The 287,342-nt window shown below is 40.0% G+C and overlaps 1 protein-coding gene across 1 annotated transcript; it reads left to right on the top strand.

The window, feature by feature from the left end:
- Positions 1-117,076: 117,076 nt before the first annotated feature.
- ATP2A3 (ATPase sarcoplasmic/endoplasmic reticulum Ca2+ transporting 3) lies at positions 117,077-285,181 on the top strand. Its single transcript, XM_075194972.1, has 22 exons — positions 117,077-117,591; positions 180,181-180,198; positions 181,622-181,704; positions 211,242-211,346; positions 213,661-213,799; positions 220,318-220,398; positions 221,272-221,357; positions 221,672-222,136; positions 249,033-249,121; positions 260,769-260,871; positions 262,726-262,857; positions 265,176-265,301; positions 266,258-266,476; positions 266,569-266,904; positions 266,996-267,216; positions 268,598-268,800; positions 269,658-269,743; positions 271,715-271,848; positions 276,577-276,694; positions 277,033-277,150; positions 281,656-281,731; positions 284,459-285,181. Exons 1-22 carry the CDS (start codon positions 117,474-117,476, stop codon positions 284,502-284,504), a joined length of 3,102 nt encoding a protein of 1,033 aa, XP_075051073.1. The 5' UTR covers positions 117,077-117,473; the 3' UTR covers positions 284,505-285,181.
- Positions 285,182-287,342: the final 2,161 nt, after the last annotated feature.

Here is a 287,342-nt window from a genome sequence, read left to right as displayed (position 1 = left end):
TAATTAACATATTCTGAGAGTGCAGTTGTTGTAGTTTGATACACTCCTAAGCTACGGGCTCATACACTGAACACTCTTCTGTAGTGTAGGGTACAGTGCTTTCATTCCATTCTCTTATTTTTACACTACCCCAAAAATGTACAGATAACTTAGAAGTCTGGAATTTCCCTTACTAGTAGTACTTATTTCTTTTATATGGATAGTATATATGGATATTCTGTTATATGGATACAGTGCTGTTTGTAATATGTTTGGTTTTTTTAAAAAAGCAGCTGTAATGAGTCATATCCTGGCTTATTGCTGGGAGTGGTAGGCCATTCAGATAATGTATATAAACTAGGCAAATCTATTGGCATAATAAAATCAAACATGACTTTCCTGGAAGTGCTGTTGGCATGTATCCAGATGTCTGGTTTGACACCAGAATATTTCACAGGTAGCAGCTATGGCCCTAACTTCCTTAATTGCCATTACCTTTCAGATTAAGCATTGCGTTATAGGGCTTCAACCGGGTTCTGCTTAAACTACCACCTGTGTATTTTTATTCCAGCTGGTAAAACATCCGACTCCACCATTGTGGATACTTGTTAGCAGCTGTGATATGCTCTGGCAGGTATGTTTGCTTTAAAGTAAAATGTAAGCATATAGATGGAATCTAGCAAACACCTGGATGCTGCTATGCATATGGCGTTCATGTCTGTTTGTGATTGATGCCATTCTAATATCAAGTTTTGCGAGGCATATTTTGAGAACTTTCTTAATTATGCATAGCTAGATATATTTGACTAGGTCAATAATTATCTCACTAGCTCCCACAAAGTAAAAATCCTCAGAACATGACCTCTTGGAATGTGTTAGAGGACCAGACAAGGGAACTTTAAATGTTGGAGCAGGTGTTGGGAACAAAAAAGTTAGATATATTGACAATAGTATAAAGACTGAAATGTGCATCATGGTAAATGTTTAAGTGCCCAGAGTTCTGTCTGACACCATGCAGAAATAAGAGGCAATGCACTCTTTATTAACTGTATTTGATAAGGCGTGTATTGATCTTCACATTTATCTCTGGACCTACTATAAAAGGAAAAAAAATAAAGTATAATGTAGAAGTTCTTTGTATAAGGGGTATCATTTTTACCTTTGATATATAACCAAAAATATACTAGAACAAACATTTGTTCCCTTTCTCCTGTGACATATTCTCCATGTATAGTATTGGGAATACCTTCGTATAACCTTATCTACTTTTCTGGCAGTTGACTGTGATTATCCAAAAGAGCTCTGCAGATCGAGGACTTGACGCAGTTAAGTATAGTAGTTAAAAGGAGTCTGCAAGGACACAAGATGGATTTCTTTTCACTTAAAGGCTGGGAAGTTGGCACTGGAAGACGAGTCTGCCACAGCTGGTTCCTTTGATGGAGACACACATTTGCCATTTTAAACAGGATGTTTATAAACATCCATCTGAGTTTAATATGTGAGAGCTCATGGCCATGGTTCAAATTTTTATATGGGTATTTATAATAAATAAAAATGACTACTGTAAATTCCATCTGGCTAGAAATGGCCGCAATAACATTATATAATTGTTGTTTTCAGAGTGGACACGCGTATATAGTAAAGGTTTTTAGTAATAATTCCCCATTTAAAGTATAGCCAACATTGAAAAATGGTCCCAACATGTCATTGATACACATGGGATCAGAACAACCAGGTGTGACCCAACCTCCTTCAGCAGAGCAAATATACTTACATGAATAATTCCTACAACTGAATATCTTTTGATTTAAGACCTAAAACTCTGCCAAATTTGGGTATAAGAAAACCTGAGCTTCTCCTTCAAACTTTTGCATGACCACAACTTGCATTCTAGGTAAATTCAGCCCCTTTCTACCCCCTCCTTGCTGATCATTATGGAAGAAATGAGATCTTGGTCTCTTCACTATTTATGGAGACTGTTTTTACAAGCTAGGAGACATTCCCACAGAATCTGTAGTTGGCTTTTAAGTTAACAATAGAGCCCTTTAAAAACAAGCAATCCTATACAGTGAACATTCTTCCTCTAATTAAAGCACCGTTTCTAAGAGAATGAAATTCAGTGCAGCTTGTTTAATATTGCCTAAACAAGGAATTAATATGAACTTATTCTTTTTATAAATGTGCCCTTAAATTATTCTCAAGTGGATAATTTGGCACACTGTCAGTAAGCGAGGTGAAAGGCATAGCAGTTATTAAGCGTAGCAAAAAAGACTAAATCATTGTCATATTAGGAAGCACTCAAACAAAGTAATGAACATTTAGTTATTCAAATAGTATCAGGTTTGAAAGTTGATAATACAAATAAAAAACATTGACTATCTAAATCATTTTATGTACATATCCTTATCCTAAGTTATAAAAAAAAAAGTACTAATAAAATACAAAAAACTAATAAACAAAAAGTTATGTACCTAGTACTGAGAAATTATTTTATACTTATTTGTAAATTAGATGCAAAGAATGAGTTGTTTGTTAAAAATGAACAAAAATGCAAGGCTTGGCGGCCATTCAGGTTGGCCTTGTTATGGTATAGCTCCTGAGCCCCAGCCTACTTAATCCTACCTCATCGGATCTCCAGTGGGCTTATCTAAGTCTAATTTTGTCAGATTTGGGCTCCCCAGATCACCAGCTTTGCAATGGACTTAATATCATCTGTGGCGCTGTCCTTTAACTAGACTCCCACTCTGCAGCCTTCTGTCCTGGCATGGATTTCAGGCAACTTGTGTGTCCATGCCCTAGCGCTGCCTGTTGATCATTGGGCCCCGTACGCTGCTTCAATTGCTGGGTTTTACCTTTCCGGCTTGCACGAACCCTCCAAGTTCCGACCTTGCTGACTTCAACCGGCATATAGTTTACCTGGCAGGTTCAGGCCATGATACCTCGCTGCCCTTCCTCCTCTCCTTCTACAGAACCAGTCCTGTAGCGGCACAGATCGGAGTGTGATGTGAAGTATGCAATCTGTCTCCACCACTGGTGTGACATCTCCAGGCTCTTACGTGTCACCCAGCAACCGCCGTGGACAGCCTCTCTAATAGATCAAAACGCCTGTTGGAACTTCAAATTTCCACCCCAGCAGGTCTCCGCTGCCTGTTCTGGGAGCCGCACACAGGATGCATCTCCCCACACCACCTCACTTCCCGCTAACTTCTTGCTTACCATGCTTGTGATCGTACGATAAAGAGACGTGGAGTGGTGATCCTCTTCGTTCGCCACCTCATCTTTGATCTTCCCGATGCTCATCAAGACAGGAAAGGCAGGTATCTATATCTGATTTGGCAAATTGAATAACCTCCCATGCACCCTTGTGAACATTTATGGCACTAATTGCAACCAACATAAATTTTTCAAGAAACTTGATGTTCTGCTGTTGCTGGTCAGGCAGATTGAATTGATTATCTGGGGCAATTTCAATGCTCCTAACCTCTAGCTCGGATAGGTCCATAACCCCCCCCCCCCCCTCCCCCCCCCCTCCCAGTCCAACCAGAGAGATGCCATGAATTTTAGAGCCTTTCAGGACTTTCCCTATGCTCCACAATCTTTACAATCCCTTGCCGAGGACTAATACTCCTACTTCCCTGTCCACAACACTGACTCCAGAATTGACATGGTCCTGCTCAGCCACAATCTCACGTTAAAACGTTCTGCTTCCGACATTCACCCTGTTATATGGTCCGATCATGTCCAGATTTCCTTTGGCCTCGCCTCCAGAGCACCAAGAACAAGTCAGTTCAGGTGGAGACTTAATGAGTCTTTGCTTCATGACTGCAATATGATTGCCCACCTCAATTCCCTCTTGTCTGCATATTTTAATACTATTGACAACCCCGACATCTCTCCCATGACTCTATGGGATGCTCATAATGCAGTTATCAGATGTCACCTTATATCCATAATGTGCAACTCCAAGAGGGGAGTGGCTTGCTAAAATGCTTAACTCAATCCCTTCAAGCATTGGAACTCCAACATAAATCTGAAACACGAACCTTCCATTCTTCAGAAAATCGTCTTGGTGAGGGTGAACTCAATCTCCACCTAATCCATTAAGTGGCTAATAGGTTGAAATGGTTGAATCAGCGTTCTAACAAATGTGATGAGGCTGATAAGCTATTAGCCACCAAACTCAGTGCGAAAATTTCAGCCCATAATCTGCTTACTGTTCAGTACTCAAATGGAGTACTTTTACGATCCCCACAAAATTGTTTTAGAATTCCAGAAATACTACCTTCAAACTCTATAAAGTTCTCCAGCCCCCAGATGATTTGGCGCACCTGTGGCAAGCCAGGGTGATTTGAGGAGTTTGTCAGCTGTCCAGCTACTCAAATTATCCCCTCATATGGCCCCTAAATGTGCACTAAAATTACTTTGGAGGAGATTGAGCTGGTTGTGAAAAGCCAAAAAATGAGCAAGGCTCCTGGTCCAGATGGCTTCTTGGCAGCTTTTTATAAAAAAAAAAAATGTGCTAATATTCTGGTCCCCAGTCATCCTCATCCTGTTTAATTCTATGCACAGTGGTCCAATTAATCCTTAGAAGCCAGGATCACCATGTTCCATTAGAAGGGCAAAGATGTCCATACCTGTACAAGTTATCATCCCATTTCCCTTTTCAACAGACTCAACTTGGTTCTCCCTGGTACACTACAACCAGGATGGTTTTATTCAGACAGGCAAGAGATAACACAAAAATAACCATTGACCTTAGCCACATCCTAAATTCCTGAATAACTCCCACGATCATTCTTTCTCTTGAGGCAGACAAGGCTTTCGATTGGATCTTGTGGAAGTTTCGTCACCATGCTTGGCACACTATAGTCTTACCTGCAGCTTTCTCAATTGCGCTAAAGCTTTATACTCCCAACCTTCTGAAAGCATGATTGTCAGTGGCTCCCCCCCACACCCTATCTTTGTTAGCAATGGTTGACCTCTCTACCCCCTGATCTTTGCCCTCATTATTGAACCCCCTGCAGCTAGTATCAGGGCTTCACCAATATACACACTGGAAAGCAAATTATCGCTCTTTGCGGATGATGTCTTGCACACACTTCAGTAGCCGAGAATTTCCCTCTCCAACCTTTCAGGCTCTTGGCCCACTATAACACCCTTTCTGGTTTTATCCGCAAAATCCAAGTCTTACTGCTCAGTGCCCTCCCACAAGTAGGTTAACATCTTACGTCCATCTTTAATTTGTAAATGGTAGTGCAGGCAGATAAAGTACCTTGGAGTCGACATCACCAGCTCCTATGAGATTCTCTACCAGGTGAATTTCCTAGGTTTGTTTGCTAGGATTATATCAGATCTTTTCTCTTGGCGCTCTCTGATTATTTAGTAGCTGGGCAGGATTACTGCCATGAAAAACAATATCCTCATAATATGTCTCATAGCTAAATCTTGGAAGTGGGATGTCAATGTTGACTCTCATAAAGTGTACATGTTTATAATGTCTACACAGTTAAAATGTCAATATAATGTCTACACATACAAAATGTTGACATGTAAAATGTCTACACATTTGATACTGTCATAATGTCTACAGGGTTGTAATGTCAACATTCAAAACAAAAGGGTAATAAATGTAAAAAATAAAATAAAAAGCAAAATATGGCATGCCCCGTCCCCAAACAGCTTAACAAACCCTAGGCTGGTACTAGCAAAAGCAGGGGGACAAACAACATGTGGTCCCCCTCAATTTACTATTACCAGCACTAGGCTTTGCCAGTATGGGCAGGTGGCACTATAACAGGAAAACCCGCAGGGGGGGGGGTAATGTTTTCAATTGTAAATATAGTTGCATAGACAATAACTTGTGTACCTTGTGTTTCAAAAAAAGAAACTTTTTTAAACAACAAAACATTTGTAATGATTTTTAGCAATACCTAACCAACAATATTTTTTTTAAAAAAAAAAACACAAATATAATGGAAACAACAAGGTCATGGTCATTAGTTGTCATAAAATTTTACTTTGTTGCTCCCATTCATGCTCAAAGAACCTCTGCAGATGGGCGTTGTCTTGCACCAGCATAGCCAAATCATCATCATCATTTATTTATATAGCGCCACTAATTCCGCAGCGCTGTACAGAGATCTCCATCTCCTTCAGCTGCTCCACCAATATGGTAGACATTGATTTAGTGGCTTGTTCAATCTTTGTGTTCTTCTTATTCCCTGATGGAACAGAGTAGACTATAATAAATGGTAAGAAAGACAATATTACTAATAACAAATAAATCTGGAGTAAGACTAAGGAGGCATGCGCAGAACCAGATTCCAGCCCTCCAAAATGAGGGAGATGGAACTTGCAGGGACAGCTGCTAACGCTGATAATTAGCACTTACTATATAGCATTGATATTTTTATTATGAATGAAAATATCCAGTGCAAAACATATCGTAAATAAGCGCAGCAGTGAATCCAATATTAATATATAGTCCCCAACGGGAGTTAACGTACTGTTTGAATGCAAAGCCTGTGCGTCATTGTGAGCCGTTGCTCCTTCTATATTATTCCCTAGGTCTTCATTAATAGATGAATCATATTCACTATTGTCTGCCGTCTCTTCAGCCACCATCTATGACGAGGGTGAGCCAACGCGGCTGCTTTCAGGCGTTGCATTACTGTTAGTACAGCTTGATGAAGAAAGACAAATGGGGTTGGATAGGGCTGAGTTTCCAAATACAACGTTGCACAAATCACAATATGGCCACTCCATGCAGCCATTGCCACTTTTCTTGTTGTTATGGTCGTGCAGTTTGCTGTATTGCTTCCAGAGGGACCTGGGGATCAAGCGCTCACAGCAGCATCTGCAATGTTCCCTTATATAGTTGCATATTTGACTGTACCAATAATTTGTTTTGATCTCCTCTTCCCCTTTGACAGCCAGTAGCTCTGTCACTTCGGCGTCCTGCCAATTCGCCATCCCTGCCCTTCTACAGCATGTAGATGACATCATCAGAGAGCAGTTTCAATCCACCAATGAGATGCTCTCCACAGAACCCGGGTAGAGTAAACCGGGAACACCTTTCATACTGCAGCATATCCGGCTCCAACATTGGAAGAACCCTGGCCGTGGACCCAGGTCGCAGGACACACTACCTTGATTATTCCCGGATCCATGCCTTGGTGTGAATGGGTTATAAATCAGCAGAATAAGTTTGGTCTTGCCTTGGGCCAAACACAAAGTTTGATTTTATCCCTTATTTATAATGTGTAAGGTGGTATTTTTATATAATTATTTTGTAATAAAATATACCATCATTTAATTGTAATGCCATGCATCCAACCAATTAACACCTAGTTTAATCATATCTTTAGTTACTCTCAATTTCATTATGGAAGAAAGCCTATCATAAAATACTCCTCTTCCCCAATTTCATAAATGTAATTTTACAAATCTCCGATATTACTTATATTTTATTTGACTAATCTATATATTTGTGCATTGATTTATATTTAAAGGAGATTATTTGACAAGGGTGCAGAATATTCTGCTGCCACATAAACCCCCTTTTATCTATTATCAACTTAAATACTTGTACTCAGCACCATTTATTCTTAGCAATGGGTTATTTTTTTTTTATGATTTCCTTTTTTAAAAAAAATATTGTCTTGGACATTATACTGTTTCTAAAATGTTGATACATAATTATATAACTGTTATTGACTCTTGATTGGTATAAGCACCTTTTCTTACCTAATCCCTCACAATTGTTATTGCTGGAGAGAAGCAGGGTGACAATTTATCATGTCTGGTTATAGGGCAATCGAGCTACAGAGGGGACACTTTTTTTTTCTTCTGGTTTAGACCAGAGCTTGGAGAGTAAAAATGTCCAGTTGCTGCCCTGCAAGATGTACTAAGAACATGGTACAAAACGAGATTTCCACAGAATGTAATTACAAGGTAGTTGTAGAATTCCTATATTGCTAGTTGCCAGTTCCCAGTACTTTTGCTACTGACAGTGTTATTGTCATTTATCATTTTTGTCCCCTTATACAAAACAGACCTAACCTGAGATAGAATCAGAGAGATAGGAAGGAAAGAGTTACGATTTTCATCTTCAATTGTTTTTTTTTTTTTCCACAGGATGTTTGAAAATGACTTTTCAAATATCTGTCTGTTGAGTTAACATGTAGCTGTGGGGGAGTGTGAGATGAGTGGAGAGGGACAGCCAGACAGTGCCATTGCTGATGTGACTGCAGCCGGGTGACAAGCAATGAGTGTTGGTAATGTTTACCTATCATAGGAAAATAAAAATATCTGCACTAGTGCAAAAATAACTGGAGCCCTCGCAAATGTATTTTAAGCTTGGAAACATTGGTTTCCCGGGACATTCATTATTTGTTTTGAGTTGCTTCCAGCCCCTGTAAGAAGTGTTCGAAGACACAGGGAGATCTTTCATCATATTTTTCAAGTCAAATGCTGGTGTTTCTGCAGAAATGTGTGACGGGCGCGTGTGAAGTGTTAGAACAAAGGTCTTCCGGTGTTAACCCTTTCATCTCAAAAAGTTGCCTAAATTTGTCATTTGTACATCTACGACAGTGTTCAACCCCTGTGTCTGTTTTTCGTGTATGTTTACATATCGCATTCCTTTTGTCTTTTTTAAGCACTCCTTACATAAATGACAATATTTACTGAAAAGAGTGGTACGATTGATACAGTCTATGCCATGGCGTATTGTAGGATATTATGTAATTATAGAGCATTTAAAACACCATTGTAATTTTCAAACAAGTGTCTTTTCCCACTTCAGATTTACATGATGCCATAGACTTAAATATAGTAAGGGTGTGCACCAACCACTTTTGGGGTTTTGGGTTCAGATTAGCTTGAGGTTTTGGGTTCTGATTTGTTTTGCCAAAACACCCCACGAAAGGTTTTGGTTCTGATTTTGGGTTTTGGGTTCTGATTTTTTTTTTTTAAAAAGTGCTAAAATCCATATTTTATTTTTTTTTTCACTCCTACACTATTATTAACCTCAATAACATTCATTTCCACTAATTTCCAGTCTATTCTGAACACCTCACAATATTGTTTTTAGTCCAAAAGGTTGCACCGAGGTAGCTGGATGTCTAAGCTAAGCGACACAAGTGGGCGGCACAAACACGTGGCCCATCGTAGGTGGCTGTGTAGGCTTGAATGGCCTTTTGCTGCTCCTCCATCCTCTGCAGCATATAGAGGGTGGAGTTCAAGCGCGTCACTACCTCTTGTTTTAGTTGATGGCAGGGCATGTTCATGCTTTTTTGATGTAGCAGGAACAGTGAACGTAGTTTAATATCTGATACTAATATTTCTGCACTGCAGGAACAGTGAACGTACTTTAATATCTGATACTAATATTTCTGGACTGCCTATTGAAGTGGAATCTCGACGGGATTTGGTACCGGGGACACAATACCTCCATCAACCGTCTAAATTCCACTGCACAGATGGCGGACACCGGATGCACGTCTAACACCAACATAGCTGTTACAGCCGCAGTTATCCGCTTTGCAATAGGGTGACTACTGTCGTACTTTGTGCTCATGGTAAACGACTGTTGGACGGTCAACTGTTTGGTGAAAAACGTAGCGTTCTTACGACTTCCCCTCTGGGAAGATGACCGACTACCAGCAGCAACAGCAGCAGCGGCAGTAGTAGGCGTACCGCTGCAGAATTCCTGGGATGAATCCCGAATTGAAGAGGACTCAGTCATGCTGGTGACATGGCCTGCAGGACTATATCTGATGGAGTTAACCGCTTTGCCATAGGATGACTATATAGGAGTGGCACTGCAGTGGCAGACAGGATGGCAGTTTGAAAAACTAGGCCCCAAAGAGCACATAATGCCAAAAAAAGAGTTGCAAGATGGAATTGTCCTTGGGCCCTCCCAAACACCCTTATGTTGTTGAAATATGACATGCACACTTTAACAAACCAATCATTTCAGCGACAGGGCCTACAAAACTGTGGCTGAAATGATTGGTTTGTTTGGGCCCCCACACAAAAAAAGCTATTCATCTCTCCCTGTACAAACTAAACTGGCTCTACTGAGGCAAGATGTCGTCCTCATCCTCATCCTCTGATTCCTCACCCCCTTCAGTGTGTACTTCCTCCTCCTCACACATTATCAATTCGTCCCCGCTGGACTCCACAACCACAGGTCCCTCTGTAGTCTCTGGAGGCCAGTGCTGTTCTTGATTGAGGAATTGATAATTCATTTTTATGAACATCATTTTTTCAACGTTTTGCGGAAGCAACCTCCTTCGCCGCTCACTGACCAGGTTCCCCGCTGCACTAAAAACTCTTTCCGAGTACACACTGGAGGGGGGACAACTCAGGTAAAATATAGCCAGTTTGTACAGGGGCTTCCAAACTGCCTTTTTTTCCTGCCAGTAAAAATAAGGACTGTCTGAAATGTTTACTTGGATGGTGTCAGCAAAGTAATCCTCCACTATTTTTTCAATTGTGACAGCATCCAATGCAGCGACAGTAGACATGTCTGCAATGGTTGGCAGGTCCTTCAGTCCGGACCAGATGTTCTCAGCATCCCCGCCAGCGGGTCTTTTAGGAAAACTGAGCTTTTTCCTCGCAGCCACAGGTGTTGAAGAAAATGAAGGAGGAGCTGTTGGCATGTCACGGTCCTCTTCAGAGGACAATCTCCTGACCAGCAGGTCTTTGCACCGCTGTAGACTTGTGTCCGCCAGAAACAGAGACACAACATACGCTTTAAACCGAGGATCCAGCACGGTGGCCAGAATGTATTCCTCTGACTTTAAAAGAGTGACCACCCTCGGATCCTGGCAAAGCGTACGAAGGGCTTCATCCACAAGAGCTACATGCTTTGTTGAATCACAATGCTTTAACAGCTCCTCCCTCACTTTCTCCAGCTGCTTCTGCAACAGCCTGATCAGGGGAATCACCTGACTCAAGCTGTCAGTATCGGAACTGACTTCTCGTGTGGCAAGTTCAAACGGCTGGAGAACCTTGCACAACATGGAAATCAGTCTCCAGTGCGCTTGACTCAGGCGCATCCCCACTCCATTGCCTATGTCATAGGTGGCTGTGTAGGCTTGAATGGCCTTTTGCTGCTCCTCCATCCTCTGCAGCATATAGAGGGTGGAGTTCCAGCACGTCACAACCTCTTGTTTGAGGTGATGGCAGGGCAGGTTCAGCCTTTTTTGATGTTGCTCGAGTCTGCGGTAGGCACTGGCAGAATGCCGGAAGTGTCCAGCAATTTTGCGGGCCACCGCAAGCATCTCCTGCACACCCCTGTCACTCTTCAGGTAATGCTGCACCACCAAATTAACGGTGTGGGCAAAACATGGGACGTGCTGGAATATGTAATGCCCGCACAATGTTGCTGGCGTTGTCTGACACCACAAATCCCCAGGAGAGTCTTAGTGGGATAAGCCACTGCGAGATTATTTCCCTCAGTTTCTCTAAGAGGTTGTCAGCGTTGTGCCTCTTATTAAAACCTGTGATACACAACGTGGCCTGCCTTGGAACGTCAGCCGTTGTGGAGATGCTGCTACTGATGCAGCTGCTGCTGTTGCTGCGGAAGGCGATGCATCTACCCAGTGGGCTGTCACAGTCATATAGTCCTTCGTTTGCCCTGAACCACTTGTTCACATGTCCGTGGTTAAGTGGACAGTGGGTACAACCGCATTTTTCAGAGCACTGAGGACACTTGTTCGTACTTCTCTGTACATCCCGGGTATCGCCTGCCTAGTGAAGTGGAATCTAGACGGGATTTGGTACCGGGGACACAATACCTCCATCAACCGTCTAAATCCCACTCCACTGATGGCGGACACCGGACGCACGTCTAACACCAACATAGCTGTTACAGCCGCAGTTATCCGCTTTGCAATAGGGTGACTACTGTCGTACTTTGTGCTCATGGTAAACGACTGTTGGACGGTCAACTGTTTGGTGAAAAACGTAGCGTTCTTACGACTTCCCCTCTGGGAAGATGACCGACTACCAGCAGCAACAGCAGCAGCGGCAGTAGTAGGCGTACCGCTGCAGAATTCCTGGGATGAATCCCGAATTGAAGAGGACTCAGTCATGCTGGTGACATGGCCTGCAGGACTATATCTGATGGAGATCGTGGAGGAAGTTGACGAGGAGGGTGTTGGTGGTGTGTATCCAACAGGACCAAGGAATTTCGGTGTCCCTGGACTGCTGACGGTCCTAGCCACAGGTCCTGAACTAAACACTGAATAATGAAGGTTCTTCAGGTGACGTATAAGGGAGGATGTCCCTAGGTGGCCAAGATCTTTACCCCTGCTTTTTTGAGCTTTACATAAGCTACATATGGCCATACATTTGTTGTCCGGATTGGGATAAAAATAACTCCAGACCCAAGAGGTGGATTTTTTGGTCTTCTGACCAGGCATGACGATGGGCTTTTTCATCCCATGGACAACAACTGTTTCCCCCCCTGGTGCCTCATTTAGGATAACCACATCAGCATCCTCCTCGTCAAGTTCCTCCTCGGCACCAGCTACATCAATATCCTCTTCCCGGTGTACAACATTGACACCTTCATTAGCCAAATCTGTAACTGGACTGTGGGTGATCCTTCCAGCATATGCAGAGGGCGTGCTGCAAATGGTGGAAGGAGCCACCTCTTCCCGTACAATGATGGGAAGGTCAGGCTTCGCAACCACCAACACCCTTGGTCTCGCCTTGGTGATTTGTGATGCCATCTCTTTAGAAGGCAGAGTTGTTTGCTGTGTTGTTGATGACAGCTTAAGTCTCTCACATTTTTTAGAGGGGTGGGGAGGAGGAGGGCTTAGATCCTTGGATGAAGCTGAACCACTAGTCATGAACACGGACCAGGGCCTAAGCCGTTCCTTGCCACTCCGTGTCGTAAATGGCATATTGGCAAGTTTACGTTTCTCCTCAGATGAATTGAATTTTCTTTTTTTTCCTAATTTTAGTGAACTTTGACTTTTTGGATTTTACATGCCCTCTACTAGGAGATTGGGCATCGCCCTTGGCAGACGACGTTGATGGCATTTCACCGTCTATGTCATGACTAGTGGCAGCAGCTTCAGCATTAGGAGGAAGTGGGTCTTGATCTTTCCTTACTTTATCCTACAAATTTTTGTACTCCATTATATGCAGCACAAGAGAGCCTACCCCTAAACCACACACACTTTGGGACTGCAGAAACAGTGAACGTAGTAATATAGATTGCAGTACCTATTTTTTGGGACTGCAGAAACAGTGAACGTAGTAATATAGATTGCAGTACCTATTTTTTGGGACTGCAGAAACAGTGAACGTAGTAATTTAGATTGCAGTACCTATTTTTGGGCACTGCAGAAACAGTGAACATAGGTAAATTTAGCAGTACTAATATTTCTGGACTGCAAGAACAGTGAACGTAGGTAAATATAGCAGTACTAATAGTTCTGGACTGCAAGAACAGTGAACGTATTTTAGTTTAGCAGTACTAATATTTCTGGACTGCAAGAACAGTGAACGTATTTTAATTTAGCAGTACTAATATTTCTGGACTGCAAGAACAGTGAACGTAGGTAAATATAGCAGTACTAATATTTCTGGACTGCAAGAACAGTGAATGTAGGTAAATATAGCAGTACTAATATTTCTGGACTGCAAGAACAGTGAATGTAGGTAAATATAGCAGTACTAATATTTCTGGACTGCAAGAACAGTGAACGTATTTTAATTTAGCAGTACTAACATTTCTGGACTGCAAGAACAGTGAACGTAGGTATTGCAGTACTAATATTTCTGGACTGCAAGAATATATTGCTCTAGAATTTATTTTTTTTATACTTTTTAAATTATTTTTTATACAGTGCTCGGATCCCGTCGGATCCAGACTGTTCGGGTGGGCTCGGATTAGCGGAATCCGAGCCCGCTCATCCTTAAAATATAGTAACCAAATTAAATACACAAGCTTTTCATTTTATTTCAATTCTGTGGGTGAAAACACCTTGTTAACTAGAGGTCAGAGGAGAATGGCTAGTCTGGTTCAAGCTGACAGGAAGGCTACAGTAACTCAAATAGCCATGCATTACATGGATCCATCCTGCTTTGTGTAAACGATGCAGGCAGGTAATTGTGTGGGGAATATTTTCTAGATACACATTAGGCCCCCTCAGGGCCGGTGCTTCCATTAGGCAACCTTAGGCAGCTGCCTAGGGCGCAGTGCTCTGGGGGGCGCCACTCAAGCCAGATATAATAGTTAACAATGTCCCTTAATGCTAGCATCAGCCGCGGGCATGATTAAGATGACCTATTTGTCGTTAGCCGAAGCGCATCTTATGAATTGACCTGGATCAGCAATTGAGTCATTCAGTGACTTTTGGCACAGCTGCGGAGTAAGGCGCCCTCCCCTTCACTCCTACACAGTTATTCTCCGCCCACTGAAGAAGAAATGGTGTCCAGGGCCTCACTCACCCTCGGATAGCTACTCGCAGGCTACTTGTGGCCAGGGTGATATGCAGGTGCTCCAGGTGTCAGTGGCTGCAAGGGTTCCGCTGCATCCCCCTCTCCCATTGATCTGTCGGAGGCAGCTGCAGAAACAGACTCCAGCGGAAGCATGATTGACTGTGTAGGAAGTGCACCCCATGAACCTCCTTCAGCTGCAGCTTGAATGAAGCCCAGAGAGTTGAGAGTCTGGCAGTGGAGGTGCTGTGGTAGCAGCACTGCTCAGAATTGCTATGAAAAAGGAGCAGCTCTTTTCAGCCCCTTGGACTATGACAATGGAGATCCTTGGAGTGTAAGGTAAGGAGATTTGTATGCAGAATGACAACACCATGACACCCACAGTAGCCTGCCCCCCCCTCTGCCCATGTGTGCCTGCCCTCCCTCTGCCCATGTGTATCTGCCCATGTGTGTCTGTCTCTCCCTGCCCATTCCTGCTCATGTGTGCCTGCCCCCTCCCCGCCCAAATGTGCATGTGCCAACCTGCCCATGTGCGCCAGTATCCGCCTGCCCATTTGTGCCTGTGTCCACCTGCCCATTTGTGCCCGTGTCCCCCTGCCCATGTGCGCCAGTATCCGCCTGCCCATGTGTGCCTGTGTCCACCTGCACATTTGTGCCCGTGTCCCCCTGCCCATGTGTAGCGCCTCCCCCCTTTTGAATGCAACTCTTACTAGACAATAGGAACCCCCCCACCTGTCTGAGTGTGCTTTGGGCTCCCTAAAGACTTAAGTCAGCCCTGATTGTGCCTATGTAATGTAGCCCTTGAACAGCAGCAGTTGAGACACCAGCTTTGTGACAGCCTGAGAGGCAGTATACATTAATTATGAATTTTTAGGTGAGATGCTAACTTTAGTCTTAAATAAAGAACCATAAACCAAAACCTATACTCATATACTATACTCATGTCCACATAAACTCAATATACTCAGAAATGTAGAAGTGATATAGAAGGATGTTTTACTTCCAATAAGTTCACACTAAAAAAAAATACCTTTATTGTATTTCAAGCTTTCAGTTCTCTTCTTGATGAGTTTATGAATGTGGGTCGAGGGTATTGGGGAGGGGAAGCGGTAGGCTGAAGCTTTGCCTATGGTGCCCAGAAACCTAGCACCGGCCCTGGGCCCCCTAATACCAACTGAATATTGTTTAAATGCCACAGCCTACCTGAGCATTATTGCTGACCATGAGCATACCTCAGCTGGTTCCACAAACATGACCATGAGTTCAGTGTACTCCAGTGGCCTCTAAGATCACCCGATCTCAGTCCAAAAAAACACCTTTAGGAGGTGGTAGAACAGCAGATTTGCAGCATGAATGTGCAGCCGACAAATCTGCAACAACTGCTTGAAGCTATCATGTCAACATGAAACAGAATCTCTAAGAAATGTATCCATCACCTTGTTGATTCCATGCCACAAAAAATTGAGGCTCTTCTTGAAACAAAGGGGAGGGGTGGAGTCCTACCCAGTACTAGAAAGATGTACCTATTACAGTGACTACAGTATATATTTTAGGGTATCCTGCCTCGAATCTTAAGTGCCATTTCCTTAGAGGCAATGGATTGTAATTGTACCCAGTGTACATGCTTATGGTGGTCTTTGTAAGGATGGATTTATGTGGAGATGGCAGGTATTTTTAAATGTAGCTTTTGCAAAAGAGCTAGGATCTTAAAAACTTATAACACATTTAAATTTGTATTACTTATAAACTATTGGGAACCATGTGTGTGTGTTACAAGACTAAAATGTCAGTTAATGTTTTTCTGTCTGTTTTACTGATTTGGAATCCTTATGTGTGCAGGCCAACTCTGCCGCCACATGAGCAGTTACATCTGTCATGTTTAGGTTGTGAGTATGTCAGGGTTAGGTTAAAACAGTCCACCGAGCAGAACAGTTAAATGCTTACTTTCAGCTACAGACCTACAAGACCCTACATCCTGATTACACTGATATTTTATGTATTCACTCATATATTCTGTTTAATGTTCTTGTTTTATTTTGTTTGTACATCCATTTCCTTCTAACTAAAGCAGTGTTCCAACTTATTGCAGAGCCTAGGGAACTGCAGTTTTTCTTGGAGCTACTGCATTTCAGTGGTAGAACACCCACAAATATTTTAAGTTCACCACCAAATTGCTGTAGAGGGGTATGTGAGCAGAAGGACCAATGAGAAGCCAAAATCTCTGTGATTGAGGCATTTCATTGGTCTTCATGGTCACACTCTCTGCACAACTTGACACAGCTACTCTTCCCCTTTTCAGCATTGTCCAAGTCATGTTTTCTGAGTGTAGTTTGGGGCACATATTCTAGTTCTTGAAGCAGTTGGGTTAGGTCTTACATTTTTGACTTTCCTCCTGCTTAATGCTTTAATGGGAAGCTATTTGGATAATATATTCACTGCCTTATGGGCATCACAAAGTCATATTATTTGTATCCCGCCATTGATTGAACACAAACTGGTTGTGTAAATTGTTTTTATTACTGGATTTTGCAGCTAGGATTATTAATTTAAGCACCACAAAGAAGGTGGTGTAAAGATACAAATGCCACTTAGATACTAATACTAAGAACCAATACTGAGATGTGGTCCGACTATGTTATTGGAAAAATGTAGGTATCAATAATTTGAGCCAAGGCCCGGTTACGACGAGGCTCCTCAGGAGGAAATGCAGATGGAACACCTTAAGTTGGGGTCGTGATAACTACTTGGCAGATGGCAACTTGCTCAAATATAGATCTGGACGTTTCTTGGGGATTGCAGCTCTTCACCTGGTCTGTGGCTGATAAAGACTGACAGATATATAACTCTGTGATGCATGTTATAAGGTTTCTCTGGTATATATTAAGGAACCAGTTTACATGGATAGTGTTCTGGGCTCTATGCTGATATAAACCTGCCGTTCCGTAGAGGGTACAGACCCTCATGCACTTCTGGATGAGCCAGGGAGTCTGGCAGAACCTCTTCCTGGTTAGGGCCAGAATGGATTACCCAGGATATATCTTAAAGCCTTCTGGAGGTGACAAAGATCACTGTGATACTGATCAGTCAGTAATAGGCCCAAATAAGACATGAGTCCACAAACCCCTCCATGGGGGAAAAAAAGAGAGAACTGTGGGAGAAAGGAGAGAAGTGGAAGGTTGCAAGTGCACTTGGTGATCAATGGTGAAGAAGAGAGATGACACATAGATGTCTTGGAGAGGTGGTGGTGGTGGTGTGGGGGGGCACAGGGAGTGCGCCAGGTACTGCAAAGTCTCATGTTCTCTGTGTTGCAGGATACAATGGGTTGATCATGTCTGGATATAAAGTTTTTGTAATTGCTGGAAGAATGTGTTTGCCACTGCTGAATATAATATGCTAGTCTCTGCTGATGCAAGACAGAATACAAGTAATTTGGGTCATTTTAATTGCTTGCTAGGAATTAGGCTCCACAACCACATTACTGATTTGTTATATTTTTTGCTCATTGTGCACGGTTAATGCTTACTTTTATTTTAAGGAGGGGGGACTGAAGTGCATTTTCAGGTTTAGCTCTGGAAGTCCCATTTCATAGACACTGCCCTGTTGTTACATTATATTTCATATGCCTTCACCAACCCCCTTCTAGATCAGATACTCTGAAGACAAACGCACAGGACCAGATTGGGAACTTAAATTGGCCCTGGAAAAAATTCTGGAAGTGGCTTCACATGGGTGGCACCTATTCAACTGTGGGTGGGACCAGCACAAATGTAGGCGGGATTAACTCAATTATCCGTAACCACATCGATCATCAGTGGCAGATGAAGCTAATGCAACACGCAGTGTGAGGTGGGGGCATAGCAACACAAGGCGGAGTCTGTCACAGTAAGCAGACACAAAGAAAGGCTATTAAATATTGTGCTCTACACCAAAGTGTTAATTTTTTATTAAATCTCTTTATTTTTCTCTAAGTAATTAAATGTTACAAAACAGTTGAAGAATGATAGATAACATATAGAGTGATGATCCTCCATAGAATATATATATATATATATATATATCTATCTATCTATCTATCTATCTATCTCGATCTTGAAGCCCAACTCAAAGAAACCAGTGCTACATAGGAAGTATAGGTTTCCAGGAGATAGAAGCCCCAGGCTGTGATATAAGGCACTGTATAGGGACCAGAGATGGAATTCTAGGGAGATAATTGCATTATTTCTGTGTAAAGGGGGAGGGGGGAGAAGAAGAGCGTGTGAAGGCCAAGACAGGGAACGGGGAAGGGACACAGTCCTGGGGGAGGCAAAAAAGAGGGCAACATGGGTACCTAGAAAATAAAGGAGCAACCATGAGGCTGCGCATCCACCATCCATATTATGAAAGGGAGTGTAAAGAAGAGGGAAGGAGGCAGGAGGTGTCCAGTGTAGGGCACACCCTAGTGGTAAACCCTAGTCTATCAGGCTTGTGGATCATGTGCATCAGGAACCTAAAATGTTACTCACTAAGAACAAGGTGAAAGGTGTACAGAGGGTCCCACACCCTATGGGAATTTGACAAATTGTCCTGTAGAAGGCTTGTGGTATATTCCATTGATATGTGCCATACTTGCGAGTTCCAATCCCTAGCTATATGAAGGCGCGCAGCGATACAGTCATGCTGCACAAGCTTCTCGCTTGGTGAGAGATTTCACTGGGGAGAATAGCAACATTACCAATGGATCAAGATAGATTACACTGACTAGTATCTGGGTTAGGAGAGCAGCCACCTGGAGCCAAAGGCTGGCAATGTGAGGGCACTGCCACCATATGTGAAACAAAGACCTCACGCCCTCCAGCAGAGATCAGATGTTCCTGGATATATTCTGTGTAGCCTGGTGGGCACGATGTACCACCTTGTGTATACCTTATATCAATTTTCATGAATGAAGGTGTTTATAGCTATCCCAAGTATTTAACAAATTAAAGAACTGAAAACTGGGGTGCAAGAGGAGTGTGACTACATTTAATCCTCTGCACCTAATGAGGGGATATCACTATTCTGCTATTTAGCACACCGCATAGGCAGACTGAGAGACTCCTTTCTATAAGAAAATCAGTTCTGACTAAATTACTCCTCATGTATGTTGTAGATAAATTTTATTGTACTCTACACAGGGACTGATGACATTACTAAAATGCTGGTGTTGTACAGTCATGTGAAACATGTTCGTGCAATATAAATAAAGGTTTATAATAAGTAAACATTCTGCAGAAGAGGAAGGAGGTGTTTATGGGATTCATTCAATTCCTAATGGATTTACTTGCAAAACCTGCTTGAAAGTGACCAGTTAGAGAAATTAAGATAGATGCCAGTGCTGGAACACTACAAGGACAGCAGCACTGTCAGTTATGAGAGTACCACTGTTCTGCTGTAGAATCAGATCATAAACATGGAACAAGGTCATAACAAGAATAAAAACATTAAATATTACCAAATAATGAGGATGAAATACAATTTCGGATTTTAAAAGATGAAGGAAGATGTCACAACAGGCTGGTGAGCAGATCTGCTCCACAAGGAAATCCTGTTGCCAATGATTACTTGCTACTAGCTCAGAACTCTCTTGGGTGAAGCAGAGTGTTCAGTTCAGGTCACTTACCCATAGGCGCGTGTAGCACATTTCATTATGGTGTGCACCCAGGGAAACCGAGCAAGGGATACTGCAGCAGCTCGATGCCAGAAGGGTGTGTGTCAACGTCTAGAAGTGCCCCCACTTCATAGTATGCCACACAGTAGTGCCCTCAAATCATATTATGCCAAACAATAGTGCCTCCAAATCATATTATTCCACACAATTCTCCCCTCAGCTCATATTATGCCACACAATAGTGCCTCAGACCATATTATATCAAATAGTGCCCCTAGAGCATAGAATGCCACACAGTAGTGCCCCCAATTCAAATTGTGATATACACGCTCATAACACTAAACACAGCTCTGTCCTACGTGTGAGTCAACTCACCTCTCATACTGATGTCGTCCATTCCGCACTGGGTACTGGAAGAGCTGTGCACACTCCTAAGATTCTGATCGCCCTGACTGAACTCCAGGATCCTGCGCTTATATGTAGCTATCTCATACTTGCCAACTCTCCCTGAATGTCAGGGAGACTCCCTGAAGTAGGGGTGATCTCCCTAACTCCCTGAAGAGCCTGGCATTCTCCCTGATGCTGAGCCAGTACAAGATGTAGCTGGCTTCTCCATCTGTGGCTTGATGACACAGTTCAGAAATTGTGTCCTATGTCCATGTTTTCATGTCTATGTAGGTGGCCATTTTCATGGAGACCAAGATTTAATCAAAGAATGACAGGTAAGACAACATGACTTCAGTAATGGAGAAATGTAAAAGACACTTCAGTCTCTAGAGATTCATTAGCTGTATTTCTTTAACGCATAGTTGCCTACTCTCCCAGGAATGTCTGGGAGACTCCCACATTTCTGGGAGACCTCCTGGGCTCCCGGGAGAGCAGGGCAACCTCCACGTTCTCGTCCCCACAATAGATAAGGGGCGGGGGCAGGGCTTAATGGTGCAAATATTGCATCATCTTAGCCCCGCCCCCTGCTGTAATTGGCCAAAATTGTGGCAATCGTTTAGGGACGGGGCCAAAATAATGCAATTCCTCAAGCCCCTCCCCGTATGCCCACCTCCCCCAGGATCTCCTTGAAGCCAACTAGTAAAAGTTGGCAAGTATTAGCTCTCTCCCTCCCTCCTGCATGTGGTGACACTGCAGCCTGCGTTCTGTGAAAGGGAGTCTGGCGATTCACTTCCAGGACTGCATCACTGTCAGGTGGAGGGTTCTTCCCAGTGGAATGACAAGAAAGAAAAAAAAAAAAACCCGTAAAGAAAAGATAAAATTGCAGTTGGGCTCACTAGACTAATGGCCTACCGGAAAAGTTCCTGGTAAGGCCCATGGCCAATCCGCCTCTGCAAACGCATGAAACTGTCATGTTATTAGGTTAGTAGATAGGGGCATACAAGAAAGCCACCATAGTTGTTGTGTTGGTCTTATTATGCGGTACTCACGATTACCACCATTCCGTCACCGAGAACTCCTACAATAAAAATCCAAATGTGTAAAAAAACTATTTCAATTTAACCAGACTTACAATCAAAACAATGTTCTACATCTCTGATCACAACACAAGGGGATCTGAGGGGTCCCGCCATTGCCACTCTTGATGTCCAGAAATCTGAAGCATCAACACCATTGTATCTGGTTTAGCCACTAGATAAATCTATCCACAGAGTCAAACGTTGACTCCCCTTCCATAACCTTAGAAGCTCTCCATGACTTTCCATATAAGTACTGGCAGAAATACTGCTATCAGCTCATCATTTTTAACACCTTTCCATTTAAATATTGAAACAGTAGCTACATGGTAACCAGTGAATACCAGCAATAGAACATGCAAATCTTAAACATCATAAAACACAGACAGACTAGCAAAAAGAATTAGACCATGGGTTAAGTATTTGTTTTGCCCAATTCATTATTTTTAGTATGTTTAGATGACTGTGTTTTTTTTTGGTTTTTTTAATACTGTGTTTGCATGAGGCAGACCTTGATTTGCCTTGTCCCTTATTTTGTGTGCATACAAGTGGGTGTGGATTGTTGTACAGAGCTTGACCTGGTTATAGCATTTGTTTATGGAAATTGTAAAGTAAATCTCCAAGCAAAGGTTTCATCCCGTATAAATATGCAGACTGCACCTGGCTTACCAGCTTTGCAGTAAACATAGTTTGGGATTTAAAGTCACTAAAACCAGCTAAGGATGTTCCTTTTCATTTTACTGAGACAGCAACTATGACACCCCTCTTAACCACAGCTGCCACCTGTGCTCTGCACACCCTACATGTCCCCCATATGATTCTCCCCCAAATCCAAGTACACCCCCACCCATAGGCATTGCCCATCAGCCCAGTGATGTGACATCTTCTCCTCTTTAATGTGGCTCTGGGCTGTGACACAATGCAGATTGTATTTCTACTTTCCCCGCCTGACAACGCAAGTTGCTTAGTACTGTGATATAAATAATATAATAGTAATATAAAGTGGTAGGCTTAATACATTATAACATTGTTTAATATATGCCATATCAAAGAAAGTTAGCTCTTATCTATAACTTACAATTGAAGAAGAGACATAAGTATACACAAAAATGAAATTATGTTGCCTTCTGCTACCTGTGGTGATCGAACAAATAATCTAAACAAAACAATCTATAATTCAGCTTTGACCTATCTGACAAACAGACTGTATAAGTAAACATAGGGGATGCTAATGTCCCTATTAAAAACATGTAGTTGGAAGAGCACAGCAAGTAAGCAAAATTGTTCTTTGTGTAGTAATGGAAAAGCTGGTTAATGCACTTATGATCCTCTTAACAATACATAAAATAACTTTGGGAAAGTCACCAATTTTATCAGATTAACCCCTCAACCGGTAAAGGGCAGAGAATGGGATTGTCAACATTGCCCAATATTATATTACATTTTGGTGGAGGAATTATCCTTTAATACAAGCCTCATCAGCTAGGTAATTAAAATATTTTGCAGGAATTTTTTTGTGTTTGCTTCGGCTGTTCTGCTCTTTGTTTTCCATGTGTTAAATATTGCCACGTTGAAGAGCAATGTACTGGACCAGAACATAAATATGTGAAAGTATTAGCTATTCTTTACCACATCCTATTGTGTAAATATCCTTCTGCCACGAGTATATAGAGAGATGACTAAGTGGTTACCCAGTAAATGTTATGTGATCATTAAAGTGACACTTCCTACCTACACAAATAAAAGTCAAGGAAAAGTAAGACCTGTAGGTGTTATTGGCTATTTGATGACAATTGTTTGCAGCATATAAACAGCCCATACATCATTTTAACCTAAATCTAAATTCGTGGAGCTGATAAGTTTTTGATTATATTCTCAAGACTGTATACGATCAAGTAGATGGTTTTTTTTTAGGTCAGTGCACAAAGTTAATATTAATCTTCAACACTTCTGCATTCAACTAAAATTTGCTGCCTCATTTTAGAATATTAAACTAGTATTTAATTCCTAATGCTGACAGTTTATCAGGGACAGGGCTGCTCTATAAAGGTTAGAGGGAATAGGAGTTAAAATTGCCAGGCTGTCCCGACATGTTCAAAGTAAGTGACTGGAACTAAAAGTCACAGCATGACTTGTATCTGTTTGCCTAGGAGTTTCAGAATAGCTGGAGAGCCACATGTTTCACTCGAGCCACTTTTCAAAAGAATGGTAAGTGTATGGTTTGTGTCACATAGTGTTATAAAATTTTGTGGGGCCTCACGTTGGCATATGAATGTAATGACAACTATGGTTCGTATTTATACAACCGGATACATCTGGCTGGTATATAATTGAGTGGGTACATCTAGAATGTAATTGGGTGCGAAACTTTGGGTAGTTTGAACATGTTATATAGCCTTTAGTATTGGTTTCTAATTTTACTCTTGATTTCCTGCTCTGCATAGGGATGGGTCTAAGGTGCTAAATTAATGACAAATCTAAAAGTGGATAAAAAAACAAAAACAAAAAACCTGCTGTTAATCCCTCCCTAACTATGACAAGTGCTGCATAGATATTATAATTATGTGCTTGACAGTGGAATAAGAATACTACTAATAATTTAAAAAAGTGTCAAGCATTTAAATTTATGGAAGTTATCAGAGATGCTAGTCACTGATATTGTTTCCAATCCATAATTAAATTACACATCTATGAGTACCTTAATCAATATAAATAATGGATGCCACTCACTTGGGGAAATCTCCACAGATTGCTGAGCTTAATCAAAGCACGGGGGAGAGCAGTGCGTATGTAGTTTATTCAACAGGTACATGGGTCATGGGATTATGGGGTATATTTATCAAGCAGTGGTTTCGAAAAAAATGTTAATTCTTGGTTGTTTGCCGTCATTATTTTAAAAAGCCAAATTTATTAAAGACAAAACCTGAGGGGCTTTGTCTTTAAAAAAATTGCTGTTTTAAAAAAATGACTGTAAACTGCCGCTTGAGATATATACCCCTATATGATTTTGGAGGTGTCAAGAAAATCTTGTTTTCTCCAGTGAAGGTCCTTAAGTGACTAGTAGTGACTGAATGGGATATGGAAAGAGCACAAAATGGTGAATGGATAGTGTTACAGAGTAACAGGAATAAAACACAAATCACAACCACATGGGGAGTATGTAAGAGGTACACAGTAACATACACTATATGGAAAATAGTGTTTGTACACTTTACCATTACAACAACAGGGACTGTAATGACATTGTATTCATATACTTTAATATGGAGTTAGTCCCCCTTTTGCAGCGATAACAGCTTCCACTCTTCTTGGAAGGCTTTCCACAAGATGTTGAAGTGTTTCTGTGGGAATTTGGGCCCATTCATTCTGTAGAGCATTTATGAGGTCAGGCACTGATGTTGGATGAGAAGGCCTTGCTCACAATCTCCATTCCAGTTCATCTCAAAGGGTGTTCAATGGGGTTGAGGTCAGATCTCTGTGGAGGCCAATCAAGTTCTTCAACACCAAACTCATCAAACCATTTCTTTGTAGTCCTTGCTTTGTGCAGTGGGACACTGTTATGTTGGAATAGAAAAGGGCCTTCCCCAAACTGCTGCCACAAAGGTGGAAGTATAGCATCGTCCAAAATGACTTGGTATGCTGAAGCATTAAAATTGCTCTTCACTGGAGATAAAGTGCCTAGCCCAAACCCTGAAAAACAGCCTCATACCATTATCCCTCCTCCACCAAACTTCACAGTTGGAATAATGCAGTCACACAGGTAATGTTCTCCCGGCATCTGCGAAACCCAGAGTCGCCCACCTGACTGCCAAAGAGAGAAGCGCGATTCCACTACTCCACCACTCTGCTTTACACCACTCCATCTGACGCTTGGCATTGGTCTTGGTAACTCTTCAGCTATGAAATCAGTAGAGCGTTGACAACTTTTATGCCATGCGCCTTAGCAGTCGTCAAAATCGCTCTGTGATTTTGCGTGGTCTTCCGCTTCATGGCCGAGTTGCTGTTGTTCCTAAATGCTTCCACTTTCTAATAATATCACTTACAGTTGACCGTGGAATATCCAGCAGGGTTGAAATTTTCATAAACCGTCTTATTGCAAAGGTGGCATCCTATCACAGTACCACACATGAAGTCACTGAGCTCTTCAGAATGACCCATTTTGTATCACAAATGTTTGAAAATGGAGACTGCATGACTAGGTGCTTGATTTTATACACCTCTGGCAATGGGTCTGATTGAAACACCTCAATTCAATAATAAACATGTGTGGCCAAATACTTTTGTCCATATAGTGTATAATAAAAATATAACTACACATAGGCAGCACAGCTGTCATGTTTGCTTTAATATATGCAAAAGTAGACTCTCTTTCTCTTCCTTGGCCATTTACATATCAAATTTTAAAAAATACAAAAAATAGACAATCAAACCATTCCTTTGTTTTTTCCTTTGTACCACCCACTTTGAGAGACCTCTTTATGGTAGCTCCCTAACAGCAAAATCATTAATTGTAGATGGTGTATTGTAGATATGATCTCAGTGAAGTCAATATAAACTGTAGATTATTCAATGTATCATTTTTAAAATGTAGAAACAGATAATTGATTCATGGAGCTTGAATATTAAGGGTCTCATTGCCACTTAAAGCATTTTGCTCTTTGAACGTGTGTGTAAAAGTTCTGTAAAAATATGTATATTTAAGTGTGCATGTTCTGTGACCCAAGATACATCCATCTCAAAATACAGCAGTACTTCATCAGGTGTGCGTCAGGAATGCAAGAATCAGGTAAGTGCATTTCCTTAAACCCCCCGTTAGCGAAGAGGTAAAGCTTGACAGTGCTAGTAGTAAATGCGGATGTCGTTTTATCCACTTCGTACCTAATGTAATTAAGTGTCTTGACAGTGGTATTAATAAATGCAAAAGTTACATTTTCCATATAAAATATAAAATGCAATTATCCCCACATCCCTCATTTCCCGACTTATAAATCCATAGAAATCCTTCCTGCCGAAATCTGGGGATGCATCCAAGGCTCATTATTCGCATTATTCCACCTCTAAAAGCGTAACGGACCGGAAGTCTAAGATGCACTTATTAGATATGATGTATTTTGGTACGCAGTACAACAGAACATGTTTAGCAACGTGTATTGCTAATATTTTTTTGTGTTGAGCAGAATTTACAAACAAAAATAAAAATTGTAGTAACCTACTGCAACCACTAAGACACTATATCAGTAAGTGCTAATCAGTTAATATTGGTTGTTATAGTTAATAAACATTTACACTTTGCAAGTAAATATCACTTCGTATATATATATAAAAATGTTGCAATTGTATCGTAATATTAGCAGAAGATCATCAGTGTTTTTGAGGAAAGCTGAAGATCAACTATCCACACACCTTCCGCTATAATGTTACTACACTGCTGAAATGTAGTACATAAGATATGCAAATATCTAGCTGCAGTAAATGCAAACTCAGCAAGTTAGAATCAGTCAGGTGATCTGTCTGTGCAGATAAATGAAACAATGTAATACATTTAGAACAGGGGGTGAGTTTGTTGGCCCATAGGTTATTCTACCGAATAGCACCTGTTCTGCAAATGAGTTACAGGCAGTTTTGCAAGTTACTGATCCCACCCTGTAAAACACACACTGCAATAACATTTAAATCTGCATATGATATATTTAGAAACGTAAATTAAAATGACAGAGACTGTACATACATACTGCATCAATACACAGATATGCACATTGAATGAACTAAACAATCCCAACATCGTATCACAGAAATCCACACACTACATGAACAATAAAAATATTTAACTGACATACAGTTACACTGAACAAAAAACACTAGATTCTCTGGCGTTAATATAAACCGTGTGTACCTGCTCTTAATATAAAACCTTAGGATCGAATGCAGCAAACTCAAAAAGAGGCAGTGTTAAGCCTCTATATATATATATATTTATATATATATAGCAAACAGAGATGAAGAGTTGCGCAGAGTCACCAAATCATAATTTATTAAACGGTATAAATATATGGACAATAAAAAAAAACAGATATTGAAGGGTATGATGTACACACGTAAGGAATCTATATACTGGGTATGAACCCAGAAGTAGTTCTTGACTGACAGAAATAAAGATTGTATACTGGTATAAGTTATAGTAGTTTTCATGTATTGTTATATGCATTTTAATGATTATTGTACACTGTACACTGTTATTAAATGTTACCAGATGGCTCCCTTACCGTACCACCAGACTCTTTACAATGTCCCCTAAAGGAGCTACTATCATTTGCGGTTACTGAATTTCCAAACTATTAGTGCCAAACATTGGCACTAGACTTTATATGACTTCCTTTGTTATGTGTCCGCCATACTTGGCCATGTTGGTTGATCCGGAGAATGTTTTTTCCTTAATAGACTGGAAAGGGTTAACTCAGGGGGCAACTTGAGATACCCACATACTAAGGTGGTCATGCTCCTTTATCCAGTTAAGTGGGGGTACCCATTGTGAAACATTCTTGCCTGCTCAACTTCCCATAATCAAACACTGCAGAGGGCCTGTTGTTTACATGACAGTACCTCTGATCAGCAGGTGCCAATACAGTAAGTTAGTGCTATCTAGCAACTTCCCTGCTGAAGTCACACTACTGTGGGAACCAGATAACAAAGGCATTGCTCTACCAACAGAAGTCTTGTGCTTGAACAGTTCTGACTATGGGTTACGACTTTGGGTCTGATGCAGATTTGTTTGCAAAATGGGTTGAAAAATAACATCTTTCTGCCCATATGCAGAGTTGTACACATCTTGAGATGCAGAGGCAGAATATTCACCTGGTTTATGCCAAATGATCATCAGCAGAATGTATTCACACCTGCCCTCTAGCAGCTTCCTCCTAACAGGTGTACATGTGTGTTTCTGCAGCTTTGCATGAGCGTCACTTTACTCAGCCTGCATTTGCACTCCCCATCTCCAGCCGTAGCGAGTTTCAGATATGCACAAGTCTGCATTGCTGCGTATGCATCTGTTCTTTTTGTGATCATGCACAATGCAAATGTGCTCAGTTTACCCTATGCAAACTGGAATATGTTCATCTTGGCATCAGGTCCTCAGTCTCTGTGTGCCTGACAAAAGCGAGGTGATTTGGGACTTGATCCCTGCTTTGCCAGTAGGCTTTGTTGCTTGGCAGCCAGACCAGTGCTCTGGAATCAGGGATTACAGCTCCTTTTGGATACAGTTGTGTGTTGGATTTTGCTGTGGTGTACCCACTGCTACTTGATACTCAAAAGTGCTTTAATCTCTGTGTTATATGTTTGAAATAAAAGTATATTTACCTTACCATCTACTTGCCTGAATACCCACCATGGAGTTCTGGGTGTACCAGGCGGGCACATGAGGTTGTTTGCAGACAAGCCAGCCAGCTGGTATGGTAAAAGGCCTGAACATTAACACAGTATTCTCACACTCCCAAACTCGCTCACTTAATCTGTAGAATGCTGTGGACTACCTCTTGGGAAAGACAGAGGTGCAGTCTACACAGCTGCTGGGGGGGGGGGGGCGGAAGTGAGAGGGAGAAGAAAGGGAATTGCTTTTTAACCATGTCTTCTATGTTCCAAAAATTTAACAGAGAGTTAAAATAGTTTTTCTCCCTATACACTGTATATTACAACTACTCTGTAGAATGTATGCTACATAGTATGACAATTAAACTTTTGATTTATACTGAGTATTAGTGGTATTTGCAGTGAATTTTAAACATCTGTGTGAAATGTGTTTACAAGTTGTAATTTCTTCCACATTTATAGCATCTGGTTGGCCTAGGCTTAGGTCAACTTGATCTCAACTGGAACATTGCATCTGACTGGATTTTAGTCTTATGCCAGGGGGCTAGTTTATTTTTTAAAGCTCTTTTAAAGACAATAGAGGGGTTTTCGGGAATACCGCTTTTTAAAATATCATCATGCTTTAATAGTATTGATTTTTTTTCTACAATAGTTTTCATTTTGTTTGAATAATGATTGTACTTTGTCACAAAAGATAAAGATGTATCTATATGGGGATTCTTAATAATGTTCTTTTTAGGTTTCAAAGAGCTTTTAACTTTCAATGATTTTTTTCAAGATAGCTCTTTTCTCTGAAACAAATGAACAAAGTCTCAGCACGGTATAGAAAAGAGTCATCTGTTGTACAGTTTCTACAAATGTGCAGCAATTACCCCTTAAGGATGTTATAGTTCCATATTTGATGACATCAATTTTGATTTAAAAAATGTTGGTATCAACTTTTTTTGTGATATGTTTCAGTAAAAATTTGCATATTTTGGACTGTGATGGCAATATATCATATATGGGAGGGTGATGGCAATTAGATGAAACTTAAGAGTATATGTGTTGTTATTAATTAGAGATGGTCACTGACCCCCGTGTTTTGGTTTTGGATTCGGTTTTGGATCTGGATTACCGTCGTGTTTTGGTTTTGGTTTTGGTTTTGCAAAACCGCCATTGCGTGTTTTGGTTTTGGTTTTGGTTTTGTTTGGTTTTGTTTTGCTATTTTTTTGGAAAATCCATGTTTTTGGGCCTAAATTAACCCAATTTAGTGCTCCAACTGTTTTAGAGACAAGTAATCTAATTGTTGAGGTAATAAATCATCCAAAAAAAACAGTTTAATTCTTCGTTGGTAGGCCTATTCTACACACAAAACAGATTGTCTTCCTCTCCATCTATGCATATTGGCAATGCAGCCATCGTCTTTGAATGTATATTACACCCTACACTTATAGTTAAATATGTAAAGAAATGGAAAAAGCCAGTTTGGTTTCTGTCTCTCAAGGCCCCCCTCCACTTGTATAAAATACCAAAAAATTCAGCCATTATAGACTGTACAATATTAATTGACATGGAGAAAGCCAGTTTGGTTTCTGTCTCTCTAGGCCCCCCTCCACTTGTATAAAATACTAAAAAATTCAGCCATTATAGACTGTACAATATTAATTGACATGGAGAAAGCCAGTTTGGTTTCTGTCTCTCTAGACCCCCCTCCACTTGTATAAAATACAAAAAAATCCAGCCGTTATAGACTGTACAATATTAATTGACATGGAGAAAGCCAGTTTGGTTTCTGTCTCTCTAGGCCCCCCTCCACTTGTATAAAATACTAATAAATTCAGCCGTTATATACTGTACAATATAAATTGAAATGGACAAAGGCAGTTTGGTATCTGTCTGCATTAGATCCTCTCTCCACTAGGAGTAAAATAGAAAACTATTCAGCCGTTATATAATCTAGAATATAAATAGAAATTGAGAAAGGCAATTTGGTATCTGTCTGCATCATAATCATCAACATCATCATTAGCGCCCTCGTCGCCTACACAAATCTCCCCCTCATCCTCTTCTAATTCCAAAGTGGCATCCTCAATTTGGGTATCACCGGCTACACTCGGGCTATTAAGGCACACATCAGCAGAATGCTCACGATTAGACATCCCACTGTTGGATGGACTCTCCACAGGGATTGTTGTCATTTGTGAATCAGAGCAAATATTCTCCTGTAATGCCTCACTGTTATCTTGCAGCTCGGCTTTGACGCGTAACAGTAGTTGTGCACCAATTGTAGGCTGGGTAACTTTTTGGGATCTGCCACTAATAGCCAAAGGTGAAGGCCTCATTCTCTCTTTGCCACTGCGTGTGTAGAATGGCATGCTTGCAATTTTTTTTTTATCGTCACTTAACTTTTGCTCAGTTACACTTCTTTTTCGCTTCAATACAGTAAATTTTTTTTTGGTTTTTGTTTTTTGCACTAATTTGAAAACACTCTGTTGTTTGACATCGCCTTGGCCAGATGACGTACTGGGAACACTAACATCAGGACTGGTGACAGAACCTGGTTGCTCATTTAGATCATATGTGGACTGCTTTGAATCCATTCTGAGCGCAAACCACTGAGGAGTGCTAAAAATTATTGAGTAGATACTGCTGACAGATATGACTTTTGACAGCCAGAAATATTAATGCACAATTAGGGAGGACACCCCAAAAACACTGAGGAGTGCTACAAATTATTGAGTAGATACTGCTGACAGATATGACTTTTGACAGCCAGAAATATTAATGCACAATTAGGGAGGACACCCCAAAAACACTGAGGAGTGCTACAAATTATTGAGTAGATACTGCTGACAGATATGACTTTTGACAGCCAGAAATATTAATGCACAATTAGGGAGGACACCCCAAAAACACTGAGGAGTGCTACAAATTATTGAGTAGATACTGCTGACAGATATGACTTTTGACAGCCAGAAATATTAATGCACAATTAGGGAGGACACCCCAAAAACACTGAGGAGTGCTACAAATTATTGAGTAGATACTGCTGACAGATATGACTTTTGACAGCCAGAAATATTAATGCACAATTAGGGAGGACACCCCAAAAACACTGAGGAGTGCTAAAAATTATTGAGTAGATACTGCTGACAGATATGACTTTTGACAGCCAGAAATATTAATGCACAATTAGGGAGGACACCCCAAAAACACTGAGGAGTGCTACAAATTATTGAGTAGATACTGCTGACAGATATGACTTTTGACAGCCAGAAATATTAATGCACAATTAGGGAGGACACCCCAAAAACACTGAGGAGTGCTAAAAATTATTGAGTAGATACTGCTGACAGATATGACTTTTGACAGCCAGAAATATTAATGCACAATTAGGGAGGACACCCCAAAAACACTGAGGAGTGCTACAAATTATTGAGTAGATACTGCTGACAGATATGACTTTTGACAGCCAGAAATATTAATGCACAATTAGGGAGGACACCCCAAAAACACTGAGGAGTGCTAAAAATTATTGAGTAGATACTGCTGACAGATATGACTTTTGACAGCCAGAAATATTAATGCACAATTAGGGAGGACACCCCAAAAACACTGAGGAGTGCTACAAATTATTGAGTAGATACTGCTGACAGATATGACTTTTGACAGCCAGAAATATTAATGCACAATTAGGGAGGACACCCCAAAAACACTGAGGAGTGCTAAAAATTATTGAGTAGATACTGCTGACAGATATGACTTTTGACAGCCAGAAATATTAATGCACAATTAGGGAGGACACCCCAAAAACACTGAGGAGTGCTACAAATTATTGAGTAGATACTGCTGACAGATATGACTTTTGACAGCCAGAAATATTAATGCACAATTAGGGAGGACACCCCAAAAACACTGAGGAGTGCTAAAAATTATTGAGTAGATACTGCTGACAGATATGACTTTTGACAGCCAGAAATATTAATGCACAATTAGGGAGGACACCCCAAAAACACTGAGGTGTGCTACAAATTATTTAGTAGATAATGCTGACAGATATGACTTTTGACAGCCAGAAATATTAATGCACAATTATGGGGGACACCCCAAAAGCGCTGGGGAGTGCCAAATATGAAGAAAAAATAATAAACCTCTATCCTCCTCTCTGCACTAGCGATTTTGGTTAGAGCAATTGCAAGAACAATATGGTATTCTCTGTCCCTGCTCTAATTAGCCTATGACTACACCCTGCTCTCTCCCTCTGTCAAATGGCGATGGATTGCTGTGGAGGCGTGTATTTATAAAGTTGAAGTATCGCGAGAACCGAGTCCCGAGATCCGACGACGTCACAATGACGTTCGGCCTCGATTTGGATTCGGAATGGGCGGGAGAGTACCGAGCTGCTCAGCTCGGTACTCGGATACCCAAAGTTCGGGTGGGTTCGGTTCTCGGAGAACCGGACCCGCCCATCTCTATTATTAATATAGCTGACAAAGTGATTGCCTGAAGTGACTCAAAGGACCATTCCAAATATACTTATTTTCAAACTGTACTATATATAAACTCTGAAAGAATCTGGTGCCCATGGCAGTACCCAGCACCCATATATAAAATGTGGAATCAAATGAGAAGTTGTGCGCCAAAATAAAAATAATGAACTTACATTGTATCCCTGAGATCTGGTTATCTTATTTCAAGAAACTGTCAGCTCCCTCAATCCCTTGATGTGTAATATTGGTATAAAGCAATTCATCATCTCAAGAAAGAAATAACTGGTTTGCCATTTTGTGACGTATTTAGAGCTTGAGTAGTATCTTATATTATAGAATCTCAAGGAAGCTACGTGAGCCTGTAAAAATAAATCAACAAAAGCAGACACATTGGAGGTGATAGACCCAAGGCCGGAGATAGGATGTTCGGGTGGAAAAATTTGTTTTATAAGATGGTAATATGTAAGAACAATTGGATATGAAGTGTACATAAGAAACATCATGTATTCTTCTGTTTGAAATTCAAACAATGTATCCCAATGAAAATCAAAGACTTATATAAGTAAAAACCCTAATGCCAGTGTGAATTCCTTTGACCAGATCACAAAAGTCACAATCTATTCTTACAAAATATTACTTGTGAAATAACATATTAATATTCATTATCTGGATCCTTGTTCTGTTGAAGAGGAGGAATTGATGTAGTTTAGATTCATGATTGTTCTTCTTTATGCATTGAAAACTGACCATTTTGTTTCAGAGACATTCTGGAAATTTTGGCACAAAAGTCTTCTAGTTTCACTAGCCAGCTAGTTATAGCCACAGATTACATTTTTGCGTCTGTTATTTCATGATTTGATATCCATTTTAAATTGTGCTGCTATTAAAAATCAAATGCTGTTATGGTTCAAGTGTTGTGTGCTAATCAGTTTAATGATATTAACATGCATCGTATATTGATGACCAATTAAGTTCAGCACTTGGATTTTCGTCCTGTTTGCTATCTAGTTTAACCTGAGGCTTTGCAGTGCCTGTGATCCATAGCTCCATATATAGCACTGGTTAATTTATTGTTGAAATAATCCTAAAACTGACAGTTTAGTAATCATATTACTTTACTCAGTGGCTGTATGGAAATTTATAAGTGTAGGCATGAAAAATGTAATGGGAATGTAAGTGAATGGAATTTGATAGTTTTACAATGACAGCAGAAGGAAAGTGACTGTATGGCATTATACCATATACACCCCACTTTGAGCACTGGTTTTGCTGTAAATAACAAGCATGGTTGAGTCATAGTGTTGCACCTGCTCTCTAGCAGCTGCAAAGGACACTGTTCCCCTTCGTTTACAAACAGCTTGTCTATAGCTGCATGAACCACTTTCTCTCCACCCACTCTCTTCTCGACCCTCTGCAATCTGGTTTGCACCCTCTTCACTCCACTGAAAATACCTTCCTAAAGTGACCAATGATATACTCCTAGCTAAGTCAACCAGTCACATCTCCCTGATCATACTCCTTGACTGTATGCTGCATTTACCACTGTCAACCACCTTTTTTACCTCAACACCCTTCACTCCCTTTACCATCGCAGTACTGGCTTACCTCCTATCTCTTTGATCGCTTGTTCCATGTCTCTAATTTTGACAAATGCTCTCTTCCTTTTCCTCTATCTGTCGGGGTCCTGCAAGGCCTCTCTTGCCTCTCTGCACCACATCTTTTCAGTGAACTCGCACAATCCTTTGTACTCCACTGCTACCTTTATGCATATGACGCACAAACCTACCTTTCCTCCCCATACCTCTTTTTTCTTACACCCCAGCTTGACCGCTCAATTCCTCTTGACCTCTGACCTACGCCTCTCCTCCCCTCTAATAACACCTCTTCTCCCGCACTGCTCCCCACCTATGGAATACCTTGCCTTGTCCAACCAGAACTCTCCACAACTTCTCAAAACCCACCTCTTCACTATTGCCTACCCTACCACTTCTTAGACTACTCCTTGACCATTCCCTCTGCCTCTTCCACTTGTGACCCATTTGATCCTACTATCTCTGCTTTCCCACTCCCTCTAGACTGTAAGCTCTCACAGCAGGGCACTCTCTACCCTACGTCTCACGTCTGCACCTCATTTGACTACCTTGTATGTGCATGTTATGTTTTTGTTTTTAACCTTTAGAGTGTTATGCTTTTATGTTGTTTTTATGGAATTTATATTGTGCTACCTGTAATTGTACATGTATGATTTTTACTTGTATTTTGTATTTGATTTGTGACTATATTAATTTGTATTCAAGCGATTCATATTCTGACTGGGTTAATTGGGGCATTATGTGTGTAATGAAGAATAAGAGCAAAAGTATGCAGGGTTAGAGCACAAAAAAAGGAAAAGTAAGATCTGATCATGAGCTGGAAGGTGTGTTGACTGTGCAGTAAGTTATGCAAGTAAGCGTGCAATATTCTGCAATTGTCAGCAAAGCTTCTAAAAGACTCACATATACCTCAAAGCAGGCAACAAACTGCACTAAGGCAAAATTTCCAATATATCACCTTTTTCTCAATCAAGGTACAGCTGATAAAGAAGCACATTAATAATGACACATAAAGCAATGTAAATACAAAGAAATGAATGTAAAATTGTGACACTTGGCACCAAAACAGCACTATGTTACCTATCATGACTTTATAAGACATGTATGTGCCTAGTAGAAGCAGAATATTAGAAGAAAGGACAATGTCAAATAAATGAAGGTATGGTTCTAATAATCACTACGTGGAGGTGATGTTTTTTGTAGACACACACATTTTAATCTGTGCAATCGAATTATAGCATTATTGGGGGTGCTTGAATGTATGCACTGTGTATAATATTACTCACACTTGTGCAAAATACAATGCACTGCACATCCATATTTTTACCATCATACCCCAGTAACACTTTTAGGAAGAAATGTTCAAGAAGATCAGGAAAGGCAGCTTATTAAAAGAATAAACAAACTGCAAATTATTCATCAACACAGCAATATAATTCTGAATTAAAGAACAAAACAAAATGATGTGTGTCCAAGCAAACAAACTTTTTATAGTTATACATTCCTTTAATTAAAGTAAAGTACAGACCAGAAAATGTGTAGCATTAGGGTTCACTAATAATTGTTACAAAGATTCTGAGTAGCTCTTTAAATGATCCCAAGAATGACCTTCTGGTACTAACACAGGAAAAAAATAAAAAAAAGAGGACTGGCTACGTCAATATTATAAAAATACTCTTCTTTCCGCTGGCCTATAGTTTCCAGGCTCTCCAGAGTAGGAGTTTGGATATAACTCACAATGGAGCAAATCTGGCAGTTACAGCTTCTATTGTACAGCAACATTTTATTAAAAGCACTTTCATAGAACTTCCTATCATCTGACCTTATCAAGACTCTACATAGACTTGGCACTTGTGAATGGCAAACCCAGATTCAGAGAATTGCTGCCTACAAGTAATTTTTTCCAACAAATCTAGATTCATATCACAGAAAATGTTACTGACCAAAATTATTTTATTCCATACATCCTTGCAAAAAAAAAAATAATAATCGCCATTTCATTGTAACTACAAAATCAGTGGACAATCCCCTAGTTAGTTTGCCTTGGTATCCTAACCTGGCTGGAAATCAAGAAGGGGGTGGGGGTGGGGGCTGTAAGTAAACAAGAGTTTTTGTACAGACTTCCCGTCTCCTGTAGAGCTGTGTTGCAGCCTGTAAGGACCTTGAAATGTAAAAATGAATAGAGTGGGCTCTCCTGTAACTGATCACAAAATGTGTCAGTTTTATGTGATATCAATCCCAAGCCTCCGCACCAGCCTCCACTGAGATTAATTTGCCTACAAATAGAATTCATTCAAATACAAAAAACACACTCCTTACCTTTCTTAAGGGAACACACAATAAAAAAAAACCGCTTATGTGGATCACATTACATTTTAGTTCACACCTATTTATACACATCCTCCAGTGGCCACAGTTTGGGATTTTGAGTTGTGTTGTGGTTACATATACTTACCCTGTGATTATTGCATTCATTGTTGAATATGGTGTACTTGAATTAAGGAACTGTGAAAGTATTTTTATTATGGTACCTTTATACATTTAGATGTGACACCCATTTACAGTTTAGGGCAGTGGTTCACAAACTTTTGCAGTTCGCGGCACCCTTAGAGTCTCCAAAAACTTTTCAAGGCACCCCTCCAAAATAATTACTGAGCAGTCCGGTTTTATAAGTAGTTGTGGCAAAAAAAAGGTAATAATCCTCGCTCTGCCCCCTCTGCATCCTCGCTCTGCCCCCTTCTTCATTCTTTTGCCCCTCCATTGCTGTTTCCCATCACCATTCCCCTCCGTTTCTTTACTTACCATACTTAGCCTTCTTTTTTCTATTTCTTCTGTCTTACCAATTCTGCGGTGCCCGGGACCCAGCATCCTCCTCTCTCCTGCCGCTTGTCACTGAATGTTGGGCATGATGACGTAAGTTTCTGGGGGGTTTTTTCTCCTCCTGGCCATGGCACCCCTGTGACGGCGCTGCGGCACCCCTGGGAGCCGCGGCGCACACTTTGGAAACCTAGGGTTTAGGGCAATACATGACAATGATTTCAGGGTAAATGTTGCAGAAAAAATAAAGGCAAAATATGTCATTTTCAGGTAAGTATCACATTAGTCATATCAGAACTTGACCAATGGTAAAGTCCACAGTCCACCTGACCGACTATGAAAATGTTTTACCATGCATTCATATTTTTTGCAGGAAAAAAAAGAAAACTATCAATAAAGAAGATTTTATTGTTATTAAAAGTTCTGGTGCTCATTATACAAGTGATCCAGTTATCCCACATTGCACCTCAAGGAGTGAACTGAGACCTATAGAGAGATAACTGGAGGGATATATACAACATCTAGTCCCGACTTCTGCCTCTGCTATTGAGAGATGATTTCCACCTCAGTTTTCAAACGTCTGACATATGTGAGTGAAGTGTACCTAGCCCCATGAGAAGGTCAATAGTGAAGCACACTGGAGGAGTAACATAAACCACTCACCTTGGTTGTGCACCAATGCACCTCACTTATCAGCCAAGCTCATCCCTGCACAACTCTTTTCCACACTCAGGACCAACTTCTGCAAAGCAAAAGGTGGTGCATTGTGATAGGTAACACATCAAACTCCAACCTTCTAGCCCTTTAGAGCAACCCATTAGAATTAAACAAAATATTGCATGTTTGTCAGCAGAATTTGGTCTTGGGTTCCATTTGGGCAAAACATCTACCATACAATTATATCTTTAACCATTTGAGTCTAAATGGAAAAAAAAAACAAAACTTATTCATGAAGGAAGCTAAAGCAAAATAATGAGTAACTTTGAACCTTGGCAAAACCATGTTACAATGCAAGGGGTGCAAATGAGCTTATTTTGTACATAAAGAAATTACTGACTGTTTTTTTCATGTAGAATGCAAATACTTGATAGCTTTATTTTTACACTGACATTAAAAGTTGATCTAGGGCATGCTCTACTCCAATTATAAATCTGTCCTCACATTTTAAATTTAGCCCCCCCTCCAATGCAAAATGGTTTTGCCAAGTTTCAAAGTTACCGTATTTCCCCATGTATAGGACGCTCCACTGTATAAGACGCACCTATATAAATCATGTGGAAAAAATTGAGGATAAACATTATCCTCAATTTTTTCACAGAGTATTTGTGCAGCTTATACAGAGGAGAGACAACGATATAGTGAATTCTGACTTACCCTGTCAGATGATTCCTCTGTCTGGTAAAGTCTTCTGTCTTCTCTCTGTCTGGTCCTGTTGCTGGAAACCCGATTAAGGTCCTCTCTGCGATGTCCGGATGTCCTTTCAGGACCTTGTCAATCCTTTGAGGAGCTCAAGGTCCTGAAAGGATGCCTTGTCAAGGTCCTGAAAGGACATCCGGACATCGCAGAGAGGACCTTAATCGGGTTTCCAGCATCAGGATCAGACAGAGAGAAGACTTTACCGGACAGAGGAGTCATCTGACAGGGTAACTGCTACCACCCCTGTATAAGACGCACCCAGTTATTAGACCCAAAATTTTGGGGGAAAAGGTGCGTCTTATACATGGGGAAATACGGTACTCATCTTTTTACTTTACTTTTGTTTTTTTGCTTTATTTTCCTTAATGAATCAGGTCCTAATTGTCCCCAGAAAAAAAGATCTGTCCACACTCTACTGCCGACTGACCTTGATACACCACCTTAAGATACAGTCAACAACAAGCATTTTGCCATGGCTAGCAAATGTTTTTTTGTTGTTGTTATTTTATTTGGCCTAAAATGGATGATGAAATATTAATATATTCAATAAAGTGGTGAATGTTTCCAGGAGTCATTGATATAGGATACAAATTGTGTTTCTGTTTTTTACTTTTTGTACAATGAGCGGGATAGTGTTGTTCCCCTCCTCCTGCCACCATAAAGGCTCCACTTTTTCAAACCTGCAGCATTATATATACCCCAGGCTCTCATTAAATGTTTTGGATACCGAAGCTCTGCCAGAGCTGAGCGGGTACAGAATTGATGTCCTTCGGCTGTCTGGGAATGGCTGTGTGCGGCAAAGAGCACCACTGAAAATATACCCTTTCTATCTCATTATAGCAGAAATAAATTCTGTACTGCTCCATAAAATCAGGATTACTTATATGCCTATTCCATATTTAGCAAGGAGGCTTTAATTCTGCCTAACTCCACCCGCCTGTCTATACAAACTGCTGCTCCTCCACAAATATGGCCATCTTGCTCCAAAAGCCTTTGCGCTTCAGGTGCACTTGGGCAAATTGAGGTGCACAGTGGTTTGAAAGCTGGATTTGTGCAGCTGAACGATTTTTGTACTTTGATACTTTGCACATGGCCTCTATTCTGTCTGTTTTTACTATATCTTCACAGCTGTTGAGACATATTTATGTGAACAAAATAATATTTCTGATGTAATGGAATGAAGTAAGGTGGGATACCATCTAGAAAATCAGGTTTATCAATCCTGCTAGCCAGTGCTTTTCCGTGTAAGAAAAAAGGTGCCAGAACTCACATCACGTAGTCAATCACTGTACATACACCCATGCAAGTCAGTTGTATAACGAAACATAGCGGTCGCCACACGCAGTAAGCACTCAGAGCGCGACCACACGACCAATCTCAAGCTGAGCAGCGCCACAATCCGAGCAGTGCCATCACAACCAGTGCGGACGAAGTACGCATGCATCGGACTCATACAAGCAGCCCGCATGCACCGGTTTAATGATTTTGCCGCCGACCTGCTACGCTCGACAGGGTGATTCAAGTCCACGTACCAAACATGAAATGTTCAAAAGTTACTTTGAAAACTTGGAAAATCCGTTGAAGAAAAGGTGAGTTATATGACAAAAAAAGAACTGTTGCTAGCAATGTTTTAAATGACAAGTAAAGCTGCTGGTACTTTTCAGTTTGTGCAAGTGCACATAATGGTCTGCCTCACGGATCTTGTCTACTTTCCTGAGTTTGGAAGTGCCCCTATAAAAAAAAGCACAGTGTGACCTTTTGCCAGTTTTCAATTTGGTTGGGAATGTGTAGACCATCCCCACCACCCTTCTTTAATGTTAACTTTTCCATTCCTTTCCTAGGGGTTGGGAATTCTAACACATCCGAGGTTATGAAATAAACAAGTCCATCTGTTTGCTCTACTGCCGCGTACCCCTAAACAGAGAGTGCCTTACTCTCTCTGCCCCTTTAAAAAAATCTCATCCTGCAAAATAAAGCCTCATTTTTGGATGTGAATGTACATTCATGCAGCTAAGCCATGTTCAGTATGAAATGCCCTGACCCATACAGCTACTCTAATCAGAAACCCTTCCTCAGAAGATAAAGAAATAAGTGCATTTGCATAAACTTCGATGCATGATCTCACACAATGGATGCAAATGTTCTTTAATATTCTTGATCCATATTTTGTTTAGGTCAATATTCTGTATAAATGTTCTTCCATGAACACACTGAGTTTTCTCTGATGTTTGCGGTGACGATCGCCAGAAACATATTTTTGTGGTCTGCTTATTTAATTTCTCTGCTCCATGCAGCGTTCCTAAGAAGAAACCTTAAAAGTGACCCAAGCTTAACCATGAGTACAAGCACATCTGGGACATTTAAATTGTTAATGATTTATGCCCAACAGAGAAAACTTTGTAAAGCCCAAAGGGATCAAAACTATAATATTCTACAGGATAATGTTTTTTTCTGTTAGTAGAGAATACTGGATGCAAAAAATTAATTTGCAAAATGAATTTAAATAGATTGCTTTTCCCTTACATGTTTGCATGTTGAGGGTAGAGCAGGGATATTTTACTTTTTGCTGTATCTCCTTCGAGATCAGGGTTGTATTGGAAATATTTGTGGAATAATAAGGAGTCAGCTTCATGCTACTTTTGTTATTCCCTTATCTTTTCCTCATCCTGTTACTCCCTGTTTGTTGCAGCTAAGTCCCTTAGCACAGGGGTAGGAGGTGGAGGGCACTGGATACGTGTGCCTAACATAATTCAATAGTGTATTATGGTTAACTGATTATCAGTCAGATGAACAGGCTCAATCCACTGAAGAATGGAAACTGTATGTAAACTAGGGATGTGCACCGGCGACTTTTGAGGTCTCGTGTTTTGTGTTTTGGATCCGGATTTTCGTTATTTTTGAGGTTCGGATTTGTCTCGCAAAACACTTGACGAAAGGTCTCGGTTCGGATTTAAGGTATTGGATTCGGATTTTTTTTGAAAAAAACATAAAAAGTTTAAAAATCAAGTTTTTGGGCTTATTTTCACTCCTAGGCTATTATTAACCTCAATAACATTCAATAACAAGCATTTCCACTAATTTACAGTGTATTCTGAACACCTCACAATATAGTTATTAGTCCAAAACGTTGCAACGAGGTATCTTTCTCGACTGCGAAGAGGAGTGGGTCACCACAATATATATTAAAAACCCTGAACTTTTATGATTCGCACCAATAAATGTACCTGGACTGCGTAGAGGAGTGGGTCACCACAATATCTTAAAACCCCCGAACTTTTATGATTCGCACCAATAATTGTACCTGGACTGCGTAGAGGAGTGGGTCACCACAATATATTAAAAACCCTGAACTTTTATGAATCGCACCAATAATTGTACCTGGACTGCGTAGAGGAGTGGGTCACCACAATATATTAAAAACCCTGAACTTTTATGAATCGCACCAATAATTGTACCTGGACTGCGTAGAGGAGTGGGTCACCACAATATCTTAAAAACCCTGAACTTTTATGATTCGCACCAATAATTGTACCTGGACTGCGTAGAGGAGTGGGTCACCACAATATATTAAAAACCCTGAACTTTTATGATTCGCACCAATAATTGTACCTGGACTGCGTAGAGGAGTGGGCACTGGGCACCACAATAAAATATATAAAAAACCTTCAACAGATCTGCATTACACTACACATACGGCTGCTCCTCCATCCTCTCCATCATATACATGTTGGAGTTTTAGCGTGTGACAACCTCTTGTTTTTGATAATGTCAGTGCATTTTGAATATTTTTCAATTTGCCCCACACCACTGAATGTACTTTATCTATGATACGCAATACGCATCTATCTATCTTGACTGCGTAGTGTGGTGGCCCCGGTACACAATTTGGTACCGAGGCCACAATATAATTAAAAAACCCTCCACGTGTCTGAATTCCACCAAACAAGTATCTGGACTGCATAGTGGGGTGGCCCCGGTACCCAATTTGATACCGAGGCCACAATACCTCCTCCAAACATGGTACAGACAATTCGTCATTGAGATCCCAGACAGACAGGGTCAAAGTGTTATTGTTTGACTTTGTAAACCCAAAAAACTGTCCCTGTTGCACATAGTCGTGCAATGAAGACTGACTTTTTCATTTAAAGGCACGATCTTTCAAGTGTAGTGTTTGTAAGTCTAAGTCATATTATACTTTTGGTAAAATTGGTTTATTTTGTTCCTCTTTATGGTAATTAATTAGTAATAGAATTAAAGTATGAAATAGAATTAAAGTATGAAATAGAATTAAAGTATGAAATAGAATTAAAGTATGAAATAGAGTGGTATAGAGTTGTAGTGTGGTATAGATAGAGTGGTCCACACAATATAATAATAATAAAACCCTCCACGTGTCAGAATTCCACCAAACAAGTATCTGGACTGCATAGTGGGGTGGCCCCGGTACCCAATTTGATACCGGGGCCACAATACCTCCTCCAAACATGGTACAGACAATTCGTCATTGAGATCCCAGACAGACAGGGTCAAAGTGTTATTGTTTGACTTTGTAAACCCAAAAAACTGTCCCTGTTGCACATAGTCGTGCAATGAAGACTGACTTTTTCATTTAAAGGCACGATCTTTCAAGTGTAGTGTTTGTAAGTCTAAGTCATATTATACTTTTGGTAAAATTGGTTTATTTTGTTCCTCTTTATGGTAATTAATTAGTAATAGAATTAAAGTATGAAATAGAATTAAAGTATGAAATAGAATTAAAGTATGAAATAGAATTAAAGTATGAAATAGAGTGGTATAGAGTTGTAGTGTGGTATAGATAGAGTGGTCCACACAATATAATAATAAAACCCTCAACTGGTCTGAATTCCACCAAACAAGTATCTGGACTGCGTAGTGTGGTGGCCCCGGTAATCAATTTGGTACCGAGGCCACAATATAATTAAAAAATTGGGCATCAACTGTCACCGTTGTTTAATATCTGATACACCTAAATATGGACTGCACAGTGGAGTGGCCCCGGTAGTAAATTTGGTGCCGGGGCCACAATACCTCCTCCAACTTCCAAGTGTAGTGTTTATAAAGACAGACAGCGTCGAAGTGTTATTAGTTGACTTTCTTAACCCTAAAATTGTCCCTGTTGCAAATATTCGTGCAATGGACAGTTACTTTTCTATTGAAAGACTCAAGCTTTCAAGTGTAGTGTTTATAAAATATAAACAACAATACAGTAGTTTTCGAGCACGTCAATACCTCTTGTTTTAAATTATGACACGGCATTTTACTTTTGGTTTAATTTCTTGTATTTTTTTAGATTTGGTTTTACTTTTTGAACATGGCAAACGACTGTTGATTGGTCATATAATGCAAAAAAAAAAGTTCCAAGATGGAATTGTCCTTGGGCCCTCACACCCACCCTTATGTTGTTGAAATAGGACATGCACACTTTAACAAACCAATCATTTCAGCGACAGGGCCTACCAAACAACTTTGGCTGAAATGATTGGTTTGTTTGGGCCCCCACACCAAAAAAGCTATTCATCTCTCCCTGTACAGACTAAACAGGCTCTACTGAGGCAAGATGTCGTCCTCATCCTCAACCTCTGATTCCTCTCCCCCTACAGTGTGTACTTCCTCCTCATCACACATTATCAATTCGTCCCCGCTGGACTCCACAACCACAGGTCCCTCTGTAGTATCTGGAGGGCAGTGCTGTACTTCATTGAGGAATTGATTATTCATTTTTATAAACATCATTTTTTCAACGTTGTGAGGAAGCAACCTCCTTCGCCGCTCACTGACCAGGTTCCCCGCTGCACTAAAAACTCTTTCCGAGTACACACTGGAGGGGGGACAACTCAGGTAAAATAGAGCCAGTTTGTACAGGGGCTTCCAAACTGCCTTTTTTTCCTGCCAGTAACAATATGGACTGTCTGACATGTCTACTTGGATGGTGTCAGCAAAGTAATCATCCACAATTTTTTCTATTGTGACAGCATCCAATGCAGCGAGAGTAGACATGTCTGCAATGGTTGGCAGGTCCTTCAGTCCGGACCAGATGTTATCAGCATCCCCGCCAGTGCCTCTTTTGGGAAAACTGAGCTTTTTCCTCGCAGCCATAGATGTGGAAGAAAATGAGGGTGGAGCTGTTGGCATGTCACGGTCCTCTTCAGAGGACAATCTCCTGACCAGCAGGTCTTTGCACCGCTGTAGACTTGTGTCCGCCGGAAACAGAGACACAACATACGCTTTAAACCGAGGATCGAGCACGGTGGCCAGAATGTATTCCTCTGACTTTAAAAGAGTGACCACCCTCGGATCCTGGCAAAGCGTACGAAGGGCTACATCCACAAGAGCTACATGCTTGGTGTAATCGCAATGGCTTACCAGCTCCTCCCTCACTTTCTCCAGCTGCTTCTGCAACAGCCTGATCAGGGGAATGACCTGACTCAAGCTGGCAGTGTCGGAACTGACTTCTCGTGTGGCAAGTTCAAATGGCTGCAGAACCTTGCACAACACGGAAATCAGTCTCCACTGCGCTTGACTCAGGCGCATCCCCACTCCTTTGCCTATGTCGTAGGTGGCTGTGTAGGCCTGAATGGCCTTTTGCTGCTCCTCCATCCTCTGCAGCATATAGAGGGTGGAGTTCCAGCGCGTCACAACCTCTTGTTTGAGGTGATGGCAGGGCAGGTTCATGCTTTTTTGATGTGCCTCTAGTCTGCGGTAGGCACTGGCTGAATGCCGAAAGTGTCCAGCAATTTTGCGCGCCACCGCAAGCATCTCCTGCACACCCCTGTCACTCTTCAGGTAATGCTGCACCACCAAATTAATGGTGTGGGCAAAACATGGGACGTGCTGGAAATTGCCCATATTTAATGCCCGCACAATGTTACTGGCATTGTCTGACACCACAAATCCCCATGAGAGTCTAAGTGGGGTAAGCCACTGGGAGATAATTTCCCTCATTTTCTCTAATATGTTGTCAGCGTTGTGCCTCTTATTAAAGCCTGTAATGCACAATGTTGCCTGCCTTTGCATGAGCAGCCATTTTGTAGATGCTGCTACTGATGCAGCTGTTGCTGTTGCTGCGGAAGGGGATGCATCTACCCAGTGGGCTGTCACAGTCATATAGTCCTTCGTTTGCCCAGAACCACTTGTCCACATGTCCGTGGTTAAGTGGACAGTGGGTACAACCGCATTTTTAAGAGCACTGAGGACACTTGATCGTACTTCTCTGTACATTTTTGGTATCGCCTGCCTAGTGAAGTGGAATCTCGAGGGGATTTGGTACCGGGGACACAATACCTCCATCAACCCTCTAAATCCCACTCCACTGATGGCGGACACCGGGCGCACGTCTAACACCAACATTGCAGTTACAGCCGCAGTTATACGCTTTGCAATAGGGTGACTACTATCGTATTTGGTGGTCATGGCAAACGACTGTTGGACGGTCAATTGTTTTGTGAAAGACTTAGCGGTCTTACGACTTCCCCTCTGGGAAGATGACCGACTAACAGCAGCAACAGCAGCAGTGGCAGTAGTAGGCGTACCGCTGCAGGATTCCTCGGATGAATCCCGTATTGAGGAGGACTCAGTCTGGCTGCTGACTTGGGCTGCAGGACTGAATCTGATGGAGATTGTGGAGGAAGTTGACGAGGAGGGTGTTGCTGGTGTGTATCCAACTGGACCACGGGATTTAGGTGTCCCTGTACCGATGAGGGTCCTAGCCCCAGTTCCTGAACTAACCACTGAACTATGAAGGTTATTCAGGTGACGTATAAGGGAGGATGTTCCTAGGTGGGCAAGATCCTTACCCCTGCTTATTTGAGCTTTACATAAGCTACATATTGCCATACATTGGTTGTCTGGATTTGGATAAAAATAACTCCAGACCGAAGAGGTGCATTTTTTGGTCTTCTGACCAGGCATGACGATGGGCTTTTTCATCCCATGGACATCAGCTATTTCCCCCTCTGGTGCCTCATTTACAATAACCACATCACCATCCTCATCATCAAGTTCCTCCACAGCGCCAGCTACATCATCAATAGCCTCCTCCCGAGCCACCTCTTCCCGTACAGTGATGGGAAGGTCAGGCTTGACAACCACCAACACCCTTGGACTCGCCTTGGGGATTTGTGATAATTTCTCTTTAGAAGGCAGAGTTGTTTGCTGTTTTGTTGCTGACAGCATAACTCTCTTCAATTTTTTGTAGGGGGGGGGAGGAGGAGGAGGGCTAAGATCCGTGGGTGAAGCTGAACCACTAGTCATGAACACGGGCCAGGGCCTAAGCCGTTCCTTGCCACTCCGTGTCGTAAATGGCATATTGGCAACTTTACGTTTCTCCTCAGATGATTTAAAGTTTCTCTTTTTGCTACATTTTCTTAACTTGGGCTTTTTGGATTTTACATGCCCGGTACTACGAGATTGGGCATCGGGCTTGGAAGACGACGTTGATGGCATTTCATCGTCTATGTCATGACTAGTGGCAGCAGCTTCAGCATTAGGAGGAAGTGGGTCTTGATCTTTCCCTACTTTATCCTCCAAATTTTTGGTCTCCATTATATGTAGCACAAGATACTGCAGAATGTGTGAACTTGGTAATATTGCAGTACCAATGGACTTATACTGCTGGATTGGTTTTGCAAATTTGGTTATAATTATTATATATTTTTTTTTTTTTAAATTTTTTATTTTTTTTTACTTTTTTTTTATTTTTAAAAAACTTGGGAATAGTGGGGAAATAACTATGCCCTTAGAAGCACAGAGCACAGGACACAGCACCACTGGACTGAACAGGACACGGCACAGGACCCAGCAGCACTACGGAACTCAGCAGGACAGAGCACAGGACACAGCACCACTGGACTGATACTGCAGAATGTGTGAACTTTGTAATATTGCAGTACCAATGGACTTATACTGCTGGATTGGTTTTGCAAATTTGGTTATAATTATTATATTTATTGATTTTTTTTTTACTTTTTTATTTTTTTTTACTTTTTTTTATTTTTTAAAAACTTGGGAATAATGGGGAAATAACTATGCCCTTAGAAGCACAGAGCACAGGACACAGCACCACTGGACTGAACAGGACACGGCACAGGACCCAGCAGCACTACGGACCTCAGCAGGACAGAGCACAGGACACAGCACCACTGGACTGATACTGCAGAATGTGTGAACTTTGTAATATTGCAGTACCAATGGACTTATACTGCTGGATTGGTTTTGCAAATTTGGTTATAATTATTATATATTTTTTATTTTTTTTTTACTTTTTTATTTTTTTTTACTTTTTTTTATTTTTTAAAAACTTGGGAATAATGGGGAAATAACTATGCCCTTAGAAGCACAGAGCACAGGACACAGCACCACTGGACTGAACAGGACACGGCACAGGACCCAGCAGCACTACGGACCTCAGCAGGACAGAGCACAGGACACAGCACCACTGGACTGATACTGCAGAATGTGTGAACTTTGTAATATTGCAGTACCACTGGACTTTTACTGCTGAATGTGTGAACTTGGTAATATTGCAGTACCAATGGGCTTATACTGCAGGATTGGTTGTGCAAATTTTGTGGTAATTAAAAAAAATTAAAGTAGTTTTTGGTATTTTTTAAAAAAACTTTTTTTTATTTTTTTAAACACAGGGGAATATTGGGGAAATAACTATGCCCTTAGAAGCACAGAGCACAGGACACAGCACCACTGGACTGAACAGGACCCAGCACAGGACCCAGCAGCACCACTGACCTCAGAAGGACAGAGCACAGCACACAGCACCACTGGACTGATACTGCAGAACACAGCACAGCACAGCACAGCACAGCACAGCACAGCACAGCACTAAACAGCACAGAGGACCACCTAACACACCCTCCCTCTACCCTGATCAATGCCCGAGTGAAGATGGCGGCGACTAGCGGGGAATTTATAGGATCCGAGTATCGCGAGATCCGACAACGGGATTATGAGTCAGAGCCTCAGTTTCACTTTTGAATTTGGCGCCAATACCCGGATCTGTCTCGGATCCGACTCGGATCCGCAACGTTCGGGTGGGCTCGGATTTCATAAATCCGAGTGCGCTCATCCCTAATGTAAACAGTACTATACTTAGAACTTTGGAAGCGTTTGCAAAGATTTTAACTATATTAAACTACAGTACATTTTCCCAATTCACCACGACATATTCTGCAGAAAAGCTGATGGTGATCGAGACTGAATGTTTCCTCTTTATATAAACACTGGCCAAACATAAGCTAACTTCCTATTGATGATACAGTTATTACCTTCATAGAGACTGGGGATAATAGGTTCCTCACCCGCCCCTGCCCCACCTCTGTAAAGCACCAATGTTTACCATCAGACTTGTCTCTCTTTAGAGATCAGCAATGTCTGTGTGACTATCTGTTTCTCCTCTGTTCTCCAGTTAAACACCCAAACGGAGAGGATATGGATACGGAAACATCTGTGTGCTTATGGCCTTACATGCAGTGTAGTTTGTTGGAATCTGAATATCAGAGCAGTCCTTTACTACTTATAATTTGTAATCAATTAATCTTTGATAAGTCTTTAAGGTATGACGATTAACAAATACTCTTTGCCATGTTACCGGAGCACCCACATGCTATTTGTCCAAACCAACTGGCAGAGAGTGTAAGCCGCAAAGATCCACACACCAAGTCAACGCATACTGGGTTTCCTTGAGCCTATCACTCATCTCCAGTACTGTGGGAACACATATGCAAATATCCAAATAAAGAATGTTTAAGTTTATGAACATCAAATTACCAACGGAGCAATAGGACTTTTATGACAGAGTTAAATTAATCACACTATAAGACTTGTAGGGGCATATTCAATTGTTGGCGTTACTCGGATAAATAACGCGGCGTGCGCATTATTACCGTCATTACGGTAATAGTGCGTGTAATTACCGTTATTACGGTACCTTTAACGCTGGATTTCAGCTCGCAGCTCAGGGAGTTAGACATTGACCTATAACATTTTTCAAAGTATCTCTCAAAGAGAGATGGGCCCAGGCTGCAAAACGGTCATTGGCTCGCAGTGTATTTCTGCAAAGAACATATGCAAAGCTGTCAGTCATTCTCTGTGTGCTTTATTAACAAAGTACCACTCCCCCTAATATAGCAACCTGCCACAGAGGGATGGAAGAGAGACGGTTGGACCTATTCAGCTAACTTTAAGCAACTATTATTTCAGGTCTAGTACAGTTGAGTAATATACAGCTATAGGCTGTATAATAATGCTAAAAATTGATTTAGTAGACTACGTAGAGAGCTTCTTAGGCTAATAAGCTAAATGTAGCAGCTTATACAACCTTCTGGGACAAGAAGATATTGTCCATTATGCTTCAGTGACTGAATAGAGTACACAGAAATGGTAACCTACTCTCATCACCAACAGAGAACATATGCCTGAGTTTCAAGCTTTACATAAAGAAGTGGGTTGTGTCATACCCTCATCATTGTTTATTAACAGCCTCCAAATGTCTCCACCCTTAGGTTTTTTTTCCAGACAGTATTGATCCTCTTTATAAATGTTTCTTATTTCTAATTCATACATTTACGGAAAAAACATCTTCACTTTTTCTTCCATGCCACAAAAGCATATATTTCAGACGTGGCTTCATTTAGATAAGGTCACTATACAGCCAATCATGTAATAGTGGTTGAATTTGAGATACATAACCATATAGTGGTTGTAGTCCAACCACTATATGGTTATGTATCTCAAATTCTTTTAAGTTTACTGTTCTTAAACTTGGAATTTAAATGACTCACTCATTTCTGACTGTTTAAAAGAAGGCAAAACTTATTTTACTTATTTGCATTGACAGGGACACAACATCCAATGTTTCACCACAATCCATAAATTAAGGGTATAGATGTGTGACTTGTACATTTGAAATGCTTGTATGTCAGTAGTGACATCAAGAAATTTTGTTTCTCAGATCTCTCCTTCGTCCAGTATTAACATGTAAGTCATGATACAGACAAAATGTAAATGTGGTTATTATAGTTTTAAAAATCCAGACCACATGGGTCATGTATGGACCCTATCTTCATGGAAATAACTGTGGACAGTTTTACTTCTCCGGACCAAGGCACAGTGCTGCTACAGAACTATTGAACCAGCGGAAAATACTCAACAGGGTTTAGTTACAGATGAAGGAAATCTAACTTCAGCCCCATACTAACTGCCACAGTATTATTTCACCCTGTCCTCGTTCTCTCATCATTCATTGAATGTTATTAGGAATTTGTAGACTGTATATCGTTAATGACCTTAATGCGACTTTTTTATGGTTTTGTATCATTTATTGGAGCCAGTAATGCAGAGCTGCGAAAGTCATTTTATTAAAATTAGGTGGATGGGTAATGCAAACCACTATAACTGTTGCACAAAGCCCTTCTGGGAAATGACAGACTATCAATCTGTTTTTGTGGATTTAAATATAGGTGTACCATTCACAATGCATCATTCACAAGTTATTTCTAAAATCACTATTGTTACTATGCAAAGCAGTTCCCAGAGCTGGAGTATTTGAGGGGCAACAAGGGCATTAGCACTCTCACCCACATTGGCTCCTTTGCCATGCAGCACTGGCCATGCTCCTCATGGTGTAGCACGCCGACAGGACCAGACAGCATTTACTGCAATATGGAGCTGCAATCGTGGTCCATAGGTGGATGAGTGGAGGTAGACAGTTGCTGGTATGGAGAGATAGATGTTACAAGAGGTAGTAATGTGAGTATTAGAATGAGCACTATTAGGGTTACATATATGGTACAACCAAATATAGTGGAAAATATGCTGAAATGTTAAAATGAAGGTACAGGGGTATAAGTCAAGTTTGGTATTCTGCAAAGTGTAGAGGTTGATGGGGAACAATGGGTGGTGGGAGTGAAGGAGTTAGGTAGGTGTGTGTAGGAGTGGGGTGGGAAGGGGGGGGGGGGGTATAGGGGGTCAGCCTAGCAGCAGTGAGGTACAGAGCAGGGGACAGAGTGGATGGGGTGGATTAAGTGGTGATGTGTGCAGTGGATTAGCAGGTGGAAAAAATGTAAGTGTAATGAGGAATAGATGTTGAAAGTAGGTAGGATAGGATATTGGATTGTGAAGGGTACAAGAGTAGTGACAGAAAGGGATTTTGGAAATGGCACATTAGGAGAACTGGGATATGGAGATGTAAGGATATAGATACAACATCTACAGACCACAACTCCTGAACAACTACACCATGGCAATCTAAGACAGGCAGCGCTCCACGGCTACAACAGATGAGTATAACTTTATTTCTAGGTTTCTCGGTTTAAGTGTCTGCAGCTCACACACTCCATCCCTCACAATAGCCAAGAACAATAGTACACCCCAAACTGTAGCATTAACTGCAAGTAGTCAGAGCAGCGTTTGCACAACTTGTGCATGCCGGATGGGGGCATGGACACCAGGCAAGCATAGGTTTGGCAAACACTTCAGACAAATAAATTTTGGTGGCCGGGACCCCACAAGTAACTTGCCTTGGGGCCCCAACACATCTTAATCCAGCCCTGGTTATTGCACAAGTGAACTGTTTTATCTGTGTTAGTGCTATTTTGTTTGTTATCAGTACGGGGAAAAAAGTGTACTCAGTCATTTGAATGATCATTGGTCATTTGTGATATTCAACAGTGTGGTAGACTCTGATGTGGTGTTAAAAAGTGTTTCGCCTTGTGTCACAAATGCTATTATTAATATTTTCTGTTGAGGCAAACATTATATCAACTTACATGCCAAGGGAACAAATCTTTCTTAATGTTTGCTAACACAACATATCATATGTGACAAATAACCTTAGCATCTTATTTGTGCAAGCAGTGTGGTTATTTGTGCAAGCAGTGTGGATATTTGTGCAAGCAGTGTGGATAAGCTGTAAATAAAACAACTCTAGGCAAGTTGCAAAACAAATGCAAAAGTTCAGAAACTCATTCGCCTTCCTCTAATAATGCGGATGAGCCCAGACTGGCTATGACAGAAGGCTGGTTACACAAAGTGTAAGGGAAGAGTTGTGAAAGTTATATATTTCAGTTATTTTCTTATTTAAAAACTCACCCATGTGTACATAATTTCCAGACCCATTGACTGTCATAATGCTCTATTCTGTTGTCTTCAATCCATAGTAAAACGCATTGTGTAGCATTGAAACTTTTCAATGTGAAAGCATTGTGCGCCTGCAAAAGGGTTTAATTATCTGGATGGTTGAGGTGTTGGAATCTAAACCTCATCCTATACTTTTAATCAGACGCACTGTAGTCAAAATGCACATCTCTAAGGTTAGACACACACTGGAGAATTTTCCAACCGACGTGTTATCTACAATGACCTTCGACCTAATTCCGATTGCTAAGACGTTTAATGCGTACACACTAATCACGCTTTAGAGGATTAACGAAAGACCGACCTACCGGCAGCTATTTTTCACAGCCATATTTTCACGAGCAAACATTTGAATTTTGTATATACTGAAACGACATGTAAGGTCCACCTAACAATATCACCAAGAAATTTAAATAAAGGGCAGAGCATGTTCAATAGTAACCACCCCAAACCTCACAGTTCCTCGAGCTGCTCCCGCAAAGGATTCACAGCACATGGAACTATCGGCAGTTGCTCTTGGATCGATCAGAAACTTACACACACTACATGATCATTAGGTGATTGGTTGGAGAATATTAAACAGTACGACCAACCAAATTAACTGAAAATCGACACTTTGGAATGACTTTCGCCATTGTATCACTATACACACTAACCTGACTTCCGACGAACAGTTGTATGTTGGCTGATTTGCCCAATTATTGGACACAAACGCTCCAGTGTGTACCTAGCCTAAGTATGCTTTGTGCAATGTAATTAAACGAATACACAAGTGACAAGCAATGAAGACAGTCCTGATAGTCCCTCACTCCTATGACTATATTAACATAAATACACACAACAGCAGTATTTTATAAGGAAAACAAAACAGTTCAATAAATGAAGAGGTGTTAGCAAGCTTTGTGGTGATGTTTACACTTTTTTTACATTATTGACATTTTCAGTGGGTACAGCAAACCCACAAATGTAGACACTTCCTTTTACAGGGTAGTTCCAGAGACTGTAAAGTGGGTGTGCACCTTGAATTGAACTTGTCGGACAACTAGGCACACTTCTGCAAATAGAGAAGTTGTGGGTTTTTTATGATTCGTAAAAGAGCAATAATGTGTTTGAGAAGTGGCTGGGGAAGGTAATAACTTTGCATTAATGCAGAAACCTGAGTTTAGAAGATCTTTCTTGTATGAGTCATTTTAATACATATACACTGTTTTACTAAAGTACAGATTATTTAAGCTCATTCAAGCATCTATAGTCATGTAATGCACTGTATAAACGCCTTCTGGGGAAACATTATAAATGAAGAGATAAATCAGATTAATTTTTTACAATGTAACACACTAGAACACTTCAAGTCCAATGTCATGGCTTTCTTGTCAATAAAGTGACAGTAAGACTGTTCTATTACAAACATTCAAAAATGCTGTCTGCCGGCATGGCACTATTTCTTACACCCATTTTTGTAAGGAGGTGCATGAATTTGTAGACAAAGATGGTAACATCTGTACGAGTGCAAAGCTTTGCATCAGCCTATGGGAGTTGGGATGGATCAGTTGGTTATGCTAGTTTTTAAAGATGGCAAAACATCCATATCAATGAAGCAAATGTCCAAAAGAATCCATAAACCTTGTATGCAAACCAATATAGTATTTTCCTTGATGCTGATGTAAAAAAGCCATCTTGTCTTTGTTAGTTATTAAATGAATTCAATACTTTTACTCCTTACTCCTGTCTTGTGAAGATCCAGGTTTTCGTTTGCTCCTCCAGGATAGTGTGTGTGGGTATGAAAATAACCATTTGCCCAACACCGTCGGATCTCAGAAGCAACAAAGAGCCGGACGAGGCCAGCACTGGGCCTCAAGAGAACCCAGGAATACCCCCTGCCCGTCAATGCCTCCTCTCACCCACAAGAAATTACACACCCGACTTCTGGTATGTGCATTCCACACACAGCCCTTTCCTCTCTGCAAATAGCATTGAAACTCATCCTCATAATTTTAATGGGAAATACTTTGCACCTTCCAGTTGCACATTTGCAGAATAGTGTGTTTCTAGGTACACTTTGAGCAATGACTGGTTCAATCAGTCATAATGCTCAGAGAAAAGGAGAGAATTCATATAATGTAGTGTTATTTATTAATGCTCCTCCACTGGACACAAGAAATGTGTACTCACCATTATAGAACTTGTTATCAGCATGTCATATACAAAGCCAGCTTCACTGATTCAAATAGAAGGTTTGTGATGTCCAGCTACTTGTTCAGAGCCTGATTCATTAAGGAATGTAAATGCCGTTATGTGCCGTTTTATATTGCTCTGCGCATGCCCAGACATGGTCTAGATGCCAGTGAATGCAAGTGCATCCAATTAATCTTCAACTGCAAAGGACACTTCCTAAAGCCTACAATTTCAAGGGCAGAACAGGGGAGGGAAGGGGCATATGCACGTAGTCAATGTACAGTAGTCATGTTTGACTGCATGCACATCCGTCCAATTCAGTTCTGGGCATCTATGAGGTTCGTATCATTTGCACCAGCTACAGGGCAGGTGTAAGTGCCAAGTGATAGTGATGACGGTTACATATCCATGCTAGAACATGTGTTTGCAATCAAGATCAACTGTAAAAATTAATTTTATATATAGTAGGCATTAACAAAAAAATAAATAAAAAAACATTTTTTTTTAAAATATTTTATCATTAATGATGTTTAACAGGTGTTAATGTATTTAATCATTTTATTTTTTTTATCTGTGCATTCTGATGGGTTTGTATAAATGCATATGCGTTGTGTGTATCCTGCAGTGTGTTGTGTCTGCATATGGAAATTGCATTATTTTAGGAGAAAAACTGACCATGTCAGGTTGCTTGCTCGTTTCGCTGACCATCTATTAAATAGGCAGACTTACTGGATATTTTTTATGACAGATTAAGAAAAGAAGATGATTGTAGATAAGTAATTACAACTACCTCTACACTATGCAAAAATTATAAAAAGTGACCACAATATATATATATAGATATATATATTGTAAGCTAACCGCATGGGAGTTACCGCCTTCTGTCTTCGGGGGTAGATCACTGCACTTCACACAGACCAGCCAAGGATATTACACCAGTCAATTGTTGGTTTGACCAGCCACAGCTAATTTTTAATTCACAGGCAGTAAAACAAAATAAAACACTAAAGCCCTTGCCTGTCCAGAACTAACTCAACACATAGGATCTCCCTCTCTGAAGTGAGGGACCTAATTTTCCACATATGCATTCAAAACCACAGTACTCACTGGCTATAAATTGGAATTTCTCTCAGCAAGCATCCACATGCTCCCCAGACTGTGAGAGAGTGAATGAGCTGCTTTGCAGCCTTTCACCAGCACCTCATCAGGTGCAATTCCTGATTAGCCAGCACTAACACAGGTAATTTAGAAGATTCGGAAATGGGTCTTATGTATGGAGCCCACCCTTCTTTTTCCATACATATACCCAGAGACCATTACCAGCCTTTCCTATAGCTGAAGACAATCCTTCGGTGCACCTAAGGCATCCTTAGGTACGGAGGTCTGAATGTTTATTCACGGTCCCCCTAGTGAACCTCCCACGACCAATGAAGGGGAGGGATGAATTTTTAACACACTCCTTTTTTTTAAAATATGCTGACAGTGAGGATAGCTCAATCCGCTTGCAGTTTGAGCTATGTTGCCTCTCACAGTCACCTCTTGTTTTGTGTGTGTGTGTTTCTGTGCAGGTTTTCAGGAGATTTGCCAAACTGCAGCTTGATCATTTATTTATTTTTATTGTGGTAAAAACCGGGATTTTGAAAGTGGAGCTTTTGTAAAACATGAGTTTTCTGGTAATTTTCCAGTGGTTTGGCTTTAGTAGATTTAATTTCCCCCTTAGTGTCTGAAATCATTAACTGTAGCAAAAATCCCTATCTCTAGCCTTGTAATGTATGACATCTTTGTATGACTATTTTTTTGAAGTCTTGTAATAAGTAATGTTAGATAAATAATATAGGGTCAATTATATTAATATGGGGTAAGATATATATAGACAAACAAAAAGTTGGAGTTTGAGAAAAAGAGGAACCATGAAAAATTCATAGTGCAGGATTCTTTGAATTGATAGTCTGCATAATTTATCGATTCTAACAACTTGTTTTCTCCCATATTCAGAAACCACTGATAGGTCCTGCATACCAGCTATAGCTTATGACCTCTGTAACCTCTGACAGCTATTGCTGAGGATGCCTTTCTCTCTGGCTGACCTCTGGCGCATCATAGCAGATGGGTCAGTACTTCAGCAACATCTTGTATGTAAAAAGATTCTGATTCCCGCCAGTGGTTCAAATTTCCTTCTCAGTAGATCATACACGGTCATACACTGTGGAAAAAATGTATACCATACATCTTAAACTGTCAAACAATTTATTTTCTAGGGTAAGCCAAGCCTCCCAGTTATACTATGTAACCCGGATACTCCTGTTTGGTTAAGGTGAGGTAAAACAACGCTTAACAAATAAGCATACACAAAGGCATAGTTGCAAATACCAATGACTTATACTGTCCTATACTTTTAGCCAGTCTAATATACTGTATATTATCAATGTACAGTAATTACAAACTAACGATCAATACAGCTACTACATTACTTCAAAATCCCAAAGCTTTCCCACTTCTTGAAAGGTAATAAACTGAATAGAGAATTTGTCAGGTGATTAGATCATCAATTACCTGTATAATGTATGTTTTGTGCAGGGTTGTATTGGTATGGAAAATGGCATTAAATGCTACACTGTTGTTCGTCCAATGTCAGGTAGTTAATTATGTAGCTGAGGAACAACAGTATCAACCTCTAGGATGAGCTTATAAGTGGTGACTTCTTCTCCTAGTCACCTCTCCTGCTCTCCTTTTCATCTTCTCTGTTCTATTATTATCAATTTCTTATAAAGCACCAAACATATCCCTCAGTGTCAGTCACTAACTGGTATAAAGGGTGTTGATGTGCCAAAAAAGAATGAAGGTACATAGATTGTGTGCTATTTCTGTAGCAGAGCTGTGGATGTTTAAAATATACAAAGTATTTACTAAAGTATAGATTGCTCATGCATCTTAATCATGCAACACAATGTATAAACACCATCTGGTGAAACAACATACATGCGGAGATAAATCGGCTTTATTTTTCACAATGTAATTCACTAGAACAGTACAGCAAGTACAAAGTCATGGCTTTCTTGTCATTCAGGCGACATTTTTCCATTAAGAACATGTGAGACACATGTAATATACATATATGGACTGTTCAGAGAAGCTGCTACAGGTGAAGCATATAAAGTTGACATGGCTCCATAGACCTCTATAAACAGGGGGGTTTGGGGTACTTAAGAGAGCGTCTGAAGAAAGCAAACTTCTGAGAGAGGTAGATTGTCCCAAGAGAATTAGAGCAGGAAAATTCATGGAGGCATTAGATATACAAGTTTATAAGACAAGAGGAGCGAAGAAGATTTTTATAGCATTCAGTAAATATGTTACAGTATATTTTAGATTAAATCAGTGATATAAGGAGTAGTGTGGTGAAGGGTTTTTGGACACACATAGGGACTCTCTCATAGGGCAAGTATATGTGGATTAGATTGGCAGCAGCATTAAAAGGAACAACTGAGAGGTCTTTGGAGTTGAAGGCTGGTTAAGATGAGTTTACAGTAATCAATGGAAAATATTGATTTGCAGAATCCTGATTGAGGGAAGGACAGCAAAACTTGGCGATACATTGAATATTTTGCCCAAAAAATAATGCAGGATTAAAAATGACAATGCGTTTGGGGAGCGGGGTTATTGTAACTTTTTAATGGTCAGGAAAATATCACGAATGTGAGTGGAAGTAGTTGGAGAGAAAAGTATAAGCTCTGTCTTATTTAGTTTAAAATGCTTTAATCAATCCAAGAAAAGATGGAAGAAAGACAATCTCTGACTCTATACAATGCCAAGGGGGTTAGGTGAAAGGATGGAAGGTGGAATTGGGTATTGTATAAGCCAAAACAGTGTCCTAGCCAGACGAAGGATCAAGGAGAAGTAATAAGTAGACGTTTCATTTGTTGACTTCTGCAAGTGCTATTTCTGTGGAGTGGGTGGAAGTCAGTTTGGAAATGTTATTCTGTTATATACCAATATATAGTAATGTCTCTTGTTTTCTTATATCAGTAAAGGAGGAGAAGTTCCCTCTGGGACAATCTTGTTTTAAAGATTCAATTCAGACATTTCTTACTTCACTTGCATTCAGCAGTGAAAATCATCTGTATAAAACACCTACAGTATGTGCCTGTTTACTGGATGTAGTATTTCCATCGTAAGACCATGGGCAGGTGATTTAGCAATATGTTTAATATATATATATACATATATATATATATATATATATATATATATATAATTACAAATGTACATTGTGCAAGTTGTGCGGCACTTTGTAAATAAAGGAATAAGTAAAATATGTTATTGGGTCTTGGCTAGAGATGTTAACTGACCCCCGTGATTTGGTTTTGGTTTTGGATCTGGATTAAGTTCGTGTTTTGGTTATGGTAAAACCGCCCTCACGTGTTTTGGTTTTAGTTTTGGATATGTATTTTGTTATAAAAATTGCTAAAATATGCTAAAAATCTTATAATATTGCTCTTTTTTTGTTCTTACATTATTATTAACCTCAATAACACTAATTTCTAGTAATATCCAGTAAATTATGATCACCTCACAGGTCACAATATTATTTTCATCCACTTTCGGACAAAGACTGCAGCGACCTGGCTGGATGCTAAGCGACGGAGCAACGATACAAACACACAACTGTCCATAGCACATCATCATCATCTATTTATTTATATAGCGCCATTAATTCTGCAGCGCTGTACCGAGAACTTATTCACGTCAGTCCCTGCCCCATTGGAACTTACAATCTACATCCCCTGACATACACACACAGACCGAGAGAGACTAAGGGCAATTTTTTAATCGCAAGCCAATTAACCTACCAGTATGATTTTGGAGTGTGGGAGGAAACCGGGGCACCCAGAGGAAACCCATGCAAACACGGGGAGAACATACAAACTCCACACAGATAAGGCCATGGTCGGGAATTAAACTCATCACCCCAGTGCTGTGAGACAGAAGTGCTAACCACTAAGCCACCACATCAAGGAAACATTGCCACACAGTAGTGGCAGAAAAGAAAAGTGGTGCAAGATGGAATTGTCCTTGTGTAAGATATTGAAAAGGACATGTACATTTTAACAACGTAAGCACTCCAGCCACAAAGAATGCCACTTTTGTGGCTCCTTTTGTGCTTGGTTGGTTTGGGCCCCCACAAAACAAGCTACCAATAACTTAGCCTGCCTTAAGCCCAACAGTGCTCTCAATGAACTCTACATTATTAAACCATGTCTGCTTGTGCTGCATCTTTAATCTCCTTCTCCTCTGTGGATCCCTCTCATCCCTGAAGAACTGCCAAACTTATATAGAAACAGGAATGTATATTACAACTCGAGTAGCATTACATTTGCTTCAGACAAACTGTAACACGAAACATATGGCCAGCATGGAATCCGTCATCTTGGAATACACTGCAGTGAACAGATATTTAAACCAATATATAGATGCAGTTGAGGAGACTGTACTTTAAATTAAAATTAAAACGTGACCCACCGGATGAGATACTAGATTTAAGAGAGCTTGTACATGAGAGATACACTGTGCTTCAGAATAGTAATACAAAGGAAGCCCTGAGGCAGGATGATAAATATGTCCAGTTTAAAGAACAGCAAAAAGACCTGAGAAAACAAATAGGTCTGTCACCGGCCCCTGCAGAGGAAGATTTGCTGCTAACTGTGACAGCCCTATTATTTCTATTTCAGCAATGACAATTAGCAATGGAGCAATGGCACGTAGACTGTAGACTGGCAGTAACACTGGGACCTCACCTGTTTCTGTATGAGCTATAACTTTATAGTCTCTAGTGCCCAACTGCACTAGAGACTGGCAAGAACCGTGCTACCCCTTCTGTGTCTCTCTGTGAAAGCTCTGTGGAGAGCGATACTTATAGAATCCAAAACTTGCGAGATCCAACGACACAACAATGACGCTTTGCCTTGTTTTTACTTCTGAGGGCGAGCGAAAGTACCGAGCCGGCTCGGCTAGGTACTCAGATCTGCCAAGTTCCAGTGGCCTCAGTTCTCGGATACCGAGCATCTCTAGTCTTGGCCTTACAATGTGTACTTATATTTTATTTCTAGGGGATGCATACCACTGGCTGAATTGTATTATTTAACATGATCAACCCGGCGGCTGAGAAGCACATGAGTGATGTTTTATCACCCGAAGAATGCGTTAAATAATCAATCAGCCAGGGGTATTCCATTCCCTTTAAACACTCACATTAGTATAGTAGTACCTGTAGTAGTATTACTACAGTAAATACTATAGTACTAAATACTATAGTAAAGTAGTAAATCCCAAGATAAAATACTCACGTAATAAAATGGAAAATAGAAATCAAAAATGAAAGTGATAACTAACGATAATGTCTATGTGAAATACTTCTAGCTGTCTAATTCCCCAAAAGGGCAAAATATTTTTTATCAAGACTTCCAGTTCACTGCTATCTTATTAACCATTTGTAGGTGACACTTTGCGCCACTTTTTGTGTGGGAAATTTACATATATACAGAACATTGCTAGAAAACTGGATGGCCTTACCCTACTTTTTTGCTGATTTCTTCCCAAACACCCATCAGAAATATAGTCAAACCCCCATTTTTAAGTTGCACAGGGACCATGTAAAATTAGTGTAATTTACAAAAAAAAACGTTAAAAAGTTTAATAACTAAAAACATCACATAAAACACAAAAGGGAATTTGTAATTAGCCATAGTAGTTTGTTGTGTCAAACAATTTGCTTCAACATGTAAAATATTGGAAGGCCATGAAAATAAAAGGGATAAATAACAATGATTTCTAAAGCCTCTTTTTTATCAAGACTTTAAGTTCAACTCAAACATCCAAAAGTATCATAAGGAAACAAAACATATTCACACTGGTTCCAAACCATATTTCCCTTACATTAGTAAACAGAAATTCTGTGTCCCTTTCTGCACTTGTACACATGACTACAACATTACAGTGAGAAGGCTAACAGGGTGCATCGCACACTACAAAGTTAAAGTCTGTCTTCCTGGTGGTGGGTGGCGGAGAGTACACACCACCTACCCATTACTCAGTGAGAGATATAAAACTCAATTTTCTATTGACTCATTGGAGGAAATTGCAATAAGTGCTGTGCACATAATGATGTATTTGGGTCAATTTTGTAGCATGTAAAATTTAGCAAAACAAGACTAGAAATTGCAATAATGGTTACAATGGACTCAATCCAATAATTAGGGGACTGTAGGGAAAAACAACACCATTTTTATAGAACTTACATTCTTATAAAATGATGGTTCGATAAGCAATTTTTCACCTAAACCAATCGCCCTGATCATCATTAATACCAACATTTTCCATTCCAGAACCTAACAAATTAGAACAGTTAATTTTAGATTAATAATAAATATGTATTCAGTACAGTGATCCCAAATGAAATATTGTTCAATAGAACAAAAATAAATTGCTTGAATTACTTAAAAGATGTTATGTTTCAGAGTGCTGGAAATATTCTTCTCCAGCCATCAATCGTGTACTTCCAACTTTCTTTCCTCATCAAATAATTTCTGCTATCACTGAGCCATATTAACATGTAAGTTAGGGTTAGTTAAGTTTGGCGATATACAATATGTAACAAAGAAAAGTTACAATAGTGTGACCTTCGTTCTCAAAAGAACAGTTGTGTTCTCTATACTAACTATATTTTCAAGTGTCGATAATACCCAAGTACAATATAATTATCATACACTGTGCATATTATCTTTTTACAGTGTAAGCTAAAGTTGAAGAAGTGTGTTAACACCGTTTTTGTAAAGGTATATAACCTCTGGACTGTAGAGTTGTGGATAAAGCATACTTGCCAACTATCACAAGGAGGGCTCCGAGAGATGAGGGGGAGGTGGGCGTATTGGGGACGGGGCTCGGTGTGTCGCCTCATCTGGTCCTGCCCCCTAAACAGCAATTACCCGTTCTGACCAATTGTAGCAGGGGGCGGGGCCACGATGACACGCAATTCGCGTCCTAAGCCCCGCCCCACCACATTAATATTTACATTATTAGGATCTGGGAGGTTGAACTGCTCTCCCAGGACTCCAAGAGAACTCCCATAAATTTGGGAGTCTCCTGGACATTCCGGAAGAGTAGGCAACTATGGGATAAAGCTATGTTAAGCAGCATGGGGTATTGCAGGTCATATTGTTCTGGAAGTAAACGTATTTACTGTACTTTGCTTTTAAAAAAGGTAGGCAACTAATCATTCATCATTTCACTTGTTTCAGGTGGCTATCATTTCCATGGCAAACAAAATGGGTAAACATATTAGGCCTGACTCATTAAGGTAAGTAAAACCATGTTGCATTGGAGGGGGAGGCAAATTTAAAATTTGATGGCAGACTTATAGTTGGCTACCTTGGGCTGGGTCACTGGGCCACCTGCATATTTTTCCTTTAAAATTGACTGCTGAGTCGAGTCTTGCCCCCCCAGTCTAAAATTTGCTAGCCCTCCGCTGCATGGAAACTACTGGATTTATTGTAAGCAAAGCTTGCTCTCCTTTGTTTTAAATAGTTGACAAATGCCTTAAAGGTAATTCTGTACAGAAATGTTAATAATAATATTAATAATAATAATAACAATAATCATCATCATCATCATTTTATTTATATAGCACTTTTCTCCCTATAGAACTTTACATTTGCAGAATGAAAAAACACATGATAAAAATACACGTAGTAAACATCAACAGGATACAGAGTAACCAGGTAAATCTTGAGTCTGTTCTTGAATATTTCTAGAAAGGAGGCCTCTCGGACTGTGTTAAGCAGCCAGTTATAAAGAGTAGGAGCCAGAAACCTAGATGCTCAGGCCCCAAATGAAGTGTAGGAGATTCTAAGTACTGTTAGTAGTCCTTCATCTGCCAATTGAAGTGACAGAGCATAGGAGATTTTTATTGAGCACACCCAGGATGGCTTATCACCTACTACATGCTCCTTTCTATAAAACAGAAATGTTATTTAAGATTCTGTTTTTTTATATATATATTTAATTAATTGGATGGATGTTGAGCTGAGGTAAGAATGTTTTTGAACAAAAAAAAACAACTATCATGTGCAGCAAAATAGTAAAATTTTGAGGACATTTCAAGGATGCTTTTATCACAAGGGAGAATGTAGCTGCTATGGCTCTCTGTAGGTGTAAAATCCCCTAATAGGTAATCTGGGTGTTTATAAATTTAAATACATTTGCATAAAATACCTAACATACATTATAAAATATAATGTTTGCCATTCTACAATCTCACCATAAAATACAAGCATTTATTTAGTTCTTTATTGTTATTTATATTCTGACAGAAGCACTGGGAATTTTGTGAATTGCAGGTATATAAGTCCTGAATTTCTGTCATTTGTGTTTTAAATTCCCAGGGAGATTGTTTGTGGTTGGGAAAAGCTTCCCAGAGATTGTCTTCATTTGTAAGAAAAACTGGTAAGGGTCCCTGGGGGTTTTGAATGAAGAGAGAAGGGCGGGCTCCATTCATATGGCCCATTTTGGGATTTCCAGAGAGCTACCAAGTTGCTGGCTAATCAGGAGTTGCAGATAGGTGCTGTTAAAAAGCTGCTAGGCAGTTCACTCAGTCACTCACTCTGTGAGAAACAGGCGGATGCTTGTTGAGATAAAGTTCAGTTTATAGCCTGTGAGTACTGTTGTTTTAAATGCGTGTGTGGGACACTAGGTCCCTCCCTTCAAAAAGGGAGATCCTGTGTTAAGTTAGTGCTAGACAGGCAAGGTATTTTGTTAATGTTTTGTTTTGCTTTATTGCTGGTGAATAAAACTAGCTGCATCTACTAAAACCAAAAACACTTGGCTGGTGTGACATCCTTGGCTGAATTGTATAAAGTGCAGCCATCTACCCCAGAAGACTGTAACCCTCGGCCTGATTATCTGACAATATACATGAAACAATATACTATACCATCTATACAATACTATATCATTTCATTTGCAAACATTTTTTGGTTGAAAATACTTTGTATAATCTTTCTCTGGGGTTATCTTGAAATCTTAATCTTGGCTAGTGAGTAGTCTTCGCAATGATCTATGTAATCAGTACTGGCAGCATTCCTAGCACATTATGTAATGGAAAGTTGGTATAACTGCCTCTCTGCTAAAACTACTAAAATATAAATTCTGGAATGGATAAACATACACAATATGGAGGCTAAAATCCACTGAGTGTATTAAGTCATTTTGGAAAAGCCTTGCAGTGTACGCATAGATTTTGTAATTCTTTTGGAAATGAAATTCTACTCGTAGTTATTAGTGTCCATTCTTCCCATCAACAGCACACTCAGATTAAATGAAAAGTCTGGTGGGATATTACACAAAATACACAAAATATACTATCTTACTTGTATTAAACTTTAGAAATAGCTGCTGGAAATGTAACATATCTGAACAAAAAGTAGAGTCCTTCCGTTGTAGAACATGGAACCATGGATTGTTGTCACAAGTCACAATTGTGAAAATTATTAGATTAATTCATATTCCTTTCTAAAGAAATTATTTTACCATTAGCTGTAATTTTTAAGGATCAAAATTGATTCAAATATTTTTGAATTTTTGTTGAAAAAATATGATTTGACATGTAAAGTGGATAGTTGAAGTACAAAATCACATTAAAACAAATGCAAGCTTTGTTTGTTTTAATTATGCATGCTAAATTTTACCTATAGGTAAAGATTTTTTGTGGGCTATGTTGTTTCAAGTTAAACTAGGTTAATCTGTCAAATCTCTCACTTAAAACAAACGGTATCCTGAAGGGGTGTAATAGGTTGAATGAATCGCAAACACAAAAACAAGGAATGTTGCCATTATAATGATAATGATTATCTTTGCTATTAAATCATGTAATTGTGTAGAGCTAATACATGTAATAACAGCAAGAACTAATTCATAAATGTCCGTAAATAAAGAAAAGTGATGGTGCAGATATAGACGGTATAAAACTACCAGTTTTCAGTTCATGATAGTTATGCAACAAATATGTATTTATATGTCAATAAATCCATTATTTTTCATAATCTTAGAAACAAACTTACCCCATTAATATATTAATGCAAAGCATATTTCAATTTGATATACATTACTAAATGTCACTTATTATATTGAGATGCTGAAAACCAAACTGAAAACAAATTGAGGAAAATGAATGGATTTATATAACTGAAAATAAGATAGAGGAAGGATACACTTTGCTAAGTGATTCAGGACAAACTTTATAGAGGCAACACATTACCTACATAGCACAATTTAACTTAAATAAATGTAATAACAATATTCACAGTAAATACTATTACTTTAGCACGGGACATAAAAGATTATGAAAATACAAGTGGAGACAAGAGAGAAAAGAATATGTAAACCAGAAACAAAGTAGAGAAGGGAAGGACAATCTCTCTGGCAGGGGAAGAGGGAAGGGTGGTTGAGTAGATGGGAGGTGATAAGTAAAATGTTATTATTATAGCAGTAGGGAACACATATTTTTTTATTTATTTTTTTAACTCAAAATTTTATTGCATAATAAAGTGTGAATGACATAAACTTAGGACAACAAGCATTATGATTGAAATAATCACAGAGCAGAGTAGATATCCAGCAATGTCACTCACAAAACAGTAAAATGTATTGCAATATAACAAGATAGTAATGGGTAAGGGGCGGGAGGGAAAGGAAGTGAGCATTGAAGGGGGTGTAGGGTAGGTAAGGGGGGGGAGATGGCCGTCTCATGGGGTATACTAAAAAAAGCATGTTCACCTTCAGAAGGGAGCGCTATCAGGTCTGCATGGGAGTATTTTAAAGTAGTAAGGGGGTCGATGTTATCTGGAATTGTGTAGGGGGAGACTATTTGGAGGAAGCGAAAACTGCGGGGATCCTAGGCATAAAGCCAGGGGGCCCAAATTTGATGAAATTTGTCTTCTTTGTCTCGCAGCAGCGACGTGATTTTTTCCATGTTGGCAATGAACCATATATATGATCTAAGAGAAGAGATGCGGGGGGGGGGGGGGGGGGTCCGCTTGTTTCCAAAATTTAGCAATCAGGCATCTAGCGGCTGCCAGGACATGCGAAGCAAGTTTTGCAGAGTGGGTGTCTAGGTCTTGTATAGGATAACAGAGTAGGAAGGACAATGGGTACTTCCTAATATGGCATTGGAGGAGGGAGGAAAAAAGTCTCGAAACCCTGTCCCAGAAAGAGGAAATAACCGGGCATGACCACCAAATATGCACGAAGGTGCCTCGGTGACCACAATTTCTCCAGCAATCGGGAGAAGCTGACTGGTACATCTTTGCGAGCCTGTCAGGTGTGAGATACCACCTGTAGTAGACTTTGTACGCATTTACCTTAAATAATGTGGAGAGGGAACTAGAAGCCACATTCAGCCTGATGGTCTCCCAGCAGTCCTCCTCCGTGAGAGGGCCCAGATCCCTCTCCGACTCCCTCTCATGTGCATTCCCAGAAGGCACCAATTTCCCTAGTAGAAGACTATACAAGGACGAGATCATACCCCTTCGCAAAGGGGAAGAAAGACAGAGAGATTCAAATTGGGAGGGGGAGTGAGGTGAATTGTCTGACAGGAGTGACAGGAGGAAGTGCCGAACCTGCAGATATTGGTAAAAAGGTGGGTGAAAGTTAGGGACTCTGGAGCAGAGGGCGTCATAGGATATGGGCCTTCCTCGCTCAAGAAGGCTTCCCGCAAATCGGAATCCCGCCCTGGTACATAGCCGAGAGAAAGATCGGGACATTCCCGGAGGGAAGGTGGGGTTATGCCACAGGGGTATAATGTGCAGAGGGTTAGGAAAGATAGAGAGATGGCCCTTGCAGGTGTCCCAGATCCGAGCCGCAAACTCCAGAGTTGGAAAACGTTTGGTTAGGCCTTCCGTATATCAGAAGGAACTCCCCAAAGGCCCGACAGGCCGGGTATGGAGAGATAGGCAGCCTTCAGGTCTGCCCATGCATGAGATGCCGGAGGAGCAAATGAAGAGGCCATTGAGCTAAGCTGGGCTGCCCACTAGTAGGCCTTGAGGTTGGGGAAGCCCCTGCCTCCACAGCCCTTAGGTTTTTTGAGTAGTGCCAATCGGAGCCTGGGAGACCTGCCCTGCCAGACAAATTTAGAAAGGTGTTGACGCATAGAGTGAATTTCAGTTAGGGGTATTCTCACAGGCAATGTCTGGAAAAGGTAAAAAAGTTGAGGGAGAACAGTCATTTTAACCGCAATGATCCTGCCTAGCCACGAAATGATTAGGGTTCGCCAGGGGAAGATGTCTGATTTGAGTTTGTGAAAGAGAGCTGGATAGTTCTCCTGATATAGAGATTCATATGAGGTGGTTATATATACTCCCAGGTATTTTAATTTTTTCTTCTGCCACCTAAAGTGAAAATGGGAGGTGAGATCACAGCAGTCCTCTGAGGGCACATTAAGAATTAGGGCTTTGGATTTTGTTATATTGATTTTATACCCGGACAGGTCGCTATACCTCGAGAGAAGGCAGAACAGGTTGGGCAAAGATATTCTTGGCTGCTGGAGCATGAGGAGTATATCGTCAGCAAACAGCGAAAGCTTACTCTCCTGAGACCCTGTCTCCACTCCTCTGATATCTGTTGAGTCTCGGATAGTTTCTGCCAAAGGCTCAATAACCAAGGCAAAAATTAAAGGGGAGAGTGGGCATCCTTGGCGGGTGCCGTTGCTTATTGGAACGGGATCAGAAGGAGAACCATTAACCATAACCTTAGCAGAGGGATGAGAATACAAGGCCTGGACCCCCGACAAGAAATCCCCAGACAGACCGAAATGCTTGAGGGTATGAGTCATGAACTGCCAGGAGATCCTGTCGAAGGCCTTTTCGGCATCCAAGGATAAAATAATGGAGGGAGTTTTCCTGGTGTTAAGTATGTGAATGAGGTCAATAGTTCTCCTTGTGTTATCCCTGGCCTGCCTACCAGGGACAAACCCCACCTGATCATAGTGAACTAACCCGGGGAGTACAGTGTTTAAGCGATTGGCCAGGATCTTAGCGTATAGTTTCAAATCGTTGTTAAGGAGGGATATTGGGCAATAACTAGCACAATTGTGGACTTCTTTGCCCTCCTTGTGGATCAGGGTTATCCGAGCCTCCAGAGATTCTTTAGGCCAGGGTTTGCCCTTTAGAATAGAGTTAAAAAGAGTGGAGAATTAAGGGGCCAGAAGAGCAGCAAATTTCTTATAGTAGGCTGCCGAAAACCCATCAGGACCAGGTGCCTTTCCTGTTTTCTGAGCCTTAATAACCTGCACTACCTCCTCCAAGGAGATGGGTTCACTAAGACGATCTGCAGCCTGGGGAGTAAGCTTCGGGAGGCGAGCGTCTTCCAGAAACTTATCTATACGCTCTGCCTGTTCCCAATGGGCCGAGGTGTTGGGGGGTTGAGGGAGATTATACAGTTTTAGATAATAGTTCTGGAATTCTGAGCGGATTAATTTTGGGTCATAGACCAGAGCTCCGGAGGAATCCCTAATAGCCATAAGATTACGGGCCGAGACTTTGGTCAAGTGGCCAAGAGCTTGTCTGCCTTATCACCCTTTTCGTAAAAGTGCTGGTTCAGCCATTTCAGCTTGTTGGCCACTCGGTGGGAGAGAAGCAGGTTAAGTTCACCCCTCACAGAAGCCATTTGTTCGAATAAAGCAGGGTCAGGATTAGATTTATGTTGTTCCTCCAACTGGTGGAGGGCCGTGGAGAGACGCATAGTCTTGGCCGCTCTAGCCCTTTTGGCATTTGCTGCCGAAGCCATTAGGTGGCCTCTAATGACCGCCTTATGAGCATTCCAGAGAGTAGAGGGCGAGATATCAGGAGATTCATATGTTTCGAAGTATTCGGATATTAGGGATTTAATATGAGCTATTGTATTTTTGTCGTGGAGAAGGGACTCGTTGAGTCTCCAGGAGAAGGTGGAGGAGCGAGAAACTAGGGAAGAGAGGTCCGCCGAAATTTGGGGGAACACGTATTTTTTATTGCAGGTGCTATTAAAATTAGTGAGATAATTATTTGCTTTTAAGATTGTCAGGAATTGTCAAATAAGTGTGCAGCTTAAGTGGCAAGAAAATGGGCTTAAAAATATTTCTTATAGAATACATACAATAAAAATTAATAGTAAATAGAAGTATTGAGATTAGAGATGAGCGGGCTCGGATATCTGAAATCCGAGCCCACCCGAACGTTGCCGATCCGAGCCGGATCCGAGACAGATCCGGGTATTCCCGCCAATTGCAAAACTGAAACCGAGGCTCTGAGTCATAATCCCACTGTCGGATCTCGCGATACTCGGATTCTATCAATTCCCCGCTAGCCGCCGCCATCTTCACTCGGGCATTGATCAGGGTAGAGGGAGGTTGTGTTAGGTGGTCCTCTGTCCTGCTATATCTCGTGCTGTGCTGTGCTGTGCTTTATTTTTCAAAATAAATCCAAAGCCTTAAATCCGAACCAAAACCTTTCGTCAGGTGTTTTGCGAAACAAATCCGAACCCAAAACCTCAAGCAAATCCGAAACCAAAACACAAAACACGAGACACCAAAAGTGGCCGGTGCACATCCCTAATTGAGATAAAGTAAATATAAAATATTTAGAAAAAATTAAAAAGAAATAAAAGGTATCAATGGTTGGTGGTGCTATCATGGAGGCAATGGGCATCCCTCGCCCAGACCCCCATAGTATCCCCAGAGGCCCTCTCTCTGATCTGAGAAGAACAGAGCTGAGTCCTCTTAAGAGCAGCAGACCATGCACACTCAGAAGAGGCCCCCTCTGTGGTCATGGGAGTCTCATGGATCTCCTAGGAGGCTACAGCAGCATCATCTGGCTCCTACCCAAGTTTTGCTATGGGGCCCAGCAATTCACTGTTCCGCCACTGCAAGGTCTATAATGTAATAGAATATAGATGATAGTTTGACTAATAGAATAATAAGGACATGAGCACTCTTCCTGGAAATACAGCCTCATTAGACTGGCTGCATTTCTAGATGCACTTCTGGGGAGATATATTTTGGCCTGGTTTAAAATGACATGCTAATGATATCGCTAACACCAGCAGCAAGTATCTAGCCACTTGTGTTTGGCTTCTTGCCTATTGACCCCTCCAGCTAATATTACTTCATTCATTAGTGCCTCGGCTATATTATGTCAAGATGCAGACATCTTTTGGGATAACATATTTGTTATTTCCATTTGGTTGATTGCAGCAAAGAAGATTAACATTGGATTTATAAATCAGTAAACAATGGATACGGGGGTGTTTGTATTTCATTTTATATGGAATATGCAACTTTCACATGTATTAATAAAATTGTCCAGACACTATTCTCTCTTGTGTATATGACATGCCTGTGTAATTTACCAGTATTGTTATTTTTACAAACACAAATATGTGCAATATAGAGTTCTTTATTCCAGTTTCTCTTGGCAGAAGAGGACCATCACGGATACCAAGGAAGCTCAGGTGCAGGGAATGCAGTAATAGGCCATGCCTACACCTCTATGCCTCTTTGAATTGACTAAGAGAGAGCCGGTAAGCCGAAACTGTGGCTGGAGGCTTTCAGTCATTGACTACCACAGCCCTCTCTCCTGGTAGCATTATTATTATTATTGTATGTTCGGTAGACATTACCAAAGTTCTAATAAATGTATTTCATGGGGGGGGGGGGGAGGAATCACCTTTTTTTTCACTGTTTTATCATCATTGCCTTTATTATTACCATGTGACATTAGTTCTATCAATTTTCCTTGGTGTTCTTTTGAGAATTTATAATCAACATAGGTATTGGACGTATCATGCAGTGTCTTATGTAGTAGAGCACAGCACACCACCAACCCAATTCATCAGCGCAGGTATCTCATGGATACGTGAGTAGAATATGGTAGAATACGGAGTGCAAATTGCACTCAGAATGTGTACCCTAATAAATTAGGCCCATAGTGTTTAATGTTAATGCATGATGCGTGTATACCTTAGCCTAATGTGTGCATGTATTTTGTTAATCGTTGGTGGCATAGTGTTAATGGAGGTAGGACGCATGCGCACCAAGGTGTGGTCACATTCCAACATCAATGATAGTCATATTTTTTTCTCAGAAGACATGATATATTACAAAAATACAATTGGCTTCTTTCTGACATGTCAAAGAAAATATATACAAAATGTTCAAAAAAGTGTTTTTCCATTAAAATGTGAAAAAATAAACATATATTTATACTCATATCTTTCAAACAAGATTAACCACATTAGTGTAGAAGCCAGGACTGGAGATAGATCAATTTTAGGATTATAGAGCTTCCCTCCATTCCTGGGCTCTTTATTATTTTCTGAGGATGGGACGCACACTCTGTGATGTCAAAGTATATGTGATTGGTTATTTCACTGGCCACACCTCCTTCACCCAACTGTGCATGGTAGAAACAATCACCAGCAGGGGAGGGCTGGCATATTTTAGCCCGGGGGGCAAGTCTCGACTCAGCAGTCTATTAGGAACATTTTAAAGAAAAAAAAATGCCCATTGACCCAGCCTAAGGTAGCCTACTATGGGACTGACCCAGTCGGCAGATGCCCCCCGGCCCCCAGCCCAGTTTGCCCCTGCTCACCAGTACACTAGCACTGATGGAATGGTATTTCTTTTGATTTCTTTTGCACTATTGACTCTATACAACATTGATGACCAATGAGACTTGCCTTAGCAGTCATGGTGTAAATCTGCAGATCCAATCTCATATGCTTAGCAATAAAATGGTTAAGTGAGAGTATATTAGTCTTCTTAGGGCATACATAAGTGCATGTCCACTAACTTGTTTGTTAAGTGCAGTTTTCAAACACTCTGTGGGTCCAGATGGTAATGCACATGGTGAAAAAACTAAACGTTACTTCAAAGTCGTGCTTACTGTCACTTTAGGACAGTTCCTTAACTAATTTAAACCTTCTTATTTTTCTCATAAGGTACTGCTCTTAAAAATATATTTTATGTCCTAAATAAATCATGAGGGTAAAGGTCCTCTGTACTGACTTCATGAAATGTTTATAGCACATTTTTATGTTTAATGTACATTTCAATGTTTCTTTTTACATTGGTTTTTATTTTTCACCACCTCTGAACATATTTAAAATCAGGTATTTTTTTTGGGTTGAGGCTATGAAGCCAGCTGCCATTCTGGGAGTGCCCACCTAACTCCGCAATCTACCACCCTTAAAGCTCATTAAAATATTTGTTTGTGGAACACAAGATCTTTTTTTTATACAGATATTAAGTGATTTCCAAATCCACTCCCAGGTTCAATAAATAACGCAAACTCCTGTTAACTCCTACCATCAGGGGCATTGCTAAGTTCCTAAAAATCCAGGACCCCGTCCACAATTAAGGGGGGAACATTTATACTCACTGCCATCATATCCACATTTAATTATTTCAGCTTATATTACAGTTTTAATTTGCAATATATAAAAAGGTGGGGAATATTGTTAAGCCACACAAAACTTTAAATTAATGCCCATAATAAATAGTTTTGCAAAGGGTCACAATATATTCATTTAAATATATTCATCTTTTACACAGGCAAATGCATTGCATAGAACGGAACTGCATTAGATCCTACAAAAGTAAATAAATAAAAAGAGAAAAAGCTACTGAATTTGTGTATTTCAATGTGTATGCTTTTATAAACCATTAATTGCATAAATTGAACAAAATATTGTGACATCTCAATAATACAATGAGAAAATGACAGTCATAAAAGCACTGACAAGACATGTCTACAATTAAACCAAACTTATCCAAGTGTCAATGCGCGACATGCACTTATCCATTTATCCAGGATAATCTGTGACAGGGAGCCAATGTCTTTGTGCATATCAAGCATGAATTGTTCCAAGCTAAGATTCTACTGCAGGAAGTGGCCAAGTCATCTCTGTATCCGTGGACCATTTATTGGTGACTATAATGACATTCAGTGTCTTGTCTATGCCAACCTCTCCCCACATCTTGTCTATGTCCCATCCTTGTCCTTGTGCCTTCTCTACATTCACTTAACTCCCTTTTTCTGTGACCCCTCTGTATATTCTATGCACTCTATTCTCCCCTTTATCTTGTCAGTAATCTTTTTCTGTCTTTTGCTTATATTTCCTCTTTGCTTTCTATATTTCTTAGCTATGCCTGTCTCCTCTATGTTTCTTGTCTGTGGTCTCTCATCTTTTTTTCATCTACTGTATGTCTTCTTTTTCCTCTCCTGTATCTTGCTATTGCCACTCTGTTTTGTGTCTCCCCCATTTCCACTGCCATACCTTGATTTTTTCCATTATCCCTGTGAGGTCAGACATCAAATTACCTGGAATGAACCCCTAGAACCTGGCTACCCATGATCTTCAACTTTAGCAGCTCCATTTCCCTTAGAGAGAGAGGTCCTTGGTGGCCCCAAGACTTAGACATGTAGTAGTAGGGGCTTATTCAAGAACCAACCCTGGTGCTAGATGTATAGGATAAACTGATCAAGGTCACACATACCCAGTGTAATGTCTGTGTGGAAGACAGGCAGCCTCCAAGCAGTAGTCAAATTCTAAACCAAAGGCCAGGACAGGCAGCATCATGGAGAGTAGTAGCAGCTAGGGCCCTGTAAGCAGCAATCAAGAGAACAATTACAATAGAGAAAAAGGTATCACTGAAATGTATTTGAAGGGTATATTAGTTTTCATGCATTTGAGCCTCTTTCCCCAGTGCATATGTGTGAATGAGCCTTGGATGTCCCATGTTGTGCAAATAAACACTTATTTTGGGGTAACAAGACAAACTACACACACAGACAAACTGCACACTGGTTTGCATAGCCACATTTACTATTTTGTGTGACTAGACCCATAGATTTTGCCAGGGACGCTAATTATTGGCAATAGTGGGGAACACATACTACACTACCAATAGAGGTGATACATATAAATAATTAATCAATTAATTAATTAATAATATGTGAATTACAGACCAATTGACCTTACGAAAATATTTTTAATAAGTGATGAAAAGTTTAAAGAAGGGACAGCCTGCTATGCTGCCGTTCTACTACCATAGGTCCAAGTTCTTCTGGTCTTTCCATACAGGACTTTATAGTAGGGTACTGTATGGGGAAATAATCCATATACTCAGTTTTTATGAGGTCTCATTTCAAATACAGGTGTGATATGGGATCAAGATGTGTAGTTATTCATCTAGATATATGGAGGTGAACCATATTAAGAAAGGTTATATAGAAGAGCTAGTTTTATGACACACAAATGCATGCTTTTAACTCTGTCTTCCTAGAAATACATTAGGGAAAGGTTTCCATGGTAACTGTCACACAAGATTGTAGTTATGTTTAGAAATGTGCGGGTGTTTAAATAGTTGCTAACCTCTTCTAACTATGGGTATTGCCAAAAAACTTGGGTGGTTGTTTAACCCCTGTGGATTCTGGAAACAAATGTCTCTTGGGGTCACAGCAGTAACAAGTTAATGTCTCAGTTATGACTGCTTATTGAAACTATTTTTTATTTTCAAAGATGTTTTCCAGCCAAATTAATATATGGCCTTGAGTTTTCTTATTCATACTTACTCAGCCACTGATTCAAGCACTGATTATGCATGGAAACTATTTCAAATGTCTGCTGACCTGCATTTCCATGCATCTCTCATGCCTCTTTTATACACTATAATGTTATACAATTGAAAGCACATTATAGTGTTTAAACTAAGCAGGAGACCCATCAAATTGTTTACATGCATGCAGCTGAGCAGCAGCATTTAGTGTCAGTATTGCACTTGGTAAAGGCTAGAATCTGCAGCTAGATAATTATGAACAAAGAATGGACATTAATTAATTGATTAGGAGAAGCCATTAAGCTCTATGTTCCAGCTATTAGACAAGAGCTTTAATATGAGCATCCTCAATAGTGTGAAGTGAAATTACCCATATGCCTTCCCCCAATCTCTCTAGACAAGCTTTACTGTTAGCAATCGCCCACCACTACAAATGTATCCTTGTAAATTGCCCAAATAAAAAAGTTTTATAGAGAAGACTGGTAGGCTAATGAACCTTCATCCTGAAATTTTGCTTTGAAGAGTCAACCTGGCATAAGCATAACTAACTCCAGCCTAATGCGGCATTCTCTGGGAGGAAGGAAAAACTAAAGGTTGTTCAGAACCCTTATTTATTCAACAACCATTTCCACATGTGATATGTCAGAGACAGTGTCACCAGGACAGGAACCTTTACCTCCATTCCCGGTCACATGATGATTTCCATGGATAGACCATCCTGGAAGGGTGGTAGAAACCAAGACGACCAACGCAGTTGTGTCATAGATAAAGTCATAGTCCATTATTTAGCAACTTTAATTCAATAGTGTAGAACACATTATCCTAAGTAGGGAAAACTACAATGTAGACAAGAAGGCTTCTACAAAATGGGAAAACATTTTTACTATATCAAGAAGAAAGTTATACATACAAGAACAAAGGTTCTACTGAATTGGGTCAACTAAAAAAACAAAAAAACCCCTGAATGGCGCCGATATGGTTAAATATTATAATATGTAGCGTGTACAGAAGGTCAAGCAGCTGCAGATACACAGGTGGCTGCACCCACCTAAAAAACACAGAAATGTATAAAACAAGAAATGCAGCGCTATCTGTCTCAATAAAAAAATGTGGTCTGGGTCACAAATAATAATAATAAAAATAAAATTTATTATGTTAAAATATAATGGAGTGAAAAACCTCTAATGCTAAATGACATATGTTATAAACATCTCATACCCCACAATGGATACATCACAGTGCACTGTGATGTGAATGATACATAGAGCTCATAAGCAGTTAATAAGTAGCGCTACTATATCGTGATTAAATAGGACAGCTGTCTCGATAGTAACTATATTAACTATATACATGTGAGCATCCAAATGGTCATATAAGAGGGGGATGAATATAGTAACACAATCATCCATGATAAAGATAGTCGTGATGAGATAATCAATAACATCCAGATATCTGAGTAAGCTGTTACGGTTCTGCAGTCCGCGGATAGATGGTATATAATGAATATGCAAATTAGTTCATCGGTACATATACATGTGAGCAAACAACGTGTATGTTGATATAATACACTGTCATAATCTGTATTGCACAGCTCTCACATCAGCAACGATGTAGCGTGTATTCGCTGTCTCTGACAGTGTTGAATTAGAGAAAGAAACAAACCAATTTCAAGCACTGGAGTCTATTACGGATGTATAAGGAGATATACTCCTATCTCGTTATTAACCAATATGGCAACACAGTGCTTAGTGGCTGATGGATGCAGCTACAACAATATCCGAGTATTCCATAAAAGAGCAGAGACAGACTTATCTGTATATGACCGGATGGCTTGAATTTGTAGAGCCGGCGTTTTCTGCGGCTAACAACCGCGTATGGGACCGACCCAATGTGCAGCTCTGCAAAGCTCCGGGTCCGGTGAGTGGTAAGCAGTCAGATAGAGATGAGGAAAGATGTGCCGTATATGTCCAAAATCCTCACAGCTCAGACCATGAGCTGAATCAAATAAAGCGGCTCATATATCATTTCACGGATCTAGAGTTGTTGTTGTTAGGAAATGTCCGAGTAGTCAATTTAGCAGATGAGATATAAAATGAAACAACTTGACAAGGTCATAGTACCGCTAATGCGTTTCATTACAGATTGTAACTTCATTAGAGGGAATGTTCAACATACAAGAACAAAGGTTCTACTGACTTGGGTATCTCCTTATTTTTTTTATACCTACACTACCCACCATTGTCAGTATGTGAATTAATAGATAAAATGGGAGTTCGCTGGGTAGGGAAGAAGGAAGGCTTCCAATAGAACAAGTGAAACTTGATTAAAAAATACAAATTCCAGTTACATTCACTGGAATGTACAGCGGCCTTAAACATTTATATGGCTGTCCCACCATTACAAAAGTGGGTGTTGATAAATCTGTCCATGTGCTCCTTTGCTACACTTTAAGACACCTCTCCCATTCACAGGTAAACAGGAACATCTGGTACATGACTTAATACAAATTACCAAGCAAAAGAAAGAGATTAAAGAAAAAAAAACCTGACATGACATTAGCAATGCTGCAGGAAGCCTCTCTGCCTTGTTGCGGCTCTCGTCCAGGAGTCAGACACCTCTCTCTTGGGAAAATGTGCACTTGGGGGGCTGTGACTGGAGCAAATGGCGGTGCCATGGTGGCCCTGCTCTCGATACATTCAATGTAGGAGGAGGAGTTCTTCTGACATAAAAAACAAGTGATTATCCAGATAGGAATGATAGCTATTCACAAAAGAATATTTATAATTTGGCAATTTATCCCCTTTCTTTGTAAGGTATACATTTTTGTACTGAGCATGCTTGCAAAAATAAAAATAAAAGCTTCTGCATCAACATTTCTGTGTATTTTTGACTTACAACTCTTTATGTCTGGACAGGAGATATAGGGGAGGCAAGGAGCAGACAAGCATATGGTTAATACAGTTGTCTGAAATGTGAATGGGAAGGAGCCACTAACTGGTATTGACAAATACTGAACAAGGAGGCGTGAAGTCTAATGCACCCCTGATTTTTACCAGGGACCCCGCAAGGAGGATTGGACTTGGCGGCAAGAGGTGCACAGGTTGCGGTTCTCCAGGACATTTATCAGTGTAGCAGAGGTGAGAATAGTCAAGCAATCTGGGTCAGGCCAAAATTTAAACGTGATACGGAAGATAATCCAGACAGCAAGGTCAGAGTAGCCAAAGTCAGAACCAGGTGAACAAGCATAAATCACAAACCAGGAGAAGGGTCAAGTAGCAAGCCGGGTCAGTAACTAGAAGCAATGCAGAATACACAATAAAACGCTGGAGGCAGGAAGACTTGATACTCTGGTACCCTAATAGTGTGAGAGTCAGGTTTAAATACTGGCTGCCTAATGCTGATAGGGGGAGCAGGAGGAAGAGGGCGGTCAGAGGATGGACTGGTCGCCGGCAGGAGCTAGGGCCTAGCAAAGAGACACATACTGTGCCCAATGTTGCTCAGATGGCTGGGGGACACTGCGTTCCTATTCCCTGGCAACAGGAGAGACAGTCATCCCCGCTGCATAGCAGGGATGCGGGGACGACAACTGACAACAGTAAGGGCGTGATTACATTTTTGTGACACAATTAGATGTGGACAAAGTTGCAGATAAGCATGTAAGGAGGTATATATCTTGAGGGTGCTGGTGCAAATATATGCAATGATGACTCAGGAGCACTATCTTGCCATTTCTGATTGACTGTTTTCAGATTGACCTTCAGCTGGTAGTATTTAAATCATTAGCATCATAGCTATATTAGATAAAATAATTGAATTAATGGAAATTATCTGGCATGAATGACCATATAAGTTTCAAGGTTTTGATCATAATTTTTCCTTGCCAAAGCAATGTTGGTTTGTTTTGCTGTAATTAATACATAGGTATTTACCTGATCAGGTGGATGATCCTAATGAAGTAACAGGAAAGCACAGTAGGCAAAATCAATCTACATGGAGATGGGCAGTGTACAGAAGTCAGCAAGAACAGCACAGGTGTGGTTGTCTGCCTGTAGGATCAGTGTTCTTAAATGACCACAATAAGTACCATTATTAAAATGGGTAACTAGTAAGTTGAGGAACTGAGTGCTGGTCTCCTCATTTGAGCCTGGGATTCTATACTGATGCTATTCAACCCATGCAAATAATTTGAGATGGTCGGGCTATTTGTTCATACAACCAGAGGATGGGTTGGTCTGCCACTCTGTACTAACCATCCTACTTTGTGCTCTTACTATTACAATCATCTTTGCTAATCTTTATGTTAATGTTAAAGATAGGTTATGTGCAACTACCAATGGAATAGTGGCATACGCTATATATAATCACACAATGGGGTCAGAGTTTACCGCATTGGGAATACTGGGAATGTCTCCTGTAGGAGAGTGTGTATTTGGGCTCACTCAGCTGGGCCCAATTTTCTCTCCTACCATGCAACTAAGGATCTTGAGCCCTAAACAAAGGAGTGGTCACAAAAATTTAGAAGTTACCAAATGGAACTAAAGTTTGTTGTATTTCCAGGTAATTTGTCTTGTGTCTCTTCATTATACTCAGCTCCTATCTTCCTTATTTGATTCTAGGGATAGTCCAATTGAGTGGCCCCGTATAGTGTTCTTTCCCTAGCATATCAGGATCCAGGTCTATGACTAGACCAACAATTGTGTGGTGAAAGGGGGAGGAAAGAATTTTATATTACTATTCAAGTTGAGCAAGCAGCTTTCTCCACTGAAAAACCATTGTTAGGTGCACCCCGAAGAGTAAAGCAGCAGGAAATGGGACATAACTGCAGGGACAGTCGGGAAAAAGTCCTGACAGCTCAGGACAGTCTCCCAAAATCAAGATTATTCTAAGATTTTGAAAAACAGAATCAGAATCATTGTTAGACAATGCTGCTCTGTCCTATTTGTTCTTGAAGCTTTGACTATTTGCTAATAATGGCTTCTCAGTTAATTGTCTATTGGAGCTCTGTTTGGAAAAGGATATGTACTATTCATGTTCTGGAAAAACAAGAAACAAGAAAACACTCTAGGGGGTAAATGTATCAAGCTGTGAGTTTCTGGCAGGTTTGAAAAATAGAGATTTTGCCTATAGCAACCAATCAGATTCTAGTTAGCATTTATTTAGTACATTCTACAAAATTATAGCTAGAATCTGATTCATTGCTATAGGCAACATCTCCACTTTTCAAACTCATCGGAAACTCGCAGCTTGATACATTTACCCTTACTTTAACCTGATCCAACTGTTAGGATTCCTAGCACATTCAGGAAGCGGCAACAGAAGTAAGAAAACCAAATGTCTTTATTCAGGCAAAATATAGAACAAGTATTCTGTTCTTGGAATATGCAGATTTCGGAAAGCATGATTAACAGGTATACTCCAAAACACAGTTGTGAACAGGTGTGATGAATGACAGCAAATGTCCATAGAAATAACAGGTTCCAGGGAATGCAAATACAGTTTAAATGCAGGGATAAGAATGTGGAGTTACCCAATGCCAGGATGCAAAAGTTAATCCAAGGAAGCAAACTGAGTAGCTGAGTCCAGAGACCAGGCAGGGTTCGGGGTCACCAGCAATCAAGTATAGTTCGATAATCGCTCCATCCGCCTCTCTCCTACTCTGTGCTCCTTCAAACGTGCACTCAAAACTCACCTCTTTCTCAAAGCCTACCAACCATCCACTTAACCCCCATCTCCTCCACTCATTCTCCCCTCTCTCCCATTCCCTCAACTGGCTCCTCTTGTGCCTGGTCTGTTTAACCCTCCCTTAGGATGTAAGCTCGCTTGAGCAGGGCCCTCTTCCCTCCTGTCTCCTTACCCGTTCTTCTGCTCCGTGTCTATTGCATCTGCCTGCCTGGAGTTTCTGAAGTATTGGTACTTTTGTTTATTGTTCTGTACTGTTATACCCTGTATAGTCTACTGTTTGTACTATGTGCGGCGCTGCGGAAACCTTGTGGTGCCTAACAAATAAATGATAATAATAATAATAATCAAGCCAAGGTCAGGTCAACAAGAATGCAAGCAGTATCCAGGCATAGGTCAGGGTCATAAGCAAACAAGCATCAATGGTTAACAGGTCAAGGTCACAAAGAGAGATCAAACAGCAGCAGAACCAAGCTGGAACAGGGAGACACAAGCAGCCAGGTATACACAATGAACTGCACAGAGCACAGCTTGAGGCAGGTATTTCAGGCTGTGGGACAGGTGCAGTTCTAATCAGGCAAGGAGATTAACTCATACAGTCATAACATAGGGTAATATGCACACAGAGATACAAGGCAGATCATTACATTGTCCCCCCCCCCCCACAGGAGCGGTATCCAGATGCTCCATAAAAGTCTCTTTCAGGCTTTTCTCTTCTTCTGCAAAACACAGTTGTGAACAGGTGTGATGAATGGCAGGAAATGTCCATAGAAATAACAGGTTCCAGTGAATGCAAATACAGTTTAAATGCAGGGATAAGAATGAGGAGTTACCCAATGCCAGGATGCAAGAGTCAGTCCAGGGAAGCAAACTGAGTGCAGAGATCAGGGGGTAAATGTATCAAACTGCGAGTTTGCCAGCGCGTTTAAATTGCGGCAAATCGCGGGTGTTTACCCGCGATTTTTTTTAAAAAAAACTGGAAATGTATCAAGCTGCGATTTTGACACTCATGTTCAAAATCGCTGGTCATCTCTGGCGATTTTGAGCGATGTAAACACTCCCGAGTTTAGCTAACTCTCCTGTGTTTGGCAAACACTTCTGTGTTGTAACAGTGAGTTGTAAACACATCACTGTTACACTGACCTGTCATACAGCTGCCAGAGCTCCGGCAGCTGTTAAAATGTTAAAGAACAGATAAAAGTTTTTTTTAAAAAAAAGCGTGGGGTCCCCCCGCTATTTATGCTTAACCCTAGGGCTGCCTGACTAGTGCTGGTCCCGTGAAAATCGGGGAAAAATTTTGCGTGGGGTCCCCCCGATTTTCACTTTACCAGCACTAGGCAAACCAGCCAGGGTTGGCGGCACTATAGCAGGGGGACACGCGGCAGGGGTCCCCCTGCCATAATGACTAACCAACCCTAGACTCTTCAGCGCTGGGCTGGATTCCCTAGGGAGTGGGGTCCACTGAAAAAAAAGAGCGGGCCCCCCCCTAGAAAGAACCAGCCCAGTGCTGATAGCACTAGGGCTCTTCCTACTACCCCTGGGCTGTGGGTAGTAGGGTAATACGGCGGTAAATAGTAGAAAAAAACAAACTGACACCAATTTTGTTTGTGAAACTACAAGTCCCAGCCAGCCAGGTTGCCAAAAACAGTGTGGCCATGCTGGTGCTTGTATAACTACAAGCACCAGCATACCCACGGCAGCCAGAGCATGTTGGCACTTGGAGAACCACAAGTGCCAACATGCCCTGACATCCCTGGCTTGCTGGGCCCTGTAGTTCCACAAAGAAAAAAGTTTACAAAGCCACAACACCCTCTTATAAACCACATACATTTATTAAAAATAAACCCCCCCCAATAAAGACACTAGCCACCCTCTTGTTAACCACCACTATTTATTAAAAAAAAAAAAAAAAAAATACTTACCATTGATGTCTTCTTTCTTGATGGCTTGGTCCTGTCCTTAAGTATTTGTAAATCCATCTTGCTGGCTTGCCCCAGTCCCAGCCATTTATACCTCCATAAGGGAATCTTTCCCAACAGGAACTCTTCGCCCAGAAGGGGCACATATTTGTAACATCCCGACTCTTTAGGCTTGATTGAAGTTCCCAAAAAAAATAAACTTGAGGCGCCGCAAACACCTCCTACCTAGTAGGAGGTCCTAGCCGCAATGCTCTTACGCCGTTTCCGTAAGAGCTAACTACTGTATTATGGTATTTTCCCACGCTAGTGGGGAAATCACATATTACAGTATCTAGCGCTTACGCAATTAACGTAGCACATTGCGCATGCGCTACGCTACTTGCGTAACCTGTAATACAGTAAAACTTTTATCTGTTCTTTAACATTTTAACACTGCCAGGGCAGTGTAACAGTGATGTGTTGATACAACACGCTGCTATCAAGCAGCGTGTAGTATCTGGCGTGTTTAGAAGCAAACTCTCCTGAGTTTGCTATCTCGCAGCTTCATACATTGTAGACTTCTATAGCTGCAGTGGAAAACAGTGGTGAGTTTGATCTCTGGCGATTTTGCAAATAGCGATTTTGACAGAAGCAGAACTCTGGCGATTTTGTATGAAAACTCAGCTTCATACATCAGCTAGTTTCAACTAACCTGAGAAAATCGCTGGAGTTGCAAACTCGCAGCTTGATACATTTACCCTCAGGCAGGGTTCGGGGTCACCAGCAAACAAGCATAGTCCGGTAATCAAGCCAAGGTCAGGGCAACAAGAATGCAAGCAGTATCCAGGCAGAGTACGGGGTCTTGAGCAAACAAGTATTATATAATATTCCCTGTGGCTGATGTATCAAAATGCAAAAAGCCTGTTTGCTTTAAAAACCTGATGTTTTTGACAGCAAAAGCGCTTGTTTTTGCTTTTGGACTATAAAACAAATAATACGAGCGGTGCTACTGGTAGGAGGAGCAGAGCACTAGGTGTCAATCTGACACCCTGGCCAAGAGCTGGATTAAAGCTCTGGGGGCCCGGGGTACTTTAGACAGGAGGGACCCCTATGATGTAACATTGTTATCATTTTAGACAAATACACAGGCAATACTGTGTGCACTACTGTTAGGTGCACGCAGCTCTACCTTCACAAGCAGTACAGTATGAAGCGGAAATATACCTCCCACTTGTCCTCGCAGTCAGACCAAATCCTGAATAAACGAGACAGTCACCCAAATTCGGGACTGCTCCAACTGATTCAGGACAGTTGGCAGACTGTCCTGCTCTCTCCTACCTCTCTCGTCACTTTCACCATTTGTGGCTGCTGGTTTCTTTATTTGCTGCTTATCTGGATCCTGAAATGTTGGGGGCCCTATTTGGGAAAAGAATGGGTACATGAAATTTAGAAAACTCCAACCAGCCACGGTGTTAAATAAATATAACACCCATGTTTTATAATAAAGCCTCTATCCAGCCTAAAATTAAAATAATAGTATTCACATTTGATAAATATATCTATTTCTCTCCAACTATCCCTGACATTACATTAATAGCATACACATTTAATAAATAGACCTATTTCCCCCCAACATTAAACAGTATTCACATTTAATAAACAAACCTATTTCCCTAGCTCCAAACAGCCCCAGCAATAAATTAAATAACATTTACGTTTAATAAATATAACAATTTCCCACAACCATCCCAGACATTAAATAATTAGTAATCACATTTAATAAATAGACCTAATTTTCCCCAAACAGCCCCACATTCAATTAATAGTTCTCAAATTACCCCAGTATTAAATTAAAGGTCCAATCACCCCATCTTAACTTCATAGCACCCATTTAGCCCCCAACCTGCATTCCACCATTAATAGCCTACCTCCCACATTATATTAAGATACCCCTTCCCTCACAGATTATATTAATATACCCCCCCAACACTCACACACACAATATACTGGCACACACAATATATATACTGGCATACACATGCACACAATGTATATACTGGCACACACACACAACATATATAATGGCCCCCTCACACACACACACACACACACACACATGCACACACGCACACACACAATATATAGTGGCCTTACACACACACACACACACACACACACACAATATGTAGTGGCTCCCTCACACACAATATATAGTGGCCCTCTCACACACACAATATATAGTGCCCCCTCACACACACCCCCACACCCCCACACACACACAATACCTAGTGGTCCCCTCACACACACACACACACAATATATAGTGTTCCCCTCACATACACACACACACACACACAATATATAGTGGCCCCCTTACAGTACACTGACACATGCACACACACACAATACACTGACACACACACACAATACACTGACACACACACACAATACACTGACATACCACCTCCCCGCCCCCGCCGGCACTTACTTTGTTCCAGCCGAGCTGCGCGGTGAAGTTCCTAGTCTTCACACATGGGACGGCACCTGTCACATGGTGCAGGTGACAGCAATGGGAGGCCACACAAAGTGGGAGAGAGGGGAGACGGACCGCGGCCAGTAGGAGAAGATGGCTGATCCCGGAGGAGGGTCCAGCCACCAATAGAGACTATTCAGGGAACGGCCCAAAATAAACTTTTTGGGTCTGGCCCGGGGGGCATATGCCCCCCTTTCCCCCACCCCAGCCCGCCCCTGGAGATGAGAGAGGCAGGGAGGAGTGATACAGGCGACTCAACCGCTGTGCAACAATTTACAATAATGTAGAAGAAAATACTGAGAAGAGCACTCCAAAGTTCAGATACAAGCGGCCTTACCACACCAACTTAGTGCCAACTCACTCAGAACATAACAATTCAACACATAAATGACAGATAAATAGGCACTAGGTACTTAAAATGTCAATAAATCAAGTTGTCCAAAATAATGTCCACCTATTTATTCTAGAGTCGATGTTCCACATAAATCCTAAACATTCATCTGTAGGTGGGTCTCAAAATGTTCTCCAATTAATATGGGGAGTCCACATAAAAAGAATAATAAATTCATATGGTGAAGTATGTCATATATAAAATTGGAAGACCCAATAACACATGTTCCAACCTATTTTTCCCTTTTCCATAAACGTGCACACACTAAGGGCCCAAAGGGGTGTGAATATAGACAAATCCTCTTTACACCGCTTCAGCGTGTATGCTTACGTTAGTTATATGTTGAATAGTGCCTTGTATTGGACAGGTGTACTTAGTAATTATTTTCCCAGCTTTCACTCCCATCACTTCAATCAGCTTAACTGCCAATATCAAGACATCTCCTGTATGTGAGTCCCTAGCATCCTTAGCACTATTTCCTTTACCATTATGGAGTAAAAGTTAGAAAAATATTTACCAGTCCAATACAAGGCACTCTTCAGCATATAGCTAACATATTTCTACACACAAAGGGGGTTCTAGCTCCTATTTGTCTGCTATTTATATGTTGAACTTACAATAAGGTGGCGGGTCCCAGTGGAAGGGTCAGCCACCAAGAAGAAAAAATGACTGGGCCATATAGCTGGGTCCTCCTCCATTTTTTCAGGGACATTCACTGGCAAGATCCTCAGAGGCCGCTCGCTTCACCCAGGCCTAGGTCCGATCCTGTTTAGGCTTGCCCAGGCAGTCCACAGACTAAAATAGGACTAGCCTTGGGGGCATATCATCAACATCAACATCATCAACATTTTTGTTGATGGCCTTGTAGGTTAGTAGAACTATTTTATATTGGATTTGAAAAAAAAATCAGGCAACCAATGTAGAGACTGATAGAGTGGTTCAGCAGAACGATTTGCAAGGAAAATGAAAATAGCCGCTGAATGCAAAAAAGATTGTAGGGGAGTGAGTCTGCTGTGGGAACTCCAGTAAGGAGGAATTTGCAGTAGTTAATGCGGAAGATGATGGGTGCATGAATTAGAGTTTTTGCAGTGTCTTGTGTAAGATATGTGCATATTCTGGAGATGTTTTTTAAATGTATGCAACATAATTTTAAATATAGAGTTGATGTGGTAAACAAAGGATAATTGTGAGTCATGGATCACACATAGGCAGCGAGCTTGCGGGTGGGATTTATGTTCATGTAACCAACAGAAATATAAATGTCAGGTAGGCAACTTCTGTTGGTGGGTGGGAATATTATTAACTCTGTTTTTGAAAGATTGAGTTTAAGTTGGCGTGAAGATATCCAAGATGAATTGGTAGACAGACAGTCATTTACGCAAGACAACACAGAGATCAGGAGAGGATAGATACATTTGGGTATCATCCGAATAGAGATGATACTGAAATCTAAAGGAGGTTATTAGTTTTCCTAGAGAAGTGATATAGATAGAGAACAGCAGAGGACCTAGTACTGAGCCTTGTGGTACTCCAACTGATAAAGGAAGCGGAGCAGAGGTGGATCCATATAAATTAACACTGAAAGAGCAAGTAGAAAGGTAGGACAGGATCTTGTAGCATTTGTATGAGAAGAGAGTGGTCAACAGTGTCGAATGCAGCAGAGAGATCCAGGAGCGCTGGCAGTCTTAAAACCTTAACAGCAACAAGAATACAGTCGGGCTTTAATGTGAAGCCAGTCTAGGCGCCCGGGTTATTTATTGATCGGAATCCTTTCAAGTCTGGTTTTCAAGCAGTCAGTCTGAAGAGTGTGTCAGGGATTACATTATTGCTGTTATCATGTCGTGGTATGTGCTGTCTGGGTTTTCAGCGTCGCTTTCGTGTACCCAACCCTCCAGGAGAATTAGAAGAGAGTAATGACCTTTAGTTTAGCAGTGATAATGCCTCCAGTCAAGCCTGCCACTTTCTGTCTCCTCCTTTTTTCATTAGACAATGCCATAGGACTGATTTAATAGCTCCAATAATCCTTCACTCTTTCCTTTGTTCAGCAATAAACATGCCAAATTGGCTTGTCCCCATTATACTGGCATTGCTAATTTGTATTCAGGTCACTTCTGGGTCAACCCCTAGCCTTCCCCCACAAATAAAATGTTTTTATTTCCCAGCGCCCAACACACTTGACACTTCTAAAATAAAAATAATAACTCTTACCTCCTCTTGGCTGGCTAGGATGCAGTCCAGATGTCTGACGCAGCACTGATGTCTGGCACAGAATGCTGTCCAGGCTTCACTGCTGCCCAGGAACAAATACAGGATATCTAGACGGGAGGCTCTAAATGTTTGATGTCAAGTTTTCTTTCTTTTTGTTTGTTTTGTTCTGAAATCTCTCACCTGTTACAGACTGGCATGTGCCCTCTGCCCGCCAACTTCTCTCACACATGGCCATCTGCCCACTAGCTATTCTCACATATGTCACCTTGCCCATCAGCTTGTGTCACATATGCTAGCTGCATAACTCCAGTTTACTTACATGCCCCCCTGCCCACCAACTTATCTCCAACACACACAGTGTCAGGCACTGTCTCCGCACTGACACTTGGTGCAGGAGACAGACGCATGCACCTTCTCAGCAACCACGTCCTGTTGCCTAGCAGCAGGACGCTATCTCTGCTCACCTGTCTGCAGCCAGCATGTCTTACCGCCAAAATCTCCCTAACCCTATCAGGAGGCACCTTAGGGTACAGGGCCACCATTAGGGGGGTACGGGTGGTACTGTTGTACCGGGCCCGGGCTCACCATGGGGCCCGGTACAACAGCGCAACATATACTTACCTGGGGGCCCGCCGCTGGTCTCCGCTACTCTGTCTTCAGCCTGGCTGTCACCATGACAGCCAGGCACCAGGATGCGATCGCAGGGGTGGAGGATTCATTCCCCCTGCGATAATGTGATCTGTTAAAGGCAGAGCACATGATCGCAGGGGGAATGAATCCTCCACCCCTGCGATCGCATCCTGGGCGCCTGGCTGTCACGGTGACAGCCAGGCTGAAGACACAGTAGCGGAGACCAGCGGCGGGCCTCCAGGTAAGTATATGTTGCTGTTGCTCATGGGGGGGGGGGGGCGGGGACACGGGGGGCCCGTATGGGGCATGATTATTTCTGAAGGCGGCCCTGTTAGGGTATATAAGGCAGCCTCTGACACATGTCTAGTGCCAGAGTATTTGGTCTTCAGCCTTGCTCCAGCATTTGTTCCTGTGTCGCTGTTATTTGGATTCTGACCATGGATCCTGGGAAAGTGGTTGCCATTCTCAATTGGCCACAACCATTGGGTCTCAAGGCTATCCAACGTTTTATTGGCTTCGCCATTTATTATCGGCAGTTTATCCAAGACTTCTTGACTCTCATTTCTCCCATTACTGCTCTCACCCGCAAGGGAGCAGCAAAATCATGGTCTGCCGAAGCCCTCAGTGCCTTCCAGTCATTAAAGAGGGCATTCTTCTCCGCCCCTATTTTGCTACAACCTGACTTGTTTCGGTCTTTCTTTGTTGAAGTTGATGCATCCTCCATTGGCATAGGAGCCATTCTTTCACAGAGAGATTCTGATGGAAAGTTTCATCCCTTTGGTTTCTGCTCCAGAAGATTTTCCCCCAGTGAATTAAACTACAGTATCGGGGATAAAGAATTATTGGCCATCAAAACAGCCATAGAGGAGTGAGCATCCTGTTACTGTCTACACGGACCATAAGAACTTAACGTACTTGCAAACAGCTCAGTGTCTGAACCCACGTCAGGCCCGCTGGTCCTTGTTTTTTGCCCGTTTTAATCACATTTTGACATTTCGACCTGGGGTTAAGAATATCAGGGCGAATGCTCTCTCCCAGTCATTTGATGATAAAGATCTTCAACCCCCCCCACCCCCAGAACCATCTTGGACCCTACTACCATTGTGGCCCTCACTATAACCTCAACCAAGGTTCCTCCTCCTGGTCACTCCTTTCTCACTTCCAGGCTTCGGCCTAAGGCTCTCAAGTGGGCCCATGATTCTCTGTTTGCTGGGCATGCGGGTGTCAAGAAGACCTTATCGTTGATTTCTAGGCATTATTGGTGACCCTCTATCCGGGCGGACGTTAAGGCCTATGTTGCCGCTTGTGGAATCTGTGCCAGACACAAGACACCTAGGTAGTCTCCTGCAGGACCCTTGGTACCACTTCCTATTCCAGAGAGACCATGGACTAGTATTTCTCTGGATTTCATCACCGATTTGCCAGCTAGCCATGAATTCAATACTATCTGGGTGGTAGTGGATAGATTTTCCAAGTTGGCACATTTCATACCTCTCAAGGGACTTCCTTCGGCTTCTATCCTTGCTAACCTCTTCATCAAGTAGATTTTCCGTCTTCATGGCTGTCCCCAGGATATTATCTCGGATAGAGGAGTACAGTTCGTGTCCAAGTTCTGGAGATCATTCTGCAAAGAGTTGGGGGTCAATCTAAAGTTTTCCTCAGGGTACCACCCGCAAACCAATGGCCAAACGGAGAGGGTCAACCAAGACTTGGAACAATTTCTCAGGACCTACTCTTCAGGTAATCAGGCTGAATGGAGTCGTTTCTTGTATTGGGCAGAATTTGCTCATAATAACCAGGTGCATGTATCTACTGGTTCGTCTCCATTTTTTCTTACCTATGGGTTTCACCCTCTCCTTCCTGAACTTTCCCAACCTGGTTCAGCGCTTCCGGCCGTCCAGAATCTCATTCAGGACTTTTCTCAAATATGGTCTCATGTAGCATTGGAATCCTCCCAATGCTACAAAGCTAGTGCCGATTGTCGCCGTAGACCAGTCCCCAGACTTCGAGTTGGGGACAAAGTGTGGTTATCCACAAGGAATTTAAGACTTCGAGTTCCCACCATGAAGCTCGCACCCTGTTATATCCAACCTTTTCAAATCACTCAAGTTATAAATCCCGTGACATTTAAACTCCTTCTTCCTCCATCACTCAAGATTCACAATGTGTTTCATATTGCTCTACTTAAACCCCTCGTTCTCAACAGATTTGTCAAAAGAAACCCACCCCCGGTCCCAGTAAAGACTGATCATGGGGAGGAATATGAGATCAATCAGATTCTGGATTTCCGGATCTCCAGGGGTCGCCACCAATATCTTGTTGACTGGAGGGGTTATGGTCCCGAGGAGAGATCTTGGATCGATGTACAAGAGATACATGCCCCTCGCTTATTGGCCAAATTCAAGAAGGAGAGAGAGGCGACCTTGCAAGTCCTGAAAAAGAAGAAAGGAGAGAGAACTGTCAGGCGCCGTCTCCACAATGACACTTGGTGCAGGAGACGGACGCCTGCACCTTCTCAGCAACCACGTCCTGTTACCTAGCAGCGGGACGCTATCTCTGCTCACCTGTCTGCAGCCAGCATGTCTTATCGCCAAAATCTCCCTAACCCTATCAGGCGGCACCTTAGGGTATATAAGGCAGCCTCTGACACATGTCTAGTGCCAGAGTATTTGGTCTTCAGCCTTGCTCCAGCGTTTGTTCCTGTGTTGCTGTTATTTGGATTCTGACCCCGGCTTGTTCCTGACTTCTCCTTTGGTTCCTGATTCTGGCTTAGAGTGATATTTGGTATTGACCCGGCTTCCTGACCATTCTCCTGCTTCTGATTTGGCTATATCCGTTCCTCTGGTTTTGACCCGGCTTGCTGACTACTCTTCCATCCTGCATCCTGGTGGGCTATCACCGCTGCCCCAATTGTTACCTCGCCAGCTGACTGATACTGAGGGCCGCGACCTGCACGTCCCTTGCATCAAAGTCCATACCTCCTTGCGGGGGTTCCTGGTGAAAACCAGGGGCGTGTTAGACTCCGCGCCTCAGTACTCAGTAGCGCCAACTGCTGGCAGGTATCATCAATTCCACCTAGTGATTCTGACACACAGCTGCCCTAAGCGTCCTAGCCAGTTTTTCCTAATCATTTCTTTAAAATGCCCCCTGCCAAACGGCTTTCCTCTCACATACCCCCTTGCCAACCAGATTTTTTCTCACAAACCCTTTTGTCTACAAACTTTTAATAAATAAACAGCTTAGTGTTTAATGGTTGATCAACACTTTTTTTTTTATTATTTTTTTTAGTATTTGCCCACTACTTGGCTCTCCTGTGTTGCTGTCTATTAATGTATTCTGTAGATGTAATATTAAATATACTAACACATGCAACTAAATAGAGAAAGGTAATCTACATGACAGATAATCTAGACCGTTCTATATATATTTGCATTTGTTAATGTATTCTGCAGATGTAAAATTAATTATACTAATAGAAAGCAACAAAATACAGCTAAATAGAGGGCAAATACTAAAAAACATAATTGGTTCTTTAACTATCCTAGAGTAGCCCCAGCAAGGTGAATTAAAGCAGTGCTTCATTATGCACAGCTGCAATTTGTCACGGCACTATTTTAGTACATGGACCCCATAGTCTCTAACTCAAGGACTGTCACAAATTGGGGTCTTAGCCCTGTTTACACCACTTGGCGGTACCATATTACCCTACATCTTCCTCCTGGTCGTATGCAGCATGTTATCCTGGGACAAGCATGACTTCTGTCTGCAGCATTGGAGGCTGTCATCTTGGGTGAGACATTTGCTAAACATCCTCCTGAGTCTGAACACCTGATCCCATTCTCCAATTGGCTTCCTCTGCAGACTATAAGAGTCCCCTCCTACACTCAGCAAGTTGCCAGTGCAACACTTCTAGTTCCTGGTTCCAGATCTACAAGTTGCTGTTTTGGCTGCTCTAGATTATCTGCTGTATACAGAGCTCTACCCTTCGTGTACATTCAGCCTCATCCATTACTGCTTCACCTCCCGCTGTGTATCTCCATCGTTACCTCTGAGTGTATTCAACCTCAACCTGCTGTTATGTTATGGACATCTCTCAGTTAGTTCAACTTCTTCTGCTGCCATTATATGAACTGCAAACATTAAACATTTGTGTGAATTCAACTTATTCTGCTGCCATTATATGAACTGCAACATCAACCATTTGTGTGAATTCAACTTCATCTGTTATCTGAATATCAACTATTAACCAATTGTAAGAATTCAGCTTCATTTTACCGCTGGAATAAATACCTTCTTTTGTTATTCCTTGTGTGGATTCACCTTATTTCTATCTGCAAGCAAGCTCTATGAGCAAGACATTCATCCAGCCCCCCAGTTTCCACTACACTCCTGCCACAGCTAGTCCCTGGGGTCCCAAGACAGAGCCCAGAAACTCTATTGCCGTGACAAGGACATTTCTAAGTGTAATCCCTGTCTCCCCATTTTCTCCAGCCTCCACACCCTTCCCAATTTTCTGTTGCATCCACCCCCAACACATTTTCTGCAGCATCCATTCCCTCCTCCCACATTTTCTGTAGCATCCATTCTCCCCCACACACACATTTTCTGTAGCATCCATTCTCCCCCCCACATTTTCTGTGGCATCCATTCTTCCCCACATTTTCTGTGGCATCCATTCCCCCCCCACATTTTCTGTAGCATCCATTCCCCCCCCCCACATTTTATGTAGCATCCATCCCCCCCACATTTTCTGTAGCATACATTCTCCCCGCCGACACACATTTTCTGTAGCATCCACCCCCCCACACACATTTTCTGTAGCATCCACCCCCCCACACACATTTTCTGTAGCATCCATTCCCCCACACACACATTTTCTGTAGCATCCATTATCCCACTTCCCCCTTTTACTGTAGCATCCACCCCTTCCCCCGGTTCTCTGCAGCATACTTCTCTCTCACCCTCCCCTCTGTTGCTCTGTTGCATGCTTTTACTACCCCTCCCCATTTTCTGTACCATCCCCTTTTCTGTACTCATCTTCACTTTTCCTCCGTTCTCTTCTCCTCCGCCTCTCGTTTCTTGCTTCTTTCCTCTGTCTTTACTTATGCCAGACTCCTGTCGGCTTCTCTACACTGGCATCGTCGTGACGTCACGCTGCTGCAAGGCGCCGGGCAGATTTAAACATGAGGTGCTGCACTGTAGCAGCACCGCTTAGGTCTGCAGGATCACTATATTACGGGCGAATGATCCGCCCTGGGCGATCGCGCCACCCGCATAAACTTAACCGATTACATTTTTTTTAATAATCATTTTCTCCTCTGCCACAGTGCCGCCCCCAGAGGCCGGTGCCCTAGGCAGCTGCCTAATGGTGGTGCCGGCCCTGGGTATGTGTGGACTTCATATTGCACACCCAGAGCATAGCTGTCCGGGTGTTACACCTGCTTAAAGCTAATTCAACATTCTCAGACACTTCCCAGTCCCTGAACGCCTATCTAAAATATTTGCTTTCATTTTTCTCTAAGAATTTGTATTGGTCTATATAGCATGTTTCAGCATGAGAAATTGGTTTCATAATAGATTGCCATGTTTTCTAAGTTTGACAAAAAAGAAACATTTTACATTCATATGAAAAGAGAATATAATCTTGATGTACTCAGCCTAACTAGTTCAACAGGTTTGAGACCTGTTTTCTGCATGTTAGTCTTTTCTGACAAATTGCATGACAGTTAGAGAGGAAAGAAACTTTATCCATTTTTTGAGATAGAAATAATGGTAACATTGACTAGATTTAATTTGAATGTCTATATCCCAAGAGGAATATGTATTTAATTAATGCTTAAATTCTATGTGAACTTGGTCCAGATACCATTAACCTGCAAGGCATTTCATAAGGCTATAGTTTATAGAGAACTTTGGAGAAAGCCCTCTATGGGGCTTTCTATAAAGATCTCTATAAAATATCTGTAATCTGTGTGGCTAATACAATAAAGGAAGGAAATATGATTTAAAATCCATAGCTTCAAGCAAAGTTCACTGAACGAGACACGTTTTAACACATTTTTAAATGAGTTGGAAAATGTTAATCTTCTTGGCATGGAGGCTAATGCAGCAGAGGCATATGTAAATCATGGCATTAAGGGTAATGCCATACAAGTGATTAAAACAGTTTTAAATATGGCACGTAATATCTAAAGCATTAGTACTAAATGGAGACTCAAAACAGGCGTTTATACACTCAATTGATAGTTTCAAGGTGCACTTCATTACTATCTATCATTGCTGTAGCGATTAAAGACTGTATTTGAAAGTCATTGTTTTAATTGATCATGTAACATTACCCTAAGGCAGCAGTGGGCAACCTGATACCCTCTAATGGTCACTTTCAAAACAGCTGCAGATTACTCTTATTCTCCGTAATAAGCTTAACATCTAATGGGATAAAAGAAAATGTAAGGTAGTTGTGCGAAGCCCCACAAACAGGGACTTACCAACCCCATTTTGCTATGTCCCAGCCACAATATTAGGAAGCCGCTATCATTTCTGTCAGTCTGGAGGACTCATAATCTTTTTGGCAGTTCCCTTCCAACTGTCCAGCAGAGGTCACCAGTGCAAGTATACCTGCTTTTTTTTAAACAGATGGACTATTCTTGGAAAAATGGGAGTGTCTTGGAAAGAGAGGAAGAAGGTTGTCAGACATTTTGTGAAAGAAGGAGAGTGATACAAAGGGCGCAGCTGAGGAATAGCAGTCGGAGCCAAGAAAAAGGTTAAAGAGAAAAAGTGCAAAAGGGATAGAGGAAATGTTTAAAAAGCAAAAAAATGAAGTTAAAAAAGTAAAGAAAAAGGAGCAGAAAATGATAAACTGCATAGATCATATGTCCTTCTCCATGTACTTAAACCATTAGCAGAAAGTATTCTTATTACTTTAAATCATGAATAAACAAACAGACAACGTATATAAATTGACAAAAGGTAATAGTTTATTTTAGTTAAATGAAGTAAACTAGATTTGGCGGCGAGAGCAGAGCAGTCAGCAGTCTAAAATACAAAGTCAAACAGTGGAAGGTCATAACATTACCCACTGGTCCTAGGAGTAAACGCCTTTACGATTGAATGCACCCCTTCTGGACTCAACATTGGCACCCTCTCAAAGCCTGCCAAGGGGCCCTTTACGCAGAAGGACCATGAGTCGTGACTCTTCGGAAGTGGCAATGACCCCAGCCATACCGGTAACACCGTCTGCTTATTAACCGCTGACTGCCCACTGTCCTAACAAAGCTGAGACTTCCTCCGAAGTCACAGCCCGCCACTACATGACCTCACTGCCTTAATCAACTGTGCAAAAAGTTGCCCAATAAAGATAACTATTCCCTCATTGCTCAAATGGACACCGTCTTGCTGAAACAGATGACCTTGCTCCAGCCTTATTAAAGGATGAGTAATAGACAAACCCTAGCTCTTTTATGACTAGCCCTATGAACCTGTTCAGCTTTCTCATAATAGCACCCATCTATTTGCCCAAGACTGGAGATCTCCATGTGATTCGGGGAATAATGTTTGACCACAGCAAAGTAATTGTAATTGAAAGTAATTGAAGGCCATCTTGACCGAATGGTCTGTAAATTTTCTCTTATAAATACAATCAGGCCCAGTGACTTACCTATACCTAGGTCGTTTCCTCCCAGGTGAATCACTAATATGTCTGGTGACCCTTGGTTCTTAATTTCATACTCAATTAATGGAATAAGAGCCTCCCATTTTAATCATCTCTTCCCTACCTAGCTGATGTTAACGGGCAAGGGAAAGGATCTCCAGTCCTTGGCTAAATGGTGTCTGGCCTCCCTGTACACAAAAGAATGTCCCATGATACAAATCTTGATCTTTGAAGGGGTGAAACCTAGGGCAAATGAAATGAAGCTCTTAATACGAGTTTGCAGTGTGGGAGGGTGGGAAGGGGGAGCGCGGTAACCCAAACGAAGGTAAAAACCCATAAAACCCCTGGAGGCGCACCACTACTCAGGCCTTTATCCAAGGAAAAATTGGGAGAAAATCCCTACGTGCCCCCGCTAAAAGCGATCAGCAGACCAGCCCTGGGTCACCAGCTGGGAGAAAGTGGATCACTTTTGGGGTCTAATGTAGCTTTTTTTTAAGCTGCGGATTTGCAGCGACAGATTTCCAATGGATTTCCTAGTTGTTTTATGGCCTCCGTAGAAGCCCCCAATACGGCGGTAGCTGCCCCAATTCTGAACGAGTGGGTGCCGTATAGTTTAGGATTGAACTAACTCGAGCCAGGGATAGCTTCATAAGTGTGTTAAACTGAAATTTTGTCAGGGGGGAGCCATCAGCATGAATCAACCACATGTCTCCCACCTGAGGACGTACCTTTGCCCATCTTGCACAAAGGGCCACTGGGCATATGCTTTGGTTGTCCTTGGCCGGAAAAAAACAGCCATTGGCCCTTACCGAATTGGTCAGTCTTGGACTTAACAACTTTACAGTACAAATGAGTATCAGTGCTCACCATGTTCCTAGTTAGCAAGGCAGCGCCATAACTTTCCCTGGACTGAGCAACTAACTCACATATGAGGAAGGCTCCATGGAAATCGAGGGAAAAGGCTACGCTAAAAAGGAGGACTTCAAATGAATCAGTTGCTATGACTGGCAATACCCTAAAGATTTGTTTAAGTATATTATTATCAATGGGTCTTCTTTTATCTTGATCTGTAGGACGGATTTTTGCCCAACCTTTAAGGGCTTTAGTTATGAGGAATGATTTTGTGGAGTCAAACCTATTGTGTAACCGTGACATAAAATTCCTGAACTGTTCGCCCTCTTGGAGGTGTTGGTGTTGGATTATTCCGCGAGTCCCTTTTGCTGGCGCGACCATCTGCCAAACAGAAGATGGACAAGGAGTACCGGTTAGTTGCGTGTGAGGGGCTAGCTCCCTAAAACGATTGCCAATTGAAGCGTGAGAGGGTGTCAGCTATTCCGTCCTCTGTACCGGGGACATGCCGGGCTTGAAATGTGATATTGTGAGTGAGACAACACAAAACTACAGTTATAATTAATGAAATAGGTGGTCCTACAGTGATAGGTGGATGGACTGTCCTGTGACTTTTATCTAACGTTATTCTTTTGTATGGTATTCCTCTTCGAATTTTCCTCCTCTTCACACACCAATGCACACATCTAACAAAAGCAGAGATTGGGTTTACGTGTTGATGTGCGTTGAGCGAATGAGTGCTACACCTAAGACTTTTGCCCTATCAAGTGCATATTGTAAATGACCTCCACACTATTTTCTTAAGAGGTTAATTTTATGAAACTACTCAGCATCATGTAGCCTTATTTTGAAAATGAAGCATCAGATTATGGAGTTTAGTAGGTGTTGGAGTATGTAAGTATAAGAGTTTAGCATAAAGCAAAGAATAAGAGCTGTGTCCAATTGGACATAAAGCAGAGAAAAGGATTGACAGGGCATAAATCAGGGATGAACAGGGACAGGCAAGTAAAGCCTCAGAGGGTAATATCTGGCCCTAAGGCCAACTGATACCCATCACTGATCTAGTGACTTCCGGTTGGCTGATTGCGTATTGTCCTCTCTAACTGATATTACTTATTTCCTTATATATTATATGAACTCGCAGCATTATTTTATTAAGATTTCCATTTGGACTACTGTAGACAAGTAGATTTACGTTTTGTATTTCAATTACTTTGTATTTGTGTTTGTAACTAATTAAACTTTAGGTGGAAAATCTGACTTTTGAATTTATTAATAAGAGACATGCAACTCAAAATTACCAGGTAAGTTCACAATTTTTGAGACATGCATTTTATGTGTACGTTTTGGATGCAATTGTGTCATTAATCATTGTGGGGATCATTTAGATTTGGTAAATGATCCCCACAGCGATTAATGAATATAGTAACTAACAATGAAAGATAAAGTGAGAGGCCATGCTCGCTAGAGCTTAATATATTGACAGGGTTGGAAAGTTGACAATAATGACATCAACAGTATGGTTAGGTCGACAATTCAAATGCACATAGTAATATTAGGTCAACAATAATATCTCTAACACTATCTCTAAACATAACCCTAACCTTATAATACTGTCTATATTTGAATTTCCAACCTAATAATACTGGATACATTCATACTGTGTACATTTCAATTGTTGACATAATAATACAGTCTACAATGTAAAATGTTGACCTAATAGTAGTGTTGAAATTTGAATTGTTGTCCTAATACTGTCGACTTTCTGAATGTCGACCAAATGAATGTCTAGCCGTCGACCACACATCACTTCTGATACGGATTATAAAGATCATAGATGTCATTTCATTGCCTGCCTTGGGTGGTAGAATTGTTGGTCTCATTTCTTGTAAACAACTTATTTTAAATAATGACATGCAAGAAAAGCTGTGGAAATGTATGTGAGCTAGGAGCACATTGGATGCTACCATTTTAGCCATTTTTTTATAGCATTCATTTTAAGTTTAAAATTTTATCAGTGTGGAAATTAAGTATTTGAACAGGCAATGCAACTAGATGAAATGGTGCAATGCAAAGAAAATATTCTTTTTACGCAATGCAGTGGGAAACTATAGTTTATTTGGGCTTAATGACCCAGTGATCCCTAAATGGAATAATTATTTGGGAGACAATAATACAGAAAACCAAGTTAAACCAGTTGTTCCCTTGAATTGCTGCTGTTTTAACATTTTAATTATATTATTTTGATAACCTTTGTTGTACTGTGTATGTAAGATTTCATTCAAACCTTATTAACTCAGTATTAACTGTTCAGGAAATGTTTCAGAGTGAATAGTCCAATAATTCTAACTACTATCTAACAATGGTCTATACAGTTAACTAAACACTGGTATTTTTTAAACATATAAATAAGTCACGTCTTGGTAGCAGAAGTCAAAAAAAAACTTGGTTTTCAGCATAACACGCATCTGAGTATAGGTATGGGATTTCTTATGTGGAAAGCCTTTATTCAAAGTTCTGAAAACCACAATGAAAAAACATAATAACCATTGGGCTGATGCTAAGTTTGAACACATTTGCTTCAAAAGACACAGGTGTAAAATGCATTCACAAAAAATGCAATTGGATTAATCTCAAGATGCATGCAGCTCTGCACCAGTTATCACTTGCGCTAGGTTTATGCCAGGTGTCAGATACACTTACAGCCAATTTTTTTAAACTTTTGTTGTGATAGCAAAATATGCATTCACTATTGGGTAGGAACAATATAAAGAATAATTGTTTAGAATACAGGAGGTGTAACTTTCCTCATGTACGACTTCTAAAAAAATCTTGGTAAAATATATTCATCAAAACCATCTAATATATGCACAATCAATAAAGGAGGGACCTGTCAGCTTCAGAGGGGAATCTGCAATAAGCCAATCAGAAGAAGCTAGTTAGCACTGGCAACCATCATCTTCATCAGTCTGTATTTGCACTTGTCCTTAGACACCTGCAAGTTATGCGACTACTGACATGCTTATATGCATCTCTGTGCGGGTCCATATCTGTTCACGAACACGCCCTTCCTGTACTCAGTTTACGTTAGAACGCCTTCCATCCATCATCCCACCTCTCGAGTTTGCATTTGAGCATATGCATATGACTTGTTTTGTGATTATGCACAGTACAAACTTGCTGATTTTCCGCTATGCAAATGGGTGTAAGTCCAATTCGGCATCAGTGTCCATGTGTTTCCCACCTATAGTTTCTATGATGATTGGAAAGGAAGGGCAATATTTATTTTATATATATTTTTATTTAGAACAGGAGAGAATACAGTGAAATGGCATAACAACATGTGTGATAAAACAGTACTTCAACTGTAACTCCAAGATATGTAAAATAAGTCAGATAGGGGTGTCAGGGCTGTCACCTGGATGGAGCTACTAAGCAGTATTGGCACTACTGTACAAGGAGGCGCAGAGTCTAACGCACCCCTGGTTTTCACCAGGGACCCCTGCAAGGAGGTTTGGACTTCGCTGCAAGGGATGCACATGGTCGCGGTTCTCCAAGGGGGTAGTCAGGTCAAGCCGGGTCAAACCAAGAGGACGATGTAGTACTGAGGGAGAATCACAAGAATGGTCAGAAAAGCCGAAGTCTAGCCAGGAGACTGTATCAGCCAAAACAGGATCCAGGAGAGAAGTCAAGCAAGCCGGGTCAAAACAGGAAAGGAAGCAAACATACAGAGAACGCTGGAGATAGGAATGGACCTTATACTCTAGCACCCTAATGGTGCCAGAGTTAGATTTATATAGAGGGACTAAGGGAATGATTGGTTGGCGATCAGGGCGCCATAGACTGTGGACCAGCACTAGAACATAGAGTTCCGTTGCATGGCAACGGGGCGCGCTACTGCACCTGCCCAAACGGTGCTTCCAGAAAAAAAAACAAAAAAAATGACAGACGGCCTACCCCGCTTCATGATAGCGATGCGGGGACGGCGCCTTACAAAGGGTAGGTAGGTGATAGGTGATAGTCAAAGGTGTAAGCAGTGTGTTGGAGAGTGAACTCACTGATAAGACCAATTTAGCACCCCATTTAGATGGCACTCCTTTAGGCTTGTACCTGATAAGTTTTTGTCAAATGTTCAGTAATCAAACTATAGCTGGGTAGAGTCTCACATACTCCATTCCCTGCTGATAGTAAGGAGAATGCTGCAGCTTGTCCGCTGTGCTGGAGATCCTGCTCAATCCTTTAGGGCTACTACACCGATGAACAGCTCGCTCCAAACCACGGTAAGTACTGCACACAATGCGCAAACGATGTTAATGATATTAATTGGTAATATTCCAAACAGCTCACCTGTGCAATCACACAAATTGGGTGGACAGACTTAAAACAGTGAACTCACTGATAAGACCAAGGAAAGACATAGAATTTAATTAACCATATAAATTCCATGACCACTAATAATAGTCATAGATGGTATCACTATTATATATAGATTCTGTTCAATTGTCTTGAGAACAGTTCCATAAACTATATCGATATAAATGAATTAAATGAAATAAGCATACAAATAATAACACTTATTCTCTACAGGAAATATACATATTATATATGGTTAACATATAATGCTATTAATAAGAAATAAAAATGCATTTATATAACAAATGTATAAAAACAAAATATACTAAATAATAGAATAGTACCATCAAATTATGCCATTCAAAATCACAGTCTCATTTAGACCATTTGGAGACAAACTTTATAATTCATATATCCAGAATGCTTCCTGTCTACAGAGCTATCTATTAAACTCTCCTCCCCTATCTTTTATTTTAATCTGTTCTATCCCATACACTTTAACATGCGATGGATCTGAGCTATGGACACTCTAAAAATGTTTATAGACACTATGATTTTTAAAGCTATTATTGATATTTCTTTTGTGCTCCACAAATCAATTTTTTAAAATTTTTTGTAGTTCTATCTACATATTGTAGCTGACCATGTGGAATATATATAACAAATTCTGTGTTGCAGTTTATAAATACTGATTTTTTTCTTATTCACAGTAGAAACAAAATCTACATTATAGACTTCCCTTTACAAGGCAGCGCCGCTTTAAATTTAAGCGCTGAAGACGATGAACTCGCCGGAGTTGAAGAATCCGGAGGTTCCTACATTTACCCCCTAGAATCTGATTTGTATAGGCAACATCTCCACTATTTCAAACTGCAGTTTGATAAATTTATTCCTAACTGGATACATGATTTCCCTGTTAACCCCTTTTTTTTAACATATTTACACATTTTGTTCCCATTGAAAAATGTAATAATTAGATTGGGACCAAAAGAAGTGAATGAAAATATTGGTACCACTAAGTTTGGGTAAGATAGTTTCAGATCAATAATAATGTCAGACAACTGACAACAGGGGGATTGTAAATGATAGTCTAATCATCACCTACATGTGATTCATATTGGGAAAGACTGAAGAGGTTAACAACTTTGGCCAGTGGTATTCATCGTCAAACTATGTGAGGGTGCATGGAATCCAAATTACATATCAATGAGAGTGTGTGCTTCCTGTAGCAAAGTCTCGGCCCACACACCCACCATTACAAAATGAGCAAACTCCTTATAAGTGCTCATAGATGTCAAAAAGTCAAATTGCTGTAAATACCTGGTTGCCAATGACTTACCACTCACTAGTCCATTACATAATGGAGTGAGAACATTGGGAACCTACAGATTGGCAGTAAGTGTTTAAAACTTACTAGGCTGGAATGAAGTGACAACTTACAGTGAGAAAAAGAAAAAGGACAGTTACTGGTGATTGGGCATTGAAGACTTGTGTGAGGACAGGCTTGAAGCAATATGTTGCAATGCAAACTAGTTGAGTGCAGGCTTGTTCCAACATACTATAGACATCTGAATGGAGCCTGACTTGGGAAAATGGGCTGCAGTTTCACTATGATATGACCATGCATTTCTTGTATTTTTCCTGGGACGATAACTACCAGTGTTTCAAGAGGTCAAATGAAAGGGAGTACTGCTATTTAGCTATATACTGCTGACAGGAAGTACATATGCAGTATATTTCTTAGTTTTAGATGGAGAAAACCCTTGTCTTAGAAAGATAAGTAGAAATTAACAAACTCTGTTTTATATTGAGGTCTGTTTGAAGCTACAATTTTCCACACACAAGTCTGACAGTACTCATTACTTTTCAATTTGCAGTGTTATTGAGAACCTACTTCTTCTAATTTCTAACTCTTGGGCTAGGTACACACTGAAGAATCTTCCGACCGACGTGTTATCTCAAACGATTGAACCTACGACTGAAGGTCCGATCAGTCTGCCGATTCATGCTTACACACTGACACGATTTACCTTCAGATCTGTGCTCTTCATCTGGTCCTTCATCTGGTCCTTCTAGTCTTCAGAGAATGACAGCACAATATTCAATCATTCATTATTGTCCCATTGTCCCACTGATGAAAACGCTTTGTTATACCTATCCACATATCCTAACGAATTTTGTTAGCTTCTGTGACTCTGAAACGAAACATTCTGTCTCAGAGCGAACAAATTAATTATTCCTTCTACAGCACTCTCTACATTTATTCACCATTCATTGCTAGCATCGGCTGAAAAGAGCTTGGCTCTGTAAACTCTATGGAGATCGTGAGCATGTGTGCATACATACTACATACCACATGATCGGTCGCTGATTGGTCGGAAAATATTAAACAGTACGGCCAACCAAATGAGACGACAATTGACACTTTGGAATGACTTTCGACCATCGTGTCACTATACACACTAACCTGGCTTCCGACCAAACGGTCATATGTCGGCTGATTTGCCCGATTATTGGACAAAAACGCTCCAGTTTGTACCTAGCCTTGGTCTGTGGTTTCTAGCTTATGTCTCCCAACATCATGCCACTGTCCCTGTTCTCCCTAATAAAATCACATAAATGGACTGATCACTGCCTCCCATGGGATTAGCTCACTCTATCACACTCAATCTACTGAAATATTTGGTGCTGCTGTGAGCATTCTAATAATCTGATTGGCTACCAGTTGCTCTACTTCAAAACTTGGGATACATGGATGATCCTAGTGAAATATACCGTTAAATCTGTAGGTGCCTGCTCTAAGCGAGCATATCTTTCAAAACATTATTTTTATTTAATATAGTTTCAATTTACACAGGAATACAGGATTGTGAATTATATTTGTTTCCATTTCAAGACTTTACTGTGTTCAGGTAAAAATGCAGATGTTGGTAGGAGTGATGAGAGCCAACACAAAAAAAAACACTCCATTTCATCATATGTTTAATAAGTGAAATGCAAGTAAAGCTACTGTTTAGTATTACTATATATCAAAGGCTGTATATTACTGATCTAATTATATATATCAAATAACTGCAGTGTTTATATTAAACATGTCCACTATGCACTTTTTTTAGTGACCTCTAGAGGATTGCCATGTTAGGAGGAAGTTACTTATTTAACTAAGCAAGCAGAGTTTCAGTGACATTATTGTGTACTTGCTCTGCTGTAATGTACTATGTGAAATGACTGATTCAAGCACAGACCAAAGATGGCACAGTAACTCAAATGACTGCAACCTCATCTCTTTGACCTGTATCAGATCCCATTAGGACACGAGATTCAGCTGGCCGTAATGAGTATGGATGTAGTACTTTCATTTTGAACAGAGTTGCAGTGGACTGCCAGGTTAACAATGAATGTTGTATATTCCTTCAGGGTTCTTATCTGAAATGTTCAATTATTGGATTTAGTGGCCATTTAATATTTAATCTGCAGAGTTTAAACATACTGTTTACTAATTGTACCAGTGCATACATGGGCTACTTCTGCACAAAAGTCCAAATTGCATTTTTTTTTTCTTGTCCCAAATATTTTGCAATATACCTTTCTATATCATTCAAGTTTTAATAGATTTTATTAACTGAACTGGTAAGCGATTTTCTTCTAATTGTTAGCATTAGGTTAGGGCAGAGATGCCCAAACTCAGTCCTCAAGAGCTACCAACAGTTCATGTATTCAGGATTTCTTTAATCATGCACTTATTAATCTATGTGGCTGGTTGAGTTATTATCCCACCTGTTTCTACAAACAGAAATCCTGAAAACATGACTTGTTGTTAGCTCTTGAGGACTGGGTTTGAGCACCTCTGGGTTAGGGGATACAAAATGAAATACATTTCACAAAGTTGTTTTCCTCTTTTGTGAGGGACTTAACCATATAACCTGGCAGTACTTGAAGGCAAGATACTTTAAACTGTCTGGAAATAACTATGTTTATTACCAATGTATTCTTATTATATTGACATTACCGCCAAATATGTTCAAAGGTCCCATTAACATTGCATCCTCTAAAATTGCTTTTATTATTATTATTATTATTTTTTATTTATAAGGCGCCACAAGGTGTCCGTAGCGCCGTACAGGGACAAACAAATTACAATACAACGGGAGACAGCCGGGGCGGGCTGGGCAGGGGGGCATCGGCCCCCCGGGCCGCTCAGAGTCACGGCTGTTAGGGCCGCCCGCTCCCCGGAAGTAATATCAATGTGATGCGGCCGCATCACGTGTCATGTGATGCGGCCGCCTGTGCGGCGTGTGCCCCCCGGGCTGACATCCGTCAGCCCGCGCCTGGAGACAGCACAGTACAGTAAACAGTAAGCACAGTAACTCAATAAGCTCAATGCACAGCTAGAGAGGGCGGGGAAGGGGGAGGGAGGATCCGCAAACGACGGGGCCCAAGAAGTAGGGCGCGGAAGACAGGGAGACCCCCAGGGGGGAGGAGGGAGCGAGAGTGGACGTGGGGTGGAGGACCCTCGAGGAGGAGGGCTAAGTAGCTGGAGAGCAGAGTTAGAAGTGGTGGAAACAGGAGGAGAGATGGCCCTGCTCAGAGGAGCGTACAATCTAAGGGGAGGGGTGGACAGACAGAGAGACGCAGGGGAAAGAGAGAGAGTAGTATCATTGTTATAAAAATATATAGTTTTATATACATTGTTTTTCTTGTTTTGCATAATGGTCCTACAATGTTTAGCAACCAGCTAGTTGTAAACTTTGGATGGTGTGTAATTTAAGTCAATTATTTGCATAGTAAAATAGCCAGTTCAACCATTCATGAATTATAACAGTGGCTAATTCAAGTTAATTCCTTAAATGAATCCACCCCCTAATGTTCAGAGATATTATAGAGTATGGGCTGGCACTGTGAGGAGGTTACTGGGGACATAGCCGGATTAAGGGGGGGGCACAGGGGGCACGTGCCCCGGGCCCCCCTCTCTCTGAGGGCCCCCCGCCGCCGCCGGCCGCACGCTGATCGGATCACCTGTCAGTTGGTGATCCGATTCTTTTTCTTGTGAGACTGTGGGGCCCCCTGACATAGGCGCACCCCCCCTCCCCCCTCACAAAATGTGACAGCAGGCTTGATGTACAGCAGCACCGCGGCTGCTGTACATTCTAAGAGGCCGAAATAGAGCTGCTGCGCATGTGCAGCCGCAGCAGCTCCTAATCCCAGGACGGCTTCATAGACAAGAGAGCCAGCGGTGCCCCAGGGGCTGATCAAAGCGGCCATGAAGAGTGGTCAGCTAAACCTTCCAACCAGAGGCCTGACCAAAGGTGACTGAACACGGGGGGGAGGGTCTGTGGGTGACAGGAGAGGGAGTGGGTGTCTGTGGGTGACAGGAGTGGGACTGGGTGTCTGTGGGTGACAGGAGTGGGACTGGGTGTCTGTGGGTGACAGGAGTGGGACTGGGTGTCTGTGGGTGACAGGAGTGGGTCTGGGTGTCTGTGGGTGACAGGAGTGGGTCTGGGTGTTTGTAGGTGACAGGAGTGGGGCTGGGTGTCTGTGGGTGACAGGAGTGGGTCTGGGTGTCTGTGGGTGACAGGAGTGGGACTGGGTGTCTGTTGGTGACAGGAGTGGGACTGGGTGTCTGTGGGTGACAGGAGTGGGTCTGGGTGTCTGTGGGTGACAGGAGTGGGACTGGGTGTTTGTAGGTGACAGGAGTGGGTCTGGGTGTCTGTGGGTGACAGGCAGGGCCGGATTAAGGGAATGGAGGCCCCTGGGCTAAGGGGGGCCTCCATTCCCCCGTGAGGGCCCCCCCCCGTGATCTGAGCCGCCCCCCCCCCCCCCCCCGATGATCCGAGCCGCCCCCCCCCCCCGGCACTTACCTCCTTCTCCTCCTTCCCCGGAGCGCTGTACACTCTTTACTGAGGAGATCTCGTGAGAGTGAGACTCACGAGATCTCCTCAGTAAGGAGAATACAGCGCGCCGGGGAAGTACTGCAGGGAAAGTGCTCAACAGCACTGATCAGTCTGGGGGCGCCCCCGCCCCCGACCGATCAATACTGCTGCTGAGCACTTTCAAGGGCCCCCTGGATGCCATAGGCCCCTGGGCTCTAGCCCAGTCAACCCTATGGTTAATCCGGCCCTGGTGACAGGAGTGGGTCTGGGTGCCTGTGGGTGACAGGAGTGGGTCTGGGTGTCTGTGGGTGACAGGAGTGGGTCTGGGTGTTTGTAGGTGATAGGAGTGGGTCTGGATGTTTGTAGGTGATAGGAGTGGGTCTGAGTGTCTGTGGGTGACAGGAGTTGGTCTGGGTCATAATCACTAATCATCTAATCATTATTATATATAATATATATATATATATATATATATATATATATATATAATACATATATACACACACACATATATATCCACCCAGCTCCCCGTCCCAGCCCGTCCCTGAAGCTAGCATTGATAACGCACATAAAAAAAAAAGAAACATTGATAACATGACACCAGTTTTGATATATCTATCTATATAATATCTATCTATCTATCTGTGTATGTATATATATATATATATATATATATATATATATATATATATATATATAGTCAAAACTGATGTCATTTTATCAGTATTTCTTTTTTTTTTAATGTGCAGTATCAATGCTAGTTTCAGGGGCGGGCTGGGACGGGGAGCTGCGTGGCATATGCCCGCTGGGCTGGACAGAAAAAAGAGACTATTTTGGGCCGGTCCCTGCACTGGCCCAAGTCTCTATTACTTGCTATTACTTGGTGGCTGGTCCCTCCTCCGAGACCAGCCACCTTCTATTATTGGCCGCGGATCCTTACGATCCATTCCCCCCCATTCCCCTATGCGTGGCCTGCTATTGGTGTCACATGGGACGTGCACCACGTGACAGGTGCCGTCCCATGTGTGAAGAGAAACAAGGTCATACAGCACATGGATAGAACAAAGTTAGTGGGGGTAGTATGTTAATATAATGTGTGAGGGAGAGGGGGTAGTATGTTAATATAATGTGTGGGAGAGGGGATAGTATGTTAACCTACCTCCCACATTATATTAAGAACCTCCCTTCCCTCACACATTATATTATTAATTTAATGGTGGATTGCAGGTGGATGCTAATTATTTAATGGGTGCTATTTTATTGTGGGGTGATGGTGGGGCAATTTAATTTAATAGTGGGGTCTATCAATTTAAGATGGGGTGATTGGACCTTAAAATTTAATGCTAGGGTGGTTTGGAAGTTCATAAATGAATGTGGGGCTGTTTTGTAGAAAATTAGGTCTTTTTATTAAATGTGAATATGAATTATTTAATGCCGTAGATGTGGGAAATGGTTATATTTTTTAAATGCCATTTAATTTATTGCTGGGGCTGTTTGGAGGGAGGGAAATATGTTTATATATTAAAAGGGAATACCATTGTTTTAATGCTGGGGCTGGTTGGAATTTTCGAAAATTTCATGTACCCATTTTTTTTTCCATATAGGACCTCCAACATTCCAGAATCCAGACAAGCCGCAACTGAGACACCAGCAGTCACAGGTGGGGACAGTGATAAGAACAGGTAGGAGAGAGCAGGACAGTCTGCCAACTGTCCTGAATCTGGTCGGGCAGTCCTGAATTTGGGTGACTGTCTCGTGTAGTCAGGATTGGGTCCGACTACAAGGACAGTTGGGAGGTATGTCCCGATTCACACTGTACTGCATATGAAGGTAGAGCTGCGTGCACCTAACAGCAGTGCACATTGTATTGCCTGTGCATTTGTATAAAATGATAACCATGTTACATCATAGGGGCCCCCCTGTCTAAAGTGCCCCGGGCCCCCCAGAGCCTTAATCCAGCTCTGACTGGGGAATGAGAGAACAGTCTCTCAGGATGTGGGGGACCTCCAAATTTATAATTGAGGCCATGAACACCTTATTTGGACACATATTAAAATCAGGGGCCCTTCTAGCTTTTCTGCTGCCTGGGGCTAAACGTGAAATTGCTGCTCTTCGAAATCCCCCTCCACCCCAAACTCCATGTTAGCCACAAAATAAACCTGGACATGCGCAATTTTTTTTCCACAATATATAATGCATAATGCGCCAGCTATTTATAAAATCAAACCTGCATTGCCAGCTCTGCCCTGTCTGCTCCATGCAATGTATGGAATGCGGCCTACTGGCACACTCTACTTCTCAGCTCTGGCAGTGTCTCATAACATGCAGTGTTGAAGCCACCTAAGTGGTGGTTCCCTTTAATGATGTACAGGAAAGGTGGTGCAGTGCTTGATCTACAGAAACCACAGTTCCTTCAACCCACCCCTACAGCAACCAGTATTGCTGTCCCAATACCACTTCCAAAAATGATTTAATAAAGTACTTTAGGGATAACAGATTACCAACAACATGCACAACCTACCACATTCATTATCTCCTCAACTACACCATGTGAAGCTAGGTGTTCACCTCTCGTTACAACAAATGTGCCCATGCATAAAAGGGTTGTCCTGCAAGCCACAAACATCTATAAAGCTGGACACACACTTTCTGATCCACTTGATCATTCTGAACGACCAGTCCTGTGTCCAATTTGGTGACGCATGTGGATTAAACTGAATATCTAGATCACATAGGGTGCAATCCTTTACTATAAAATAGATTGTCAAAATTAGACCCTGAGTTGTTAGAATATATTCCATCCTTATTTCAAAAATAATTGAAAATAATTGTTTATGTGTTACAGATATCATTTTCTTACAATAGTTTTTCAACAGAATATTATAGGGAGGCAATAAATAATATTTTGCTTGCATATTGCCCCATGGTGTAATTAAATTTCCCTACACTAAAGATTCCAGAGAAATGAGTACTCTAGCTTTGCATAATGGCCCTACAATGTTTAGTAACCAGCTAGTCACAACCATTGGATGGTGTAACATATAAGTAAATAGTTTACCTAGCAAATTTAAGAGAAGACACAGGTCCATCAAGTTCAACCTCATAAATTCTAATTGTGTCTAGTTGAAATTAATTCCTCAAATGAGTCAATTCCATAATGTTCAGTTATTATAGTATAAGGACTGGTCATGCTGGACCATTTAATACATCTAAGGGTCTATCTTAATGTGGTGAAAGGCTTGTCATTTTTGGTCTAAATATATTTCATTGGCTCTGGCTCTATGTGCATGGGGCAGGATAAATGAACAGTGTGGTTTGCTGAGGACCACACACATAGAGATTGCATTATTGGCAATTTTTTCTACCTACATCAGTGTTGGCTAACCTGTGACACTCCAGGTGTTGTGAAACTACATGTCCCAGCATGCTTTGCCAATATACAGCAGCTTATTGCTGGAATGGTATGCTGGGACTTGTAGTTTCACAACACCTGGAGTGTCACAGGTTAGCCAACACTTACCTACATCAATAAACTATTATTATTATTACTACAATATATTACACAGCTCTTTACTGAGAATGTTTTGTCATTCACATCAGTCCTTGTCCCAGTGGAGCTTACAGTCTAAATTCTCTATCACAGAAATGCACACACTAACATTAACCTACCAGGATGGTTTTTGCACTGTGCCACTCATTCAGTGTGTTAGGTGTCCCCGCACCACTGGCACCCTAGCAGGGGCGGATTGGGAACTTAAAGTGGCCCTGGAAAAAATTCTTGAAGTGGCCTCATGTGGGCGGGTGCAAATCAACTGTGGGTGGGGCCAACACAAAAGTAGGCAGGATTTAAAACTACTAGAATTCGGTTGTAGTAACATTTAGGAAAACCTATATGTGATGACTTAAGACACAGTGGGTCATTTCTAAAGCAAAGCAGGGAAAAAGCTGCCAGTCCTGTGCTATAAAAATACATGAAATCTTTTACATTATCTGAGACTGATTTATGCCTCTGTGCTCAAACTTCTTTAGTTGCCTACTAACACATTCTTCCAAAATTCCCTTCATAGAAACATATCTGACTTTGTTTAATAAGTTTAACTATTACGAAACATGTTGGCAGAATCCTATTTGATCAGTCTGCCAGAGCAGCATATGAGCACCTCACCGCACTGTTGCATCTTTCCCTGACATCATGAGCTGTAACTACCAGCCAAATCTCTCTCTTTAATATTTAAAAATGTGTACTGTGTGTTTCAAAAAATGCATCAAAAATAATCCTTATAATAAATGGCTATCAAGTGCGATCACCAGAAAAGTAAAATGCTTCAAGCATCTGCAAGAAAACACTTCTTTGGTAACAATTATGTATGAGCCCTAAATGTGCCCTGTGATTGGTGGTGTTTTGATTTAATAACAGTGCAGGGAGGGTTGGCAGACAATGGCATAAGTGAAGGGGAGAGCTATTCCAAGGGTTTGCTGGTGATATAGTAAGTTTAAAGGAGGCAGGATTACTTATATTGTCAGTACAATGGGGGCTGGCAATATGTTCAGCAAAGTGATCTGAGAATGGGACCAATGCAAGGTAGAAGGAGGCAATGGAATCAAGGCGAGAACCACTAAAGTATCGCTAGAGCTGGAATAAGGCTCTGGGGGGCACGGGGCACTTAAGACAGGGGGGGTTATTATATATGACAAATAAACAGGCAAAACTGTGTGCACTACTGTTAGGTACACGCAGCTCTGCCTTCACAAGTAGTACAGTGTGAAGCGGGACATACCTCCCAACTGTCCTTTCAGTAGGACCAAATCCTAAGCGAGACGGTCACCGAAATTCTGGACTGTCCCACCAGATTCAGGACAGTTGGCAGACTGTCCTCCTCTCTCCTACCTGTTCTTGTCACTGTCACCACCTGTGGCTGTTGGATCATTTGCTGCTTGTCTGGATTCTGGAATGTTGGCGGCCCTACATGGAAAAAAAAATGGGTACATGAAATTTAGAAAACTCCAACCATCCCTGGCACTTAATCAATAGCACCCACATTTAGTAATTAGGCCTGTTTCCCTCCCTCCAAACAGCCCCAGCAATAAATTAATAGCATTTACATTTAATATAACCATTTTCCAAAAACATCACGGCATTACATAATTAATATTCACATTTAAATAATAAATAGCTCTCCTTCCCAAACTCAGCCCTACATTCAATTAATAGCCCCAAACCATCCCAGCATTAAATTAAAGGTCCCTTCACTCCATATTAATTTAATAGGCCCAGTATTAAATGAAATTATCCCACTAATAAATTAAATGCCTCACCATCACCCCACAAATATTAGCACCCATTAAATAATTAGACCCAACATAAACTCCGCCATTAAATTAATACCCTATCTCCCACCCATGAACTAGTAAGACAGCCCCCTCCCTTCCCTCTTATCACACAATATATTAAGACCCTCCCATTTCAACCTTTAGCAGCCCCCACTCCTATCCTAAACACCCTTTAGTAGCCCCCACTCCTATCCTAAACACCCTTTAGTAGCCCCCCTCCTATCCTACACACCCTTTAGTAGCCCCCCCCCCTATCCTACACACCCTTTAGTAGCCCCCTCTCCTATCCTACATAGCCTGTAGCAGCCCTCACTCCTATCCTACATACCCTTTAGCAGCCCCAACTCCTATCCTAAACACCCTTTAGTAGCGCCCCTCCTCTCCTACATACTCTTTAGTAGCCCACACACACACACACACACACTTTAGCAGAGACACACACTTTAGCAGTGACACACACACACACTTTAGCAGAGAGACACACACTTTAGCAGTGACACACACTTTAGCAGAGAGAGAGACACACATACACACTTTATAGCAGAGACATACACTTTAGCAGACATACACTTACCTTGTTCCTTCTGCAGACTCCCCTCATTGCACACATGGGACGGCAGCTGTCATGTGACACTTCCCATGTGACCTGTGTAGGAGACTGCAGCCACAGAGGGGGGGAGAGGGGAGAGACCATTCTCCGCGGCCACATTAAGGTAGGTGGCTGGTCCCGGAGGAGGGGCCAGCTACCTAGTACCACACTGCCTTTCCCCCTCCCCAGCCGTTCGGGGGGGGGGGGGGGGGGGGCTACACATAATTTTTTTATTTTTTTTAAAATAAACTCCTAAAAAGACTAGTCGGCTTCCTGAGGTCGTCGGCCTCCCAGGGTTTTTCCCGGTAGGTTACATTGCCAATCCGCCCCTGCACCCTAGGCAAGTTCATCTGAAGCTTTCATTGCTCTGTGGAGCTCTTGTATGTTAAGATGGCTACACATTACAGGTTTTTTACCCGATTATCGTGCTAATCACATGATAAACGACTGTTAGATCAAAAATCGCATTAGTGTGTGTGTGCTCCCACGATTATGTTTTATCGTACCAAAGCACATTGTATCATTTGATTTGATGTTATAAACTAACTAAAAATCACAATGAACGACATCGGGCTAGTTCTGAAGTATATATACACTCATGGCTAGCATTGTAGGCAGATCTCCATAGAGTTTACAGAGACAGGGGGGTAAATGTATCAAGCTGAGAGTTTTCCGGCGGGTTTCAAAACCCAATCAGATTAAAGTTATCATTTATTTAGTACATTCTACAAAATGATAGCTAGAATCTGATTGGTTGCTATAGGCAGCATCTCCACTTTTCAATCCTGCCGGAAAACTCTCAGCTTGATACATTTACCCCAAGATCTTTTCAGCCCATGGTTATGACAGATGAAGGGCACAGATCTGAAGGTAAATCGTGTAAAATTGTGTAACTGAGTACACATGAATCAGCATGCTGATCGTGACATTCGGTCAGTGGTAAAATCATTAAAGATATTGCATTGGGAAAAAACTTATGTAGTGTGTACCTAGCTTTACTTTTAAATGCTGCAATAAAAATCTGTATTCTGAAGCAGAAAGTGACACCTTATATTGAATGAGAACTGTTGTTTCTCTGTCACAAATGACTGTTTCAATAGAAAAAAGGTGCAAGCAGTACTTTCACATTTACAATGCTCTGAAATGCTTACCTGTGACATAACTGAACTGAACCCGAGTCAGACTCTCACCCCTACAATCTATTTTGCACGCACCACCTAGATTGATTTTCCTTGCAAATCGTTCTCCCTCTGCTGAACCACTCTGTCAGTCGCTACATTGATTGTCTGTTTTTTTTACCGAATACTTCTACTAAACCACAAGGCCATCAACAAAGCTGCCCAAACAAACATCTTCTCACTTGTCTCAAAATATCTCCCAACTTGACAATTCCGTTCTGCACAAGATCTGCATCTCTCATCCACAGTCTTTACCTGATCCCATTCCCAGTTACAGAACTTTTTTCGGGCTGCACACACTTTGTGGAATTTCCTCCTTCGCACAGTAAGACCTTCCTCTAGTCTTCAAAACTTCAAGTGTTGTCTGAAAACCCAACGCTTCAGACAAGTTTATAACATTCCTCAACCACCATCTTAACCTCCATAGGTTACCCTATTACCACCCTTTATACAGGTCACACAAGGCAACAAACCTCTGACCCACTGACCAACATTGCTGTGTGTTTGAATCACATAGCAAACAAATCCCTTTTTACCTTTGCAATCTTGGAGGACCAATCATCATCATCACCATTTATTTATATAGCGCCACTGATTCCGCAGCGCTCTACAGAGAACTCATTCACATAAGTCCCTGCCCCATTGGAGCTTACAGTCTAAATTCCCTAATATACACAAACAGACGGACAGACAGAGAGAGAGAGAGACTAGGGTCAATTTTGATAGCAGCCAATTAACCTACCAGTATGTTTTTGGAGCGTGGGAGGAAACCGGAGCACCCGGAGGAAACCCACATGCAATATGTAAATTTAACCTCATGTATCCAACTCCCATAGTTTATACGCTTGAGAGTATGGCCTTCTTACCTCTTTGTCTGTATTACCCAGTATTGTTTTAATACTGTGTCCGTCCCCAACTGTAAAGCGCTACGGAATTTGCTGGCGCTATATAAATACATTATGATGATGATAGGGAGACTAAAGTAGCCCCTACATGCAGCAGGCACATGTAAATTAATCTGATCTACATTGATGAGATCAGAAAGCCTGGCCAGCCTGGCTTGCCTGGCCACTGTGTGCTGTCAGTGCACAGCCATATTAATTTGGACCTGTAAGATACACTTATTTGGCCCAAGATACAAATGGCCGGAACAGCAAGCTCACACCTAATAACATCTTATCATTTTTTGTTGTAACACATCAAACGTAGATCCTGACAGTTAAGAATGGTTCACTATTTTTGAACCCTACCTATAACGAACTTATGATACAAAATTGGCAATACTATTATTAATTACAGTGTATAGAAAAAGGTAGCCCCATAGTAAGCCCTGATTGTAATGGATGTCTAATTCTAATAAACACCACCCATCTCCTACAAGAGCATTGTAACTGATTAAAATATGCAGTATTTTGTGATAGAGTACCCAGATGTAAATATGTGCAATTGCAGTTAACTATTTTCCATAACAACGCAGCTGTCGATGTCTTATCTCCTCAGCACTGTTGATTTGTATCTTAACACCTTCCTCGCTGCATCCAGCCTTCTTGCTAAGAGTTTGCATTTAGCAAATCCTCAGTTGCAGCTGAATAAGAGGAAGTAAAGCTCTGAGAAGGGAGGGGGTGTTCATATCTATACAAGCTCGAAAAAAGATTTTCCACAGTAACATTACCGAAGGCTAAATCTTTAAAATGCTAATTTCAAGTTAGAAAGGGCCAATGGGCAGAGGCATAGAAGGTTGATGTGGGCAGGAACTATTTGGGTGCTATAGTCAGCCAATCGGGAGGCTTCAGGTAGCGTAGGATAAGCAAGTAAGTTTAGCACTGAGCAGCAACTTTAAGTCACTCCTGTCGGAGACCCCATCTTTACTAGGCAGACAGCACTTGTCTTCGGTATGGCACAGTCATGAGCAGCACGAAGCAGGAGGAGGAGAGTGTTGTGCGAGTCCGTGTGCAGGCGGTTCCCAGAGCTCACCTTCCACTAGAGTAAAACAAGGTGCAGCGCCAGAGGATCCCCAGGGCTTACCAGATCTCTTGGGAGGAGAGAGACAGTGAATCTCCAGGACATAACTTTGCAGACAGGAGATCCAGCCGTCGTCCGTAGTCTACACCCACGCTGGTAGTCTGAGGAGAACGGGACAGAAGCCCACCATGGACAGCGCGCACGCCAAGCCTGTGTCCGAGGTGCTCCGCCACTTCGAGGTGAATGAGAGCTGCGGACTGAGCAGTGAGCAGGTCCGGAGGAGCAGAGACAAATATGGACCAAACGGTGAGTAATGCAATATTCTCTGTACCTGAGCCCACTGACTTTCTTCTATTTACCAGGTCTGAGTGTCATCCAGAGCTGCGTGTAGAGCATATTCCAAGTTACGACAGGTTATTCCACATCTTTGCACTCATGTCTACTATAGGGTGTTTCTCTAATTCTGTCATCCGGAGTGTCACTTGTGTTGATTTTTGGGCCTAACACGGATGTTTAGTTACTGTTACACTATTTGAATGACAGTAGTCAATGCTTAGGCTACATGTGCTTAGCCTCTGTTAGGTAGGGAATGCATGGACTTATAGTTCCCCTACAGCTGAGTAACTGGCTTTACCCAACATATATTCTAGTGATTCCCACTCATTTCTAATTCTCTTTTACTGTTACAGACATCTGTGAAATATTGCAATGGGTTTTGTTTTATTTTTTCTCACACGTTTTCAGTAAAGCATGAAGTGACACTGAGCAGATGGGGACCATACAGTTCCTGAGTTATGAATTGCTATCAAGAGTCATGCGATCTTTGCAGTGGGTCATTATTATTATTATTATTATTATTATTAGGATATCCGTATAACATAGGCATCATGGACATGCTGGTGTTTATTATTGTGCCAAGTATTAAATAAAATATAAAAAATAAAATGGGCATCTTGATTAGTGCACTATGCATTCACGCCTCTCCCCTATCCCACAGTAGGGAAAGTGGATGCTGTCACTGGTCAGACAAGAACAGTAAAAGCAAATTCACTTTCTCCGCATGTAACATGCATTCACGTTATTGCAAGTCTGAATGTTGTGAGAAATGTAATGGTATTGTCATTATTCTATCCACTCAGGAAAAGGCTTGTAACGAAATAGTTCTTAGGGGTCTAAACTAGGCTGACATTAGCTTTGTCTCAGCGGTTTTATACTATGTGTACTTGTTTTGCCAGGTTTTTTAAACTTGTTTTAAGTATTTAAGTATTTGTAATTCTATTACTACAGTTCCACTATTGTATAAGCATATTTAACAACATAATAGAGCAACCGTCACTTAAACTCTTGCACTATTAAGTTTTCATTTGCTTATTTATTTTTATGCGCTCCTTTATTTTAAATTTCACCAGCATTGTATTTAAGTTTATACCAAATGTCAGTAATTTGCTGACATTAAGTAAAAAAATAACTTTATCTGTGGAAAAACAGCAACAAAGTTCATCACCCTGATTACTTTGGTCTAAGCAGATCTGGTAACCTTTATTTCCAATTTCGGAGACCCCCTTCCCTTGAAAGATGCACCGGCTTCTGTGTTTCATACATTTTTTTTTATATTCTTTTTTGTGTTGCTTTAGACAGTTCATTGGTAAGAAATGTTGGATTTCAGAAAAGCACATTTTCAAGGCTTAGCAACTCTTTATTGTAAAAGAATGAATGGAGACCTGAGTCATTGTATGGCATCATTTTCATCCAAGAAAAGATTGGTAGCTTCAGTTTGGCTTTTATGCTTAGCTACCTTATCCAGCTATGATCATTTTAAGCACACTGGAATTGGTTCGTTGTTCAATGAGACCCAGCTGCATCCTAACCCTGTCATACTGATACAGTAATGAATAAGAAGATAGCTTAATCTACTGTTTTAATTTCTGTCTGTGGTGTAATTTTTCTTGTATGTGTTCAGAACCTTAAGCTAAAATAGCAAATCTGATAATTAATAACATGTTTAACATATGTGGGAGTGCTGCTCATCTAACAAATGTTACCATAGCTATAATTATTATAACACCTTATACCAAGTATTGTGTGAAGGTGATGTAAGACAGGGCTACCAAATGCCAGCATTTCATAACTGAATAGAAAATTAGTGTTTTTCACATTATATGCCATGTAATGTATGGGTTGCTATTACACAAACATTTAACAGCTTCCCATGAGAATTTTACAGCTCTAAACAGACTGTAATAAAAGAGAAAAAGGCAGTGATGAAAAATTGGCTGCAAATCACTAGCGTTTTGTAGGCGTTTCAGACATTATCCTTAGGATAGTAGCCCGTTGGCGCTTTCCGCATATGTATATTGGCCCTAGAAACCCAGCATTCATAGAACATATCAGTGCTGATAGGAAACCGGCATTTATACAGCCTGTTCAGTCCAAGTATAAGGGACAGTTAAACGCTGAGTCCCTGGGGCTGATATATACCAGTCTACAATGCACCAATGTGACACTGCACGTGGGCATGGAAATATGGATAAATGAAGATGACACATTTCAATCTGGTTCAGGTAGAACTTGGTCAGCTGAGGTCAATTCTGTATTCTTAACCCATTAATAGTGGTTAAACCAAGCATGACTGTTTTATTTTTGGGGATATATGTCAATTTTAAACTTTTTTTTTTTTTCTATTGTTTGTTCTTTTTGTTCTTTCTTTTCTGATAGGGCTTGTGTGTGTTGACTTGGAGAGGTCATTATGATCTCTTACAAAGTGGGCAGTGCTGTATATAGAGATGGGCAGGGGGGCATCTCGCCCCAGCCCGGTCTCATATTGGGCTGCCTAGGGCCAGATCAGTGGGCCACCTTCATTTTTTTTTTCTACTTTAAAATGTACCTAGTAGGCTGCTGGGCTGAGTCTTGCTCCCCATAGTTTAACATTTGCCAGACAGCCCCTTTTAAAAACTGCTGATGAAATGCATATGTTTTGGTTGGGTCGTCTACTTAAAAAATAAAAAACACTTGTTCATCATCATCATCATCATCATTTATTTATATAGCGCCAACATATTCCGTAGCGCTTTACAATTGGGGACAAACGTAATAAACTAATAAACAAACTGGGTAAAACAGACAAAGAGGTGAGAAGGCCCTGCTCGCAAGCTTACAATCTATGGGACAATGGGAGATTGACACATGAGGTTAAGTATACATTTTGCATCTTGGCCCAGCCAGACTGCAAAGGTAAAAGTGACTCATAAGCTAAATGATCCCGTCACACAACAATGTTGGTCCGGGGGTAGTTGTCTTGTGTGAAATTGTGTAACAGGCTAAAGGTAGTGAGGTTAAGATGGTGGTTGAGGAATATTATAAGCTTGTCTGAATAGGTAGGTTTTCAGAGAACGCTTGAAAGTTTGTAGAACAGAGGAGAGTCTTATTGTGCGAGGGAGAGAGTTCCATAGAGTGGGTGCAGCCCGAAAAAAGTCCTGTAACCGGGAATGGGAGGATGTAATGAGGGTGGATGAGAGACGCAGATCTTTTGCAGAACGGAGTTGCCGAGTTGGGAGATATTTTGAGACAAGAGAGGAGATGTATGTTGGTGCAGCTTTGTTGATGGCCTTGTAGGTTAGTAAAAGTATTTTATATTGGATTCGGTAGAAGACAGGCAGCCAGTGTAGAGACATACAGAGTGATTCAACAGAGGAATAGCTATTTGCAAGGAAAATCAGTCTTGCCGAAGCATGCAAAATAGATTTTAGGGGTTTGAGTCTGTTTTTGGGAAGACCAGTAAGGAGGGAATTGCAATAGTCAATGCGGGAGATGATTAGTGCATGAATTAAGGTTTTAGCAGTGTCTTGTGTGAGATATGTGCGGATTCTGGAAATGTTCTTTAGATGTATGTAACATGATTTAGATATAGAGTCAATGTGGGGAACAAAGGATAGGCGTGAATCAAGGATTACACCTAGGCAGCGAGCTTGTGGGGTGGGATTTATGGTCATGTTATCAACAGAGATAGAAATGTCAGGTATGCTCTTGTTGGCGGGTGGGAATATTATTAACTCTGTTTTAGAAAGATTAAGTTTGAGTTGACGAGAGGACATCCAAGATGAAATGGCAGAAAGACAGTCAGTTACACGGGACAACACAGATGTCGAGATATCAGGAGAGGATAGATAGATTTGGGTATCATCCGCATAGAGATGATACTGAAAGCCAAAGGAACTTATTAGATTTCCAAGAGAAGCGGTATAGATAGAGAACAGCAGAGGACCTAGCACCGAGCCTTGTGGTACTCCAACTGATAGGGGAAGCGGAGCAGATGTGGCTCCAGAGAAATTAACAGTGAAAGAGCGATTAGAGAGGTAAGATGAGAACCAGGATAGAACTGTGTCTTGAAGACCTAGGGATTGCAGCGTTTGTATGAGAAGAGAGTGGTCAACGGTGTCAAATGCAGCCGAGAGATCAAGGAGAATTAGGAGAGAGTAATGGCGTTCAGTCTTAGCAGTGATCAGATCATTAACAACCTTGGTCAGCGCAGTCTCTGTGGAGTGTTGAGAACGAAAGCCAGACTGAAGAGGATCCAACAGGTTGTTTGCGGAAAGAAAGCGTGTGAGGCGAGTGTAGGCAAGTCTCTCTAGAAGCTTGGAGGGGCAAGGGAGCTGAGAGATGGGACGGTAATTTGAGAGAGAGTTTGGGTCGGAGTTTTGTTTTTTTAGAATAGGAGTAATCACTGCATGCTTGTATAGTGATGGAAAGATGCCAGTAGAGAGTGAGAGATTACAGATTTGAGTTAGAGGTGAAATGAGCACAGAAGACAGGGATCTACCAATTTGCGAGGGAATAGGATCAAGAGGACAGGAGGTAGAGTAGGAAGATAAGAAGAGCGTAGAAATTTCCTCTTCATTTGTGGGGTCAAATGAAGAAAGGGTGTCAGAGGGTAGTGGGAAGGAAATGAGCTGATGGCTTGTTGAGGAGGAGGATACCATTTCTAGTCTGATCTTGTCAATCTTGTCCTTGAAGTAGGAAGCAAGATCCTGAGCACTGATAGTAGATGGAGGGTTCGGGGTGGGAGGATTGAGAAGATGATTAAATGTATTGAAAAGGCGTTTGGGGTTAGAAGCCTGAGCATAGATAAGAGATTGAAAGTATGTTTGTTTTGCAGTGTCCAGAGCATTTCGATAGGAGTGGTAGACAGAAGTATATGTGAAGAAGTCATTAGAGCTTCGAGATTTACGCCAGTGACGTTCTGCTTTACGGGACAGTTTTTGAAGATTTCGTGTTGCTTTGGTGTGCCACGGTTGACATCGAAGTCGACGTGTAGTATGAAGTGTCGCTGGAGCCACTTGATCAAGGGCCGTTGCTAAGGTTAGGTGAAAATGAGGTACTGCCATCTCAGGGGATGAGAATGTAGAGATAGGGGAGAGAAGGTGTTGGAGAGAGGTGGAAAATTGTTGAAGATTAATAGAATTAAGATTTCTACGAGTATGAGGAGGCTTGGTAGAGTTAGACAGTAGAGAGGTTAGAGCAGTGGGGGTGAGAGTGTATCTGATAAGGTGATGATCCGAGAGGGGGAAGGGTGTATTAATAAAATTAGAAACTGAGCATAGTCTAGAGAAAACAAGATCAAGGCAGTGGCCATCCTTATGAGTAGATGATTCAATCCACTGGGAGAGGTCAAGTGAGGATGTTAGAGAGAGTAGTTTGGAAGCAGCTTTGGAAGGTGGGTTCTCAATGGGGATGTTGAAGTCACCCATGATGATGGTGGGGATGTCTGAAGATAAGAAGTGAGGGAGCCATGCAGAGAAATCCTCAATAAATTGTTGGTGTGCTCCAGGGGGACGATAGATCACCGCAACACGTAGGGAGAATGGATTAAAAATGCGAATAGCATGTACTTCAAAAGATGTGAACGTGAGTGATGGGACATTTGGTAGAACTGTGTATGTGCACTGTGGGGAGAGAAGTAGTCCAACCCCACCTCCTTGTCTGCCTTCAGGTCTGGAGGTGTGGGTGAGATGGAGGCCACCATGTGAAAGTGCTGCAGGTGAGGCAGTGTCTGATTGCATGAGCCATGTTTCTGTTATTGCCAGAAGGTTGAGGTTTTTTGAGAGGAAGAGATCATGAACGGAGGTAAGTTTGTTACAAACAGAGCGTGCATTCCAAAGGGCACATTTAAAGGACTTGGGAAGAGAGGGTAGACAGGTGATGTGTTTGAGGTTTGCTATAGAACGGTAGTGTTCTGATGTATGTGTGTGTGAGGAGTGTGGGGGACCTGGATTAGGTGATATATCACCAGCTAATAGAAGCAGAGTGAGCGAAAGATAGGCAAGGGGATTGTAAGATGTGTGGCCTTTTATTTTCTGGCGACAGGTGGAGGCTGTACTTGTTAGAGATAATAAATAGGACAACAGTTCATGGGTGTTAAATAGAGGTGAGTGGAGTAATGCAGGTGCAATATGAACAAATTTGTGTGTTGGTGGAGGGGTGAAAGATGACACAGTCCTAAAGATCATGCCATGAAATGAGACTAAGAAAAGCAATTTGTGAAACATTGTGAAAAAAGGGGTAAAAGCAAAAAGCAAGGATATTTTAAGAATTACCTCTTAGCAGTATTCCATATAAATAGACAAGTAGTGCAGAAATAGGCTGTGGCAGATGTTGCTTATTGCTGGGAGTAAAATCAAGTCAAATGTAGTCCAATGTTTGTCCTACTGTGTTGTCTAACTGTGCATTTTCGTCCACTTTGTGAGAAAATCCCACTTAGTGTAGAAATCACACACGTCTAACCCCACATACGTCTCCCCATAGAATGAAGCTAAGATGTAGTCAGTCTAATTTAGGAATACACTACAGATGTGCTAATTGGTCAGCTAATCAAAGGAAAAGAAAACATTTGTGGGAAAGGATAGAGGAGGCCAGATACCTATCATAAATTAGGCAGCAATAAAAGACTGTGCCAACCTAAGTTTAAACAGATAACAGTTTCCTATAACATACTTAAACACAGATTGCAGGGATGAAATTCACAGAATAATGATCAGAGTAGTAGTAGTAGCAGCATGGATGAACATACTTAAACACAGATTGCAGGGATGAAATTCACAGAATAATGATCAGAGTAGTAGTAGTAGCAGCATGGATGAACATACTTAAACACAGATTGCAGGGATGAAATTCACAGAATAATGATCAGAGTAGTAGTAGTAGCAGCATGGATGAACATACTTAAACACAGATTGCAGGGATGAAATTCACAGAATAATGATCAGAGTAGTAGTAGTAGCAGCATGGATGAACATACTTAAACACAGATTGCAGGGATGAAATTCACAGAATAATGATCAGAGTAGTAGTAGTAGCAGCATGGATGAACATACTTAAACACAGATTGCAGGGATGAAATTCACAGAATAATGATCAGAGTAGTAGTAGTAGCAGCATGGATGAACATACTTAAACACAGATTGCAGGGATGAAATTCACAGAATAATGATCAGAGTAGTAGTAGTAGCAGCATGGATGAACATACTTAAACACAGATTGCAGGGATGAAATTCACAGAATAATGATCAGAGTAGTAGTAGTAGCAGCATGGATGAACATACTTAAACACAGATTGCAGGGATGAAATTCACAGAATAATGATCAGAGTAGTAGTAGTAGCAGCATGGATGAACATACTTAAACACAGATTGCAGGGATGAAATTCACAGAATAATGATCAGAGTAGTAGTAGTAGCAGCATGGATGAACATACTTAAACACAGATTGCAGGGATGAAATTCACAGAATAATGATCAGAGTAGTAGTAGTAGCAGCATGGATGAACATACTTAAACACAGATTGCAGGGATGAAATTCACAGAATAATGATCAGAGTAGTAGTAGTAGCAGCATGGATGAACATACTTAAACACAGATTGCAGGGATGAAATTCACAGAATAATGATCAGAGTAGTAGTAGCAGCATGGATGAACATACCTGAAGATGAAAAGAGAAGAGAAAGATGAGGATTAGTTGCTGTGTTGTCTAACTGTGCATTTTCGTCCACTTTGTGAGAAAATCCCACTTAGTGCAGAAATCACACACGTCTAACCCCACATACGTCTCCCAACACTTGTTCTGAAAATAACCAAAGGAAGTTAAAGCTGTACTACCACCTATTATATACATTTTATTAACTTGCATATGTTTTTTCCAAGGTTCTGTGGTTCTTCTCACACTGCTGTTGGGAAATGGGGTATATGTGATGTTGCAGAGGGGAGTGTGAGTGGAAAGGTCAATCAAGAGATTGTGGTACTTCCAGTCACAGCCATGTACTATAGCCATTTTAAAATGGTGAATCAAAACTATTAACTGGAACCGATGAAGCCAGAGGAAAATGGCTGCACAGAGCAGTCTGCTGTAAAATACATTATTTCAACAAAGTTTTGGGAAGAGAAATGTGGTAGCACATAATATGCAACTTCTAAATTATTTCCTGAATAAACACAGCTTGTTTGACTATCACAATAAAATGCAGGTCACCTTTTTAGTCACTATATTAAACTATTTTTGGGTTATAGTTGCTTTATAAATTGTATTTGTATTACATAGGCAAACAGGTAAACTAAACTTTATCAATTACACTTTTGTTATTCTAATGACAATTTTATAGTAATTGTATTCTCTCACTTGGAAGTTATTGTATTCACAATTCGATATTTGTACATCATATTTATCGCAAGATGGTTTTGTACGTTGACTGCTAGTTGGTATTGGTATGCAGTAGCTTTTGATATGAAGTGGAATTAGCAGTGTAGCCTGAACAGGTTAATTTTTCACTGACACATTACTATTAATACATACAGTTCTGCCCTTTTCATTACATTTGATATAACTGTCCTTATGTTTTATGCAGATTTGTGTTTTCTCTGAGAATGTTCTACCAGGTGCTTTCTTGTCAGTCTCTCAGCCTTTTGCCAAAATGCTCACAAATCGGCGGCTCCTTGTGTTCACCAGGCCCACTATCTAACACCCTACATTCCTACTCTCCCCTCCATGTCTATGAATGCAGTATAGTGGGAAAATGTGGTGTTCATTCAGACATGTTAACTACTGCTGATGGATGTAGCTTGTCACTGCCTGGACTATAGAAAGTCAAGCACCTGATATACAAGGTGCTGCTTTGGAGTTGGTAAGATGCCTGTTGTATGGCTATGAAACTAGCTAAAAGCATGTAGTAACAGATTCAGACATTAAATCCAGTCCAGCAAGTACTTAATTTGACCAATTTTAAATGGCCATCCTGACAACACTATAGCTAATGCTATTATAATACAATAGGCCTAGACATTTTACTCATGATCCAGGGCTTTACATTAATTATGACTTACTATATATAAATTGCTTCAAGATTACCTGTATTTTATATATGTTTGCGTAAGATTTACAAAACAGTCTGTAATGGCAGCAGAATCTGATATGAGCATTCTGAATCAGAACTACTACAGCCAAAAACAGCATTCAAAGTATATGAAACATTTGTTTGCAGGTGTTTAGCTAATGCAATGTTATCAGATCTGCATTGCATTCACATTCAGGATACGCAAAATCAAATATATACGTGTGTGTATGTGTGAATATAATTTTGGCACGCTTTTTTTTTTTTTTTTTTTTTTTCTTTGTTTTTGTCTTCTTAAATGGGGAGTGAAATATAACCACACTTGTTTCCCTACTTAAGTGCATTTATGTGTAAGTAAACTTTGGTTAACTAATATTATTGTGTTGGTACTGGATCTAGTTTAATTTCTTGAAATAAAAAAGCTATGATTTAAACTGCAATAAGAGGAGATCAATCAACTCTGACAGGAAGGGATGAACTGCACCTAAATCCATTTCAAAGATCTGTTGTTAAGGTGGGCCAATTTTATTGAATATAGTTTCAGACAAAATGGCTCTTGTGAACCCAATATGTTTGCTAGAGCATTGTGTGTTTATTACAATATCGCTAACAAATATTCGGTAGGTTACTGCAGAATGGTAGTATTGGCACACTTTTAATAAGGGGGATCTTGCTGAAGTTGACCATATTATTATTCTACCTACACCTTCTGTGTGGGCTAGTTCAGTGACTTTTTTTGTCTGCCAAGGTTATTCAGTAATGATGTAGCTAAAAGAGGAGCTGTGGATGACAATATGCCGGTTATTACTCATATGCTTGTGTTAAGCTGGGTACACACCTATGCAATTATCATACGGATCACACAATTCATGTCCGTTTGTTCAGATACTGCAAGACTGCGTATGCTCCCATGATCATGTTTTATCATACCAAAGCACATCACATCTGTTGATTTGGTTTTATAATCCTTCCTTAAAATCACAATCGGCAATAGAACGATGTCGGGCAAATGTGTAAGTGTGTACGCGCTTAAGTCCAGCAGTGTAGCGGATATCTGTAGATTGAGTATAGAGTCAAAATATCTTCAGTGGATGATTGAGATGAAGATCACAGATCTAAAGGTACATTGTGTATACATGAATCGGCATGCTCATCGGGACTTTCAGTTGTTGGTGGGTTTGTTACAGAAAATGCATCTTAAGTAAGATTGGTGTGTACCCAACTTTAAAAGATAGGGAACTGAATGTTAGACAAACAACATGATAGTTTGTATTTGGTGCAATGCACCTAATGTTGAACCAGGCTACTGTTAATTTGGATTTTGGGAACTGATCTGTATGGAAAAATTTTATAGTAGCCAGTACTGGAAAATAATAGCTTAACTGGTTAATTTTCCTTTCCTACTCATGTCAGATTGATCAGAAAATTTCTGCATGATACATGACATGAGATTTGGGAACAACTCCAACAACATCTTAAAACTTGGCTCCAAAAATTGTTTTATAGTCATTTGGCATAATTATAATTTAATATAGATTTTATGATTCAAGCAGCTTTACTAATTTTCGTTGGCTTGAATTGTAAGTCTTAAAATGCTGGATAAATAACGGAATTCAACTTCCTCTGTATTGTTATGTAAACATATTTTATTGTGTGTTTGTGTGTAATAATATTATTATAAGGAATATAGGGGCCTATTTTGAATATTGAGTAATTACATTGGGCAAAAATAACTTATCGCTATGATTTATTAAAAAAAAACAAAAACAATTTATCGCTGAAGTAGCTGAACGTTACTTCAACTGTCCCGATGATACTGGCCCAGGGTGGTAATAGTAACTTAGCCAGGCCAGTCTCCGTTCTTCTGGACATGATTGGCATGCCAGCTCGCACAATGGCGCTGAAAGCCCAGGTCAAAATAGTTAAAACAAAGTATAAAGACAGATGCGTAGGCAGCATAAAATATAACCTCTTGTTTTTTACATGCAATAATAAATGTTATTTTAATAATTAAATAAACATGACTGTATTAAAGTGTATTTATCCTAGCGAACAAAACATTTTTAGAAATTATTTTGTTTGACTAACGCCACAATACTTGTTAAATAGGCTCCACAAAGCATAAGCATGGGGATTACCTTTGCCAATGACACATAACATCTTGAATGGATACAGAGGCAATACTGAGACTTATGGTTGTTATTGGGGCTCTTCACTATTGGCTAAGTAAAGGCCATAGTCTACTCTAATATTGTTATGGGATCTACTGCATGTAGTGCTTGGGGGTTTTGATTTAAGTTTTTTTGCAAAATTTGAAACACCATACCTTAGTTATATAAACTACACCTACACCTGTCTGCTCACAGAGACCCTGACATTTCTCTCCACATAAAAGGTCTCATTTATTAAAGTGTAATGTGAGCATTTGTATTGAAATTTGTTTTTTTCCCAGTTTCATCTACTCATTGTCGCTTTCTTATTGACACTTTTAATTTCAGCTTGCTAAAGCCAATCAAAAATGAATGTTTAATTATTTACGATACCAATTGAAAATCTATGGTACTCTTTTAGATACTCCAGGCTAACCAATAAGAGGCATAGGAAACCTTTGCTACACCTGTCAATGGCTGTCTGGTCCACCAATTCAGATGAAGGGTTTATAAGACATCCTGTTATGATCATTTAGTACCAAATTGGAAAGGGTCGTTTTTAATGGGTGGGGGTTGTTTTGAATTGGGTTCCTATGTTTCATCTTCTTTTGGAACGTGTTGGTCAAGATTAATTTTGTTTGAACAAGCTGTGGGGAATATGTCCCTTGATCAAATATACATTAATGTGTGTAAGTTTTTGATCTTATTTTGTGACGAATCACACTTATCAACTATTTGACAGTCTGAGGGACGAATCTGGGTTAGGTGGATGTTTGGCGAACACTTCCTACCTGAATCTGTACTGCAAATTATAATGATTGGTGAAGGAAGAATAATGGTCTGGGGCTGTATTTCATGGTTTGGCCTGGGCCCCTTCGTTCCAGTGAAGGGAAATCTTAATGCTATAACATGCTATGATACTCTAGAGAATCTTGTGTTGCCATCATTTTGGCAACATTTAGTGGAAGGTCCTGTCTTGTTTTAGCATGACAATGCCCCTATGCACAATGCGAGGTCCATCAAAAATTTTCCATATTTGATGTGGAAGAAATTGACTAGCCTACACAGAGCCCTGGCCTCCCCTCCATTGAACACATTTGGGATGAATTGGAACTCTGACTGTGGCTAGGCTATATTGCCCCAATGTCTGTGCCTAACCTCACTAATGCAGCCATTTTCCAAAGTATAGTTGAATGCCTTCTCCTTAAAGTGGAGACTGGTATAGCAGCAAAGCTTGGACAAACTTCATATTATTGCCTATGGCTTTGGAATGTGATATCCAACAATCGAATATGAATGTAATGTTTAACTGTCCACATACTTTTGGCCATGCAGTATATGCAAACTACAGGATCGGCAAAACTTCATTTTGGAATATGTTTAACTACGTTATGAATGTTTGTTTTTTTTTTTTTTTTTTAACCTTTTGCGGCCCCCATACCCAAAGCAGAAGTGGGAAGTTGAACTATGCATTCCAGTAGCTTTCGCAGAGTGAAGCACAAGTCGGCAGAGAAGCGATAGTGAGAGGGTATTTTCTAAGAGTGAAAAGTGGGGAAACAGAACTAGGAATATAAATGAGTGAAAGAAAGCTTCAGGAGGATAGGTTAGAGGGTCTGGGGAGAAGATGGTACAGTGTGATAGGTGAGAGGGACTGGGGAGAAGATGGTGCAGGGGGATAGGTGAGGAGGGCAGGAGAGAATATGAAACACAACTAGTAATAAATTATGTTTTGGAACGCCCAAGCACAGATTTATGGTGAGAGGGAATCATTTGGGCTGAGAGCAGGGGCGCCGAGGGGGGCAGATACAAATTGCCGGGGCCTGCCTGGGGGGCCCGACTGGAGCACTATAGTTTAATTATTTTTTTTGTGAGGGGAGCACTGGTATGCAAGGGGGGACATGTGAGGGGAGCACTGGTGTGCAAGGGGGGGCATGTGAGGGGAGTGCTGGTGTGCAACCTTGTGTACTTGTACTATTTTCAGAAGATATGCTTTGCTAAAGAAAACCTTGCTTGTGCTCTGGAGCCTCATCTACACCCGTATTCTGTTGCCATGAAATGTACACAACTTGAGGGCTGCTCAAAATAGGACATGGTTATTTTAATTCATTAGGTGACGCTTGAATGCTGGAAAATAGTACATGCATTATTTCTGATATGCCTGTCTGCGGGTCATATGTATCCATAAAATATAGCCTTGGTCACTGGTCCTAAGCAGGCAGACTCTAAAGGACTGGTAGTCCCCAGCAAGCAATATTCTAACGTAAATAAGGTAATATAGTTTCAACAACACTGAAGCCCTAACTAGTAAGTCACTAATTAACCCATCTGGGTACAGATGGCCATATCTTTATATCTTTACAGACACACCAACTCTGTTTTTTCCCTTTCTGTATTTGTCCAATGTAAATGATAAGGGATGAATGTATAATCCTCTTCTTGTTGTAGGACTCTACCTAACTTGGCTTTACCAAATGCCTCAAATTATGCTTCTACATATAGATGGTTACCAACATTTTAAAATATTCTCAGGGGACACTTTGCTACTGAGCCAGTGCTTCCACACATGTGTGATACTGCCTTAGGTGGACCTTGCAACACTAAATCATGTCACAGCTACTGAATTTAATCTTGCAATTTGTTACATTTTGAATATTAAAATTGTTGTTCTATGTTACCTTCTAAAGGCTAGAAAATAAGAATATGTAGAATAAGAGGAAACTTATTGTACAGTTGGTCAATAATAAAAATAGTGAGATTTTTCGAGGGGCAGCAAACCCCAGTGCATCTTTAAAACATACTTGTCTACTCTGTGTGTGTGTGTGTGTGTGTGTGTGTGTGTGTGTGTGTGTATATATATATATATATATATGTATGTGTGTGTGTGATCACATAATATTTTTTTTTTTTTTTTTATACACACCTCCTATCTCCAGAGTCTCCTTCCTTGGGAACAGGTTTCAGAAGATTTGGTTGGTCCCCTGACATTGTGCCACAAAGTGCAGGAACGAGGACACCAGCTTGTGCTTAAAGGATGCAACTAAACTTTAGGAATGGGCTATAATTTGTGCTATACCACTGAAAAACTGGATTTAGTTTTGGGTGGAATTGGCATACTCCGTTGTCCCTACGGACTGGTGTTTTGCTAGAGTGCAATATGGCCAGGTGAATCATTTTTTTTCAGGACTTCATTCCTTGATAAATCTCGGTCTACGTTGCATGTATATTTGAAGCATATTTGGTTACTGTATATTTGCTTGTTTCAGTAAGCTGAAGTAGTCTGACATGTTAATTTGCTGTATTTCCTGTCTTGTATCCAGAATATCCCAGGCCATTTCCATACAGTTTGTCTTTATTTTCTGAGGTTCATCTTATTTTTTGGCCTATTTTTCCAGTTTGTAGACTGCAACCTCCTCTGAATGTGTACTTGTTTGCATCTGCTTATTTCCTTATAAGCAAAAATAGATCAAATTTGGCTTCAAAATTATTCCTTGTTTGCATTGCAAATGAGGCTAGTGTATGTTTATTAACCATTCTGCTACGTGTACCGTGTTTGTGTTTGTAGTACAGTGTTTGGATACAAAGTAGTTTCCAAAAATGGAAAATTGGAACTATTTGACAAGGGTGGTTACTTTGCCTTCTGGTAGCAATTCTTTTGTGTAATAATACTATTGGTACATTTAAATCAGTAATAATCCTTTCCATTAAGAGGTTAGGTGATTTTATATAAATGAGTACTAATTAGATGCATATTGTGACTTTTAAAGTGTTTAGCCTAGGGACAGCTAAGTATAGAGCTAAATCACACTATACACAAGCAGCCATACTCCAGCATTGCCATCCTGTGAGTTTTGAATCCTCTATTGTGCATCCCTGTATCTTAAGCACTATATACCCAATTAGGCTCAGTGGCGGACGCAGGGGGGTTTCTGGGTCTCCAGAAACCCCTCCTCTCCGCTAACAAAGTGCTCCTACATACAGCACTGTACTATACAGCAGCCGCGGCGCTGTCAAAGGAGCGTCCGCGGCTGCTGTATAGTACAGTGCCGCCGAAATGGAGCTGCTGCCCCCCCCCCTAACAATCCTGTGTGCGCCCCTGAGGCTATATACATGAACATGCATACATAAAATAGCAAATGACCAATTCATTTCAAAATTGAATGCACATGTTCAGCAAAAGATAACTATATTCATACTGTGAGATTGCATTAGTTACACAATTTTCAGTCTCATATAAATTTACATTTGTGTACTTGTAAGTGTAATGCTGCATCACTGTTAAATGATTAAACTTTGTACATGCAGAAGGTTGTCACTAGTAGAACTGCAAAGTTCTTGAAAATAGCAGAAAGGAAAGAAATAAAATCTCCTGACTCATATTTCTATGTTGCCCACATCATACACCTCCAGAACCACACTAGATAAAATATCTGATTCAGAGAGACGTGGATGCCAGCCTCTGATACAGGTTCCTGCAGGGAATTTGTTAATAATTGAAGGGTATGATAAGCCTACAATAGACTCTTTAGTGCGAAAACTTGTATTAAATGGCAGCAGAGTTTTTTACCCCCGCTCTCCTTCATTGGCTTGTGTAACACTTACTATTTAAGTGAGCTTTAGATTTTAAATAAAATGTAATTACTGGCAGCAATTTGTGTTTCTAAGTGGTTTTCTATCTTTTTTTTTTTTTTTTGTTATTCACTAGCTAATATTTTTCTTATAATATTAATTTGGGTAGAGTGAAAGGAGGTCACAAAATTACTCTGCTTTTTAATTTATACCTATTCTGCAGTTTTAAACATTTAATATTTTTAATGAACTACAAGGCATACGGTTAGCAATCGCTAGTAAAACACCCCTTAACAGTGTATAAAGGGAAACTCAATGTTTAGGAAAAAAAACAGCGGAAATACAAGTTTAAACTTATTTTAATGGGTTTTAGTTGTTTTTTTTTTCTGTCTAATCATAAATACCTGCTTTTTGCATTACACCAGTGCTCAGCAAATTATCTGTTTTTGTAGCATCGTAGTAATTTTTCTGTCTAATCATTCACATAGTAGATTACTAATTGGTGAATAGTTGGCGACTGCTAGACTACCGTTGCAGCTAGCCCGTTCCACTGCTACTGGGCCCAGTGATGAGTGGGCCTAGTGTCACTTGTCCATCTGCTTCAGAGACTCCCACGCTGACCTTCGGAGCATTTGCTGGGATCCATACATACACAGTGAAGCAGTATTTGGTCTTTCAATTCCAGAACTGAATGCTAAAATGGACTTCACGTGCCATATGCTGCCTCAACGAATGCTCAGAGCTGGCACCTCTGGAGCAAATTGCTGGGCCTCCACCTAAAATTTTGCCATGGGGCCTTGTAATCATCATCATTTAAGGATTATCAGATTGGTAACTCAATTGTAGCGATAGTGATTTGAACAGGGCCAGTGATTCAAAATGGGTTGCCTGTGCAGAAATTAAATGGGGGTCTGCTATGCAGCTCCACTTCACATATATCACATGCCATTGGTAATGCCAAGGAAATTCTAATATTTAAGTGCAATGCCTGGTAAGATATGATATGTCAATATAACTGCACCAATATACATAATAGGCTGGTAGTGTCCAAAAAGCTGCAAGCAGTAGCTGTAATGACTAGTAAGATGCTCTGTAGAAGTAATTCTCAGTTGTATGCACAGCATAGATGTGATGCTTCTTCCTACCTTGTGTGGAGCAAGCGATGGGGCATCTTTTTTGCTAGCATTACCGACATGCTGCTTGCTTCTGCTCCTTCATGTAAAGGATAGGATGGTAGGCCACTGAGGGAGGATTGATGATGCAGAATGGAGCAGTAAATAATGATGAAGGGGCTAATTATGTTGAATTGGGATTAATACAGGAAAGATGGTTTAATGATGGAGGGTGAGGGGATTAATGACTGTGGGATTTAATTATTTTGATAATGATAGTGGCAGGATGATGATGTGGGAGAGAGAGGACAGTCCTAATGGGAATTGAATGTGCTATGATGAGAGAACATAAAGAATGGACTTCAGATGGGAATTGATGAGTTGAAGAAGAGGATTTGGATGGATATAGAAGGGGATAGAGAAGGGTTATGATATGGATTGATGGTGGTATAATATTTGTAAGACTAAGTGAGATATATATTAGTCCCAAGATCAGGTTAGGGGTGCCGTTTCCTGGAGTAAAGGACTGTACTTTCCATACATCAGTCAAACAATATCACGCCAGTCCAATGCCTCGAGTAGCCGCAGCTAGTTTTATTTAGCAGCTCCTAAAGTAATCAAAACATAAACAAAAGTCCTATCCTGTCCAGGTCTAACTGATCCAATAAGCAATACCCTCTCTAAAGTGAAAGACCCAATATCCCACACACGCAAAATAACAGGAGTTACTGGTAGCAAATTGCAGTGTGTCTCAGCAGGCATCTGGCCTGTTCCCCACGGCTTTTTACCAACATCTTTACAGGAGCAACTCCTGATCAGTCAGCTACTGGCTAGCGGGTTGGAAGACCTAAAATGGGCCTTATGAATGGAGGCCACCCTTCTTTGTCCATTTATAACTCTAAGGTCTCCCTTTCTCATTTTGGTCACTATTTATTAGCGAAATGGTTGTAAAATTAGCATGCTCCTAAATTTTTAGGCTTACCTTTATATTCTGAATATTTCTTGATCACTGCATTATTGCACAAAATGGTCACCTGACTTGACATGACCCAGCAGACACAACCTGATTAGGATTCTCCTCATGCACACGCTTCCATTCAAAGCTTGATCCTGCTTATTTTCTGTGTGTTATTTTAATAATTGTATCCAATTAGTACTGCTTTTCTTTAAAATGGGTAAATTTGAGGTCACTGTTTCGGCACATGTCATAGACTTCTACTACTTTTCTCCTTAACCATGGCTTTCAGTTCCATATATTTTGGTTAATATTCCAAATATTATCTTAGTTTTTCATATGTTACCATTTCCTTTTCTATGATTAGGCACTTTATACATTACTGCTAGTCAACAGATTTATGTAAAAATTAAGTTATTCAATATCTAGGGTAATGTACCTAATTTTGATTCTAAGTTGTGTAAATTCACCAGGACAAAGGCACATTTGAAATGTCATAATGTTACATGTACCCTAATCATTGAAATGTTTTCCTTATCACCTTGCTGCAGCACAGTGCAATTATTACTGACTGACACATTGTAAAAGATCCACAAGTGTTACAAATTATTTCACGTGGGACCTGAAAAACATGCACTGTTAGAACTCCATGAGGACTGGAATAGGGAATCCCTGGTATAGGGTATTAGGTGAGGAGGGGGGTTGAACACGCTGCTTGGAAAAACACAATGCACATGAATGAAATTGGACAGCAACTTGCTATTCAAATTGCTTTATAGTATATAATTAGCTAATTAAGCTCATATGTGACCATAAATATATGAGAAAATTGCATGTCTCTGATATTGCTGATTTAAAACTCTTTCCATGAACACGGGCACAACTATGACCCAAAATATCTTCTGGAAAGAACAATTTGTAGAATTTGTGATTATATTGCAGAAACAAATTTAATTGTGTGAAGTCAAAGGAATTGTCAAGATGTCCTCTTCAGAATAATACATCTTGGCAATCGTGAAATAAACTATATTGTTTTATAGGAGTTATGTTTTCATCTGGATTAAGTTTTTTAAAACGTAAATTCCTGGTTTCCATTTACTCCAATGAATAGAAGGGGAAAGGGAGCATACAATGGGTAAAATAAGTATTGAACACATCAAAATTTTCCTCAGTAAATATATATATTTAATATGGCTATTGTACTGAAATTTACACCAAATGTCAGCAGCAACCCTTGCAATCCACACATGCAAAGAAATCAAAACCATAGATGTACATTATTTAAGTTTTGTGTAATAATGTGAAATGAGACAGGGAAAAAAGTATTGAACACATGAAGAAAGGGAGGTGCAAAAAGGCATGGAAAGCCAAGAGACCATCTGAAATCTATCAGTAATTAGAAAGCAATCCTGCCAGCTGGTTCAGCCACAACTGATGGCCTATAAAAAGTTGTCTCATTACAAAGGTGTCACACAAGAAACATCTCATAATGGTTAAAAGCAAAGGGCTCTCTCAAAACCTTTGCTACATTATTGCAAAACATACTGATGGCATTGGTTACAGAAGGATCTCTACACTGCTGAATGTTCCAGTGAGCACTGTTGGGGCCATAATCCGGAAGTTGAAAGAACATCTTTTTACTGTAAACCGGCCACGACCAGGTGCACCTCGCAAGATTTCTGACAGGAGTGAAAAAAATTCTCAGAAGAGTTGTCCAAGAACCAAGGACCACTTGTGGAGAGCTTCAGAAAGACCTGGAATTAGCAGGTACAATTGTTTCAAAGAAAATAATAAGTAATGCATGGTGAGCGTGCATACAGGCCATGATGGTTGAGTGCAAGACTCGTTTGCTGAAGAAAAACATGTTGAAGCCCGTTTTAAAGTTTGTTGCACAACATTTGGACAAGCCTGTGAAATACTGGAGAATATAGTGTGGTCAGATGAGAGAAAAATTGAACTCTTTGGATGCCATAATGCACACCATGTTTGGAGGAGAAATGGCACTGCCCATCACCCCAAAAACACCATACCAACAGTGAAGTTTGATGGTGGGAACATCATGGTGTGGGGCTGTTTTTCTGCACACAGTACTGGCATAGTGCATATGATTGAAGGAAGGATGAATGGAAAAATGTACCAAGACATTCTTGATAAAAATCTGCTGCCATCTACCAGGATGCTGAAGATGAAACGAGGGTGGACATTTCAGCAAGACAATGATCCCAAACACACAGCCAAGGACACTCTCAATTGGTTTCAGAGAAAGAAAATAAAGCTGCTAGAATGGCCCAGCCAATCACCTGACTTGAATCCAATTGAAAATCTATGGAAAGCACTAAAGATCAGAGTTCATAGAAGAAGCCCATGGAACCTTCAAGATTTGAAGACTATTTGTGTTGAAGAATGGGGCAAAATCATACCTGAGCAATGCATGCGACTAGTTTCTCCATTGAAGCTGTCATTACCAACAAATGCTTTTGTACAAAGTATTAAATAAGTTTCAGGAAGCGTGTTCAATACTTTTTTCCCTGTGTCATTTCACATTATTACACACAACTTAAATTATGGACATCTATGGTTTGATTTCTTTGCATGTGTGGATTACAAGGGTTGTTGCTGACATTTGGTGTAAATTTCATTACATTAGCCACATTACATATATATTTACTGAGAAAAATGTTGATGTGTTCAATACTTATTTAACCCGCTGTATATTTTTACTGGTATGTTTGTCTCCATATTGGTGTGGTGTGTTACATGCTTTTATATACAGCAGAAATCCTGCTGTGGTTGCAAATCTTATAGAATTTACTTCTTAAAAGACTAGCAGACCTGAGTCATAAATTTAAGTATAAATAAATGGATTTCCACTGGGTTACAGGACTGTGGTCTCATATTATGTAAGTGCAAGATGCAATGCCAAACCACAGGATGTTGGACAAATTGTTACTGCAGAAATATGGCAAAATAACTTTAAAAAGTTGCAATATAGTCTAGTGGGTTGGACCTGCAGAAAGCATAGCATTGCATCCTTGCGGTCGTTTGATTTTTTTTTGGCATGTTTCTTCTGCTAAACAATTTACCATTAATGCCATAGTAGCCTAAATGTATTGTAATATATTTTGTTATTTTATGTTTAATGCCATAATATTTATTTTATGTGTATTGGGAATATCCATTAATTATTTATGACTGTCTTTGAATATAGCTTTTTTTTTTTAGTTTCCTTTTCTTTAGAGGCAGTATATTCTGTTGCTCTGTTATGAAGGTTATTTTATATAGCATACAGTTGTATGCAAATGTTTGGGTACCCTGGTCAAACTGCATGTTTCACTGAGTCTATAAGATGGGGAAAAAGTTAACATAACACAAACTCTTAAAATAATAAGTTGTTAGGCAGTGGACTGCACTCCTATCAATTGCTGCTGTTATGCTCTAAAAGGTACACACAAAATTCTAAAGAACATGTAAAACCAAAAGAAGTGGAGTTTCCAGCGCTACTGATTTGTTTTCACGTACAAATATATTTAAAATGGAAAAATACTTACGTTGTCTCAATCTTTTGTCCGTTCCTCACAACACTAGTGATATTCACTCGGAGTGCCCAATATAGTTTACTACATGTGAAAAAGAAGAAATTTTGACATAGCTTAATATTGTTACAACAATAAATTTCCACACAATTACACCATTGTAATAAAATAATGTGAATCTTCTATCCAAGTGAGCTTTCTTGTCTTTAATTCACAATGTGAATTCACTTACTAGACAGTAGTGATAAGTGTGTCTTGTAAAAATATCTTTATTCTTTCTCTTTTGCTCTAATGAGTAGCAATCTACTTACTTCACCATATATCACCCATTGTGATTACATTTACTAGCCTTAGAGAAAAATCAAACATTGTATCAAATTTTTGCCAATCCTTTTTCACAGGTTCACTGATGTATTCCTCCCAAATATAGCAATTTACCATATATAAAAAGAAAATTGAATCTGGTGTGATATTGTTTAAAATATTAAATTGAAATACACTAGACATAAAAAGCAATAAAACAAATTCCTAAGATGTAGTGAAATATGAATGGCTCTCTACCAGATGGATACGCATGATGTTAAAGCACTGTAATTCCTGGGAATGAAGCAATATCTGTCCTCCAAATGTCCTTATTCTTGTTAGGGGTATTATTCTGTGTCCACATAGAGAGGTAGCCTTTTCATCCAGTGCATTTCAACCCTTAGGCTGGGTCTTTTTCCAAGGATAAGGCTCACTCACTGATTGGCTTCTTTTTATACTAATAATGTCCAAGTTGAAAGGTCAGAGTGTATTGGTTTGCATATTTTTATAAATTTTTGTTTGAACACAAATCTTACAAACTTAATAAATCCCTAATAAAGTATACAGCACATTAATAAACAACTTATTCATTTGTGAAAGATATATCTATGTGGATCAAGTAGAACAATCATGTCTGTTTTGGTCAACTTTGTATCTCCACAATAACCTCATTTGATTGTGTGTGTGTGTATATAGATAGATAGATAGATAGGTTATAAATTATGCAAATAACCCCTGATTTAGAATAATCAATTTTTGAAGGTGTAATTGTAACTGAGATCGATCTCCGGAAGTAGAAAGACGCCATATGTGTTTCAACACTCTTTTTAATGACTTCCGGTTTGCGGTCCAAACTCTCTTATACTGGAAGTAAGATCTCCTTGCATGTAGTGAACAGCTATTTTATTTTCCTACAGATTGCATTCCACATCGCTTTCATTTACATTTCAATGATGCATATAAAGTTTATTTAATAAACCTCAATGGTTTTACTGTGGCCATCAAATTGTCAACCAATATGCATCAATATTATACTTTGAGGCATATTTATTTTATTTATTTTTTCCTGTTAATTACCTGAAAACAGCAGTTTTTGGGGAAATAGCTGCAAATCTAAGTACCCTGAATTTATTATTGGTGCATTGCAGCAGATATCTATATCTGCTGCTTTTGCATTTTTTTCGAAATACATAGCAGTCCCCATAGATGTCTATGGGGACTGCTATGTAACGCAATTCAATAACTTTCTAAAATGTATTTACACATATGGTAATGTGTGCCAGCTCAGGCTGCCGTACACTACCGTTTTTGATAGTTATCCACACTATTCAGCTCTGCTACGAAGACAGAGTGGTAAGTCAGTTGTTTTTTTTGTTTTTTTTTGTTCCTGTGTAGGTTTTTTGTTAAACATGAAAAATAGCTCAATCCTTATCAATGTGATGAGTATTGAAAACTATTGTTCATTATTTGCAGTATCTTGAATTTACCCCAGAGTGAGTTTGATATACACAATTAAACATCTGTATAAGATCACATCTCCATAATTTAGTAATTTACAAAGAATGAAAGAACACAAACTCTGCAGGGTACAGTGTGCACCCAATGCACAACTACAATTTATTTGCTGAATTTAACATATTTAAATAAAACATGGAGATCTATTTATTAAGACCTCTCCCCCCCCCCCCCCCCCCCCAATAATTGGAGTTTAGATTTTCTATAGCTAGATAATAGATTGCGTGATAAAAGATTCTGTAAGAAAATTGCTTGGGACAGCTGAGAGAAGCAGGCGTTAGTAAGAGGAGTCTTGCCGCTTACTGAGCCAGTCCTGGGGCCCTCTGCACATGCTTGAGCCGACGTGTTTCCAGTTCCAGATTCTACAACTAAGAGACCAGTAGCATCTCAGATCGTCCAGTTTATTTATTTTTCCCAACAGGTCTCTACCAACTGCTTCCATTTATTGACTCATTACTACATAATACAAAAAATATTATGAGACCATGGATCGTAAGGTCTAAGAGGGCAGCAATGTAGTAATATAGCCATGGAACTTACTCTGTCTCAAACTCTGCGGGGAAGATCAATCTGTAAAATTGCCACTGTTGTGACTTCAAAACAAATGAAGTGCATTGCATTTATAATCGCCAAGTTAACTCGCTGACCGTCATGATTAGCCTTGTCATGACAAGTCTAGAATGGGCCAAGGTCCACATCTCTATTAGAGTTCTGCTTTACCTAAGGATGCTTGGTAAAGAAATGGCACTCTTGACTCGTTTTTTGACCAACATTTGTTGATATGTGTCTCTGTGCCTTTTGTCCCCTTCACAGGATAATTCTTAATTTTCTGAATTTATGGATCTATGGATTTTTTTTTTTTTTTTATGGCTTCCTCTGAATACATGTAACTGTATCTTTCTCCATCATGATATTGTTGCTTTATTGCAGTCAATCCTGAAGTCTTGCTTCTCAGATGTTAAGATGCTTTACATAACATTTTATTTTTGCTTTTTGTTCACAAATTTGTCACTGCTTTAGCAATGTTTGTGACTTTACAATTCTAGCCACCACTTTTTCCATATATTTACTCTTCCCACCAGTCCTAATGTATATTTTTGCTTAGAGGACAGGTCTAGGGTGTAGTATTGATGAAATTGGGTTGCTACTCTTGTGTGTTACAATAAAACAAACTTTTTTTTTTTTTTTTTTTTTGTTTGAAATTTCACTTTTTTCTCGTTTCAAAGCTCTTATGCCTTTTGGTACTGTAGTTTGTATGGGTTATAAAAACTAGGTATGTAAAGGCTGAATGATAGGGATTTAGTGTGGTATTGGAGTAGTTTTGATTACAAGCCAGGAGAGAATCAGAAAAAAAATCTACCAGGTGTTCATTAAGCGCTATGGTTGGTGATAAGTTAACACCCTAACTCCCTGTTCTGGACTCTCCATGCATGTGTGTGTGTGTGTGTGTGTGTGTCTTCTTTGGCCTTGCCATGTTCTGATAAAATAGGGCATTCATATTTATTGTATAACTTGTATCATCTATACAAGGATCAATATTTTGTAATTTTGTAGTGGAGTGATGAGGTCTAATTTTTAATATTTTATTAGGACCAATATAGATAAAACATGGAACTGATTTGACCTTGTCCTGAGTCCATCATTGTATATATGTATGTGTACTATGGGTAATAAACGCAAGATCATTTTAAATTTGTCCATTTAATGACCAACAGTGATTAGCAATAATTAATGGTTAGGGATTTTTCATCAGGTAAACTGAAGGGATAACTGTTAGGATTAAATAAACTTGATCCAACACTATTTGACAGGAAAAACATTATTTTTGACATGAGTCGTTAAATGTAATTTTACTTTGCCCCTTAACTATAACATGTACTGTATAGTATCACCAATCTAACAACCAGTGCCTGAGGGTTTAGTGAATTCACTTTTTTATTTTAATTTTCTGTGTTTTAACATGAATGCTGTTGATGCTCGTTAGAGATGTAGTTTTAAACTTAAAAACATTCAACTCTAGGTCTGGGTAAACACGGGTAATCCTTAAATCAAAACACAAACCGGTTTTCTTCAAATAGTTGGGAAGTACTGTGACAGTAACATACAGATATGTGGTGTCTTATTACATGTCAAGCTCATTTCAGAAATTAAAAATCTACAAAACATTGTAGATTGACCTGGTTTAATGCCATCTGTCTTCCTAAGCTCTAGAATCCATCTGCTTATTAAAGCAGCAATCTGATGGGAAGAAAAAAAATCAGGGTTTTTTTTAGCATAAATCACTGTGGCAGGCTATAAGAGGAATGTTGCTGCAACTTTCCCTTGTTTTTCTTTTGGCTGCTTTTAATGATTTGATACTAGACTTCCTTTGGAACCACAGTCACATGGCACACAATATAGTGAGCAGAGAGGCTTTAGAATGCCCCTTTAAGCTCTGTCTGTACCGAGACCACCTCCTCCTCAGCCATCATATGGCATACTGTGAACCTGTGTCTGTCTGGTAGCCACTTGTGTTTGCCAATCAGAGAGCTTTTAGAAAGGAGATAATGATTTGTAGGAGGATAATTTAAAAAAATGACTATCTGATGTATACTTAAAAGGCACTCAACTTGTTATTTAAAGAGATCATAAAATAAATCTTCTATCTGGGATTGTTGCTTTAACCTGTTAACGGCAACCTCTGCATGTCAGACTTTTCTAGCCATATACTCCCTTCAAATGCATTAGGGCTTTTTAAACTATATATTATGTAAACAAGTGACATAAGCTGGAGGGCACAAAAAAGGTTTTGGAAAGGATTCGGTTGTATGGTCATGGTTGGTTGGTCGTTTTTTTTTTTGGGGGTTTTTTTTTAACTCAAAAGGTTTTTATTGAATTTTTTAGAAAAGCATATTACAAACATAGCAGTGGTTGCAGAGTACATACAGCAGATCAGTTATATTGAACAATCCACACTGCTTAGTTAAACAATCAAACAAGTAAATAAAAATAAGAAAAAACATTGGTACAGACAACACATCTTATGACCCAGTATACATAAGCCGAAGACGGCAAAGAGAACAAACAAGAAAAACAGATGGATAAAGAGGGGAGGGGGGGGGGGGGGATAAGACAAGACAAGAGACTATCCGGTTATAGAAAGTGTACCAGTGGGTCTAGCCCAAGTACCCAACTTAACTCAAAAACCATTCCACAGTACTCACGGATCAAAGATTGAGCTGTGATTCGTAAAGTACTCATACCATATAAACCACTTAACAAGCGGGGAGGAAGCCCCTGTAGACAGATTAAAACCTATGGTTTCCATTTTGTAGCTATGTTGGATCTTGTTAATAATTTTAGGGAGTGCTGGAATTAGAGGTGATTTCCAGTTCTGGGCTATTGCAGCTCTTGCTGCAATGAGAATATGTCCAGTGACATAATGATTGTGTCGCTGGAGATGTTTAGGATACAGATGAAGTAATGCCATATCTGGGGAAGGAGAGATATTATTTTTGGAGACCTGAGAGATTAAATGAAAGATTTCGGTCCACAATGGTTGAGGTTTCGAGCAAGACCAAAAGATGTGCATAAGCGTACCAATTTCACCACAATTCCTCCAATAATATTTAGATTCTGATGGCCAGATTTTATGCAGCTTATCTGGAGTAAGATATAACCTGTGAACAATTTTAGTCAACATTTCCGAATGGTTAATACACTTTGACATCTTATATATGTTTAGGAAGACTCTCACCCATACCTCTTCTGAAATAGTGATATTTAGGTCGGCTTCCCAGACAGCTTGAATCGGTAAAACCCGATTGTCAATGGGAGTTGAGTATCCGGTACCATAGGGAAATTCCACCTGCGTGGGATGTAGGGGGGAGGGGTCCCATCACCCCCAAATACGAGGGGCGTGTTTGTAACCAGTGCCTTACTTGAAGATATTTGTAAAATTCGCAGACAGGGATATCATGCTTGGCTTGTAATTGAGAGAAAGGGGGAAGAGACCCTCCCTCCAGGAGGTCCTGCACACGTCTGGCTCCTTGCCTGTGCCAAGAGTCAAGACTGAGGTCTGGGATTAGTTGTGACAGTGCTATAGTAGAGAGGCTAGAGGAATGGAGCTGGTAGTCTGGGAAAAGGGACATCATCTTATCCCAGGTGGTGAGAGAATCTCTTATGCTCCTTAATGTGAAGACTGGATTAGGTCTACTAGGTTTGTCCAGCCATAATAGATCTGCTAATGGGAATGGAGAGAGACTATGCTGTTCAATGTCCACCCATGGTTTTTTCAGTGGGGCGGAGGCCTGCCAATCTCTAAGCTGATCCAAAATAACCGCCTGTTGATATGCTTCTAGTTTGGGAGCGGCTAAGCCACCTTTTATTTTAGATCTGAACATTCTCTCTCTATAGAGTCTAGACTTTTTGTTGTTCCAAATAAACTTGAACGCAATAGTATAAAATTTCTTAAGAAGGGACATAGGAGTTATAAAGGGAATAGAGCGGAACAGATACAGTATCTTCGGGAGCAACATCATCTTTACCGCTGCCACTCTACCAATCCAAGATATCTCATAGTTTGTCCATGACTTTGCAAGCTTATCAAACTGTCCCAATAGTGGCTGGTAATTACACTCAATGATTAGCTTAGGATCCATAGGTATGCGTATGCCTAAGTATGTCATGTAAAGGGGACACCACTGGAAATTATAAAGCGATTTCAAAGAATTAAAAGCTTCTTGTGTAAGGGCCACCCCTAAAACCTCTGTTTTTAACAGTGTTTAGTTTATAATAAGATACTTCTGAGTACTCTTTCAGGATTCTAGATACCGCAGGGATAGAAGTCTCAGGATTTGTAATGAATAGAAGTACGTCATCAGCAAAGAGACAAATCTTATGATGATATTTACCGATAACCGTGCCCTTCACTTCTTCGGACGATCTGATCTTAGCAGCCAAGGGTTCTATAGCCAAAGCAAATATCAGAGGGAAAAGGGGGCAACCTTGTCTGGTACCGTTAGTGATCTGGAAGGCTGATGAGAGGAATCCATTGCTGAGAACCCTGGCTGAGGGGATAGTGTACAAGGTAGTTATGGCTTGAAGGAAAAAACCTCCAAATCCAAATTTGGAGAGGGCAGCAACCATATATTCCCAGTGAATTCTATCGAAAGCTTTTTCCGTGTCCAAAGACACCATTATAAGGGAACTGAGCTAGCTGAGTGAGTCTCTAAGATGTTCAGGATCCTCCTAGTATTATCGGGGGCTTGTCTTCCAGGTACAAAACCCACTTGATCTAGGTGGATTAACTGCGATAGAATAGGATTTAATCTGTTGGCTATCATCCTAGCAAAAATTTTAAGGTCTAGATTAAGAAGCGCTATAGGTCGATAATTGTGGCAGTACGAAGGATCCTTTCCTGGCTTTGGGATGGTGACTATTCGGGCCTCGAGCATTTCTGCCGGAAAAAAGGTGTCATTAGTGGCAGAATTGAACAATTTGGTAAGAACCGGGATTAGCTCGGACTGGAAGGAGGAATAGAAGTCCAGGGTAAATCCGTCCGGGCCTAGAGCCTTCCCACACTTCATAGCTTTTATAGCGGCCTTTACCTCTTCCTCCGTCCATTCCGAGCACAGAGCCTCCGCCTCCTCAGGAGATAAGGATGGAAGTGAGACAGATGCAAGAAAATTGTTAATTACTTCACTAGAGGGCTGGGTCAGAGTTACGTCTTTCTTTAGGTTATACAGATCCTCATAATGAGAAGCAAACCTGTTTGCTATAGAGAGAGGATTTGAAATGTGAATGCCCTGTGGGTTACGTATAGATTTGATCCTATTGATAGCATTCTTCCTGCGAAGTTTACGGGCCAGTAATTTGCTAGCTCTATTACCTAATGTGTAAAATCTCTGGTTTAATTTAGCTATGGCATTATTTATTTGTAGCAGTGAAATTTCGTTAATTTTCCTACGCATATTCTCTATTTCATCCTTAACCTTAGTGTCTCGAGGGTTTCGTTTATGTAGAGCTTCTAGGGACGCTAATTTTGACTCGTAAGAAGTCAGTACCTCTGCTTGCGTTTTCCTAATTGCCGCTGCAGCCTGGATTGCTGAACCTCTCATGACAGCCTTAAGGGCACACCAGTGAGTATATACAGTGGTGTCTTTTAGGTTTATTCATTTCTAAGTAGGACTCCAAGGCGTCACTCATTATCCGAGTGCCCTCCGGACTAGCCAGTATGTACTCTGCCAATCTCCAGGGTCTAGATGGACAGTTCCCAGCAATGGACTCCAGGTGCCACACCAAGGGGGCATGATCCAACCACGTAATAGGAAGGATTTCAATTTTTTTACAACGTTGGAGGGACCATTTGTCAGATAGAACCATATCAATTCTAGAATATGAGTTATGTACATGTGAAAAATATGTCTAATCTCTTTCACCCGGGTGGTACACCCGCCACACGTCATACAGGTAATATTCTGACAGCACCTGAGAGAACGCTAGAGAAACAGCACTAAACGAAGACATAGACTGTTTGGAGAGGGTAGATGAGCGATCTAACTTTGGATCCGGGGCTACATTGTAGTCCCCCATACAAAAATAACATCCCACGTTTATGCACAGCCTGGCACAGCTATCTGAGGAAAGGGAGCTGCCGCGTATTTGGAGCATAGAGAGATACCAACGTCATATACTGGCGGCCCATTTTCCCCACCAAAATTAAGTATCTGCCGTTCTTGTCAGAAATCTGTTTCTCCATTTTGAAGGGACACTTAGCACTTATCAATATAGCTACTCCGTTTCTCTTAAATGGCCCTGAAGCAGCATAACATGTAGGGTAGGTAGAATTATGAAATTGCAGTGAGGAGTGGCTCGAAAAATGAGTCTCCTGGATAGCTACAATATCTGCACCCTGAGCTGCAAAGCTTTTAAGGGCAACCCTCCTTTTATTAGGGGAGTTCAGGCCCTTCGCATTAATTGAGAAAAACTTTAACATTATCCAGGATTTTTCAAGTGGTTAAGACAGCTTACCCTGATTTCCAGTCTCGGCGGCTTCCGTCTCCAAACAGTCTCTAACAGGATGAGAAACAAGAGGGAAGACACAAAGGGGAGGGGAAAAACACAAAAACAAAAAGAAACAAAAATAGTACCCAATGGGGGAACTATTACTTTTGCCACTAAATAGAGAAAAGAAAAAGGAGTGGCAAAAAAAAGATAGCAACATGGGGGACATGCACCCGGGCCTTGGGCGCTCCAACCTAAAACCCTCCAATCAAGAGATATATAGTACTGTTTTAACATGGTCATAGAAACATCAGCAGAACAATCGGTGACACAATTGTATCTATACACGACAGCCAGTGCTCTATCATCTATGGAGACATTCTCATGGATTAAATAACACGGGAAATCTGTTACATTTCAAACAGAGTAAAACGAAAACATATTGAGAACTTAAAAATTGAAACCGCAGCACTAACTATGCCTACTAGCTACTAAAACTGAACATCAAAATTTTGGCAGGTGCCCGCTCAGCCCCAGTACCTCCATAGAAGGCAGAGGGGAAAGAGGGCAGGAGCCAAATTAACCAGAAATCCTTGTTAGGGTACTCAAGAAAATAGCCAAAGTAAAGGAATACAACATCCAAACTTTGAACCTATAGATACAAATTCTGATAGATTGTAAATCACAGTATTTCTTAAGGTACCAGTGACTAAAGAAAGTCTCATGGATGGGGAGTTGTCCACTCCTTGGAAACCTGGTTGACTTTGGTACGGACAGTTGACTCTGACGGTTGAATACCCCAGTCTCTCAGCAAAGTTATGCCTTTATTCGCGGATGGGATTACCACCAAAGTGCCATTCCTATGCACGAGGAGTTTGGTTGGGAACCCCAAGCGGTATTGGATGTTGGCCGATCTCAAAGCTGATGTTATCTGGTGAAACGACCTGCGCTTGGCCAAGGTAGCCGCTGAAATGTCCGAGAATAGTTGAAGGTCACCTAGCTGCCCACTAGTTGGAGATGAAGGTAGTGAAGCTCTCAGAATCTGTTCTTTGACCTTGTAAAAGTGAACCCTGAAAAGGGTATCCTTAGGAGAACCTTCCGGAGCATTTTTAGCCTTAGGCAAACGGTGGATCCGATCCATGAGGAGATCTGTGTCGGAAGCAGATGGTAAAAGCTTATGGAACAGATCAGTGGCGTACTGGTATAGGTCAGCATTAGTAATAGAGTCAGGTATTCCTCGAATCTTTATATTGTTGCGACGTGATCTGTCCTCCATGTCTACCAATTGGCCGCTATGCCCAGTGACCTCTTCCTGCAAGAGATCGTGCGCTGAGATTAGGTCTTTATGGGAAGAGACCATTTCCTCAAATTTGCGCTCCAAATGATCCATTCTGGATCCGAGGGCGGTCACTTCATCCTTAATTTCTTTGATGGATGTTCTGAGTTCAGAAGTTATATCTGTTTTAAGGGCTGACAGGAGAGACTGGATAGATCTCAATGTAACTGGACCATCCATTTCCAATGGTTGTGAGGCAGACTTTTTTTCTTTTTTTTTTTAAGCCCAACACCCCCCCACCACATTCACATGAGCCTGTCTACTTCCTATATTTCTTTTTATGTCTACAGAACCACCAAACAAAACCCGATTTCCTGTGATTTTGGGGTGTTTGCTGTATGAGGTCACATATTCCAGCCCACAGTCTCTCTTTACCTACCACACATGTTATAGACCTACTGAATCGCCCCAAACAGCACTCGCACTCCCACACACTTCGGGTTTGCCACCACCTATTGAATATGGGCAATAGGACCCCAATATACATTCGGAGTAGCACTTGCCTTCTCTGGACAAGTGAAATTGGCTTGGAAGATGGACTGCTTATCAATGTGAATTGATAGACTTTTTGGGATGACAATTTGCTGTACCTGATCTTAAAGACATTTCCCAGACTTTCTACCCCCAGGGGGTTGTGGCCTGTGACACTTTTTCAATCACCATTTGTATGTTGTCTGATTTACTACTCAATTCTACCATGTGACCTAACTTTTCTAAGGAGCTTCACACAGAGCCAATTTTATTATTAATAAATCCCTTTATGACTTTGTCCATCTGATACCAAACATGATGAAATTATGACATTGTGACATACCTTTTCCAAAGCGATGTGATTTTAGCTGTTACCGGATATCACCCGTACCTGTCATTCACAACCATGGTGTGATTTCTGCTCCTCAGTATGGAGTGTCACAGGGATTTCCCAAAATATGAACTATGAAGACATTTTTCCTTTTTGAAGCTCATAGTAGCTATACTATATACCTGTATAGGCCTTCAAAATGCTGCCTTGGGCTGCAAGGATGTCCAGCTGTGACCAGCCCCACAAAGTCTATTCAGAAGTCCAAAAACTAACTTGTGTTAGGATATATCTCACATCAAGAGCCCTTTGAGCTACTACAGGTGACAAGGTTATTTTCTCCCACTGGGATGTGCAGAGCCATCAAATACACACATACAACAGACTTTCTGTCTTCACATCTTACACTTAAGCTAAACTTATCCATGGATTAATTTGATATAACATATTTACACTGCAGTTATGATTTATCCCTTATAAATAACTGTAAATTCTCTATGTTCGTGACAATAGGTATTATATTGCAAAATAGACTCTTAGTATGCTGCATTCTTCTATAAACAGCTTATTTTTATGTAGAGCAACCCTGATACAGGCTTACTAAGGCCAGTTACCCACCGGTGTTGAGAAGCATGCTTTTTCTTTTTTGCTTTTAACACCAGTAAAAGCAGGTGATATAATGTATAACCCCATACAAATATGCGGTTGGGAGTGAATACTACGTATTCCATTTAATTTGTTTACCGAAGTGAATGCAATGGTGTCAATTGAGTGTTCATCATTCCCCACTTTCACTCTGGGCAGCAGACGTGCTCCCTTATCCTAAAAACACCTGGAATTGAAGTGGTGTCAGTTAACCAAGCAAACCCCCCAACTGTCCTGGTCCTGATCTGTTGAACAGTCCCGTTAAATTGGGGCAGTCCTGCTTAAATCTGGACAGTTGGGAGGTGTGTGTGTGTGTGTGTGTGTGTGTGTGTGTGTGTGTGTGTGTGTGTGTGTGTGTGTTAAAAATGAAGTATCCCTCTCGCACCCCATAGAAGTTTAAGAGAAAATGAGCGGAGATGTCTAACGTAATTTCCTTACGAGCACCACATTTCTGGCAAATGAATCTCCCTCTTAGTAACACTAATTTCTAGGGGCAATGCCAGGTTTTAATTAACGGTCCCTGTTTTTCAGTATTGACCAACTGTGCAATAAAATTTATTTTTATCTGCCTATTGAATGCATTTCTTATCATCTATTCTTATTCACTAGGCTTTAGAAGATGGCATTTACTGAAAAGTAGTATTGAAATTGCAAAAGAACAAAATCGACTACTATTACATTCAGTAAACATGACATGAAGGGGAGTAGTAGATGATGATGCTCCAAGGTCCATGAGACAGTATTGTGTGTAACCTACATGTAGATTCACTGGCTCAGCAGGAAGCATTTCTGCAAAGCAAGTCCCTGCCTAAGTGTCTGCCACAGTCTGCTTGTTTAGTCAGAGAAGCACCCTCCCTCCTAACATAGCAACCTGTTGCTGAGGAGTGGAGCATGATGGACTTCTGATTAACTAAGAACATTTACGTTATTTCTTATGTAATATTCAGCTCAGCACACAGTCTTTATACATTAATGTCCAATAATGGCTTTACTTGCTTTATAAGTTACTTGGCAACATGACAGCTGAGCCTATATTAAAGGTAAAAGTTCAACAAGCAGCCCTTTATTAAACTGTACACAGGCTGGTTTATCATGTGTTCTTGTACAGGAAGTCAAACAGGCAAAGATATTGGCAATCATATTTTACAAGGCAGAAACATGTTCAGTGTTCATGTTTAGTGATGACTGGGCTCAGCCTACATTGTAAATGCTCACTTAAAGAACACTGTTTATTTATTGTTAGGGATAGGAAAGATGGTGATTAGGGGAAAATGGATGAATTAGAAAGCGTTGGCTACAAATTATAACCAATAATAACTGTGAAGCAGTAATGGCGACCGCGTTTAGGTGACCTATTCTGACGACTCATGCTCATAGCCAGTCACACAAGTCACAAACAGCCAACCAATAATAAAACACAGTGAAAATACAACATAATAATAAAGTATTTATGGTACACACACAACCTTGGTAAACTGGGTTACTATAAATGCAGGTTTTAATGTGGAAATCTCTATCAAATGTCTTTGCCTCTGTCAGTCACTTGGTGACATCCAACATCATTATCCATGACCGTCTGGGCAGCTCCCCCTCTCCGACTGTTGTAACACTCCTTCCCCCTCAGCACCTGCCTTCTCTCTGCTATGTTCCCCGGTTGCTGGTGCCGACTCACAGATAATAATTGTGTCATTAAGTCTCTACCCGCACAGTGTTCACTGAGGGGTAGGTGATAACCGTCCTCTGGTCTCATCCTTCTTCCTGTAATTCAGGACATTCCAGGAAAGTAGCAAACTATAATGTAGTGAGCTAAAAATTGTAGAACCTTTCTTGCCAAATAACTTGAACATGTTATCTGACATATGTCAGCAGCATTATTTTGCTCAGAAAAATGACCCATATGATATCTATAGCTAAATGCATGTCATTTTAGTTGTAAAATCCTTCCACAGTGCACAGTGGCTCTAAATTATTAAAACATGTAAGTATAAAATACAACTGTAATCAACTGAGTCAAATATTATATATTTATTATAAAATAAAATCTTACAAATTATAAAATCAATGTATAACTCGCATCTCGTAAAACTAAGATGTCAATATGTATATCCGAGTTACAGGTTATAAGCAATATCATGAACACTCTGCTGTTATCCTTTCAGGGATTTTTATCCCAATAAGCTCAGATCCGGTATTTTAGTATAGAGCTTAGTCTGTTTAATGTCTTCGGTGAGAAGAATTCATCAATCACATAAGTCTTAACGTAAGACTTTAGGAACAAAACAGCCCCATCTATATTCTGAATGGTAAAATCATACGGAGCATGAGCCTCTCCCTTATGAAAGATCATCCCATTAGTCATTAATTATTCTTCTCCCCAGTGTTTCCTCAGGATAACTGGCTAGTGAGATTGTCATGTACACAGAATATAAGAGTGAGATTCAACTCTAGATTTATATTGTATAAAGGATATTCCCTTATTTAATAAAGGAAATATCCTGAAGGATATGGCTGAGGGTACTTAGTACAACTAGGAGTCGAAATTACTTGGGCAAACAACAGTACACTTATACTTTATTTTAGATATAAATTATAGAAGACACAGCATTCAGATAATACATGTTACATGTTCACCACACAAAGAACCTACTAAACAGTCCTATTCTAAAGGAGCTATAGTCACTGTATCCCTTTGAGCGATTTGTCACACAGTGATACATCCACTCCTCTACTAGCAGGGTAAGGAATATCTGATGTTCTCACTTTGTGCATCTGCCAAAAGCAGGAAAAGGTCCGTAAACACTCTGAAGAATCCCAGTTCCAGCAAGAACCCAGAACAGTCCAACAGGAGCCATAACTTCTCAGTGGGAACTGTCTCAAAGTACTAGATGGCACCCCCAGTATTTCAACATGAGCTCTTTATATAGATCTAAAACCTGTCTACACTCCTGCCATAAATGCAAATAAGCACTTGAAATGATGCACCAATCCTAGTGGGTGTTTGAGCAGGGAGTCCAATCCTGGAGAAGGCGTAGACTCCTGTTAACCATAATCAGTCAGATTGCCCTCTCAAAAACAGGAGTTTCACTACATAAAAATGTTTAGCACCAGGCAATAACCATGCAAAATCGTGATGCAAAGACAATATACAGTAATCTATAATATAACAAGGAACCGTATGGTTAATCATTGGGCATTCCCATAGAAAGCGTACACACAGACAAGCAGGGCATGATACAAGGGGATGAAGACAAGTTTGTCAGTTAGCATCTGGTCTCAGCCAGGTAGGGTGACTAACATCTGATTCCTGCCTCATGCTACAAAACTGGCAGTACCTTCATACACTTACTGCATACACTTTACTGCATTTTATACCAGACATGTACTTTTTTAACTTTTTCTTTTTTGTTACTTTTACTTTTCACACTGTATAGCAGTTGGAATTCTTACTATCTTTTATACTTCTATGCTTTCATGATATTTATTAAACAGTAGCATTTAAAATGTACATGGTGATTTATGTTAAATATGTAATTATGTGCCTTGTTGAGCACAGAGGTGCTACTAGCAGTACACTGCATGACTTAATTCAGTCTACCTGCTCAACAGTGTCTCTGGAAATTGATAGTGTTGGCAACTATAATGGTTTTACTCTTTTCAACACTTTAGTAAATATATTTATTGAGAATAAATACTGTTAAGAAAAAAGTGTTTGAGGAAGTTGATCTTACACATTGATAAGAGGCATGTTTAAAAATAAACGTATGAGGCCAAAGACAGTGTTACTGTATGTGAGAGAGCATCACTTCAGCTTAAATTTTTATTAGATCCAATTTTCCAAAAAACATATATAGAACATGAGAAACTGAAGGATGCATTGCAGTAGTGTAGCTAAAAGTCATTGGGCCCTGGCGCAGTATCTGAGTTACAGGTCCTCTTTTCCACCCAGGCCGAAACATTCAGTCCAACACCGATACACAAGTAAAACAAATGCATAAAACACACATTTCCAACTTATCAGTTTCTCATATGCTGCTTGTTTTTCCAAATGTATAGACTGTTCCACCCAATCTCCCCTGTCTCTTCCCCTTTCATTTTTGTTCCATACTCTACACTCTACCTGCCTCTGAGCTGCTCACCTTGTAACCTGTCTGCCCCCTTTGTCTCTTGTCTGTCTACCTTATTTCCTATGTTTGTTTGTCTACCCCACATTTTTTGTTTAATTTCCTATTGCTCACTATCCTTGCTGATGCTCTGCATGTGCGCGCTCTCGCATGCATGTGCACTATCTTATATTCAGAGCATCATCACAGTAGATACCGTCTCTGGATCTCTGAAATTCAGCTGCAGTAAGGGCATGGTCGGTGCAAATGTGGGTTTTATGGCCCAGTGTAACAGTTCTGAACACACATTGCCACTTCAGTGCGCTTTCCCGTATATCAATAATATGCTGGGAGCTCATTTGGACCTTTTATCAGAATTTGCTCACTCTAAAGTTTGATGGGACCAAACAGCTGAGATAATCATGCAGACATGGATCCCATGGCCAGCACACATCTGCTGTTCACATTAGTGGCAGTGTAAACTGTGGATCAGTCTACAATGCTAGAAAATCGTGCACTTTTGTTTTATGTTGCTCTGTCCCAATGTTTATCTTTCTGCTTATGTGAGCAGCAGAGTAATTTAGGCCCCTTGATCAAGATCATTTTTTTAAATTGCAACTTGCACTAATTCTTAAAAAAATACCAAACAACTTTATCTGAACCACCCCTTACTGTTGTCCGCAAATGGAGTAGAAAATTGCTTCTAGTATAACACACAGCAGTCTGTATTCAGTATTGGTATCAACAGTAGAAAGGAGTTAAGTTAGCCAGCCCTTTCAGTATCTTTGTGCAATGGCATAACTCCAGGCTTTTGGGCTACTCGCCCATGTGGTCCGCTCCTCCGAATTAAAGGTTGTTTAGCAGGCTTTAAAATGCTTGGTCTCAGGGCCTGTGTGTATGCGCTAAAACTCAACATTTTATGTGTTTTACATACATTTTTAGCAACTACCTGGTATTTTTAAAAACAAAGGTTAATATTGCTTGCTGTGCACTAGGCACCAGAGTAAGTGAAACAGGGTGTGGTGACCACAGGGTCTGATGAGAAATTCATTGTGCATGTTTTTCATTTTTCCACATGCACTGAATGCATGTTCGCTATATATCCTGCAAGTACTTTTATACCCATACATGTCTAGTGTTCTGTAGCTGTGTATTTAAGTCTGTGTTGGGTAAATGCCAGCATCCTGTTAGTTATGGCACCTAAAAAATTACATACACATATTTAAATATTTGTCTAGGACAAAGTAGCTAAGTCACATATTTGCAGCTTTACTACAGACAGGTGCTCAGTAATGCAGAATCCATTTCCCTGTGGGCAAGTAGACAGCGCCCACACATTTCATTTGTAGCCCTTGGGATTCCCAATCACTGTATATAAATGGCGTAAACACATGTAACCTGTAAACGGCTAACCTACAAAGTACTGTTGGTCCATCAGTAAGAGTTAAATATTAAATTCACATAATTCTGTGCAGTACTCAACACGTTATTAATAATGGGCTCATGGCTATCGTGTAAGAGCATTTATATTATGGGTTATGCATTGTTACTGGTGAGAGCATGAATTTATGGGCTAAAATGACAGCATCTGGGATGGTGGTGGACAGTTGCACTGTCAGATGGGAGGAGTTGGGTGGATTGTGGACCTTCCTTGGTGCACAGTTTAATTAATGGGACACATTTTACATGTTACATTTGCATTCCACCCATTAGTTACTGGTGTTAAGCCCAGGAACCAACCACTTTACTTTGATTTTAGAGTGCTGAAATGTTATGCAATGAAATGTATGTGTTGGTTTTTGTTTTGTTTACTGTGTACTACCTTAATTTAATAAAGTTGTATAAAATAGTCTTTATAGCAAAAAAAATAAAGTCAGACAAACAAACCAGACAATTAAAAAAGTCTTAATAACAACAACCATTAAAAAATCACAAAAGTTGCTGAAACAATTAAGGGTGATTATGGGATTGTCAACCAGAGTTTTTGTATTAATTTGTAAAGGGAATAAATAAAGTAGGGGTAAGGGGGGGGGGATTAAATAATGAGAAGTTGTAGAGTTTATTTAGTTTGTCAGCGGCAGATGTTGTAAATTGCCCAGGGTTCCCAAGTCTTACAATAATTATATTGCTGAGTTATTTATTATGGCGGTCATATATTCCATACAGTAGGCATACCATATGCGTTTTACAACTACAACAAAGATGGGAGGAGGTTGAGATTTACTATCTCCTGCAAGATTAATTTGGTATTCTTAAATAGAAAGATATATCGAAAGGCTAAAATTTTACATGTCCTTATGTTTTTGGTTTGCCCCAATATATTATGTGGTCTGTAGTTTTATAACTGTGCATTCACCCATATCAAGATTTTATTTATTTTTGTGCATCTTGGAGGAGGAATGTAAGGGGAAAACACATAGCTCAAGTAAAGTAAAGGCATGTTCATGTAAGTATGATTATTACACTAGATATAATGATATGCCTGCAATTTCTTGGTGGTGGAGGCCTGGTGCAAATATACACAATGATGATGGCTATTAGCAGCTCTATCTGGTAGTTTCTGATTAGCTAATTGTGAATTGACAACTCCAGCTGTACTTAAATCATTAGCATAGCAGCTGTTTTATATGAAGTTGCAGCAGTCTATTTACATAATTTAATTGACCTTTCCCTTTGGACTACAGCAGAAGAGGATTCCCATTTCATTTTAAAGGGGAGAGCAACAGATGGTTGCATATGTCTTGTTACTTTGTGTTTGTCTATAATTACATTTTATATTGAAAATACAACTTTAGATTGAAATATTTATTAATAACGGCATATACTCTGTTGTGCATATGACATTAGATTACTATATTGTGTACAAATAGGGTGATGCGATATTTATTACAAACACTGCCAAGCTACATCTCTATGCTACCATGGGACTACTGAATGCATGCACATGCAGATGTAAACGGATGAAAAAGGTGTGTGTGTGTGTGTGTGTGTGTGTATATACACACCCGAGAGTCCATATTATTTGCTGGCGGTCAAGGGCAGATGTAAATAGCGGATCATAATGACTGTCTCCAGAACTAATGGACCACTGATTGGTGCTTTGTTTTTGGACACGAGACTGGTAGCTGTTTGTTCTGTATTAGTTACAGGGTTTATTAGATTCATTGATGCCTAATGGTGAATATGTTTGTTGCACATAAAACAAATGGGTAAAAACATGGGTGCAATGGGGCGTAAGTGTCTGTGATGTGTGTCTGGGGTAAATGGGGTGCATATGCCACTAGTGCTGATGTACAAGAATTTTTTTAAATTTGCGTATGGCTCAGCATATGGGCGTAAATATGCAATTTTTTACATCCTAGATTTTTTAAATAACACTTATTTTGCAGCCAACTAAGCCCGTTAGTTATTATGTCATGTATGCACAAAGATTATATCCGCTTATGTGCTTATTAATATAGACTTCATACTGAGAAACAGCAGCAAGTGATCATTATTTTCTGTGTTTCATGTTAGTTATGCTTTAATTCTTACATTTGACATACAGTATAATATATTCTAATGCTTTACAATGAACATTATGCTAAATAATGAAAATGTGTTGCTTGTCTTTCAAATGTTCTTTTGAATTTACTGATTTAAACGTTTTATTGTAATTCATATTTAATTTGCTTCAAGTTATTTTGAAATACTGAGCAAATGGTGTCTTATAACAGTATAGTCATCGAATCTATGTTGTCCAATGTAGGTGTGTGTGCTTTATGCTAAATGTTTTTAATATCCTAAAATACTGTGTCAAGAAAGCTTGAGTGACGCACTAAAAATGATCATTGACTGATACATGGAGTACAGTCCTCTGCCATGTTAATACATTAATGAATGTGAAATATAAAAATACAATAACCTATTAGTAACAGTCAAGTAAAGCATCACATGCACGGCTGTATTCAGAAACTACATAAAAAAATCTTTTTTTATATCTGGATGTAGGGAAAGTTTTACGTATTTCTTTTTTTTACATATAAACGCTGATGACACTGAAATGTGGGGAAAATAAACCTTACATGGAGACTAATTCCACTGTGTTAACAATATCAGTCTCATCCGGTACAGGAAAACATTTCATAAATAGAACACTGCAGTAGTAATATAGGAAAAGCAAAGAGTAACGGGTCAAAAGACATTTCGGCGACACATTCATCGACTTGTCTAATACATCATAATCTTGCACAGCTTCAGGATTCCAAGCAAGAATTCATTTATAGTTTTTATTACCTTATCTCACTGTACATTGCTACATATGTTGGCACTTTTATAAATAAAAGATAAAGCTCATTGTACATTTATCTAAATTAATGTTGCCATACATGTGGATGTTGTTTGTCGAACAGGTTCAATCCAAATAAAGGTATAAGTATATTTTAAATAGTTATAGCTGCAATACATTAAGGGTTGACACCCATATGGTTTCACCAATGCAGTCTGGGTTTTGGAGGCCCTCTAGTTACCTGTGAGGACACCGGGGTTGGAACCATAGTTCTCCACATACTCGGCCCTCTAGGTTCACAGGTCACACAGGTAAGGAGGCAAGAAAGATATATCGCCTTTATATAACAAATTGTACACACTAAGCAAAATACAACAGTGCTCCCCAGGGAGAAACGTGAACCAAAGGAGAAGTCTGTAACAAGCCGGGGTCAGAATCCTAATAACAGCAACACAGGAACAAACGCTGGAGCAAGGCTGAAGACCAAATACTCTGGCACTAGACATGTGTCAGAGGCTGCTTTATATACTCAAAGGTTCCTTCTGATTGGGTTAGGGAGATTTTGGCGGTAAGACATACTGGCTGCAGACAGGTGAGCAAAGATAGCGTCCCGCTGCTAGGCAACAGGACGTGGTTGCTGAGAAGGTGCAGGCGTCCGTCTCCTGCACCAAGTGTCAGTGCGGAGACGGCGCCTGACACAGATGACGATCCAAGTAGGACAGGGGTTCTGATCCGTAAGGTGCGTCTGTGTGTCTTGTTGATCCCAACCTCTTGGCCAACTCTCCACAAGCTTGGCGGGGCCCTGGGTATTGGTCTCCCTACCGATGTAGGTTTACCAATTCCCCAGAATTTGTGAGTGTCTCCCGATGGAGCGGTGACAGTCCTAGAAGTATACTGCCCGATCTGTCTGAAGAAGCTCCTGCTTCAAGCCATCCTTTCTGGCCCTGATGGAATACGCTTACTCTATATCGGTCCAATCCTTTCTCTTCTAAGAATCTACAACAACAACTCCCCTCCCCTCCAGGAGTCACTTTTTGTCTCTTCCCCAGTCACCCGATCCTTGCCCCCTTCCTGGGTCAACCCCCCCAGCCATGGTCCCTTTTTATTGGTGTTGTGTAGAGTCTAGGTTAGGAGTAGAGGTATAACATGACTTCAGTGGTCTTCCATCAGCTGTTTTCGTGCCATCCAGTCTCGGTTGGAGAGTTGCTGGAACAATGGTCCACCTCCTGATTGTAAATAGTTATGACCCTCCTGTTTTAACCCCTTCCACTCTATTTTGATGTCACAGGGTCCACAGCTGTTGCTCACTTCCTGAGAGCTGCCTCCCCCCTCCCTCTCTGGACACCACTACAATACTGGATCTGGCCACCGGGCGGAATTTAATAACAGAGTTCACCGTTGTTGTTCAGTTGTCCCACTGATTGACAGATCGGGCAGGCCTGATAGTCTCAATGTAAGGACCGATTTTACCACATTACCTATTCACTGTCCACTGTTTAGTGGAGCAGGAAATTACATGCAGGTACAGAGGCTCCTTAAAAACTACATATAACTGTCCCATACAAGGCTCTAAAGTCTTTACATTTGCTATTACTAATGAAGACTTGCAAATTATCCTCTTCCCCGTACAGAAGGGGGGGTGTCTGTCAACCTGAGCAATAATAGGATGATGGCACCTTATTGCCTTAATTACTGTGATCCCCAAAAGCCAAATGAAATACACAAAACTGTATGGAAATGAAATAGATCTATGTTCGTCTATTAAAGCTGCTGCTGAAACAAGATCTAGGATCCAGGAGGGCGATTACTACCCACTTGTGACTGCAGTGCCCAATAACTAATGCTGGTCAATGGGGTCTGCTATCCAATAGCCACCAATGTTGTACAGATTTTACCTTGCTCACTCGCATTCGCTGTTAAAGGGCATCTGCCTCGTTCAAAATGGGCTAGTATTCATCTTCTCACCATAAACCGCACACACAGTATTTCCTACGGTCAAATTTTAGAGATCAGGGTGGTCGGGCTTAGCGATGGGATAATCTTGTCTCTGGGAGTGTTACATTGCCAAACTGTACATTTCTCTTTCAGTTTAATTCTGTAACATTTTATTACGGCAACATGTTTAAAGCAAAGGCCAACAAGTTGTACAAACCATGTATTTGTAATAGAAACAGAATCGGGACAGAAAGCAATAAACTTTTATAAATGTTTCACGTTATCTTAATTTTCCTGCTTTAGTCAGTCTTGAATATTGCATTTCGGTGTTTTACTAAGGCCAAAATGTTCATAATTTTCAAAATAAAAGATGGAAAACCTATACTTTAAGTACAGTAATCGTCAATGAAACTGTTTATAGTTTTATCCCTAAATTCCAGTTCATCCAATTTCCTTCTTTCATGCTCTGCCTTAGATACTTCAAAAGGAGGCATGTCACTTACAGCCACCAGTCTTTATTTCTTGGATTTTTCAGTATTTAAAAAAAAAAATAAAAAAAAAATGAATTACATTGGTACTTGAGCTATGAACATTTAAACTAATCTGAGCTGGCTTCTGATATATGGGAATTAACTGTGGGGACCAATGTATTTGGGGTATACAGACAGGTGATGTGTGCTGCACTACATGAAACAGGTGCTAAACACACACACAACTTCCTTTTAAAATACTGATCAAAGATCCTGCTGCCTGGCTGACTTGATAGGTCTCCACTGACTTCAGACAAGCTGAATTACAAAGCAAAGGCAGAGGGAAGAGTATGAAGCGAGGTTCAACAGATTTTGCATATCAAGCACGCTTATACATTTGTATATTGGTACCATTGACTAGCGATGAGGCTCATTGAGGAGGTTTGGTTTTCTTAGCAAGGCCAAATAAACACATATGATACGTTGTACATACAGGTACTTTTATATCTGATCTGCAAAAATCATACTGCCAACCTGTACATTGGCTAATTTACAGAATGCAACATCGGGGAAAAATGAACATGCATATGATCATGTGATCTAAAAGGTACTTATACGCTTGATGATCACACAATACTCATGTATTACATTCACTGTTCTATCAAGGTGCCATAAATGCTTCAGAAAAACCACAACACTAAAATATATATATATATTATAATTACTTTTTGTTAATTACTTCACAGGCCCCACCTATATTCCTAGCTAAGCTTCTGATACGGTTGTACAGGACAGAATGGAAGAATAAAACAAATACAACCCTGCTTCATACATCCTTTAGAATTGTGTAAATAAAGAGAAATGAAATAAGCAACACACGACAATAGTTTACCCACTCTAAGCTAAAACATTAATGACTGTCTCCTTACGGAACATGTTTTTAATTCTGCAGGTAGAGGAAAGCTTTAATCCTATTACTGACTGTAGCCCATTCTAAGTTCTGATGACCTAGAAGGCTTTTCTGTGTGGAGGAGACTTGGTTGTGACTTTGTAGATAGTTTTGCCTTTCTACAAAGCCTTCCTGAATTAATATCATTAGGAATGTGTGAAGTCTTGTTTTTACATACTAGAATGCGTGGAACAGTATATAATAATTTTTTATATTTTATATAAATTTTTAATTTTTCACATCCCAAACCATCACTTTTGGTAATTTTTTTTTTTAGTCCCCCCCACCCTCCACAAATTGGATTTAGTAGAAATCCTTTAAGGGAAAACAAAGCGCTCCTTCAGTGATTTTTTTTTTTTTTTTTTCCCCCCCTCAATCAGTAAAGGATAGTTTTCTGATGCCGCAATAAGCTTGAGAAGGCTTTGCATTTTTCCACTGCTTGCTGCCAAACCAATTGTTGAAAGATGAATAAACACTCATGCTGTCAGAAATCTGGCTTTCCAAGGGAAAAAAAGGAACCTGGGCCAGACAAGAATGTTTCCTGTAGGAGCTGCCAGCCAGTAGGGCAGCATATGTCTGTAATGTACATGTGTGAGAGGGCTGCCTCACGGAGCATGTTGTGTAGTGCTCATTCTCTGTGGAGCTGTAATCTGGCTGCTTCGGAATGTGGCTGGGCAGGCTATGCTGATGGAAACTCTTGCCTGCAGCCTGGGGAATCCCTTTATCTGCCACGGAAGTAAATCTGACTGTATCAGGTTGTTTCCCCATTCTCTTTGCAGACTTGCCTAAAGAAGGGAAAGATATAAGGTGAATCATTAGGAAATTAGTATGATTTCTATGATAGTTGAGCAACATTTCAGTAGGTATATAAATTGATTTAGCATGAATACGACTGTATACAAACTAGATCAATATAATAGAATCTCAGCGACATGGCATCATTTGTGGGATGAATAAATAGTTTCATTTGATGTTGGCTATACTACCAGTGAAGATGACGGCATTCTGATATCTGTAATAATGCGCCAGAAACCTAGATTTCATGTTTGCTCCCAGAATGTTAAAATGAACTGGAAGGTGCGGACACTGTGCATATTTGAAGGCAGTCCTCATGTTTCATGACTCCTTAGAGCTGCTCTGGTGCACAAATACCCAAGAAGATGACCGATTACTCATCTGCCTCAGTGTATTTATATAAAGCCAGCACATTGCTCTATGTATGTAAGCCGGTGTATTTACAATCGGAGACCTATTTTTCCCCCCTATCTGTAAACCATGCACAATTGAGTCTCGGTAAAAAGTCTGCAGATGGTCTGTTGCATTTTTCATTGGGGCTGCGTCATCACATAAAATAGGCACATGTACATATAAAATGATGGGCTGTGCCATTTTATTTGCTTTATATAATAAGCACAATTTTCAGTTGTATATAAATACAGTGTGGTTTTGCTTTGTTTAAACCTTCTTACCATAACTTTATTTGTATAAGGAGGTAAAAGTTGCATGTGAACTGAAGAAATCTGGGATGGGATAATGTCATACTTGCCAACTTTTCCTCCTTGGCTTCAGGGAGATCCTGGGGGAGGTGGGCGTGCGAGGGCGGGGCTTTACAAATCGCATCATTTTGGCCCTGCCCCCTAAACGATTGTCACAATGTTGTCCAATTACAGCAGGGGGCGGGGCTAATATGATGCGATGTTTGCGTCATTAAGCCCCGCCCCACAGCTTATCTATTGTGGGGGTGAGAATCAGGAGGTTGCCCTGCTCTCCCGGGAGGTCTCCCAGAAATGCGGGAGTCTCCCGGACATTCCGGAGAGTAGGCAACTATGCGTTAAAGAAAAGTAGCTAATGAATCTCTAGAGACTGAAGTGTCTTTTACATTTCTGTCTCCATTACTGAAGTCATGTTGTCTTACCTGTCAGTCTTTGATTAAATCTTGGTCTCCATGAAAATGGCCACCTCCATAGGCATCAATACGTGGATATAGGACACAATTTCTGAACTGTGTCATCATGCCACAGATGGCGAAGCCAACCACATCTTGTACTGGCTCAGCATCAGGGAGAATGTCAGACTCTTCAGGGAGTGATCACCCCTATTTCAGGGAGTCTCCCTGACATTCAGGGAAAGTTGGCAAGTATGGATAATGTTTTGTATTCAGGTTGCCTCTGTTATAGGTGGCTAGTGGGCAGCAGTAAGATTAATTTTGTATTGTTGCATACCACACCGATACAAAATATACTGCCACTTTCGTTTATCAAGCCAGGGCTTATTGGTAAGCCCTGGTGATCCCCCACTGCTTAAATTAACTAAATTCTCCTTCACTGGCAGTCTAATGCTGCTTGCAAATGGAGGTTCTGACCACTGTGTGGCTATTACACATGCACATCTACAGTCACGCATACACACAGCGACAGGCCGTAGTGGCAATGGACTCCATTAAAAAAAAAAAAAAAACGTAATCCAACACCATTTTGAGATGGTGTTAGATTTTCTTGGCTGGCAGTGATTTTCACTTGGGTCACATCATAGTTACCATAGAAGTATTCCACACCATCACACAGACGTTTCAATGTGAAACTTCACCACTCAGAGGAGCAATGGAACTTTCATATACTAATTATTGATGAGCTCACATCGGCCGCATTTTTATGTGCAGTGAGTTTAAAGCACCACTCAATCACAAAATGTAAGTTTCCACCTGGGAAGCATATGTTATACACGTAGTTCAGTGCTAACCTGATATGCCGCTGCAGCTGTATGTCAAAGGAACGTTTAGTAAAGCATTATCTCCTCATTCGATCACTGACAGCTGAATCACATCACATATCTTTAAGATACTGCCCTAATGGTGTCCGGTACAGTGCACAAAGTGAAGGGTATGGTCCGTTCAACTGCTGTGATATCATTGGCCCTGCAACTATGTGTGAGTCAACCAATCCATACAAGTTATATTCAGTTTGGCAATACTTTGGGTGGAATAAAATATATATACTTATGTACTAATTATATATACTAATTATATTTACTGTGCGTGCACACTCAATCCTCACATCCATATTTGCTTGTTGAACATATCCTTCCAAAAAATGCATTATTAAACATAAAAAAACCAGCCCCAGACCATTATTTCTACGACACCAAACTTTAAAGTTGATAAAATGCACTTAAGTAGGAAGCGTTGTCCTGATCCAAATTGTCTCTCTAAAGATGGTGTTTCCACTGCTCTAGAGTCCAATGACTGTGCTTTACACCACTCCAGTGGATGTTTGTCATTGCACATGGTGATCTGAGGCTTGCATGCTCAATGAACGTTTTGTCGTTCTGATGTAGCTTTCAGAGACCGTTGTGAATTTGGTAGTGAATGTTACAACTAAGGATAGACTATTTTTTTTACTTGCTACTCCCTTCAGCACTCTGAAGTTTTGATTTTTTTGAGATAATGGCTGATCTGTTATTTCTCTTAGACATTTCTGCTTCACAATAACAGCACTTAAGGTTGACGGAGCAGCTGCAGCAGGGAAGAAATTTGCAGAACTAACTTGTTGGAAAGGTTGCATCCTATGACAGGGCCATGTTGAAAGCGACTGAGCTCTTTAGTATCATCCATTCAACTACTAATGTTTTGACACTGGAAATTTCATGGCTGTATGCATGGTTTTTATATACATATTGGGTGTGGCTGAAATGACTAAACACTAAAAGGGTTTCCACATACTTGTGGCTATGTATTATGTATGTGAGTATATAATATATAAATCTACTCAATTGCTTATTACCAGGTGTATTCTCTGCACACACATACAGTAAAATGTATGCTATCATATGTCACCCTCTTTTTTTAATATGCTGCCCCTTCTGTATTATCAGATTTGTCCTGTATTTAGGTTAGCATTATAAATCAGCAGTACTGTGTGTGCTGAATATACAGTGTGTATATATACACATGGTTCTCTTTATCCTGCCAGCTTCAACCTCAGGCCAAAGCCGGTATTATAGCAAGGACTGCTTTATAAAGAGAGAAATGTAATAATTTAAAGCTACTTTTTGTATAGAGAGTACACCTACTGGGGAGAGTGGCATTGTAATGGGGAGAGTGAAATGTTATTCTTGCTCCAAATTGGCACAAACTAAAAATCATTTTTGAGAAATAATAGTTTTTAGTGGAAAGAGACTAATGCAACAAAATAATTCTGCCCATTGAATATATTTTGCTTTAGACATGTTCCGTGCTGCCTTAATGTTTTGTCAATACAGGTAGTAGAATAAAAACATTTTCTTTTAAGTTTGTTTATGGATGGCAGACTTACCAAACCTGTTTAACATAAAAGACTAAAAAAAACACAAGTAATCTAACTGAAGAGCATTACTGGCAATTTACCAGTGAAATAGTATGGGTATTATGATAACAAAATGCCTTTAAATTAAGCAAAACTCATTGAGATATGTATTGTATTATATTTTGTGGCAAAGGCCTTTTTGCCACACCTCTGCTGCATAGGGACAGGTGAGGTCCCGGGAAGTCTGCAGGTATAGGCTGCAAAAAGGGTTAAGCTCTTACAGACCAAAACCCTAGGTTTAATAAACACATGTGGAGAATAGGGTCTAATGGGAGTAATTAGACCAAAGGGAGGAGCTTTGTGTATTTAAGACAGTCTTTTTCAGTTGTAAGTGGTGAGTGATGCTGAACAAGTCGGCCAGTGGTTACAGAGCTTCTCTGTTTTTGTTAACATTAGGGTCACAAGGAGGTGGAGGCAAGTTGACGCTAGTAAACAACAACAAAGTTTTCTGTTTTGTTGTGATTAGAACAATAAAGCACGGTTGATTTCAAGCAAGAAGCTGTAAGTGACTAATGTCTATGGGGTGTAGGAAGTTCTACAATATATATGTACATTGATGGTTCAGCTTTAGCTAATTCACCTTTTAAAAATTCCATAAACCTTTTAGGAAAAAATATCATTATTACATATTATAAATAAATCAGAATAATTTCCTTTAATCTTAAATTATAAACAATTAAGCTTAAATTAACTTTATCTATTCTAAAAATGCTGGTGTTAAACTATAGGCATCTGGGCATTCTTGCACTGCACAAGTGACAAACGCCAGATTTTGATTGGTCGAAGATGTGATGACACAACAGCAATCTGCTTTTGGTTCAGGTCACGTAATGAAACTTTCCTTATCTTCCAGGTTTATTGCATGTCATCTTGCGCTAATACTTCACTTCTGCTGTAGAATACTTTATTACTGTCAATACTTGAAAATTTGATAAGCTTTTATCATATCTCCCTTTTCCCTTCTTTGCTCTCAACTATGTAAAATGAGATCATTTTAGTCTTTCTTGGTAAGTTGTTTTTTTTTTTGTGATGTAGTGCATGCACCATTATAGTAGCCCTTTCTTCCATCACTTCTAATGGTTTTTAGATCCTGGAGATGAGGTTTCCAGAACTGAACCCTTCTAGGTGATTTCTCACCAATAACCTGTATAGTGTCATCACTACCTCTCTAGTCCTTGTCTTATGTAACCTAGCATGTGACTTGTCTTTCTCATTTGCTTTGCTACAACTCCTAGATTCCTTTTCTTAGTAGTTGCCATTTTTATACTATTAATCCTATATTCTGCCTCAGGGTTTTTGAGGCCCAAGTGTAAAATTTTAATTTTTTTTTTTTTTACTTCTGTCACCCTAACCATTATTTTAATATACTTTGATAATCGGTTATTTGGTCACCTCCTCTCTCCCCCCCCCCCCCCCCCCTGCTACCGATTTTGTACCCTGTTGCGTATATTGGAGAAATCATCTGCAAGAAGGCATACTTCAATACCAGTAGTAATCTCTCAAAAAGATCTTGGAGACTGGTCAAAGTATAGATCCTTTGGGTATTCCACTGGTAACTTCTCCCTCTTCTGAATACATTCGAATTGCAATAAATCTGTCTATCCTTCAACCCGTATCATATCCACTTAGAGAGGCTGAGAGTTATTCTGGGCCCTTGCGTGGGGCCACCTGAACAGTTTGGGGTTGTGATCGTGCACCCAGGCTGTGACAAACACGTGCTACACATACGGTCTAGGAGGAGTATGACTGCACAGATTAATTGGAAGCTAATTGTCCACACAGTCACTTTGCCTGGCCTTATAATCCAGTGTAGATATGGCTGGATCCCCATCATCCCCCTTAACTGTTGAGCCCCCAAGAGAGGCCTAGCTCTTGGTACCTGGTCCACCCACCTCAGCGCCCCCCGTCTACACATGCACACCTTTAATGCAGTCCTAGTATTCCATTGTATCAGTCTTCAATGTGGGACCGTATCAAAGATCTTTCTAAAATCTATTTAAGGTTCCAGATTGTTCAATTATTAGTCACACAGTCAAAAAAATCTGAGATTTATTTGACCTGGTCTCACATTACGAAATCCTAAAATGGTTGGGATCTTGTAAGTTTTTGATATATTCTACAATTCAGTTTCCTTTTAATTTCGCAATACCGTTGTCAGACTCACTGGTCTGTAACTGCTAGTCTCTTCTCCTCTTCAATGTTTGTAAAGTGGATCTATACATGCTCTTTTATAGGTGTGCACCTGTTAGTAGTGACTCATTGAATTAGTCAGTTATTTTAGTATTTCTGGAATTACCATTATTTGTAGAAGTACGTAAATACAAAACTACTGTAATTTAAAGTATTTAGCTTGTTTGGGAAGTGTCACAAAAACTGATGCTGTTAAATATGTAAACTTTTTTTTTTTTTTTTTTTTCTAACCTAGTAAATTGCGAAACTGATATTTCTATTTTATACATTATACCAATTTTAAGTCTAAAATGTTTAGTATACAGATTGAGCCATTTGAATCTTGTATGCTGTAAATTCCGTTTACTGAATAATTCTAATAGGCTTAATACAACTCAAAGTGTTGGAGGCACAGCAAAAACTGAGTCTAGCAATCCGTTGCAATATTTTCCATTAGTCTGCATTTTGCAGAGTTATCGCTTTGGTGCACTGTATAGTAACTTCCTTAAGTGTTTCTACATATGTTGTTCATTTTTTATCTTTGCTTCTGCCTTTACAAACTTGAAGGTCTCTGTTGCCGAAATAGAAATGAAGAGGAAACGTTTTATTGCACACGTGTGTGAGTAATCACACTTTCTGTTAGGGGCCAGCCCTAGTTTCCTACCACAGTTGTTGCTTTGGTTCTTGTTGTATATTTACAATTTGGACAGCTTTTATCTAGACTTTTTCAATGCACATGTCATAACTTAGTCATCTACTGGTTTATAAGTGTGGTTAACATAGAATCTTGTTCCCATTGTTGAATACTTCTGGTTTCTTTTTTTTCTGCTGATCTTACTCCTTGTTTCCATCTTGGTTTTCTAGGAATGTTCAAAAGATCTGCTGTCAAATTTTGACTGAGACTTCCATTTTATACACTATATTTCCCTCCTGAATTAGTTGGCGTTTTTTCTATTTGAAAAACACACATTACCTGAAAGCATCAGCATTACAGCTATTACCCACTGGCGTTTTAAATGTTGTGTCTGGCTTTCATTTTTAACACAAGGGCAATGCATGTAAATGTATGTAAAAATTAACCTAATTTTATGTGGACATACCCATTTACGTACATAGCTTTATTTCAATGCTCTCAAAGCATGTCACTAAGTCCTGTCACGCTCTAGGCTCTGTAAGAACCCATATGGTCTGCTTGAGCTGATGCTACTCTCCAAGAGGTGCAGAGTTTAATGGAGAGGAAGGTATTCAGCCGTGACCCCCACAAGGGAGTTTGGACTTTGCGGCTCCCGAGCCGCAGGTCGCGGTTCTCAAGGAGGGTCACAGACGAGACCAAGAGGAGAACCAAGTCGTAGGAGTAAGATGGTTGCGGATAAGGGTAATAATGAGGAATATATTCTGCAGCGAGAAGGGACACAGAAGTCCTGTAGAGCTAGGAGGCTTGTAGGGTCAGGATCATGAGGAAGTGTGATGGTCTGCAGGTAGATAGCGAACAGAAGCACTGATGTGCAGGAGATGGAGAGTGGTAGAAACACCCTGCAGCAGGATGATGCTGTAACACCGGAGAGCTGGGAGCAGGTGTAGGTGGTAACACTCTGCAGCTGGATGGCGCTGAAGCACAGGATAGCTGACATCAGATATTGGTGATAGTACTCTGCAACAGCAGGAGAACAGGGGCCAGACTGGAACACGTCTAGACAGGAAAGGAAACCTGGCACTCGGGTAAGGAGATAGGTGCCTTAAATAGACAGGGCTGACAGGCAATCGATCAATTGGGTGAATGGAAGGAGTTTCGAAAAGGACTGGTTTTGCAAATGCGCAATTCATACAAGCAAGATGTCGCCCACCAGAGCAAGCCACGGGGGGCCGATGAGAGAGGAGAGTTTCGGTCAGAGGTAGGTTGGAGTGCCGGACCCCAACCGGGTGGTCAATGAGTCATGTGCCTGACAATCCCATTAATCTCGGAGGTAGCGCGTTGTGTACGTGTGCATTAGCGGGGTAATGTGTGAGGTTATGGTTTTTTCACAAAAACGCTTACTTGACAGCCAAGCACATTGTGGCTAGCATAGCAAATCACTTATATTGGCCATCCCATGCAGTAGTTGTGGTCACGCCACGTAGGGAATGAGCCATGCTGCTCCTCTGTAACAGATTTGTCCGTCTTCACCTTTTGTGGCTTGTTTTCCCTCCCTCCCCCGTAGCAACACATTGTACTCTCTCCCCCTGTAGCAACACATTCTCCTGCAGAATTCTTACCTCTCTTCCTTAGTCTCTCAAGACTAACCCTGCGTCTGTGTGCGAATAAGCAGCAGTAATGTGTAACAAACCTGGCAAATTCTCATCTCTGGTGTGAGGGAAATGTCCTGTGTGTCTGAACAACTTTTGTGGGACAATCCCTATTTGTGAACCTCAAAATGGGTGGGACGTACATGAAAGTGGGCAGAGTTTCTTTCAAAAGTGGGTGTTTGTGGTCAGATATGGGCGGGACTTTTTCACCTAATGTCAAGTTTTAAGGGGGAATTCTATTAGCCGCGGGGTGCTGCAATGTGTGATATGGACCTAAATTATGTGGGTTGGCAGTAACAAAGCTGGGCATGGAATTATTTGGTAGTTTTAGTATTTTCATGTGATTTGGTTTCTGACGTTTTGACAACTGCCAGTCTACCACATTAGCTTTAGTTTTCTTTTTAATGTTTTAAAATATGAATTATAATACTTCCTCTGATCAACATGTCATGCTGTTGTTTTTCTTTATCTTGCTCATTATCCAGCAGGTGTCTCTTATCTCTGGAACAACTAGTGTTTGACAAGGTCAGTGACTGGGCCTGGATTTATTAAGCTCAGGATCTCCTTCCAATAAACAGTATGATGCTGTAGATTACAGGGTCAAATCTAATTTTGAAAGTAGTGTGTTCCTTTTTACGCATTTAAGAAATAGACTATTTAAGAAATGTGTGTCTATATATACATATACTTTTTTCTTTTCTTTTCATGCAGCGTTTTGTATCTATGCCCATATTCTTTCATTGTCTGTCTCACCTACACTAGCCCAGAGACGCACAATATTTTTCGTCCAAAAGACTGTATTCGGTAATTCTACTCCATTTGAAGGAGTTGCAAAAAAAAGTTAACTTGCTTAAAAATGTAAACACTTTACCAAAGGAAGCGTGGTCATATCACATAGGGGGCATATCATGCATCTCTACTGTAAGACATTTTGGCCCTCATTTAGTGTTAGAAGCAAACCAAAGGGGAAAAAAAGGTGCAATTTTTTTTTTGGGGGGTTTCAATTTCATGCAGGGAAAGTACTGGCTGCTTTTGCAGATACTGAGCACCTTTATTTTTACACTTCAAGTTGAGCTAGGATACGCCCCTTCACAACTCTAAATCTGTCTACACACTTTAAATTTGCACCCCCTGCAGTGCAATATATTTTTGCCAATGTGCAAATTTGCTCCTAACTCTAAATAGTCCTTGTGTTCATTCCTCGATCATGCATCCCCCACCCTACACACACACCTATGTGACACATTTCATCCTCCTACTTGTCTACTGTGGCATATTTATATATACTCAGCCTTCCCCTGCAGCACATTTCTCTGCTGTCTGCATTATAATCTTCACTTTACTTACCTGTCCAATGATGAGGATAAGGCCTGCAAATTGGGCATCTATGCACTAGACAGATAAAATCAAATTGCTAATTGGTTGCCATCTTTTAGAGCAAATTGTGCTCTTGAATACAGTGTTGGTAATGAACGCTAGTGTATTTCAGCTCCTTTGGTGTAATATCATATATTACCATTAAGTTGAGCTGGTTCCTTTTAGAATTTTATTTCATACAGTAAGGCTTCATACAGTACAAATTGGCTTCTTATGGTGGCATTATGTATCAAGTAACTTAAAATTCATTGGGACAGCCCTGGCTAAACACGGCTGTACAAGTTAAGTGACACTTACAATTAATGACACTACTAACTGCTTATTGCTAAGGCACCAATTCCATTTTTAGATCACTGTATATATGAACTAAAACTCCTGTTCGGAAATTGTGAGTTTTTCCGGTCCAGAATATGTGTGTCTGTATTTCACTTGTTATGGTATAGTGTGTGTTTGGAGAGCCACAGGTGATCCGTCTGGTGTTAACTGACCAATTTCATATAAGTGGTGATAGCATAAAAAAGACATTTAACGATTTACTCTATTCAGTCTGTATTTAGTTATCTTATGTAATGCCTTAAGTTATTTTTTACTGTGTAATCAAGCTACCGCTGACACTTAGTAGAAGGTTCAGTTCCCTAAATATCTGCGCGAGGTAGCTTAAACGGCTGCAAAACGTGGATAATAGCGTGGATAATTTTTGACAAAAGTAGCGCTGATTTTTACTCGGCACCCAATGGAGGTGCGAGCAAAAACTCCGCATTACTTTTTACCGTAGCAACGGTATAAAGCTCGTCCACGATGTTCTTGGGAACCGTGCGGACAATTGAATTTGCCCTTAATGTTTACTTCTACTTATTGAGGTGTTTTATATTTAACATACTAAATATTGTAGAAATAGAGAAGCTTTTAGCAATATTTCAGCTAAGAGAAATTAATGTAATTTTATAATAATTTATAGATCAGTTTACAGGGACATTTTATTTTGGCATATTGTGGCATTTCAGCATGCATTTAGGATGCTGCTCCAGAAGAAAAATAAACCAATTTTAAGAGTTAAAAATATATGTATGGATATAGGCCTAATAATTTTATTAGCATTAACCTGTTTTTAGTGCAATATGCGCTTGGTGAGAGCATATTGTAGACCTGGTATAGTTGGAAACTTGATTTTGCACATGTTGGTGAGTTTGAGCTCCGTTGCTAAAATTGTTAATGGCATCTTACCCTATTGTATGTTTGATATGGGTATACACATGAACACCACAAGTGTTTTAGAAGACATTAGGCCATTTTATGCATAATAAAAGCTGCACATTTCACATACATTGACCTAGTGCCTTCTAAAACAACTCTGACAAATTTGGGTACTCAGATCTATAAGCACAAAAATACAGGCCACAATAGTTTAAAAGGCATGGCCGGCATGCAAGCACTTGCAATCCCTATTTGACTTGAGACTTCTTGAAAGACATATCTATGTATTGATAGGCAGGTATGTCTGTAGATCTCTAGTAGAATAAGACATTTTAAAACCAAAGAAGAATGTCTAACCACACACCCCAAGTGCTTGGGCTTCTACAAGAAAAAACCGAGGAGCTTGTTATTGACCCTAGAGATAAATTATAATGGTTGATTCAATAACGTCTGCACAGAAAGGCTCTACGTCAGCCAGCTAAAGACAATATGTAAACACCTTTTCCTGCTGGTAAGGCGAATTCAGTCCCTGGCTCAAGTGCATCTGTATTATAAATAGTTCTGTCATTGCTATAGACCTGATTTAGTTTTATGTTATATTTGAATAGGGTCAAGTCACATTTGCTTTTATGAGTCTTCATTTTCTGCACATCCAGATGTGCCCAGTTTTGAAGTAGGTGGGATTATCTTACAGTATTTAAACATGTGTGTGTGCTACTCTTGTGAGAGACAGTGATTTGTCCACTCATTTGTGAGGAGAGGGCTGCATGTGACATGGCATAATGATATGAGGAAAGGGATGACTGCAAGCAATGGAGTTTGACAGTGGAAGTAGCAGGGTCCTTAAACAGCACAAAGGAGTGATGTGAGATTCCTATCAAAACAAAGCAAGATAGGTTAGAAACAAGTTGGATGCATTTGCACTGCAGATATATACATACATATACACACGCACATATCTAAGTATGTGTATATATGTGTGTGTGTGTAACTAAGGAGATATACTCATACAGTTTCTGATAAGCAATCTTTGGCAAAAGTTTTGGACAACTTTACCTCCTACTGAAAGTGTGGAAATCTTGCAGACATTCCTTGTCTGTGTCCTAGAGCTGATTTAAGTTTGTATAACTGGTGCTGTACATAGGCTCTATCCGCTTGTTTTGTTTTCAATGTGAATGTCATCCATAATATTGTCAGGGAGGTACAGAAGTTGAAATAAAGTATGCATTTGTTATTTTTAGCATTGAACTAACAATTTTAAGGAAATGTGTCAGAATTTGTAACGTGTCATTAATCATTTCTGTGTGAATAAGTTGAACAGAAGAATGTAGTCATTCCTGTATGAGATCTTGCAGATGCAATCAGGATATAGTGGTAATGCTGGAACTATAGTTTGTAGTATGTAGACAGATAAAGAGACTTGTCAAGAAAAATATTTCACTATGAACCCTATCTAGAGTATAAAAGTATATGAAGTATAAAATGGAGCTAAAATAAATAAAACAATATTGCAAATACAATATAATTTATTATATTGTCTCTAATTGTCCTTTACTCAGCTCTTCTTTCAACTTAGATGGCTTTTGACCAGCATCATCTTCTGTACAGTTTGATCTCTATGCATATTTTACCTCTTACAGAAGTAAAGCATGATTACAAGAATCAATGAGTTTTCCAGTTCCCATAATTGAAACACGGATGAATGACTTTACACTGCATTAAAGCACTACGGAATCTGCTGGCACTTTATAAATATTGATGATGATTGTATGCAGAAATAGCATTGGGTGTCAATCCCTGCTTCCTTCACCTCCCTTGTCATATTTGTATCGTTAGCTATTCAGAGACCATTGAGAATCCTAATGCTGCAACTGGAAAAGGTTGATTACTGCTCATGGTACATCTTAGTTTATTCTTTTACAAAAATTCTGATTTTAGATTTAAAGTTGTCCCATCAAATTGTGAATTAGAAGTCATTGCTTTAATGTCTAAGACAAACCCAATTCAATACTGCTATCTGCAACCTACCTATTCTTGTAGTCGAAATATCTTGTGTGCTCACTTTTACTATTCTCAATGAGTAAACACAATTTCCCTTCTGCTCCAAGATATGTGTGACTCTAAAAGGTTAAACTGTCCACCGCTTCTCTGAAAGCAGGAAAGTTCGAATTCACATGCCTACCATAGACCTTTGTGAAGGATGCAGCTTATATACCGAACTTACATTGTCTCATTCAGATTTATTTATTTTTTTTAAAGCCGATGGTAATTACAATAGATGTCTCCATGGTTTTGTCTTTCAAGTAAGTGGCGAAACCTGAAGCATATAGCATAAAAAGATATCTATCTATCTCACGGTTATGGTGAATAAAGAATTATGATCTGACTTACCTAGGTCAGGGTCGGATTAACCCAAGGTCTAACTGGGCTACAGCTCAGGGGCCTCGGGCATGCAGGGGGCCCTTAAAAGGGCTCAGCAGCATTATTGATTGGTGCGGGTCGCCCCCCCACCCGATCAATGCCTGTCACTTCCGTGGCGTTCCTTACTGAGAAGATCTTGTGAGAGTGTCATGAGATCTCCTCAGTAAGGAGCTTACAGCACGCCGCAAAAGGACTACAGTGACAGGAGGAGGAGGTAAGTGCTTGAGGAGGGGGGCAGCTAACGGAGGACCTCACGGGCATGGGGGATTGGAAGCCCCCTTAGCCCAGGGGCCTTCATTCCCTTAATTTGGCCCTGACCCAGGTAGCACGTTTTTCTGTGTGTTAATGAATAAAACGCCGAAAACATTAACATACAAACCTTGATGCAGCTAAGTATGAGAAAAAAATATAGGTGGGACTTTGAGATTTCAACAGTGTAATACATTTGTCAGAGTCACAAACAGAGACAGGCATTAACATCAAAGTAACATGCGTTCCCTATACCAGGTACCGTTAATTACTTTGATGTTACTCCCTGCCTCTATTTAGCATGTGTAATGTACAGACAAATTTTCCGGCTAGGAAGATCCCACCTATGGAGTGAAGATCCTCCATAGATACAGCAATATCTTTACCCTTTAGTTTATGGGGTTCAAATAAAATAACTGCTCCTCTCACATTTTGCAGTATTTATTTTTTTCATACCCTTGAGAATATACTTTGCTACATTGCTAATTGAAAACTTCTATTCAACAAACTCTTACTCATTCAGTCCTTGAGTCACTCTTCCTTTCATCTATGGCTAATCGGCATTGCTGGATGAATATCTGCAGTGTTTTTGTAAAGGCTTATCTATAAAGTGCTGTCATTGTTATATTTTTTTGGGAAAATGAATATGTGATGTGATCTAAAGTGCAGCCATCTTCAACTGCTGGCTGTATGCCTTATACCATTTATCGTGAAAGTATCTGCTGCTCCTATTAATTAGCAATATTGTAAGTAAAAGTGAAACTTTGCAAACTGTTGTGTAGTTCCGTTGTAAGAGTGGTGTTAACTAGATAGAGTTAATGTTTTGTATCATACAATTAACCTGAAATATAACTGCACTCTTGGGCAACTACTGAATTACTTTCTAAAACTGACTTTGCTGTTTGTATTCTACATTTATAATGGTTTCACCCGACGTATTATGTTTTTATACTTTAGCTGTATATAATAAGATGTGGGCAGCATGGTGGCTTAGTGGTTAGCACCTCTGCCTCACAGCACTGGGGTCATGAGTTCAATTCCCAACCATGGCCTTATCTGTGTGGAGTTTGTATGTTCTCCCCGTGTTTGCATGAGTTTCCGTCGGGTGCTCCGGTTTCCTCCCACACTCCAAAAACATACTAGTAGGTTAATTGGCTGCTTTTAATTTGACCTTTGTCTTTGTGTGTGTTTGGCAGTTTAGACTATAAGCTGTGAGTGGTGTCTGTACAGCGCTGAGAAATTAGTGGTGCTATATAAATAGCTTATGATAATTGGTATCTGCATGCAAGAAATCGAGTACATTAATGCTAATCTTATGCCCCTCTGTGTGCATTTGAAGTGCTGGAAATTATGGTATAATATAACCATACGCTAAATTGTTGTTAAAGTTCTATAAATATTTATATATTGCAAAATATGATTATTTTCACAAAATCGGTAGAACAAATATATTAATATACATTTGTATAAAGTCTCTAAGATTTTGAAAGGTATAGGTGTCTGCTTATGAGCAATGTTCCCACTAAGATGCTCAGTCAGTGTATGTTTCAGTACTAGTATTACATCCACAGGTTCCTCCCTCTAGCTAACAGCGGCACTCCCTCCCAGCACCTCCACTTTATTGCTCCAAAGTTCCAGAGTCTTTCAGGACTTATGGGTGCTCAGTTTTGTATGACAGACAGAAGCACCAGGGGGATTTGCAGAGGTCCAAGCTATGTATAGAAATGCAACTAAAGGCTATCTGTACAGTGCAAGGCTGGCTCAGATGAATGTATCTGTCAGATGCTGTGAATGTCTGGGGTGCAATATATATATACTCTGTACAAACTAAAGGATAAAATCCCCAAATTCTCGCAGATGGAAAACTGCACAGTATTATGGTGATGGCTGTTTATCAAATAGTCACCATCATTGTACATAGTAATGACCGTTTACTGGATGACATAATGGAGGTAATTTCCTCTGCAGGATAATGTAGTTATTGTTGGGTATAATGTGCTATATAATGTTATCCGGTACCTCTTTGTCCTTTTGGTAGAATTTTTTCAACAATACTACAGACACATGCCAAATAAAGCTTCTCTGGATATTGTGTTATGTTGATTATGAGTAAGCAAATTGTAAGAGTACAGAAAGTTCACATTATACATGGTACATACCAAAATAACGCAATATGTTTATATGAGGGCACATTTGTTGGTGCCCTTACAGCTCATTGAAAAACATGCTTCATTCCTTCTAAAAAGCAATTAAATTAAAAGCTATTGTCTCATGTATATGTGCATGCCTTTTTGTATGTCATAGAATAAAGCGTAGAAACAGAAAACAAATACATTATTGCTTTTTCTCCAAAGATATTCTAAAATGGACTGGACAGATTTTATTGGCACCTCTTAGAAAATATTAAAATAATTGTATTATAGTGATATTTCTAACTAGTTGCTTTCTTGAATTGACATCACAAATCTCTTCAATCCTCTAATCAGTCTTAAATGGATAAAGTAGCCACACTACTGTTTATCATCATATGCACCACACTGATCATGGACCAGAGAAAACAGGAAGGAGAGAGATGTTTGAGGGGATCACAAGGAAAATAATACACAAGCTTGTTAAAGGTGGAGGCTATAAGACCAAATCCAAGCAGCTTGATTTTACTGGGACTACAGTTGCTAATATTAAGACATTTAAAGTCCATGGGGCTGTAGCCAGCATCCTTGGACCCGTCACCAAGAGGAAAATGGACTTCTGAAATTTTCTTGGCTCTATTACGACCAGTCTCACTATTCTCCTGTTTAATCAAATATATGCTGAAAACCAAGGAGAAGGTACGTCAGTTTCTGATTGCACCGTCCAAAGCTTTTTGAACGACAGTAGGCTCCATGGAAGAAAACCCAGGAGGACTTCACTTTTGAAAGAACATAAAAAAGCCAGATTGGAATTTGCTAAAAGTCACAATGCTTCTGGGAGAAAGTCTTTTGAACAGATGAGTCAAACCAAATCTTTTTGGCAAGTCACATCAGCTCTATGTATACAGAAGAAAAAAGTTTTCAAATAAAAGAACATACTTGCTGTGTAGGAGGCTTGGTTATGTTTTGGGGCTGCTTTGGTGCATCTGGCACGGGGTGCTTTGTATCTGTGCACAATGAAATCTCAAGGCATTTTGGAGCAAAACATACTACCCAGCGTTAGAAAGCTCTGACTCTGTCACAGGTCATAGGGCCTTCAACAGGATAATAACCCAAAACACACAGCTAAAAGCACCCAAGAGTGTATAAGAACAAAACATTGAACTATTCTGAAGTGGCTTCTAGGAGCCCTGATATGAATCCTATCTAACATATATGGAAAGAACTGAAACATGCAGTATGGAGAAGGCACCCATCAAACCTGAGACAGCTGGAGCAGTTTTATGTTATTTCAGATAGAAATATGGGTTGTTCGTTTTTTTTGTTTTTTTTTTTCATGGAAGGGTGCCAACAAATATGTCCACATCTGCATACATTTGTAATTGTTAGAAGATCTCTCATTTTGAAGAAACACATTTGACTTGTGAAAATATATATTCTACCAATTATCTGCTGCAACATTTTTCAGTAATTATGAATTTGTGTCAAATAGTTGTCAGAAAATCCCTTAAGTGTCTGTCTGAAAATGTAACTATCAACTTTTGTATTTAGTCACTATAGGATTGTCAAGCATAGTTTATTGCAAGTTCTATACTTATTGGATTACATTTTATGTATAACATAAGATAAGAAAATATAAATGTAGTAGAGTTTTTGTATACCACAAATTCACAAATGATTCTCCTTCAACCCTCCCCTTCTTCTTTTTCATGTCTTATGAATGGATTGGATAATTAACAGAGCTACCAGCTGAAGAAGGTAAGTGCATGTATCTTTTTCTTTTTTTTTTACACCTGCATACCTCCCAACATTTAGAATCCTGAAAGTGGGACAAAATAAGCCCTGCCCACATCCCATCAAACTCTGCCCACAAATGTGTGCAAAATTAGGTAAAATGCCACCCACTTTGTTAGGCCCCACCCCTTTGGTGGCCCGTGAATCGGGATGTCCCACCAAAATTGGGACAGTTGAGAGACATGCACACGGCAGTGAAACAAATCGGCAGGGCTTGTTTCCTAACACTGCATTTAGGTGCAAACTTTGCACTAAATGATAGCAGCTAGTCAGACACTTGCATCCATTGTCTCACTTGCACTAGACAGATAAAAGTGAATTGATGATTGTGTGCTGTTGTGGGACTATAAAATTAGTGTAATTGCATTAAACCAACCCAAAACTGAAACTTCCAGATATGAACCACAGAGCTAAAATACATTGTTCAGGGTTAATTTGGCATTCTACTGCATCTCTGTTTAAAAGTATTTACCTCACATAATATTATAGTGGCACAGGCCAGTGTAATCTGGGCACAAGCTGGAGTAATCATTTTGCTGGGTCAAAGGGTGGTGTAATATGGTCAGAGGCTGGTGCAATTGTAAATGGGACAGAGACAAGTCCTGTGTTGGGCACAGGCAGGTATAATGTGTTCAGCATAGGTTGTGTATAACATACTGGTAATTTAGGCAGTATCAAATGTATATAATATATCCAGCTATAATTTGATGACTTCAAATAGAATTTGCATATGCAATGAGTTTGCTCATAGTCTGCATAGAGGGATAACCTAAAATTATGTATAGGGTATACTCTCCCTGTGTGATGCACAATTAAGTACAGAAAATTATGGAGGTTTTTATCCTTTCAATTGTAACAGCAGTTCTCATTCAAGTCTGTCCTGCTGGCTATATACACAATACGTTTGCTGATGATAGAGAGGAGATTATCTATCATGCATCCCTCATAATTTTCATATTTTAAATACTTCTATTACCTTGAAGTGGGGAATTCAGTTCCCCCTGATGGGCTATGGAATGGTCACATCTACTGAAAAATACAGATATTTCCAGTGATAGACCTTGGGAACTAGGGGTAGCTAGTAACTATGCATTTCTCTGCTTATTACACAAGCTTGAGCCAGTTCTGGAAAAGTAGATAGATATATTATAATATAATATTCCACTAGCAGTACACTTGTCTGCATTCTCTCTCTGTCTTATGTGTCCTATTTCCCACCTTCCGTCTACTTAATTATGTGTACAACTCAATGGTCACAACCCAACTTGTTAGCTACACATATCATGAAAGAACAAGTTACAGTATTACATATTGTGATTTCAACTTGTAATATTCTGGACTTGCATAGTAACTTATCTTTTGAAAGTGATCAATGACTGTTTTCCAGGAAAATCGCTGTGGGAACTAGTGGTGGAACAGTTTGAAGATCTCTTAGTTCGGATCCTTCTCCTAGCTGCATTTGTATCATTTGTAAGTAAAGGAAAAAAATCTAATAGTTTTTAAAAATTGTCTGTCTTGAGCAACACTCCTGAGTTTCTTTGTTTTAATTGTTGGCCACCACCTGCAAATAGAAAATCAATATTCACAAAAATATAGCCTATAAGTTCACTCACTAGCAACAAAGAATATCACTGAGGTTTTAAGTACACTTTAAAAGAAATTGTTTAAAAAGAAGTAATATATTTGTCAGGGAATGTAATTACAAATCCATTCCATACATGTGATCACAGATTTTCAGTTATGTAGATATTTGTAAAGTCTGAAACTTGTAAAGTGCCTTAAATATATTGCTGACAGACAAGCCCATCTTCTTTTGGACCCAATCATATTGAGTATTGTTAAAACCATTGTGGTTATTTTGTGATTAGTATAGGTACTGGCTATATCAGGAATGGCCATCCACCTCCTTGCTTATGGAGACCAAATAATGGAAATGCTTGTGTGAGTATGTGTCTGATGTCATCAAGCTTGGTGCAGTCGTGAATGCTGCGAACAGGGAAGCAAATTCTTGTACCCCTTTCACACTGACGCAAAATACATGTTTTTGCCGGGGCGAGACCCAACGACCCGGGTCGTGGCCCAGTGTGAAAGGGGGTCAGTGCAAAATCCCGGGTCTTCTGATGACGGGGAATTAGACTCAGGACTTTTGCAGGGTTATTCTCGGCTGCAGTGTTTTTCAACCCAGGTCTCACCGAACACCATTGAGAAGTTAAAAACTAACAAAAGACATCATCACAAGAGGAGTCAGTCAGAGCTCCTCTTGTAATGTTGCCAGGGACACCCGTGTTCAGTGTGAACATGATCTACGCAGGAATTTGCAGAGTCCAAGGTGCAGTGTGAACGGGGTCTCTGAGCTGGGATGCTCTGTGACACGGCAAAAACCCAGCTTGAAGAACCCGGAAAATTGCAGGGGCGGCGTTCTGAAAGTGGTATTAGGTGTGTCTGTGGCCCAGGGCGGAATGCAGAATAATCACGGTGACTGCACATATCGTATCTTGTGTCTGAATATAGATATTCATATAGTTCCAGCGTTTTCATATTGCATTAACAGTAGTGAAATTAGCAACAACTGTAGAACGAAGGAAGTAACCCTTCATCAGTATTAGACACGTAACTATGAATATTATGCACTTTTTTTGCCGTTTACAAATAATGTAATGTTCATGGTATAACATTGGAGAATACATTTGCTGGTGTTAGTCATACAATAAGTTCTAAGAAATCATACTGTATGTCAGTTTACTGTAGAACTGGAGGGGCTTGTGATATAATTCCCCAGTCATATATGCTGCATCTTGCAAGCCAAGTGTATAAGATGTTATTGTAGTACCAACAGTTGTTATATATTACTGAATGAATCATAAATACACAAGTGCATAGCGTGTGTTAATGCTACAGCTAAAATGACTCCCAAAATGCAATATGTAGGTGGTATGGTGATAATTAATAAAAACATGTCTTAAATTTTACTTTGAAAGATAATTCCTGCAGGGAGAGTTTCTAGAACTGTGTGTGGGAGTGAGATTTTTCTTTTTTTTTTTTTTTTTTCTCCTCCTGCTTTTAACAGCATGTGAGTCAGAACTATGCAGATTGATGTAGCATCCATGAGGATGAGCAAGGTTATGGCACCAAAAAAGCTGAAACATACAGATTGTTATTGCCGTTGCTTATATATTTATATATACAAGGCTTTCCATTGTTTTATTATGTGAAAAAAAAAATGATATTTAATCAAAGCACCACATCAAGAACATGTGCCTGTGGCACTGTATATTGATCGCACCATCCATGTTTATCCACACCCGTCTACTCCACTGAATAGAATGGAGGTAGCTGTGTTTTTGCGGCACAATCTTGCATGCCCACCGCTCTTTCGATTGTGCCTCTAGTCTGAAAGAAACAAGTTCCATCTGTATATTGCGTGCATAAGGTACTTGACAACTGACCAAGTAAATTCAAAATGACTCTCTACATTTTCCAAGTGGAAATAACACCAAAACATCACTGAACATGGATTTCTGTGGCAGTATAAACACTGACGCTGCAATAACTTTAATTTATAGAGCAATGCAATTCCACTGTTGATATGAAAAACAAATTAAACAGCAATGTGTCTAGCACACAGTACATTTTTCCATAGAAATGAACTCTTATTTTCTTTGCTGCTTTCTGCTCCCAAAAATCAAGTGCACATAAGTGGATAGGAGGTAGTTTTGGACTCTGGCAAATGTGTGTTTTTTTTTTTTATGGTGACCGTGCACCTTAAATCTATGGAAAACATTGCCTTCAACATCTATGCTATGCGCATTGATTCAGTAGTTTATGCAACTCCACAGCATCCTTATTGAACCTAGATGTTTATGGTTTAAATGTGCAATAAATAGAAAAAAACGTGATCTGAATGTCACAAAGAAAGTTGTGTGTTTTTTTAAAAAAAAAAAAATAGTGTATTGAATTATGCTATAATAAGGATGAAAAAACAGAATGGTGAAGGAAGTAGTAGGGAAGTATCATACATAACAATACATCATTCAGTAAAATGTAACTTATGACATACTAACTTCAGAGGCAATTCTAATTTGTAAAACAAAAGATAGAGGTTAAAAAGAGTTGTAAGGAAGAGAAGCAGGGGGTGTTGGTAGAGGACAGTATAAAGAAGGGGGGAAGAGAGAGAAGAGTTCTTGCGCTGTGTCTATAGTGATAGACTCGGACAGGAGAACCTTCACAAGACAAAACGCTCAGTCCATTGTTATGTTCCTTTGGTTGCTACCAATAAATATTGTCCGCTGCGATCAATGTGGCTCCAATGCACACAAGAAATTTAATAGCAAGATGTAATAAATTACAATAAAATAAAGTACAGCCGATACATACGCAGCGCACTGGATCCAGCAAACAGTCATTCAGTCCTGAAGCTTGTGGTCAAAGTAGCCTGAATGATGGTCACAGTGCCTGGTTTATACACGATTTGTGGTACATAAAAAATAAACCGTGATGATGTCATAAAGTAAACAAGACAATTGTAAAAGCATTCTTCATTGGTACAGGATTTAGGACAGTCCAATACAATGCAGGTCATAGGTCGGTTCAAAAGATGCTCTCCAAGGGTGGGAAATCACTCCAACTGTTGCCTATGGGTCTTCCCTCAGGAGCTCGCCAAAATACTGGTTCACACCAGTCTATTCGCATTCCAAACACAATATCATTATGAGCATTAATCCTTTATCATCCTTAAAGCAGGGTGCGATCGCTTAGCTATTAAATCTATTACATTTGAGTATAAAAGACTATGCGCTGGAACCTTATTAAAGTGAACTATTTACAAATGTATATGTGAGTGTAAATGTATTTATAAGCGTTCGCTAGTGTAATTAGCCTTTTCACGTTGTAGCGTACCATTCATTTATTTTCACCTAAAACCAATTAAATTGATTATTAATTTGAAACGACTTCATCCAATGGTTTGACTTTAACACCATACACTCCATACAGATGGAAATTGTATGGGCCAGTCATTAATTAGGCTTGTAATATATTTGAGCTTGTATATCTGCCAAACATTATTGACAAGAGCAGGGACTGCAGGGGTGGTTGGGTTATTTCCAATTTAAGGCGAAGACATCTAGCTGCTGTGAGTATTTGTATCTGTTTTGGAGGATTATTATTAATAATAATAATAATAATAATAATAATATCATTTATTTGTTAGGCGCCACAAGATTTCCGCAGCGCCGTACACAGTACAAACAGTAGACTATACAGGGTGAAACAGTACAAAACAATAAACAAAAATACCAATACTTCAGAAACTCCAGGCAGACTAATGCAGAAAAACAGGTAGGGAGACTGGAGGAAAGAGGGCACTGCTCATGTGAGCTTACATCCTAAGGTTGAGGATGAGGGAGAAGTTAGGAGTGGGGGGAGCTGAATGTAGGTTTCCAATTTAATAAATAAGGTCACCTTTCTCCAGAAGATCTCAATCTTGGGACGGCTCCACCATATGTGGAAAGAATGCCCTGAGCGCCACAATTCCACCAGCAGAGATCAGAGGTAGCCGGGTATATTGCCCTTCATCTGGAGGGTACTAAGTGCCATCTGAACAGAAGTTTATAGCATTTTTTTTTAATTTGCATGCAGTTTGATGACTTGGCAACCTCTTCTCTAATGTGAGATCATTCTACTGGTCGAAGTTCTCACCCATATCCTCATCACGCCTCGTTAGGGTCTTTAGTCGGTTAATCATGTTGGAGAAAGAGCGCATAAAAGGTGGAGATGAGGCCTCTTGAATATCTATATAAATAAAATGTCTCTAGGGGAGAGGGTTGAATTGAGAAATGTTGTTTAATCTTAGTTATAAAAATGGCAGATCTGCACGTATTGATGGAGCCAGGAGGGAGAGTCAGGCGATTGCCTAGCTGTTAGGACTCTGCCTGTATTTTGTATGTGGCTGCAGTACCTCAATTCCACCAGAGGTTCTGCTCTTTGTCCCTGAACTTTGTACCTCTCCTGTAGGAGTTAATCTCCTTACCTAATTAGTGCCTGCACCTGTTTCAATGCTTCATATACCTTCCTCTGTCTGTGTTCTGTGCAGTTCATCTTTTATACCTGGCGGCTGCTGCTTGTCTACTGTTTATAGCCTGTTATAGTCTGTTCAGTTTGCTCCATTGCTGTCTTAACTCCAGTTGTGATCCTCTGCCTGGTCACTGGACTCAGCTAGCCCTGCTTCCCTGGACTGCCTCGTGCCTCTGGCTAACTGGAATCTTGATCCTGGCCTCACTACTTTGGTGCCTCGTGCCTCCTGGCAATTGGGTAACTTAATCTACTTGTTCCGGCATTTTGAACTGTATTTGCAATTTGAATCATTGCTTGGAACCTGTTGCTTCTGTGGACTATTCTTGCCATTCATCACACCTGCTTATACTTGTGTATTGGAGTATACCTGTTAATTCTGTTACCTGAAATCAGCATATTCCATGAACTGAATCCTTGTTTACATATTTTGCCTAAATAAAGACACTTTGTTTTTCTACTGCTATTGTCGCGTCCTGAATTCACTAGCAATCATAACAGCCTGGAAAACTCTGTGAAGACACACAAAGGCACCACATCTGGGAGAAATTTTTAATAATATGTTTGGTCCAAGTCTGGAACATTCTGAGATTGGGAAAAGACTGGTTATGCCACTATTGGCCCATACTCTCTGGATTATCAGTGAGTTTAAACACGCAGGTGGAATATTTCCAGATAACAAGGGAGAATCATAAGCAGGGAAGGACCGTAGATGGGGCAGCTCTTTAGAGTCTAGCCAAAACAAGGCATAGGGGGATATAATGGTCATTAAGTCAGCGTCAACCTCAACCCACATTCTAGTGTGTGGGGTGGTATGCGTTAGGACCACTTGAGAGAGATAGACAATTAGATGATATTTATGAAAGCAGGGGAGACAAAGGCCTCCGTTCCTAGGATGTCTGAAGAGCTTTTTCTGATTTACTCTAGGGTGTCTGCCAGACTAAGGAAACTAGCTTCTGAACATCTTTGAGGACAGGGGCTGGAACTCTCATTGGGAGTGTCTGGAACAGATGTAGTAATCTAGGAAGTAGGCATAATGCCTTGTTAGGTAGAACCATAATACCTGACTTTCTGCAGCTACCATTTGAAATTAAAGGTGTTTTTGAAACACTGTTGGTCATCGGCGAGGATGTTGAAGTAAAGTACTTTTGTTTTATCTAAGTTTGAGAAAAGGTCCTATTCCTTGATTTAATGCTATAATATAGGGGGGGGATTTGTACAGGTTCGTAATTGTAAGGAAAACCTCTTTCACGTAAAGAGCAAGCTTATGCCAACCAGCATCCCTGAGATGTACGGGTCATTACAGATTCTTGCTGTGAGTGGCTCCATCAGCATGGTAAACAGGAGGAGCGACAATGGACATACCTGTCTTGTGCCATTTCTGATAAGGAAAAAGGGGGAGATGCAACCATTCGCTAAAACCGAAACTGAAGGGTTGAAGTATAATGCAGCAATACTTTTTGAGGAATGATCCTCTAATTCCTGTGGAACGCTGACAGTCTCGTGGCCCTTTTATGCAGCAAGTCCAAAGGCATTTTCAGCATTAAGGGCTACCACCAGCGCTCGTTGCCATGTATTAGCTGTAGAATTACCTCACTTATCCTAGAAACAGGTGGAGCGGTCAAATGAACCATAACTGGTTTAATGATCCAAGGACAATTCCATCTTGCCCCACTTTTCTTTCCTGCCACTACTGTGTGCCAAGGTGTCCTAGATGTGGTAGGAACTGGCATGTGTTTGAGTCATTGCTCTGCCGCTTACCATCCAGCCAGATTGCTGCAGTATTTGTCCAAGAGTGTATGAAAATAATATTGTAAACTATGAGGTGGTCAAAATTTACTGCAAATGACTTGACATTAGTGTTATTGAGGTTAATCATAATGTAGGATCAAAAAAGAGCAATTATGTGATTATTTTTTTTTAGCAATTTTTCAAAAAAAATCCAGATCCAAACCAAAAACACGAAGCTAATCCAGATCCAAAACCACTTCACAAACTGTTTACTCAAAATAATGTAATTAAACAGGCCTAACATTAGGGGAGAGAGAGCTGGAAGGATTTTCTTATCACAAAGAAAGTTTTTGTATAAATAGAAATCTGTTTTAATGAACCGGAAGAGAAAAAATCAAATTATATCACATACTACTGTACACTTTGAGTTAATGCACCAAAATCTAGATTTGTTTGATAATTACCATGTGTAGAGCAATGTATAAGATCATATACAGTGCTGCTCATAAAGCTATTAATAAACAATGCAATGAAAGACACAACAGTTGTCCTTCACATGGGGGTTAGAGGTCGCTACAGGATTATAACATCTAGTTTTAACAAGTAACAAAACCTCTCATGTCATCTTAGTATTAAAGGATAATTCCAACTGCAAGCAATGTTTGCTGTTTTATTATGATATTAGAATGGTCTTCTGCGAGGTGTAGTAACTGTTTTCTGGCTCTCCTCTGGGTAAGGACACACTGCAATGACATCACAGCACTATGTGCAATGACTGGTTATAAACTACAACACCCATCTGCTATTAATGGCATGCATTCAATAGCAGAACTAAAATACACTAGTTCTCTCCCAGTGACCACATGCTCTGCACCTATCTGACAGTTCTAGAGGAGGTAAAGCGGGAAGAAGGGATGGCATTGAAGCACGTCCGCAGAACAACTAAACAATATTACTACACACACTACTAAAAAAAGCTCAAAGGCACCAAGTTGTATTTGAAAATATGTATATTTGGACTTAATATAATTAGAGTATAATCCACTAAACCCAAAAACTTAAATTTTGAACCATGTGATCAAATATGTTCTGTTATTGTGACATTGCACTACAAGTAAGTAAAGCATAAACTACAGACGATCACAGACATCTGAACTCCTCCTGCATCTTTATTATAGACTGTGTGAAGATACCGGGTTTATCTGGCCCAATGTTACCCTCTTCACGCTGGCTGGTCACCTACGGGTGCCTTCCTATGCCAGGGAAGTCTACCCAGTACCTTCTAAGATTTGGATAGACACTCGGGCAAATGCAGTTATAAAAATGCAACAATATATTTATTGTCCTACAAACAACGCTAGAATATTATGTACACACAGTAAATTAATGCCAGGCAGGTTTACCACATCATCTGTCCCTTACCCCAATAGCTTAAGTAGTTTACAGTCACCTGGCTGTCCAGACTTCACGACCCATGGATCTCTCTCAGCTGCATATATAGACTCTAGTAGAGAACGACAACTCAAAACTAGATCTTGCACTCTTCATGAATGAATACCCCCTCCCCCCTGGAGTGGCTCCTTATATCTCAGGTCTAATTTCCACAGTATTTCTCCTCCCTAGGCAAACCCCTGGGTCTATTCTTCTTAACCATTGGTCAGTGCAGGACTAGTTGGGATTGGAGAGGGCAGTGGAGATGAACTGTCCTTCCACAGCAGCCCCCTGTTGGGATGCAGACAGAACTTCTGGACTAGTCCTAAGGAGAACAATTGATACTAATTGGCTTCCCCTACTTCCAAGGATAAGGTAGCAGTGAGCCCCTCCTAAAATTAACCCCTTACACTACTTTGTGATGTCACAGGGTGCCCAGATGTTCCATGCTTCCTGTAGAGGAAGGAGGGGGGAGAATGAATGCAGCTCCAGCCCTCTCACCTGTATCGTGGACACCACCTGATCTTTACCCATAACCCTTCTGGCTTCACTTTAAGGACAATGAATAACATACTCCTGCCACATCTTCAATAAACAATACACTACATATTTACACTGAACTATAATGTCCCCTTAGCCACATGTAATTAGACAATGCAGTTGTAGTCTGGTGAGCTGGGGAACAAAAGCAAGGGCTATAAAAAGTACTTGGTATAATTCACATTATGTTAGAAACAGAATGGTTACAGGGTTATCAGACTCGTTTCGTCACAGACTGTTTTTGACCTGCATCAGATATCGGAGTCTGCAGGCATATGAATGTGACATCCTATGCCCTATATCTGTGCAAGCCACACAGTGCATTGTTGAAGAGCAAGGTTGCAAAGCTGTCAGTCACTCATTTTATTTATTTTATATTTCTCACCTTGGTTATAATACATAACCTTGGAGATATATTAAATTTCAAATTTGCCTATTCTTTAATAGAAGCCACTTGTTGAAAACATATGTTGGAAAATCTGATCACAGAATTAACACTAGCAAGCAGGAATTGGACGAGAGCCAACCCTCTGTCACCTTATAGCCTCCTCAGGGCACCAGAGATAATTTTATAATTTTTGTTTTCATAGGCAATTTTCATTCATTAGTTTTTGTTTTTTTTTTAAATATATTTTTATTCAAATTTTTGTCAAAAATAAACGGTACAGCATATGTTATGCTCAAACAATTCATAACAGTATTAACAGCAAGAGTTTGTAAAACAGGTGAGGTATAGAACTGAGAGCCACCACCAACGTAGTGGTCCTCAAGATTAGTAATATGCAGGTAAACGAGAGTCAAAAGAGATATGGTTATGAGATATACGGAGTACCATAAGGGGGAAAGGGAGAGGGGGAGAGGGAGAGGCAATAGTGGAAGTGGAAAGCAGAGGGGAAACAGTTTGGGGGGGGGGGGGAGGAGGGAATGTTGGTAAGGGGAAGAAGAAGAAGAAGGAAGGGGAAGCAGGACCTAGCAAGACTCAGCGCAACCAATTACTAAGGTATCGTTGTTTTCATTCTTCAAGAAGTGGAATGTGTAACAGAGAAGTAATCTTGCCACCTGTGCCATGTATAGAGAAATTTGTAAGGGCGATCATTAACTACACTAGTCATGTGCTCTAGGTTATGTATATGCCAAACACTATGAATTAGTTCCGAAACAGAGGGGCTCTCTGATTGTTTCCATTTCTTGGCTACTAAGCATCTGGCTGCGGTCAGGATATGGCCCGGGAGTAACCACATAATCTTGTGGGTGTCAGGAGGTAGTCGAGGCAGGAGAAAGTATGAAAGATGGAATGGAGATCTTAGATTAGACACTTTATAAATGAGGTCAGCTATCTCTTTCCAGAAGGGGATGATTTTCGGGCAGCTCCACCAGATGTGGGACAGGGAGCCACGCTGGCCACAGTTGCGCCAGCAGAGGTCAAAAGTTGCCGAATAGATTGTCTTCAGTCTGGATGGGACTAAATACCACCGGAACAAGAGTTTGTAGGAGTTTTCTTTTATATTTGTACAGATGGAGGATTTGGCGATTGCCTCGCTTATCTCCGTCCATTCCTCAGGATCCAAAGATTCAGCCATCTCCTCCTCGCAGCGGAGCTCATGAGTCTCCTTGTTAGGCAGATTGATTCAATAGTAGAGAATAGAGAGTAGATATTAAGCCTTTAGAAGATGTTTTGTTTTTACAGAGGGTTTCTAGGGGGGAGCGATTGTGAGGAGCACGAGGGTCTATTAAGGTGGAGAAAAAGTGACGAATTTGAAGATATTGATAAAATACGGAGGACGAGAGATGGAAACGCTTACTGAGATCAGCAAAGGTCGGAAAAAAAACCATTGGGACAAAATCGGAAAGAAACAAAATATTCTGTTTTGTCCATTGGGAGAAAGATTTCCGGTTGACCCCTGGAGGGAAAGAGGGGTTATGCCACAGAGGGAACATCCGCTTGGGATTAGACAAGAGTTTAAAAGTGCGGGTGCTATATCTCCATATTTCAATAGAGAAACGAACTGTAAGGGGGAGGGAGAGCAGAGGGGGAAGATCCTTAGGATCTAGCCAGAACAAAATACTGGGAGATAGCATCTGGAGGAGGTCAGCCTCTGTGTCAACCCAAAGCCTAGTTTGGGGGGGGAGAATGAGAGAGAACGGCTTGGGTGAGGTGTGACGCCAGGTAGTATTTATAGAGGCACGGAAGCCCCAGCCCACCATTACGGGCGTGACGAAAGAGAAATTTGAGGCGAACTCTAGGACGTCGGCCGGACCATATAAATTGTGAGATGCTTGTCTGAAGATCTTTCAGAAAGAGTGATGGGACTCGTACAGGGAGAGTTTGGAAAAGGTAAAGAATCCTTGGTAGAATATTCATCTTAACTGAAGCCACTCTACCGATCCAAGAACTATACCTTGGGGACCAGGACTTGAGATCAAGCTTCAGGGCGGATACTAGTGGGGAAAAGTTGGCCTAAAACAGACGATCATATGTTTTGGTGAGATTGACACCTAAGTATTTAATGTGATGTGGCTGCCAGTGAAATTTGAAGGTGTCATGCAAGTGAGTTTGGGTGTTCGAAGGGAGATTAAGGGCTAGCGCTTCAGTCTTAACAGAGTTGATTTTAAAATTTGAAAGGAGACCGTACTCGTTAATTTCAGCAAAAACAGACGGGACAGAGACATGAGGGTTTGTGAGGGTTAGAAGGACGTCGTCTGCGTACAGGGCTAGTTTCTCCGATCTTAAACCTGTGGATTTACCAGAGATATTGGGGTTGATGCGAATTCTGGAGGCCAGAGGTTCCATCATTAGGGCAAAGAGGAGGGGAGAGAGGGGGCATCCCTGTATGGTACCATTCCGAATTGAGAACGCCGCAGAAGCACATCCGTTAGCCAGGACCGTTGCTGAGGGGTTGAAATAGAGAGAGGCCATTCCATTGAGAAAGGGACCTTGAATGTTTGATGCTTTGTGAACCTCGCGCATGAAAGGCCATGAAACCCGGTCAAAGGCTTTTTCAGCGTCAAGCACGAGCACCAGAGCCGGGGTTTTAAGCTTATTTGAAGCATGGATTAAGTTGATGATTTTCCTTGTATTATCGGCTGCCTGGCGGTTGGGAATGAACCCCACCTGGTCAGGGTGGACCAAGGATGGGATCACACCGGCCAAGCGATTTGCTAAAATCTTAGCGAAGAGTTTTAAATCTGTGTTTAGTAATGATATTGGGCGATAACTTGCACACAGACTAGGATCCTTACCCTCCTTTGGGATCAGCACTATATTGGCTCTGGTGGTGGCGCTGTCAAACTTTTGGCTCTTGAGAATAGAGTTGAAAAGATCTAGGAGCATGGGTGAAAGGACAGGGAGCAACTTTTTGTAATATATGGCCGTGAGGCCGTCCGGGCCCAGGGCTGAGGTATTTCTCAATGCATTCATTAGTTTTTAATAGTATAGTGTGGGGGAAAAATGGTATGATATTTATGTATCTAATTTGTAAGGCAAGCCAAGGTTTAAAGATATCCATTGCCTAACCGTGATGGGCAACCTGATAACACTTTAAAAGCCGCATGGGTGACTATCTGTTTTTCAAAAGGATGGCACATTACCCTTAATCTCAGTAAAACAATAAAACTATAGTGAAAGAAAAATACAGCAATATCATAGATCAGCAGACATTTTATTGTACAATAAACAAGATTACAAACTATAACAAACAAATCTGACAATTCGTTGTGACTTCTTGTTGACTGGATTTTCCACCAGCTGTTGCAAGTTAGGTTAAAGGCTGGAACAGTCACAACGCAATTCTGCAGAGAAATTTCAATCCATCAAGCTGTTGAGCTTGTTTTAATGTGTCCCATAATAACGAGAGTGTCTGTTCACTTGTATAAGTGGAGATAAAAATAGATACAAACAGCTTTGCAGCACACTGGTGCATAACAGGGTCTACCTAAACATTCTTTATTGCTTTAATGAGGTAAGCAGGAATCGCACAGCTCTTTCCCACGGAGGAAGATGGTAGACCATGTGGTTCAGACTACTCGTTATCTCATCCCTTGATCTCAGATGTGACCTTGACCATCCTGCTTTGTGCTGAAGTGGAGGTCATGGGATGTGGAGTTGGGTGTTCTGGGCAAATAAAAGGATCAGGTTTTGTTTTATATTCTGCATTATGGTGTTACTGAGTGTGACAGGATGGACCCTCCTATGCTAACCTATTCATGGTTGAACAGCTGGGCTTGCCTTGCCACTGTCCTCTTTCTTTATCTCAAATTGCGCCCCTCCTGTCGCAGTAGGAGGAGCCTGCTGCCACCACTAGGCTTCTACACTGGTGCCTAGAGCCGTTTCCTTCTGAGTAACTTTAGCTGCTGGTGTACCCCCTCACTGGGCACTTGGGCACCCCTTACCTCTTTCTTTAGATCAGGGTTGCTGTGGATGGTTCCCCCTGGCCTATCACCCTGTCCAGAGCTCCAAGGTAGTGGGCTGAGCGGTGGTACTGGAATATTGGGTCTCAAACTCCGAACAGCCGGATGACAGATTTGATTAGTCTAATCTGTAGGTCACAGGAATTGCAGAACAGGTGAATAGTTGTCAAAGCAGGATCTTGAAGTAGTGATGTTTTATTAGCTCAAGTGTCCTAATAAGGACAGTTGCACACGCCAGTTTGTGGTACTAGCGATCTTTCCAGAAGTGTACAGATGGCATAATGATGCATGGTCAAACAGTGCTCATTTTTATACAGTTTTAGAAACAGCCTGGCAGGGGCTAAACCAGACCCCTTTTCCGACAAGGCCTCAAGAAATATTTAATTCAAAGATTAATATCAGGATGTGAGATGTTCTTTAAACTTGAATTTTAAATGCAATTTATACTTAACAAAATTTATGCTAATCTGTGATTTCCCACATCACATTCTGTTTACATTGTTCAGACACACAGGACAAACGGCCTCTCGGGAAAGAAAGGTAACGGCCCCCTTCTGTGTTTTCTGGCTGAACCAGTGTTGGCCACTTCACATGAAAGAGGTCTAATTAGCCTTAATGAGAATTTCTTCTAGAAACGTTGCAAAACCAAATCGTGACATACTGTCTCAGAAGTTACAAATTCCCTCCAACATTTGCCTATTGTATCAGAAATCGGTACAATGCTGATACAGAAATATAACACAGTATCAAAAATTTGCAATGATATAAATTGACGCCTGCGCCACTAATTGAAATACATTTCTACAATATATTACTTCTAAGTGATCCAGCCACATTCAGCTTCACCCACTGCTCCAGCTTTCAATAAGCACAACAGTGCAGACAGGGCCGCCGAGAGGGGGGGGGAGCGGGTACATTTTACCCGGGCCCGGCCATGCCAGGGGGCCCGGGCCGGGCCCTCTCCGCTAATTAAATTTTTTTTTTTTTTTATAATTTTCTTTTTTGCGATTTTTATTTATTTTTATTTTTTTTCCCGCGGGGGGGGGGGGGGGGGTTATTCGTTGGTGGGGGGAGCTGGAAGAAAAAAAGAAAAAGAAAAAAAACGATACTCACGTGATCGCGCGGCGCCGTGTCCCTCCTCTCCTCTTCTCCATTCACACTGACTGCCGGGCGTGACGTCATCAAGTCACGCCCGTCAGTCAGTGAGGAGCGCTGCAGCCAGCATGAAGAAAGAAGACAGAAGAGGAGATAAAAGAAAGGAAAGAAGTTGACAGAAGAGAAGAGAAGAAAAGAAAGGAAAGAAGTTGACAAAAGGTAAGTAAAGAAACGGAGAGGCAAGGGGAGGAAAACAGAGATGGACAGTACTATAAAGAAAGGGGAGAGAAAAACAGAGGAGGGAAAAAAAGCAGAGAGCCACAGAGGAATTAAAAAAAAAGTGGGAAAGAGGAACAGAGGAGAAAAAAAAGGAGAGAGGAACAGAGGAGAAAAAAAAGTGGGAAAGAGGAACAGAGGAGGAAAAAAAAGTGGGAAAGAGGAACAGATGAGGAAAAAAAGTGGGAAAGAGGAACAGAGGAGAAAAAAAAGGAGAGAGGAACAGAGGAGAAAAAAATGTGGGAAAGAGGAACAGTGGAGGAAAAAAAGGAGAGAGGAACAGATGAGAAAAAAAAGTAGGAAAGAGGAAGAGTGGAGGAAAAAATAGTGGGAAAGAGGAACAGAGGAGGAAAAAAAGTGGGAAAGAGGAACAGTGGAGGAAAAAAAGGAGAGAGGAACAGAGGAGAAAAAAAGTTTTGGGGGCTATTGAATGTTGGGGTGAGTTTAGGGAGAATGAGGTCTATTTATTAAATGTGACTGAATTATTTAATGGCAGTGATGGTTGCAAGAAATAGGTACTGCTGGGGCTGTTTGCAGGAAGTTTATTTATTAAATGTGAATAGTATTATTTTAATGTTGGGGCTGGAGGAAGGCCTAATTATTAATTGTGGGTGCTATTGATTTAACGCCGGGGCTGGCTGTAATTTTCTAAATGTAGCCATTTTTTTTTCAAAATAGGTCCTTCAACATTCCTGGATCCGGACAAGCCACAACTAAAGAAACCAGCAGCCACAGGTGGAGAAAGTGAGAAGAACAGGTAGGAGAGAGCAGCACAGTGTGTGAAATGTTGTGATTCTAGTAGGGACAATACCAATTTTTGGTGAATGTTGTGCCCAATGTAAGGTGTAGGCCAAGACTGAACTGTTTGTGTACACACTGCATTGTTTGTATACTACACTGTGGTGGTAGATGTCCTGAAAGTCAGGAGTGCTTGAACATATGTGACGCTCCGGCGAATTGAGAGCCTAGTGGTTTTTATGTTAGCCACGCCCCAATGGCACGTTTGCCACGCCCCCAAATGCATGACCACACCTCCCAAAATTTTTGCACCGCCGTTTGGCTAGCCACGCCCCTGAATGTATGATCATACACCTAAAATGTTTTGCGCCGCCGTAAGGCGGCGCAAAAAAATTTTGGGGCTTACTTGAATATGAGGGGGGCCCCATGAATTTGTTGTACCCGGGCCCTGAATTCTTCTTGGCAGCCCTGAGTGCAGAAAGAACAGAATAATATCTGGGGCCAATGGGACATAAAGCTGTGAAATGGATGAAAGATGTGTAAAACAAGAAGGTGTCGGGGGCTTCTAGTTTAATTATCTTAATAATGGGTTTTTTTTTGGGTTGTTTTTTTTTGTCTTTATAAGCATTTGCACAGAAAGATAAACATGGATTTACTAGTATTTTCAAGCAGTGATTTTCTGTAGAATAACAAAAGTTTAATTGCTACTCCAAAGTCTAAGTACCTTAGGACAAGTGTGTAGATGGAGGAATTGGACCTAGTTTTCAATGGACTAAACGTACCCTAAATACCGGTGGTCTGTTAGACATCTAGAAAGGGCATTTTAAGAACTACAGAAATGCAATACTACTTTTTGTACAAGAGTGCCTTCTTCTCTGTCTTTATAAACACTCCTGTCAAAACAAGTTGTGTCTAGCTGTGTGGGTAAACAGATTATGTTAAATGCAGATAGTATGCATAAAGGTGGACAAGTAAATAGTAATAAACAAAATTATTTGTTTATACATTTAAAACCTTGCTTCTGATTAAAATCCAGCAGTATTTTAAGACAAATTCCATCAGTGAACCGGTGGTATTCGTTTTTCAGACACCAGTTTCAGCGACAAGCACTATGTAGACAAACACATGTCGATGACCATAAGCATGACAAGGATGAAATGCAGATTTACGGGTGAACCCCCAAAGCACATTTCCGTAGAGTCAGCATGCAGACTGCTATAAAGTCCGAAGATATAGCATGCCGGGGCTTCAGTTGTACGTCGTCAAGCAGATCGACATGGACATTTCTAAATTTAAAGCGGCCATGTCAGGACCCGGCCACTCTAGCATTTAATCTAAGGGTTTAGTCTGCATTTCAACCTTGTCAAGCTTCTTGTCATCAGCATTTATTTGTAAATAATCTAAATAATACTAACACTCTTCACATTTGTGCAATTAATACGCATACTTACCTACTTTCTTCAGCTCCCTTCCGGGAGCCAGCCAGTGGAGGGGGGCGTGAAGGGGCGGGGTGGCCGAAATCGCGTCATTTCGGCCCCGCCCCCTGTGACGTCATGACGCAAATTGCGTCATTTGACAGCGGGGGCGGGGCCAAACGCCGCGATTCACCGGGAATCGCGGCGTTTGGGATCTAATTCTGCCCACTTCACTAGGAAGTGGGGCACTTCCTAGTGAAGTGGGCAGAATTCGGGAGATTGCCACACTCGCCCGGGAGTCCGGGAGACTCTCACAAAATGCGGGAGTCTCCCGGACATTCCGGGAGAGTTGGCAAGTATGTTAATACGTTGGCCTACGTCAGTTATACTTCTGTTTTATAACACGGTTGACATGCTAAGGTAATAATTCAGTGCTTGCAACTCACATTTCTATAAATAAAATAACCGATTAGGTCAATAAGAGTTTATTTTTATTTATTTTTTTAGATTTATAAAATATCATCTGTTAATTGCCTGAATGTACAATTTGTATTTTACTGCTTCTTTCTTTTAATCAAGTGACAGAGAACAATTTGCAAAACATATGATCTTAAAACCTTGTTTTCTCTGGGGAAATAATTCCCCGCCTAACAAAGATACAGGCCTTCCAGGAAGGGCTCTCTGTGTGTTATGATGTGTATGATCATATCTAAGATGTTTTTCTTTACTTCCTGTCTTTTCCCTTCAGGTCTTGCAAGCCAAAATAATAACATGAGTGATCCATGACAATGGGGAATAATGTATTGAACAATTTCAAGCTTAACTGTGGAGCCATGGAAGTGGTACATCGATATATAAAAAGAAATTCCCACAAAACATTAGACACCATCTCCATATTTACTTGTCCCTGAATATATAATTTTTTTTTATCAAAATTGACCATACATTTTCTATTATTCCTTGTGCTCGATGCAAATGATCTATTGTCATTATTTAATTCTTATTTTAAAGATGACATTTAACATAAGAGAAATGAAGACTCAGTAGCACCTCGTTCTATGTGAATTGTCTCTAGAATCTAGATGCACCAAATCATTTTGTCCCTTGAAAGTATATTAAAACACAACCATGTAGTGTGTGTATTTATATTATATTATATTTAATAATCTACCTGGCTTTTAGAAATTGCAAGCCGAGGCTGACAAGCAGGTGTTTGCACAGTGAGATATGTAAAAACAGTGGTATATTTAAAGAACTGAAAATGTCAGTGATCACTCATGTGACTAAAATGCAGATTTCAACTAATAATTATTGTAGCTTGGAATATGAAATGTTGGTATGAAAGTAAGTATATAATCTGAAAAAGAAGACCAGCCTATCAATAGAAGTATCTCCAAATGGGGACTTATTAAAGGGAAAATCTTGTTGAAGTAGTTTCCTTCTTTGTTGTACTGTGGGGACAGGAAATATATAGATATACAATATATTTAACATTAAAACTACTGACAAGTAAAGTGAATAACATTGATTATCTTGTTACAATGCCACCTGCTAAGGGGTGGGATATATTAGGCAGCAAATGAACAGTCAGTTCTTGAAGTTGACGTGTTTAAAGCTGGAGAAATGGGCAACCGTGAGGACCTAAGCGACCTTGACAAGGGCCAAATTGTGATGGCTAGACTGGGTAAGAGTATCTCCAAAACAGCAGGTATTGGGGGTGTTCCTGGGGTGCAGTGGTTATAACCTCAGTGGCGCACGCAGGGGGGGTTTCTGCGTGCGCCACTGAGGTGTGCCCCCCCCCAAACAATCCTGTGTGTGCCCCTGAACCTACCAAACGTAGTCCAAGGAAGGAGAACTGGTGAACTGGCAACAGGGTCATGGTCGCACTCATTAATGTGTGTTGGGAGCGGAGGCTAGCCCGCCTGGTCCAATTCCACAGAAGAGCTACTGTAGCACAAATTTCTGAAAACATTTAATGCTGACTATGATAGCAAGGTGTCAGAATACACATTGTAACGCAGCTTGCTGCGTAGTTGCAGACCGGTCAGAGTGCCCATGCTGACCCCTGTCCACCACCGAAAGTAGGCCCTGACATTCATGTGGATGTTAATTTGACATGTACCATCTACCTAAACATTGTTGCAGACCACGTACCCCCTTTCATGAAAACGGTATTCCCTGATGGCAGTGGCTTTTTTCAGCAGGGGCAGCATTGTGGCTTAGTGGTTAGCACCTCTGCCTCACAGCACTGGGGTTCCATAACTGACCATGGTCTTATCTGTGTGGAGTTTGTATGTTCTCCCCATGTTTGCGGGGGTTTCCTCCGGGTGCTCCGGTTTCTTCCCACACTCCAAAAACATACTGGTAGGTTAATTGGCTGCTATCAAATTTAACCCTAGTTTGTGTTTGTGTGTGTGTGTTATGGAATTTAGTCTGTAAGCTCTATTGAGGCAGGAACTGATGTGAGTGAGTTCTCTGTACAGCGCTGCAGAATTAGTGGCGCTATATAAATAGATGATGATGATGGGAGATGTGCTCAAGTAAAAGCATAAGTGGAAAGATGAGTCAGATGAACGTGTTAATTTTCAGAAGTGCAGATTTTACTATGTAGACAGAGTAAAACCGTCTACACGTGAACTAACAGCATTTGTTCTATTTTGAGGTTCAACAACCAATCGTGCAGATTTGTACTTCATTATAAATTGGCTTCTCTTAAATTTTCTGCCAAAACCATGGGGCAACACAGTGATACATTGTTTAGTATGTTGGTGGCTAACCACTAAGCCACCAGCATGGCAGATTAGTGGTTAGCACCTGTGCCTCACAGCACTGGGGTCATGAGTTCAATTTCCGACCATGGCCTTATCTGGTTGGAGTTTGTGTTTGCGTGGGTTTCTTGCTTCTGCCCACACTTTAAAAACATACTGGCAGGTTTATTGGCTGCTATGAAATTGACCCTAGTCTCTCTCTCTGTCTGTGTGTGTTTACGTTAAGGAATTTAGACTGTTCGCTCCAATGGGGCAGGGACTGATGTGAGTGTGTTCTCTGCACATTGCTGCGGAATTAGTGGCGCTATATAATAGCTATTGATAATGACCCCTGCCGCACAGCAAAAATTGTTCAGAAACGGTTTGAGGAATATGGCAAAGAGGTCAAGGTGTTGACTCCAAATTCCCCAGTTATCAATCTGTTCGAGCATTTGAGGGATGTGTTGGAAAAAACAACTTTGAGCCACGGAGGCCCCACCTCACAACTTACAGGACTTAAAGGATAATATCATCTTGGTGCCAGATACCACAGGATACCATCAGAGGTTTTGTGGAGTCCATGCCTTGACAGGTTTAGCCCCTACTGCTTGAACCTTTGGAAGGCAAGACTTCCAATATGTTCTATGGATGACAATCTGGTTTCCGAAACCTGTCCATCCTTGTTTGGAATGTGACTGAGGCCCCATGTAAGACAAATTGTGGGACTTGACTGGAAAAAGGCATCTTCTCCTTTGAATGTTTACAAAAGGGAACCTGCCAGTACCCTTTTCAGGGTAGTGAAATGGTCTTGCCTAATAATTCAATTAGCTCATTTACCCTAGGCATCAGATAGCTGTCAAGTTTTAAATGACTCTTCAGGGAGGAAGAATACATCAACAAGCACAAGACTGTCAGGGACTCACTAGTGGCAATAATCACTAGCTTTTTCACACCGAATTCAAGCAAGATCCAGGTGCAGGGAGGCTCTTGGATATAGTGAAATGAACCCAGCACCTAAATCGAGTGCCAATGCAACACAAAAGTAAAAACCTCCTTCATAACCAGAACAGGAAGGAGTTTTATTTAATATAAATGGTGAGGGACAGTCATTGTTGCCAGTAGTTGATTGTCTTAAGATTACTACAATGACTAGTTCTTCTTTCGTGTCTGCATCTTTCGTTCTCTCTTTTCATCCCAACAGTACCACACCAGCAGTAACATCTCAAAAATGCCAGTCACCAATGGTTGCTTGAATATTAATGCCTCTGCCTTACAGTAGCCACCCACAATTTACCCACCAACGGTTACAATTTTTTCGCTATCACATGTATTTGTTGTTCCCCAGTTGTTTACCTTCTAAAACAAGCATCCTGTTTGCAGAGTGAAAGTCCTGTTTCTGGCATCCCTATAGTAGCAGTTTTCTGGTTTTTATCACTTTGGTCTTTTACTATGGTATAATGGTTGCTATATATTCCTGCATCTCTGCTACATGTGTAATTACTCTGCGATGGACAGTGGTTTCCTTTTATAGTATAACAATTTCAAGTAATCCTCGGCCTGTGACAAGTCTTGTGTTGCATGAACTTATGTGTCTTGTTAAATATCTCTGTAGACCACCTGTGTTGGGGGTGATAGACTGAGATTTTCAGATGGCTATTACACATGAAACATCACAGCTCTTGTGTGACCCATGGCATAAATGGAGTTCCCTAATCAGTTTAGATCGGTCTATGGGAACCGACTCTGCTAAACATTAGCATAAGTTCTATTGTGACTAGCTCTGCAGAGGTATTTTATAAGGGTATTGCTTCAGGTTAGCAGTCTGTATTGCACAGATCTACAAACTTTCTTGCTCAACCACCCTGTCTGGGAAGGGGTTTCACAGATTTGTCTTGGGAGTCCCTCTTACCATCAATAGCCTACCATTACTAACCACTCTGTGTTACTCAGCCATCAAACACCCACCATGGTGCCTCCAGTGTTAGGGGAGTATCCACTGCCCTCGCCAGGCTCCTTGCCAGCACCTGAAACCACTGCCTTCCAAGTGGAGTGTGTGTGTGTGTGTGTGTGTGTGTGTGTGTGTGTGTGTGTAGCTGTTGCAGCACCTCTTTGCTGTTGTCTGTGGCTGGTTCCTCGTGACCACTTACTTTGAATTAGAACTGCAGTGCAGCAGAAAGATTCAGGACATAAAGCCAGGGCTTTATGAGATTGTTAGCTCTCATCTGTAGGTCACAAGGCAGCCTGGCCTGTCTTCTTACTGGTTCTGCCTCAGAGGACTACTTCACTGACTTTCAATATTCCCTGTTAACGGCACCAAGTTGCTCTCTCTAGCAATTTTTTTTTCTACGCCACCGTTACCTTTGGCATCTGTGAGGAGGTCTAGTCATTACTTGGTTCCTCCATCAGTTAGTGCAACTACATCTACCGATTCTACATGGTTGTGGTATGCCTTCAACATGTTCATAGTGTAGGTACTCTGCCACATACCATTACTATCGCATGACACCACATAGTTAATGTTGTTCAAGTGGTTTTAGACCATGTAGGGTCCATCAGAGGCAGCCTGGAGCTTGTTCTGACTTGTGGCATTAGAACTTTTGTTCAACCTCAAATACTCTAGCTCACTTTGACCATACATAAGTGTTATGCTTGTTCTGTGAAAATTCCATGAAAATCTCTATACAGTCTTTGCATTTTATCACATACTGCACCACAGAAACCTCATTGGTGGCCAGCTCTTCTTCCCAAGTCTCCCACAAAAGGTTTATGAGTCCAAGGACTATATAGTCATACAGTAATTTGAAGGCCAAGAAACTGGTAGACTCCTGCAGCATTCCCAATAAGCAAGCAAACGAGAGGTGTGCAAAGTACCACCCAGTCTTCTCCAAAAGTTACAAATTTCCATAGTAGAAGCTTCAGAGTCCTGTTAAACTGATTGCTGTCATTCTGTAGATGTTGAAAAGCAGTACGGAGATGCCTTACTTCACACATTACCCAGAAACATTGGACCTGCTTTTTCATGAACCATGCCCCTTGATCGATTAGGATCTCACTGGGGATGCCTATTCTGCTAAATATTCCTACCAGCATATCCGTTACCTTTTCCGCTTATGACTTGTGTATTGTGCTGCCGCAATATGATAAATAAAACCGATGTACAGTTTCTTAACTAGATATATACTGAGCAAATGAGATTTACACATCCTGTGAAGTGATTGATGTTCAGTGGAAAAACCTGATAAGAGCTGACAGGGTGCCACATGTGCTCTAACATTTGCCATCTGCCTAGATGAGACTCATTTGCTTGTGTGCACTTAAGGGTGTTGGTATTGTGTCCACCCAAAAGATCAATATGGGAGTAGAGAAATAATAGTTCTACTTCTGGCAGATACAGCAGAGAATTAAGGATAGAGAACAATATCTACAAAAGACAATCCATACTACTAAAGACTTAGTTTAGTTTGGGTTCTTTTGATAAATGTAAACCCAAATATAAAATAATGAATACATGAACAACCCTTATTAAATTATAAACCCAATTATGCCATCAACTGTAAACTAGAAAGGAGGTGGTGTCGATTCACAGTAGAAAAAATTTAATAGAAGGGATATCACACTGAAAGGAACTTAAAAACAATCTGATTTTATATATCTTTTCTTATGTAAAATAGGGACATACTCAATTCAGATACGTTTTTCCAGAATGACACCGTTACTACTTGGGTCCAATACAGTATTCCTCCATCTACTTCAACATGCTTAACATCTATACAGAGGTCCCACACACTACCGGACCATCTGCAGAAAGACTCTTTTGGATCTGTGGTGGGAACACTTCAGTAGAGTTTGGTCAAGACAGGTTAAGGCTGGCCTCCTGTTAGTCAAAAATTGCCACTAGTGGTAACAAGTCGAGTACACTACCCACCAGTTGTTCCTATAACCCGCTGTGCTTCCTTTGTCTTCATTCAATTCACCTATAGTATATTATCAAATAACATCAATAACAGCATTCATAAGTAGGTTTCATGTTCTCTTACATGACACTTAAAGTAACGAGGCCTGCGCACTATTACCGATATTACGGTAATAGTGGTCATAATTGCCGTTAATACGGTAATTTCAACGCCAGCTTTTTGCTCGCAGCTCAGGGAGCAGGCTTAAGGTTATCGTTTTAACGATGGTACATTTATCGCGGCCCTGTTCTGGGGGGAAATTAATTCCTCTCCAGAGAATGGGAACTTGATTGGTAGTAAAACAAATGCCCTGAATTTAGGCATTTCTTTACCTTTTTATATCCCAACAATAAATAAACATGACATTCAGCATTATTATATCTCGAAAACACAAATGAGAGTGTGCGTAAGAGAATGAATCTGCACAAAAAATGAATAGCTGCATTTTGTGTAGTACATGGTACTGCACTACCCATGAGTTATTTGTTTTGGGGGGAGGGGACTTTAAATTTTTTCTACAAATGGCACTCAGTGACTTTTTAAGATGCTCTTGCTCATTTAATAGCTTTGTGCAAAGCTATAAATATTCAGTAAGCCATGGAAACCAATGAGGAATCAGTCTTTATCTAGATGCAAGTTTATCTCTTTATCTAGTGAAAGTTTAACAGTGATGGCAAATGTTTGGTTGCTATGGTTTTAGTACAAAATTGCACAATGTTGGTGAATGACTATGGGGTAAATTTATCAAGCTGCACGTTTCCGACTAGTTTGAAAAGTGGAGATGTTGCCTATAGCAACCAATCAGATTCTAGCTATCATTTTGTAGGATGTGCTAAATGATAGCTAGAATCTAATTTGTTGCTATAGGCAACATCTCCACTTTTCAAACCTGCAGCTTGATACATTAACACATATGTGCTATTATGTAAGAATGTGTGGAAGTTGGGGATAGTGAGATGGTCAAAATCAGGGTAACAAGTACCTATGTCTGATATGCTGTACTGAGAATTGCTGCTCTTAGGAAATGCGGAAAGTGCACACACTAATATTCCTGTTTAGTAAATCCCATCAAAAATACAAAAAAAGCCTAGTCCTGATCTTCTTATAGTGGACTTTGCTTTGTTAAAGTAGAAGGAACACAAAACAATATTTGAATATGTGGATCGTCAAGTGTAGCAAATTACCTTTCCTTGAATTTTAGAACAACTGTCTTATCCAAACAATATTCAGAATTTGTTACCTGTAAAGCGTGGAAACAAATCTTGTCAAGTAATTGCTTTTATGCAACAAATAAACTAACGTGACAAATTGCCAGAGCAGTCCCAGATTTAAAGTATTGTTCCTGACATTTTTGTCATAGGAAATGCCCGTTTTCTAAATCTGACTAAATGAACAGTACAAGTGCTCTTATTCTGTATGTATTGAATGTAATTATCACTACCTGTATTCTCTGGGATTTAAATGTTATTCTTTATTAAACTGATATATTTTATAATGCAAATAAATGACTTTATAACTATTCCTGTATACATTTTGTTATAAGGATTGTATTACACCAAGAGCCACTGGACAATACTGTACATCAGAAGTGCTCAAACTCAGTCCTCAAGGGCTACTAATGGTTAATGGTCAAGATTTCTTAAATCTTGCCCAGATGAGTTCAAATATTTCTCTAGGTCAGTGATTATTCCACCTCGTACTACAGATAGAAATCATGAAAACATGACCTGTTGGTAGCTCAATCATCACTGGCCTAGAGAAATATATAAACTTACCTGTGCAAGATTAAAATAATGTTGCAAGCTGTAAGCATGACCTGTTCGCTCTTCAGGACTTGGTTTGAGCACCTCTGCTCAAACTCTGTACATGATGTGATTCCATGCTTTGGCTCTGCAGCAAAGTGTCTCTAAAATCATATGAAATGCTGGCAGGCATGTTGTATGCTGCTGCAGGCATTTTAGTACAGAGAACAATAGCATTGTGTTTAATCTTACTATATATATATAACAGGGTAAACATAGTCATGACCGCTCCCTTTCTGATGGTAGAACTGATGTAAGCTGGCTTCAAATACCCATGTGTTCCATATATAATAGAAACCTCTTGCATGGCGATTTTTTTGGAACTGTCCTCTAACACCATTTTGCTTATCGTATATTGAAGCTTGATTCCCAAACACATCCTACACTGTCTAGACCATGTTTCTGTTCTCTGTAAAACAAAGCATGAGAAAGTGTTTACTCTGTTCCTAAATACAGCAAATTGGCAGCATGAGCCAGGATCTCTATAGTTGTGCAGTTTTTTTTAACTGGAAATGAAATCCAATGAATTTGTTTGGATGATGTGAGGGTGTGATGTAAATATTGAAGGTGTTTATAAAAAATGTATATGGTATACCATACATTTTCCCATATGAATATGTTTAGTAAAGGACTTTTCCTGACTTTCATGCAGAGAACGTGAGTCCTGCACCTTGACCCTAAAACTACTTCTGGTGTTTAATTTTTAAATAATGCATGGTTGTGATGATTAAAGCGGATCGTGTCCTGTATGAATGAAAAACATTCCATACTAGCACGGTTGTGTAGCACAGAAACAATCCCACAGTTCAAGAAAAATCTGCCCTGCCACCGTTGCAACAGAATTTTGTCCCATCATTTCAACTTTAAACAGTACTGCAGGCTTTCTAATGTGTAGTCGTCACCCGTGTTAGGGGACACAATTAGACACTCATCCTTTCCTTCCTTCTCGGTGTCTGGATAAATCATACTTGCCTACTTTTTGATGTTCTCCTCTAGGAGGGGAGGAGGGAGGTATGGGCAGAGGGGGCTTGGCTTGGTGATATTACTTCACTGGGGCTGGGGCCAAAAATTGTTCATGAGGCTTGTGCGTCATCTTGCAGTGGAGGCGGGGCCAAAATGAAGCAGTCCTCAAGCTCAAATCCTGCCCACCTCACTTGGAAGTGGGCAGATGCGGGAGGATGCCCTACTCTCCCGGGAGTCCGGGAGACCTACTCGGAATTCGGGAGTCTCCCGGACATTCTGGGAGAGTTGACAAGTATGGGATAAGTTCTCCCATAATGCAGGTTTACCTGGCATGGAATATCCACTGTTTTTCTAGGAGGAAGAGAGGGTATGATGTCTGAAAAATTCCATTTTAGATGGAGTGATGCTTTACCTCAATTTATATATCCCATTATCATACCAGAGTATACATTAGGTTTATCAAATATGTGTATATTTCTCAGTTATAACCCAAAAAACCCCTGCAGAGTAACCTGCAATGTGTCTATTGTGGCAAATGTTTGAGGTTCTGACCGCAATCCCTCCATCGGGGCATTAGACTTGCCACTATGCTTTGACACTCCACTTCACTCCATATAGCCCTGACATTAAATGAATAATACCCATATTTAATAATTAGGCTTCCTTCTCCCTAACCAGCCTGACATTAAGTTAATAACTTTCCCATTTAATAGACATATTCCTCCTCGCCAAACCCAACATTAAATTAATACCCTCCACATTTAATAAACAGACCGATTTCACCCATTACCAAATTAACATTCCTATTTAATACAAAGGCCTGTTTCCCCCACCAGCCCCACAATCAAAGTATGGCTTACAATTTTTCCCACATTTAATAGAGATTATTATTGCAAATTTATTTTTTACAGATTTTTTTTTTTTTAATATTACTTGTTTTTATAGTATGTATCATTATTTATGTTACCCCCCTTCTCTCCAACCCCCAGACCCCTAAATCTCCCTCTATTCTCTCCAGACCCCCCCCTTCCTCCCCATTCTGTCCAGTTCCTCTCCTCTCCAGACCTCCCTTCTGTTCTCTCCAGCCCCCTCTTCTCAGCAGCTCCTGCAGTAATTAAATTATCATTAGTGCTTCTCTCTGCTTCTTCTTGTTCCTCTCTCACATCTCTTCCGTGCCAGCTCCTCTTGTCTCCTCTATTCTGACAGAGTCCTGACGTCATTTTTGCATGTCCGAATGCAACAGGGAGCCAGCGCCTTTCTCATTGAGCCAGCTCTCTGTCAATGGGCAAATACATCCCTGCAGTGCTGCCCCGTGGTATGCACCACATCATTGGTGGTGGTTTGGCATATAACCGACAAGCAGGTGTTGTGCCCTGGGCCACACTGCCCTCGTTACGGCAATTTGTTTTATATCATTCTGGCTGACTCTCCCGGAATGTCCCAGAGACTCCTGAATTCTGACAGTGTGCAGGATGGGAGTATCCATGTCGCGATTTGCTGTGAATCGCGTCACTTTGACCCAGCCCCGTGGACAAATTGAGCAAATTTGCCCTCCTCTGTCCTCACCCTTCACCTCCAATAAGGGATCTCTCAGAGGGAAGCAGAAAAAAGTTGGCAAGTATTGTTTATATACAGTTTTTATACTCCCAGTGCTCCGTTACCGCACATACTCCATACTTACCAACTTTATAATCCTCCCCTCCAAGAGGTGAGGTTTGAGAATGGATGGGGGCGGGAGGTGGCAAAGTGCAACATGGAGGCTCCCAGGAGAGTGGGCAAGTATGACCTAACAACTGGCATATTCATATATGTCAACTAGTATGGCACTTAAAAACATAGCTTCTGGTGTAAATGTACCCAGCGGCTTTTGTTTTGCATTGTGGTAGTGCTTTTAGGAATGTGACTTTTCAATTTTTTATGCTTACCGCATTTTTATGCTTAAACACATTGTTAATGTCACAGCCCCTCTAAAACACTTGCATTTGCTTTGATTTGATGTATATTTTAGAATGGTTGAAGCAGTTACATGGGTTTTCCGGTTGGGTACGGTTGAGCGATTAGAAGTATTTCCGACAACTAGGATTCCTACATAAAAACCCGATGGCAGAAGAAGACGAATTAAAGAGAAGCAGACTTACCTGAAAGACAATGAGGGAGAGGTCCGATGGCAGCGCAGGGTGACAGGCGGCGATTCTGACTAGAGACCTGTCCGGCACTGCAGTGTGACATGGGCGCGACTTACTTCAATGGTAATTTAAAGCGGCAATGTCCGGACCCCGCAGGCTAACTGCTTGAACACTTAGCCTGCGGGGTCCACGTCACACTGCAGTGCCGGACAGGTCTCCAGTCAGAATCGCCGCCTGTCAGCCTGCGCTGCCATCGGACATTTCCCTCGACGTCTTTCAGGTAAGTCTCTGCTTCTATTTCATTCGTCTTCTGCCATCGGGTTTTTTATGTAGGAATCCCAGTTGTTGGAATACTTCTAATCGGTAATTCGATTACCACCTGGGTTTTCGACTGTTGAACAAATATGATTTGCTAGCTGCCCTGTAACTGTTAATAAATTTTTTTATTTGGCTGACTTTTTGTGTTCTTCACCTGAACCTTATACCACCATATAGGTAGAATTTATTTATTTATCTATCAAATGCTCTGTGGATACAATTTTATTCAATTTACAGAGCAGGTATCTAAGAACAAAAAAATATTTGGCCTGTGTGATATAGAGGCCTTGTTGAAAAACACACAGAAAAACATTTAGTGAAAGCTACACAGGGCATGTAGTACAACAAGAAATGCTAGAAGATGGGGACTGTTTTTTAAAAAAACAAAACAAAAAAACATTGGCTGAGAGCACCAATGTTATCTTACTTTATATCAAATAAATGAAGATTTTATTAATTTTAGGAAAGCTGAGACACATGGGAGCGAAAACCAGAAAAATAACAAAGCTGTGTTACATTTGTTGTGACTGGTTGATAATTCCTGAGTGTTTGGTCACAGTGGATAACTGCATTTTTTTCCATTTGAGATTAAGCTCAATAAAAAAAACCCTCCAGATTTGAGGTTTTAAATAGTACTTATTAACATTCTAAAGCTGGGGATGGAAAAAATGCTCACTCAAAATATGAGCTTATTGAAAAAGGAGCAAATTATGATTGATAGACTCTGTACAGATATACTCCTATATATCTGCTTGTGTTTTACAAAAACTGCTGCAGCTTTGCGTTCTGGAGCGTTAAGGATATGTTTTCATAGTCTATGCCTGAAATGTTTTTTCCGTTTCTTTGTTAACTCTGGGTATTTGCAAAGCATCACACTGTCCAACTGCACAGGGTCAGTATAAGTGTGTGTTATTAGGGGCGCCACATTACTTTAAGCCAGCATTGTCTTTTTCAAACCGTTTGATTTCAATTCAGTTGTACAATTCATTCAATTTGATCGAATTGTACAGAAATCATTTGCATGTTGTGAACCTAAATATAAGATCGGGTTGCTTTGAATTGTAATCGGTTAATTTAGAAAATGTGATCATTAGGGTCCACTTTTGTCATCTAAGTAACCTAGCAGTACATTTTTGAACTGTGGGGGTCCCCAGAGAAAACCCATCTAAACATAAGAAGACCATATAAACTACACACAGATGGGCCTCGTCAGACTGAACCAGTGAGGCAGCAATGCTAACCACTGTGCTACCATGCAGAGTTTACTCATTTTGCTAACTTTGAACAAATATGCTAAATTAGTCGTTGTTCTTATTTCATGTTTCCGCCACACTATTCAACACTGCTGTCCTATGCTTTTGATTGTGCTAATGCGATGCTGTATTATATCTTACAGATACTGGCTTGGTTTGAGGATGGAGAAGAAACTACAACTGCCTTTGTGGAACCTATAGTTATTATTATGATACTTATTATCAATGCTTTTGTTGGGGTATGGCAGGTATGTTCATCATCTATTTATATAGCACCACTAATTCCGCAGCGCTGCACAGAGAACTCACTCACATCAGTCCCTGCCCCATCGGAGCTTACAATCTAAATCCCCTAACATACGTTCTTTAACAACTTTTATTAAGTCATGAATAATGTTGAACAATTGTAACGTAAAAGTATTTCCACTAGATTTGACTACACAATGGAGATACCATATTTAAAAGGTATGGCTACTCTTAGATCCCCACCTTCCCATTTATGTCCCGCCATCCTCCTATAGCTATGGCAGGGACCCCTCCCCACTACATGAAGCCAGGAACTGGATTACCCTCAGCAGCTGCCTTAGCGTAAAAGGTGTTGTCTGTTTTTCTAGCTTCAGGATTCTCGCCTAATTGTTGCTCTTAGGTGACAAATATACAAGATGCCTTATGTAAGAGTTACTAATCACTTTCACTAAAATAAAAGTTCTCATACATGGACAGATCTTGACATATTTTTTATTGTTTCTGATAATAGTGATTTAAGTTGAAGATAAGCTTTGCTCAGGACAGAAAAATAAGATTACAAACCAGCAGATCACTGTACATGGGAAAAAGTGTTTCCAAATGTTCACATCTTTCTGAAATATCTGCAGTTCCATGTGACTTCTAAACTTCTGAAACTGTAGCTTGTATACCTGTTAGTAGTTCTCTAACGTTAGTGAATTTGTATTTCGTGGTCTGTTTTAAAGATGCACTCTTCAGAGTGTCACTGTGCATTGTCTCTCTGATTAGTGATGAACTGTGGAAACCATCATCTCTCCGTTATGCTAAATCAAGGTATAAATTACATCCTTTGCAAACTGTGTGGTTAGATTTGGTCTTTACTGTAAAGAGAGTTTTGTTATTGCCATCCTCATGCGTTGGAGAAGTTCTGGGTGGTTTGCTGAATTTAGCCAGGGGGATCTCTGTGATGAAATACATTGGAAAGTTCTTGCTGGCACACCGCAGTCATGCAGGATGCTGACAGCTGGAAAGCCCGAACGGCTTTCTCAGCTAAATGCCAGAATAGGGAAAAAGCCATTCTAAAATTCACTTTTGAAGGTACTTGTAATACAGTGGAAAACATAAGAGATTAACACTGCAGGGAAAACACTTTTCAGAAACATCTGTCATTGAAAGTTGTCATCTAATTTTAATGTCTTTATTCCTAACTGGTGTCAGTAAAAAGTGTTTCCTAAATTCAAAAATCCCACTTGTCCTGCCAGGAAAAGAGAAGGACATTTTGGACCTAATTAAACGACTCGTGTGTCAAGACTTTTTTTTAGATTTGTTTTTTTTTCCCCCAAATTGCTAGCTGGTAGTTATTGTATAATATCTGAATGTAACTAGCTCCTTATTCAAACTATGTGCTTCTAGAGAAAGGTATATTTACTCCTCTAGTGTCATATTGCCTCCTATACATTCCCCTTGTATGTTACTACAAGCTTTATGGCTTGTATTCCTCTTTTATATTAGAATTCCTATCCTAGGCCAGCCATGCATATAGCTCATACCTCATTGGCAAAACTCACATCTGACTACTCAAAACCAACCAATTCATAGTGTTTCACTTCTTACCATTCATTTTCCTCCTCTTGATTAAACTCTTCAAGACACTTCAACATCAGAAATTAGCTACGCTAAACTTTTCAAGGGGATAAATATTATTTGATATAGTTTTAGACCACCCTGTAGTACATCTTTAGGGGTTTGTGCCTTTAGTCAGTCATACCATGGCATCTAATAAACCCACTGCCATTACACCACACAGCAAATTTTGAGTGAGTTACAAACATCAGTAAGATTGACAGAAGGGTTTTTGGAGGGTATCAGGTGATATTGGTAAAGCAGCCAAGTGAATGTATCTAAGCCTCATATTTTGCTTTGTTTTTTTTTTTGTCTGTCTTGTTTTTACCCTTTTTGACAATGCTTTCACATCATAACAAATTAGCGTTTTATATAAGCATGATGGTTTGTATGGGATTTTTGTGCTACGTAAAAGATGAATGTGAATTTATAGGACCATTTCCAGACCAAACTGTTTTTCTCTTTCTTTCTTTCTCTTTCTTTTTTTTTTTTCTAAAATGACCAATTTGTAAACAAAAGCCACTAAAATTGTAATACATAAATAAAAAGCTAAAGCATTATATTTTAACTTCTAAGTAACAAATCTGAGCATTACTTTCTTTCTTAGAACGCTATTGGTCACATTCATTTTAGTAAATTAGTTCTCCATGGCTTGGAATCAGTTGCTGCAGAGTAGCATCTTAGTAACTCTTTAATCCCACACACTCATTGCAGGAGAGGAATGCTGAGAGTGCCATTGAAGCTCTAAAGGAATATGAGCCAGAAATGGGGAAGGTTATCCGCGGAGACCGAAATGGAGTACAGCGTATCCGAGCCAGAGATATTGTTCCTGGCGACATTGTGGAAGTGGCAGGTACCGTGTCTATTGCAATTAACCAAGTAGAGAGAAAATGTTATATTGTAGGAGCAGAACTGCTTACTGAGCTGACAATACTGATTCTTAGGACACAAATTTAGCATGAGACATGATATGTCTGTGCTTATGAGCAGTAGAGGCTGACAGGTGATCTTCCCAGCACAGAGAACTTCTTTCTTCTAAAAGCAAAATAAAAATTGTATTAAGAAATAAGAAAACTCAATCAATGTGGGTTCAGCTAGACAGGAAAGTGATATGTAGAGGATAAGTAGAGAAGGATAGTGCAGTTATGTTCTGCCCTGTGATAGATATGGTGGTCATACAGAATGTTGAGTGTAAAAATGCAGTGGCTACAATTCCTGCTGATTCTCCCTGATCTGTTGTCCGTTTTATTTTTATTTTTTTTAAACCAATGTGATCATTAATATAGTGTAGTCCATGTAACTCCATGCAACTGACTAATCTATCAATGTGTTTCAGTTGTATAAAGATGTTTGAACTAGTATAAGGTGGTCTTTAATTCTCTGAATTAATTTTCTCTTTCTACCAATCAAACTTCCCACAAAACAATACCTTTTCTGAGTTTTTAGGGATGTTCGCACCAAATTCATTTGAAGTTGAGTGAGGTCTTGGTGGAATCATCAGACGCCCAAAACCATATATTATGATTTATATTCTGTACATTAACTTGGGAGTGGGGGAGCACAAAGCAGAAAACTTGAACTAGCACCACAATAATGAATAAAAATACAAAGTAATGAACACCATAAAACCAGTGCTTTGAAAAGCTATACATTATCAAAATACTTTGCACATTTTAAGTAGCTCATTAAAAAACTCGCCTAGGATGTAGCAGGAGAAGGCTGAATATGGTAGCGTTTAGTAATCGGGAGGTGAGTGGCACTGCTGTAAAATGAGCCAAAATTAACTTAATGCTGGCTCAAGAACTTACTGCCAGGTAGTGTGTACAAGAAAGCTAGCTATACTAGTCTTACTGCCAGGTAGTGTGTACAAGAAAGCTAGCTATACTAGTCTTACTGCCAGGTAGTGTGTACAAGAAAGCTAGCTATACTAGTCTTACTGCCAGGTAGTGTGTACAAGAAAGCTAGCTATACTAGTCTTACTGCCAGGTAGTGTGTACAAGAAAGCTAGCTATACTAGTCTTACTGCCAGGTAGTGTGTACAAGAAAGCTAGCTATACTAGTCTTACTGCCAGGTAGTGTGTACAAGAAAGCTAGCTATACTAGTCTTACTGCCAGGTAGTGTGTACAAGAAAGCTAGCTATACTAGTCTTTGATCAGCAAATTAAATTTCCGCCCAACATATTCTAGCGAGTTTTGATGCATCTGTACAATTATGTTCTGATTTCACCACCACTTTAGAAAATGTGCAGATGGCTACTTTGATCAACAACATCACATTACTGCTTGCAAAATAGGAGATATTGTTGTGGATATATCTAGAATTTATCTTGAGCTATCTCCTTGTACAGAGTGCATTTACAAAAGTGCTTATTTTCTGCCTCCAGGCTCAATATTGCTCTCTATTATACAGGATGTTACTTTAGAAAACTACTGCTGAGCTTGATGCTCTCACCTCTGGAAAATTGTAGACTACTGCCCAAGTGTATTTTTTTTTTCTTTTTCCTTCAGAAAAACATGGTACTTTCCATAGATAATTTTGCCAGTAGTACCCCTTAGGGTAATCTGACCACACAAATAGAAAATGAGACCTTTGTTGGAAAGTATGTTTAATAGAAACAAATGTGTTGGAAACCCGCTAAAGTCTGTAAGAGTGAAGGATTTGCTAGAACTTTACAGAAATCTATATACCCACTTAGTGGCCCACAAGCACCAGCTTACACCATTACCTGTAGTGGCAGGGGGTGTGTTCACACCCTGTCCACATGCAGTCAGAAACCAGAAAGGGCAGCCCCTGTGGGTACTGGCATCACTTAGTCTTGACTTGGAGATCTAGGGCCTGATTCATTAAGGATCTTAAATTAAGAAGTTTCTTATTTAAGTCTCCTGGACAAAACCATGTTACAATGCAAGGGGTGAAAATTAGTGTTCTGTTTTGCACATAAGTTAAATACTGACTGTTTTTTCATGTAGCACACAAATATCAACTCTAAATTTCAGTGTTCAAATAAGCTATCAAGTATTTGTGTGCTACATGAAAAAACAGTCCGTATTTAACTTATGTGCAAAACAGAAAACTGATTTGCACCCCTTGCATTGTAACATGGTTTTGTCCAGGAAACTTAAATAAGAAACTTCTTAATTTAAGTTTCTTAATGAATCAGGCCCCTAATCTTTAAATCTCCCACATCCAGACCTCTAACGAATTATCGCATCCTCTTAATACTCCCAGCTGTAAATTATTGTATTTATTTGTTATGACCTGGACATAATGGGAAAAAAATTAGTTAAATTTAGAAGCTTTAGCCCCTCTAGATTGGTGCTGTACTTAAGTCATCCACGACCTGAAGGATTTGCATTATGGCAGCTCCACATTTAGGCAAATTCTCTCCGTGCTGAATACCAGTACATAAGAAAGTCACTATTTTTGTACACAAAACAGAAAAAAAAATGCTGTGGTTTTAGTTTCTGTTATAACCATAGTAACAACTAAACAATACTTTTCATAACAGTGCAGCTAAAGAACATGTCTCTGGCTCTTAAGTGACATCTGTTTCAGATGAACGCATAAACTAACATGAGAGATTTGTTAAAAATAACTCTTACAAGATAGAATTTTAATGTTCTGGCACTCCTAAACCTGCGAGGTCCTCTTTACATGATGACCTTCTCTTTGCTGACTAATTTGCTGATGAAATGTCCATTTATCCATTCATCTCTGTAGGATTTATATTGTCTTACCCCTTCCAATCTTGTCTATGTAAGTTTGCAGGAGTCTTCCACGTCCCTAGAGAATTGAGCAGAAATTGTGCATCCCTTCAGTGTATAAAAATGTGTAAAACTATCTATATTGCTGTAAAATGTTTGTATTACTTTATGTAGGAGCTTCTTGTATTGTATCTGTGTTTTTTTTATCTGTTTGTGTTTATTCTTGAAGTACATAAAGGTATACAAAGATTAATATTGGTTTTACAGTATAGCCAAAGTTTCAAGTGCTGGGGCACTTTGTGCGGTATGCTTGTCTCTTTTTAGTCAACCCAAATCTGACACTTTATTTCTGTACCAATATATTTTCCCCAGATGTGCGGTATGGTGGTTTCTTGTTTTCAGTCTGCTTTGCTTAGCTATGCAGATTACTACTGAATTAACCTCCTAGGAAACCACATTTTTCTTTGCTACGGTTGATACACCTGCAGTAGGGCTGTCTTTGTAGCCTTTAACCTCTTACTTTCTGAGCATACAATTGGAGAACATAGGCAGAATTCTTTTTACACAGGAACCAATAGATGTAAATATGTGTCATCAGTCACAAACTCTATGCAAAATGGTTCTTGTTCAAGACAAATAAAATACAAGCACATAATTATGTAGAAATATCCTTTTTGAGGGTAAAACTAATTTCCTATGCTAAGTTCCTGTTATCTACCGGGCATGGAAATTAGTGACATTAAGTAACTGTAGCAGTTGTGGATTATAATAGAGACAGATGGGGTTACTGCTTAGTACCCAGCCACATCCAGCCCTGGTGACCCGCTGCCACCTATATAATGTTTTTGTTTTCGTCCAGCCTGGGACTGTTGTGATGTAGCAGCATGCCTCTGAACTCATTAATTGCACTGTGAGAGATTGAGGGTCTCCGGGTGCGGGTTTCACTTCCTCCATTGAACACTGAAACCGTTTTTATCCTGCTGCAGTGTCTGGTGGAGGATGTGTCAGAATGTTACCCTTTCCTACACCATAGCAGCTTATGGTTCTGCTCCATGATGTAGGTAGTCTGGGTAAAGTGTAAATCTCTGCACTGTGTGCAGAGTTCCTTCCCATGTGGAGAAATCGCAGCAGGAGCTGCTGAGAAGATTAAAGCTTTCTACCACTGGACACCACAGCAGCAGAGTAGTGGGCACACATGACAAGTAGAGAATTATGGTGGAGCATATGTGACAAGAGGAAAGTCAGGAGGACAGGACCATGCTACAGTTGCATGTAATAGGGCAATGCAAAAGTCTGCTATATCAAACATATGATGTGCGGTTTGCCACATTTCTGCTTTGTATGGCACGCCACCAGGGGCGGGCTGGCCCGGGGGGCAGGGTGTCATCAGCCCCCCGGGCCGCTCAGTCTAACCCCTGTTTGGGCCGGCCGTCCCCCCCCCCCCCCTCCCCGTGGATGCAATATTACCTGAATATTACCAGGCGGCCGCATCACATGACACGCGATGCAGCCGCCTGTGCGCCCCCCGGGCTGAAATTTGCCAGCCCGACCCTGCACGCCACATAATGTAAGTTTAGCATGTAGTGAAGACATGCTGTGGGTCTATGGTATATGTACAACCCAGAGCCCCAGGTTGTCTTAATCCATAACTGTGCTAACATATGGTATATTAGCGTGGCTCCATACCACAACATCAGTGAGCCCAGTTAGTTTGCACATTAAATTCCCTGATTCTCAGATGAATTCTTACAGCAGAGGGTGTATGTGTAGTCTGTTACAAATATTATTGTTCTAAGTTGTGTTATGGAGGGTACAATCGGAAAAGTTAGACTACAGCCTTTAGGATACCTCACAATAATTAAAAATGGTAATTCTGGACAAGGCTACACCCCTTCCAACAAGGATACATGATCACTTCAAAAGGAGTGTGGCCACATCATGAGGGCAGGTCTAGCACTTTGGAGAATTGCTAGGACACCCCCAATACCCTGACAAAAACACCCTTGAATTACCATGTGCATCAGAGGCACCTGCCTCTAGTGTGTGCTGCACTCGCTTACCATCGTGAGCTGGGACATACCCAGGGATGGCGGAACATGGTAAGCCCAAGGGGGCTTCAGTGCGCATGCGTAAGATTGAAGGTGTGGAGATGCTGGAAATGCCAGCGCTGGCCCTGGATATACCTCCCAACTTCCACAAGACAAAACAGAATTGTCCTGCCGAAATCTGGACAGTTGGGAGGTATGCCTTTTACGTGTACTACTGCGCAGTAATTATTTGCAGTATCTTCACTGTATAATGATAAATTCTTAATTACATTATAAATAAAAAAAAACATGCATATTGTGTATTTGTCTGTAATTCTGACAGCACCTAATTTCACAGAAACCTTCATTATGCCAATTTCTGCTTGTTTATAATGTGTATGTGTGTGTGTGTGTGTGTATATGTGTTTGTTTGTGTGTGTGTATACAACTGTTGAGGCCACAGGAGCCTACTGTTTTTGCACCAAAATATTTATAGGTGGTTTATTTTAAAAGCTTATATTTAGTGGAGTGACTTCCTAAGGAACCCAAATGAATGTTTTGGGTTTTTTCCATTCTGCAGGAAAACTGCCCATTTAATGCAAGAACACATCTGAATGTCTTTTAAACAGATCTTAAAGTCGTCTTTTTCCATTTTGGGACTGGCTTTAAAAGCTGTAGTTATATAACATTTATAGGTTTAAAACAATTTCAAAAAGTACATAAATTGGCTATTTTCATGCAACAGCACTGAATTCAGATGCAATAAATAAGCATGTAGACAAGCAATTTCCTGCTATTTTGCCACAAGTCGGGTAGCTTTAATATCTTACATGAACATACACATGGCCTACAATATGTTTTATATCCATTCAAATTATTTAATATTATTTTTTGTTTGTTAATCTGGCATGGTACCTCTACATTCTGAATTTCTAAAAAAAAAAAAATTTTTTTTAATCTAGACCCAAATGTAATCTAATTCAGTTTTATACCTAACAGACTCCAACTAACTAGACTCCATATCACCCAGATTTGATCAAATCTGTAAAACAATCAATCATATGGTGTTTTATACAGTGCACAACAGCTCATCTGTGTGTGTGTGTGTAGTATAATATATGTATGCTTGTGTAATATTGTGCAGTGGTGGAACTGCCGCTGTTGCAGAGGCACAAGGTTCTACAGTGAGGCCCCGTTCTTGGCTTTCCGTTCCAGATGCATGTACCCACCTCTTGTGGTGGGATCATCATCGTTGAATCCTCTCCTCAAAATTTTTTGCAATGGGCACGGCTAAGGAAAGGTTCCTGACCTAGTGCCCACCCCACTCATTTATTCCATTACCATATATTTCACCAACTCCCTGTGCCCTTCACCGCCAGCTTTATGTAGTGCCTTAGATTGAAATGTATGATTTGTCTGAATTGTTGCTGAACTGGTTTCCACACTTTTCATTGAATACAATGCTAGTAGCTATGGCAGTGGAAGGAACGTTAGAAAAAGTAAATAAACAACCAGAAATGTTCAGATTTTTTTTTTAGATTTACTTTTTTGGAAATGATTATTCATAGTGACATGTCAATAAGCTTATTGAAGCATTCAGTTTGCAGCTACTATGAAGATGTCCCTTTTTGTTTTTTAGTTGGTGACAAAGTGCCCGCTGATATTCGTATACTTGAGATCCGGTCTACGACGTTACGTGTTGATCAGTCCATTCTGACAGGTGAGCAATTACACCTAGTCCTGTGAAGGTCATTTATTCCGAACGTAATAGAAATGATGTTGTACAGAACTGTGGATATTTCACATTGGAAAGTTCTTGAATATCATCATCATCATCATCATCACCATTTATTTATATAGCGCCACTGATTCCGCAGTGCTGTATAGAGAACTCATTCACATCAGTCCCTGCCCTATTGGAGCTTACAGTCTAAATTCCCTAATGTACACACACATACAGACAGAGAGAGACAGACTAGGGTCAATTTTGATAGCAGCCAATTAACCTCTTAGTATGTTTTTGAAGTGTGGGAGGAAACCGGAGCACCCGGAGGAAACCCACGCAGACACAGGGAGAACATACAAACTCCACACAGATAAGGTCATGGATGGGAATTGAACTCAGGACCCAGCGCTGTGAGGCAGGAGTGCTAACCACTAAGCCACCGTGCTGAATATGGACATAAAGCTTGCAGAATTTAAAAGTTTCAAGAGCTTAATATGAAGAACAGCCACATATAAAATGTTGATGCCATCTATGTAAATTGGCCCTTAATTTTAGTCCTTGTGGTCATTTTATGATTGGATTGTACATCACTAGTTAACATGACTGATTTTGCACCATTGGCTGCTTTTGCATACAACGCACATTTTGTTTCAGGTCTCGTCCATGACCATGTTGCGAGATTATTTTGCATTGTGTGCTTTCTTATATATTATAATGAGAATGACTTGGGGAAAAGTTTACAGTCCTTCTAAATATATAAGACTTGCCTCTATTATTTGACAATTTCTGTTCTTCTCTGCATACAGTCTACATCTATCCAAAGAGAAGTAAACCCATTACTAATGAAATATGCTATTGTTCCTGTAGGAGAGTCTGTATCTGTGATAAAACACACAGATCCAATTCCAGACCCCAGGGCTGTGAATCAGGACAAGAAGAACATGCTTTTCTCTGTAAGTACAGTCTGACTTGTTAGAGTTTGTTCTTTATTATTAAAAATGTATTTGTTTAATCTGTACTTTGCCATAGGTATATGTATATACTCGAATTCACATGGCTTTTGTTTATGTAAAAAGTATCGATTTTAATTTCATTTGTATTGCTGACCATAAATCATTGACTTATATTTTTCTCACTACATATTTGAGGAAAATACTCTATACTATAAAATAATCTCTTTAATTTGTAGTCTGTAGTCGCTAAACAGGTGTTCCTGTTTTGCTAGTCATTTGCTTGTTTTTGCATCTCATTTTGATGTATTTTTTAGGGAACCAATATTGCTGCTGGTAAAGCCGTTGGAATCGTAATTGCAACTGGCGTTTACACAGAGATTGGAAAGATCAGGAACCAGATGGTTGAAACTGAACCAGAAAGAACCCCATTACAGCAGAAGCTGGATGAATTTGGACAGCAACTATCTAAAGTCATTTCTCTGGTCTGTGTGGCTGTTTGGGTCATCAACATTGGCCACTTCAATGACCCTGTGCATGGAGGATCCTGGTTTCGTGGAGCTATTTACTACTTTAAAATAGCGGTGGCTTTGGCTGTAGCTGCTATTCCAGAGGGCCTTCCAGCTGTGATTACTACCTGCCTGGCCCTTGGCACACGTCGAATGGCTAAAAAGAATGCTATTGTGAGAAGTCTTCCATCTGTTGAGACTCTAGGCTGCACATCGGTCATTTGTTCGGACAAAACTGGCACCTTGACCACTAATCAGATGTCTGTGTCAAGGGTAAGTCTGTCTTCCTTCCAACATTTACAAACCCTACTAGCAATGCACACTTTTCTGTCCAGTACAGGATGGCAAATAAATTGTATAATTTCTTTTTTTTTTTTTTTTTTAAATCTTAATACTGCAGTTAGTGATTTAAGATGGCAAAACTGAAAACCTTATCCTACCAGACCCGGAGGCTGGTTAGCAGCCAAATGCAGCAGTCCTGTAGACAGCATCTTGTTGCTGTGACATTGCAGCCATTCTTGTGTTCTGTTGCGTACTGTGGCTTTGTACAGTTAGAACAAACTATTCCCTGAGTGGTTTGAAAGAAATGGCTGCAAATGTTTGTGGGCTGCCAGCTTTTACTTGAAAATCTGAAATATTTCTAAAATATGTGCCTAATTAGTTCTATTTATGGTCCAAAACAGGCTTTTTGCATATGGGAGTAAACGGGCATTTACCCACTGTGCAAACCGCATGACGAAACTCATGTAAACTGCATATTCGATATGCAGCTCACATGTAGTTGGTATGTGCTGAGTGTCTGCTATATTTAGAATCCCCATTGAAATATATGGTAAATCTCTGGTAATAAATAAATTAAATTGGCAGTGTACCACCCCCCCCAATAAAAGTCCTCAACAAGTCCCAGTGCTAGACATTTCCTGGACTAGTTCCAACTAATACAGAGTGGCCACACTAGTTGTCACATTGGTTATAGAGCCCTTGGCGGCAATGATTCGAGAGATGGCCTCAGTACAAGAGGTGGAGGTGGGGTCACGGGGATTTAAGATCTGTCTTCACCGAAGATATCCTTCTGTCTCTCACAAACCCTCAGGAATCACTGCCTTCCCTATACCAGCTCATGGATCAATACAGCTCCCTGTCAGGCTATAAAATTAATTTATCAATGTCTGATACCATGCATCTCCATGTTCCCTCTTCCCTAAATAAATATATATATATATATTTACCTTTTACAATCCATTGGCAGCAACATAAGATCAAATACCTAGCGGCATATATCACCTCTCTATATGAGGCTGTATGAAAAATATTTTCCTTGTTTCCTGGCTATGTTTAAGCAGAATCTTGGGGTTTGGCAGGTCTACAGTATCTTATGACTGGGGAGGATCATCGCAATTAAGATGAACCTGATCCCCAAACTTTCGTATTTGTTCCAGACCCTCCCAGTGAACATCCGTGTTCAGAGACTTACAATCCTCCTTTTATTTTTTTTTATTTTTTTTTGCAAACCCCCCAGAATTTCTGTAACTGTCCTCTACCCCTACGGATCCTTGGGTTTTTTAGGTTACCCGGATATCAAGTTTGTCTCTCAAACTCTGCCTGTCTCTCTGGGACACCTGTCGGTCCAGATACAAGCTGACCACTCCTACCTCACGCCGCTTTGGAATAAATCTCACTTTCCCACCAGGATTTTCTCCCCCTACTTTAAGCAATGGATCCGTTCTGGCATATAGGTGGTCTTTGACCTTGTTAAGGGGACCCGGGCTTCCATATCGGATCGCCATTAAAATCAGAGAGAGGATTGCTCAATCTCCACGCAAATCAAGGAGACGGCTTACACACTGTACTACAGGTGGTACTACACACCTGACAGACTTTCCAAGATGCTCCCCATGTCCACTCCAAGCTGCTGGCTGAACTATGGTCAGAGAGGTACGCTTCTCCACATTTGGTGGACGTATCAGCACATAGTCTCCTGGAACATGGTCCTTTTGTTTATTAACTTAGTTTCTGAACAACAGTTATCTAATGACCCCTGGACCTTAATTCTCTTGCCCCCTACCTGGTGAAAGCACTTCATCCAATAACTTGATTTCCCATATTCTGGCTGCCGAAAAATCCCTGATAGCCAATCATTGGAAGAATCATAATCCCCACCCCCCTCCATGCTGGCCCTTTGGAACTATGTCTGGCATATCACAAGTATGGAGGGTATCATCTACTGTCTTTGCAGCAAATCACATAAGTTTAACCTTATCTGGGCCCCTTGGTACCTTAGGCTGCTACAGCTTTTCCTATCACCTTCTGCTCCACCATGGGTTCTGGGAGTGGTAGACTGTCTCCCTAATTTACACCCTGGGCCGCCTCCAAATCCTTCAGGCTGGGACTTGTGCCTCCCTGGTAAGCGCCGCAACATTAGTGGTCTTTGATTTATATACAGTTGATTGCTTCCCTTTTAACATGTGTTTGCTGTTTGCATTCCTTTAATTTCAGTGCCTGCTCCAATTTTTATTTGTAATTCAGTGGAATTTCTTTTAATCCATGGGCAATTCAAATTCTAGGGCAATGTTCTCCAGGCACACCTTGTGCGCACCTCAATGATAACAAATGACGCAAGCAGCTCCATACGATTTTCTCCACGGAATTGTGTGAAATGACTGGGATTCCCCTTAACTGCTTAGCCAATCAGAAATGGTTTCCCATGCTAGTCGCTATGGGACTGGCTGGATGTGAGGGTATCCCCTACTGCAGTCAAACCTCAATAGAGATGAATTCTCTATTGATGTTGGAAAAACACTTTTAACAATGCACTGAAGCTTCAATCATGTTAATTTGCCATTCATTTCAATCGCCTATTCATGTTAATGGGGTTCATACATGTAGTGCACAATTCCTTAAAATGAATAGTCTGTTTAAATGAATGGGCAATTGACATGAATGGGAACAGCACAACACTGTTTTCTCGGTACAACACCGTGTGTAACTGCTTAAGTTAAACCCTAGTGGCTGTGCTACCATAAAGATGAATGACCTTTTTGAAGTGCAGAGACAGGCTTTGAATGCACTGAAATAGAGTGAGCAGCATTCAATAAAACATGCTGCAATGCAAATATATGTAGACACAAATGGGTTTGGGTGCTTAGCATAGAATTGGGTTTTATTTTCACATGTGGTTACATGCTTTTCGCCTGCTTTAAAAATGTCAGGTTTTTTTTTTAAGACCCTACATGGTAATTACAGGCAAAATTACAGTACTACAACGCACATGAATTTTTACCATTTTTAGTTTCCAGGAATATGCTCTTAATGCTTGAAGAATGTATTGGTTGAAGTTTTAGATGGCCGTTTATTGGCCTAAAGTCTGTGTTCTTAAAGGGTTATTTAGTTTGTGTTTTTAATGAAAACAAGTGCACATTACATTATTGCCAATAGTGGGTGCCATCTTGGATAGGTAATAATATTATTACACATGCAGTATATAGACGTTTATCCCTGCATCTGCTATGAGTAAATTATGATGTGATCTGAACTTCTGCCCTGCTCTGAAAACTCTGCAGCTTAAACCACATGTTGTTTCTAGAACAAGATATTATATTGCACTCTGTATAATTTTTTTTCATCATAGTATAGCTTAGAGTTTGAGTACAAGTCAGTGATTTCTCTGAATTCCCAAGACCGTTTTCTTTTTGGCCAATTGCCAAACTGTATTCCAAGTGAAAATTAGATTAAGATAGGCAAAAATCATTTAGGATAATTAATGCTCTATCTGATACTCATGTCATCAATGCTATTATTTTTTTTTTCCAATCAACATGTGTTTTTGCTTTATGGAAAACCTATTCTTTCGCTTCTGACTTTTCTGCTGTGTCAAGTTTTACTTTTTTTGTTACAGTCCATTCTTTAGTGTACTATTACTGTAACTTTTTTTATTTTATTTTTTTTATACTTTTTTACAGGGATTGTCAAACTTAAGACAACCCCTTCTCTATATGTCTGGCCATACTTACATAGAATGCTCCCTTATCCAGGAAAACCCCCCATCCCAGTCTTCTGGGAGCCACATGCTCTGTATATGTGCAATTAGGAGGACACAGTCTCTCTGGGCAGATTGAGTCTTCATGTGCAGCCTCTGACTTCACACAAATAGTTCTGTCCAGTTCTGGTGATTGCTGTAGTTGGGGGCATTTGGTTGAGGCATCCTCCCTATTTCCTATGTGGGGATTTGTGGCATATGAAGAGTTTCTATAAAAGTGGGCACCTCCTTTTAACATACATGAAAGTTGTGGCACTGTTTCAACAATTTTGTAAACCGCAATTAACCACACACCCACCGCACATTGGTCAGACACCTTGGTAGAAGGATTCATATGGCAGAATATTAATTACTTTCTAGGGCAAAGTTGTACATTTGGTTGCCTGGTCTGTGGATAAAAGTAGTATTGGTTCTCACACTCTTTTGGCTACAAGTACCTGTAGGAAAGCTATTGACACTTGCAGTTTAAAGCCATTCATAAAGTAATTAATTCCCCAGCATTTCAAATAGTTTTTATGTAAACTATAATAAGCAGTGTAAATATAGAGTATATCTAGCCACATATTCCTTTTAAGTGATGTTATGCTGGCTGCATACAGGTCGACTTGCCACCTGACACTCGCAAAGTGTAGATAGGTGGCCAAATTGTACAAGCTCTAGAAGTTTGGCCTCTCTGTCCAAGTGGTTGTCCATCGCTAGGGTCTGTAGTGCGGAAGATGGCCACACATAGTCTGACAGCATTTGTTTTCCCAACCACATTTACCAACATATCCAATAATGATGATTATGGAGCATTTTGGTCATGTTGTTGTGCTATACATGCTTACATTTTTATCAATTTGCTCAATTACAATCTGTATGGCCAGCAGAAGCCTTTTAAATAGCATCTATCTGTATTTTGTATCTGTTTTGCTCAGCAAGATGACAGCAGCAAAGTTTTAGCAACTATGTATCAGGGAGACAAACGTTTCTCCTTGAATGCTTGAACTTCAAATCCCTTGTTTTCTTGCACAAAAAGTACTGCATTCTGAAACATCCTTGTGGCACTAATGTAACTGAAGTCTTTCAATGCAGGGGAGTCCCAGTTCATGTGCTATTTTATGTAGACTATGCACAACTTAAGTTGTTTAGCTGCAACTATTTTACTTCTATATGTGTCCCTGATCTGTAGCTGTAAGAAACACACAGCCATTACTTGATTTACTGTGATTGCATCTAAAAATAAAGTAAACTAGAAGAAATCAGATGGGGTTGGTTAACTGCATGTAACATTTCAGTCTGTTAACTCTGGCTACAGCTGCTGTTCTCTTACAGACTTTAAGAAGAAAAGTGACCTGTTGAGCCTCTGGGTTAAGCCTGGGTGTTAAAACCAAAGTAATCCTCGTTATAAATCATGTAAGAGACCTGAAAGCTAGGGTGATAATTATGAAATAGTTTCCATTTTTACTCCCATTATTCAATTCATCATTTGCTCTTAGAGCAAGGAAAAGTAGTGAGCCAGAACAAGTTTTCCACGAAGCTGCCAACATCCTAATTTTATGGCTGTTTTAACTTGTACCCCAAAAGTACAAAATATATTTTAAAGTTTCAGCACCATCAAACGAAAGCTGTAACTGTGGAACCAATGAAAACACACTGTGTAGCAAGCCAGAGAAAAATATATTTTCTCGGTATGGCAGAAAAGTAAATATTTAGTGCAGGCAGTAGAGCTGAAAGGTAAAAACATACAGCACATGGTATGACCTAAAAATAAACCGTTCGCCATTGATAACCTACCCTATTGTTTAACATATGTAGCCCCAAGTTCAGCATGTGATGTATCCACAATACAGACCATGTTTTGCTATATTTCTTGGCACAAATCGCTGAGCAGCAACATCTGGGTTGTAGTGCAAAGTCCGTGTATAGAAGGTTATAGCAGCATGCAGCGCCATTGGTTCTAGCGGTCTGGTCATTAGTCCAATAGTGATCTCTGATTGCTGGTTCTCGCTATACATGTAAAGTGACCATAGAACTGTAAGCAAGATCTTTAATGATTGAGTAAACAATCAGTCACCTACACTTCCTCTTCACAGCCTTATTTAACCCCCCTCTTATTTTGTAGACTTCTTCTTTTTTTTTAAATGTCACTGTTCCCTCTACCCTATTTTTCTAATTTAAAAAAAATGGATAGTGGGAATAGTCTGTGTATTTAATTGTTTATACAGAATTGTACCTTTGTTCAAGTGTTATATAAGAATGTCTATTTATTCCCTAATTGTACTTTTCTGAGTGTGCCACTGTGCAATGAATACCCACCTATATTTCCAGAAGAAAACATAAAATTTAAACTCAAGTCAAACATTAAACATTAACCTGCTTACACATTGTGCGCTGTTACAGTGGTTTAGGCAAATGCCTGAAGTTTCCCCAATTTCCCTTTTTTGAAGTGGTTCTGGACTTTTTTAATTATATTACAAAGAATTCATTACCCCTTTAAAATTACAACAATTTTTTTTTTATCTAGCTATTTTGTTGTTTATATAATACACAATGGTCTCTTAGCAATAATGACATAACTGCTCTTACACTAGGCAATGATGGTAAGTTCAAGGACAGAAAGAGTTATAAAATAAGTAAATTAATAAAATTTATATTGTCTTGCGAAAATTTTTTAAAAATATCATTAAAAAAAATAATTCCCCAAAATGCGTTTAAATGCAGTCTATTCAGAAGTTGCCATGGCATCTAAACCGTTTCTGCTGGCACTGAACTATTCTGGTTGCTTTCTGGAGATCTCAATGCCAGTTAACAATAAGCTGCAAAACAAACAGTCCAAAGAACATGACAATGGAAGCACTTGTAGAGTCTACTTATATGCTTTTAAACGTACAAAATTAGACCATCTATGTCATGATTGGCAACCTGATACACTTTTTAAAGGTGCATTTGCTGCTCTCTAACCTTCAAAAGTGGCCTCACATTACTTTTAATCTCAGTAATCAGTCAAAACAATACATGTAATAGAGGTAAGAAATGCCATACATTTTATCACATATCATCAGGCATTTTAATATATGATAAACAAGTGTCACAAACTATAACATACAAATCTGACAATTCAATGTGACGTCTAGGTGACCAGATTCTGCAGACCGTATTTCATCCCTCAGTTTGCTGTGTTTGTTTTTAGTATGCCCAATGATAAAGAATGACTGTTTACATGTGTAATTAGAACCAAAAATGTACAACAACTTTGCAGCATTCGGGTACATAACCGGGCTTGCCTAAACAAAATCCAGAATTTGCCTTAATGCACCTGATTTGAGAGCTCATCCCTTTTGGTTGATTATATATAATATATCTAACTATTGCATATTTGCTTTCTATAGGCAACAGTTACATTTACAATGGCCTGCTGGCTAAATGCAGGTACTAATCTCCATGAAAAAGGAGAGTAAAACCATAAAATCATTTCTAAAAACGTTTTATTATTCATCAACTTTCAATTATATTTTAACTCAACATAGTTAAAAATCCTATTTTAATGACATTGACTAAATTTATATTTTTTAAGGCTGCATGTAGTAAAGCAAAATAATTTTTTCTTCTAAGAGAAGAACATACAGATGCATACATGCTTTGTTGAGAGCATATTGAGCACATGTCTACCTTTAGACAAAATTAGGATTACAATTCCCTTCTGGAACACTTTCAAATAAATGTGTAACTAGGGATCGTTCTGTACAGCTAGTTTAATGCACACATGTTGCTAGTCATTCAACATTTCTCTCTCAGCAAGCTATGTAAGTAAGTATGGCCATACGTGCACAAATAATCATTTCTACTAAATTAGTCCAGCATTGTAGCATGTATTGCAAATTAAACAACCATCCTATCCATTCTGATGAAAATGCATGAAATCAAAAAGGCACCAGGAAGAACTATCAAGAATGGCATAATCAGGTACCGGAACAAGATTGTGCCTTGCAACCATGTCAGATATGGCTGCTTAGCCTTAGATATTGGCCCAAAATGGAAAGCTGGAAGTAAACAGACCTCTGAAATTAAATCATTTTTAAATCATCATTAAATCCTTATCAGAATCATTATAAAAAAATATTCAAATAAAAAAAAAAAAACTTAATCTATATTAAATCTGTATTTCAAAGACTATACTCATCACCTGAATATGTTTGTCAGTATATGTAGCTCACCATTCATTTTTAGCTGAAATACTCTCCGTTCATTTAGACATTTACAATTTTGCCACTTCTTGAATGTTTGTCAAGATGTTAAAATACTTTGGATGTTAAGCCAATAAGCATGGCTCCAGGGAATAAACAAAAATCAATGTATATTGGCCCAATTCAAATAACCCACGCGTTTCTCTGCTACTTCAATTTCATGAGAGGCACGGTGTCTGGAAGGGTATTTAAGCTCCAACCGTGTGAACTGTCTTGTCCCTTCAGCTGTGGGTTTTGTTTTTACACCTTGCTAATTATGCAACACACGTTTACATTTATAGAAGTTTATGTTAGCATGACATCTGAGATATATCAAACATATATATACCACAACATAGTTATGAAAATGAATCGGTCTCCTAATATATGAAGATTCTATTCATTCATTCATTCGTCTAGAAATGAATGCAAAATAAAAATTGAGAGGCACTCAACGTTCTAAAATAAACCAAATAATGATAGGAGAAGGAAAATTTGGTATGAAAATTAATGTCCAAAGGTCTAATTTATTACAAATAAGGATATAGCGCACATGTAAAAATGCAATCTAAAAGTAAGATATGCACACCTTAAAGCTAATTATAGTAGTTGCACTGACAAATGAATAATACAATAGTCATATAATGTGAACCGTGTCTTTAGTGTCTGCAAATTCACATATTTTAAATGCTGGGTAACTGTGTTATTCTGTTCCTGATATTGAAATATAAAAAATCTAGTCCGTGAACTTTGCACAGGAGGCTGCATGGACTTGGGAAGATAGCTTACCACCACATATAGATATCTCCAAAGAAACAGCGTCTGCTGAAAATAATTTTACAAGAGATTCTCGCGTCCGAATTAGGAGTCTGAAATCTCCGCATTATGCCCCATGTCTGATGGTTAATTTAGCTGCTTTCAATATGATGACCGCTGTAAATAGGAGCGATTCCATTGACTTACAGCTGGATCTGTGCAAGTAAACTACTGAACTGAAACCCAGGTATTTTTCTTATTTGTAGTATATAGGCACCACAGACTTTAGTCAGACCAGCTTAGAAAGTGTCACATTGACGCATTTCCCCACACAGTATGGATTCTTTAGATGTAAGGATCAGATAGGGGATAGTGATATTTAAGTCTGCAATGGCTAATCAAACTTGCTTTGTAGATCCAGAAAATATTTAGCACAAACTATTCTACAAGAAAAAGTAGCAACAGATAGAGAACAGAATTACAAATTCTCTCAATGAAATATAAAAATTGAATAGATATAAAATAAACATTTAGAAATGGTTAAATGTCTTATACCAAGCATTTCACATGAGCATGCTGTGCTGACAGTTAAAGATAAATAGTCTTGTAATTTGCTTTTTTAATAATCCAATTTGAGACTGTTAAAAACCTGCAACATTTTATCCAGGATACAATCCCAAATAATACCCTATAAACTTATACTGATTCATTCAAATCCAATGCCTCATTTAATCTATCTGACTTAAAGAAACCAGGTTATAGCTCCAAAATTATTCTCTCATACTTTTTAAATCCATCTCCTGTACGTGCTGTAACATTCACCCGCTCAATCCCAATAAAATCCTGACATCTGAAAAGGGTTACTTTGATGGACTGGCATAAAGTGTCTTGTATATAGGATTTATTATTATATAACACCACTGTTCTAAGAAATGCGTTCTCAAAGGACTAATAGTATGTCCTACCTAAAGGGTGATATCAAGGAAATTCAAAGATATAGTACTTAGTGTGAGTGAATTTAAGATGGCAAGGTTTATCATTGAGGTGAGAGCTAAAACTAATACAATCTCAATCAGCATCCCAAACAAAAATTAAATCTATATAACGTCCATATAGCACCAGATTCGCTCCAAAGGTGCTGTTCTTGTTGTAGGAATGTTCAAACATATCCATGTAGAATGTCTCAAAGATCAGAGCAAATCTGGTACCCATCGCAGTACCAAGTGTTTGTAAATAAAATATGCCATCAAAAATGAAATAATTGTGATGTAGGATGAAAGCAATATGATGCCGTATAAATTGTCTTTTACTCCGAGATGCTTTCGTCCTGGATAAGTTTGTTTTGTATACTACATAAATTACATCACAAGTGACAAGGTGTTATGAGTATTGTCACTTGATGTCATTAATGAGTCTAAGAAAAGGTTGGAAGTTTGAGGAATTTGTGCAGTTTGGGTAAAAGATAACAGGTGGGGGTAATGGGATGGGAAGGAAAGAAAAACAAATATTCTTTTCCCTATATCACCCCAGTTATCAATGTGGACCCCATTTATCAATGTGTCTTTCAACCATGATTGATAAATCTTAGTAGGATCAGATTTTAATGCTTTAGAAAATTAGTATTACTTAACCAGTGATGAGCTTCCTGTATAAAGGGTACCGTATCCTGGAGCACTATACCACTTCCCTCATCTGTCGGTTTGACCTAGCAGCTCATTTTATTGGATGATTTAGATTTTAGTGCAGCTGTAGATATTGTTTTTAGAGTTTGATACCAGTGCACGAACATGGCCGCCCACCACACTGCATGGTTCATGCCTACTTTCCAGTCTTTGGAGACTCTCTTGCAAACTAAATGTGAGCCAAGACATGCAGATAGAAGGAAAAATCTGAAGATGTGGACTCTGCAAAGTGTAAATAATCAGATCGAAGTTCAATGGCCTTCCGCTTTAGCAACCCCTTTTCATTTAATAAAACATTTCAGCTTTTCTCCTAAAGTGAGACGACATTGGGAATGTTTTTTACAACATGTGGCATGTATTTGTTTATGTTAAAGCTTTTGTTTGTTAAATTGGACATAGTGCCTTAGAAATACACTTCTCCACTGACATGCAATCAGACGCTGCAAATGTGACCCATAAAAGTGTAGGATGCAACCCAATTTGTGACTGCAATGAGCCGGTACAGACCGCAAGTTTTTTTTTTTTTAATGGAATGCAAGTGGCTGTAAGCACTGCTGAAAATTAAGCATATCCTTACAAATTCACAGTTTGTACCCTTTAATATAATTTTAATAATGTTGCGCTACAAAATGAAATCTTATGTTTGTATTGGTCTGCAAAACTAGCACGCCAACTCCTGAAATAGCCGTTCACTCCACTCAGCTTTTCCATTTGAACACTAAAAATTTTGCTGTTTGGCAAATCTTGTTTTTTCATTTGTAAATATATGCTCAAATTGAGGCAAAGCAGTTCAAAGTGAGCTCAGAGTGTTTTACACTAGCGCTATGCATTTTTGTCTAAAATAATCTAAATTCTGTGTCTCAAACTGTAAACCACCAGAGACTTAACAGATCTGTCCAAACTGGCCTGCACTCGGATAGTGCAGGCCTGGCCAGTCTGCAACTCTCCTAGTATAGTAACATTACAAGCCCCATCATGCTTTGCGAGCTGATAGCTGGCAGATCATGCTGGGAATTGTAGTTTCACAACATCAATTTTTTTAGTTTTTAAGACAAAATTTGCTGCAAATTGCATTGAATACTTGAATAGGAAGTGGAGACAATGCGGAAGATTAGCCTGTTCTCCCAGGAGTACCGGAGACCTACCTGGAAATCGGAAGTCTCCCTGAAATTATAGATGCACACTGGGGTGTAGTGACATGACGTGGAGATGTAATTCCGCCTTTGTTCACTGCAAACTTGGCTTTTACCTAATTTGGTATAAGTGACTAGATCTTATCGTCGCTGAGTTATAAATGACACTTTTTATTCACTTGTACATTTTCCAGGTACAGTACCACATTTTAATGATTTGCTCCAGGACGTTTTTGTCCCTGGCAATATCCCTATTTTTCATTATGGACCAACTATACAATAGAACGTCTTTCCGCTTCTATTTTCTCTGCATGCTAGATGCAATTTTTACCATGTAAAAATTTTTTCTGGGTGTTAGAAGTTAATCGTTATTAAAGAGGCGTGTTGAGAATGTAATAAAGTATGCTTATAATTAATTTCACTTTGAATGACATGATAGGGATACATGTGGACAAGTGAGACAATATCACATGTAACCTCAGTGGACGCACTGGCTCAGTAGTAAAGTGTGCATGCAATGACCAATGTAAACAACTATGGTCTGTCTTTAATTCTGCTCGGCTACTCTTATGTCTAGCTGCTAGGCACTGCAGTAAGTTGTGCATCTTTTACGCAATAATCAAATAAACCCCTATCAAAGCCACATGGTTTTGAAATGCTTCACTGGCCATAATTCTGTGGGATAAGTATTACACACCAGCAAGCTTCACAGTAGAGAGGAGAGCTCTGTTAATGTTTAACTGGTAGGAGTTCCCTGGATAAATATAGGTGAAAGCTAATGGCAGGATTATAGATATTATTCATGGCTTTCCAGACCTATTTAATTGTTAAATATTTACTTAATAGCAGTCGCATGGGTGCTTTGAGCAAATGCAAACCCTTTGTGTTAGTTCACGGCATAAACAAGCTACACGCATCACAGTGTGAACTGAGTAATGGTTGTTGATAATGCATGATGAATGCGCTTAGGATTCTCCGATCAATGAAATATTAAAGATTAAACTTTACAATCTAGGGGCAGGGTACTACCAGCATAGATGACGCAAGGACATTCCGTGTGTGTGTGTGTAAAAAAAAAAAAAAAAAAAATGTGTATATTTTCCCTGCTGACAGAAATACATTTCCTGGCCAAGAAACACTACCAATAGGTGACATTGCTTAGCATAGGGTATCTGTGGCGCTACCACTGTAAATTGTCATTCCAGAGAAGATCATTTGCAATGTATACTAAAATCTGTTTGTGAGTGGGTTTACTATCGCCAGCTAAATCTACATGGTAGGGTTGTAAATAGAGTTATAATTATAAATGGTGAACAAGCAAAAGAAAAGCAGTTATTTTTATTGCTAAAATAATATTCCTACATACAAACTATACCCTTTAAGTATAGGTTATCCAATGTTTGCAGAATGTAAAGAAGGTTTTTGTCAGGGAAGAAATATAGTGTAAATACTATGGGGGTGGGGGTTTAGAAGATTCTGTCCGTGGCAATAACCAAAATAGTGCATAACTATAATACAAAAAATGTGGAATATAAGTAAAAGTAAGAAACCATTATGACTGTGGTCAAAATGTCTTTTCTTTGGGATATTGGCTTTATTCCAAGTAGAAAGGCCTCTGAATAAACTTGCTTCAGTGTTTACCTTATAAGGGCGGAGGGCACATACTAACTCAGTGTAAAACAAAGAAGGGAACTCTATTGGCAGCAGACCAGCCTCCCATACCGGTCTTGCTCATTAACACTATTGTTAACCCGTTCTGCAGTTTGCCACAAATGTACTTTGCACCTGTAAATAGGATATTATAATTAAAATATAACAGCTTGTTATTAATCAGGGAAACTTTGTATAAGATATTAGTTTTAGCTAACCTGGGGATGGGGCATGGCTACAGAAAATATTGTCAAATGTGATACTAAAGTAACTGTAAGACACTTTTGTTACAACATTCATTTTTCAATTTAAAGTAATCTGTCATGTCTAATATTAATATCTACATCTATCTATATATTGCACACACACCAGTAAAGTGACAAAATCAATACTATTTACTAGTTTCTTCCATTCATCATCACATAATTTTTGTCCGTCAGATTATTAAACATTTCTATGTAATGTATTTAGTTTACAGAATAGCTAGAATATTCCACAAAATCGCTCAACTATTCCTCTAGTGGGATATTACATCAATTTTCCCACAACTATTTCTTGTAATTCTGACAGTTCATACAGGAAATACAGCATGTGAAGTCATATCTGAGAATTTATTAATTGCAATTATAAGATGATCTCATAACTCCACTTTATAGTCCAGGCCTGATTCATTACTGCTGTAAGTGATATCACTTTGCAGTTTAATATCTGACACACAGCGAATGCAAATACTGTGTAGCTTCCCTACAGTTACTACATATGTATGCATGTTTACCATATTAGCCATGAAAATTTTGACTCAATAGGTAATATAATCTTCATACATCTCATACCTCATCTCAAAATACTCTCTCAGGCCCTCTTAGATCTGTCTAGGACTTGCGCCTCGTCTCCTCTTTGATAACCCATTTATGGAATTTCCTACCATGTCTGATCAGACTCTCATCCGACAATAATAATACACTGGTTGTATTGTAACATTGCAGATAGTTTACACACATGCATGTGAAAGTATGTGCAGGTATACAAGCATTCAGCATGCGTGTTCTATATGTAATGCATGCTTGCCAACTTTATGTTGGTCAAACCCAGGAGTTCCTGGTGGCCAGGAGGGGTGTATGGGTGGAGGGGCAGGGCTTCACGTATCGTGTCACTTTATAACCCCGCCCCCAGTGGCGTAATGCCTGTTTTGGGTCTTTTTACAGCTGTAAAACAGCTTTGCCGGCTCTAATCTGCCTACTTTAATAGTGAAGTAGGCAGATGCGGAAGAATTGCCAGCTCTCCCAGGTTTCCGGGAGGCCTACCCAGAATTCATGAGTCTCCCGGACATTCCAGTAGAATTGGCATGCATGATGTAATGGCTAACCCAGCAATCCTAAATGTAATCACAATTGCAGCTTCCGTTCATGAAAGAGAGATTTAGAAAACAAGTATAAAGTGGAGTTATGGGATAATTCTAAAATTGTGATTTATGGAATTCCCAAATATCACCACTCTGTTTTGTCTTTACTTCCTGTATGAACTGAGACAAAACATAAACGTACAGCATATAAAGCAGCAAGAACTTGTGGAGTTATTAATGTAGTGAGACCAGAGAAATAGTTGGCTGGAAGATTGCAGTAACCAAAGGATAACTAGGGGACTAGATTTAGACAACAGGCTTTATATGATCTAATTGACCACCAATCAAACTTCGTTTTGATTGACTTCTTGGATTGATTGACATGACCTTTTGCACAACATTGATTTTGTCAAACTTGGCTGGCTTATGTAAGAGACAATTTATAAATATGCTGTATGAAAGTAGTAATGCACAATAACACAGCAGGGTGGCTTAGTGGTTCGCACTGGAGTCATGAGTTCAATTCTCGACCATGGCCTTGTCTGTGTGTAGTTTGTATGTTCTTCCTGTGTTTGAGTGGGTTTCGTCCGGGTGCTCCGGTTTCCTCCCAAATTCCAAAAACATACTAGTAGGTTAATTGGCTGCTATCAAATTAACCCTAGTCTGTATGTGTGTTAGGAAATTTAGACTGTAAGCTCTATTGGGGCAGGGACTGATGTGAGTTCTCTGTACAGAGCAGCGGAATTAGTGATGCTATATAAATAGATGATGATGATGATGATGGGAGATATGCTCAAGTCAAAGCACAAGTGGAAAGAGGAAAGTCAGATGAACGTGTTAATTTTCAGAAATGCAGCTTTTACTATGTAGACATACAGTAAAACCATCTACAAGTGAACTAGCAGCATTGGTTCTATTTTAAGGCACAATAACCAATCATGTGCAGATTTGTACTTCATTATGTAGACAAAATTATTGATAAGTTGGCTTCTCTTAAATTTTCTGCCAAACCATGGGGTAACACGGTTATACATTGTTTAGCATTGCTTTATCACAGCACTGGAGCCATGGTTTTCAGTCCAACCTTGGATCTACCTGTGTCTAATTTGTATGGGTTTCCTCCCTATGCACCATTTTTTTTCTTGCAGTACAAAAACTTACTGGTAGGTTAATGCCTAGTGGAAAAAATGGACCGTATCGTGTGTGTGTGTGTGTGTGAGAGAGATAATTTACACTGTAAGTTCCAGTGGGGGGTAAGACTGATGTGAATGATTAAATATTCTCTCTACAACACTGCATAATAGGGCTGCTCTATATAAATAAACTGGTAATAAAGAAATAACACCACTGCATTAAGTACAAATACATAAAATCACTGATAAAATGTTTCATTTTAAATTATGCCATTTCTGGAATTTGGCACACCCTTTAAAATGCAAAGAATCAATAGTGATATTGTACTCTCTAACACCTTTATAGCGTCATAGTGTATAGCATTTAGTGTAATGTGAGAGAAAAGATGTGTTGCATGTTCCTCTGACCTTCCTCTTTCCACTTGTGATTTGGATATTTCCCACACTGTTATTGTGCTGTTGTGCAAATCATCATTTCTAGTTTCATACAGCATGTTTATAAATTGTCTCTAACATAAGCCAGGTTTGTCCAGTGCTGACACATAGTCTATACAGAAGGCAATTGAAAAAGGAAATACATTGAATTATGTCAAGTATGAGCAGATTAAAACAAGGCTACAGAATGTGAATGAGTGAGATTTGTTTCTTCTGCCTAGGGATGTTTAAAGGCCAGTGCACAAAATTGTACTCCAACTGGGATGGATAATCACATTAAATGATAGCACACATGTCATATATTTAAATGACAAACTCAGAGATGTATCATTTATAGGGGCCTATTTATTGCTGCTGAACCAGCAGATCTCATATGCGATCCAACTCCGGCATGTGCTGTGGCTTTCTTTTCCACCTGTTTAAAAAAAATAATTCAATAATTCAAAATAGAGCAAAACAATTTAACATATTAAAGGCAATATATAAAAGCCTTTATACATTGCTTTATTCAAATCTTTATTTTTATTTTTTTATGATTTCAATCTGTTATCATCATCACCATTTATTTATATAGCGCCACTGATTCCACAATGCTGTACAGAGAACTCATTCATATCAGTCCCTGCCCCATTGGAGCTTACAGTCTAAATTCCCTAACATACACACACAGACAGACAGAGAGACTAGGGTCAATTTTGAAAGCAGCCAATTAACCTACCAGTATGTTTTTGGGAGTGTGGGAGGAAACCGGAGCACCCGGAGGAAACCCATGCAAACACAGGGAGAACATACAAACTCCACACAGATAAGGCCATGGTCGGGAATTGAACTCATGACCTCAGCGTTGTGAGGCAGAAGTGCTAACCACTATGCCACCGTGCTGCCCACAATCCTCATCCTCATATCGCCATCCTGAGATGAAGTGAGCCCTTGTTTTGGGCGGAAATATTTTTTTTGTACTCTTCTATACTTTGTTTGACAGGTAACCCTTTTGTTGCTTACACTTTGTCACTTGTAGGATGCGTAAATGGCTCTTATTCGCACATTGTATCTTGGTGACTACTGCATCCTACTGACAGACTTGTTTATTTTCACATCTAGAAAACCCTTTCCCTAGGATAGATTACTTGTTTGTGCAACACTCGTCTGTACCCCACCTAGTAGATACAAGCATGACGTGGTCTGAACATGCCCTGACTCATTCAGGTTGCAGTTCATGAACACTATCATACAATATACAGTATTACTACTAGATATTCCAGCATAGAACTACTCTAAATGACACACAACTGCCCCGGACACCTACTACAGTCTGGGAGACCCACATGTTCATCCTGAGATTCAAACTGATACAGGCAGAAACGAGGACTGAAGGAAGACTTATTGCCTTGTCTGTTAGCTTAATTATCAAAAGACACCTTTCCTGAGTTGGCAGTGGTTTTCCAAAAATGTAATGCAGCTTTGCATTCTGTAAATATAAATTATGTTAATCTGGAAATAATCATAGGAAACTACTGGGGGCCCTAAGACAACAGGAACACCTGACACTTTATCATCTACACCTTCAGGGTGCACTTAATCCAGACATACCCTAACTCTTATTAGTCAAATAGCACAGAAGTTAGACTCCCTATTTACCCTTCTAGAACATCAGCAGGCATAGTCTAAAACACCTTATGGGAAGAGCCCCAGTCTGTATGGTTTTCCGGTTGCATGCCATAAAACGTTTCAACAGGAACAGCTTTCTTTGTGCTGAGAGCTACTTACGTTATATCTGATTTCCCTCCTGTTTTTTTTTTATCAGTCTGTTACTGGTGATATCACTATCCCATCCAAGCCAAGAAAAGACTCCAAATTATGTCCATGTTACATACTTATCTCTCTATTAATTGTTGACATGAAACTGTATGCAAAGTTGATTGAAAACCAGCTGAAAGGACATCTCAAAGCATGAATCCACCCAGAAAAGGTGGTCTTTGTCTTGGCTCTTGAGGCCAATGACCACACTACTAAGGTCTTCAGTCTTATTCACCAGGTAGCTAGCCATAAAATTGTAGCTCATTTATTAAATACTGACACATGTTCATTATCTGTATTGAGTTTCTTGTGCCGACCATTCGCTCAAATCTTCACTATCATGGTGAAATCTGCTGGGACATGATATAACAAATCTGCACTATCTGCAGAAGATTTTTTTAGGTATTATCATGCAAATACCAATTTCGCTTCTGAACCTGTATAAACAATTTGACATCTTCAGTGAGCTTTCTGACTTCAAAATTCTGAAAAACTAGGGGCCCTACTTTTTGTGAGGATCCACCTTAATACCAGCTATGGACAACAGATGTCAGTTCACCGTCAACACTGACAACTACACACTTTTTTCCACTTGCTGCAATCCGCAGATTATAGCAAGTGAACTTGCTCAGAACTAAGAGACCTCACCTGTATGCAGCACTTATTAGGCTTAGACTTGTTATCTTTGCCTGCTCTTTGACTTCAGCTTTATATCTTCTTATTCTACCTTCTCTAAATGATCAACATCGACTTCATCCCTCACAATTCATCCTTCTTCAACCCATCAACTTCGGCTTCATTCCTCAGGATTCTACCTTTTCCAAACTGTCAACTTTAGCTTTGTCCTCCGTGACCTGTTGTCTCGGGACTAAGCAGCTTGGCTGGATTTGGTGTGTCTCGGGGAGCTATCCGAGCCAAATAGTTCTATTCTGGAAACAACTTGGCACCAAAACACTTTTCATGGTTTGGAAGGATTAATACTGTCTGTATCTTGCCGAAGCAATGACCATCTTACCCCCCACTTTCCCTTCCCCACCATCTGGAAGCCTTTGAGGACAGAACTTTGGACACCTCTCCTCTAGAGTCTCTGAAGGGATCATCCAAGGTCTCAACTTTTATTTGATGCTACCGAGCAAACTGATACCTTTGTTGGCTGGTAACATAATTCAACTTCCAAACTTTGGGTTGGCATAAAGGTCCATGAACACTCAGGCAAGTGTGCCCCAAATGCCACTTAAACAAATCAATCCTTACTTCACCCCAATTTACTGGATTTGCAAACACTGATGTGAGTCAGAGATTAGCTCTCAGTCAATTGGTACCTTTACCTCCCATCTCCATAACACTGTCTTTGTTTCTTGTTTGACACACAGGTCATTTGATGCTTGTCTTACTAATGGCTTGCTGCATATCTCCTGTCTCACTACTCAAGGAAAAGTTAGATTATTTGCTCAACTGACAAAAGGATACTCCATTGTAGCCACTGATTGTTGTACATATTTTCAGTGGGCCTTTTTTCCATTAGAAATTGTGTGATTTCTCAGATGTACCAGCTTCTCTTGGACTCCTTCTATCCAGTGTGCACCTTGGCATGGGTGGGGAACTTGAGTACATATTATACACATCAACTAGAACTACTCATCTCTATTAATTTACATACTGTAAAGAGGAAAGATGGTACCTAGTCTCCGTGATACGGATTGGAGATGTGATTCCACAGTAGGTAACATGTCTGTATTTTGTGCTCTTTTTCAACAGTATTGTCCGCAGTTATTGATATAACTTCCCTGATTAGCAGAGAGACTGTTCCCTTTTACCCTGGACTCATTCTCCTATATACGTTTTCCCCCTCCAATATAGGTTACACTAAAAAGCTATTTATTGTTCTCAAACACCCTTTATTATACAATAGCATATTTATTTTACTGTACATTTTGCTGTCACTACGTTGGATAAAATCCCAATGAAATGGATAATTCTATAAAAAAACAAAACAACAAATCATATTAATCTGATTTCAGAGTTTAGGGATATTCATCATCTACACCAGATGAAAAAAGGGAAAATGTTGGCACTATTCCCACATGCATTTTTGTGCATAATTTACATGTGGGTCATGGCGTTTTCTTCCTTTGTTCAAAGGATTTGGTTCTTGTAAATGAAGGAGGAGATCGGACCTCCATCACACCATATTTTGTCACTAGTCTGGTAACAGGCCCAGTGCTGAAGTTTTCAGTCCCTTTTATAAATCACTTTGCTATTATTATAACTACCCGAATCTCAACTTATTTACCTAATACTTTGTTTAAATTTCTAAGGATTTAGTAATGTTTAAGTAAAAAGCAAAACATTGGAAATAGTTTTGAACCTCCAAGAATTTAGTGTTTTTCTGGTAATCCTTTTCATCAGTTTAAATGGATACAGACAGTGACTGTCTATACGTTAAACTAAATATAAATGTTAAAGTTTAGTTATAAAAAAGCCAAGTATAGTTATATTCTGGGTAAATTTATATAACACAATTTATAGACTGGATCAAACAATCCTAAAACTCCTAACTATAAACAACCAAATTGTGGACTATGTAAAATAGAAACTGTTTTTTTTGTCTTCCTTTTTGTGTATGATAAAACTTTTTAAGCTGTAGAGTTTTCAATATTTCTAACAAGAAAGAAATGGCTTTTTAGCGATTTTTTTTTTTTTTTTTTAGTTAATGTGTTAATGCAGTCTAGTATAGTACATATGTAATTCTCTGTACATTTGACCTAATGTCTGTATCACCATTTGCCACAAAAATGAGTACTAATTTTACTGTGATGCATAAAAAGTAAATATTTGACATTGGTTACTGAAGAACTACTTCTCTATTGATTTTAACGTTTCGGGTTATAAAAGGTTTATCATTGAGCTGAAATTGAAATACTAATATTGTGCATTATTGTTTACTATTTCATGTTTAAAGGGATGTCAGTTTGTGTACTGATGGCTCGAGTGAGCGGGTTTTCCACAGAAAGGAGGAGTACTGTGAATTAGGTAGGAAATGGTGAACAGGTCAATAGAGCAACGGGGGCACACGTGAAACATGGGGGTCAGGAGGAGTATAGAGAAACCATGGCAACATAGGAAACTCATGCCATTACACTAACTAACTTGCTATGGATACATGCAGCCCATGTGCATTATGAGCACAATTCTCAGCTAAAGCTGCCTTGGCAGTTCTTTAGAAATTGTGCTTTGTAGTCATAGAAACCATAGTGTATACTCTGTGTACACCCAAAGCTAACAGAATATTCAATGAACATTGCAATATGTGTGTGTGTACCTTGTCATGTTTCATACAACAATGAATGATTGTGAAGCATATATCACTCATGGTCAACTTGTGTTGTGTTGATTTGTATCTGTTCTTATGTTTCTTTCTTTTCCATCTGTTCTGTACACTGAGGTTGCCAACATAAGGTCATTCTCTTCTTAAATCAGAACAGAGTGATAATGTTTGATGTCCTAGCTAAAGGGGACATTGTTGAAATTAATTGTACAATGCAATTAATACATTTAATGAAAACCTCTTTGACTCATTTTTGCCTTTTCTGTACCATCCTGACCCTACCGATCCATAACAGAGTTACTGGCAGGTGCCATCTCTGTTGTGTAGTAACATTAGCTGTCCTGACCTGCCTCCACCTGCTACCATCCTCTTCACCAGGTGTAGTTAAATTGTGCAGGGGGGTTTTTCTAGAGCCAGAGGAAACCAGGGTGGTACGTCCTCTGGGACAGGCAGAGCTAATTTAAAAAAGAAAACAAAAACTGTTCTTTAATTAAAAAGCGATCCGCACCATTTTCTCTGCCCCTCCAGAATAGCCCATGTTTAACCTTTCAACGTTAATTTTATCTAGCACTTCAATTTTATAAGCAGAACAAGGAGAGTTGAGCAAAATGAATCTAACTGTAAACTATAAACAAGTTTGTTGCTGTTTAAAAGTGCGTTACCGCCTGCAGCTTATTGGCTCCACCTCCCCCCTCTCAGATTACATGAAGCCTCCTATGGGCTATCTCGGTTATTGTCTTGATGGTTATAAAGGCTCTATGCAGCATTCATTATCTGATCAATATTTTGTGATTATTAGTAGAGATGAGCGCACTCGGATTTCTGAAATCCGAGCCCACCCGAACGTTGCCGATCCGAGTCGGATCCGAGACAGATCCGGGTATTGGCGCCAAATTCAAATCTGAAACTGAGGCTCTGACTCATAATCCCGTTGTCGGATCTCGCGATACTCGGATCCTATAAATTCCCCGCTAGTCGCCGCCATCTTCACTCGGGCATTGATCAGGGTAGAGGGAGGGTGTGTTAGGTGGTTCTCTGTTCTGGTAGATCTCGTGCTGTTCAGTGCTGTGCTGTTTAGTTCTGTGCTGTGCTGTGCTGTGCTGTGCTGTGTTCTGCAGTATCAGTCCAGTGGTGCTGTGTGCTGTGCTCTGTCCTTCTGAGGTCAGTGGTGCTGCTGGGTCCTGTGCTGTGTCCTGTTCAGTCCAGTGGGGCTGTGTCCTGTGCTCTGTGCTTCTAAGGGCATAGTTATTTCCCCAATATTCCAAAGTGTTTAAAAAAATAAAAAAAAGTTATTTAAAAAAATACCAAAAACTAATTTAATTTTTTTTAATTACCACAAAATTTGCACAACCAATCCTGCAGTATAAGCCCATTGGTACTGCAATATTACCAAGTTCACACATTCAGCAGTAAAAGTCCAGTGGTACTGCAATATTACAAAGTTTACACATTCTGCAGTATCAGTCCAGTGGTGCTGTGTCCTGTGCTCTGTCCTGCTGAGTTCCGTAGTGCTGCTGGGTCCTGTGCCGTGTCCTGTTCAGTCCAGTGGTGCTGTGTCCTGTGCTCTGTGCTTCTAAGGGCATAGTTATTTCCCCATTATTCCCAAGTTTTTAAAAAATTAAAAAAAAAGTAAAAAAAAATAAAAAATTAAAAATTAAAAAAAATATATATAATTATAACCAAATTTGCAAAACCAATCCAGCAGTATAAGTCCATTGGTACTGCAATATTACCAAGTTCACACATTCTGCAGTATCTTGTGCTACATATAATGGAGACCAAAAATTTGGAGGATTAAGTAGGGAAAGATCAAGACCCACTTCCTCCTAATGCTGAAGCTGCTGCCACTAGTCATGACATAGACGATGAAATGCCATCAACGTCGTCTTCCAAGCCCGATGCCCAATCTCGTAGTACCGGGCATGTAAAATCACAAAAGCCCAAGTTAAGAAAAAGTAGCAAAAAGAGAAACTTAAAATCATCTGAGGAGAAACGTAAAGTTGCCAATATGCCATTTACGACACGGAGTGGCAAGGAACGGCTTAGGCCCTGGCCCGTGTTCATGACTAGTGGTTCAGCTTCACCCACGGATCTTAGCCCTCCTCCTCCTCCCCCCCCCTACAAAAAATTGAAGAGAGTTATGCTGTCAGCAACAAAACAGCAAACAACTCTGCCTTCTAAAGAGAAATTATCACAAATCCACAAGGCGAGTCCAAGGATGTTGGTGGTTGTCAAGCCTGACCTTCTCATCACTGTACGGGAAGAGGTGGCTCGGGAGGAGGCTATTGATGATGTAGCTGGCGCTGTGGAGGAACTTGATGATGAGGATGGTGATGTGGTTATTGTAAATGAGGCACCAGGGGGGGAAACAGCTGATGTCCATGGGATGAAAAAGCCCATCGTCATGCCTGGTCAGAAGACCAAAAAATGCACCTCTTCGGTCTGGAGTTATTTTTATCCAAATCCAGACAACCAATGTATGGCCATATGTAGCTTATGTAAAGCTCAAATAAGCAGGGGTAAGGATCTTGCCCACCTAGGAACATCCTCCCTTATACGTCACCTGAATAACCTTCATAGTTCAGTGTTTAGTTCAGGAACTGGGGCTAGGACCCTCATCGGTACAGGGACACCTAAATCCCGTGGTCCAGTTGGATACACACCAGCAACACCCTCCTCGTCAACTTCCTCCACAATCTCCATCAGATTCAGTCCTGCAGCCCAAGTCAGCAGCCAGACTGAGTCCTCCTCAATACGGGATTCATCCGAGGAATCCTGCAGCGGTACGCCTACTACTGCCACTGCTGCTGTTGCTGCTGTTAGTCGGTCATCTTCCCAGAGGGGAAGTCGTAAGACCGCTAAGTCTTTCACAAAACAATTGACCGTCCAACAGTCGTTTGCCATGACCACAAAATACGATAGTAGTCACCCTATTGCAAAGCGTATAACTGCGGCTGTAACTGCAATGTTGGTGTTAGACGTGCGCCCGGTGTCCGCCATCAGTGGAGTGGGATTTAGAGGGTTGATGGAGGTATTGTGGCCCCGGCACCAAATTTACTACCGGGGCCACTCCACTGTGCAGTCCATATTTAGGTGTATCAGATATTAAACAACGGTGACAGTTGATGCCCAATTTTTTAATTATATTGTGGCCTCGGTACCAAATTGTGTACCGGGGCCACCACACTACGCAGTCCATACCCTTTTTTGGTGGAATTCTGACCCGTGGAGGGTTTTTTAATTATATTGTGGCCTCTGTACCAAATTGTGTACCGGGGCCACCACACTACGCAGTCAAGATAGATAGATGCCTATCATAGATAAAGTACATTCAGTGGTGTGGGGCAAATTGAAAAATATTCAAAATGCACTGACATTATCAAAAACAAGAGGTTGTCACACGCTAAAACTCCAACATGTATATGATGGAGAGGATGGAGGAGCAGCCGTATGTGCAGTGTAATGCAGACCTGTTGAAGGTTTTTTATATATTTTATTGTGGTGCCCAGTGCCCACTCCTCTACGCAGTCCAGATACATTTATTGGTGCGAATCATACAAGTTCAGGGTTTTTAATATATATTGTGGTGACCCACTCCTCTACGCAGTCCAGGGACATTTATTGGTGCGAATCATACAAGTTGATGGTTTTCTTATTATATATATTGTGGTGACCCACTCCTCTACGCAGTCCAGAAAGATACCTCGTTGCAACGTTTTGGACTAATAACTATATTGTGAGGTGTTCAGAATACACTGTAAATTAGTGGAAATGCTTGTTATTGAATGTTATTGAGGTTACTAATAGCATAGGAGTGAAAATAAGCCCAAAAACTTGATTTTTAAACTTTTTATGTTTTTTCCAAAAAAAATCCGAATCCAAAACCTTAAATCCGAACCGAGACCTTTCGTCAAGTGTTTTGCGAGACAAAGCCGAACCCCAAAAATAATGAAAATCCGGATCCAAAACACGAGACCTCAAAAGTCGCCGGTGCACATCCCTAATTATTAGGGATGAGTATTTAAAATATAATAAATGGCCAAGTTCATATCTTGCTGGAATCTCTACTGTGTCTTGTCTATTTTGAGTGCAACAAATCACATGTATTCTAGCCAACAAAGCAATAATGATATTGAAATCAGTTTAGAAAAGCTGGCAATTAAATTTAATCATACTTGCCAACTTTTCCTCGCTGGCTTCAGGGAGATCCCGGGGGAAGTGGGCGTGCGGAGGCAGAGCTTGATGAATGGCATCATTTTGGCACCGCCCCCTAAATTGTCACAATTTTGGCCAATTACAGCAGGGGGCGGGGCTAAGATGACACGATATTTGCATAATTAAACCCCATCCCCGTCGCTTATCTATTGCGGGGGCGAGAACTGGGAGTTTGCCCTGCTCTCCCGGCTGCCCGGAAGGTCTCCCAGAAATGCAGGAGTATCCCGGACATTCCGGCAGAGTAGACAACAATGCGTTAAAGAAAAGCAGCTAATGAATCTCTAGAGACTGAAGTGTCTTTTACATTTCTGTCTCCATTACTGAAGTCATGTTGTTTTACCTGTCAGTCTTTTATTAAATCTTGGTCTCCATGAAAATGGCTACCTACATAGGCATCAATACATGAACATAGGACACAATTTCTGAACTGTGTCATCGTGCCACAGATAGCGAAGCCAATCACGTCTCGTACTGGCTCAGCATCCGGGAGAATGCCAGACTCTTCAGGGAGTGAGGGAGATCACCCCTATTTCAGGGAGTCTCCCTGACATTCAGTGAGAGTTGACAAGTATGAATTTAATGTGGATTAAACATGTTCTGCCTACATCATCGTACATTGCCAGCATTGAACATGAGGACTCCCTACCAGCAGGGATGTAACCTGTGATAAAATGTTTGAAAGAGGGATCGCTTGGAACAGCATTAGTAGTATTGTTACTTTAAACCAATAAGGTTTCCACATATTTTATATAATTGGTGTGAATATACAGGTTACTCTGCATAGTGTGTACACATGGAAAATATTAGTGACAGAGCATGGCATTGCCCCCTTTACTATTTTCCCCAATCCTCAGTTTTCATGAAATGTATGCGCATCATATATTGAGATCAATGATCCCTACTTACTAAACTAACTGGGTTTTTACACTATTGACAGAGGTAAGTATCCTAAAGAAAAGTAGTATAAAACATGACTTTGTATTGAGGTGTTTTACAGCAATCAAAAGTAATATTTTATTGTTGCCTATAATAATAAACTTAAGTTCTACGCATTGTATTTTCCTTTGTGTAATTGTGTTCATGTACACAATGTTTTATGTGCTACAAAAGGTCGTTTATTGTTCCTATAGGAAAAATAGACTAGCTGCAGGGTGGTAAGAGACTTTGTGCATGTTGTGTTTCTCTGGAGATGATAGGACTTTATGCCAAGGTTAAACAGCACTTCAATTGTAGTGTTGTTGAGATTAATTAAATAAAATCCATTTTAGCGATCCAAGGGTAATCATGTAGAACAAAAAAGGAAAATTGCAGTGGGTTCTGTGCCAGTGTTTCAACTGTTTTATGAGTTGTATTACCTTGTTTGGACATTTTTGAATTGTAACAAGAGTGGACATGGTTTAAAATATTGTGTGCTAAGTTTTTTTTTTTTTTTTCTTTTTTCCTATGCTTCTTCAAAGATGTTTGTAGTTGAGAAGATTGAAGGAATGAATTGCAGTCTTCATGAATTCAGTATAACTGGATCTACCTATGCTCCAGAGGGTCAAATGTGAGTACACAATGTCAATGTTGAAGTTCCTGATACAGAAATGTAAAAGTTCTAGTTTTAAATTAATTTATTAGGAAAGCCCTTTTGAGTCCATGTGTATCATTGTCAATAACATTATAGTCTTGCACCTCATACACCTACTTATGATATTCATCTGTTCATATGAGGGTCATAATATCTGAAACATCAGTTCTTAATCAAGTCTCAATTAAACCCCTATTTCCTGCCAGCATTTATGAGACAATTGAAGCAATAAACAATTAGCTCTTGTGCGCTCGAACCCACATAAATGTGTGTGTAGCTATAAAAACGCCTGTCGCAACCCTACTAAAGGGTGACAATCCTTGTGGGAGCTAGAACAAACAAAATACAATATAAGGTGCGCCAGGGGAAAAGCTAAAAGTCAACCTACAATAAATATGGCGAATAACATAATAAAATAAAACAATACTTTTTATTATTGGCACATTAAATGTGCTACCTGGTTTAAAAAATAAGTGTCTGGCAAATTGATATAAATACAAAGTTAAATGAGAGTGAATAATAATAATAATAATAAACAGATAGCTTGCACTATGATCACATTTCAGTATTCCAAATAAAAAAATCTTAAAATCCAAAAATTGCAGGCATATTAAACATAGTAAGAACACTTAGTTATCTATCCATGAGGTTAATAGGTATATCTGTATTTAAGTGTCTTGCCGGTCATTTTTGTTTTTTAAACCAGATAGCACATTTAATGTGCTAATAATAAAAAGCATTGTTTTATTTTCTGACGTTATCCACCATGTTTAATGTAGGCTGACATTTAGCTTTTTCCCTGGCGCGCCCTTATATTGGATTTTGTGTGAGACAATTGGAACTGTTTGGGATAAATTCATACTAATGTGACATAATTTCTGAAATTCCATAGATTATTATTGGCCAGTAGAAGGACGCATTAACACTGCTTTTTTAACATGCACTTTGAATGATACTTCCTGCTCCCCAGGATCTTTTATGCAGACAAGTGATGTAGTTCCCTTAACTGTCTATCACAAACCATACAATTAATGAAGGTCGAATCTCAAACGGCAGTGGTTTTTCTTGATTTAAGAAGCTGGCAGATGAAAGATAGTTTTGGCTTTTCGTAGTTCTTGGAGCTCTTTGTTCTAACATCAGCATTACTGTTAATTATCCTATATATTATTTCTTGTTTCACATGTTTGTTACATATGTTTATTAAGGTAAATTTGGTATCCTTTTACTTATTTTCTGTACAAATTAATAGTCCTCTAAATTCCCACATTGTATTTTCACTGGAAGTGGTGTATAATATTCAGGACAGATACATGGTGCCCTTGGTAAAGCTTCCTGACACTCCATCCCCTAGAACTCGCTTCCCAGTCCCTTATACACTTGGCTTTGTAAAATAAAAATAATTCTTACCACCTCCTGGCTGACAAGGCTCCGGTCCTGATGCACTGATGTCTAATGCAGAATGCTGTTCAAGCTCCACTGCTACCCAGTGGCAAATGCAGCAACGTTTGCATCACATATCCACTCTGCCCACCACCTTTTTTCGCACATGACTCTTTCAGACCACCATCTTTTCTCTTACATGTTCTCTTGTCCACCAACTATTCTCACACATGCCCTCTGCCTACCAACTTTTCTTTCAGATGAGCATGAACATTTACAGAAATTCGCCTCCACACTGTACCATGTGACTGCAGTAGTCACATGATGTTCAGACTGAGAGAGCAGCTTTGTCAGTGCTCTCACTGCAGTCTTTTATTAACACTTCAGGCACTGGCCCAGCATTAGGGGGACGTTGGGGTGTTCCAATGACACTCCCCAAATCCTGTTGCCTAGTGGTGGCACTGGGCCTGACAAACTCTCCTTGTATGTGTTTTCATTGCTAAAATGCATCTGTCACTTAAATACAAAGGGAGGAAGCCATTTAATGGGCTGAATTTATATTTATGAGAATGAAGCCTATTGGTTCACTATGGCAGTTGTTCCCACCCATTGATGCTATGGCAAACCGTTACAGCACCTCAAGATTAAATTGTTGTAATAAATAACACTAGAAACCTGAAAATGTGTTAAAAACTATATTTAAATTTAACTTTTTTTTTTCAAGATCTTAGCATTTTTCTCGTGTATCCGGACAAAATGTATTTCCAAATTGCCCATCTTTTTATGGCTAATGTATGGATAAATTCATCAGCTAGCTCTAAATTATGTCTGCTTCTCAATTTCTAATCACATCTACCGTGTATATTCACGTTTTACTTCTGTATGCTGTTTATATCTGTGTCTTATAAGTGATTCATGTTATCTATCCCAAATTCTGCACAGGTGTGTGTGTGCATGCCTATGAATGCATGACAAAGGGCATTGGGTTTTGTAACACATCTTAAAAATGCCTCTCTTTGGCTATTTGAAATGCTGTGGGATAGTAATGGAGCCAGATCCAGAAAGCATTGATCTTTGAGAATACTTCTTTGTGTAAAAAGATAATAAGATAAGATGATTTTCGGCCCATGAGATCAAATAAAGTGTAATGACTAGATGAAGTGATGAACGGAGAGGACGGCTAATAATATGTAAATGACAGCAGTTGAGAGTGCACATTTAAAGAAATGCCCAAAAAGCAAAGACATGGGCAACAATTGCAAAGAAAGTTAGCTATACACCTTTATTTCAGGCGTTTAGCCTGTTATAAAATATCTGCATTTGTGTCCAGTTTGTCCAGAAACTATCAGACAAAGATTCTAATATTATGGGGCCCCATTAGTGTGGTTGGCTGATGCAAATGCATTTTTAACTTTCTAGGCTACCTCTTGTTTGTTTGGTGGAAGACGACACACAACTGGCCAAATTGGCTAACAAAATCACCATGCGTTTGCCGCTTAATCATACGTCCCAACATTTCAAGAAGCAGAATCGGGACACAAATACGCCCCACCTATGGTCCGCCCAAAGCATGCCCAGAACTTCCCGTATGCCATGCCACTTTTGCGGTCTTCCCACTAAAGAGATGTACTCAGATATTAGAGGAGAGCCAGGTTTCTGTGAGAAATGATTGCTGGAGTTGAAATTATGACTGTGGGACGTGTTTGTTTTAATGCACTAGCATATTCAGTTCATTAACCATGTATTGGGTTTAGAACAAACTTTGCAAAGTGGCAGGTCAAGTTTTATAAACTCGTTTTGTGTAATGAGCATTGTTTAATAACTTTAGAGCCAACTAATCTGCTTGAGGCACTTTTCAACTGTAGCTTTTTCTTTGCTATGTAACTTGGCGCGTTCAGTGGAGAATCATGGATAACTGTAAGCAGCAGATTTGCAAATATAATCTAGAACGTTTTGAGTAGCACATTAGACTCAATTGAAAATGTAACTTTTTAAAAAAAAAAAAAAAATAAAGAGAAATTATTAGCAATCAAGCTGCACAATTTGTGGTAAGAATATTAGTTTTGCCTACCATCTACCTTAAAATTTGACCTCTGCGCTCCTCCAACATAGCCAGAGCCATGCGGGCTGCTACAAAAGTCGGACCTGTGTGACACTGCTGAAGGGGAGGGGGTGTGAGCTGTGGAGCAAATCAGAAGTTGCAATTGAGAGCTGTTGGAGTCATGGGTACACTGCTGCTTAGAACGGCCCCAAAGGCTTTGGCTGGATAATTTTACAGTAGATGGTAGTGGAGCTTTAAATAGAGATGAATCTTTTGCTTTTTATTTCTTAATTTTGGTATTAAGTTATTTTAATATTGTAGTGGTTTTTCTTTGTTGTTGCATAGTAGTTTGAAAGTGTGCTCCAAGATAGTGATTGCATGAATTGGATTAAAGGGTACTATGGAAAATAAGAAGTTATGTACAGCTCAGTGAAATTAAACAAATTGAAATTTGATGCTGGGAGGGTCGGAGGCGTGGCAAGCTGTCCCGAGGCTGCAGCACTGTGAGCACAGGCACATCAACAGTAATAACACCAGCACGTACCAAACAGCAGACTTACAGGTGGGAGGAAAGCTGGTGGCAGTGACAAATAAATGTGCCCTGTGGATCTGAATGATCTCTAGTGTGATCCAGCAAACAAAGGTTTAAGTACTTCCTCCGTGTACACAGCATAACACTAAGCAGAAAATATATTGCCAAACAGCACCATCTAGTGGCGACTCTATTAACATCATTATATCTGGAATTACTAAATATATGACCCACAGCTCTCTTTAGGGTCCCCAGTTGGAAATTAAAGTGTAATAAAGGAAAAGTCTTTCTATTATGTAGGAGACTGGGAGGGACGGTCTCTGTTCACTTCCCACAACGATAATTAACAGTGCTATAGTAGTTTGAATAGCCAATGACAACGATGGAAAAATATATGAATACCCCTTCGTCAACGGCTAAACAGCAGCGCTCTAAAGGCCGAGGAAAAAATGTAACCAACAGTGATGCTAATGATGACACAGTCACGCCGGCGGAAAACATACAACAAACAGAAGTGATGACCTCAAACCCAGAAGGGGCGCCTGTATCCTACGCAGAGGTGGTGAGAGCTATACGCGAGACCATGGAACCGTTGTTGCAGTTGCAAGCGAATAGATTTGCAGACGCTGTAAAGGAACTCTCTGAACAACTTGCTGCTACAAAAAAACAAGTGGCAGCAAACGAACAACGCATAGGAGAAAACATGCAAGATGTCTCTACCTTAAAACAAGAGGTGACTATGCTACGTAAGACACAGAGTCAAATGTTCAACAAGATTGATGACTTAGAAAATAGATCGCGCCGCAACAATCTCAGTTTGGTTGGATTGCCAGAATCCGTTGGAGGCCAAACCCTAACTCAATTTCTTGTAGCTGACCTGCCATCTCTGCTGGACATTTCAGAGGATCTGAAAGGGATGGAAATCGAAAGAGCACACAGGCTAGGCCCGACTAGAGACAACCTGGACAAAAGACCCCGGACAGTCATTTTCAAATGTTTGAATTTTACTCATAAGGTCAAAATCTGGGCGGCTGTAAAGCAAAAAGGGAAAATCCTGTGGCAAGGCAAGCAACTACTGCTATTCCAGGACTACTCTACAGAGGTATCCAGGGCAAGAAAAGAAATGGCACCGGTGTGTACACGTCTTATCAAGGAAGGACGGAAGTTCGCACTTTTTTACCCAGCCAAGCTCCGTCTGTTCCAGGGCTCAGAGTTCTGGGACTTTAATAAAGCGGAAGATGTGCAAGCCTACCTAGACAAAGAAAACTCTGAGAGACTTGCCCAGATAGCGGATAAGTAAAATGCACTTGAATTTGCAATTGTTATTTCAGAAATTCAAACGTGTTATAGTCAGAGGATTCCTATAAAATGGGACAATAGATAAGATAGAGAATGGTATTGTTGAGGTATATCAAAGTTATAACAGTTAGATCTCTAAATAGTCTGAAATTGAACTCTTGAAAGATTAGAGTGTCAGCACTCGTTAGAGTACGGAATACTTGAATGTTATGATGGTTATGAGCGCAGAAATATGCGAATCCAAAGGTTGTCAATCGAAATACTGGAGTAAAATGCAGAGCATGATAAAAATATGTTCGTGGAATGTCCATGGGATAAACTCTCCAATCAAACGGAGAAAGATTCTAACTTATGTTAACAAACTGAAGTCAGATATCACCTTTCTGCAAGAAACACACCTTACAGACTCAGAACATGAGAAGTTAAACATGTTAGGCCAACAGGTGATGGCATATTCCTCTTTCTCCTCTAAGTCAAGGGGAGTAGCAATCTTAATACGGAAAAATCTACCTATCACAATCCACAGTAAGCAAGTAGATGAAGAAGGCCGATTTGTATGTGTAGAGGTGTCAATGGCAGGGAGTAAATATCTCCTTTGCAACATATATGCGCCAACAGCTTATCACAAAAGGTTTTATTTAAAAATAATTAATCAATTGTATACTCACATTGATTCGAAAATAATACTAGGGGGAGATTTTAACATAGTATCATCAGACACATTGGACAGGCAAAGAGGGCCCCAACACCAGACACGAAAATATAAAGTGGGAATCAAATATATTGAGCAGCAGTTGCAACTCTCAGACGTCTGGCGTCAGCGCCACCCGAGTACCCAAGACTATACTTTCCATTCAGCAGTGTACAACACATTTTCAAGAATAGACTACTTCTTAATATCCAAATCTATCACCCAATGGGTAAGTGAAACGGAAATAGAACCAATAGGCTTATCGGATCATGCCCCGATCTGGTTTAGCATGGAGTTAAATAATAACACGGGTACACATAGACAATGGCGATTCCCATCAGGCATGATATCCTCACAACAGTTTAGAAGTAGGTTGGATGCAGCCTGGGCCATGTACGAACAACATAATGTAGAGCACATCTCAAACCCTGCTCTTTATTGGCAGGCAGCGAAGGCTGTGATGAGAGGGGAAATAATATCTTATGTTAAGAAAGTCAAGAAAGAGCAATCTGAGTTATATCTGCAATCTCAAAGAGACCTTGAAAAGGCCTTTAAAAGATGGAAGCGTGTACCTAACCCAGCCAATAGGGCGCAGTATCGAGAGAAACAAGTGCAGTTTGATAATGTAGTCACACAAATAGGGAACAAACATATTAAGAGAGACAGGTACCAATTTTATAGGTACGGGAATAAAATGAGTCATCTACTTTCTAACCTTCTGCAAGGATCTAGACCCCCTACACATATTACCTCATTATGTGACAGTTCTGGGGTAGTGAAACATGCAGAGATACTACATAAATTCTATGAATCACTGTATGCGCAAGAGGATCCAAATCTGGAGCGCAAGCAAGAATTTTGGTCCCAAATTAAGTTACCCAAAATAACAGACACACAAATCTTTGCTCTGTCTGCCCCGATCTCGGAAGAAGAGGTGATAGCAACCATCAAACATTTAAAAAATAATAAAACGCCAGGGCCCGATGGACTCTCTGGAGAGTTTTATAAATTGCTCCTCCCTAGGATATCGAAAATCTTACAGAATTTCTATAAAACAATATTAGCAGAAAAAACAATCCCCTGCTTATTTTAACATGGCTATAATAAAAGTATGACCCAAGCCAGGTAGGGACCAAACGTTACCCAGTTCGTACAGCCCTATATCGCTCCTGAATACAGATTATAAAATACTGACTAAGATCTTTGCAGAACGGGTCAAAAGAATACTCCCCTCTATCATCCACCCGGATCAGACTGACTTTATTTGGGGCCGGAACTCGGTCTCCAATATCAGAAAAGTCATTGCAGTACTTCAATCGGAATGGGGAGGCAGGGGAGAAAATCCGGCACTTCTGCTGTCCCTAGATGCCGAAAAAGCTTTCGACATGGTGGGTTGGGACAACCTTTACGAGACCCTTTCCAGATTTGACTTCCCGACACAATTCATAGAAACCCTTAGGACACTATATACAGGTTCTTTGTCACAGATAGTGGTGAATGGCCATGCTTCTCCCCCGGTTCATATATGTAGAGGGACACGCCAGGGTTGCCCGCTGTCACCACTCCTATTTGCACTGGCGTTAGAGCCATTAGCCATAGCTCTTAGGCAAAATCAGGCATTTACAGGAATCACAGTAAGGAAAAAGGAAGTAAAGCTGTCTCTATTCGCAGACGACATGCTTCTATTTATCTCCAAGCCCGAAGTTACGATTCCAATAATCCTAGACATGATAAAAAGGTTTAGCTCTTTCACAGGCTCCAAAATAAACTTTAACAAATCGGAGATATTGTATTTAGGTAACCCCCAAACAATTGATAGAGAACAACATAATTTTGGAATATTTAGAGTAGTGGAAAATGCATTAAAATACTTGGGAATACTGGTGACCCCCTCCCCCTCCAAATTATACCAATGCAACTATAACCCTATTATCAGCAAAATTCAGACTCAGCTCAATAACTGGAAACATCTACGAGTATCATTAATGGGAAGGGTAATAATCATCAAAAACATAGTTTTTCCCAAGCTCACATATCCTATGTTAATGCTCCCAATAGCAGTCGGTAAAAGGGATATAGAGAAGTGCAATACTCTGTTCAGCCAGTTTATATGGCAAAATAAGAAACCGAAAATAGCCAGGAAAAGGCTGATATTACCAAAAACCAAGGGAGGGAAGGGCTTCCCAGACATACAAGCATTTAACAGATCTGCCATGTTTCGGTACATCTCAGATTGGTTATTGGGGATTGAACATTTTACCAACAAATCTCTGGAGGAAGAATGTTTCTATCCATATGCCCCGGCCGCCTTACTTCATTTACCCAGGGCAAAAATACCATCTGTAAAATTGCACAACATTCTATTCAGAGACCCATACACAGCGTGGGCAGCCATAAATAAAAAATGTAAAAGTAGCCCGAGATTTTCAAAATACCTCCCACTTTGGGGTAACCCAGAGTTCTCACCCTCGCTCGAAAATGAGATGTTCAGAGCTTGGAGAGAGAAAGGAATTATGGTGGTGAGAGATATCTTTGACCCAGGGGGCACGATATACTCCTTTCAGCAGCTACGAGAAAAGCTTGTCTTCCCACATAATCAGTTTTATATGTATCTACAGATCCGGCACTATGCTCTGAGCAAACAACGAGAATGGTTATTAAGTGACGATGTGGAAGGCACAGGTGATTTAGAAGCGACTTTAGTCTTTGCTAAAATAAACAGGTTTAAGATCAAATATCTGTACGCCGACCTAATTGATGGTGAACTTGATAAGGTGTGGGCCAAAACATGGGAGTCTTGGAAGCAAGACCTACCGAATCTACGACCCCCAGGAGAGATGTTAGGTTATATGAAGCATACTGTGAAAGCTCTTGGTTCTGCCAGACTCCAGGAAGTTCACATCAAAACAATTAACAGGGCATATATATCACAATCGCAGAGGCGATTTATGGTAACAACAGAAACAGGTATATGCCCGAAATGTCAGAAAGCTCAGGCCTCTGTTACACAACATGTGGTCATGTCCAAAGATTACTAAGTTTTGCAATAAACTGGTAACATATATAAACTTTACCTTTAAAATACAAGTATTGGCTCACTATGAAGTACTATTGTTCGCAGTTTTTGATTCTTGGAAAGACCAGATAGAAGGTTCGCGGATTATACCGCTACTCACAATTATGGTCACCTTGGCAAAGAAAGCCATTCTAGGCAACTGGACATCCAAAAGGACCCCATCGATATTGGAGGTCACATCGGAGTTGATGGAAACATTATATTTCGACAGACGAGCCACCTTTAATGATTTAGAGAAAGGGGTGGAGCGCTTCCATGCTAAATGGGGTGCATACATAGACACATTGAAAGAATCGACTCGGCTCCATATCATGCGGGTCTTTGAGGATACTAGGTGGTCTTTACTGAGAAATCTTTGAGGATGGTGGATGAGGTTAAGTTTTATCCAAAATGTGAATGATTGGCAAATGCTCAGCTAAACTGGTATTAATAGGAAGTCGTAGTATGTTTCATGAGAAACACCAGGAAAACACACTATTCAGTGACTCGGTTAGTCTCAGTCTCCTCTCTCTTCCCCTCCTCTGTCTCCTTTCTTGCCCTTTTCTCTTTTCCATTCTATTTCTATCCCCTTCTTTTATTTTATTTTATTTTTTTATTTTCCTCTCTCATTTATGTTTGTGATAGAAAAAGAAAAATGTTATTTGTACATTGAGAAATTATGTTGCAATTATTTGACATGATGTAAACTTGCCTATTTCTTTGTACAATAAAAAAAGATTTACAAAAAAACAAATTGAAATTTTAGCATATGTAGGTTTGCAAGTTCAAAATGTGATTGGGAAAGATGTATATTATGGTTGGCCGTTGGCTGCATTGACAATGTGTGGTTGTCTGCTGATTACACTACAGAGCTCCTTGTGATTCTGTTATTTGGTCAAACTCAGAGCAGATTGGCCCCTAAAAGGCCATATATCCTAGATCACCACATATGGCCAGCATTGAATTTACAAAGCATTGTTAACTATTACCACAATTAATCTGTTCTCTGGGCCCTTTCTACTGCCTTGTCACTGCAGCACATCAGCACAATTCAGATTGATATGATCATGTTAAAGTGCCCATACATGCTGCAGTTATGCCCGGCAATTGGGTCATTATAGACATAAATTGCAGAGTATGAGGCCTAAAAGATGGCTGAACCCACTCAACATCTGAAAGGGTTTATTAAGTTGTGGATTAGGGCAGTTGATGATCTCTGGTTGGACAATGGTCTAATATGAATGTGCACATGGTCGTCATCTGGTTGGGGTAACTGTGCCCTCTATGAATCAGTCCAACAGTCAAAGATTTTAGACTTGGCCGTACCTGTGTGTGTACGTGTATTGTCAAAAGTGACATCTGGCTGCTGGACAGGGAGGCATAGTGGCTGGATTGTCTTGTGTATAGGGCACGTTTTGGTTCATTGAGGCTTCGCAAAATAAGAATCAAATGCATAAAGGTAGTCTCCAGATAATACACAGTTTACTCTGTTTCTCTCTTATCCAACTTGATTTATTCCAAACAGTCCCGTATTGGCCATTGATTGTTACCAGACGATCTAGTTATCAGTCTTCTGTCATGCCTGATCCAATGAAAATATGTTAAAAAAAACTTTTTTATCTTATAGTTCCATATGTATTCCACAGTAAGCTACATATTGTATATTGGTGCATATAAAGTATAAAATAAATGTGCTACTTGTAATGATTTTGCTTAGACTCTGGTGTGAACAGTCTAGCTAGAATTCATGGTGGATCCTTCAGAACATAGTCTGATACTGCCAGCAAAAAGCGGAACATGAACCTAGCTGAAACCTTCTGTGCAAGCTGCTGCAGAGTAGCTTTACAATATGAAGCCTTGAAAAATGATACTTTATCAATCTTCAGAGAAATATAGATTTTTGTGAATTTGTGCTCCTATAAAACATTTAGAAGATACAGAAACTGTCTAGCATGAATAAATAGAGATGACAATATTTGATCTGTGCTAAATATGTTATCAACTAATATAAAGGCTCTAACAACTGGCAGTAATTTTCAGACATGTATTATGCTGCCTTTGTAAAAGTCTACAAAGAAAGTAGAGAACGGGACCCTTGGGTTTGAGTGATACTGAGAATTCGGCCTTAATCCCAGAGTACCCAAAAAACCCTGATTGTTAGTCAGCCCATGAGAGGTCCAGATGAACATAGCATTATACAGATTAATTATAAACATTTAATTAAGCTGAATATGGTTAAACGGTCTTCTTGGACAACCCCCACCCAAATTGTTGTTTCAGGGAACTTTGTACATATGTTACATCACGCTTTGATACTCTACAACAATGTTTCTAAACTCCAGTCTCTTGCACTCGCAACCGCTCATGTTTTCAGGATTTCGTTAATCATGCACAGGTGACTTAGACTATTTGGCTGGGTCAGTAATTATCCCACCTGTTTTCACGGACAGAAATCCTCCAAACATGAGCTGTTGGGGGTGCATGAGGACTGGAGTTAAGAAACACTGCTCTACAACCAGACAATATTACCAAACATACCAATATATATATACCAGTATATGAGTAATATGGTCAAACTAAACCACCTTAGCTGATTTTTAATTTCTTTTTGTTTTCTTTAAACAGCCTAAAAGCTGATCAGGTTGTTCAGTGTGGGCAGTATGATGGTTTGGTGGAGCTGGCCACAATCTGTGCCCTCTGTAATGATTCATCTTTGGATTTCAATGAGGTAGGCATGGTTCTGAGCTTAATAAGCAGCATATTAAAATGCTAAATGTTTTGTATTCTCTAAACTTCATTATTGTCATATAATTGAGCTTTTGGCCCATGATTATCTAGTACAGGATTGTTGAGATTCTCATATTGGAATATAATTATTAGGTAAGCGATTGCTTCTGCGGTAAGATCTGGCAATCTTTCTTAATAAGTATATCCATTTACATAACCATTCAATTTACAAACTCTTTAATAGCAACAAGTAGAGAACTATATCCACATAAATAACAATCATTGCTTAGAGCTCTATGTCAAACATGTCTCTATCAATAGAACACATACATTTTGCTTAGCAATGCACTAGCATTTTGACTAATCCCATTAAGCATAATTTTACTTCCTTAATACACAATCAAAGCTAGTGTAAAACATTTGTAGACTCAGTTAGCCCTATTTCAGGTTTAACAGAGACCTGTTTGTTATCTGTAATAACGGATGACATTTTTACAACATTTTTGTAAACAGAATAAATAAGTGAAATAGAATTGCACAAACTGTCATTCTGAAGGCAATACATCTACTGTATAATAATAGTTAAAACAATAATGAACATAAAAGAACATAATCTGTTATGGCCAAGTCAACTTTAGTCACATGAACATGCCCTTACTGTACTCAGTCTATGCCTACCCCCCCCGTTCTGCCTCTCCGGTCGTAGGAAGTAAGATGGATGTAACGGTATCTGCATATGGACCTATGCATGCACATTTTGAAAGTATATTTTTTTTCTGCAAAATGAAACCTACCTCCAACTCTACCGGTGGTACTCATTTAACCGACTACCACCAGCCCGATACTACTTACCCCAACATGGATTACCCGACCAACACTTTTCTTACATCACTGTGAAGCCGAATGTTTATTTATTATTCTGATTTGGAAGAATTGCGACCACATAACAAAGCGGCAGCTGTAAATGACATAAGTTTTTTAAAACCAACAGTATTATTTATGGGCTTAAAGGGATTATTTAAGGAGGCGTGGGGTCCACAATGTATTTTAGTAATGGTTTTCAATTATAGAGGCCGCGCCTCCTTAAATAATCCTTTTTAAACCCACAAATCATGCTGTCTGTTTTAAAACTTACATCATTTGCAGCTGTCGCTTTGTTATGTGATCGCAATTCTTCCAAATCAGTATAATAAACATTCGGCTTTACAGTGATGTGTAGGAAAAGTGCCGTTCGAGTAATTCATGTCGGAGTAAGTACTATCGCGTTTATCAGTCTCGCTTTAACGTACCACACCCAAACTCTACACGATCCCCAGTGTGTGTGTAGGTCCTCAGTTTTTGCCAATTCTAAGATTGGGGAAGAGGCGCTCACCAATGCACTAGTCTGGGGTAAGTGAGGGTCGTGCTAATCACCCTCACCAGTTCTAGAAGGAGGAAACCTTACTAAAGTTTGAAATTAATATTTTCTTTATTTCACATTCACTTAAGGATTTGTAGATTGTATAAAGGAATTTTTCACCTTTTCTATTATTGTACTCAAACAAAGACCTGGCATATTATGTTAAACCATGTATCTATATCGAATAGACCCCAAATGAGTCATTAATTACAGACTGTGTATAAATTCCATCAATTCTAGTATTTAATGAATTAACAGTCAACTAAATAAGGAACCATGGCTTTTGAGGGGCATATTCAGTTAGCATTCGCAGCCGCGATTACGCGCGTCTGCACAATGTTTCTGTACCGTAATGACACTTTACACGTGCAGCCGTGAATCCTAATTGAATACCCCTCTTGATGTCTTCATATTGTGTAATAAATTGTTAGATTGATGATAATTGTATTTTTGCAGTCCAAGGGTGTATATGAAAAGGTTGGAGAGGCAACAGAGACTGCCTTGACCTGCCTGGTGGAAAAGATGAACGTCTTTAATACTGATTTGAGCAATCTTTCTAAGGTGGAGCGAGCAAATGCCTGCAATTCTGTGAGTATGCCTTCAAACTGAGAAACTAGATTTATTAAATGTTGTCATTAAAATAGACACAGGTGTGATGCAATGTTCTTGAAGCATGCTTAAGTTTTATTGATATTGTTGTGTAATATTAACTTGTACTAGGTGAAAAAAATATTTCCTGTTATTTCTTAGCTACTATTGTAGAGTTGTGCTTTCAAAACTAATTGTGTTGGGCTTTGTAGCAAAAGCCCTTTGGCCACCTAACATGGTTTGGAATTTTACAAAGCGGTCCGCAGGAATGAATTACAAGGGCTGTTATATTTGTCATTCCCAATAAGTAGCTCTCCATTGTCACTGTCCAGTGACTTAAAACTCTCTCTACAACACTTCATTGTTTCAGTGAGGTTGTCTTTGTAACGCTTCACATGCTGAGCAGAAAGCCACTGATCTGTCCCAAAAAGAGCTAACCAGTCTGGTTTTTAGGTTGCATTCAGACAGTGCTATGTCATAATCATACTTACCAACTTCAGAAAGTTTGTTTCCAGGAGCCTGCCAGGGGAGGTGGGCGTGATGAGGGACGGGGCTCCAAAATGCGCTTTAAACGCGTCATTTGACAGCGGGGGCGGGGCCAAATGCCGCGATTCATTGGGAATCGCAGTGTTTGGGACCTAATTCTGTCCACTTCACTAGAAAGTGGGCACTTCCTAGTGAAGTGGGCAGATCCAGGAGATTGCCACACTCTCCCGGGAGTCCGTGAGACTCTCGCAAAATGCGGGAGTCTCCCAGACATTCCTGGAGAGTTGGCAAGTATGGTCATACTCTCTAAATATACCTAATGGGTAATGCGTTAAAAAAAAGGTCTGTAGATCTTGGGAAGAGCAATGGGATAGGAGTAATAGAGTAAATGGGGGCTTGCACGGTATAAGGGGCACTAATTATGTATTTACAGTGATGTTCCTACTAGAACCTGGACATAAAAAATTATTCATGCATTTTATTTAAAGAAGTTTTTTTCCACCTTTTTAAAATATTTTACATTACTTACCAATAATAGTACTTTGGTGGGACTCCACCATCTATTGTATTTAGCAGGATCCTGGCATTTACATATAGCTGGGCCCTCTGCCAATCACTTTCTCCCTAGCAGGAGAGTACTCGCACGGCATCAATACTTGAAAGCCGCTGTATTAGATCTCCCCAGTTAGAGAGAACTCAGCAACACAGAATGTGATCAGTGATGCAAGCTTTATTTAACTGCCAGGCGCCTGCTAAATACAGGGAATGTTGAGGGTACCACCAAAGTCCTATTATTGCTAATTAGGTTTATTAAGTAAAAGTGATTTTTAAAAGTGGAAAAAGCATACAATTTCCTGTACAGTACATGGTGGCACTGCTTACTACCATGGATGGCTCCAGTTTTTGACAGAATTTGTATAATAAAAAAACAACAATATTAATATTTAAGACATTGTGGGCCTAATTCATCAAGGAACGCAAAAGCTGAAATTTTGTGCAGCATTTTGCGCTAAGTTGCTCTGCGCATGCCCAGAAACGAATTATATGGCAAAGGACACTTAGAGCAGGCTATGATCTCATGGGCGGAACAGGGAGGGGAATGGACCTATGCACGTAGTGAATGTACAGTAAGGACTGCAGTGTCCAATTCAAGGTTTGGACATCTGAGGTACGTGTTTTTCTGTTGTATCGTTTGCAGCAGCTACAGGGCAGGCTTCAGTGCTGAGTGATGGTGATGACGGTCACATATGCATGCTAGAACATGTGTTTGCAATCACAAGTAATTGTAAAAATGCATTTTATGTACATGAAGAACAGACAAATGTGTTTTCTGGGGGATGGGGACTTTTTTTTTTCCTAATGTTATGTCATTAATGACTATATTATTAACAGGTGACATTAACTGAATATATATTTTTTTCTGTGCGTACTGCTGGCACTTTAAATTCCATATGTGTATTGTATGTATCCAGGAGTATATTGCATGTTAGTGCAGAGCATACCTAGAACAAGACATGTTTATTCAGATCTGTCACTGGTTGAATACACGTGCATATGTCCGAATTACGTTACATATTTTGTAACAAAGTTAAATATGAATCGTGCCTTAATGAATCGGGCCCCGTACCTCTGAATGTATCTCTTCTAGCCCATATTTTTGGAATCAAATCATTAGCTTGTCATAGAATGGTAGGATTAATTACATAGCAAAAAGCAAGTGTTTCAAATGACCCAAAATTCTAATTTGAATAAAATATTTCCTCAATATAGTAATCGGAGTATCCCCTGATTTTGGATGTTGTGAGTGAATATATTTTTTTATATTGTTCAAGGTAATAAAGAAGCTTATGAAGAAGGAATGTACCTTGGAGTTCTCTCGTGACCGCAAATCTATGTCTGTGTATTGCACCCCTGTTGGTTCCAGTGCCGGATCATCTAGCAGCAAGATGTTCATAAAGGTAAACTGGATTGCCATGTTCACTCTGTGTTTACTAGTGTCGTCTCACCTTACCGTTGTGTATAAATGTCCTGTTCCTTCTCAGAATGTCAATCAATGTTCAACCATTCGTACATTACACAGACCATTTTTGTTTCTATGGTTATGTGTATTACTCAATGAGTTGAATAGTGCGAGAGTTGAATAGTGTTATACTATCTCTAAGGTATAGGTGAGTGCTTCAATGTCTCAACATTTTACAGGTTGTCATGGAGGACTCTGGATAAGGAAGTGTCATCCAAGACCACATAATATTGTGGGTCTCTGGCATACGTTAATACAAGCATATTGGTATTTTGGCAGTCTTGTGCTTGAGACCTCTATATATATTTTTTGAACCTGTTATTCAACTTTCAGTGTGCACAGGATCATTATTGGGTACATGAGAAGTGGTATAAGAAAGTATAATTAGTGGGTGTACGTCATTCGTATGTTTTCTTCAGCTATGCTCTATGATAATGACTGCCATAGTGCAACAATGATTTCATCTAAGCAGAGTTTTCTGTGGGTTGCATTGCAGACAGTGTGGTAATTCAGCGCCATCTGGAGGAAAATAATATATCCATTGGATATACATGTTTGTTTATGCATAGTTTTTTTTTTTTTTTTTAAATCAACCCATTTATGGCTTTAGAGTTCCACATTATGGTTGGTTTTTCAGATAGGATCAAATGCAGCAACATAGGCTAATTTTATGTATCCACGACCCCATGCGGAAATCTGTGCCTTATGGGAATCTATAGCTTGTAAAAAAAATTATTCTGGATTCTCACCACCTCCCACACCCAGATAAAAAAGGTTAAAAGTTCCAGTTCCATGTATTGCCAGGAATGCTTAAAGTATCTCTGGGGCCTTGTTAAGTTAATAATATGGAACTAATTTACATAATTTGACATGCTAAGAGTTTATTCCTTGCAGGGTGCTCCTGAGAGTGTAATTGAGCGTTGCAATTATGTGCGTGTGGGTTCTACAAAGCTCCCACTGACTCCATCCGCTAGAGAGAGGATCATGTCCAAGATTCGGGACTGGGGTACAGGCATGGACACCCTTCGATGTCTTGCTCTGGCTACAAGGGATGTGCCACTAAAATTAGAAGACATGCAGCTGGAAGATTCTAACAAGTTCATCACCTATGAGGCAAGTCTATCCTTTATGCAAGAGGAAAATATATATATAATATATTTTATTTTTGAAAAGTAAAATAATTGTTTTTTTTTTTCCCCTTGTAGACAAATTTGACATTTGTTGGTTGCGTTGGAATGCTAGATCCTCCCCGTAAAGAGGTGACTACCTCAATCCTGATGTGCAAAAAAGCTGGCATCAAGGTGATCATGATAACTGGTGACAACAAAGGCACAGCTGTAGCTATATGCAGAAAGATTGGCATTTTTTCAGATTCTGAGGACATAACAGACAAAGCATACACTGGAAGAGAGTTTGATGACCTCCCATTAGAGCGACAGCGAGATGCATGTCGTCATGCTCGATGCTTTGCCCGCGTGGAACCGGCACACAAGTCCAAAATTGTGGAGTATTTGCAGTCTTTCAATGAAATTACTGCGATGGTAAGATTTCTGTCTCTCAATACAAACATTAGAGGGAAGAAATATCGAATTATTGGTGAAATATTGTTGTTGTTTTATTTTTTTTCCTTAGACAGGTGATGGAGTAAACGATGCCCCGGCTCTGAAGAAGGCTGAGATAGGCATTGCTATGGGTTCTGGCACTGCGGTGGCAAAGTCGGCTGCAGAAATGGTTCTATCTGATGACAACTTCTCTACTATAGTGTCTGCTGTTGAAGAGGGGCGAGCAATTTATAACAACATGAAACAGTTTATTCGCTACCTTATTTCTTCCAATGTTGGCGAGGTGGTCTGGTAAGACAGTTTTAATTTCTTAATAAGAACATGCAGCTGGGATACTTAAGTGTTTAATGAATGCCTTGCTAAATTAGTGTCTGTTCATGTAGGGGTTTATATAATTTCAAAGATTTGTAGTTGCCAAACTTTATTGATGCCATTGGTTCATGCTAACAATTTCCAGTGAGTGCAGGCTGCAGTGCCTCCAATAGGATCATTTTAATAAAGCAGGTCATGTACTCCATACATGTTAAATGGGAAAACCACAATACCCACACGTACCTGCATGTCGTCTGAATATTATTCCCATAAATGACTGCAATATATGAAACTAAAGAGGAACCTTACTCTCAAACATGACATAACCATCAAACACTGGGCTTTATTGTATTTTAAATACTTTGAGAAATATTAACTTGTAGATAGAATAAGAAGGATGACCTTGAGTTCCCAGACAATAATTTAAGAAAAAAACAAAAAACCTTGTTAAGGCAGTATCCCCAGCCCTCTGGAAGCAGCCACCAACACCTAGGAGTATATTTGTCCGTCAGCATTTTGCCATCATTATTTAAAACAGAAATTTTATTAAAGGCAAAACCTATTAGGTTTTGACTTTAATAGAATTGCTATTTTAAATATTGAAGGCAATCCTGAAAGAATCTGCGGTTTTTCATAACCGCCAATTGATAAATATACCCCAGAGTGTCAAAAAAGTGATTATGCATTGTGACTAGTACACCAGTTTGTGGTGTTTGAAAGCGTTTGAAATCGCTCAGGAAAGTAGACCTACACAAATGCGCCCATGCAGAATTGGGTGTTCTCCCACTTATGCTTGCTTGCGCCTGGATAGACGGAACATGAGTGTTCTAACATAGGCCAAGTTTTATTGTTGTCTAAAAGCGAATGTGGTGTTTGCCCATAAAATGGGTGGTACGGAAGTGTGTGATGTATGCCTGATGTAAACCAGGCACATATGCTACTGGTGCCAACCAGCACGCACCTTAACATAGTTTCCGCTTTGTATGTGGTTGTCATTGCAGCTTTTTTAATGAACGCTAGTTGTACCTGCCATTTTGTGACAATTGCAGCCAGCTCGGCATTAGCCCCAAAATGTGAATTCTAAGGGTAGACAAAAGAATGTAACCCAGAGTTAATGTCTCCGGATATACTGGTGGCTTTTATGGAAATCTGGCTCCCATGAGTGATGTTTCAAGAAAATACACAGTATAATATCATGTTAGCTACCTTGATGCCGATTATAACCGATTTGGGCTTTGAGGTCGGCAATGTAGCTGAAATTTTTAAAACTTGTTTAAAAGTCTGAATAACAAATGTGTATATATGCCTGTAGTACTGTGATGACTACATAAATATAAAGCAAATTATTTATTTCTTTCAGCATCTTTCTCACTGCCATCCTTGGCTTACCAGAAGCCCTCATACCTGTTCAGTTGCTCTGGGTTAATCTTGTGACAGATGGATTACCCGCCACTGCTCTGGGATTTAACCCACCTGACCTTGACATTATGGACAAACAGCCACGCAATCCCCGGGAGCCACTCATTAGTGGCTGGCTATTTTTCAGATATCTTGCCATTGGAGGTATTATGACAAAAACATGTTTATTGATGAAATGATTTTCTACGAAACCTATTTACCATGTATTGTAGTAAGAGATGAGCCACACAATCTTAAAGCCTGGGTGTTTTTAGATGAGTATCAGCTGTAAAGTGGTGATGTTACTTTGTTTTTGCAATCTTTTATGTATTGGGCAATCAATTTTAAAGTTACATTTTACTAAAGTCTTGTTGTATTCAATGTTCAACTTCTGCCCATCTCAGATGTTCCCAGTTTTGAAGTGGGTAGGGCTAGAAAAATCTTTGGCCAATCATATCATTGCAATGCCCACAGCAGCAGGCTTTAAGTAAGCTGTTTATGTGGGTGACAGTGAACTGCTCACTTGTGTGGTTATTAATGAGGACAGAGTTGGCGACAGTTACGTGATCGTTGTTTATGGTAGACACCATAATATACAGGGATGTAGAGTCAACAATAATAACATAGACAGTATTGTGAGGTTGTCAATTGAAAAGTAGACAGTATTATTAGGTCAACAATAATATTCCTAACCCAAAGCCACTAAACCTCACTATGTAATACTGTCTACATTTGAATTGTTGACCTAAAAATACTGTCTACATTTCAATAGTCAACATAATGTTGTCGACCAAGTGAAGGTCTAGCTGTCGACTGCATACCAATGAAGTTATGCAGGAAGCCACAGAGCCTTCATGAAGATGCCCATATTTATTCTCTTTTTAAAAGTGTCATATTTTCTAAATTTCTGATTTATGAATATATTTATTTATTTTTATAATTCCACATGAATAGATAGGAATGTTAGGAGCGTGTCTAAAATGTCAAAACACATAGATCCAAATTCTCTCTGCTTGTTTCAGTCTATGTAGGCCTGGCCACTGTTGGAGCTGCTACATGGTGGTTCTTATATGATGAAGATGGACCACAGGTCACATTCTACCAGCTGGTAAGCGACATTAGTCTGGATTTGTAGCGATACTAATAGGAAAAGACTAGATATACTACATAGAACATCACAGCATAGTTTAAGTATACCAAAATATAATGTCATATCTGTGACTGTACAATATTTTCTAAAAAGTCTGATTTAATGCATTAGAAACTATAAGCTGTAATGTGGATTGATGTAATGCATTTGCTTTCAGTAGTGTTTCGCTGTGTCTGCTGACACTCTGCAGAACACTGGAGGACTTTATATTTCAATGCTGGAAAGCTCATGCAACGGACATGAAATGTGCAGGTGTTGTGGCACCTAATTGATTGGCTGTAGCACCTTTTACAAATTGCATATGTTAACAAACAATATGAGGTGATGATGGGGTCCCCCATCAATTCATGTAACTGTATTTCTTTTTGAAGGATGAGTGGGTGTCCTAAACTGGGAATATATGTATAAACTGTTTTTGTGTGTGCGTGTATATATGTGTGTGTATATATGTACACTGGGGTTATGAGTTCATTTCCCGACCATAACCAGCCTTATCTGTGTGTATGTTCTTCCCGTTTTTGCGTGGGATTCCTCCAGTTTCCTCCCACACTGCAAAAACATACTAGTAGGTTAATTGGCTGTTATCAAAATTGACCCTAGTGTGTCTTCCTTTCCCTTCCCTTACCTTTCTTTTCCTTCCCTAAAAACCAAGATCAATATGCCTTCGATCTACCCTTACAGGTTATGTCATGGACAGGGCTCTTGTCTTGAGTACATATGGACTAAAATTTGAGACAGGTGCTTTACGGAATTATTGTTATTAGTAAAATATACCTAAAGAATTAGTCACTTGTGCTAGGATATTGTTCCCACTAGCATGTGATATGTCCACATCACCATTGCCATGATAGATCCATATCTGTTAACACAGAGCACACATGACTTGCCAATATTTCCATTGTGTAATGTTAATTTGTACAATGTCCTGAAATGTGGTGTTTCAGCAGAGATCTACAGTACTATAAGTGATATATACATCGATCAGTCACAACATTAAAAACACTGAAATGTGAAGTTAATAACATTGATCATCTTGTTACAATGGCACCTATCAAGAGGAGGGATATATTAGGCAGCAAGTGATTAGTCAGTTCTTGAAGTTGATGAGTTGGAAGCACGAACAATGAGCCAATGTAAGGATCAGACCTGGACCATGAACAATGGAAGAAGGTGGCCCGGTGTGATGAATCATGTTTTCTTTTACATCATGTTTACCGCCGGGTGCCGGTATGCCTTTTGCCTGTGGAAAAGATGGCACCAGGATGCACTATGGGAAGAAGGCAAGCTGGTGAAGGCAGTGGGATGGTCTGGGCAATGTTCTGCTGGGAAACCTTGGGTTCTGGCATTCATGACACAAAACACGTAACTAAACATTGTTGCAGACCAAGTACACCCCTTCATGGTAACAGTATTCCCTAATGGTGGTGCCCTCATTCAGCAGGATAATGCACCCTGACACACTGCAAAAATTGTTCAGGAATGGTTTGAGGAACATGACAGAGTTCAAGGTGTTGAACTGGCCTCCAAATTCCCCAGATCTCAATTTGATCGATCATTTGTGGGATGTGCTGGAAAAACAAGTCCAAGCCATTGAGCCCCCACCTCGCAACTTACAGGTATTAAAGCATCTGCTGTGAACGTCTTGGTGCCAGATACAACAGGACACCTTCAGAGGTCATGGAGTCCATGCATCGACGGGTCAGACCTGTTTTGTCAGCACGAGGGGTATCTACACAATATTAGGCAGGTGGTTTTTAATGTTGTTTCTGATCTGTGTAAATAGAACCAGGAAGATCTGCCATCACTGTGATAAAACCCTACTTTACACCACTGCTTATCAATACTCAGGTAGAAGGAAACTATCCTCAACAAAGTATTTTTTGTTTTCCATGATATTTATGTCTAAGGTTAATTCCATCTTCCCTACAGAGGCACTTCATGAAGTGTACATCAGACAACCCTTTGTTTGAAGGAATTGACTGTGAAGTGTTTGAGTCCCGTTATCCCACCACTATGGCCCTCTCTGTGCTGGTAACGATAGAGATGTGCAATGCCCTTAACAGGTAGGCAATTATAAATGACAAATGTGGGTTTCTAGACAGAGAGTTTTTTGTTTCTATCCAAATAATTCTTGTACTTTGAAATGGCTATTTCACTGATTTTTACATTTATGATTCTTCACAATGACAATTTTGCAGCTCAAATTTTCCAGTATTTATTTTAAAAGCATTTGAAACACAACAATGGTGACTTACTTTATAATACACTACTTAATATACAATACTTATTCTAATAATGAAACTGATGTGACTGTAAACTGTTCTGATTTATTCATTATTTTTCTAAATGACATTACAGGTCTTAATCATGGTCTTAAATTGTGTCGTTAAAAGGTTTAAACACATTTTTATTATGCTAATCTAAACCATTAAAAATAATAGCAAAAGTGTGAGGTAAAATGTTAAATACATTTCTAAAAATATATAGAAATTTTCCTTTTTGCTTTCCTTTTAAGTGAGGGCAAAAAGACAAAATAAACATACCCTGTGGTTAATTTATAGGCAAAGTATTCATACAAACAAGGCCCCATAATATTTAAAAATGTATCAAATACACTTTTTATTTTTACCAGCCTAACCCTACCAATATGTTAATTTTATGTTTTTTTTTCAACACACATTTGAGTAGCTAAAACCTAATTTGATATTTTAAAGTTGGTGCTGCACTGGTGTTAAAAAAAAAAACCCCAACAATTGTGTTTTGCATGAGGTATTTTACCAGCACTTGGAGTCGTAGTGGTCGTTGGAGGAACTTCATTGACCCTCTTGTGTTTATTTGCAATGAACACAAGCAAATGGATCAAGCAGCATTCAAAGGATGCTGGCACTGCACCTGACAGCAAGCGAAAGTGGGTATGGGATCATTAGAAACAATAGGTACCATCCCCATACCCATTCATATGCATTTGCTAGCATTAAAAGCATGCTAGTAAAACTATAATGTGTAGCGCCAGTGAGTTACTGGCCTTAAACTACAAGTGTGATTTCATAGTAGGTTTGATATTACAAGAAATCTATAGCACCCAGCCAACATGGCAAATTACTCTGCAGAATTTCTAATTTAGATTTGTCAATTAATATATAAAAACATTCAGCAATCATTCATAGAAAATGCTAAATAAGGTAAAAAGGCTACACTATTTCACATACCAAAAATAGACAAGGGGCTGGGATTTCTTTCAGATGCATTGCATTGTCAGTTCCCAATCTCCAATATTATCATTAAAAACAAAGCGAATTTATATTCCACTCTAAGATTGGGAAGTTATTTGTGGTTCTTTAAATAGCATTTTGTGTTACCATATTAGGTCCTTCTAAGTAACTTATGATGTGGTTATAATAGTTTTGATAAGAGGAAGTAAAATGTGCAATATATTTTCAGTTGAATTAGATATTAATCAGCATTTTTCAGTTGAATTAGATATAAATCAGCTTTTTTTTTTTACATCAGAACAATTTAAAATGCTAGATCTCTCAGTGAACAAGTATATATTTTCCCATGCTTTATTATTTTGCTAAAAATATTGCATGGTGGAAACTCACAACATATAAAACTACCTATAAAGGAAAAAAACCTCAAGATACAATGCTGAATATGTTATAGAACATCAACTATAATTCATATTTACAGATGGTTTAATTATTTAGTTTGTTTCTATTTTGTTCTGATGTTTTTTCTCCTTTTATGGGAGACTTTTAGGCACATTTTAATAGAGAAGCTGTGAAACCAGCAAGTAATATAAAATAATTAGCCACATACTGAAACGGTATAAGTGGCAAAACGGTTATAATATAAACTTTTCTTGTTTTCTTTAAATATTCACATTTTATTTATAAATTCATAGCAAGATGATTTGCAAATTACACCTGTTCGGAGTTAATTTTTTGTGGTATAATTCATAATACAATTGTAATAAATTTTCTATTTTGGGGGCTTTTTTAATTTTTATTTTTTTTCATCCTTTCTGAGACACTCTACCTGACCAAATATATAATTTGTAGATGCAATGTCAAAAATTAATGTGGGCGCAGAAAGGACTATTTGTGAGCAGTTACCCCGAGAGATGGAAAAGTGAATTCTGCTCACCATTGCAATATAATGCAGAATCCACCTTCTTGTACACCCAGGGCTAGATTTACTAAACTGCGGGTTTGAAAAAGTGGAGATGTTGCCTATAGCAACCAATGCGATTCTAGCTATCATTTTGTAGAAAGTACTAAATAAATGAAAGTTAGAATCCGATTGGTTGCAACATCCACACTTTTTCAAACCCGCCGTTTAGGAAATATACCCCCAGTATTTATGAGAGTGCTCTTAATAGGGAAGATATGTAACATTCAGGCTGGCCACTTTTCATTGTACAGTGCTGGATGTATTAAAATATAAAAAAACAAACTCAGATTTTTAGCAGAATGAAGTCCTTTTCTACCGCTCATCTATGAGCTAATAGATATCTAAAATTAAAGCAGGCATAAAAGGTTAAACAATATGTTTCTGTTTTTAGTAATTTTAACTTATGATTTCTGCACTTTATATATAATCTTCTTTATGTAGGCTGTCTTCTTCAGAGGGACCAGGGTAGGGACCAAGTAACAGTTATGTCCCAGTTCTCCCCTCTCCTACTCTACAGCCTCATAGTGTAGTAGAGTACTCACGGACAAGAGGATATTCTAAACCCAGAGTAGGAGGATGGTAGCGTGATTTCTTTTGTTAATAAGCTGGTTCTAGACCCATCAGGCTGGATTATATAGCGTACTAATGTGAAATGTTTACCTACACTCCACACAGCTGGTAGGTTAATTGCTCAGACACATCCTGGTATCCTTGTTGAGCCTGTCAAAAGCAGGGAGACTCTGTGACCTATTGCCCTTACACCTTAGTGACAGAAAAGGAAGGTTGGACCGTAGGTCATGCATTTAGCAGAGAGTCCCATATGGGACTACTTCAGGTACCGAGATCCATCCCCAGGAGTAGGGGCACATTGGGAACTCTAAATGGCCCTGGATGAAAAACTTCAAGCGGCCTCATGTAGACGGGACCAAGTCAATTGTAGGTGGGGCCAACACATAGTAGGCAGGGTTAGCGCATTGCTAACCCTTGCCACATCGGTGGTAGGCGAGGCCAATGCAACACGTAGTGGGCAGACGTGGGACACCAATGGGTGGAGTACACGCATCTGTTACAGTTAGTGGAGCAGCTTAATCTAGCATCAGCAGGTTCCCAGGATTAGCATTAACGTGATAGTAGTAGTGTCTAGGAAGACCTTCCTATTGCATGAATCCTGACCTCTATGATATGATATGATTCATTCTAACTGGGGTCTCATCCCTGTAAATCTCACACTGATTTTAAACGTGGGCAGTAGTTCCTGTGAAAAGGACCCCTTCAAAGTCACTGTACTGACAGCTGGTGGTGTAACGATATCTCAGGAGGATTCTTAGGGGCACAGTGGGCAAGCTTCTGCTAGTATACACATACTAAGTCACTATTAATATTTATAGCTGACCAAAATATAGCATATAATAAAGGGAGTATAAAGGAAACTTAAATGGAATACAGTTGTACACCTTTTGTTGAGTGTGTATAATAATATATATATAATGGGTGTGCAAATAATGTTAGCTTTTTCAAAATGGCATGGCTGGCATACCTCAGTACTCAGAGCGGCAGATAAGCTGATATTGTAAGTGCTTTTTTTCAACCATAAATTAGCGGAAAAATCTTTGTAAATCACATTATCAATTTGAGGATATGATTAGCGCATTCCCAAATATAGTATACCGTATTTGTAAAACGTAACATATTGTACCTTGTGGTGGGGATATTCACCCACCTCTGTCCACATGCATCTAGAAACTTGGGTGTTGCAGCCCCTTCTAAGCATTTCGCTCATTGAGCTCTGCTGAGGGACTGTACCTACTGTGACTTCCAGGAGGGAATGCTTCTTCCAGTCTCATCTGATCCCTTCCCTTCTTGAATCTGGGACCAAAGAAGCTGCAGTCTGACACCAGGGGGTAAATGTATCAAGCTGAGAGTTTGCTGGCGGGTTTGAAAAGTGGAGATGTTGCCTATAGCAACCAATCAGATTCTAGCTGTCATTTTGTAGAATGCACTAAATAAATGACAGCTAGAATCTGATTGGTTTTTCAAACTCGCCGGAAAACTCTCAGCTTGATACATTTACCCCCAGGTCTTCCCTCTGTTGGCACAGTGGACACCATTGGACCACATGGTGAAAATACATAAATAATTAAATAAAGCTCATATCATGTGGGTCCTGGGGAGTGGGCACCCAGCCAAGGTATCTTCAGTCAAAAAAGATTTTTAACAATATAAAATAATTGTGTCTAATGTTTGAACTTACTGATAAAATGCCTGATACGTAAAATAGTAATTCTGTCTGAAAATGTCTGCTGAAATCTGAGAAACATACTGTTGCTGCCATTTCATTGGCCACATCTGCAACCATCGATACAAACTGTGCATTTCACTGATTGTTTCCATGTTTAGATTTAGCTAAGGCAAGTCAGTTGTCCTTAATCTGCTTGTCAAATTCTTGGTTTTGAACAGGTGAATTTGCCTTCCTTGTCTAACTTGCACTAGGTCGAACATAGCTAATTGCTTTGAGTTAATGCTCATTTGCATGTTTAGTAAATAATGGTTTACATATCCAATCTGTACCATACTATAGGGAGCTGCACATCTTACATATTGCTATTTAATCTCTGCAGTCTATCGGAGAATCAGTCACTACTGAGGATGCCACCATGGCTCAACATCTGGCTCCTTTGTGCCATTATCATGTCAATGGCTCTACACTTCCTGATCCTCTATGTGCAGCCAATGCCGGTGAGTAGAGAAGAGTAGCACCTGCCTTCTATAAAAAGGTTTAGATCAGGGCCCCATAGCAAAATTTAGATGGGACAAGGCCGCTGTAGCCGGGGACCTTGTTGGTTTCTCCTCACCTCAGGGCCCCGTAGCAGCTGAACCCCCTGTAACTCCGCAACTGGATGAACCAGCTGCTTTTTCAATTCATTCAAATGGGAACCAACATTTTTCTAATAGATCTCCATGTAGATGTTTGTTCAAGAAAGTATTCATATTTGCTAGCTAAGTTGTACACAACACATACTAGCTGCATACAGTGTCTGGTTGCATTGTTTGAAATAATGTTTCCCAATCCCCAGCTTATTTTTCAAGTAACTCCACTGAATTGTTCACAATGGCTGGTAGTTATGAAGATTTCACTCCCTGTTATCCTGCTTGATGAAGGGCTTAAATACACCTCGCGGCATCACCTGGATGGTAAGTACAGCTGCTACGTTATATTCGTAGTTCATGATAAGTGCCATGTGTCTTGAGTGCCTGTTGTCAATAACCACATAACCTTATCAAAATCTGTATTTATTTGTTGTTTTTTTAATTTCTTTCCTTTCATAAAATAAGCCTTATAATAAATTTAAATGTGCTTTCATTCAGCCATGGTTCTTTGGGATCTAGTAATAGTGCACTGACACAGCCAGCGATGATTGAAATTATACATTTACTTTTGTAATTGATTGACTTCTGGGTGATTAGGGGGCCACAAAGTCAGTTGTGTACAAAGTACAGAATAATATGTATTTTAGATCTCACCTTTCTTAGACCTGCTTGATAATATTGGGCACTTTTTTGTGCTACAGGTTAGAGTAGCAGGGTCAGCTTCCAACCCAGATCTATTCTTCTTTTTTCTTTTTCTTTTTTTTGCTCAGAAAAGATCAACTTACTACATGATTGACACATCTGAGTGTCAGGAGGATTTTCAGACGTTCTTTTCCCAATGTCCAATTCGGTCTGTCTGTACTTAAGATACAGGCCTCATCTTCAGGTGTCACATGACTCCTTTTCTTAGTGTTCTATAATTTAATGCACAGCTGCCAGTAAAACACACTTGGGGGTCACATCAACCAACAACATGTTGTGACACTTTGTAGAGCAGTATTTGAATTCCACTGAGTACCTAACGCTGTCAAGTGTACATTTTTATGACTACAGTTTATACGCTAATGCACGCTTCCAGGGGGAAAATGCCCTGTCTTATGGTAATTAAAATCATGGAATGGTGCTTTGATCGAGAGTGATTTTAATTTGGTAACTATACATATTGTATATACAAGTGCCTCTATGCACTTTGTTTAAAACTTTTTATTAGAACAAATTAAGTTAATATAATAAAGGTGTTTAAAAACCTATAGTATTTTTTTTATAATAAAAGCAGACATAGAAACAAGCTTCTATCTTTGAATAATATGTCCCAAGTTTTGAAGGTTTTGTCACTGGGAATTTCCATTTTTAAAAATTGACCAAGGGAGACTTACAATTCCTCTTTTTCTGTATAATGCATTGTTCATTAGGTATTTGCATTCTAAGGGAATTACACATTTATGTTGTATAGAAGTATTTAAAATACTTAAATGTAGCATAGTGTTATTAAAATATAATGCTGAGGATTCTCGAATCCCTGCCTAGACAGTCCTGTGCTCCATCTTCTTAGATGCATCTGCTCAGCAGCAATGTGTCTCTGGCAATGATGTGTGTAAGTGTTAGTAAGTATGTGTATGGGAAATGAGATATAGGATTCTTAGCAGTGAGATTCCAATTTACTGTGATATGCAAGGAAGCCTGTGTAGCTCAGTATTTCCAGGACATGCATGTTAATCAGCGGTAGGGTTAGTTTCTTGCCACTACAGAGTTATTCCTTGTAAGCAGCCCAGTGTATGCTTCATTTTGATCTTCAACAGAAGATGTTGCTGGATATAAATATGCTATTCTGTCTTTAAGCACTAGGTGTCAGTAAAGTAGTTCTCATAGTTCAGCCTAATTTAATGAATCAGGCTGTGTGACTAAATTAGTTATTTAATTCATCAATTAAACAATGGGACATAACACCACCAATAGGTTGGTAGGAAACAGAACTTATTGTCTTTTTCCACATGCTAAATGCGTTCCAGCACCTTTTCTAAAGCCTGTGTATATGGACCTTACAAAGACACTTCATTTATTATACCAATCCCTATTTAAATCTTGGCAAACACGACCCAGCTGCCGCTAAAATCACTGCGCTAAAGTCCTTATCTGACAGTGTTACAGTAATGGATGTATTTATTTCCCTAACGCAAGATAAAAGTAAGTGGAATTTACATGTACAGTACATTTAAACAATCAGTAATGCAAAAGGTATGCTCTTCCCTGTGTCTGTGTAATATCCGTTGTACATTTCCTGACCTGGCACAACTAACTAGATGTTACCATTCTGCTTTTTCACTTGCCTGAGCATAAAAAAAAAAGCAAATGTTTTAAAAAAAAATGTAACAATTTATTGAATCTATAAAGTTATGCTTCACAGCTCCATAAAAATGGCAAAAAGGGAAGTAAAGAGCCTTTAAAAAGTACACCTGCAATCAGTGGAAATAGTTGTAATTTATATTTCAAACATCCCTTGGTGAAAAATAACATTCATTGCTACATTGTAACAATATACTAGTGTTTGAGATTTGTGACCAGCCATATCGATTATCACTGACAAATATCTGTTGAATATTTTTTTTATTTTATTTTTTAAATCGAATCATATTTATTGATTGTTTGCAAAAACATAAACCTACAGCACACAAAACATAAACCCCAGAAATAAAAGAATATCTAGATTGCTCAATTAATTATAAATATATATATATATAGACAATGGATAGATAAAACAAACCTATAACAGGATTGAAAGACAAACACTCTGAATTATTTTGCAATCTGCTTCTGCATGTGCAAATAAATTCCGTCAATGTATATAATACATATCGATCGTGCACAGGGTGTAAGGCGTACCAGGGATCCAACCCTCCTATTAGCTGTCCTCTGTCATGAATATAAACATCTCTGTAACCCACTTTATACCTAGAGCTGTACCATTGGGTCCAAATCAAGTGATACTTATACACTGCATTCCTACTGATATACCTTTCAAGTTGCATAGTGTCATTAATGAGAGCTCTCCATTTGTGGAACTCAGGCGGGTCTGTAGCAAGCCATGTTCTGCCAATAATTACTTTTGCCAGAGTCATCAGTTTAAGAATAAATCTATATGTGGTTTTATTGGCGATATCTTATATATACTGTAAAGCCATAACCTAGCATCCAGAGGTGAGGTTGCAGGGACTGTATCCATAACACAATCCTAAACTACCAACCAACCGTTACCCACAGCCCTGCACTCACATAACATGTGCCAAAATGTGCTCCTGCTTAGTCCACATCTTGTGCAATATTAGGAGTTTCTTCTACCCATTACAAATAACCCAAACAGAGAATAATAAACCCCATGGAGAATACATAGATGTATCTGCTGATACCGGAGATACAACATGGCATCCTTAATACTTTTAAGTATTTGGTTCCAAACCTCAAAGAGAAAGAGGACTTAAGTCAACTTCCCATTTGGTAGTGAGCTTCACTGGTCCATCAGGGACTCTCAAAAGTCAGACTAGGATATAGTATGGAAATGGATATTCTTCATTTTTATTTCACTTTTATGGAATTACTTTTTTCCATAAGGTCTTTATGTATGTATATTATAATATATATACAGTATGTGTAAGTATATATGTATGAGTGTGTTTGTGCGTGTGTCTTTGCTCACCTAATGGAAAATGAGGCATATTTTTATAAAATGTAATAATTTAAGTGTAATACCATGATAAATGTAAATGCAGAGGGACCTCATTTCCCAGGAAAGAAGAATCTTCCATTTTTCACGTGGGTTGCTATGTACCGTATTTCCCCATGTATAAGACGCACCTTTTTCCCCAAATTTTTGGGTCTAATAACTGGGTGCGTCTTATACAAGGGTAGTAGCACTTACCCTGTCAGATGACTCCTCTGTCCGGTAGAGTCTTCTCTCCGTCTGATCCTGATGCTGGAAACCCGATTAAGGTCCTCTCTGCGATGTCCGGATGTCCTTTCAGGACCTTGACAAGGTCCTGAAAGGCATTCTTTCAGGACCTTGAGGTCCTGAAAGGATTGTCAAGGTCCTGAAAGGATATCCGGACATCGCAGAGAGGACCTTAATCGGGTTTCCAGCATCAGTATCACACAGAGAGAAGACAGAAGACTTTACCAGACAGAGGAAGCATCTGACTAGGGTAAGTCAGAATTCACTATAGCTTAGTCTCTCCACTGTATAAGCTGCACAAATTCTCTGTGAAAAAATTGAGGATAATGTTTATCCTCAATTTTTTCACATGATTTATATAGGTGCGTCTTATACAGTGGAGCGTCCTATACATGGGGAAATACGGTACTCTGTTTTTTTCACATGGGATCAGAAAGCAATAAAAATTGCTCCCCTAGGTGGCGCTGCCGAGAAAAACTTTGGAGGTAGTTCTAGTGGATTTGCACTGCACCATAGCAACACATCAGTTTGCTTTATTAGTGTAACTTGCACTAGAGATATGAAAGCTAATTACTGATAGGTTACTGTAGTTTAGCAAAAATGTGTATGTAGGTGCAATGATAATAGATTACCTCATTGCGTAGAGACACTACAGCCAAAACTACTGAGCGTTTATTATTCGTGTGATTTATTATTATCATGTAAATTGTCAACTTTTGTTTGAATTTGTCTGTCTAAGGAAGAGTTTAATAGAGATGGTAATTTTTATAGGATATCAGTCTCCTGTTCTTTCTGTTTTTTATAGTACTTGTATAGTACAATTCCTACATTACTGCATAAACCGTTTAGCATTTCATGTAATTTAACTTTCCTCCTTTTTGTATAGGTTTACTGAAGACAGTAGAAGAGTCGTGGAATGGGACAGCGCAGGGGAAGCCCTCCCGTAGTCAAGACCAGTCTGGGTTAGTTTTTTTCTTTTTGTATTTTTCAGGGCTTATTTTTCATTTAGTAATGTTTTTGGCAACTTGTTTTACTGGGTGTCATGATGTGTGATGAAGGGGGCAGCAGTGTTATGACGACTGCTCCCAGTAAGACTTGTCTTCTTGTATGAGACTGCCATTTTTGGCATGTAAATTGTTTCAGATGTATTCTATAAATTCACTCAAGTTATACGAAGACACTGATTTACTTTTCAGTCCATTTTGACATTTGCTATGTATTTTTAGTCTATTGATGATAGCCCTTTTTAGCCATAGTCACTCCTTCCTACCATACTTGAGTCCAGGGAGCCAAAAGCGACAATGTTAACATATTTAAGTAATTGAATTTGGGAAACAATGGTCCATTTATGTAGCAAAAAAACAAAACAAAAGTTGCAGAACGTGCAATAGCAGTAATTTCATATTACATAGTACATATAGCTTTAGCTCTGCAACCGTTTCATACGTTACCATGCACCTCTTTGTGCCGCAAAACATGTATTTTGTTAGATAGCATTTTTTTGTTCTGGATGAGCAGATCACAGCGTTCTTACAGATTTGTAATCTAGTTACAGTTTTTTCTTGTAAAAGAGATTTCATTCTGCACTAGTGTAAATGGGCTGCACGCAGTGGAGATACAGCAAACTGGCTTTCCATGATTTGTGAGGTATTGCAGAGGTTTTGCACTATAGTTGGAGGTGCTTAATACTTTCAATGGAACACTGTTTGCAGTGTAACACAAAACATAAACTCAAAAAACGATGTAACTTTGTTTACGATCTACCCATTGCTACCTCAAAGCATTTATTACTTTTATGAGGTTACTTGATACTTTTATAAAGGGTCGAATGAGCACTGCATCAGGAGAGATCTCCAAAAGATCACATTGATAATAATGAAGGTCTAAATATGCAAGAAGGCAGAGATGAGCTGTGGTCACCAAAATGAGAATATATGAGCAAATACACTGTTGTAACCAAGATATAGCGCTACGGAATATGTTGGCGCTATATAAATAAATGATGATGATGATATAGCAATTGCCCATAATGCAATTATGATAAATGAGACACTGTGCACTATAGTATATGTTGTGCTTCATAACTTAATACTTTATATACCTTCTATTTTGGAGACTTTTGTGGCCAATATGAGGCACATTTTTTTAGTGAATTGATAGTCTAAATCCTCATACATATTGGTTGAAACCACAAAACGGTTGCATCCAAGGTGTGCACAGAAAAAGGTATCTTGTAATAGCAAACTTAACAGAGTCCATTTCAATAGTGTTATTGTTTAGTGTAGAGACCTCTTTAATAGAAGTTTTAATTTCGCAATCATTGTGTTTTCTACAATTGAAGGACTATTTCAGCATAGTGCAAATGTGCCTTTTGTTCTTGGACACTGATGTAATTATGTAATAGATCTTAGTCACATGACATAAACAATTTATATGAGAGCAAGTTTAGATCACTAGTATTTTATGTTAAACAGCCCAACTGCATCCCAATATAAAACATTTACTGTACGGCCATCAGTAATACCAGTGATGGGCAATGTGTTTACTATAATTTTCCTCTGCCTCCCTAGTCATAATTGTGTATTTTATACTTCAAACTTAGACCAGCCTTGTATTACTCTGTGTTTCCTTGTGCAAGAACAGGCTGCAGGAAGAGCTCTGGAAAGATAACATAGCTCACTAAAAGTGAATGTACTTTATGTACTTTATGTAGTCCTTTGTTTTGTTATCCTAAAATGGCAGTGGATGCCAGCCCAGCCATAAATAGACTGGAAGGATATATACAATCCTGACAGGAAATGTTGCAGTTTGGCTTCTTGCTAATACCACAGTTCCCCTGAGAGACATGAAAGGTAGACCCTGAGCAATGGACAGTATTATCACTTCACATATAGCTTTTGTGTCTCCTTTCTCTCTGTCAATGTGTAAACGATGGGTCACATATGGCATCAATAACAAAGTGTATATTATTGTTTTTATCATTGATTTATATAGTGCCGGCATATTCTGCCTTTGACATGCAGTTGCATTTGAACAAATCAAAGAATGTCTTGTAAAGGAAGAAAAACATCATCATCATCACCATTTATTTATATAGCGCCACTAATTCCGCAGTGCTGTACAGAGAACTCACTCACATCAGTCACTGCCCCATTGGAGCTTAGTCTAAATTCCCTAACACACAGACACACAGACACGGACACACAGACACGGACACACAGACACGGACACACAGACACGGACACACAGACACGGACACACAGACACGGACACACAGACACGGACACACAGACACGGACACACAGACACGGACACACAGACACGGACACACAGACACGGACACACAGACACACAAACTAGGGTCAATTTGTTAGCAGCCAATTAACCTACCAGTATATGTTTGGAGTGTGGGAGGAAACCGGAGCACCCGGAGGAAACCCACGCAAACATGGGGAGAACATACAAACTCCTCACAGATAAGGCCATGGTCGGGAATCGAACTCATGACCCCAGTGCTGTGAGCCAGAAGTACTAACCACTATGTTTCTTACTATTTATGAATACATATTTATAACAATATGTAACTGTTCAGGACCACTTTTAAGACCTCGTATGATTTGTTATAGTAGATTTTTCTCAAAATGGATTTTTCCTTACATCCCCTTATGCCTTTGTTTTTGCTATTGTAGGAGGAAAAGATATCCACAACATGCGGACAACAATATCTCTAAATAGAGCATTCCGTCATCACAATCCAAACTGAAGAATCCTGTATGTCGGAAAGTCTTAACAGGATGAAAGGACTTGCATGTTTCAACCTGCCGGACACGTGGGTGAAATGTGTAAACAAGAAAAAAGAAAACACACAAAAAAAAAAAGAGAGAAAAATTATTTGTTTGTAGCTTTTTTTCTGTACATAAAGGTGCAATAACTGGACATCTTACTTGTGGCTTGGGGATAAAACTATATAATTTTGGCCATGTAGGATTTAAACCAGACGCTGTTGAAAAGTTAGGATTTGTTTCTTAGTTGTTGTGTCTATATCATGATCTAATATGACCCCCTGATGGTGCTGACATACACATAAAACAATGCAACTTCAGGAAAAGCTGCAACATATATTGATGGTGGGTAACAGCAGCCTGTTTATGCAGGATGGGTCTGTCACCAGGGGGAACAGAGACGTTTCCTGCTCAGTGTGCTTGTGGTCAGCGTGTATAGAGTCCGCTCACATCGTTGTTTATCTTTCGTTATTCTGCTGCGAGAATATGTGGTGTGAGATAGAGGACTAACGGTTGCCCACCACAAATCTGCAACGGGTCAGATGTCCTTCTGCTAAGACACTGAGAAGCTGTGACATTCACTGTGTGAAGTTTTAAATGGTCTATGTAAAAATAATCACTTATTCTTTACTGCGTATGTATTTGTCTACAGAGCTGTGGTGTGTCCTTCATTCATTTCAGCTAACGGCACAAATGCTATGTTCTTAGGTTTGTCATTGTCTAGCAGAAACTCTTTCTTTTTTTTTTCTGTGTGTGTGTATAACATGGGTGGGTGAGAATTTGGGGTCTTGCGCGGTGTACAAAAATGATAAACATCAAGTAAATAAATCTGTATAGGCTAAATAGGTTACTTTAGTGAATTTACACTAGTGTAATCCTAACATTGCAGCTGGAAACATTACTTTATAACTCCTGTAATGGTAGTCACATACTATACTGTACTGTACATTAATAACGTGTCATTTCTGGGCGCTACTTTGATATAACAAATTGTAGTAATCGCTTATTTCAGCATATATATCATTACAGATTCTTCATATTGTTCCAGAATTACTTTTTTGTAGAGTTTGTTGGGGTCTTTTAAGATTAAAAAGATAATGTTTTTATTAATGTACAGTGCTGCTTATAGAATAATTAAATATTGTTTAAATATTTCTAGCTATGCATTGTTTTAAACCTCAAACAATATAAATATCCATTAAGTATAGGTTCCCGCTTGCGAATTACATGCAGCCACATCTAACTACAATAACATACTAAAGCAGTTATGTCACAAACCTTTCACATAGTGCATTCAAAATCATTGATGCATGATGCTAGCATGATCTGTAGTCATTTACTTTTTTATATTTCTTTGCCTTGGAAATAGACCCCGTGACAGGGGCGTATCTAGACTTTTATGGGGGGAGAGGGGGGCAGTTTATTGATAAGTCCCGACCCCCTCCTCTTCTCCAGTCCCGACCCCCTCCTCTTCTCCAGTCCCGACCCCCTCCTCTTCTCCAGTCCCGACCCCCTCCTCTTCTCCAGTCCCGACCCCCTCCTCTTCTCCAGTCCCGACCCCCTCCTCTTCTCCAGTCCCGACCCCCTCCCCTTCTCCAGTCCCGACCCCCTCCTCTTCTCCAGTCCCGACCCCCTCCTCTTCTCCAGTCCCGACCCCCTCCCCTTCTCCAGTCCCGACCCCCTCCCCTTCTCCAGTCCCGACCCTCTCCCCTTCTCCAGTCCCGACCCCCTCCCCTTCCGCAGTCCCGACCCCTCCCCTTCCGCAGTCCCGACCCCTCCCCTTCCGCAGTCCCGACCCCCTCCCCTTCTCCAGTCCCGACCCCCTCCCCTTCCCCAGTCCCGACCCCCTCCCCTTCCCCAGTCCCGACCCCCTCCCCTTCCCCAGTCCCGACCCCCTCCCCTTCCCCAGTCCCGACCCCCTCCCCTTCCCCAGTCCCGACCCCCTCCCCTTCTCCAGTCCCGACCCCTCCCCTTCTCCAGTCCAGACCCCCTCCCCTTCTCCAGTCCCGACCCCCTCCCCTTCTCCAGTCCCGACCCCCTCCCCTTCTCCAGTCCCGACCCCCTCCCCTTCTCCAGTATCGACAGCTGTGCCCTACAACACTGTCACACAAATTAATGTATTTTACAATATAAGTCAGTCAGTTTTGTTTTTTGCTTTATTTAAGTAAAACACTATATAACAATAAAATCAGAAGAATAAGAGCAACAAATAACATATATGTCTGCCCCCTTCATCTCATGCTGCGCCCTCTTATCACACTACCCGCCTTCATCACACAATTCTTTTAAGTTTCTTCCTATGGTCTTATTCTCTGTCACCTGCTCCTCTCAGAACAGCTCCTCACTGACAGCGTTGGGACACAATGATAATGTCACACCTGAAAGTCAATGAGGAAGGGGGTAGGAGCAAGGCACTGTCTCATCGCACTGGAAGAAGCAGTGTGCTAGGGTGGGCAATCGCCCTCCCCTGGATCTGACCGCTGCCCTGCAGTCAGTTGCATGCAATGGAAATGATAGGTAGGGGAAAAGTTCAGCAGTCATTGTGGTAGTTTAGAATTACAAAAGTTTCTCTTTGCTTTTTAACAAACCAACTATCTCCTACTCCCTTATCCCCTACTCATACTTATATAATTCCCTACTCATAGTTGTCAACATTGAAAACCAGGTGGCATGGTGAGGAGATTAATTAACAGTGGCCCCATCTGCTGCGGTGCAATTCTGCAGTTCACTACATTGAATGGTGAAAAGTGGGTGGGATCCAGGAGGGAGGCCTGGTGTCCTGAAGGTTCCC

Source organism: Mixophyes fleayi, chromosome 2 (assembly GCF_038048845.1).
Source record: "Mixophyes fleayi isolate aMixFle1 chromosome 2, aMixFle1.hap1, whole genome shotgun sequence".
Classification (NCBI taxonomy): domain Eukaryota; kingdom Metazoa; phylum Chordata; class Amphibia; order Anura; family Limnodynastidae; genus Mixophyes; species Mixophyes fleayi.
This window is presented reverse-complemented; position numbering and strand designations above follow the sequence as displayed.

What these genes read in the sequence shown, in the direction of transcription:
- ATP2A3 (XM_075194972.1), top strand. Translation starts at nt 117,474, where the DNA reads ATGGACAGCGCGCACGCCAAGCCTGTGTCCGAGGTGCTCCGCCACTTC. An exon ending in CGACATTGTGGAAGTGGCAG is followed by an intron (nt 213,800 to 220,317) that starts GTACCGTGTCTA and finishes TTTGTTTTTTAG; the next exon opens with TTGGTGACAAAGTGCCCGCT. An exon ending in TGATCAGTCCATTCTGACAG is followed by an intron (nt 220,399 to 221,271) that starts GTGAGCAATTAC and finishes TTGTTCCTGTAG; the next exon opens with GAGAGTCTGTATCTGTGATA.